The sequence below is a fragment of the Dendropsophus ebraccatus genome, chromosome 7, assembly GCF_027789765.1.
Source record: "Dendropsophus ebraccatus isolate aDenEbr1 chromosome 7, aDenEbr1.pat, whole genome shotgun sequence".
In the NCBI taxonomy this organism is placed as follows: Eukaryota; Metazoa; Chordata; class Amphibia; order Anura; family Hylidae; genus Dendropsophus; species Dendropsophus ebraccatus.
Genome location: NC_091460.1, coordinates 65,214,266 through 65,428,155, shown reverse-complemented (window position 1 = coordinate 65,428,155; position 213,890 = coordinate 65,214,266). Strand labels below are relative to the sequence as shown.

General features: G+C 42.5%; 2 protein-coding genes across 9 annotated transcripts; one reads left to right on the top strand and one right to left on the bottom strand.

Moving 5' to 3' along the window:
* Positions 1-7,863: 7,863 nt before the first annotated feature.
* On the bottom strand, positions 7,864-116,054 carry MICU3 (mitochondrial calcium uptake family member 3). Of its 8 annotated transcripts, XM_069977667.1 has the most exons (15): positions 115,758-116,054; positions 90,657-90,810; positions 88,130-88,161; positions 83,926-84,004; positions 63,100-63,147; positions 58,465-58,547; positions 48,231-48,302; positions 43,447-43,485; positions 36,282-36,377; positions 33,957-34,057; positions 32,284-32,455; positions 22,235-22,343; positions 20,475-20,632; positions 10,699-10,767; positions 8,795-8,879 (listed from the first exon to the last, which is right to left on the bottom strand). In XM_069977667.1, exons 1-14 carry the CDS (start codon positions 116,043-116,045, stop codon positions 10,699-10,701), a joined length of 1,500 nt encoding a protein of 499 aa, XP_069833768.1. In that variant the 5' UTR covers positions 116,046-116,054; the 3' UTR covers positions 8,795-8,879. The 8 variants fall into 8 exon arrangements, with proteins under 8 accessions (XP_069833765.1, XP_069833770.1, XP_069833766.1 ...); XM_069977664.1 differs by lacking the exon at positions 10,699-10,767 and having other exon boundaries at positions 7,864-8,879; XM_069977671.1 differs by lacking the exon at positions 36,282-36,377.
* Positions 116,055-154,854: 38,800 nt separating this feature from the next.
* Positions 154,855-160,313, top strand: FGF20 (fibroblast growth factor 20). The gene is made up of 3 exons (XM_069976551.1): positions 154,855-155,552; positions 158,815-158,918; positions 159,292-160,313. The coding sequence occupies exons 1-3, from the start codon at positions 155,273-155,275 to the stop codon at positions 159,535-159,537; spliced, it is 630 nt and encodes a 209-aa protein (XP_069832652.1). The 5' UTR covers positions 154,855-155,272; the 3' UTR covers positions 159,538-160,313.
* The last annotated feature ends 53,577 nt before the right edge of the window (positions 160,314-213,890 follow it).

The window sequence follows — 213,890 nt, the reverse complement described above, 5'->3', positions numbered from 1 at the left end:
GTGCCCGAAGTGAAAAAGGTTGGTGGGCAACAAAGGGGGGAGGGGGGCCCAGGCAAATTTTTCGCACAGGGGCCCTATGCAGTCTGGGTTCGCTCCTGTAGCACAAATTACTGAAAAGTTAATGTAAAAATGTCAATAGCTAAACAGGGATAAATAGGAAGCCAATTTCTAGATAGGGACGCTTAACAGGATTCCAGGCAATACCTTTTTTTTAATCTCCATACAAAATGATTTGAAAGCAGAACCTGCTTGGAAATCCTGAGTGCACACATCACCTAGGGGGCCTTGGACCATCTTGTCCCAACAATACAGCAGCAACCAGAGATAGAGATTGGTGACAGCACTCCACAGCCATCAATCCCGTCAAGGGATTTTACAGAAAATATACTGTTTCGCCTCTCATACCAGCCTTTGTGTCAATGATGTCACGGGGGGGCGGGACCAACAGTGCCACTGGGGCGGGGCTAAGTGGCACTATTGTCGTGAAGCCCTTCCCAGGTAGCACAATCTGCAGATGATAAAAGATCACTTTTTACTTGAACAAGCATCATGAAGTATGATATAAAATAAGCTATGCAAACTGCTGAATTTATCCTTTACACCTGTGTAGAGAAGTCAGAATGCAAAAAGAGGTTTACAGTGTCACTTTAAACATATTTAAAATAATTTTTGTTGACATTTTTTCTAATTTTCCATTTTTCTATCTATATCTATAAGTAATCCTGAGAGCTTGCAGTTTTCATTCTCATCACTGGGACTTCCTAGCTTGTCTATATTGATAAGAGAAGGTTGCTGTGAAGTGATCTGTAAAGCATTGCAGCAACATGTGACACCAGTAGTTAGAGGAGACAATAGCAGCTTTCTGTGGAATGACCTCTTCAAAGGTCACAGAGCAGGCTCAGTAATGTTTCACATTCATCCCAACGGGAAAGCTCCTGTCTATTGTCATCTATGTCCATGAGTCCTGCTGTAAAGTCTGTCACTAAATGTTGTTAAGAGCAGCCCAGGCAAAATGGCTGCCCCCATAACAGTGTACAGTAAGTGAAATAAAAATATCCCTAAATTTACAGGTCAGAGCTATTTTAGTGGCACTTATGTAGGGGTGATACAGAACAGGTTACCTTTACAGGAGGCAATAAACATATAATAATACAAAATGAATAAAGACATGCAGACCAATAATTAGATTGAATGAGAGCTATCCATACCTATAAGGGATTGCAATATAAAGACAGTAATCCATATAATAAGGACAAACCATTCCTGAGAATTTATAAGTCAATCTATATTCGGATGGTCTGCATGAATGATATATTATGTCTGCACTTTCTCATATTACTAAAAATACATTCTTGCTTGCAGAGTTAATTATTATAAATAGCACGCTTCAGTAAGACCGTCTTATAGGTGGCTCTCTGGGCTCCAGACTCTACATTGTGCACTTGCTTTCTGTATGAGAGAAAATAAATGCTTTTCAAAAAGCCTGAACATGAAAAGCAATGGTAAAAAAGATGTAATCTCTAAAATTGCTAGGAAGTTGCTAAAGTTAAAAAAAAAAAAGATAAGGATTCTTTGAAGTGTAGCAGGGTAGTATGAATAGGAACAAGAACTGTTGGCAAGGAAACAGGCTTTATATCTCACTATTCCTTAATAGTGGCACTAGCACAGGTTGGGGAACCTCAACCACCTGGATATCTCCAGGGTCAACCACCACAGCCAACTTTGCTTACATGAGTACCACCTACTACCACACAAACTGGTCAAAAAGGGCACCGAATCACTGATGCTTAAGTTGTAAGTTGGTCAGGAAGCTGAAAATAGCCAAAGTACAGAGTTACATAAACAGTGTAGCTTTCAAGGCTACACTGTTTGTGCTACTTCCTTAACCGCCAATGGAAGTTACGCAAATTGTGCAACTCCAGCTGTTTTCAGCTTCCTGTTCACACCTGGTGGCCGTAAACAGACCAGAGGGTGTCAGGAAGCCATCTTTATGAGATAGGAATACCCCTTACAGACCAATTTTTAGGCAAATGAGTGCTCCTAGGAATGCTTATTTTGTGTAGTCATGTAAATTATTGTTATCGGCTGCACAGTGCTCTGTGTAAACACAGGATGTGTGGTCAGGGCCAGCGTCAGCACAGGGCTTACCTGGGCATGTGCCAGGGCCCCAGAGAGGGAGAGGGATGAAGTTAGTGTTAGTGGTGTCTCAAGTGATTGTGCATAATGTGTGGATGATAGGTGCATAGTGTGTGGATGAGGGGCCCACTGAGGCTGTGTCGCCCAAGGGCCCGCAAAAACCTGGAGCCGGGCCTGATTGTTTATTATGATCCCCACTGCGCCTGCCGGCTGACAAATTTTAAAAATCTTTGGACTTTAAAGCTTATAGTGCTGCAGCATGATTCCTCATTTATAACTAGAGGTACACTTCAGTAAAATATGAGGTACACTGACAGTACAATATGGTGGAGCTTCACTTTCATTTCTTTCCATACAGCATATGGTATATCTGGCTGGAGTACATTGGGCTGTTTTACAATACATAGTCTAATACCCTTTCCTAGCATTGTCAGACAGTCAGTTATTGGCACAGAGGTCAGCGTTGTAGGCATCACTTTACCCAAGGAAAAGATGCAGTTTGCTGCTCTATCCCAGTATCTAAACGCCTCAGCAAAGTAGCTTGCTGACTCCCCCCTCTGGCACCTAGAACATGGGGCATATGCTCTGCCAGACCCTCCTAGCTTCACCACCGCAGAGTGGGCTGGCAGCAGTGATTATAAATAAAACCTTACAAAAATAAACTACTAAAAATGGGAAAATGTACAAGCACAAATGTTCCACGGAACAAAACCGGACACACAAGCATATTATATATTATAAGTAAACAGATGAGTTAGGAATAACTGCTAACAATGTTCAGTGACAAAAATAACAATAATGATGAAGAAGATTGAAAATGTTACTATAATAAAGAATACATTATGTTACATTTGTTACATTAACAATAGGGAAACGCAAACAACACCTAGTTAATCATTGCCAAATGTAGGGATGGTGTCCCACCTTGTACATCATTTGTCGCCACCTAGTGGAATGTTCATATACTGCAGCAGTTCTCATGCAAAAATTAAAGTGAACCCTTCCAGTTATTTTTTTCACCCAAAACCACCATTATGCTTTCTTACACTACCTGTTTTCAAACATTTTCCTGTTTATTATTTACTAACAGCACATTGTTAAAATCAACATTTAGAACAGTTCACTATGTTACCAATAAAGCATGACTTAGGCCCTGATAATGTCTGACAGTCCAATCTCCACCCTGCCCCTCCCCTCCAACTACTACCTGGTGGTGATGTACAGGCCATGTTTGGAGACATTGGGTACACATTTATTATGCTGAATATGGTTTCATGCTGTGGATTTTAGCCATTTGGATTTCACTGCTTTGAGCCATAGGCGGTGTTTGTTTACCCTCACCCAAATCTCAATGATGTTTATTAACAACAAATTATTTTCTGCTTGTAACTTTTATTACATGCCAGTCAATATTTGGTAAAGTTTGTTTTTCTCTTCTATTACATGACCATGACCCAGATACATGAGCTTCTTCTAACCATCTCACTGACAGTATAACAAACAGCTCCAGTTACTCCCCATTTTTATTGATGATTAAATAAATGACAGTAGCTATTATGATGTGCCAGAAGTGTGCCTTTATTATTAAACTACATGGTTACATCACTGAAATTGTGTCCTCCCACTTTCTGTGCTCCAGTGCAAAACATATATCAAGGACCCCCAACCACCACTTTATGTATGATACTGCTGTTTCCTTCTTGCAGAGAGGTCTTAGGGTCACCCCAGACATCAGTATCCATGTGTGAATGCAGCCCTTACACCTACATCATAGATACCCACTGCTACAACTACCAAGAAAACAAAGCATGTGCAAACAAAATCGGCTGCACATTATAGCAACAACATAATATCAAAAAGGACACAATTTCAGGTTAGGGCCTAATGCAAACAACAATAGTGACCACCTATGGCTACATACAGGATATAACTGAATGCATATTTCAGCAATAATGCACCATCAAATCCGAGTTTAGAAAAAAAAAAAGTTTTAAAAAAGTTTGTTTTTAACTTTGTATAAAAATCCTTTATGACTATGCCTTGTTCTCATTGGCCCTATGAAATTGTGTACTTTTTGATATTTTGCGGTTGTTATAATACCATTTTGATGTGTAGAATGGGATCCTTACTTTACACCTGCAATGTGGGGGTAACCTAGAAGCAAGTGTTTATGTTCTCTACAGTGCCTCCGCAGTAACCTGAAAGTATTACACACCTGGGTCATCTAGAGCGAAATATACTTTTCTCTGGCTAACAGCTGAGGGTACTAAGCAGAGATTTCACTGTAGGGGGTTAACATTAGGAATAATAGATGAGATTTATTGTGCTGTCTTTCTTGCCCATAGCAACCAATTACAGTACAGCTTCCAGTTTGCCAGAGTAATATAAGAAATGAAAGCTGATTGATTGATATTGGCAACAAAGAAACCCTTACTATAAGATAACGCAATACATTTCCCCCAACATTTAAAATTAGCACTAGTTTATAACTAGAGCTGAGCGAACCTCAAGCTTGCTCGAGTCCATCTGAACCAGGTAGTTCGGCATTTGATTAGCAGTGGCTGCTGAAGTTGGATAAAGCCCTAAGTTGGATGAAGTTGGATAAAGCCCTAAGGATATAGTCATTGGCTGTATCCATGTTTTCCAGACAACCTTAGAGCTTTATCCAACTTCAGCAGCCACAGCTAATCAAATGCCGAACGATCAAGAACCATGCTTGAGGTTCGCTCATCTCTATTTATAACAAAGTTTTCTGTTATGCTGCATCTTCCCACATCTCTCATTTATGCCACCTCTTACCTGTCCATACTCCAAGTTCATTCATTAAGTTGCTGTTGTCATTCTTCTTCATAACATCATGCTGTTATCTGTCTTCAGGACTTCTCCTCTGGACCTTACTCTTTAGTGCTTTGTCTTTGATCATGTGACTAAGGGCCCTATTACACCAACAGATTACCTGACAAATTTTTGTAAGCCAAAGCCAGGAGTGGAAGAATCTCAGTCTGACCTGTTCTCTGTTTATAGTCCACTCCTGGCTTTGGCTCAAAAAAAATCAGATAATCAGTTGCTGTAATAGGGCCCTAATTCTATACAGCCATAGTATCAACTACACGTTGGAAATTGCTCCTCTTTGGGGTCCCTGGACAAGAACATCATTTTACTCATGACTATTAGAAGCAGAGCAGAAACATGAACAGCACTACCAATAGCAGGATGTCCACCAGCACTTCGAACGTAATAGCTCCCATATAGTGGTGCTCTACAAGCTTGGCAAACAGGCAGTAGGCTATCAGGCTATAAAGTATTCCAGCAGAAGAAAGGACTCACCAAAATTTATCTCAGCCAACTTTATTTTTCATACAGGGTGACAGGACACAGACACAGGCAACTGCCTTTTTGTTGCACAAGGCTGGCCAAGAGGAAGTGCCGTGTGCAGCCAAATGTCGTCTGTGTCCTGTCACCCTGTTTGAAAAATAAAGTTGGCTGAGATAAATTTTGGTGAGTGCCGCAAGTCCTTTCTTCTCTTGGAATACTTTTCCCATTATATTACTATTACTAGAGATTAGGGAACCACTCAAAATAGATTTTAGGAGAATTTGTTTGAATTAGTCCTTGAACTGTATTCAGATCTGTTGGCGGATCTTGATTCATACAGGAGCAGAGACCCTGCTGCTGCATTCTGAGAAACATGGTAGACATTGTTTTTCTCACTGCAGTTACATTTCCTGAGTGGGCCCAGCTAAAGTAGGCAGTGAAATAGCATCACTCTTTATCTACTGTAGCTCATTACAAGTTTGCAAGGTCAGATACAGAGTCCCTGCTCCTGTACTTATTGAGCAGCAAGGCATATATTGTATGCTGTCAGCATAAGGCACTGTGAAAATTGTGCAGGAGCGGCCCAGCTAATGTCTGTGACAATGCATATAGCATCAGAATTTGGGCTATGTTCACACTACGTAAAAAACACAGCCGTATTTCATAACAACGGCCGTAGTTGCGCAAACAATGGACGTTATTCTACAAATAACCGCTGTTGTTTGAGCAACTACGGCCGTTATTATGAAATACGGCCGTGTTTTTCAGGTACTGTGAACCCGGGCTTAACCTGGAAGATCCTTGCCTCATTGCTCAGTAACTACATGAGCATGGACTCCTGTCTTTAATAGGAGGGTCATTCATTAAACACACATCAAGCAGCGAATTGAGCCACTTGCGTAAAACAATCAAGATTTCATACATTATCATAATACGGTGGTCATTCGCAATTACCGTAGATAAGAAATGAAACTCACATTTAGTACTAAGTTTTATTTACAGCGTTTCTTTCAATAAAAGTGCAACATGCATTTCACTTAAATCAAAGGTAAGAACTTCAATGACCCAACTCTGCAGGTTCTGTACTGACATACACTGTAGCGTTGTATTCTAAACAAAGTGCAAAAGCTCAACACATTGTACCCAGAGCTGAGGTAAGACTGCCACCATGTTCACTTCTCCTGCACTATATTTGTGTTCCTATTAGTTATAATAGAGTACAACTGTTCCTAGTATCTCATTGTCTGCTACTAGGAGAGTAATATTTGAGTTTGCATGTATTGAATTCTAGCTAATCCATTACTGGTAATGTGTATGATAACCTACTGTAACCTGTGGCCGTGCATACTCCTTATGAAGTGAAATCATCTACCTGTGTGATAGTTTGTTAAGTAGACTATGAAAATTCCAAATCTTTGGCGATAATAAATGAACCTTTTGATGATAGAATGGTTTCCGTTGTGTGTTGCTTTCTCTACTCTCTGATGCCAAGAAATCTTCCGCAGTATCCATGGTCATCATCCCTCCTAAATCTGCATTCACAACCAAAATATTTGGACACATCTTTTCCTTACATGGTTTTAACTTCCTTTTTTACTATTCTATAATGCAGTTGATACTGAAGACATGAAAGGAACAAGCCTAGTGGTTAGCACTGTTACCTTGCCGGTCCAGGATCTTAGGTTTAATTGCCCCCAAGGGTATCATCCTTGTTATAATTCCATCAGTCAGATCAATAATCCCTATTCCCAATTCACCTAACAATATGTTTTTTGGAGAGTGGGAGGAGAACATACAAACTCATTTACAAATAGATTTAAAACCAGGACCCCAGTGCAGCAAGAAAACATTGCTAACCACTGTTCTCTCCATGTTTGCATGGGTTTCCCCTGACAATGAAGTCATGTGTGAAGCTAATCTTAAAGGAGTTGTCTGGGGAGCAGAAGACAGCCAAATCCTTCTGAAGCTTTTTCAGCCCCCCCCCCCCCCCCTTTCTGACACATCAGCACACAATTCCTGATGATTGTGTGCGGGCGAAAATACGCATCCGCACATGACGTCCAATAGCTGCACAGTGTCGCTGCAACATCAGAGACATGTGCAGCTATTGGACATTTAGTCTGCGTTCACACTACGTATATTTCAGTCAGTAATGTGGTCCTCATATTGCAACCAAAACCAGGAGTGGATTAAAAACACAGAAAGGATCTGTTCACACAATGGTGAAATTGAGTGGATGGCTGCCATATAACAGTTAATAACGGCCATTATTTCAATATAACAGCCGTTGCTTTTAAATGACAGCAAATATTTGCCATTAAATGGCAGCCATCCACTCAATTTCAACATTATGTGAACAGAGCCTTTCTGTGTTTTTAATCCACTCCTGGTTTTGGTTGCAATATGAGGACCACAATACTGACTGAAATGTACATAGTGTGAACACAGCCTTAGTGCGCGGGAGGATCAGGACTTAGCTCCACCCTTCCATGTCTTGGAAGTGTGGAATGAGAACAGGTAAGGGTGGGGCAGCATAAGACAACCCTGGAAAACCCCTTTAAGCAGTTGAGGTAAATGTGTGTTCTGACTATTACTATCTGCTGGAAGTTCCTCTCCATATACTCCTGGGCTGTCTCTTTATTTGCTGTATTACACATTCTGTTCTCTCACTTCAGTAGAAAGCAAAGGAAAATCATATAAGACATAATGCTGCATGTTGGCTTAAGACTTTGGAGTGGTTCCCACATTAGCAGAATAATGCAATAATAAGGCAAAAATAACATACCACAGATCATAAAACATTAGGACATTTTAGATTCAAGTTACAACCAGTTATCAGTCCTTTATAGATCCTTATATCAATCCACCTCCGATCTCACAGCTTCTATTGTTATACATGCAACCTGCTCTGGTCACCAGGTAAAATCACCACACACTGAGAGTCTTGTATATATAACTAGAAAAAAAGGAGAGCGGCTGCCCATCTTCTAGTAGAGATCTTTTACGATTATGGCTCCATTAGTTTTTTGCACTAGTTTTATACCTTAGCTAGTGTTATCCCTACATAGCCTGTAACATACAGTGTATCATATAAATATTCTTCATACTAAAACTTTATGTGCCACCAAACTTTTAACTTAATATAAATAGGTAAAAAATAGATCAAGTGAAAACATGCTTTTTGTGAAATTCTTGAATAAATATAATAATCAGTGCAAAATCATAAATGAAACAATATCACGATTGGTGGCGCTGCGGTCTGTCTGCGGTCATGCCTGCCACAAACACTGATTGGATAAAAATGGAACAGCTGCAATTTATCTCAATGTATCTCTGCTGCGGAAGCTCCGGAATAACTCTCTGAAGTGTTTCCTTGTAACTGAGGTCACACACGTGTAGTAATCCTTCAGGCCATGCTTTGGCTTATCCTGGTTGGAAAGACATATATATAAGCATGGAAAATACACAACGTGAAAATGGAACAAGTTGATGCTATTCACACCTATAGAGCCAGCATGAGTGGCACTTATTGTCCCATCAGAAGTACAGTATACATACAATCTATTAAGGTACAGTATATAGAGATTGGGTCCCTCACTTCAGATCTTCCTCTATAAGCCGCAATGGAAAGCAGCTTTAAAGGGACTGTACCATCAGGCCTGGGCTGAAGCACTGGAGGCGGGCTGACCTACCCTCCAGTGGGAGGAAACCTCTCTTCCCCTTATATGAAAAATGGGAAAAGGGGTGAATTGTCATGGGACGTTTTTTTTATTTTTTATATTTTTAAAAACATTTTTGTAGACTTTTTAATTGTCCATAGGCAAATCATAAGATTTCTCATACTGATTAATGACAGGAAAAAGTGGGATGCGCATAACTTTTATTCATAAATACACCAAGGCCGTGATTCCTTCACCAAACACAACAATTGGCTGATACGGCTTGACCTCTATGTCAGCACCTATCATTAGGACATTTAATGCTGCAATCTTTATTGACTGCAATATCATGTATAACTGACGGACACCCGTGGGATTTTTGGTGCCAGCCATTAGCAGCAGGAGTCCGCTGCACATAGCAGTAGACAGCTTCTGTGTATGGAAGGGGCCCCGTTCCTGAGACTGCTCCATACTCCCCTTACCCTGCCTAGTCCGTAAATTAATGCATGTTAGCATTAGAATAGACATTAGACATTAGGAAGCATTTTTTGACACTAGCCCTGCAGCTGTGACACAGTGCTGCAAAGCCAGCAAGGATAACTGTCAACCATCGCTCCCTGTCTTAAGGGACCTATTAGACGGAACGCAGCTCCCCGCAGCCTCTCCTGCATTTACATACTCGCTGCCGCCGCGTGTAATGTCGGTGGCAGCAAGAGGGGAACGAGGAGCAAACAAGCGCTGACAGCGCTTGTTTGCTCCTCTATGTCGCCCTTTGTAATAGGGGCTTTACACAGGCTGCTGCAGTGCTCCAGACACAGGCTGCTTCCCCCAGCCTAATGTCTATTCAACACTAACACTAACTAATGTCATACACTAACATGCATTAGCATAGACATTAGGGGAGGCTCAGCATCTCTAACAATGTATGCTTGAAGAGCCCCACAGTTCCCAGCACAGCCATTGATGGCAGCAATGTAAAACACCAATCTTTATATTTTCTTTAATTAGTTATATCACAAAATGATATAACTTTATTAAAACTAACCTCATCGTTGTGAAAACCATTCTCCTGCCAGACGTTTGGGTATCAGTGAATATGCCAATCACAGGGCGGTTGTGTGCACATGCCCTGTTGGATCAGAATGGGGCTTGTGCGCAGATCCGACCACCCAACCAATGAGCATGGTCATATCCATAGATACACCACCCATCACGGCTCGGTTGCATAAACGAGCCATTTTGGATCAGAATGGGGCTTGCATGCTGTTTCAAAACGGCATAGGCATATCTATGGATACCTGAACTTCTGGTGGCAGAATGGTTTTCATGCCGATCGGGTCAGTGCACATCATAATAGGTACACTTTTAAAGACATGTAAAAAATTATTTTAATTCACCAAAACACCCCTTTAATCTTGGCGGTCTTCACAAGTACAAAGCTTCCATGAGACATATTTTTTTTCTATCTGAATATATAGTAAATAATCCAACCATGTAGATGTCTTCTGAATATTGATCACATCTGATTGTCATGAATTTAGTGTAGCAGAGAGCATGCAAGTGCGCTAGACAGATGGGGATGACGTACTTATCTGTTATGGAGCTGTTTCTTCAGGCATGATTTGAAAGTGGTGTACTTCTGGACAGTTTTGTAGCCCTGTGAAGCAGAAGATAGATGTGTGCAGATCACTGAGCAGCCACAGAGTGCACAAAGCCAATGGAAAAGTGACATTGTGTAGATTCAGTGAGAACAGTAGTTAGTATAATAAGGGTTATATACTACAGTGAGTGCACACCAGTGTTCTATGGCTATTGTATGCTAACCTTTATGCTATGTTATAAATACAGAAGTCATTGATTAGATAGACAGACAGATAGGTGGACAGATTTGAGATTGATAGAATATGTAACTGTAGTTGCTATAGCACATTGTTCTTTGTCTACCCTAATTTCAGAGGGACGGCTTCAGCGATTTCTGCTGCTAAGCCCAGTCCACTTTTTTTTTTATAAAAAGTAGCACAAATGTTAAAAAATCAAAACTTTTTGTCTTCTAACGGCTAGATAAAAGGCGTACCAGAATAGTACATAAACCGCTGGTTTTCATCTCTTTTTCAGTTATCTAATATGATTTTGCTTCAATTTCTTTATACTGTTTATAAACCTTAATGTTATATTGGACCCAGGATGACATCACCTATTTCTCCACGTTAACCATGTCCCCAGGCTTTGCACTGTACAGTGTGACTATTTTCCTGCCTTATAAAGACTGATCATAGAGCAGGGAACTATTATTACTACATTACTGGCAAAAAATAATTAGGCACCCAGACAGACATGCTGGACTGCTGCAAAACTTATATAATATGTAATGATTACATGTAAGGAGACTCAAACAAGCTATCGAGTCAGAACGGGAGGAAGGGATGGCGGGGAGGGAGGGGATGGTGGAGAGGGAAGGGTTGGGTGGGAAGCGAGAAGTATAATGTTTTTTTTTTTTTAATTAAATGAAAGTAATAAGGTTTCTGACTTGGAACGTGAGGGGGACTGCCGATAGAACTAAAAGGAAGGCTATGTTTGATTTGATAGATAGACACCTTCCAGCAGTGATATGCCTTCTCGAAACACATGTAATTGCAGAAACAGTAAATAGACTTAAAAAACGATGGATCGGTTATGAATTTCATGCCAACTTTTCTAATTATGCAGCAGGGGTATCTATCCTTATACATCACAGCCTTGAATTCTCGCTAATCCAAAAACAACTGGATGATAGGGGAAGGTATATTTTTCTCCACTGTGCTTTTTGGGGAGAAGAAATTATACTTGCAGCTGTCTACATTCCCCCTCCGTTCTCTAAAGACGTTCTGCTGAAACTTCTAGCTTTTATGAAAGATAAACCTGATATACCACTCTTTCTGACGGGGGACTTCAATGCGGTAATGGATCCTAATATGGATCGTCAGGGTGTGCGGCGTCCTGCCTCCCCCCACCCCCCCTCCCCTCTGGCGCGTTTTGCCCCGGGAGGCGGGATGGGAGGATATTTGGCGCCGTTTGCACCCACAGATGGTCACCTTTTCTTGTTTTAGTACTACACATCCCTCAGCTTCACGAATAGACATGGTTCTTTGTAACTCTATGGGACTAGACAAAACAACCAAAATGGAATATGAGGCCAAGACTATCTCAGATCATACACCAATGATTCTGGAAAAACGATGTAATGTGGGGACAGGCACTAGGGGAGGCGGTAATCTCTTCAGGCTCAATGCACATTGGCCTAACCTTATAGATAATGAGAACAAAATAGACGCTGAGATTAGAGAATTTTGGGATCGTAATAGGGGGACCCTCAAGGCATACGTGAGAGGTGTGCTCTTGGGGGAAATCTCACACTGTAAAAAGAAATTTCGACAGAAAGAGAGGGAATTAGAACAAAATGTGAGGTTCTGGGAAGATAAGTATGGCATAACAGACACAGAGGAGAACCTCACTAAACATAGAGAGGCCCAGGAACACTACTCAACATTCTTGATCCAGAAGGCACATAACAAGGTATTGTTTCAGTCCCAAAAGAGATTTATCCAGGAAGGTACCCCTAATAAGACACTGGCCGCAATAGTTAAAGCCCAACATGAGAAGAGAGGGATCAGAGCCATTATGGATAAGCATGGGAAAATAGTTAACACAATGCAAGATATAGAGGGCGCATTTGTTGAGTTTTTCCAAGACGTATATAGATCAGAGGGCACCCCCCCCCCACAGAACAGATTAAAGCGTTCTTAGAGACCAAAATAACTCAGACCCTAACGGAAGATCAAAAGGCTAGTTTGGATGCCCCCTTTGGTAGGGAAAAATTGAATATCATTATGAGACAGCTACCTAATGGTTCAGCACCAGGCCCGGACGGATTACCGTTCGAATTCTACAAGAAATATCAAGCGGCCCTGGCTCCAATATTTAATGAATTAATTAATGAATCCTGTGAAAAAGGTGTTCTCCCCCCCTCTATGGCAGAGGCAAACATAATTGTGATCCCCCAAAAAAACGATTTATTGGATGTTGGGTCTTATCGCCCAATATCCCTGCTTAATGCAGATGTTAAAATTTTTGCTAAGCTTATTGCTTATAGAATAAGAGATGTAGCTCCACTTCTGATAAGTCAGGATCAACACAGCTTTATACCTGGTAGATCTATTTTTTCCAACTTTGAACGGGCAATGGTTAATATTCAGTTGGATCCTGGGGTGCCCCGCTCCATCCTGTCGATAGATGCCATTAAGGCTTTCGACAGGGTAGAGTGGGGTTTCCTATGGGAGACCCTACATGCGTTTAATTTTGGCAACCGTATTATAGACTGTATTAAGATGCTGTATACGAATCCATCTGCATCCTTGGTACTGAATGGTAACATTACATCCTCATTTAAGTTGACACGGGGCACCCGTCAGGGTTGCCCCCTGTCTACTTTATTATTTGCATTTTACATTGAACCAGTAGCCAACTCCCTAAAGCTGAACCCTCGGGTCCAGGGTTTTGGGATGGCTGGCTGCAAAGATAAGGTCATACTATACGCAGATGACCTTCTTCTTTTTGTCCGTGAACCAAATCACACTTTGCCATACGTCTTGGAGTGTTTCCAACAGTTTGGGATGCTCTCGGGCTTCCAGATCAACTGGAATAAGTCTATGATAATGACAATTGAAAATCCTAAAGGTGAACCAATAGAAACACTAGGCTTACAAGTGGTGGACGATGGATTGGAATACTTGGGAGTAAAGATCCCTAGGGATGTATCCCGATATTATCAATATAATCTGAAACCCTTACTACACAAGCTTAAACAAAAAGCTGAGACATGGGCCAGGTTTCCTCTGGGTATGGCGGATCGTGCCGCTTTGATTAAGATGATACTCCAACCACAAATTACCTTCTTTTTACTTGCTGCACCAATCTGGATACCACAGAGTTTCTATAGAGAATTAGAACGTATTCTTAATAGACTTTTATGGGCAGGGAAAAGACCTAGAGCTCAATATAATACCTTCTCTGCACCTAAAATAAAGGGGGTCTTAGTCTCCCCGATTTTAAGATTTACTTTATCTCTATGGTTTTGCACCAGATCGGTAAGGGTAATGGTTCCCTTTTGGGAAAGTTCCTACTTCAGGAAGATGAATGTAGATCTGTGGACATCTTAGAATATATGGAATCCCATAGGATTGGAGGGAAATATTGCTTCATATCTAAGGTGAAGTTATGGGGGAAAGTTTCGGAGCACACTAGATACTTATTAAATATTAAACACAGCACTATCTTTTCACCTATCTGGCATAATCAGGATTTGCCAGAATTTCACAAAATAGGAAATGGCACTGTATGGAAAGGTAGAGGTATAGATAAGCTGTCAGGATGGTATCTTTGCGGAGCGTCATGCGTCCCTCTGCTCATGCTGTGCGGCCGAGAAGGTGCTGATTTTCTTGCATTCTGTTTCTGTTTTTTATTTTGTAGTGTGTGAACACTGGTTATTTGCTCACCTTGAGAGACACACCCGACTTTACCTGCTGAGTTCTGCCTGGCCATGTCAGGGTTAATCTGTGTTTTGGTTCTGCTGTGACTGACTGGTCTTCCTGCCAGTGGATCTGTTTTGTTCTCAGCTGTCTGTGCTTGGAGTTCAGGGGGATGGTCCAATTATGTTCTGGATCAGAACCCTGGCCTCCTATATAACTACCTCAGTCTGGGATATCTTTGCCGGATATTGAGCTTGTCTCTGCCTGGTTCTGTGTTTCTATTCTTGCTCTGTTGATTCTGACCCTGCTTTGTATTTCTGACCATTCTTGTTTGCTGCCTGCCCCTGACCATACTGCCTGTATATTGACTTTGCCTTTGGATTGTGATTTTGTACTTTTGCTGCCCGTTTGTTGTGACCCGGACTGTTGACCATTCGTTATTGTGTTTTGTCTGTCTGTCTTGTCCTTGTGTCCCACCTAGCCAGCGCAGGGACTGCCGCCCAGTTGCTCGCCGCCATTTTAGGGCGGATTGTGGCAAATAGGTAGAGGACAGTGGGCGGGGCTGAGCTTAGGGCTCACTGTTTGTCTTGTCCTGCTGTCCGGTGCCTGACAGAATATCCGGCCTAAAAATTTTTTACTCCTTACCTGAGGCTAGTATGGACTCAGCACAGGAGTTGTCTGCCCTCTTTGAGGGTCTTGCTACCCTCGTTTCTGAGCTGACCAAGCAGGTCCAGCTATTGGCCCAGCAGCTACCAGCTACCACTCCTGCCATCCCAGTGGTCACGCTCAAGGAGCCTGACAAGTTTTCAGGGGACCTGAACACATATGTGACATTCAGAGATGCTTGGGTCAGTCACCCCACCCCTACCTCCCTTGAAGAGGCCATTTCCCTGGCGATTACCATTGATCGCACACTAAGACCACGCCTAGACCACCCCTGTGTCATTAATGTTCCTTCTTCTGTCCCCTCCAAACCTCTGCCTACTATGTTTCGTCCTCTGGTCACCGTGGAGGAACCTTCTGATCTGGGCAAAATAAATAGATCCCTGGCCCGTAAAGAACACAGAAGACTGAATGGACTCTGTTTTTACTGCGGAGAAAGTGGACATTTCATCAGCTATTGTACCAAGCGTCCCCAGAGGCCAGATCATCAGCGTCCAGGTGACAACCAGGATAGTCATCTGGGCGCACAGGTACTTGTTGGTGTTTTTGACGTGCATTATCCTGTTGATGAACCTACCAATGCTATATCTGTGACTTCATGTAATGTGGAAGTTGGCTCGGTGTATCCCGCTGAGGATGCAATATCTGTGAATTCATGCAATGTGGAAGTTGGCTCTGTGTGTCCTGCCGAGGATATCATGTCTGCCAATTCGTGTAAGGTAGAAACTGGTTCAGTATATCCCACTGATTGTGCCATATCTGTGTCTTCATGTAATGCTGAATTTGGTTCTGGGACTGGTACCGATATGAGCGGTTATGGGAGATCTGTCAGGAGACCAGTTATCCATCACTTGGAGTCGGATTCTGATGAATGGGAGACGGACGATGAGATCTCTAGCGATGTTGAGACATGTATTGTAAGAGGTCCGTTTCCTCCCAGGTCTGGTTCGTCTGGTGAGGGTCCTGAGGCCCCTCATAAAAGGGGGGGTACTGTCAGGATGGTATCTTTGCGGAGCGTCATGCGTCCCTCTGCTCATGCTGTGCGGCCGAGAAGGTGCTGATTTTCTTGCATTCTGTTTCTGTTTTTTATTTTGTAGTGTGTGAACACTGGTTATTTGCTCACCTTGAGAGACACACCCGAGTTTACCTGCTGAGTTCTGCCTGGCCATGTCAGGGTTAATCTGTGTTTTGGTTCTGCTGTGACTGACTGGTCTTCCTGCCAGTGGATCTGTTTTGTTCTCAGCTGTCTGTGCTTGGAGTTCAGGGGGATGGTCCAATTATGTTCTGGATCAGAACCCTGGCCTCCTATATAACTACCTCAGTCTGGGATATCTTTGCCGGATATTGAGCTTGTCTCTGCCTGGTTCTGTGTTTCTATTCTTGCTCTGTTGATTCTGACCCTGCTTTGTATTTCTGACCATTCTTGTTTGCTGCCTGCCCCTGACCATACTGCCTGTATATTGACTTTGCCTTTGGATTGTGATTTTGTACTTTTGCTGCCCGTTTGTTGTGACCCGGACTGTTGACCATTCGTTATTGTGTTTTGTCTGTCTGTCTTGTCCTTGTGTCCCACCTAGCCAGCGCAGGGACTGCCGCCCAGTTGCTCGCCGCCATTTTAGGGCGGATTGTGGCAAATAGGTAGAGGACAGTGGGCGGGGCTGAGCTTAGGGCTCACTGTTTGTCTTGTCCTGCTGTCCGGTGCCTGACATAAGCTCACTCAGTTATTTACAGATGGACACTTGAGGGATTTCTCTGAATTACAAAGGGAGTTTCTGCTGCCTGAAATATATAGATTCTATCACGTACAAATTGCACATGCTGCACATAGCACTAAGGAAAAAAGGATGTTAATAGTACAACACCATGAAGTTTTAGATACGTTAAGTGGGGTTAAGGGTAATAAAAAGGGAGAACTGAGACAAATTTATAAATCCCTTAAAGATACTTTAGTGGTATGCTCAGGCCAGAAAAAGAGAGTAGCTTGGGAAAAGGAGATTGGAATTTTATCCAAAGAAGAATGGGATAACGTATTGGCAAGTTGGGAACTGGTGTCAATTAATAAAAATCACTAAATAAGACAGCTTAAAATTGTTAATAGATTACATTATTCACCAGAGATAATGGCTAGAATGGGTAGACACCCAGGGGCTTGTTGCCCAAGATGTGATCTGCCGAAGGCAGACTATACTCATATGATGTGGAGCTGCCCTCAGGTTCAGCGGTTTTGGCAGGAGATCACAAACTGCATAACAAGCAGAACTGGGGTGGTAATCCCCTATAACACTCTTTATATAATCCTTGGATGTACTATGCAGTTAGAAAGGGAGAAACACTTAATTTCTAATTTACTTTTTGTTGCTAGATGGTTGATTCTGAAAAATTGGATAAGGGCAGATCCCCCTACTAAAGCGTGTTGGCTGACAAATGTAGCAAGGATACAAAATATTGAAAGGATGCATTGTGGTAATAGCAAAAAGCGGTTCAAAAAGTTTTCGCTTAAATGGGGAAGTTGGAATGAAGAATAAAGAAAAATTATGTCAACTAGTGGGAGTCATTAACTAATTGACTATTTATATATTTATTTACTTATTCATAATATCCTTATAACCTCTTTTTTCTTTTTTTTTTCTTATATATACCTCTCGCTTCCAGGGGTGGGGGTGGGGGGGCTCCGGCCTCGGCCTGGGCACAGACGCGTCCGGAGTTCTCTGGGTTTGGGGGGGGGGCTGATGATTGGGATGTTACGCTATGTATTATTATTTGTATATTAATAGTGATAGAAATGATTGTAATTATTGTATGTTCTTTTTTCTTTTTAATCCGGAAAAATAAAAATGTATAAATTAAAAAAAAAATGATTACATGTAAGGTCTGATTGGATGCTGGGTCTTGTCACAAGAGGGCATAAAAGTGCTTCTCTCTCTGCCCTACAGAAATGTGCTGCAGAATGTCATGTGAAACCCATATGCCTCTATGTACAACCTACATGCCTCTGTGTAGCTCATCATGTATCTAAGATAGATTTGACAGGGTACTACAGCCTTAGTTTTCCCAATAAATGCATACATATAAAGTTTCATTTGATGCCAACATCTCTTGGTGCATTATTATAGTGCTTGAAAAAGCACTATATTGTAATCCGTATTCTTCTTCTTCTTCTTCCAGCCATTTCTTCTGTGATTATTACAGCCCGAACCGATTTGCGCTCAGACTCCGTTCAAACTGCGTTTCGGAGCCCTCGGCGGTGTGAGGTGTGCTATCTATTTTTGGTTTCGATCAGATTTGTCGTTTTTAAGAAATTTACCTTTAAAGACCCCTAATTTCCTATAGAAAATAATGGCCCATTGGAAAAAAAGGCCACACTGTATACACTAACAGCCAATCACAGCACATTTGCATATAGCTAAAATATAGCAGCCAATAAAAATTCTAAGGTCTTGTCAGTCAATGCCTCACAACATCCACAGTCACATGTCCACTATTGGCCAATAGGTGATGTAGAAGATGGAAGGTCCTTAACAATTTTGTCTCACTGACATATGTAAGATTGTCATAGTAACCGAGCAATGATCTTTACCATTTACCAAGTAGCAGAGGTCAGTCAGTGGTGTAGTAGAGCCGATACCCGCATGACGTAGCAGAGGTCAGTCAGTAAAGTAGCAAAGCAGAGGGGACAGTTCGCAAGTCGCTCTTAAAGGGACGGTACCCAAGTTGCTCTTAAAGGAACGGTACCCAAGTCGCTCTTAAAGGGACGGTACCCAAGTCGCTCTTAAAGGGATGGTACCCAAGTCGCTCTTAAAGGGTCAGTACTAAAGCTGGTCTTCAAAGTATGGTACCTAAGTCTCTTTAAAGGGACAATACTTAAGCTGTTCTTAAAGGGACAGTATATAGGTCACTCAAAGCGTTGGCACAAAAGTTGCTCCTTAATGGACTGTACCAAAGTTGCTCTTAAAGGGACTGTACCAAAGTCGCTCTTAAAGGAACTGTACCAAAGTTGTTCTTAAAGGGACTGTACCAAAGTCGCTCTTAAAGAGGGGGTATCAAGGGTTAAAGTTTCTCTTAAAGGGAAGTCACTGTTAAAAAGGCGCTCTTTTCAAGCACTATGTATTTCCCTGGAAATGCAAATCTAGTTCTTTTTGTTATTGAGTGTATTCTTTTTAGAGTGCCATGGCTGTCCACGTGACATAGTAGGATACAGAATGGGATAGTGGTCTTCCCCAAGCTAACACTACTAGCACTGCCATAGATAATTATGTGCATAAAGTATGTTGTACTATGCTGTAAAATTAAACTCTATACTAGCATTTTTGCTTTGTCACAAAATAAATTACAAGTTTTAGTGGCTAGGAGGCCTAAATACATGGAAACATTGCCCCAACTCTTCTAGTAAGCATTTATATATGATAAAAAATACTATTTTGATAGCAGCTTTGTCTTTGTTAAAGCTGAAGCAGGAGGGACAAAGTCAAAGTAGGGGTCCGCAGGAGTTCCAACTACTGTGCTTTGTTCACTGCATCTGGATAGGATGGGAAACCATTTTTATGTCCTAGGTGTATTAAAGATCAGTTTCAGCACAGGCTCCCTCCAAATCATTATCAATTAAAGTGCTCAGGTGCAGTGGCCCCAGCTTGGTCAGCAGGTGGCAGTATAATACAACTAAGAAATTAGCTACAGTTCTAACCAGCATTCAGCTTCTGGCTTCTCCAGCTGCAAAACTACAACATAGAAAAGGACCACTTGGTCCATCTAGTCTGCCCTTTTAGTATTTCCCTTCTTATTATCTTAGTATAGATAGATATTTATCCCAGGCATGTTTCCATTCTGTTATTGTAGATTTACCTACCACATTTGCTGGAAGATTGTTCAAAGCATCTACTACTCTTTCAGCAAAGGAACATTATGTTGCTTCTGGTGTTCCCCCCAACTAACCTCTGACTTTGAGTTATAGTTTTGCAAAAGCTGGGGGTAATCTATCAAAAGAACCTCATCTGTCTGTGTATCCAATCTATCAATTTATAATGCATCATAGCTATTACTGCAGTTCTAGAATATCTACATCCATAAATATATACTACCTACATCTATACTGTAAATCACATATAGATAACAATTTATCGAATAAAAAAAGGTGACGACTTTTGTGGTATTAGATGTTAGTGGTGGTGACACGGGACCAGAATGTAAATCTCAGTCTTACCCTGAACCCTCGGTGTAGCCGGTCTTTCATAATACCAATAAATTCTTTATAACTTAATTGATCGTCTCTGTCAACATCAAAGATCTTGAACACAGTGTTCACTAAATGTGGAGACAACTTCAGGCCTGTAGCTACATATACGGCACGCTTGAACTCATCTGTGGAGAAACAAGACATCAAAAGACTCAAACCAATCATTACGATAAGAGGCAAATCTCCCATCTTGCTTTGTCATTCACTGCTCTTCAGCTGGAATTGGTCATGGAGAAACAATATGATGTTCTAGCATGAAGCAAACTCCTTCCAGTCATCCAGGCTTATGGTTAATGCGCAGAACTTATGATACAACCCCTGACATCTCACCAGTGGTATACACTGGTAACTGCTTTTGCTTAACCCAAAAAAAACTGGATTTGTGTTTGTCTTCTTACCCCAAGGGTAAAAGAATCCATTTGGGCAAGTATTAGTCTTCTAGAGTCATTGCTCTGTAAATCAGTCTACAAGACTGGTGACTACATGTCTATTACATATATATCAGAGGGATGGCTAAACTAGCCCATTATTGTGCATACAGCAGCCTAGATCTCTGCTAACAGGAACCCTGGTTAGTTCTCACAGTTTTTTAGGCCATACAATGCAGCAATCCAAAAGAGACGATTTTGCACCATAGTTTTTGCTGTAGGCTAAAGTCTGTAGTGCTGTAGTCTGAAAATATGGTAAAAAAAAGCAAAGAAAAGACAGGCAAAAACCATCTTTAAAAAAATCTGAAATTTTCAGACATATCTTTTCTGTACAAATTGTCTTCCAATACTTATCAGCTGCTTAATGCCCTACAGGAAGTGTTGTTTTCTTTCCAGTCTAACATGGTGCTGTCTGCTGCCACCTATGTGGGTGTCCAGAACTGTCCAGAGCATAAGAGTTTTTTTTAATAAGAATTTGCTACTGCTCTGGACAGTTCCTGGCACAGACAGTAGGGGCAGCAGAGAGCACCATGTCAGAATAATAAAGACAACTCCACTTCCTGTAGGACATACAGCAGCTAATAAGTACTGGAAGAATAAAGTTTTGTTTTTATATAAAAACCGTACAAATCTGTATAACTTTTAATTATTTTTCTCCAGAGTACCCCTTCAATAGCAGAAACTATTTCATAACCTGACCACTAGGATATGACATCATAATCAGTGACCTCTAGGACCACCACTGATCTTAAGAAATAGTCATGCCATTGATTCAGCACTTCACTATCACGTTCTATTCATGTGAATGGGGGTGACTGCAGTTCACTGTACAGCTGGTTGGGCAGTTGTTCCCTGTGTAGGTAAAACCAATAAAGTCTGCAGGCAAGAGACAGCTAAGCTGCTCTGGTGTGTGACTATAACAAACAACACCCTAGATCTCACCTTCTTAAAAAGTTGTATTACTGTTGTATTACTTTAGTTTTATGGCTGACCCCCAGGATAGGCCATAAATATCTATAGTTTTAATTGGGAAAAAAACTTTGATAAAATCTGAGAAAGCAGCCACTAAAGCCTATATATTATGTTATACCTGTGTTTTACAAAGAGTTTACAGGAAATCTGAGCTGAACACAGGTTCCCCTGATCACTTTCTGACCTTGTCCGGTGATCACAGTGCATGTCGGATCGGTTTCTCTGACATGCAGGTTACATTTTCACCAATGGCAAAGTAGCTTGCAAAATAACCTAAAGAACACACAAACTGGCATTTGAATGAGCCTTGGTATTAGGATAACTTACCTTGACCAATTGATCGACTGGCAAAGTTGTACATTTGCATTGCAATGGCAAAATCTTCCAAATTGTTCAAAAACTGGAAGAAAGACCTAAATTCATCAAAGGAGATTCCCTGAGAAGCAGAGCAGAAAGGCAGTGTTAGTTCCTCTATGATTTTATCTAGATAAGTAGATGAAAGTATCAGCAGGCGATGAATAAAAGTCATTTAGAAGGTTATAATATGGAACACGATACTTCCTGTACCAGTCTGAAGTGAGTGCTGTAGCCAGCACAAAGAGCCTAATGCATCCAAGACACTGTAATATGTAGCATCTGAGAGGGAACAGTGCCTCTACAGCAGTCAGCCAAGGAACAGCACCACATTTATACAATGGAATTAGAAGGAAAGGAAATGTTACCTGGAGATGACAGCCTGCAGAATAAACCTTCACATAAGGTAGACTTCTCTAGTCCAACCATTACGTTACAGCGGCTGTCACTAAAAAGTGAGCAAAACCAATAGCCCAATTATTCTGTTATGCCTATGGATGTGATAGTCCTGCACTTGATACTTTCTATCAGAACAGAGGACTTGTGGGCCCAGCCCATGCAAGAACGGCCATTTATTTAAATGTTTGCCATGAAATGCTACATTCTCCATGGGTGGCCCAGATAATTGCCAGGGGTTAGAGAGGGCAGACCAAACCTCATGCCAGACAAAGCTCTAATATTAAAGCCACCTTGCCAACTCTAATATTAGTCCCTCACATCTGTATCTAACCTGCTGATATCTCTCTATAATGCATGAGGTGCTGAGGATGAAGGTAATCTTCTTACCTTCACCATCACTGCCATTTGCGTGATATTAGGAATTAAATAATAATTTTATTTGTACAGAAAATATATGAGGCATTCATTTTATTTTTTTTTTAATTCTCAATCTTATAAAATTTTCCAAACATTTAACATAAATAAAAAAAAAGAAAAACAGCAGTGTAAACCACACCCGTTAGGGTGGAACAGTACTTTAGAGAAAAAGAACCCGATTAAACCATGACAACAAAAGCACCTGATATTTATGGTAATAAAGAGGCAATTCACACCACACAGCACCCTATAGGGGAGAGCTTGCACTGGTGAGAGAAAGCCTGGGGCACACAACTACCCAGGCGGGGACCAAAAAGGGGACCACTAGAGTAGAAGGCAAAGTTAAGGGAGAGAAAGAAGAAAGAATAAGAGGGAGAGGGTAGGGAGGGGGGGGGGCAGGTAGGGCCGCTCCTCACTGAGCCAGAAGGGTCCGGTACTCATCCGTCTTGGTGAATTGGTCCCAGTAGAACCACGTCCGAAAAAACTTTGCGTTATGTCCGTGCAGCTGAGCTGTAAGGTCTTCCATATGTTTGGTGTCCTCAACTTTACGAATCCACATTGCTATACTGGGAGGATCAGGACGGCGCCAAAGGGCCGGGATACAGGCTCGTGCAGCGTTAATCAGGTGTCGGAGGACAGAGCGTCGGTAGGATTTGAGAGGGATGTCCGCAATATGCAAGAGAAAAAGCGCCGGGGAAAAGGGGAGCTGGCGATCTGCGAAAGTAGAGGAGATACGCCACACCTCCTTCCAGAAAGGTTTCTCCAGCACAGTGGCGGAACGTCCGGGAACAACCGGTGGAGTCGAGTGGGAACCCGACACCATCGGGAGAGTAGTTTGTAGCCTGCCTCTTGGAGGCGCGAAGAGATGGAACTGGAGTGGGTACAGGTAAGAACCCTGTCGACCTGGGCCGCCGAGAGGGAGATATCTAACTCTGCCTCCCAAGCAGTGAGGAAGGGGGGTGGCGGTTGTTCCGGTGGGGAGCCCAACAGATTGTATAGGAGAAAGAGGGAGTGCCTGAGCGGACCAGAGCCCAAGCAGAGGGTTTCCCCAGCAGGCCCACCCCTCCAAAGGAATACAAGCAGAGTAGGCCAACTGGGGCCAGATCGGTGCACTGGGTGTGGTAGCCCTGCCTTCTAACCTGCTGATATAATAATAATAATAATAATGATAATAATAATAATTTTATTTGTACAGAATGTATATTAATTTCATCAGTAAGCTAATAAGTAGTTTCGGTGCCTGGTGCGAGGCAACCCCCCAAGTTTGAGGTTTTCATATTATTAAAATGGTACTGACTGCTCGAGAAATTATATTTATGTACCATAAGAATCTAATCCTAGTGTCCAAAAAAGGGGTTAAATGCGCAAGAAAAGGGACAGAGGTTTAACCTAACAGGTATTTTCATCATTTACGAGCCAGGGAGAAAGAAGAATAAAACTTGAAAGGAAGCTTCAGAACGGCGTTTACTTACATGAAAGAGGCGCTGGGTAAACATGTAAGCAAACTCCTTCCTTACATTTTAGCACTGGTAAACCAGTCCAACCAAGGAGCCATGAGTCCAGAGTCATCCACAGACATGGAAATATTACAACTAAGCAGCTGTAGTGAAAATAAGCTTCATTCTGAAGAGATAAGATTATCACCCAACAAAGACTTCATGCTAAAATGTTGGGGATGATTTTACAATGTATTTACACCAATATGAACCTCATATATGTAAGGCCACAAAAATGTGCCTGAAGTGGTCACGGCTTAAACATTGCATCAAGTTATTCATGGGGAACTTACAAATCAAAGCACCTCTAATGGTAAACTGAACTACCAATGGTTAATGGCTGGAATCTCACAGGCAATTGTGGTGTAGTTTTCTGAGGCAAGAGTGTAACTGGAAGGAGAAGGACATTCTGGTTAAAGGGGAACTATCAGCAGGTTAGACGAATCCAACCTGCTTATCGCCCTATATAGCGGCGGGGATGCTGAGGAGGAAGGTATGTGTCTTACCTTCCTCATCGGTGCTGGTCCTGCACTGTTAGTCAGGGTAAACTCTGCTCCAGAGCACCGTTAGGAGCACTCCGGTGTCATCCAGCCCATCCCCTCCATTAATTATCATTAGAAGGGGCGGGCCGGATGACACGGCAGTGCGCCTAACGGTGCTCCGAAGCGGAGTTTAACCTGACTAACAATGCAGGACCAGCACGGAGGAGGAAGGTAAGCCACATACCTTCCTCCTCAGCATCCCCAGCGCTGTAGGGGACAGGCTTCATAGACTTACTATAGAACTGGTCTCCTGTAGTGAGATGGGGACGCAGTGAGCCAGGGACAGAGTCGCTTAGCCAGGTTTTTCTCCCTGCTTATTCTAGTGATCAGTAAGGAGCTCTTAAAGTATTCTGGTGAAGAAAAAAAATATTTTGTTTACATTTATAAAACTACACAACTTTGTGATATAACTATTAAAGGTGGTGTGTGTATATATAAATCTATATGTTTTTTCACATTTTTACACTAAATGGAAGCAGTAAGGGACGGAATAAGCTCACTGCTGCCCCCAATGGCTGTGTCGGGAACTGCAGGGCCCCCATCTTTTTTTTTTAATAAAGTTATATAACAAAGTTATATAACTTTATTAAAGAAACGTAAAAAAAAAATTTCTTCACCGGAATATCTCTTTTTACAATTTTGCAGACCAATTGTTAGCAGTTTTTTGATGATTCTGTTATGGCCTTACTTAAAATTATTATTTGTTTTCTGTATGCACTTACGGTTCTACAAAACTTTAAATACTGAGCAGGAACAGAAAACTGATAGGAAAAAAGACTATGGCGCAACAGAGATATTGTATCCTCTTTGTCTGAATGGAGATAAGGCTATTGGGTGGGCCGAGGTACCACCCAGGTGCCACATATGAAGGCACTAATTTTATAAATACCACATGATACCGTGTTTCCCCGAAAGTAAGACCCTGTCTTACATTAATTTTACTCCCAAAAGTCCCACCCTGCCTTACTTTCGGGGGAGGCCTTACATTGGGAAAAAAAATGAAAAAAATATTTTTTTTAACAATAAAATTAACATTTATTAACAGGCTGAACAGTATGGTCAAACAAATTATGTCTCAAGAATATCTTTTTACGTACTAAAGTTCTGTATCATTACGGTATTTTCAATATGAAAAACAATGAACAGTAACGAACAGTCTCAATACCGTATGTACGGTAACACCGTAACATAAAGCAAGATTTATTCAAGAACAACCATGTCATCCTCTTCTGGAACATCATCATAAACATCCAAGTTTTGAGGTTCCTCTGGAATTGCTTGGGACTCAAGTTCCTGCAAAATCATTGGGCCATATCGCTCATGTTTAGCCACGGCACTGTCCAGAAATGAGCAGGTCTTGTCCAGGTAGCCAGCTCGTAGGGCATTTTGAATGCAAGTGTCCGTGATCTTAGCCCATGAATTCTTGACCCAATTCACGATCTCTAGCAGTTTGGGCTTCACAAAGTTCCCACGCACATTTCTCTCCATTCTGTTCTCAATGTAGTCATTGATCTCGGCACGGAGATTGTCCTTGAAGGGCTTGTTTATGGCGATATCCAGAGTCTGGAGATAAGCCGTCATCCCTGCCGGAATCATAATCTGGTCGATTCGTCGCTCATTAAGAAAGTTCTTCATGTTTTTGGCGCGGTGTGTGCTGGCTGCATCCCAAATCAGCATTGCTCTTTGGGTGCCTCGCATAACAAGCGGCAGCATTAAATCAAGCCACTTCCTTATAACCGCTTGTGTGGCCCAGGCTTTCTCAGTTTCCAGCACATAAATGCCAGACACCCTCTCAATCTTGTCCTTCTTGCCCTTTGCAATGAGTAGCGGTGGGACTTTAGTGCCATCCAGCCGAATTGCCAAAATGCAGGTGACACGTGCACTTTCATACGCAGTGGAGGGAACATACACGGAGGAGGCACCTCGTTGTTCGATGGTGGTTTGAGCAGCTTGACCCATGAACACTGCGGTTTCATCCATGGCAATCATGTTGGAGAGACTGTACTTTGTGAAGTCAGTGTCATTCACAAACTTTTTGTAGGCAAAAGCACGTTTCACTATTTCTGCATCCTCCAGCCTAAAGAGTGTGGTGGATCTTCTCAGAGATAGGTCATTGCGTTCAAGAAAGTTATCCACCCAGTGCTGTGAGGCCTTGAATTCCTCAGGGGAAATCTCAAACTGTGGTGCACTTGCAAGAGCAAATTCCTGAATCTGAGCCCTGTTCACCACCAATGTCTTCGCTCTCCTGTCAGCAACCCACTCAGAGACCAGGGCTTCCAGCTCAGTAAACATTGGTTGCCGACCACATCCAACCTTACGCATTTTAGCCTTTCCGGTCTCCGCTCGTTCACTGAGGCGATCATAATCAGCTCGCCATTTGCGGACCAAACGTTCAGCCAGCATTTTTTGTTTGCAGAATTCCGCAAGATTCTTGCCGCGAGATTCCTCTACTATCCCTTTTTTGTACTCCACAGAGTAGCTTTTTCTTTTACTGGGACCGGAAGAGCTCATCTGGGGGTAAAAATATACGGTATCAGCATTGTTTCTGGTTCCGTATCTGTTTTACAGTACGGTACTTTACATTACGGTAGACTGTTCAACAAGCAAGCAATCCCTGCAGCCTCCTCATTGTTGTACAGTCCGACATCCCTCCCCATACAGTATCCCTGCAGCCTCCCATTGTTTTCTCATTCCTTTAGATTTCTTATGCTTTCTTCTACCTTTCCTCATTCCTCTTCCATCCTTCCTCTTATTCATTTCCCTCCATTTTCCCTATCGTTCCTTTTGACCCCCCCCCACCCCCACCTGGCCTTCTCCTCATGCCTCCTCTCACTTCTCCAAATTCCTCTACTGTTTTTCCTCCTAGTCATTCCCCTTCCTTTTTTCTGTCATTCCTCCTCATTCCCCCTGTACTTCTCATGCTTCCTCTCGCTCCTCCATATTCCTCTCCTGTATACATCCCCATTCATTTCCCCCTTATTCCTCTTTGATCCTTTGGATTTCTCATGCTTCCTCCCACTCCTCCTTATTCCTTTCCTATCCTTCTTCTTATTCATTCCCCTCCATTTCCCCTGTTCCTTCTCATTCCACAGACACACATACACACCTTACCTTTCTTCTGTCTCAACGCGATTCCTCTGCGGTACCGGGCTGACGAGGTGACGTTCGGCCAATCAGCTGCGAGCCGGCTGACTGGCCAATCGCAGCTCGAGCTGACTGGCCAATCGCAGCTCGAGCAGCAGGATGCGCCGCAGGCCATTTACTGAAGGCGGAATACGGGCGGCTCCTGGATGGAGCGAGGTACCGTAGCAGTTCCTGTACTTTCCCCAGGGACCCCACCCATATGCGGCCTTACATTCCCCCCTCCCAGCTACCCTGCTCTACAATCGGGGGGTGCCCTACATTGGCGGACCCCCCCGAAACCCTCACCCTGCCTTACTTTCGGGGGGGTCCTACTTTCGGGGAAACACGGTAGGTGGGGGTTCTGTTACATTTTACATTGGGGATTAGGCCTTTGGACTGATGCCAGAGCAGGATCCAAGAAGAGCTTTGTATTTTACAGGAAAGCTCTACAAGGATGTCTGCTTATTAGAGCCCCTGGTTCTCTTCAATAGTGCCCACTATAAACAGGGGGATGCAATCTTGACACTAAAGAGTAGACAGAAATGACTAGAATCAAGGTTACACATTCACGTCAAGAAGTGACAGAGGTAAAGATCAATGCTTAGAAGCAAAACGAAGAAAACACAGAAGAGGAGTCAAGAACATTGCTGTCCACAGCCCGAGACTGTGTCATACTTCTATACGCTCTCTATTTGCATAATGTGGGTATTATAGACAGTGCTTACTTTTTAATGATAATAGAGAGCAGCTGTGGAGAATTTAATTCCTCACAGTAGCATTCCCCTCCTGCTTAACTCTTTCCCATTCTATTAGGGTACAGCTTCTAATGCTGTAAGTTTCATGGCCGGGTAGCTTTCTTCTAGGAGCAAGGCCAAATTTAGACTCTCTACTGCCCGAGGTGAACTATAGAAAGCCCCCCCCCACCCCACCTTTAACACACATAAAATAATTCAGCACTGATATATGCATAGATAGACAATCTGATAAACCTCTGACTGTCTGAGAGGCTGAGCACCAACCCCAATGCTCAGGGTTAGGGCCAAACAGAGGGGTTAGGTTTAGACTGTAAAGGTGTTCGGATAGTAACCCTAATCCTATCTCCTAACACTAACCACAGGGGTTAGCATTAGTGTTAGGGCTGGCGTGAAGCATGTGCTGATTTTATGCTGTTAGGAAGCTGGTTGCCAATGTCGGCACATGAGTGTCTATGCTCATGTGCTCATGTGATGTCAGTGAGTGCCTCCATGCAACCCACAAATTCTAGATACTAAACTCCTTCTTCACGCCTGTGATCTATAAGAGGTGCATCAGCCATGGTGCAATCGGCGCTATGATGTCATCACACCACACCTCACCACAGGGAGGAATCAGTGGCAGAGGAGGGAGTTGATGGCTCTGTTCGGCAACCTTACAACTACATATACATATGAAGACACACATGTGGTTGTAAGTGGTGCCTACCCATGGAACCAGGGCAGATTAGCTGACAGCCCCCCACCAACTTGACACTAGGTGGTGCCAATTGAGTCAATTCCCCCTGTTCAGTCGAGACACAATAATGGCTAAATGCTCTCCAGAAGAATCAGTGAAAGAAACATATTATATAAGCAGCATCCCAGCCGCAACCCTCTACCGGGCAAAGATGTAATTTATGTGTCATTGAGTTAGAGAGTTAAGAGACACTGAAAAGATGTCCAGTGTTTCGCTTCTAAGAAACCCTGTGGCTACCCCTGATATATTAGGTAACATTAACTTATTCTGCCACATTGACAGGTCTTTCTCTATATGCAAACATGGAGACTTTCCACTACAAAAGTATTTTAGAGTAAAACGTTGATTATTGCTATCATATGGATCCTGTCTGCATTTCTAGATGCTTATGGTTACCTTTAGGCAATGTGCACACACAGTATTTCATCTCATATTTTGGGCAATGTTTTTTTTCAACCAAAACCAGGAGTGGGTCAAAAGTGGAGAAAAAGGGACACATTTTTTCATTAGAATTTTTTTTTATTGGCTCCGCTCTTGGTTTTGGCTAAAATAATGATGAAAATACTGATTGAAATTCTGACCAAAATACTATATGAACATGAGCCTATAAGTGGTCACTTCATCCCAGAATTGTAAAGTGCTGCGGAATCTGTTGGCGCTATATAAATAAAAATTATTATTATTATTTAGATGATTATATATAGATGATATAGAATTCTAAGTCTTAGCTTAGCCATTGATAATCAGACCACCAGACTAACACTCACCACTGTAAATATCTGTAGAGTAAGCGACATCACATGGTAAACATAATAGTAGGTTAGTACATAGTCTGCCAGATACACAAGTGGTCAACTTTCAATCCTCACTCATTAACATTTCAAACACAACCCTTGTGCTTACATGACAACAATCAGGTAAGACAATGAGGTGTTAAACTGGAGGTGAAAGCCAATAAATACTATGTTTCACATACTTTCCTAAATTATACAACAATCCTTGTTTTTATATGGTGAGAAAAGATGAGAAACCATTTACACACTACTCAATTATGGCCCATTCAGCTTCTGACCAAGACGTAAGATGAAAGTCCCCTTAACAATAGGTCTTGCACTAAGTACACTTTAGGTTTTCTGGTTCCTCAAGCTGCACTGTCAACACTGCCAAAGTGTAGCCATTTCAGGCAAAGACAGGCTGTTTGCAAGTTTTGCTTAGAAAGGATTAACCTGATCCCACCACAAATACAAACAGAAGAATACATCCAAAAACATCCCACGCCTCAAGGACTACTTGTAACATCAGCTCTATTGGTTTCCACTGAGGCATTTTTATGCCAACAGCTCTTTCTATTACCTGGGTACCAGGCGCACAATTCATCTGTTACACAAGAAGTGAAGCAGTCGGATACACAAGCTTCTAAGCCACCATTCATTCACTGGGAACCCTTTGAAATTCCCTCTTTTTGCAATAGGTAAGCTGAGCGTCCTGATCAATGGAATCAAGAGCACATTATAAAAGGGGTGATGGCTGCTGGCTGGAAGTCTTGTCTTATTCTCATAGAGAAATATATACAAGAGCATTCTCTGCCAAAGAATAACGCAAATTTCTTCACAACTGTACTCTGTCCATATATTTAGTCGTGAAGAATATGAGTGATCACATGTAAAAACATGAATCCTATATTAACTGGACCTATGGTTTTAGACATAAAATAAATCGGGAGTCTGTGGAACCAAGTGTCTGTGGGATGTGCAGGAAAAAAGTCAGATCCATGGAGCTCACTCCGCACAATCTGTACTTATTGTATTCACTGCAAATGATTTCTTAGGGCCCTATTACACGGGGCAATGATCTGTCCAATCAAGCCCTGTGTAATAAAGAAGCAAACAGCTGTGCATCCGATCGCCGGCTAATTGTTGTCTTTCAGCAGGATTAAAAATCATCGGACACTTACTGCATCGCTCTGTGTAATAGGAGGTGCACCACTGGCAGCCAATGAAACAGCATATTGAAAATAATAAAGTAATACTTACATGCCCACGCTCCCCGGTGTCCTCTTGGCCTCTCCCCGCTCACCACAGCTGCCGGTGAAGCTTTTGAGGCTGTCTCTAAAGTGACAGGCTGCTCAGCCAATCACTGGCCACGGCGCTGTCCCATCTCAGGCTAATGATTGGCTTAATGGCCTTTCACTTCACAGACAGCCTCAGAAGCTTCACCAGCAGCTGTGGTGAGCGGGGAGAAGCCAAGAGGACGCTGGGGAATGTGGACATGTAAGCATTACTTTATTATTTTCTATATATGCAGCAAGGGCTGGATGGACATCGCTAAAGTGTTTATTATCATACAGTATTATCCATATATCGAACATCACAAATTCTGTTGTTATACGTAAAACACAGATTTTATGCTTTTTTTAACAGACCTAAAATGTTAAATAAAATTAGTCAAAGCCTTTCTTTTCTTTTCATATGCGACCATGGTTTGTCAATGAAAGGAAGATTAGGTGGTGAGTGTCATCTTGTTCAGCTTTATTTTCGGGATTAAACAAAATTACCTTTTCCTCTGGAATCCTTAAGCGCACGTTCTCCAAGTAGCTTGATGTGTTTTCGACATTTGTATATCTTAAGAGAATGTGGGCAAAATCTTCTTCACTGATTGTATTCATGCCTTTAGAATAGGAAAGGAACTCAATTTCAAGTACCTCAGTCTGCAGGTTATCCATAAACCTAGAACACAAGTGAAAGGGTGCACTTAATTTCCTCTATGACTAAAAAGACGTACTGGAAAGGTTGGCTGGGATAACCACTGACTACTCATACCTCTGTTCTTGAACATAATCCGTTCTGGAAGATTGTTCCAGAACTGAGCAGTTTGAGAACCAACCTGTGGTTTCCCATAGGGAATAATGTAAATCTGTTAAAATGCAATAGCATCACCACTTACCTCCTCTGGAAATTGCATAGCGCACCGTTACTTACTGATAGGAATCCCCACTCTAAACAAGGTTTTCCATTCAAGAGCAAAGAGGCTTCTGCTCCTGAGAAAGCTAATGTCCATACTGCTGCTCATTTGGTGACTCTGGCAGCACTGTAGGCCTACTGCTCAGTTTGCTGTGCATCCCCACTTAACCCCTGCCTTGTGTGTTTAGCCCAGTGCGTAAGTGGTTAAGTGGGGACCCTATCACATGACCTTCACTAGAGGAGACAGTACAGACGAAGACACAATAAGGAGCCAGGAGCGGTAAAAGCCATCTCCTCAAAGAGGAGCAGAACACCCATGATTTTGAAAGGTGTTCTGCTCCTCCTAGGTGGTTAAATGGGATACTGTGCATCCCCACTTAATACCCGTTTGGAAAATTGAGCAGGTGGCATACAGCGTATGCCTCCAACCCAGTAACAGTATGGACACTGGCCCATTCAGGAGCAGAAGCTTTGTTAGCCAACAAACACAAACACCTGAATGTTTCTGAACCGAGGTAACACTGTACTGGAAAGGTTTAAATGCAGTACCTACTGCACAAGGGAGTCATACCAGATATTGAAAGCAAAGGTTCGCATAGTTTGGCCACTCACAGATATGTGGTATTAGATTATTATTTTCCTCCATAAATAAATTATCAAGAATAATATTTTGACTCTTTTGTTTCATTTGGTTCTCTTTATTTTTAAGGACTGAAATAATATTACGTCAAATTTATGCAAAAATATAAAAGGGTTCACAAATTTTCAAGCACCACCGTATGTTCTGATGTTTATTGATAGCAAATTGTGTTCTGTGTTTGTTATCTGTAATATACAAACAAGTCACCTGAGAAAAACAGTTGCTTTATATAGATCTGGCAATATTAGAAACAAAGCTGGAGGAGGAGGAGCATGTTTTGCATGTCTGTATGCTTTGTTATCCATGACGGAATGTCCTATTTTCTATAATAGTGGTTAATGTGTTCATTGTTATAATGTTCTGTGTCTGAAGGAGGAAAAGGCCCCAAGAGAAGGTCATGCAATGCTTCTGTGTTAGTAAGGTCTGAAGCTGACTGCTTGTATGTTGTGAGTCCCATATATATTGTTCCTCTAGTCTAAGTCTACCCTATTCAGAATATGTAGAATTAGCTCAGGTTGATGTTATAGTTGTGTTACTACTTAGGTGTAATATAGCTTTTTCAAAGATATAATTAAGTCTAGCTATATCATTTCTTAACATTTATTAATATGCATATAAGAAACTCACCTATAAAAGTCTTCAAAGTTAAGTTCGATTTTTCCTTTCTTCCCAAAAAAATGCACAAGCAGTGTGGTATGTATCATGGAGCTGGTAAGCTCATCTGCGCCCTTCATAGGGAAGATAAATATTACACAGGGTGAATGGCCATATGCAATGTCACTATGTAATCCATACTACAAAAGGTTTTCCTTCTCATAATATGCAATGAGTTTATGAATTATTTGTGTTGATGTTTTCTTTTAATAATGATAACGACAAAGGATTGTTTGGGAGACAGTAGCCAGCCAATTATCATCATCACAGTATTGTAAGTTCACCAGGATGGCAGACAGTTGTACCGTCACCTTCTTGTTCTGGCCAATGTTGGATCGTAAGCATGGGCTATATAATGTAACAAAGTGTATATATTCATGGCAATGCAGCCAATAAGATCAATGGCAACTGGAATCATATATATTATTACACCTTTTTTTTTATTACTAACTTTTTTTATCACAGCTTGGACAGAAAGTTTGAAGTATTTTGTTAGTAAATCTCCCCCACCTGTTGTGAGTTCTATTAGTTTTATTAGATTTATTAGCTAGGTTTGTCACCTCCGTTACATGTTCCGTCCAAAATACCAGTAAAAATATCAAAGCATAAAGCACTATTATGCCTGCTCAAATAACAGACACCATGCCAGATTAATGCCTAGGTGTTTTTTTTTATTACCCAGGATTAAAGAAAAGCATAAGACTGTCCTATACATTTTTATGACAGTTTACAATTTGGGGGGGTAAAAATCATTATGGGCAGGGGGTGGGGGGGAAATACAAAAGAAGTTATAGTCACCGGTGCCACGTAGGCCTCCTGGACCCCAGCTGGCTTTCTTTTGAGCTCCCCTCCAGCTACGTCACAACCAGGCTGACTAGGGCGCGACACCGCAGCAGTCACTGATTGGCTGAGTGGGCTAAATGCCACCCTTCTGTGACGTTGAACCTGGGTTGTGACATACCTGGAACCTGGGAGAAGATGACATCCGGCTGGGTGCGGGAGTACGATGATGTGGCATTTTCATTTTGCTTCTGAAAACCCGGAAATCCTAATATTCTGACACTGGTTTCTGGCATAGAATATCTAAATATTTGGACTCTTACAAAGCAAATTGCTCTTACCAAATACCATCTTGACTTTGTTGCTTATCAATTTGGCCACATGTATGGTCACGATCACACAACGTCTTTTTCGGCTGTTCAACATCCGTCTTTTGGACAGCCGTCATTTCGCAGCCGAAATATGTTTGTTATTTTAAAATGATCAATGTTATTTGTCTGCGAAATGACGGCCATCCAAAAAATGTCTGTCATGTGTTCCTAAAAAGGCGTTGTCTGGTAGTGGCCAACGTCCCTCTTTGAACCCTACTTTACACTTTACCCACAGTATAGAGTTACACTATCTAAAAAGTTGAGTAACAATGTAAATACATTACAATACTTCTACTCATCTACTGATCCACAGCTTATAGTTACAGGCTTTATTACAGCCCAAAGCTGCAGCCATTGCAGATAGTCACTAGTAATAGTTAGAATGCCTGTCAAGAGACACAAACAGCTGAAATTGAATAATGCATTGGAAGAGTTGATTTTGTGCGCACATACTTTCATGGAGTCCCTATATTCCCTATATTCCAAGAAAAAGATGCCAGCAACCCCTCAGGGTAGATGGAAATAGGAAATAAGTTGGGTTGGAACCCTCCCAGCAAAAGAATCTTGTACAAAAAAGGAAAGTGGTAAGGTTTTTTTCTTTAAAAAATAAAAATAAAGATATCTTTATATATCTTATATATCTTTTTATATTATATGATAAACTGGGACAAGTGCAAGTGAAATTTGATTAGTGACTGAGTAATAACACAAAAAGGATAATTCAATGGTAATAAGGTGGTGGCTAAAATTTGGAAAGCTATGCACTGTAGTTCTGTGGACATTGAATAAAATGTATTTTTTAAGTTTTCAAATCTGTCAGTGCAAGAACAATGGTGTATCAATGGAATGGAATGTGCTTTGATTTTTATATAAGATGTAGGTCACACTATCTCCCGCTGCTAGTATCAGATAATTTTAATATTGATCACCTTCTTGGCTTCCCCGAATATAATTATGGGACACCCAAATTTACACAACAATAATCAACAATTACACCATAAAGAATATGGATACATTAGACACACATAACATTAAAGCTGAAGAAAGACAAGGAGCCAGCAGTCCCATGCACAGAAGCATTCCAACATGCAGGTTAACGTAATGCTGATGAAATGGAAGAAGTCTAGGACCAGAGGTTTATTTGTACCTCTGCAAGGTCCGAAAAGAGGGCTTGGCTTGTGCCACGTCTCAGAGTATCCCAATAGCTTCTAGAGACATTATCTTGTGCATCTGTTTTAAGTACCTGCAGAGGTTGTAAGAAGCATAAATACTAGGAAACACATACATCATTATTCATCTGCAACATGGTACATAGGTTACATTAGAAATGTAAAAAAAGAAAAAATAACTTTATTATCCTTATGATTCTTATTCTATGACAAGTTAGGTTATGAAACTATATATATATATATATATATATATATATATATATATTACTTGCAGCGCTTCATATTTCAAGACAATATTGTATGGTAATTGCAATATTACCCAGTTATTGCACTGATAATATAGGTAGGGCATATTAATAAAGGGTCTAATTTGTTGTCTATTTACAGGGTGCTTATTGGGTTTATATACTTGTTTTATTATTACTTTTTATGTAGTTTATTCTTATGTAGTACTGTTCATGGACAGTAGAAAGAATCACACTGGTTATACTGTAATGTAAATGTATTATAACTATACTACCCTGACTAGTGCAAATAACAGCAATCACATCTCCGGCCCCTATCGATGGATCTGTATGTAAAAACGTAATGATGGATGGAGAGTCATATGAAATAGTCTTTTGTTTGATCAGTTATTTCCACAGGTATCTCAAACATGAGAAGCTCTATGAAAACGTATGAAAAGTCGGCATTGTACTATATTCCCTCCCGTACGAAAGAGAGAGAAAAGCATGCATGTTATTTAAAAAGATTAGTAGAGCCTGGGAAAAAAGAATGTGGGCACATGGCAAATGTTACTTTGTTAGTGGTAGCAGCAGTAGAAACTGGTAAAGTGTTTTTGTTTTTTTTTCAAATGAGATAAAATAAAAACTAAAAGAAATTTATCAGAAAATAACTTAAAAAGTCATACCCTATCCTTAGTGTAGATCACGCGGGGTCTGACTCTAAGCACCTCTGCTGATCAGCTGTTTGGAGGACTACATGGTCCTCAGTGAATGCTTTGGCCTCTATATTGTTTACACTGGTTTGTACTGAAAAACACTGTACATTTAGTAGCGGTTGTTTTCACCCGACCACCATTACATCCTCTGAACAGCTGATCAGAGCAATACAGAGAGTCAGATGATAAAGTGGACACCCCAGTTAGCAGTTCTGTATAAAGACTCCTTTACTCTGATCAGGCAGAATCTGTGTATAGTATAAGGAAAGGATGTTTGGGTTGGTTTTATCTCTTATACTCTATGGGTAGTGGGATTCTGCACGTTTGCAATCGAGGTATGAGGTGGGAGCTGGAAACATAATGGACTTTTTCCTATGCTGAAATAGGGGGCATGATGGTGTGAACCAGCTCAAGAATAAAGGTTTTATTTTGATATTTGTTATGTTTTCTATTCTTTATGTATGGCACTGCACCCTAGAATTTGGTGTTTGCATTGCTTTTGGCAAGACCAGTCTAAAATTCCTGGACAGAAATGGGTAAACTCATTGGTAGATATTCAAGTAAGGACCAGTAGATTTTGATGTTAGGCCAACAGACTCTTCACTTGCTGCTTTCAACACAGAAGTGTCCACATAGATGTATGTTCCTGTCACCGCCCTTCACTAGTGAGAGGCCCAGTGGTGATTTAAATAGGAACTCAGGCTCTGTTCACAACAGGAGGAAGCATTTTTATGGAAGTATATGTCAGGAGCCTCTGATGAAAGGCTATAAAGTGTCTCTCTACCCACAATCTGCCTCCTCCCCAAACCGCTTGTACCTTTGGATAGCTGCTTTTAATCCAAGATCTGTCCTGGGGTCTGTTTGGCAGGTGATGCAGTTATTGTCTTAAAAAACAACTTTTAAACTTGCAGCCCTGTGTCAAATTGGTGTGGCCTACAGTGTGTGCCCAAGCCTTGCACAAGCCCTTCTCCCCACTCTCCTCATCATTAGGAATGCCCATGTGCAGTATTTTTTCTATCCATCACTTGTGTGAACACTGCACAGGTGCCTTGATGATCCAGCCCATGTGCAGTGTTCACACAGGTGAGGAATAGAAAAAAATCCTGCCCGGGGGCATTCCTTATAGTGAGGGGGGACGGAGAGGTGGTGCAAGGCTTGGGCACACACACTCTAGGCCACGCCAATTAGACACAGGGCTGCAAGTTTAAAAGTTGTTTTTTAGGACAATAACTGCATCACCTGCCGAACAAATTGCAGGACAGATCTTGGATTAAAAGCAGCAATCCGAAGGTACAAGCGATTTGGGGGGTCAGATTGTGGGTACAGAGTTGCTTTAACGTATATCACTGTATAATGGTATGCCAATGTATATAAACCTGTAGTTGTTAAAAAGAGACTCTTTTGGTTCTATAGATACATTTGTTGTGTGATGAATAAATGTGATGTGAAAAAAGCTGTATGTAGCAACCAGTGCTACCAGTATTTTGCACTTGGGGGATTTGATAACAAAGTTCTTGGTGCAAAACTTGCACTTGTCATGTTGCGGCCAATTATTGGTTGCAATATGCCCGTACTTGTTAAGCTTAGCTGCAATGTATTGCAATCACTGCATTACAATATAATCACATGGTTGTAGCCAGAATTGCCCTGCAGCCTAAAACCTTTTGAAAGTTGCCTCCAATGATAATAAGACATATACATGTTTTCATGTATTCATCAGACTAAGGAGAAATTTAAGTAGAAATTGAAGACTCTGTCTTGTATTACAATTCAGTATAGGGAGCAGAGCTAAAGCCTTGGCTTGGATGAAGTTATATGACATCAGTAAAACGAAGCCAGAAGTGAGCAGTATGGAAACAAAAGACATTCACATTACTGCTCTGGCTTTCTGACAACTACATGATACGGTGGCACTGAACACCACTTTGTAGCTACTTACAAGCACTGGGAAAGTTGAAGTGTGCAATGTATCTATGATCACAAAGAAGCCTATTGAATTGCTAATATAAAGGATTCCTTATTGAGGAAGCAAGTTCGTGTTTTCCTCTGTTTGTAGCTAAACTAATGTGTCTCTCACTGTAATATTCTACTATTTCTGGATATCAGTAATAACTGCCCAAGCTGGTTAAAAGTTTCTCAAGCACAGTAAAGGCAGGAAGTGTTGTCACAGGGACACAAGACAGGGAGCTTATCATTCTAAGAGACGATAAAAGAAATCAGAATGCATTAAAGGGTTTTCATATAGAGTCATTGATTGTCCCTCCTAATGCAGCTAATACTAATGTATTATGTGATAGTAACCCATGATCATACGTCATGGTGCTTGTTCAAGTAAAAAGTGATCTTTTATCAACTGCAGATTATGCTAAGTGGGTGGGGCTTCATGGCATTAGCGCCACTTAGCCCTACCCAGAGCACCACCGTTGGCCCCGCCCCTTCATGACATAATAGGCACAAAAGCCCCTACCATTAGAACAGGTTGGCCTAAAGGTCTGGGCCCCATCCCCCCTAGGTTGGCCCATACCAATGGGCGTCGATGGGGCGGGGCCTATGTGTCAATGACATCACGGAGGGGCGGTTCAACGGTTGTGCTGTGGGCAGGGCTAAGTGGTGCTTATGCTGTGAAGCCCCACCCACTTAGCACAATCTGCAGTTGATAAAAGATCACTTTTAACTTGAACAAGCACCATGAGGTATGATATAAAATAAGGTATGAAAACTGCTAAATTACCCATTACACCTGTGTAGATAAGTCAGAATGCAAAAAGGGGGTGACAGTGTCACTTTAAGCTCAACTGTCATAGAGGCTGCACTGAGCTGCAGCATGCACGCCTCCTCCCTGCCCTGCATGATTGATGTACACAGCTTGGCTTCCAGCATGCTTGCACAGCGTGATGGGAGAATGGGTTCATGCTGCAGCTCAGTCCAGCTTTTATGACTCTTGAGCTAAGGTCACAGTATACAGGCCCATGATTATCAGTCATGCTTTGAGTATAACTCATAAGTTTTAATTAGTATGATTTTTCGATTTTCCCATTCTTATTTCCTATTTTATTATAATAGTAAGCTTTATTTGCTGAAAATGTATTCCTCTTTTTCAGAAGGCTGGTGGACTTTTTTCTGCTGTTGTTTGTGTGTTTTATTACACTACGGGCACCTGACCTGGGGATGTAGCACTTAAGAAGATCATTTACTTTATCATAATGTTGAATGTATGAATGTTTTAGTCTCAATAGAACCTACTGTTTGTTCACACTGGCCCAGTATACAGCAGGAATGCTGGTACTGTACCATAATCATAACATAAATAAAGATCCCTATGGGAAAAGCAGCAAGACAGACACATCCTATTCTACTTGTGTCATTCTGAATGAAGGAGAGCGCTGCTGAGCAAAAATAACAAGTAATTAGCAACAGTAAAAATATTGACATATCTTCATTAAATACCAATCTCCAAAACACTTAAAAGTGGACTGTAAGGAACGCTCCAGTGACTGGAGAAAAAGGAAAGAAAACAACACTAACTTTTGACATCTGGGAAACATGCAGCAGCAGGCAGCGGGCATTTACAGACCTTCTCAGGTGGAATTGTCACTACCAAGTACTAAAGGAATAAATGGGGTATGACTTGGATAGTAATGTAGGAAAGTGAACTCTAATGAATTCAGGTCACTCTTGGAGCAAAACGGTTTTCCAGATAAGGCTTAATCCAGCAGAAAAAAAAATTCTAAGGGTAAATTCACACGGGTGGATCCTCCGGGAGTCTCACGCACGAAATTCACAGCTAATCCGCAATACACGTATTAATAATAATAAGAATAATACATGTATTGTGGATTAGCTGCGGATGCGCATCCGCTTGTGTGAATTTACCCTAAAAAAATGTTTACTGATCTGCTGATCACATACCAAAAAAGAAGCTGTGATGCTTACAAGTTTTGAGTAATCCTCTGTACACATTTAGGCTATGTTCACACTATGTAAAAGTACGGCCGTTGTTGCCGATGGCGGAACAAATTTACCGCGGTGGAACAATGCCTTACTTTCAATGGGATCCCGGCCGGAGCGTACACACATCGTATGCGCTCTGCCTGGGATCCCATACGCCGCAGCAAATAACTGACATGTCAGTTTTCTGCGGCCGGAATTCAGTGAATTCCGGCCGCAGAAAGCCCTTTCAGTTCACACAGTGAAGTGAGCGACTCCGGCCGCTTGCTTTACTGTGTGCTATGAAAAGCTCTGCTCCGCGGCCGGAAAGATCATCCGGTCGGTACTTAAGTACTGGCCTGGATGATCCGTGCAGAGACCGGCCGTTCCGTGACCTGGCCGGAGTCACAGAACGGCCGGTCTCTTACGTTCTGTGAACATAGCCTTAGATGTTGCCAATCATGTACCCATAGAAATAATGTCGGAAGAGTACAGTGTTGCAGCTGCTGTGATGTGTACAGTACTGCGATGAGATACGCTTATTTCATACCTTCACAGCAGATTCTGTATACATAACTCAACCAGATTTGACTGCAAAAATGAAGTTCACAGAATGAATGTACAGTATGTGTAAAGTCAAATACTCTAAGGATATGTTGAAACGTTCACACAACACATTGTTTTGCCAGATGTCATTTTAAAAGTGTTGTTATAATGCTTGAAATCTAAATCAACAATAGATAAGATATAAAGGAAGTTTGCAATTTACTTTCATTTTTTTTTTAAAATTATCATGGAAAAAATGGCACTTCCTGTTTTCTGACAAGTCCAGTGTTTTCTAGGTTATCTGAGCGCTCACAGAGAAGGCAGTCATGTGATTCATGGACGCATTGAGACGTGCCTCTCTGTACTGGCCGGCCATCATGCATTTAGTCTGTTTTCTTTCAACCAGCACAAGTCAGAAAATCTGCCTTCAGGAGACTGGACCTGGATTTCTGTAAGTTCAGCTTTGTTTACAGCATGATAAAAACAACAATATATAATGAATGTTTATTGCAAACTTGCTTTATATCACCTGCCCTGTTGATTTAGACTTTATAAAATACAACCTTAGTTTTGACTTAAAGTGTACCTGTTGTTATAACTTTTAAATATATAATATTGGCACCTAGATTGTGGCACCTAAATGACCGCTTTGGAAAAAGGTGGCCGTAAAACAGCCACAAAGAAATGTTGTTGGAACATGGCCTAAGCCTGTAGTTTGCTGGCCCAACTGAAGTTGAAAACTATTGTTTCGCATCTATACCTTTAGACTTTACAAGACTTCTGGGATATTATACAGCTGAAATATTGGGAAAAACAGGAACCTTAATAATGGAGTCATAGCTGCCAGACTGACACCTGTATTGCTCAATTGTGGATTGCCAAGCATGTCTGGCAGCAGTCACACTACACGATTTCCTATCTCAGTTTTTTTTTTAACATAACTTAGGTAGAGAAATGATCTACAAAGCCTAGGCTCCATAATAACATGGCTGTAGACCAAGTAACATAAGCTGATCCTGCTGCATGGTGGGATAACCTATGTATTGGTCTCTACACACAATACTCTGGAGAAATAGCAGCTAACTGACACTATCTGGTCACTGACCCACAACCCGAGATAAAAACTGGTTGATAGCTTCTGCTGAACATGTCATCATGTAATCTTGGCTGGAAATGATATATTGTTTTGTTTCCATCTAATTAAGTGATTTATATTTCTAGGATATGCCATCACTTTATGATCATTGGGGGGTCCAGCTTTTGGGGCCACCACTGATTATGAGAATTAGGAGGGTGTATCACTGTTAAAGAACTGTGTCTGTGCATAGCAACTACAGTGAAGAATACAATTCCAGTGCTGTGATGAGATATCTAACAATATACTATTAATTTATGAGAATACCCCCTTTATTTGCCATAGATTTTCTTTTTTGTACTAAACAAATGAGATACACTGTTTCTTAGGTTCAGTTACACATAATAATTAACCATGGCCTTTTTTGACCTGTACAATATACATAGGAGCCTATCATCTAGTAATTGGTATTAGTAATACAAAAATGCATGCAAGTGACTAAAACTATGGAAAAGTATAATCCGTTGTAAAACATCAACAGATCCATAACATGTAACACTAATAGAAAATGTGAGTTTGTCATTACAGGAGCAGCTGTTCTAGTAAGCAGTGACAGTTCTCACAAGACTCGCACATTGCATGTTAAAGTACATACACCGTTAGTTGTTGCAAGGTATCCATAAAGTTGTAGACGCTTACATACACCAACAAGGCCCAAGTGAGGTGTCACATTTCAGAGTCAAGTCGTGAACAGCAAGATAAAAGGGAAGAAGACAAACAAAATAGGTTAAGGCATGCACATCTTTCAATATTTACAGACTATAGAAAACAGACAGATGGGGCAGAATATACAACATACACCAATCGACACAGTTTTCCTGTCTGACTGTAAAGGCAGCATGTCCCAATGACTTCTGTTTTCATTTAGACTAGATAAGTGGTATGGTTAAAAAACCCCATAAAACTTACCTGATATAAAACAAATCCAATAACACTGAAAGTATGATTCCATACAGATCCCAATGGGTTGACTTTTTTTATTTGTGATACATAACCCCCAAAGTGTAACCAGAGCTCATGGGCATTAGTTACATTGAGGAAGTTATGCAAAAAAACTCAAACCCAAAAAAAACAAAAAACCCCAAAAGTTATTTTGACCCCTGCAACCCTCTCCTGATTGCCATGAAAGCAGTGAAACCTCTAGCTCGCTGCTAAAATCTCCAGTTTTAATAACAGCATGAATAACATGCAATCAATAGCTGCTTACTCTTCTCTCACATCCATCAGTTATCTAATGTGTAGCTTTGTTTTGTGCTATGGGTGTGGGGGTCACTTTTTTAATTAATTCAGGTGCCAGCATAGCCATCCATTACAAATTCCAAGAATGTAACAGTTCTGAAATTCTATTTGTTTCACTTTGTATCTCCATGGTAACAGACTACAAACAAATTCTATGTAGTCTAATCCTTCAACCATACTCTCTACCCCCTTCTTCCTGTGAACATAAATGTGTCAGCTTAGAAAAAAATAAGGAAAAGATGGCAGTATAAATGAAGGATTATACTACTGTGGGTTTGGTTGTAGTCTGTAATCATATAAAGGAGCTGTAGCTAGAAAACTTTAGATATCTTCAATAGATTAAAAAGAGCACCCAACCCTAATATATATATATATATATATATATATATATATATATTCATACATAGTAAACTTAATAAAGTATAGAATGTAAAAAATAAATAAAAAGACCATCCTATCTTTCACAATGATAACCTGCTATAAACCTGGTTCACTCTGAGGTGAGAAGGAGAAAACAGATTTCCCACATACCAGTCCCTGTCCCTTACAGTAAAAGACTGCAGTCACATTTCTCATTCTTATGGCAAAGTTGTTCTTTCCCTGTGGTGTTGCCCGTTTGTTATGTCCCATAGATACAGGCCTTCCGCAGTTATTAAGGATGAGCTAACTGCTGTAGAGCTCAGCTGGTTCACACATGCTGGGTGGTCCCAAACAGAAACCTAAGCAGAAACCCACTGGGCAACAGCACTTGTATGGATTGGTTTACAATCATACATTAAACACTTTTTTATGTCTCATGTAAATTTGTAAGACATCTAATGCCCTATAAAAAAAAAACTGGTAGTGGACCATTTTGTTAAAAACCTAAATTTACAATTGCATCTTAGGAGCATAGGGTTTATCCACAGGATATTGCATAAATGCCTGATAGGTGCCAGTCTAGGTTCTCTTACCGATATGGAGTCCTATGTCCCATAGTTACCGTTATGTGGAGGTCACCAATGGCCATTTTTCCTGTTGAGGTCAGATGTTTCCAAAACATGGAAACAAGAAAACAGATTCATACAAACATGATTCTAGAGGCATGATGGTACCCCAATTTCTAAAGTGGTTAAACTTCCATAGGTGGGACCTACACCTAACCAGCATTAAAGTGACACTGTCACCCCCTTTTTGCATTTTGACTGCTCTCCACAGTTGTAAAAGGTAAATTTTACAGCTTTTATTACATATTTTATATTATACGTCATGGTGCTTGTTCTGGTCAAAAGTGGTTTATATCATCTGTCAATAGGGATATGTGGGCTGGGCTTCGCGGCCTAAGCACCCCATCACCCCACCCCTAGCACCACTTAGCCCCGCCCCCATCCGTGGCGTCATCGCCGCATAGGCCCATTCCCCTCAACAGCCATTGGAAGGGCCAGCCTAAAGATCTAGGCTCCATCCCCCTATATTGACCCACACGAATGGCCGCCGAGGGGGCGGGGCTTATGCGTTGATGTCACGGATGGGGGGCTAAAATGCGCTAGGGGTGGGGCGATGTGGCGCTTAACCCGCAAAGCCCCGCCCACATATCCCAATGCACAGATAATAAAAAACACTTTTTACCAGAACAAGCACCATGACTTATAATATAAAATAAGTAATGTAACATTTACCCTTTACAACTGTGGAGAGCAGTCAAAATGCAAAAAGGGGGTGACAGTGTCACTTTAATGGCATATCCTGTGGATTCTGTCTGTAAATTTTTTGACACTACTTAGAACCTTAGACACCCTTCATTGTGGTGCAGTTATGCCACAACCCTACTGATGATGTGACTGTGTGACTGGCAGAAACGGTAACCTTTTTTGTAGAGTAAGAGTCAATTGACATGCAGCCGATATATTGCATCTGTCCAACTGCTCTATTCATCTAATATATCCCCATTCAGATATAAGGAAATGATTTCTAGTTGCAGAAATTTGCAACAAATCTGCAGTGTATGAACTCACCCATACTCTGGTTTAACCTTCTAATGACATTGTTTAATCAAATGTCTTATTTATAAATTTTACAATGAGAGGAATAGGTTGTTTAGTGCGTGAAAAAAAATCTATAACCGTTTTCTTCTAGTTATATGAACATTCAATGTTTGCTCCATTGAATGACAAGTTTTTCTTTGGCTTTTCCTACTGTACAAAATAACTGGAGCATAAATGCTAATCCCTTCTGAGATAACACATCTGTCCTATTGTGCGTTAAGCAAACAAAGTTTCCAAAAAACAATGTGCAACAAAAGGAACTAGCTTATTTAATGCATGCAGGTTTCCACATAATAATCGTAATGATGACGTCCAATGCTGAGGGAATGACAACCACTTATGCAATAGAAATGTCCCTGCTGTGCTGCTTTATTACTAATTTCATGGAAGGAATTCTCAACTAACCAAATAAAAAAAATAAAAATCTGCATGAAAAACATCAATCATTTTCCCATGCATTTCATTAGACTAATGGCATTGGAGGTTGAGCAGATCTGGAAGCGGCAAGAATGAGGCATGGCTAAAATATGATGCTATTCTGCAAAATTGTATCAAAGACGAATTTGGCAGTAAGTACGCTACCTAATAGAATCAAAAGATGTGCCACATTTATTACACAGAATGAGCCAATGTCATAAATCTGATGTGCTCTTAAAGGGGTTATCTGGTTAGGTAGAATACATGTTGACTCATCTCCCCTCCTGGAGACTAACAACTCCTTCCATACATGCCTTGTGAGTCTCCTTCCCTCAGTTCTAAGCCTGCTGCTTTTGCTGAAGACACAGACAACTGTGTGTGAGCAGTTCTCTCTGTCTCCCCCTCCCGAGATGGCCCATGTAAAGAGCTCCCTGGCCTGCTGTATCTGCACTCTGTGATGCAGGGAGGATAAGTTTCAGCAACTTGACCTCAGTTTAACCCTCCTGGCATCATAGAGTGCAGAATCAGCTGGCCAGGGAGCTGTTTACATGAGCCGTCTTTGAAAGGAGGGGGGAGGAGGTGTTTTCTGTGTCCTCTGCACAAAGCAGTGCAGAACTGGGGGAAGGAGACTGATAGGGAAATGACAAATATGGAACAAATTATTAGTCTGCAAGAAGGGGGATTAATTAACATGTATTTTACCTGAGTGGAATACCTCTTTAAGGCTGTATGATATGGCCTGAGCTGTGGTGTAAACAAGTGCTGAACTCCTAGATTAGTGCTTTTACAGAAAACATTACACAGCTCGATCAGCGTGCGGCCATTATCGCAAAACCATTTGCTTTAATCAGCTTTTGGGAGCAAATCCCCTATTACATGGGGAGATATGCAGCCGACGAGCGAGTGTTTTCCAGTTCATCAGCTGATCACTGGCCCTATTACACAGGACAATACATGCTGATGTAATGTTGCCTTAAATCTACCTAAGTCTTAGACACTTATAGTAACCCTATAATCTAAATTATATTCTCTTATTTTTTGCATGCTAAAAACTGCCAACAAAACTGTTTGTGTGGTTTCAGCCTAAGGATAGGTTTACACTAGAGATGAGCGAACCTGCCGAGGTTCGGGTTCGTATGAACCTGAATTCTCTGCGTCTGATTCCCGCTGTCTGCAGGCTCCGTGAAGAGGGTAGATACAGCCGGAGGACCGCCTGGAAAACTGGGATACAACCTATGGCTATGGCTTGATCCCAGCTTTCCAGGCGGTCCTCTGGCTGTATCCACCCTCCTTCACGGAGGCTACAGACAGCGGGAATCAGACACAGAGAGTTCAGGTTCATACGAACCCGAACCTCGGCAGGTTCGCTCATCTCTAGTTCACACTCTGTAAAATAAAAGCAAAATACAGGCAAAAAATAAGGAAGAATAAGTCTGTTTTCTTATCTAATATATGCTTTATTTAAAGGTGGCCATATACCTTCAATAACTGTCAACTGAATGATTGTTCGACGATATCTCACGCTTCTTTGAGACAAACAACATCCATTTGAGAGGTCCATCATGACCCAAACACCTTGATTTTCTACCTACACTAAATTAAAATTGTAGAAATCTACATTGAACAATGGTCCAAGAGACACATATATAAATTCTCCTATTATCCTGTTGAATATTATGAGCAACATTAAACATGTTACCAGTTGTGCACACTTCTCCTCTTCTCCTTTTCGTTCCTTCTTTTCATTTTTCTTTCTGAATATTTCCTGAAGCTGGAAACAAACAAAACATAAAGCAAATCAACTGTAGAACATATAATAGTAATAAAGAAAAATGTTTAGGCTATGGTCACACATAGTAATTCCGTCAGTCTTTTGGTCAGTATTTTTTTTAACCAAAACGAGGAGTGGAAGTAACAGGACAAAATTATAATGGAAAGTTTCTGTGTTTTCAACCCACTCCTGGCTGCAAAAGTACTGACCAAAATACTGACAGACATACTATGTGTTCACAGAACGTATTTTTTATGAAAATAATGTCCGTTCTTTTCATATTAAAATATGTTGCATTGAAGTCGATGCAAACAACGGCCGTTGTACACACAACGTATCAAACAACGGCTGTGCAAATAATTTATATGTCAATTATTTCTGGCCGTTCTGCATTGCTATAAATGCTATTGTCAATGAAACAACAATCGTTGTTTAACAACCAAGACAACAGCAGCTGTTTTTGAGTGCCAAACAATGGCCGTTGTCTGTACCGTGTGTGAACATAAAAATTTAATTTATTCAGGCTAAAAACAATGTTTTATAAATTTCTTGTGCATCTTAATTAAAACAACAACAAAAAAAAATATATATATATATATACCCAATTTGTATACAGCTCATTCTGCTTAAATGAAACCTTTTTTGGTATATGTAATACTTAATTTATACACAATATCTATGTATATGATAGGTGTGACTTGCTTTTTACTACTTGAGACTCTGCAGTTGGTCGGAATTAGTGTTGTAGGAAGCAGTGTTAATCTGGGGGGATACTCTGCTGAGAACCAGCAACTCAAATATCATCTCTCCACACCGAGTCATTTGTCTGCATAGTAGGCACCAAGCATACCTACAGATCTTTTTTCATACTGTCAGCACAATTCAATTAAATGATTAAGATTTTTGTATGTTGGTAAGATTCCTTTGTGGTGCTGTACAAATCATTACTTAATAAATGGGCAACTTTCTCAGGGGCTGTTAATAAACAAAAATAAGTTTAAAGAAGTAGCATACCATAGTGTAGTATAAGAAATCCAATCACCACAAGTAAAAAAACTAATACTATTTTACATGGCTTCAACAGTGCTAAGCTAATGGGTGCACTATGAGGCAGAGAGAAATGGGTTAGGTGATCATTCTAGCCGCTTTGCTGGGAGGGCTTCAATGTAACTGTTATGAGACAGGTAATTCAACAGTGGTAACTTTATTATAGGTGTTCTCCAGAAGGACGTTACTAAACCTCTATACTGTTCTGTAAAAGAGTCCTGGCAGCTGTATGTCCTGCCCATTATACAGTTGTTTTGGTGCACTTTACAAAGTGGAGGACACTATTAATTTAGATTTTATATTGGACAGGAAATAAGGTATAAGGCATTAGGTATTTTGTGAAAGATAAAAAAGACACGCACATTTTTTTGGCAGCTTTACATATAGTCTTTGAGTAGAGATGCATGCTCGAGTCTATTCGAACCCGATCGTTCAGCATTTGATTAGCGGTGGCTGCTGAAGTTGGATAAAGCCCTAAGGCTATGTAGAAAACATGGATATAGTCATTGGCTGTATCCATGTTTTACAGACAACCTTAGAGCTTTATCCAACTTCAGCAGCCACTGCTAATCAAATGCAGAATGATCGGGTTCGAATAGACTCGCGCATGCTCGAAGTTCGCTCATCTCTATCTTTGAGCCAAAGTCAGAAGTGGATCCAACATGATAAAGAAATATCTAGAAATATAAGTCCTTCCTTTAAATTCCCCTTTTCTTTAGCATCCACTTCTGGCTTTGACTAAAAAAAAAAAACTGAATGAAACATTGCCACCAAATTCTCTGTGTAACACTGCCAGCACTGTAACAAAATTCTCTGTGTAAAATCCCCTGCATAAGGCATTTTCAAATGGCCAAAAACCATGTGGTTTTTGAAACCACTGCAGATTCCACATCAAAAGCTATGTTGAAGATCACTTCTTCTGTGTGGTTTGAGTTTAAAGGTTTTTTTTTTTTAATGACACCAGCCTATGAGGTACAAATTCAAAATTATTAAAATGTTTGTTCCCTTTATCCATGGGTAAAAGGACATGAGTGGCAGTGGTCGGTCTTCCACCGAACAGCTTGCTGTCCCCTACCCTGTGGGTATTAAATGACTTTGCAAATTGGGAGTAACTCTTTAAAAAAACAGCTGTACTGCTTATGCTATCATTTAAAACCAAGGTTTAAAACTACTTAAACCAACCTGTTAGGTTGACATTGGTAATATCAATTACAATTTTTGGAATCATCACAGATGATCCCTTTAATATGAGAGCCACCATGGTGATCAAGAGTAGCTCTGGCCCTCAGGAAGTCTGGCAATCAGCTGATTTTGCAGGGAGTGAAGTGTTCAGCTGATCATTGTATTACAGGGTATGGCATGAATGTGCCAATCAAGAACAACTGCTTATTAGAGATGAGCGAACCGGGTTCGGGTTCGAGTCCATCCGAACGATCGGCATTTGATTAGCGGGGGCTGCTGAACTTGGATAAAGCTCTAAGGTTGTCTGTAAAACATGGATACAGCCAATGACTATATCCATGTTTTCAACATAGTCTTAGGGCTTTATCCAACTTCAGCAGCCACCGCTAATCAATGCCGAAAGTTCGGGTTCGGATGGACTTGAGCATGCTCGAGGTTCGCTCATCTCTACTGCTTATTAGTTCTTAGTGCTTAGGTTCATAGGTAAGGGCACTTTACATGGGCCAATAACTTTATGTAAGCCAGCACCAATCTCCTAGATGAGCCCCTACACTGCCAGATAATTGGGCAGCAAGGGCTGCATGGACATCGTTAGCATCATCCGTACAGCCCTTGTAAAAAAAAATAATAATAAACGCTTATATATCTATCCACACTGCTTAATGTCTGCTAGCTTCGGCTCACTCCTGGCACTGTGTGAAGCCACTGGCCGCTTAGCCAATCACCAGGACAGTGGCGCACTGCTGTCCCAGTGATGGGATGAACAACCTGTCACTTTGTTATTTTTTTACAGTGTCACCAGCTGCACATTGCTATTACACGTAGCGATGTGTGTCCGACGATTTTAGGTCTGGACCTAAAGAAACGATCAGCTGATGATTGTTTCATCAGTTGATCATTGTCTCTACTACACAAAGTTATAATCAGCCGAAACTAATCCACCGAAACGGTCTTATCACTCCATGTAATAGGACTCAAGGGTCTCTGTGAGTATTCCCTTTAATGATGTCCATAATCCCTAATTGTGGATGTTGACATGGGTTGTCCCGCTGGTACAATTACTTTAATAATATTTTTCTGCATGTGGCAGCTTATTTTCTTAGGCTGAAATATCTGGAGTCCTTAGGTAGTGTTCATCTAGCAATGAGACCTATACGGTGATCCAGGGACCCAGTTAGCTGTAACTTGTGAATAATGTTCTTGATGGTAGAACAGTAAGTTAATAAAACATGTACTCGAATAAGGTTACATCTTTTTTTGCTCTAATGTAAAATTGTGATTGTCCTGTCATCTGGAAATGAGCTGACAAGAGCTGGCTGTTGGTTTAGCAAGTTTTTCTTGTCTCTCAATTTCTTCTAATACATACAACACACTTCTGGAATCCGATCACCTCATGCTCAGCTTGTAAAGTGATGGTTTTAGGAACCTCTCTCCAAATTGCCATCTTCCATGAAAGCTCCAAGAATGTTTCTTTTTCACATTCCTCACAGCCGTCATTATCCATCAGTCCCAAACAAATGATCCTTTTATTTTTCTTTTTCAGAGTTCATTTACTGCCACAGAACATTTTTGGGTTTGTCAGCTTCCATGTCTGGTTCTTTGCCTTGAGTCATTCAGATCCTGATAGCTGTCTTTCCCTTAGCTCTTTAAGCGTCTTGTATTACACACATCATGGACGGTGTTCGGTCACTGTTGGGTGACTATGATGTAGCTAATTTAGTTTCATTCAGACGTGGCCATTGTTGTTTTTTACATACATCCCTTTCATGCATTATCTCTTCAAAGTAGATGATATAAATAACAAGGTGACACTAAACTTGGAAGTCTTGCCAACTCAGGTTGATAGTTTACCTCCACATCAGAGAGAACAGGAGAGTCAAAGGTTACCAACCCCGGCCTACAGATTATTGATAAAGATGGCCACACATGTTGATCCTGTGTAGACTGCTAGGAAAACTTTTTACATTGGCTACCTAGAACAGATCTGAAGATTTAACCATGTCCATTTGGCTGCCAAAGGTTTGCCATCACTGCCCTGGTGACTGTACAAGTAACCAAATGTGAACATCAGCATAGTTTTTTTTTTTAATATTTGAACACAGATAAGACATTTACTATGGCCACATGTGCTATATCAACCTACAAATCTAATAAAGTAGGTAACAATTTATATATATATATATTATATCATTTATATAATTAATTTATATTTATTTATAGCTAACATCTATCTGCAGTCTAGTAAGAAACTTTATTTTTCTTTCTCCTTTTACTGAGTTTTTTTTAACTCCTCCATCCCCACTAAACTTTTTATTCACTCACTAAGAGATCAAGTTGAATAGTGTTATAAGCAAGAGCTAAATGTACATATTCACACTCTAGAGCTTCATTCACAGACTGTTCACTGCTGCTCTGTAATGCCCTCCATGCTGCTGCTTCGGATGTGTATGGAGACATGAGAGAGCTACATGTATAGGAACGACATCTTATCTGGAAAAGTTACCTGAAATGACAGGTACACAGTGAAGTAAATATACTGAGGATCCTAAATAATTAGGGTCAATTAGGACCTTACTAAAGCTCACACAAATGTACTAGGACTCTATACAAACTCTAACTTAAATGGATCTTTTCATGGCTTTTCTGTAGCTTTTCTGGCTAATCCAATGATTACCAAGGCATATAGAAAAATTTGAGGCAAACTCATGAATGAGCACACATTATGAAGATGTATTATAGTACAAAGTCATGGGTTATTTGTGTGCCGTCAAACAGCAGCTTAGCAGTACCAACAATATAGCAAAAGTAATTTTGACCATATTGGGGCAAGTAACACAGCCAAAAGAACTTTGTGGTATGTCTTTGCTGTATGTGTTAAATAACGAAACCAAAAATAATATTTTGGACTCTAATGTTTTAAGAATATTATTTAATGACAAATATCAAATATTAAATTTATATTAGGGAGATCAGTCTCATAAATAGAACTAGAAAATATACAATAGAGAACAGCGTAAGTAGAAGAATATTTATAGTTCCTTTATCTCTTTGTGCACAATAATAAGCAAAAACTGCTTCATTTTAATTATAACTGATGAGAATGATGATAGAAGGTTAGAAACCATATAGTTACATCAGTATCACTAAAGCTGTTATTTGTCTGTGATTGTAGGAGGCTCCTGGGTTTCACCAGGTTCTTTAGTGTAGAAATGGTGGCAGCGAAGTTTCAGCAGCTGTTCTACTGAATCTGTTAGACAAAAGGAGCCACGTACTAGGTGTTTATGGACGGAGCAAACCTTAGGATGAGTAATGTTAATCAATATGTGATAATAAAAGGAGGGGCTGACCTTATGAGACCAGTTCACTAACAATGTTCTCACTTTGGTGCTAATAGTATTGGAGAATGTTTTATTCAGTAATAAATTAATCATAATAGAAAATTATGACTTTGTGTATTAAAAATTGGCAACCTAAAGCAAACTATCCTGTTATTCACACTGCGTCTTGGTAGCCTTTGTTTTTTCTATTAAACATATGCGTTAAACAAACAGCAAAAACGTAGTGTGAACCCAGCCTTAGATGTACAATTACAATTAAAAAGTAGTATTACATGCTGTTTGTTTAGTCCTTTGAGGACCAGGCCCAAAATGACCCAGTGGACCGCGCAAATTTTCATTTTTGTGTTCTCGTTTTTTTCTCCTCCCTCTAGCTCTAGCACTTTCAGTTTTCTACCTACAGGGCCATGTAAGGGCTTGTTTTTTACAGGAATAGTTGTACTGTGTAATGGCGTCTTTCATTTTACCATAACATGTATAATGGAACCCCAAATATTATTTATGAAGATATAAATAGGTGAAATCGTAAAAAACAATGCACTATGGTAACTTTTGGGGGGTTCCTGTGTCTACGTAATGCACTATATGGTAAAAGTGACATGATACCATTATTCTATAGGTCAGTCTGAACACAACCATATGCAGGTTTACACAGATTCTCTAATGTTATATATATTTTTTGAATGAAATCCTTTTTTTTTGCAATTAATTATTAATAAAATGGACCTATTGTGACGCTTATAACGGTTTTATTTTTTCACCTATGGGGCTGTATTTTTTAATAGATGGGACAATTACGCACACTACAGTATATTATATGTTTATTTATTTATATATGTTTTATTTATATAATGGGGAAGGTGGGTGATTTAAACTTTTATTGGGGGAGGAGCTTTGGGGTATTTATAAAGACATGTTTACTTTTTTTTAAACATTTTTTAACATTTCAAGTCCCCTTAGGAGACTTTTACATACAATTGTTACATTATGCACACTGATCATTGCTATGCCATAGGCATAGCATTGATCAGTGTTATAGGCGCTCTGCTGATTAAGCCTGCCTGTGGCAGACTTAACCAGCAGAACACCGATTGGACCGCACGGAGGAAGGTGAGAGACCTCCAGCGGTCCATTAAAATGATCGGGACCCCCGCAGTCACACTGCGGGGGTCCCGATCGGAAAGTGACAGGGGACTGCTCTTGTCACACTTAAACGCAGTGATCGCAGCGATCGCTTAAGGGGTTAATGACACGCTGCAGCGCGATCGCTGCAGTCTGTCATTAACAGGGAGGGCTGGGCTGCTCACTGCAGCCCACTCCCCCCTCCTATGAAGCGCGCTCCGCTCTGGAGCACGCTTCATAGCTCAGGAAGTACCGGTATGCCCAAGGTTGTCTGGGCACAGACTTCCAGGGCATACCGGTATGTTCTTAGTCGTCTAGGGGTTAAAGGGCCATTCCAGCAACAAAAAAAAACCCCTCTCAGCATAGGCATGTTGACAGTAAATGGGTACCCTGCCCCACTTTTTATTGGGTGCTCTATTCCTCTCATACAATGCAACTTCCAGTCCTCGCTGCTCTTCAGTGGGACCAGACGATCTTGGGTGATTGGGTGGACTTTCTCAATGTGACTCTGTGAGGCTCACTGAGCATCTCATAGAGTTACACTGGGAAAGCAACTTTTCTCTTCACACAGCAAGCATTGTGTAAATCACCTAGTTAATTTGAGTGTGGCCAGGAATGAAGCTGTCTTTTTAGGGTGGGTTCACACTATGGAATTTGTGCAGAAAAATTCCGGCAGATTCCATCACTCGTACCCGCTCACGGTGGCACGCACCTCCGCCCATCGCATAGACACCATTCTATGGGCGGGTGAATTCCGCTGTCCACCAAAAGAATTGACATGTCAGTTCTTTCGGCATAAGGCAGAATCTGCCCGGCCATAGAATGGTGTCTATGGCCTGAGTGGAGACGCGCGCGGCCATGAGCGGGTATGAGCGAAGGAATCCGCTGGATTCCATTGTGAACCTACCCTTAGTGTACTATTATACAAAGCGATTTTTTGACGATCAACGATTAACGATAAACAATCTCAAACGACCGCTAACTGACTCATTATAGGGAATAAAGGACACATAAGAGTCTAACATTACACCAAGCCAGTGGGCATGCTGCCTAGGAGCTATGGTGGTATCACACACTGAAATAGAAATGTCCGTTCAGGTAGGTTGATAGATGGTAGTAAATCTAAATACCATCTGGAGACTGTATGGTGCTCTATGTACAATTACCCTGAAAACTCTTATACAGCATTTCACAACTACACTAGAACCACTCTATTGTTTATTATAGGACGAGAATGAAAGCTTTCCTTGCTTTTGTAAGTCAACATATTTCAGTGTGGGAGAGGTGCCAACACTAGGCTGTCAGCTGTTCAGGAATTTCCACACGCTCTTGGCATGTCAATTACATCAAGTTCAACACCAATATAAGTCAGCCTACCCAGACTGCACACTCTGTAAACACTGGGAAAACAATTAATTGCACTTAATATATCTATGGGACACAATAACCTAAGCCAGCAGTTCAGTTTAAGTTATTCCTAATATCCCACTCAAATTATTACTAACTTGCAGTGGTCTAAGATGCTAAGATATAAGGCTATCACAAACTGTACAGAACTGTCATTATGTGGAATCCATGTTACAAACAGGCAAAGGGATAGCTAAGCTAAAGCTTTATGAGTGTGATATGTGAAACGGTGATAAATATACGATTGTTAGGAGAAATGATCACTGGCTGATCATTGTCGTTTAAACCTGCTACGTGTACTGGTGAGCAGCCAATGGCTAATGACACTGTAAAAATAATAAAGATTGTACCTACCTATTCTTTCCCGATGTCTGTGTTTCCCACTCACTGCTGACACTTTTTGCCTTCTCTCTACTGACGGGCCACTCAGCTGACCACTGGCCGATACGGGACAGTGCAGTCGGTGATTGCCTGAGTGGCCTGTCTCTAAAGAGGCGGGGCCAGTAGCGTCACCAGTGAACACAGGTAAAATGCTGCAGGACACCGGGGGAGAAAAGGTCATTATAATCTTTATTATTTTTCATGCACTGCACGGACATTGCTAACAATGCACAGTAATCGAGCCACGTATAGGCTTGGTACTTCAGGGGTCTGGCTGTATAATATGGCCCTAAGTCTCAGCCTGAAGCTTTGCTTTGTCCTCTTCTCATCCTATATACTGCAACTCTGCTTGTTCGGCTTGGCTTGGATTTGTAAGCACAAGCTCTCCACAAGCAATCAGTGTGTAGAGGGCTGTTATATGTTAGAACAAAGGCACAATGACTATAAATAGGGATGGTCCGAACCGAGTTCGGTTCGGGTTCGTACGAACCCGAACTCTTGGTAATGATTCCCCCTGTCTGCCCGCTCTGTGCAGCGGGCGGATCGCCTGGAAAACTGGGATACAGCCATAGCCATAGGCTGTATCCCAGTTTTCCAGGCGGTCCTCCCACTGTATCCACCCGCTCCACGGAGCGGGCAGACAGCTGGAATCTGATGCCGAACGTTCGGGTTCATACAAACCCGAACCTCGGAGAGTTCGGACCATCCCTAATTATAAACTAAAGACTGAGAATAACTAAACCACTAGAAAAGAAAAGATGGCTATCTCATATGAGCCTCAGATAGGAGAAGCTTAAGTGAAGAATGATATAAATGCCAAATTATTTTTTTATATACTTTTGAAGAGAATGCCTTTCGTAACAGGCATACATGGAGTAGCATCTACTTTTGCAGTACTAATGCTATACACTAAAATAACCAATACTAGGTCTACTCAAGATTGTATTTTCATTGGTAAGGGATAACATGTAAGGGTGAGGTTTCTGTATAATACCTGGTAATTATTAAGCAAACAAAGAATTTATTTTTAAAGCTATTGACATGTTCAATTTAAATAGACGTCACAGCATTATATATCTTCACATAACCTTATATTTACTAAAATAGAGAATTCTCTGATCTTGTTCGTAAAGCCAAAGCCAAAGTATTTCTTTTGATGTTGGAGTAAGACAAGTCCTACACTTTGATTACAGACAATCCTGTTTGAAATACAGTTTAAAAAAAAAAGAAATTACCCATTGGAAAGAGGAAGCTGATAAAGAATGGCCGGTTTCCAGGTATGGCAAGTAAACATTAATCTGTCCAGCCCCATTGGAACATGTATGAAAACAAAGTGAAGAATGCCGATCCTGGCGCAGCTGGACGCTCTTTAATGTTCATCCACTTACCTGTAATTAGCGCTTTCCACATCTGGACATCTTAATCTGCCCTAGTTACTGACTTAGAACATATTTTATTTTCTTTTGATATAAGAACTTGAAAAAAAGGTCTTGTGATGTGGTTACGTTTAAAGTAGGGAAGGACTTTGATACTGAACAAGCTGTTGAAAAGCTGAAGCAAGAGTTGGCATCAGTGGGGCAGGTGTAGTCTTCTCATGTGGATTTAGGAGACAAGATGAGGCTGTGTACATATCAATATTTCTACCTGCGGCATGGAATAGTGTTCACAATCCAGGATATGAAACTTACCACTAAGAACTCCTCTCTGTCCACCATCTGATTCCCATCGGTGTCAAACATGTTGAATGCAATCTTGAATCCAGCATGAGGTTCTAAAGAAAGTTTTAAAGGGGATTGTAAAAAGAAAGTAGTACAAGACATATTTCCATTTCATACATATATATTGCTTGAAAGTTGGGATAGGCTTTAACATTCATGGTTAATTTACACACAGGTCCAGATCTATCAATGGGTGTAAAACAGACACTGGTGTAAACTGTTTATACGAATAGGGGTATGTTCACAGGTTTTTTTGCCCATATTTATGAAGGGACATCATTTTAAGGGGAAAATACGGCCATACTGATAATTACAGCCGTATTTTGCCCTTAAAATGATGTCCGTTCATAAATAGAGAGCATATACATTATTTACAGATGAAGTTATAAAAATACAAATTTTTTTAATAGCTTTTCGATTTTACTCGATTTTACCCATGGAAACACATCTACTACAGCATGGCAGAAGTTGTATGAATTAATATTTTTCATATAAAGCTTATTTTTTTTTTTTTTTTAATACCATCAAATTTTAAGAGCCTTTAAAATGTATGTGAGTTCAGAGGCTACAAACACAGTTGTCTCTGCTGTTGGCTTTAAGGCAAAAGTTGCAGTTAATGAGGTGGATTATCTGGCTCTTCAGTAGATGGTAAATCTGCTATTGCTTTATGGAGCGCTATTTGTACTGAGAGCTTTTCAATTAGCCATACAAGATTAACTCGTCACAAGTTAACAAGGTCTGAAGAGACTGGGTGTAAGCCTTCTGTACTGTACCAGCCTCAAATCTGTAATATGAAGACAGCCAGACTCAAAAATTTTTGAGCCAGACTTTTTTTTCTTTTTCTGCAACAACTAATATTTCTAGAATAATAACTTTCAAGTACTTTATAAACATTGTATCTATTCGCTGTCCACGTCTCCTGCAATGTTTTAGTGTTTGTACAAGCAGTAAACAACCATTCAAGTTACCGGTGAGTGCTGATCAATCTTCACATCTGCATTTGTGATACTGCATCTATCTACTGCACTGTTGGAGATGAGCACTATAGAGGTCACATGTCCTATGGAATCTGCTTTACCTGCCACATGTTGATCCACTATCAGAGCCAGGATGCCATTTGACAGTAGTGCCAGGATTTATCCTATTACACTCTATGGCTATGTACACACAACATTTGTTCAGCTCCGTTTAAAATTACGTCCATTATTTTAAGTCTAAAATAACGAACGTTATCTAGCTGTCTGGCCTCCCCTTAGTGCAATGACGGCTGTTGGTAAATTATTCTAGTTTGGGTTACTAATTGGTCTTTGGGTGTGGCTTAATTAAAAAAGTCCATTGAATTTAATAGTAAAAACAGAGAAAGAACGGTGGAAAAAGAAAAACTGCGTGTGAACATCTAATAAAAACCATCCACTGTTTGCAAAAGATGTCTGAAAATAATGATCATGTTTATTATTTTGGTGTCCGCGGTAAAAATGTGCGTTATTCAATGCATTGTGTGCATTGGACGTCCGTCTTCCCATTGACTTCAATGCACTGCCATAGCAGTCAGTTAAATCGCGGCAAAAACGGACATTTTTTAAAATATCAAAATCGGCCGCCTTTTCTCTATTTTTGACGTTGTGTGAACATAGTCAAACATTGAGGATGTGTTCATACATTCTGATTTATTGCATTAACTGAATAGAAAGCCAGGAACATATTATGGCTATGTTCACACAACGTCTTTTGAGCTCTGTTTAAAATTACGTCCGTTACTTTGAGTCTAAAATAACGGAAGTTATTTAGCTGCCTGGCCTCCCCTTAGTGCAATGACGGGGGTTTGTACATTATTCTAGTTTGGGGTTACTAATTGCTCTTTGAGTGTGGCTTAATTGAAAAGTCCATTGAATTTAATAGTAAAAACTGAAAAAGAACGGTGAAAAAAGAAAAACTGTGTGAACAACTAATAAAAAACATCTGCTGTTTGCAAAAGACGTCCGAAAATAATGATCATGTTTATTATACGACTGCACATTCAACACATATCAACACATATCAAGGTAAGAAGGAGGCTTCTCCTCTTGTCAAATCCAAGCTGCAATTAAAAACCTGAACATGTGAATCCACCCTAACCACACACAACTGATAGCAAACATAAAGCTTATGAACAAATTCAGGAAACATCAGCAAGGCTGCTCTTACGCTGTGGCCCTTTGCTCAGTTTTTACAACAGCTTTGAATGTTATATTGAATTAGAGTGAATACCATAACATAAAGAATATGTTGCTACCTACACTCATGCTCCTGGTTAGGAATGTATTAAAAAAAGAGAAGTATCAGCATCTGTTATATTATCTAATTCACTGTGATCCATGCATGCTTTTGGCTTCAAAGCTGCTGCAAAAACTAAGCCAAACTGACCTATGTAAGAGCAGCCGAATATTTATTGCAGGTTTGTTTTTATAACCTGTAATTGGGTACTAGATGAGGCGATGATGCCACAAAAAAAATCATAGAAATGCTGTTTAGTATTCTTTTTTCTATTGATTGTTAGTGGTTATGTGGTTTTTGTGAGTAAAATGCTGTTTACCAGCCATACCGTGCAGCCGTTAATGAGCAGATCCTATGGCTGTGTGATTTTGTAGGTAAGCCGCTTGCAAAACCATTTACCATTAATAATAAATTAGAAGCATGCACTTTACAGCAGGTCCACATGGTTTCTGACTACACCTCAGTCACGTGTTTTCTATTAAGTGTAATGTAATGTAATAACAATAAATTAGCAGAGGAGTAAGAGGACACACCACTGAGGACAATCATTTCAATAAAAGTTTAAATGAAGCAGTGTAATATAAGAAAGAAAACTGCTAGGCACACAATAACATAGACATTATACAGAGACTTAATGGATTTACATGTCATTATCAGGGGATGTAATAGTATGTGGGTAGCTGGTATCTAATCTAAGTCAAAGCAATTGGTACAAGGATTTCAATGGTTTCCATAATGTTTTCAATAGAGCTGACGTTCCATAGGGGAAATAATATTGTAGCTGCTGGACTAAATCGTTGAATGTAAAGATGGCTTAAAGGGGTATTCCACTCAAACATAACTTTTGATATGTTGCTGCCCATGGTGAGACTAACAATTCATTCTATACTTGTTATTATCTATTCAGTCTCCTTCCCCAGTTCTGAGCTGCTGCTTTCTGCTGAAAACACAAAAAAATCTGTGTGTCAGTTTTTCTCTCTGTCCCCCACCCCTCCCTTTTGATAAGCTGACGTAACCAAGTCCCTGGCAGGCTTTATCTGCAACATTGTAGCTTCTTTGTGACGCTGCGAGAAGTAATCACAGTGAGTTCATTAGCAACTTAACCTCAGGATAGCCCTCCCAGCATTAAATAAAGCTACAATTTGAGACAGATAAAAAAACAAGCACACATAAACAAAGAGGGGCGCTAATAGGCTAGGTATTTCATAACAACGGCCGCTATTTCACAAATAACGGCCGTTATTTGCACAACAATGGCAGTTTTTATGAAATATGCTGTTATTTTTACATAGTGTTAACCTGGCCTTATAGTGCAATATGTATATAACAGTGGGTAGTTAGCTGTAATAGCAGTATGGTAAAACTAGGTAGTGTTGTGCAAACTTTAGGCCCAACACTAGTATGCACATTGATCAATACCAGTTGGGTCTGCAGTCTGGCTCCTGGTTCTCAACTCTTGGCATCCATCTCCATGCAAAAGCCAGAAAGTACAATGTAGACACAACCATAAACCATTTGTTCAGCCTCAGCGCAGGACTCCCCTTGGAGCTTGATAAAAAGATGCCAACTTGGCACAGAAACGCATTGCTTGTTTTACGCTATGTATGAATTAACGCCTAGAAACATAACCCGGAGGTTCTGAAGTGTCTTATGAGTCCTGTGCCGAGGCTGAACAAATGGTTTATGGTTGTGTCTACAAAAAAGCTACAATGTTGCAGATAAAGCCTGCCAGGGACTTGTTTACATCAGCTGTCTCAGAAGGGAGGGGGGGGGAGGAGGGGGAGACAAAGAGAAAAGCTCACACACATATCTTTGTGTCTTCAGCAAAAAGCAGTAGCTTAGAACTAGGAAAAGGAGACTAAATAGACACTAACAAGTATGTAAGGAATTGTTAGTCTCACAATGGGCAGCAACATATCAAAAGTTATGTGGAATAACTTAAACTGGAATGTTATTAAAAATAAAAATTGTTTTATCTGTCACTAAGTTTTATTGGAGAACGTCCAAAGGATCAGTGTGATCTAAAACAGAAAGGAATTTTAAATTATGCTATAATCTAAAGGATTACCCCTCATCAGTCCCCCCCCCCAATCCCACTCCCCTCAGCCTTTGTTTGTTTTCTTGAATTGCATGTCAATCCCTTACACCCTTCCAAGCCCTGTGGATATAGCTGTAGGTTGAGGGGACTACACCAAGGAGTTATGTTCCTCCGCTGACTTCCAATTGGCCAGTCGTGATTTGCTATCTCTGTTTAATGGGTATAAATACAGAGACCACCTTTAATTTAGAGCAATAAAAAATACATATTGCTGCGCACACGCCATATATTGTAGAAAGTAGTGACACACTTACTTGTTAATATGCAGAGCAGGAAGAGATACTCAGTATAAGATATCATGCCTAAAGAGAGGAAACGCCATAAACATGAATAAAAAACCCTCACATTATGCCTAGTAAAAACACAAAATCTTAAACAAAATACATAGATAATACATTATACATCAAAACTGTAGGGCGATACAAGTAAAAATTAATCTGCTGTCTTTCATGATAGCATGCCGCAACCTTTAAGGCAGGCTTACCATCAGTGGTATGAAGTCAGTACAATATGAGATGGTTTTCACCTTCAGTTGATAAGAGAAGCGGCATAGGATTAAGGCCCTATTACACAGAGCGATCATCTGCTGAATCAGACAGATATCGCTCCATGTAATAAGGACTATGGTTAGCCAAGGAGCGAGCAATCATTCGCTCTTCAGCCACCTGTAGGATTTAGTTTAAAAATCATCAGCTGTGCATCACTCCATGTAATAGGTGATGTGCGGCCGATGACTGATTAAAGGGCATCAGTATATAGAAAAAAATAAAAATGTTATGCTTACCTCTCCATACTCCCCTGGTGTCCTCCTGCCTTATCTCTGCATCCTCCACTGACCGCAGCCCCCGAAGACACTTTTGAACCTGTCTCTACAGAGACAGCCCACTCAGTCAATCACTAGCTGAAACAGGACAGTGCCGCAGGGGACCCAGAGACATGGCAGGAGGACCCCGGGGAAGTGTGGCCTGTGCCATCAAGCCCTGTAATACGGCCTTTACACTGGCTGTTGGTGATACCATGAAGAACTGGAGTTTATTTTGTAGACTAAGGGCATTGAGTGTATTGTTCTCCAACTGATAAGCCAGGGCTACATAGTAGGGGTTGCTGCACATCTGGGGTCACACAGACTTTCGGTGTAGACCAAGTCCCACAAGGGTTCATTCTGTTCCCTTTAAACATTATAAAAAGTGTTTGTATAATAGGCATGGCTACAAAGTGGACTGACTTTAACTTCTAAAGTGAATTACAAAGTAAAATAAAATATGGAAAATGTTAAAAATATAACAATGGAGTTTGAATTAGAGATTGGAGGATGGATGAAACACCAAAAATGAAAAATATTATAGTAACATAAAACTCAGGGTATTAGGTGCCCAGGGCGTCTGCCCTCTTGGCCCCCTGTAAACCAGCCTGCAGGGCGTGCTCTTCCAATGCTTTGTTCTTTAGCGTTATTTGCACAATGTTTCAGGATTTCAGAGAGGATCATGTTGTCAGTCAATAATGCTACAATTGGCACACTAAGCACACTGATCCTATAGAGGCTTTACACCTTAAATGGACGCATTGTTTTCTAACAAACACAAACATGCCACCTCCTCTATGTAGCCTTACGTCTGTGTATCACCTTGCAGCGACAGGGCATTAGCCACATAATGAACCTGATAAATACTTAGAGACCAAATGGGAAAGAAAGCTGTGAGGCTGAATCGCCTTTGGATATCAGATACAGGAGCGTCTTGATAAAGTGGAGTGCGCCTATGTTAAAGCCATTCGTTTTATAGCTGAATCCCTTTGTTTGATGCCACTCTTTTTGTTGTGAAACAAAGACAAGCTGAGCAACTGTCAGGCGGCATGTCAGACCAAGTGATGGCCGCTATCTAAGAGGTCCTGAAAGCATTCTCTCCTTTTGTTTGTGGCCTTCAGAAAGAGATAGTTCTGCTTGACTGACCTGAGTGTTATGGGAGAAAGACCCTGGAATGGTTATGGCTCAGTAGGCAAGTCCTCTATGAGGATGGAACTGAGGTCACAAAAGAGGGACTCCCAAATAATAGAAAGTACATCATCCCTATGAGAAGTTATGATTTCTTCAATGACATATAGGTTGTATAACATGTACTGTGGGCAGCACAGTGGTGTAGAGATAAGTGTCCTAGTAGCACTACAGTCTTAGGTTTGAGATCATGAAAGTAAACATCCTTAGGAGTTTGTATGTTTCTCCTGACATGCTACAATTTACACTGATAGGATGCTGTTCACATTATGGTTTAGTGTATGAATGCAGGCTTTGACAGATGTCTAACATCAGCATCTGTCACCTATATGCTATAATGCCATCTATATGTAATGGACTCTCTAATGGCTTATTGTGACATATTACCTTAATATCTACCGATATAGCATAAAAGTAATGGATGCCACTGTTAGATATTTGTTTAATGCATTCATCACCCACAGACTACTAAAGGTTTAACATATACTTTTTTTAGTGGACTGTGTAGGAAGATTTCCCTTCGCCCAAGCTAAGTGTAAACAAAGTGTGATGTGAACAGGACCTTAAATGATTGGCAGCATATGAAATGGTCTCCAGTGTATAAGGATGGAAATGATGCTGTCAGAGACAGGGTCACAGTCATTAATATATTTGCCAGTATTGATTAACGTAAACCTAAGGATTATGACATTTTATGGGTATAGGTACTAAGACATCAATTTCTTCAGTTCTGAACTACTAGTGTGGCTAATATCCTGCTGGTAAGATCTTATGATTTCAGAAACCATAACCATGTCATCTTCAGACTTCATTTATTACAATTGATGTAACTTCATTGCTTCAATCCTTAGCTTCTAATAAGGTCCCTGAAAATTGTGGCCTGTTGGAAGGCTGGGCATTAGAGATGAGCAAACCTGGAGCATGCTCGAGTCCATCCGAACCTGATCGGCATTTGATTAGCGGTGGCTGCTGAACTTGGATAAAGCCCTAAGGCTATGTAAAAAACATAGATATAGTAATTGGCTGTATCCATGTTTTCCAGACAACCTTAGAGCTTTATCCAACTTCAGCAGCCCCAGCTAATCAAATACCGAATGTTCGGGTTCAGATGGACTTGAGTATGCTCGAGGTTCGCTCATCTCTGCTGGCCATCTATTGCTACCATTTGTCTGCTTACAACACAGAGTATAATAAGTATTTAGAAGAATGCAAAATCCTAAAACAAGTGCTGCGTTCAAGTGCAAGACAACAAGCACCAAACCCATTCTTAGACACATACCCGTAGGCCTGACCACCTTTAAACATAATGAAAAATTCCAAGAGACCATAAGTCAATAAGTTGTGACAGAGAATGGACCCGTCTGTAGACAGCTGTTTAGGGTTCTTCCTCATCAGCACAGAGCAGTTTTCTGGCTCACTGTCGAGAAACCTGTGTCTGAGAGGGTAATGCTTATCCTTAAGAACAGCACGCTGTACTCACTGACAGATCAGTTACATGCTTCCCATATAAGTCTATAGTAAGAGAAGGAAGAGGAAGGAATGCCTGGAGAAAGCCAGAAGCAGAGAGACTGACAGAAAGACTAAAGCTTAGAATGAGTACTAGGTCTAGCCCAAGTGTTTTGATTTTCAGTTTTGACTGCTCAGTACTGCCTTATAATGTAATTCATGCTTCTACTTCTAAAGGTATTCTATAAAGACTAAGAGGTACATGATCTCCTCTTCTGAGTGTGAGCAGTGTATGGACATCATAGATTTAGTCTTCACCCACTATAGAAGATAGTGCTACTTCTTATGTACATACACACTGGCTTATTCTGAAGTTACCTGGCATGCTTTTCAACATACAGTACTACTGTTTTGGCTCACATAGTCCACTACTATTTTTAAAGGCGTTGTACTGTATTGGAAACATTTTTTTCAAAAGAGATCCCCTCTCAGCCAATCAGAGGCTGTGGCGAGTCACCAGTTATTGACACATATGCTGTGAGTCAAGGCAGGATCAGAAAGCAATGAGCAGCGGGTACTGGGCACTGTTATAATGGCAGAAACTAGGAATCGGGCAAGTGACAATACTTTTTTTTTAAACAAACAAGTCTATTTTAATTACTTTAATCCAATGTGCATGTGTACCTATAGAGGACAGAAGGCCTAACCAGTTAGAATTAAAAAAAAAAATGAACACAACAAAGCTAAGCGTGTAACATATTTATTACTGTATATAAAAAATGTCTATGTGTGGAAAATTAAGGTAGAATTATGAAGTGGTCTTATAGTAAGATTCTGTACTCTTCTCAGTGGAGCCATTGCTGGCCAAGTCAATGCTTTCAAGGGTTTGCAAAGAAAAAAAAAGATATAAGGTTATACGCCAGAGGAGAAGGAATGTGCTGCATTTCATGTCAGCCTGCAGATAGTGACATTGATATTGAAGATGTCTACTCTGACTGAATTCATAAATCAACCGTTAACACAACACGGTCTATAGGAAATGACCACCCACACTTTTACCTCCCTCTCTGCTCCTTTCACATACACCAAGTTTATTGTTCACTCAGATACTATTGTTTATAAAAGAATATAATAGGTGAAAGTTGAATTTTTCTAGAGCTACAATGAATTAAGAATGAAGAAAGCCCAGGCTGTTGCCTGCAACATTTACAAGAAGGTCTACTGGTACTTAGAGCACAATGCTCCACCTTAAGTCATCATAAAGGGAGATTGTGTCTACGAGTGATACAGACAAGTAAGGCACTGTCAGTAGGATGCTGCACCTGATCTCCAGGAGTACAAGAGGTATTCTGGTTATATCATCTGTACAACTGGCTGTAGCTTTCTCCTAAAATGGTTCAGTCCAATCTGTGGACTTTCTGGGTGTTAAGTACTGAAAACCATATGTATTATATGTATTGAATGTATTGTTGTCTCACAACCAATGTCCATGAACAGGCACCTTTTTCAAATATGTGTGTTGCCAAAATAGAATTTGGTTAATAGTGTGCACTTTTCCTATGATCTGTGATGGAGACACACTCCTTTTTGGACCGGTGATTTAACTTTTTTGTAAAAGATGCTTTAGCCAGAACAAATGCATGTATGTGACCAAGAATTGTTCAATCTTGTTCAGTTGTTATCTATAACATATAGTATAATCATTGTCTAATGCCACATTATATAGTTCACTGATATACAGGACCTTGCTGTAAAGCCCTGAGAATTATTAAAGGGGTAATCCTTTTCTTTCAAATCAACTGGTTTCAGAAAGTTCTATAGATTTGTAATTTACTTCTATTTAAAAATCTCAAGTCTTCCAGTACTAAACAGCTGCTGTTTGTCCGGCAGGAAATGTTGTTTTCTTTTCAGTCTGACATAGTGCTCTCTGCTGACACCTCTGGTTGAGACAGGAATTGGCCAGAGCATGTAAGGTTTTCTATGAGAATTTGCTGCTCTTTTGGACAGTTCCTGTCTCGCTAGAGATGTCAGCAGAGAGCACTGTGACAGTATGGGAAGACTTGAGATTTTTGAATAGAAGTAAATTATACATTTATACATCTTTCTGACACCTGTTGATTTGAAAGAAAAATATTTTTGCTGGATAACCCCTTTAAGATCAGTAAATGAACCATACAAAGATTAACATTAACATTTGGAAGCAACCTAGGCAGTTAGAAAGCATCTAAAATCTACCAAGATAGCAAATCAAAAAGATATTGCTGTGCTGCAATGTTTGTCTATAGGTGACTAACACAACATAACACACTATAACAGTCAGTGTATGCAAGCCTTCATGGGAGTGGCAGCTGGTACCACCATAAGATAGAAGATATTTTTTTTTCCACAAGTGAATGTCACCTCTATAATGGTCAATGAACTGCCAGCACTGTGGCATGCATTGCATTTTCATCCCTTACCTTGCAAAATTTTCAGTGTTTCTTTATTTAGCTAAATAATTACTTATACTGACAAGAGTGTCAGTTCTCCCAATGTGCCTGAGCTGCAACAGGCATGCATTACAACACAAAGATATTGTGCGACAACGTAGACCACATCCCCTTGGCACTATCATGGCCCGTACAAAGTCATTTTGTTAGCAAAATAAAGACACTTTAAAATAAAGACAACTTTGCAAGGTATGAAATGAAAGCTTTCCTTGCAATGCAATTACCATTTTAGGGGTGACAGGTCACTTTAAGTACATGGCAACATATGGGGTTGGCCAAACGCTGCTCATATAAACTGTCCACTATGTTACTTTCTTTAACTTGTTAATATATAAATAAAACTGGAGATACAACCCAATGCATTTTAAATTACCCATTGGGAATATGATTGCCAATGCTTAAAGGGGTTATCCAGCTCTACAAAAACATGGCCACTTTCTTCCAGAGACAGACCCACTCTTGTTCCAGTTTGGATTGGATTTTGTAAGGGTCCATTTAAACAGAAAGATTATCTGACAGGTTATCTGCCAAAGATTCAGAGCCAAAGCCAGGAATGGATTTGAAAAGAGGAGAAATCTCAGGCTTTCCTTTATGACCTGATCACTGTTTAAAGTCTGTTTCTGGTTTTGGCTTCAAATATTTGGCAGATAATCTGTCAGATAATCTTTCTGTTTAAATGGACCCTTACAAAATCCAATCCAAACCCTTATGGTCCTTTTACACGGAGCGATAATTCGCCCAATCGATCTTTAACAATTTTGAAGTGACGATGTGTTTTTTATAACGAATTCGAACGATAATCGTACGTGTAAATGCAGCGAACGATCAAACGACGAGCAAGAAATCGTTAATTTTGATCTTTCAACATGTTCTCAAATCGCCGTTGGTCGTTCGCAAAAAAATTCGCAGATTGTTCCGTGTAAACAGTCGTTCACCGATTTAACCTATGTGCGAGATAGGCTTAAACGATCACAAAACAATTTTTCCAAACGATATATCGTTCCGTCTAAACGCTGATCGTTATAAAAAAAGTTAATTCGAAATCGTTAATCGTGCGATTGGGCGAATTATCGCTCTGTGTAAAAGTACCATTACACAGAACAATGGATCGTTTGAAAAAATCGTTATTGCGAACGTTTCAAGATCGCTTAAGGCCCTATTCCACGGAACGATTATCGTCCGCATTCGGCTGATATCGGCCGCTGCGGACGATAATCGTCCCGTGGAATAGAGTGCAACGATCAGCCGACATCGTTAATGTCGGCTGATCGTTGCAGTCGCTTGTTTTTCAACATGTTGAAAAACAAGTGACTGATACAGCAACGATCTTCTGCCTTCGCTCCGTTGAATAGGAGCATCGGCAGCAGACGCTGTTGTATCCTATGGGCTGCCCGGACCATCAGCGATCACCTGGGCAGCCCTCCCGCCCCTCTTGCACTCACCCGCTCGCTGCCGCCGCGTTAAATAGCAGCGGCAGCGAGCTAAGAACGAGGAGCAAACGAGCGCTGAGAGCGCTCGTTTGCTCCTCTAGACGGCCCGTGGAATAGGGCCTTTAGTTCCATTGAAGTGAATGAAGCTTAATTGCAAACCACACCTGACCTGGAGACAAGGGTACTACATCTCAGTGTGTGGGCAACTCTTGAAAAATGTAGAGAAAGCGCAAAGACCTTTTTTTCATGGATCAAAGCTACAACACCAGCAAGAAGTGTGCTAAGCCCAAAGCTCCCTAGCAGACCATAACAAGGCTAGTATGTCTGCAATGCATATAATGCTTGTGCTTCAAGAGTTTTCCCTGTCAAGAGACTGACAAGAGCATTTATGTATTAAAATGTTGTGAAAACATCCAGCCAGTTTGCTTATCCCAAAGTGTGATTAGTATCTCTAAGTATGACACAAAGCTTGCACTTACTTTAATATAATGGTATTGCTTTCTTTAGTGGTTCAAGACCATGCACTGAATTGGATAGCTTTACGCTTTGATGAGTGTGGTTAAGGCTTAAAAATCCAGAGCAAGAAAATGTTTTAAAGGAGAAGTCCGGCCAAAATTAATTTTTGATATGTTGTTACTTATGAAAAGTTATACAAATTTCTAATGTACATTAATTATGGGAAATGCACATATACTGCTATTTCCCTTAATTTAGTAGATCAGGAAGTGTTAGAAATATCTCTGAAGAAGTGACGTCACGACCCAGGGTGTAATTCCTATGGAGTGTCCAGCAGGGGGCGCTCTCTATATAGAAGTCTATGGGACTTTATTGTTTCTATGGGTTTCTATGTAATGTAATGTAATGTAATGTAATGTAGTGTACAGTGCTTTATTGAATGAATACATCTATGGAATACTTTGGGGAGCAAGTGTCCTTGCTCCCCAAAGTATTGCATAAATGTATTCATTCAATACATTCAATACACAGTAAGCCCGCCGATCCGCCGAATTTCCGCCGATCCGCCGCATTCCCGCCGATCCGGACCATATACATTGAACTACAGCTCCCATCATCTGCTTCTAGTATGAACAGGTGATGGGAGCTGTAGCTGGGTAAGGGATATGACATGCCGCCGGGCGCAGGGGGGAGCCGCTCAGTACACAGGAGCGCTCCCCCCTCCTCCTCCTCCTTCCGTGATAACTTCCGCCTATACCAATGCTGACTCCCTGCCTGGCCGCCGCTCTCCGCTCTCATATACCGGCTCCCGGCATCAGCGCGGACACCAGGATGCATCGGGAGCCGGTATGTATGGGGGGGGGAGAGCGGAGAGCGGCGGCCAGGCAGGGAGTCAGCATTGGTATAGGCGGAAGTTATCCCGGAAGGAGGAGGAGGAGGGGGGAGCGCTCCTGTGTACTGAGCGGCTCCCCCCTGCGCCCGGCGGCATGTGATATCCATTACCCAACTACAGCTCCCATCACCTGTTCATACTAGAAGCAGATGATGGGAGCTGTAGTTCAATGTATATGGTCCGGATCGGCGGGAATGCGGCGGATAAGCGTGTGGCGGGAATGCGGCGGAAATTCGGCGGAAATGCGGCGGGTCGGCGGGCTTACTGTGTATTGAATGTATTGAATGAATACATTTATGCAATACTTTGGGGAGCAAGGACACTTGCTCCCCAAAGTATTCCATAGATGTATTCATTCAATAAAGCACTGTACGCTACATTACATTACATTACATTACATTACATAGAAACCCATAGAAACAATAAAGTCCCATAGACTTCTATATAGAGAGCGCCCCCTGCTGGACACTCCATAGGAATTACACCCTGGGTCGTGACGTCACTTCTTCAGAGATATTTCTAACACTTCCTGATCTACTAAATTAAGGGAAATAGCAGTATATGTGCATTTCCCATAATTAATGTACATTAGAAATTTGTATAACTTTTCATAAGTAACAACATATCAAAAATTAATTTTGGCCGGACTTCTCCTTTAAGGACAAAAAAAAAAAAAAAAAAGTTTTGTTTCAAGAAATGAAACACAATGCCTCTCTTTGACTTAAATCTGTCCGTGATAATCAGGGGAATCACATACAACTGTCTATCTGTGTCCAAGAGGCTAAGGAGAATGTCAACATTTTTTCATACCTTTCTAAAGGTGCTTTGTTTTGGGGGAGCCTCCTCTGCTATTCTGTGGAGACTTGCTCTGGTTTGAAACTCAACACCAGGATTAACAGGTTTCATCCCAGCATAGGTATTTGGCCAGAGTACAGAAAGCTCCCTACCGCCTAAATACGCACAGCACATGGGTTCTGCATCTTCAAAGATGTGAAATGAGAGGAATCTGGATACACCAAATAAAGTAAAGCGTGTTAATCACCTGGGCTGCGCAGCGAGCAAATTCCTTCTTTGAACTTGCTCCATGTACAGCTTCATGGATAAACATGGAAGAATGTGTATTTTGTTTAGTTTTTTTGCAGAATGCAACAAACTGGGATATAACAATATGACAGGTAATAAAAAGGAACCTTCTGTATTTACATTCCCTGCATTAAAGGAGCTGATTTAGAAAAATAATTTTCAAATACCCTGTTCAGGGCCCTACAAATAGTAGCTACAGGGCCCTTCAAATAGGCACTCTCATGGACCCAATGGGGGAGCTTTATCAAACATGGTGTAAAGCGAAACTGGCCCAGTTGCCCCTAGCAACCAATCAGATTCCACTTTTCATTTTCCAAAGAGTCTGTGAGGAATGAAAGGTGGAATCTGATTCCTTGCTAGGGGCAACTGAGCCAGTTTCACTTTACACCATGTTTGATAAATTTCCCCCAATATCTCCATCCATTCACGACAGGCGATGATTTTTTTTTTTTTTCAAACGATAGGCTTTTGGACGAAAAGATAAATTGCTAGGAAAAGACGTTAATATGATCATAAATAAGCTAGTAGTTATAATTATAATGTATACTGTGAGCGATGAGTGTTTATACTGAAAGACTTGCAAACGATTAACAATGATATTGAAGTCACCTCAACAGACACATGAACAAATTTTCGTTCGTTGTTTGATTGTTGCCGCATTTACACCAGAAGATTATTGCTTAAGGGTATAAACCCACTTGACGTATTTGCTGCGTGAATCAGTCTTAAAAATAAGCAGGCAAAACGCAGGTTGGCTTTATACAACTGTTCTGCGTTAAAATACGCAATTGCGTATTTTTGAAGCGTGAAGCTACATGCGTTTTTCGCACAGGTTGTTAACAACTGATGCTTTGCTAACAACAAGCTTCACGCTTCAAAAATACGCAATTGCGTATTTTAACGCAGAACAATTGTATAAAGCCAACCTGCGTTTTGCCTGCTTATTTTTAAGACTGATTCACGCAGCAAATACGTCAAGTGGGTTTGTACCCTTAATCTGAAGGATTTAACAATTTATTGCACAGTTACTGGCCCACGTAAAAGGCTTGCAGTGCAACCTATGACCAGTTTATCACTGGACCTTCCAAATAAAGAAGGAATGTTCAAAGTTGACAACACTTTAATTTGAGCAGAATCACGAACAACAGGAACACTGTGGCAAAGTCTTTAAAACAGAATATATGTGTTCTTGTACTTTGAATACAGAATATGCTATAGGAGGTCTGTAAAATAGCATCTTTGAAAAGAACGTATGATAATAAAATATACTGCAGAGTTTTCTGTAACAGGAAGTACAGTGATGCCTTGGATTACGAGCATAATTCGTTCCGGGACTATGCTTGTAATCCAAATCTACTCTTAAACCAAAGCAAATCTTTCCATAAGAAATCACTGAAATGCAGACAATTGGTTCCACATCCCCCAAAAAATGACTGAATTTTTAAATAGGAGGAATTCACAGATCTTTATAACTTTCCAACACCAGTTCATTTAAAAACAAAAATCTCCGGAGTACCCCTTTAAGGAAGAACACTTTCTTCCTGTGTTCTTCCTTTTGTATTCGATGTGTCTGTATTCTGAAGTTGCTGTTGTAAACTTCAGTTGCCTGTTTGTTTTACTCTTGATTGGGGCCGTGTCTGGTGTTAGAATTAGTGCTGACAGAAAGATTAGGGACAGTTAGGTACGGTCATCTCTCTGTATTTGTTTCTGTTAATCATTTCATTTTTCGTTTCATTCCTGACTGCCATCATCATTCTTTTTCGCCATGATTGATTCCATCATCTCCATTTTTTGTAGTCTATTGGCAAGTTTCTGTTCTTATTTTACCTGCCAGTGTTGATATATGTTCTGTATTTTCCAGCCAATCAGCATGGGCATTTCCCTAGTAAAACTCCTGAATTACTGCAGAGTATGGTTGTCTACTAGCGACGTTTTACAATATAGTATTACACGTACTGTACTGCTCTTTACACCACTGCATATTATCAGTATGACAGAATCTAACTGGGCTATACTATATGCAGTGTTGGAATGGGGCACTTTGGGCATTTTGGAAAAATATATTTAAATCTAATTTCACAATGACAAAAGGCTATTCATTCACTATGTAAGAACTATCCCCACCTGCAAATGATCGGCTCCAAAAAGGATTGTCTTCTACTGGACCTTTTGAGCACATCGTACCAAAACCTGAGCTCACTAAGGATACTTGGGTACGCTGCACAGTCCGTCCCAGCTCCACAGACCCCTTTTTTTGCATATTCAAATTTTTCAGGGTGTGATGTGGAGACTCTTGAGTGAGTACGCTATTGGATTTTTCTACTGAGCTCAGTGATTGTTGTGTTTTGCTGGTCTACTATTCATTTCCCCTGTTAGCCAGAATCCTATTCCACACTGACAAGGGGCAAATACCCCGAAACAGCTGTCTGTGAATGGATGCCTGATTTAGGTTTTTCCCTTGTCGTGTTGCAATACTCACAACTGAGTTAGACTTTGACACAAAAGGGGCCACCCTGGTATTTCCCTATTTATGTTCCAATACTCACAACTGATTAGGTCTGAGTAGGGCTACAGATCAAGGAGGTTTGGGGATCTCCCCATTGGGAGGCACCCCTTAGCAACGGGTTTCCCAGGTGGGATATCTGGCTATTCCAGTGTTTTGAGACAAGTGACTAAAGCTCCACGGACTTGCATATTTAAGTTTTTCAGGGGGCAATGAAATGATGGAGACTCTAGATTCAGTACACCACTGAATTTTTTTATGCTGATCTGCTTGAGCTCTGTGAATATTGTGTTTTGCAAGTCTGTCCTAATCTCAACATGTATCTGATGTATCCTGAAAATGTTCACTGCTGTATTGTAGGTTCAATAAGCAGATACAAGGCTAAATATATTCTCAAGATAACCAGATCTGGTAAAAAAAAAAAATCCAGATTGATCAGCAGTGGTACTAGTCTGAAATAGCCAATTTCCAGCTTCTAGATGCTTATCCTGCAGCTGCCAACCATGACGTTATATACGTAAAGAGGAAATAACATCTTAATTCTTCAAATAAAGACATAAAATAGAACATGATTTATTATGTTTAGTAAATGTTATCCTGTAATGACAATGATTATTCTTACCTTAGTTGTTTAGTAAAAGGACATAAACTATGATATAGCCTGAAGTGTTCTCTTACACTAATATAAGAATAAACTATTCACATCTGACAGTCCTATAGAGATGTCTGATGACTTTGCAGGTTAAAACATGCACTGGCACAGGTGAGCTGTCATTTATCATGATCCGATAATACCCTAAATTGTGTTAAAACATGTAAGGATTTCCTAAATTTTCACAAACGCTAAATTACACAAAATTACACTATAGGCATGACTCATGCCTAGGTAAAATAGACAATAGCAGAGAGTGGACGCCCCCATTACGATGACATCACTATCAAGCTGAATCACTGGTTTCAACTAAAACTCATATCTGTAGTATTATGTTATGATACTATTTATCTATATAAGGTATAAAGGTGCTGGAGTGCCGTATTAGTACGTAAAATACTGTTTACAATTCCTTGTCTTTTCAAAATAGAAGAGAGGTAGACTCACGTTTCAGTTGCTGAAGTTTATCAGTTTTATTTCAAGAGTATTCGCATGATGGATTCATACCGGTAGCTTGTGGGCTCTCTCGGGTGTGCATAGAACGGAGTGGGCGTTTCTTACTGCCGTGACACAAAATTACACTATAGGCATTACTCATGCCTAGGTAAAATAGACAATAGCAGAGAGTGGACGCCCCCATTACGATGACATCACTATCAAGCTGAATCACTGGTTTCAACTAAAACTCATATCTGTAGTATTATGTTATCATACTATTTATCTACACAGGCACAAAGGCAAAGCTGAAGGGAACATTTTAATATACCAATTATTTTGACAACATGCAGGGGTCCTTTTAGTTAAAATACTAGCTTGTTCCTCCCTGCTTCTCAGTGTATATCAAGGACAGTGGCTCCCTGGCCTCTTACTTTTCAAGCAACATGTCAGAAATTCATTTTTTTTAGGTTCAGTGGCAGATCAGAGATTGGTCCCCCACGATCATAAAGCAATGACACACTCAGTGGTCTGTGCTTGTTTGGCCTATCATTTTGTGCCTGAACTGTATTTGCTCATGGATGTTTAACCCTTTACAAAAAATTGGGATATGGGCAGTAACATGACAAAGTACATGCATAAGTGGCAAACTATGCCACAATAAAAGCCACTAATCTCTCAAGAATAAACTATTCCATTGTTACATTTGCTTATGACCATTGTTGACTGCTTGATAAGACAGTCATGTAGTGTATGTAGAAGACGCAATCTGGTCCATTGTATTGGACCATTTTACTGGTACTAGATAGATTCCTGCTTTTTAAAGACACTGTTACATACAAGCTTATGTATTGCTTCTCCTGATCTTACAAGTGAAGAGTGTTCTACATACACAGGAGCCTCCTCACCTATCCGTCATTAAGACTATGTATGTCCCTTACAAGTATAGGGAGAATGCACACTTTAATAGCGCTGTGTCTCCTGATGATGGAAAGCACAGAAATACCTGAGATATACAGTGAGTGCAATGAGAATCTACCGTCATGTATAACACAAAGCAGACTCACAGAGTAACAGCTAACTGATACCACATTACATGGAGCGGCAGTTCTGAGGTCTAAATAAACTCCTTTACCTAGACTACAGGGGGCCCCACTAATAAGCTAAGCTAAAAGGTTATAGAGTAAGCTTTATTATAACTGTCTATAAAACATTTTCCTGGATCTTCACAACCTGAGGCTTACGGTTTTTAGGGTTCCTAATCCAATGCAGTCTTTTTTCACATTTTGTAAAGCTGCTACATCATACTGCATTTAATAGCCCATAATGAGAATGCAAAACAAGGTCCAAATCCAGGTGTGCAAACCTTGTGCTATCATACCCAAGACAACTGGAGGCTGGAATTTCTGCCAAATGTGCTTTACAAGTGTACAAGTATTTAAAGGAGAGTATTATAATGCTAATACATTGCTTCAATAAAGTTCAACTTCATTAAAATATATGTATAGTTTATTCTCTATTACTCAACCTCCAGTGCCGTGATGGCGAACTTATGACTCGTGTGTCAGCACTGACATGCGTAGCCATATTCACTGATACGCGGCCACATACAGTATGTGGCTGTGTGCCGAGAAGGACCCCAGCACAGCCCCAGCGGCGCTGCAATGACAGAAGGCGCAGCCTCTGGCCTGACTTGCCCCACGTACCCTGCCGCACGTACCACTGGACATGTGCTCCACATCACCTAGCACTATTAGCTAATTGGATGTGTGCGCTGTAACTTGCCGCAGTGGTGCCACGCTCCTGCGCGCCTACACAAGCAGAGCATTCACTACTAAAGAGCGGACTGGACCAGACCATTCTGCAAGTCTTTGAGTATGCAAAAAAAAGAAGGGCTTGGGGGCAAAAGGACCTGGGTTTGTGTGCTGGGGAAGGGATGGGGACAGCTGGTGTACAATCCCTGGACATCACACATACCATGCAGATCTTTCTAATTTGCATAAAAGCACATGTAGTAGGATATACCACCAGTAAGATACACCACAGGGGGACTGGGGGTATATGCTGATGAAGGCATGGGGACAGGGGGAATGGGGGTGTATGCTGGTGAAGGGATGGGGACAGGAGGACTGGGGGTGTATGCTGGTGAAGAGATGGGGACAGGGGGACTAGGGGTGTATGCTGGTGAAGGGATTGGGACAGGGGGACTGGGGGTATATGCTGGTGAAGGCATGGGGACAGGGGGACTGGGGTATATGCTGGTGAAGGGATGGGGACAGGGGGACTAGGGGTGTATGCTGCTGAAGGCATGGGGACAGGGGGACTGGGGATGTATGCTGGTGAAGGGATGGGGACAGGGGGACTGGGGTGTGTGCTGGTGAAGGCATGGGGACAGGCGGACTAGGGGTGTATGCTGGTGAAGGCATGGGGACAGGGGGACTGGGGGTGTATGCTGATGAAGGCATGAGGACAGGAGGACTGGGGGTGTATGCTGGTGAAGGGATGGGGACAGGGGGACTAGGGGTGTATGCTGGTGAAGGCATAGGGACAGGGGGACTAGGGGTGTATGCGGCTGAAGGCATGGGGACAGGGGGACTGGGGGTGTATGCTTTTGAAGGGATGGGGACAGGGGGGGGTGTATGCTGCTGAAGGCATGGGGACAAGGGGACTGGGGGTGTATGCTGGTGAAGGGATGGTGACAGGGGGACTGGGGGTGTATGCTGGTGAAGGGATGGGGACAGGGGGACTAGGGGTGTATGCTGGTGAAGGGATGGGGACAGGGGGACTAGGGGTGTATGCTGGTGAAGGCATGGGGACAGGGGGACTAGGGGTGTATGCTGGTGAAGGGATGGGGACAGGGGGACTGGGGGTGTGTGCTGGTGAAGGCATGGGGACAGGGGGACTGGGGGTGTATGCTGGTGAAGGCATGTGGACAGGGGGACTGTGGGTGTATGCTGATGAAGGCATGGGGACAGGAGGACTTGGGGTGTATGCTGGTGAAGGGATGGGGACAGGGGGACTAGGGGTGTATGCTGGTGAAGGGATGGGGACAGGGGGACTGGGGTATATGCTGGTGAAGGGATGGGGACAGGGGGACTAGGGGTGTATGCTGCTGAAGGCATGGGGACAGGGGTACTGGGAGTGTATGCTGGTGAAGGGATGGGGACAGGGGGACTGGGGTGTATGCTGGTGAAGGCATGGAGACAGGTGGACTAGGGGTGTATGCTGGTGAAGGGATGGGGACAGGGGGACTGGGGGTGTATGCTGGTGAAGGCATGGGGACAGGGGGACTAGGGGTGTATGTGGCTGAAGGCATGGGGACAGGGGGACTGGGGGTGTATGCTGGTGAAGGGATGGGGACAGGGGGACTGGGGGTGTATGCTGGTGAAGGCATGGGGACAGGGGGACTAGGGGTGTATGCTGGTAAAGGGATGGGAACAGGGGGACTGGGGGTGTATGCTGGTGAAGGGATGGGGACAGGGGGACTAGGGGTGTATGCTGGTGAAGGGATGGGGACAGGGGGACTGGGGGTGTATGCTGGTGAAGGGATGGGGACAGGGGGACTGGGGGTGTATGCTTTTTAAGGGATGGGGACAGGGGGTATATATATACATTTATTTATTTATTTATTTATTTATTTATTTTTTTTCAAAGTGACATACCACCCGTGCATGTTTGTTTGCCGAATTTTGACACATGCAGCTGAAAATATTGCCCATCACTGATTTAGTGGCAGCAGTAAGGGACGACATGGGTCCCTCTGCTGTCACCAATGGTGTTGGGAACTGCAAGGATGTCTGAGCCCTGCAGTTGCTGGACCCCTTATTTGATCAAGTGCTGCTGCACAGTGCTATACAAAGCACGGTCCCATTAACAACCCCCCATGTACTATATATTCCAGTGTACAGTACCTGGGAGGAGGCTGCCCATCATTATAGCACAGTGTGGCATCCTCTCAACAGCAAGTGGGGATTGCTATCACCACTCACTCTGTTAGTTGCTCTAGCATGGTGAGCTGTGACAGTAATGCTGCGCTGTCCGAGTCTTTCCTAAATCCCTGAATTACTGAAATGTGTAATACCTCCTTGTTCCCTCTCCTATACCTGACACTGCCTATCAAGTAGGAATCAGAGAATCGGAACAACTCTTTGACATTTTGCATAAGAGAATAACAGCATTTTCCTATGAAAGCACAGACAGATATATGAAAGATACCATGTGTCTCCTTGACTTAACAGTTATGTCAGCAACTAGGACATAAACTGTAGCTGACAGATTCACTTTGAGTACTGAGTAAAACATCTGAATACTTATGTCAGAAGAATACTTTAGGTTTTGTTTCTCAAGATATAAGCAAAGATTTCTAACATTTGGCTGCCACTTTCTTATTATGGGATATTTATTGAGTGGAGAATGATAGGGGAAACATTTTTTTTTCTTCAAAATATTAGCACACGTCCGCAACATAAAAAAGTAAAAGGGTCTTCCACATGCAATGTAAAAATATATATATATATATATATATATATATATATATATATATATATATATATATAGTCTAGTCCCATTATTATGACAACCAGCTGTAGCATGGACCGTGGCTGGATGGGCTGGGAGAGACTGGGGATTAGAGGGCCAGGGTAGTACTTTATAGTACTTTATAGTCTTGGTCGTGCTCTTCTAACCAATGTTAGACATTTCTAGCCATGTGACATATCTCTGTCTTGCTGGAAGATGTATGGTTTTATATAATCTGCAAGGATGGATTCACACCCAAATTAGCTGAGAATACCTTACACAACAATTAGTTGACCATAACGCTGCCACCACCAGCTTGTGTTCTTCCAGCAATGGATGCAGGCTGCTTGTTTTCTGATAATTCTCATCTGATAAGTCAACAGCTATCCATTCGATGAAGCAGAAAATATGCATACCTACCAAGCTGATGTTGAAAGTAGGAAGAGGTCATAATAATGTGGCATGACTGTGCGTGTGTGTGTGTGTGTGTATGTATGTGTGTGTGTATATATATATATATTTATATTACATACATAACACCAGTACTGCAGAAATATACAAGTACCATTGCCAGGTAGGCCATTGTGGACAAGCTTTCTGCAGTACTATAATACTGTATGCTTCCTAAGGAAAAGCAAACTCTAACAAGCTCTGCGTTCTGATCCCAACTGTGCAGTGAGTTTTACAACCCAATCAATAGAAACATCCTAAAATAACAAAGGAAGCAATAACATGTTTTTGGCATGAAAATAAAGAAGGATCTTCTCAGGTGTTTGACTGGGAGTCAATGTAAGGTTCTTACCAGAGAGCCAGTAAGTGACAGATTAGAAACAGCAGTGATTGTTAACACATCTGGAGCTCATGATGAAGGGATGGCTATCAGCGTCCATTCATGTCAGAGCTGCCATATTTCTGGGCGTGTAGAGGGATAAAATGACACAATACTGTATCCTATAATAACAGGTATTCTTCCCATTCCTCTCATGTTGATAATTCACTGTTATGAAAACAATGCCGCACTTTAAACGCCGGGGCCGACAACAAGCTACTTCAAAGGACAGTAAAGGTTTACGCTGTTATCTCTACAACATGCTTGGCGCAGCTGTTATTATAGCATGAAACACATAAAATGTGTACAAGTAAAGGTCTCCATGTTCTTCTAAAATAGGATCAATGAAATTGATTTAGACCATGGCTACAATGACAACCAAAGTTCAATTGTTCTTATTAATAAGAACAACTGAAGTTTTTACACTAATTCTTGAGCTAATGGAATCAGAGCAGAGTATTGCTGGATCCTACCTTCCCTAGTAAATTTTGGAGGCTTGGTCCAAAAGAAGTTAAAATCTGTTTGGTGTAGGAATAGGCAAAGCCACTATGGTAGCAGACATGGTACCTAAGGGGGCCCATCACTGAAGAAGTAAGAGTCATTTTACAAGGACCAATTATGAGTAGCCAGGAACCCTCACTGCTGATAATTAGCCCGCGTGATAGGGCGAAGTATAGGCATAATGAAATGAGAAAATGTTCTAGGGGCATTCGTAATGATGAGGAGGGTGAGGAGGAGGGACGGAGGGGTGGTGCCAACCTAATGCATACACAATCTAGGCCACGGCCGTTTAACTCAAGGCTGCAAGTTTAAAAGTTGTTTTTTAGGACAATAACTGCATCACCTGCCGAACGGACCGCAGGACAGATCTTGGATTAAAAGCAGCTATCTGACGGTACAAGTGGTTTGGGGGAGACAGATTGTGGGTACAGAGTCACTTTAAAACCATTTGTAGATATCTGCACATCTTCCCATGTACGGGAATATGCAGGCAACTAAGTTAATAGGCAACATGACTGATTTAACCTTGTAAAGGATCTGCAAACTAGCGCTGATCTCACTTATTAGCGGTTGCCTGTAGTGCTATTCGGCCATGCAAAAGAGCCCTAAGGTTAGTGCCAAGCGAAGGTAGAAGAAAGTGTGAAAAACTGAATGGAACTGCATTCCAAGATTTGCTTGGAAATCCCATTGTTGTATTTTATGTCACTGTTATGTGTATTATTCCTGTATCATGACATCATGACATCATTGTTTTTTTTTTCTCTGTAGTGATGTCAATGTGAACATTTTCCTTAAACTGTGATATCATTATGTGCACTGCCATCAATACAAACATTATCCCTATTACTGTGACATTACTGTGACTACTATTTCCCTACTTGGATATCATAGTGTATAATCCCAGCACTGTGACATCAGAGTACTGTGACATTACTGTGCACATTATTCTACTACTGTGTTATTACTGTGTGTATAATCCCTGTACTGTGACATCACTGTGCACATTGCACCGCTACTTGGATAGCACTGTGATATCACTGCTCACATTATTCTACTCCTGTGATATTTCTGTGTGTATAGTTTCTGTACTGTGACATCAGTGCTTGCATTATTTCACCACTGAGATATCACTGTGTGTATAATCCCTGTGACATCACTGTGCACACTATTTCACTAATGTGATTTCCCTGTGTAGAATCCCTATACTGTGACATCATTATTATCCACTATTGGGATATCACTTTCTGTATAATCCTTGTACTGTGACATCACAGTCCACATTACTGTTGAGATAGCACTGTGTGTAAAACCCCTGTACTGTGACATCACTGTGCACATTATTCCATTACTGTGACATCATTATACAGGTTTAAGTAGGGGCACCTCATGGTTACTTGTTATATCCCTGACTTCAGGGTGACAGATTAAATTTGGCCACTGTGCTGAGGTTGGATGGGTTCACACAGTTCAATTTTACATAGATACATAGATATTAAATAATACGGTAATCTAGTTCAATGTACTCCATATATTCAATGTTCTTATGTTTCTAATCTTCACTACTACCTAATACGTTCGGATTAATGAATAGCAACAGCTTCAGCAGTAGAACAGGGGCCACTAAAATCGCAATTGGTGTGGTCAGTTATGGCAGAAATTTCCCCTTAAAACTCATTATTTACAATACTACCAAAGTAAAGCACATAATATATATGGCTGGGGGAATCTGATAAAACCGATGGAAATGATGTGAATTAGATTGTATGAGCATATATAAAGAAACAGAATAGAATGGGAAAAGGGAAAAATGATGATTTGTCAAAGCATATTGCTGAACATGATGTATATAAACTTACCTTTATCTCCAAGAGTCCTAAAAAATCTGGACGAGCCTTTCCATACTGGTGGAGTGTCTATCAGCATCTGATTTAGGTCCTGGAATACAGAAACATGACATTACACTTTGTTCAGTGCAGGCCTATGTGATGAAACCCATGTGAGGCGTGAGGGGAACTTTATCTGTATGGCTGTAGGCTAGCATTAGATGGGCAGCTCTGGCATATAAATGACTGTAAAGATGCAGCTTCAATAACTGTTGATTATTTGGCTGCCAGTCATCTCTCCAGGCTTCCTCATCCACATGAATGTTTGGCCATTTGAACATACCAGTGTTCTATACAGGGAAGGGTAAGAGGCTGCCAAAGAGCTCTCTCAGAAAAAATTTATTGGGCAGTGAACGTCCATCATGCCCTCCTCATATGTTCACCAACATCAACTGTTGGTGGAGACTCAGAAGGCCCCCTTATGCAACTCACATTAGAATAAAGTGTATGGAGACAGTACCCTCGTGTAGGACTTATCTATTATTTACTATTTTAAATCCTGCTTCAGTATAAGGTAAATTCACATACAGTATTTTTTTCTATTTTTTCGGTACTTCAGGACAAAATCAGCAGCAGAAAAAAATGAAAACATGTTATGGAAAGATTTGTTCCTTTTCTGTGTTTTAGACCCACTTCTGGTTTTGAAGTATAAATCTAGTCAAACAGTGCTGTGTGATGCCACCTTACCTGCCACCTTACCACTGGGTAAAAGTTAAAGGGGTTATCTGGAGAGCAGAAAAAGTCTTACCTCTTCTGCTCTCTGGGACTGTACTTGCTCCCTCTGAGGTCTCTGCTGATAACTTCTGAGACGAGAGGGAGGTGGGAGCAGATTGCAGCAATGATCAATAGCTGGCCTATTGGACATTTTGTGAAGGCGTGGTGTCCCCCCTTGTACACAATGTCTGCAGCATGCTCCCGCCCACCTTCTTATCTCAGAACTTATCACCAGAAATAGTTGGAGGGAGGAAGTGGACAAAAAGAGAACAGAAGAGCCAGAAATTGTTCAGAAGTGCCCACAGAGCCAGGCCGATCACCTAGCATTAGAGATGAGCGAACCGGGTTTGGGTTCAAGTCCATCCGAACCCGAACGATCGGCATTTGATTAGCGGGGGCTGCTGAACTTGGATAAAGCTCTAAGGTTGTCTGGAAAACATGGATACAGCCAATGACTATATCCATGTTTTCCACATAGCCTTAGGGCTTTATCCAACTTCAGCAGCCACTGCTAATCAAATGCCAAAAGTTCGGGTTCGGATGGACTCGAGCATGCTCCAGGTTCGCTCACCTAGCATCTCAAAAGCACACAAGATGTCAATCATTTAGAAGGAAAAGATAAGTAATGTGGGAATGGAAATGCTAGGCACAGAAAAGGGTTGTCAGTGCTCACTTCCCATATCTTGGAAGTTTTCTTAAGGAATCTACCTGTTGGGATCTTGGCATGGTTCTCGGAATATAAGGCACGACCGAGAATGTGCTTTTAACAATAATATTGTGTTCATTCTGTGTATTCTTTTTCTCTCGTCTGAACATGGTCCTATTCTTTCTGCCCTGTTAATGGTTTAATTTGCCACACCTGTTCACAGTTAATTTTGTTTTGCTTCAGTGATTAAGTGACTGGCAGGTCTCTCTACCAGTCAGTGTGTTATGTTATCAGGTGTCTGTGGTTTGAGTTTAGAAGGATGGTCCAATCACGTTCTGGACCAGACCCCTGACCTCCTATAAAGTATCTCCAGTGTCTTTACCCTTTGCTGGCTATTGAGTCTAATTTCCCCAACAAGGTAAATCTACTTAAGGACATGGACTTTGTTACTCAAATGAAGAGCTTGGATGGCTATTCTGTTATGACTGATGGTCATGGAAGATATGGGTAAGACACAGACTGTGGACCCCGCACTTGTCTCTGCCTACTTGCCACAATTACCTCTAGGCAGCTGTGGACAACTGGGCGACCATCCCTAACTTAGGTACAGTGGCACAAAAAAAATAGACAAGAGAGACAAACACAATAGCGCAGGGTAAGGAAGATGAGTCAAAACCAGAGAACAGCGAGGGTACAAATAAGGAAGCAAATAGAATGGTCAGGTCACAAAGCAAAAAGCAGAAAGAACTCAGCAGGGAGAGACAGGTGTGGAAGATTAAACCATTAACATGGCAGAAAGAATAGGAACGCGTTCAGACAAGACAAGAAAGTAAAAGTGCAGTCTTGGTCCTGCTTTATGTTCCGAGGACTGCACCAAGATCCCAACAGGTACAGGTATCATGGCATAGCATTGTGGAGTATGCAGTTTGCTGAGCAGTCAAGCAGTGAAAGGACTAAAATCACAGTGTGAAGGGATAGTGTACATTTTTAAGGCACATTTTAATAAAAATACCTGAAAACCATAGTTTTTTTTTTTTACAAGCACAGAACTGTGTGCAGAAGGCAATGTCCTAAGCATGTCTAGCTCCATCCTGTAGAGGAAATAAGCAGATGTGGCCCCCTGTGCACTCTAGGAAAATTAGACAACTCCTCTGGGAACTGGTTTTCAAAGTTTTCCCACAGACATATATGAGAGCTAAACAAAATATTTTTTTCTATTAAAAGGATCTACATGAGCATGCAGGGATTTTTCAAGTTGGTGGTTCCTGTAGGACTCTTCAGGTTTAGTGACACTATAGAATTGGTTCCCTATTGCCTGTAAATGTAATAAATAGGTACAGTCTGGAAGAAAAACTAAGACTAACTTCTTCTGTACATGTCTGTCTTCTCGTATGCGGCTGAGAACACTCTTCTTATTGATTTACAGAACTGAGAACAGACACGCTGTAGATAGAGGGCTCCGATCCCATCATCACCTCTTTCCAATTTGTCAGTCTATTCACCTAGCAGTGATTTCCACTGTGACATTCATAGATATTTTAGCATTATCAGATAGATATTCATTATTCATTAAAGCCAATTCTCTGCACAAAAATGAAAATGCATTGGGCTGAATTATTCACCAATTCCCTTTTCGGTGTTTGAAGAAATTAAATCAGGATTATAAAGCCTTATTTCATTTCGGAAATGTGCCACTTCCATTAAAATGCATTGGGTTCTGATGAAAAAAAAATTACAAGATTGAAATCTAACATTATGCTTTTCTAATTTTACACTAAAGCCTGTATCAATATGTTCTGCAAATGTCTATTAGTAAAAAAGAAAAGACACTGGAAAGCCAAAAAAGATGGGTATTAAAAGGGTTGTCAGGCAGGATATCTTTTTGTCAGACTGGGCTGTTGCTGATCTGACAACCACCAGGTCTCCACTAATCCTCACTTGCTAGTCCCACCCTAACAAATAACAAGAAAGGCCAGGCAAACCACTCACTGGCCCCAGTAGTCACCTGCTTCGGCAGCTGACTTACAATCCCAGCCCTTTTCTATGTATGGCCCTGTTCACACTGAGAAAGAACGTCGGAAATCCAGCCGTGCTCAGTGTGCTGTTTTGAGTAAAGGAGAGGGCGCGCGCACGTCCGCTTCCTCCCCTCTCCCCTCAAAGAAATGACATGTCATTTCTTTGAGCGGAGAGCGGCGGTAACGGAGGAGCACGCGCCCTCTCATTCACTCAAAGCAGCACACTGAGCATGGCGTGAATTGCAACATTCTTGCTCAGTGTGAATGGGGCCTATTAGGACAAGATCAGGAAGAGTTGATCAGTGGGAAACCAATGGGTGTGGATTTTTTTTTAAACTTAGATCAATCCCATTACAAAAGAGGTATGGTGTCCCGTCTTGGCCAGGGATTGGCTCTGCAGTCAGATCCAGCTCCAAGCTCTTGTCTTAAAAACAGGCTGAAGAGAAATGCAGTGAAGGACTGGAGGCAGACAAAAAGGGGCTACAGTGGGAACTGTGGGGTACTGGGAGTAGTTAAGAATAGATTTTTGTCTATTTACTAATGGTCACAATAAAATATGATTTGTAAGAACCCTTTAAGTCCTATACTATATAGGGCTATAAAATAATTGCTTATAAATCTAACACGTGCCTGGCCCCAATTTATTGGTGTGTGTTAAATAATTTATTGAAAGTTGTCTTTTAGTCCAGTCTTTGCAGTGAATGTGGGTAATCCTGTTGGTAAAGTGAATTTTTAGCAGAGTTACTGACTTCTGTAAAGTGCACAGACATTCAAGGCATACATTAGAAAGGTAGAAACCTACTTGTCGTGATAGCGATTTCCACTTCTTGGCACCTGAAAAAGAAATCGATAAAGCGACATTTAAAAAGAACATCCTAGAAGTGTCATACATGGTACAGCAGTCAGAGTGTAATCTGGCTTCTCTGTCATTTCAAATAAATCCACATGTTAGTGCCAGCAGGGAATAGTGAAAGACTTTTCTGGCTAAAAAAACAAGGCTAAGGTTAGCTAAAAAAGTGTAAAGACATACACCTATCAGCCATAACATTTAAACCACCTGCCCTACATTATATAGGACCTCTTGTGACACAGAAGTTGTTGTGAACCATTGATGGATTACTCCACAAGACCACAGGAGGTGTTACCTGTGCTATCTGGCTGACCTCTCTGTGGGCTGGTCCCGCCCTTCTCCATGCCCGGCTATGTCCTGCCCCAACACTGCACAGCCTCGCGATTAGCTGTGCAGCATAATTACCAGGCAGCTGCAGGTGTCCTCTTCTTGTCAGTCTCCTCTTTGGCCCGCCTGTGACGTGCCCTTATGTCGCCAACGCTGCTCTTACGTCCCCAGCGCTTCCCACACGTCCCCAGCGCCACCCCTGCCCCTGTTCCCCGCGCCCTAATTCCCGCCAGTCACAAGCGGTTACCACCAAATGAGCTTGGGGGGGGGGGGAAGGGCGGCCATTAGGGAAGCACACAGTGGGGGGTATGGGGTTACACACTTTAGGGGGGGGGGGTCTGCTTTCAGAGAGGCAGACAGTGATCAGCAGCAGCAGCTGCTAACCCGGCCCATTGAAGAGACTGAGGACACATGATGCCGACTCGAAGGGTGGGGGCCAGGAGCACGGAGCGTGTCGGGTTGGACTGAGATGTGATGATTCTATGCATTTGGTGGGGGTGGATGCATCTAGATAACAGCATAACTGTGCAGAATCCATAATAACTTTATATTGGAAAGATGGAAAGCTACGGGTGGGCAACGTATTAATGCAAAAATAGTTTTGGGGGGGGAATACCCCTTTAAATCATAATTATCTTTTAACATACTACACTGGCAGGGGTTGTGCGTAGCCTTGAAAATGGCTTGTTGGATTGGTAGAGGCCTGATCCTATGCCAAAGGCCAGATCCAATGTGAGCGGCCGGTATGTTCAACAGAATTATATGGTGCATGGGGGCCTTTAGTAGTGTCTGTGCTGCAGTTGCATTTTATCATAAAAATTTTTCCATACTGTAAGTGGGCCTGTGTGCTTTGAAATGCCACGGCTGATTTTCAGTCCCAGTCCGGCCCTGCACATATCATTAAATTTTTTGATCTTTGATCTGTGCTGCAAATAAAAAGGAAATGTCGGACAGATCCACAATTCTAGCTAGTGGCATCATTTTGACCATTCCTCCTTTTTAACATGTACTTTCCACTCAAACGGGTCCGCAAAAACTATGGACGATACGGAGGATACTACAAATGCACTATGGGCAAAATTTTTGCGGACAGAAAATTGCAGATGAAAATATGGTCAGCAAAAACATGAGGCCTAAGACATTAGCAGCAGATCCTTCAAATCCTCCAAGTCATCAGCTGGGACATGCATGGATAAGACTTTTTTCCCATCCTAACATTGCTCAATCAGATTTACATCTGGGGAATTTGCAGGTCAAGTAAACATGTTTTAAATGATTCTCAAATACTTCCTTAAAGGAGAAGTGCAGTGAAAATTTTTATTAAAGTATTGTATTGCCCCCCAAAAGTTATACAAATCACCAATATACATTTATTATGGGAAATGCTTATAAAGTGCTTTTTTCCCTGCACTTACTATTGCATCAAGGCTTCAATTCCTGGATAAAATGGTGATGTCACGACCCGACTCCCAGAGCTGTGCGGGCTGTGGCTGCTGGAGAGGATGATGGCAGAGGGATGCTCAGTGTCCCTCCAGTGTCCTGTGTCCTTCAGTGTCCCCCTGGCATCATCTTCTCCAGCAGCCACAGCCCGCACAGCTCTGGGAGTCGGTTTGTGACATCACCATTTTATCCAGGAAGAAAAGCCTTGATGCAGTAGTAAGTGCAGGGGAAAAAGCAACTTATAAGCATTTCCCATAATAAGTGTATTTTGGTGATTTGTATAACTTTTGGGGGGGGCAATATAATACTTTAATAAATACTTTCGCTGGACTTCTCCTTTAAGAATTTTTGCAATATGGCACTGTGCATTATGCTGCTGAAAAAGGTCCATGCCATTAGGCAAAAGTGTTATTCACTTTATCTGTCCGTGGTATTTATGTAATGGCTGATTTATGTAATGGCTGTGTTTCCACATACTGGTGAATGCATGTGACTGAAACCACAGGGGTGAGGTTTCAGCCTATATGTAGATTACTCTCCTAACATTGACACATGGCAAATTCTAAGATAATTGTCTGGATTTTTTTTTATAATGTTTAATATATGAAAGGTGAATTTTATTCTCTGTATACTTCTGGGATTTGTGTACTTTCCTACAATCACTGCTAGATCGATACTGTAATGGACTAAGGTAGTGAAAAGGAATACTTACTCCTTGGCTCATCTGTAGTGACAGATTGTAAGAAGTCCCTTGGCGTCATGTAAAGTTGCCCTTCAAATTCTAAAGATGCAAATACACGAAACCTCTGCTCTCGGGAGCTGGCAAACATGTCCAAGTCCTCATAGTCTGTGTTCTCTGCTGCGCTCTGTAGAGAAAGCAAGTGTTTTTTTTATTGCTATATTTTATTACTATACTTTATTTATTGCTATACTTAATTATTCATATAATTGTCAAACAGCTAAATTCACAGGTAGCATATTTGTGGAGGATTTTCCCACCATTTTCATGAATAAAAAACATCAGCCAAATACAGTGGCAGCAATGTGGTATAAAATATAAGAATAAATATAGAATACAGAATAGTATATAAAATTTCAGAATTTTATAAGATCCAGTTCACATTAGATGGTCTAGCTTTTAGCCCATCTTTTTGGTAACTACCCTGCGGCTGTGTCTTCAGAGACATCCACAATGATAAAATTTACATTCTTTTAACACTTATATTTTGCTTGCCCTACCTACAGCAGCAAATCGGCATGCAAATCCACATGATTTGGTTTGGATATGTTTCATGCAGAAAAGCAATGAACGCAGAGGTGACAAATCAGCACCATGGAATATCATTTCTTCCGTATAGACCAGGTAGATGAACTCTTGGTAGCACTCGGAGTGGCTGTCATCCCAGCTATAGTCACCTCACAAATATATCACTTAGTTTGTTTTGTAACCTAATTGATTTCGGAGCTATTGAATGAAAAGAGCAATTAGAGGATCTTTGAACCGGCGGCATCCATGCTTCTTTATAAGCCAAGCGCAAAGTACGGCATACAAGAGAGCAATCCAGACATGTAGAACAATGGGAACAAGCTTAAAAGATGTTTGCAGTCAGTGTCCAGCGGCAGATCACTATCTCACTAAAGCCTCCATTCACACACTCACTACAGAAGAAAACCTTCTCTGAATAATGACAGTGGTAAGGTCAGATTCACATTGGGCAATTTTTTGTGGACAAAGCCATGAATGGAAAAATATTTAGGAAAGATTGATACTTTACTGTTTCCACTCCTCATTTTTTCTTAAACATTTTTGAACACAAACATATTTGCCTAGTCAGAGAAAGACCAGCAGTCAACAGGAACTGTCCAGAGCAGGAGAGGTTTTCTATAGGGACTTGCTCCTGCTCTGGACAGTTCCTGTCATGGACAGAGGTGGCAACAGAGAGCACTGAAAAGAAAACTCCACCTATTGCAGGACATACAGCAGCTCATAGGTACTGGAAATCTTATTTTTTTTTTTTTTTTTTATAAAATACATTTACAAATCTGAATAACTTTCTGACACCAGTTGATTTAAAAACATTTTCTCTCAGGAATACCTCTTTATCGTAACTTATAAAGACTTATGCTGCGCGTACACAAAACGATTATCGTTCGAATTTTTGCAATAACGTTGGCGTTTGAGCGATAATCGTTCCGTGTAAACACAGCAAACGATCAAGCAACGAGCGAGAAATCGTTCATTTTGATCTTTCAATATGTTCTCAAATCGTCATTCATTAAAAATTTGCAGATCTCTTCGTGTAAACAGTCTTTCAAAGATTCAACCTATGTGAAAGATGGGCTTAAGTGAACTTAAAAACAATGGAAATAACGATTTTTCTTACCCTCTTCTCCTAAGATTTCCTATGTATTCCTGTCACCAGCTGTTAGATTTCCATCTATCATACATTTATGAGGTATACTACGAATATGCTGCAAATGTCTATTGTCAGAATACTCCTTTAGGCTATGTTCAGACCTCGTATGAGACCGGCGGTTCCATGACACGGCAGGTCTCTGAAAAGATCATCCCGGCAGGTACTGCAGTACCGGCCAGATGATCTTTGCAGCTGCAGAGTTCTGATGCGGGCGCATCCGTGCGTGCCAGCATCAGGATCCCCCACTGCACACTTTAGAGCGAGCGGCCGGAGCTGCTCGCTCCATAGAGTGCACTGACATTGTTTTCTGGGCCGCTAGGGAGAGGACGCCTAACCTCTAGCTACCTCCAGTGCTCTGACCACACACAGCCGAACCTTGTATATTGCTTCCAAATAAAGAAGTCAAGATGAAGACTACTGAAACGTGAGTGTACTCTTTTCATATATCGCACACTCACTGCAGAAAGTTAAAGGTGAACGATAGGATACACGAACTATCACATTGCTGTACAAAACTCATTAAACGTTACAATATAAGCCTCATTGAATAAGAAAAGTTTACATTATTATGTCTTGTAAAATGTGTAGACTGACATAAATGCATAGAGAACATGAAAAGTGCAGCTTATTTCTTTAAATCTGGTAAGATCAAACACAACAAGCTATTTTGCACCTTTCTCAATGGACTTTGTGAAACTCGCTGGCGGTGTTGGATACAGGGAATTCTCCACAAAGATAATGTGACAGATCAATCTAGCTGACTCTAGGTGCTCACTGGTTATGTTACTTCATTATCCTATGGGTAAGAAGAGAAAAGGTTCACCGCCAAGGCATTGTCTCACATTACGTCAGGTCAGTAATTCAAAAGTTTCACTCAGCGGGCAAAATATTTGGTTTTCCCATACAGACAAGATTAAATGCCAGATAGGGGATTCACTGGCTGACAGAGGATACTCATGCCTACACGCTGTAATATACTAAACAGGTAAACTGAAACAATTATATCAGTTATCTAGGCCCTACACAATAGCCCGTCTTTCACCATCCCAGAGATACCTGCAAACGATCATCTTAGGATTGGAAGGTGGGAAAGGTTTGAGGTGGCAGTCTATATGATGGAACTGTACTACTGGTAATTGCTTGGCTGATAACTGATTCTCCGCACTCCGTGATCGGATGGTGATCCTTACCTGTAACTGGCACCCAACCGAGGAGAATGCCCTCAGCTCAGGCAGGTATTCTATTACTTACGTTATAATGATTATATAGGGAAAATGAAATGTCACATATAATCTGTGACTCAGAACACCACACTATACGTCTACAGACTGCTCAATAAATGACAAAAAGTGCAATTCTCAGCTGATCTAAGTTTAGTTCTGTAGATGTAATGGTGTTGCACTTGAACTACTGAAACTCAAAAGCAGTCCTATAATGTTTAATATATTTATTCTCCAAAAGAATGTAACATCGGAAAATGATCTACAGTCCAAATCAAGTTTTATGTTACAAACTAAATCAAACCTGACCCATACAAAGAATATAGCTGGGAGACGGTCAATGTGTCTATGTCCATGGAGCTTGCTGTAAAACATATTACTGTTGTTAAAAGGTCAGGCAAGACGGGAGTCCTGATAATGAATAAGATGATTGGTGGGACACCCCCACTGCTCATGAGAACTAATTTCCCTTGGAGCAGTGCGCTAAATACTCAGCCATCACTACATTCACTGACTATGGCACTACAAATGATAATCAAGAACAGCGCTCAATTCACTCAGGGAACAACAGAGCTCCGTTCTTCTGATGGAAGTCCCAGCAGTTGGACCCTTACTGTTCACCTACGTAGGCTTACATTTTGGAAAAACAACTTTATCTATAGTGCTGCCTTTTTCCATATTATACTTAAAATTTTCTAAGAGAGTACCATAACAAGCTTCTATGTGAGCAAGGGAAGGAGGAGAGTCCACCCAGGTGCACAGTCCAGACAGTCATGGGAACAAAACCAAGTAGTAAGAAGTAACTAGGGGAACAATGATTTCACAGTGCGAGAAATACAATAAAGTACTTAGCAAGGTTGCAACAAATTCTACAGACTATTCTAGTCGGGAATGTACTGTATGTCTATTACTGTACATAGTCTATAAACATAGGAGGTATAAGGTGTAAACTTGGGGGAAAGAATAAGAAGGAAATAAGGAGAATAAGAAGAGTAATTAGAGAAAAAACAAGGGATAAGAATGGAGACAAGGACTCAATATCAGATGCTTAGATACCACATTGGGTTAGGAAGAGAATTGAGAAATAATAGATAGATAATAGATAGAGGATTACAATATTTATCTGGGATTCATTTAGATAATGCAAAGTAACGGGGGCTGAGAGAGTGCTGCTTCATATATGGAGCTTAAGCTCCCTATCCAATGGAGTCTTACGGGCCCCAGGTCAGTGAGGCATGGTATAGAGACAGTTTTCATGTGTATTATTTAGTATTAGGCAGATTATTTGTCAAAAATCAAGCAAACCAAAAAAAAAGTATTCTCTAAATGCAGTACTACTAAGCTGTTCTTCCACTGTAGCAGAGATGGCGTCAAAAGCCAAAAGTGTGAGTGCAAAGGGTTAGAACACAAGCATGGAATACCCACTCCATGTATCTGGCTGATTAGGTTACTCTTGCCTTTATATAACCCCAATAGGATAGAGTGGTGTGCATGCGTAAGGACATTAACCTGTTAAGGATATATTCATTCTAAAAAGCAAGAGCTTGTACCTCAATATATATTGTTTGTATATTGTTTGTATTAATGTTTTTAATGGCCCTTATGAGAACAATCGTACAATGCTAATAAAAACAGTACAGTGGTCATGAAGATACAGACTGCATTTTACTCTACCTAATCCTGTGTACCAGTATAGTGTGACGGGCGCCATCTTGATGACTGGAACGCAAATGACGTCATCAAGATGGCGCCCGGCATTACTGCACCGCAACAGGGGAGTAGGTAAAGTATAAAATACAGACTGCAAAGGCAGTCTGTATCTTTATAAGTAGACTTCATGGAGATACAGACTGCCTGAGCAGTCTGTATCTTTTACTTTACCTACTCCTTTGTAGCGGTGCAGTAATGCCGGGCGCCATCTTGATGACGTCATTTGCGTTCCAGCGGTGCGTTCCAGTCATCAAGATGTCATCTTTATAAGTAGACTTTATGGAGATACAGATAGCCTTTGCAGTCTGTATCTTATACTTTACCTAATCCTGTAAAGCGGTGCAGTATTCCCGGGCACCGCCATCTTCATGACGTTAGTTGCGTTCCAGTCTTTTTTTGGGGGTTAAAGGCAGTATTTTGGAAAATGTAGCATGCTGTAACTATTGTGTGTGTGTGTGTGTGTTTTTTCACCAAGTTTCTGTTGTTTTTTCTCCTATATGGTAAACAAAATGGTTGATAAAAAATGGTTAACAAAAATGTGTAAACACTGTATAAGCACTTTTGTGGAATCTGTAATAAAACTCCTTAATAGATGTCCAAACAGGACACTTTTCATGTTGTCCAAACAGGACACTTTTCATGTTGTCCAAACAGGACACTTTTCAGGGAGAGGGAAAAAAATAACATGTATTCACCTTCCAGACACCCTTGCCATTATGATTCTCTGGTCCCCATTGTGTGACCACTTTAGGGTTCCGAATTGGGATGTCACAGGCCTGCTCAGCTCAATCCACCAAATCCGGAAACTTTCACACAACGGGGATCATAGTGGCATAATACTGGTGGTAGTGCGAGATCCTGGAAGGTGAGTGTACATTAATTCTAAAACGTGCCGTACCCTGGCAACCTCTTTAACGCACACGTTCAAATATTCATAAAAAATTACAGATGCAAAAAAACAAAACAGAAAAGTGTGTAATTTAATCATGGAGAGCTAAAAAAAAAAAAAAAAAAAAAAAAAAGGACAATTTTCTCTATAAAGTATGTATCGTACTTTTTACTTCTTATGAACCGTCTCAGTGATTTCTCGGAAATACATTAAGATAGTGGCACATGCAGTTGTAGGATTAGCACATACAATCGCTTCCTACTTTGCAGTGAATGACTCCTCTAGAATTAGGGTAAAGTTACTGTCCGGTATCCTGATCACACTGAACACACTGGCTGCTTTCTTCTGCTGCTAAAGCCAGGGTCACCCATGCGTTAGGGCACAGATTGCTTTCCCAAGCCCCTAACATTGGAGATTCGGGGTGGATCAGTAAATGCAATATTAGTTATACCTGGCTACAGCTCAGCGCTCACTTTTCAGCACTCTGTGAGTTTAAGAAATATAAATATTACACACATACCTCTGTATAGTATTCAAACCTATATGTTATATTATTAGAAAATGTTATATCCTGCAAGTTGGTAATTAACCCTTTATGATGAACGAGGTGTTTTCAAAAACCTACCTGCAACAGCGCCCCCTATATCTTTTCTCACTACAGCTTAGATTTGTTGTAAATTGAATTGTCTAGCATGTTCACAAAGATTGAAAATTCATATTACTGAAATAAATCTCAAAAAGATTTATAAAATTCCATTCATGACCTCATCTGTCGGTGGAGAGTCGGAATGCCTCACATACATGTATGGCTGGACTTACAACTGCCATTCTAGTCAATAAGTCAATATTATTAGCCAAAACCAAGGGCAGAGCTTATGCTGCGTTTACGTTCCGTGTAAACAGTTGTTCGCCGATTTAACCAATGTGTGAGATAGGCTTAAGCGATCGCAAAACGAATTTCCGTACGATATATCATACCGTCTAAACGCTGATCGTTATGAAAAAAAAATTGTTACTCCGACATTGTTAATCGTACGATCGGGCGAATTATCGTTCCGTGTAAACGCAGCATTACACAAAGAAAAACTACAATGGAAAAAGATTTACCAATTCTTCCATGTTTTGGCTAAAAATAGCTAAAAATACTGATCAAAATACTATATGTGAGCCCAGTTTTAGGCTATGTTCCCACACAGTATTTTGCTCAGTATTTTGCAACCAGAACTAGGAGTGGATTGAAAACACAGAAAGGCCATGTTCACACAATGTTGAAATTGAGTGGATGGCCGTCATTTAATGGCAAATAAAGGCTAATATTTCAAAACAACAGCGGTTGTTTTAAAATAGAAATTATTTGCAATTAACCCCTTCCCGCAGAAGGACGTATCGGCACATCGCTGTGGGTTGGGAGTTTCAGAGAGGGGTCGAACCATGACCCTGCTCTGAACTGCCATGGTCCCGGGTGCTTTCTGTAGCCCAGGACCACAGCTATTAGCGGGTTCTGCACACGCCAATTAGGACAGTTTAATGCAGCTATCAAACATGAAAGCTGCATTTAAATGTTCTTTATAGCCCCTATCCCTGGTGTGTAGTGGCTGGATCGCGTGATTTGATCGTGGAGAGGGGATCTGTTGTACTGTCCAGGCCAGGACTCAGCATCCGAATGACGCTGGTCCTGGCTTGGTAATCTATAGATCTGGTCTGCTGCAGACCAGAGTAATATAGCACTGATCTCTATGAAAGATCAGTGTATTTGTATTAGAAGTCCTCCAGGGGGACTTCTAATGAATGTGTATGTTAAAAAAAATTATTAATAAAGAATCTCATCCTCCTAAATCAAATCCAGAAAATATGTGATAAAAAGTGATAAAAAAAGTTGAATATACGTAAGTAAGGTACCGCTAGAAAGTACAGATCATGGGCACAAAAAAATTACACAGAAAAAAAGACAAGTTTGGTCAGCTCTCCTAGAACAGCATTCACACTAGGCAGCCCCCCGCGCCCGGACAGCATCTGTAATTAGATTCTGGGACTGTATTCATAAGCGCCGCGCTGTAATGAATCAGCCGCGTGGTGCTGTTACTACAGCGCGGCGCTTATGAATACAGTCTCCCCCGCTCCCAGCATCTAATTACAGATGCTGTCCGGGCGCGGGGGTGTTTCCGGTACATGCATTCCACGTCCGTGATCCGCCAGGATCACGGAACGTGGGAATGCAGCCTTATACCTGCAAAAATAATTGCACCACCTGGGTGGGATGGGTGGAGTGCACAACCAAGTGGAGGCAGCCATTCCCCCCATCTGAAACACAGAAAAAAGACAAGTTTGGTCAGCTCTCCTAGAACAGAATTCACACTAGGCAGGAGCGCGTTGCTATGGCTGAAATTGCAAACACGAAAAAACTGAAAAATGCAACAGCTCACCGCAATGGCAAGATACAGACCCACTTCGGATCTTGCATGCCCAGAGCATAGGCTTATTATACGCCATGGAGAGGCCATAGTACAGTGGAGCATCTGCCCCCGATGTAAGGCCACCTTATCATTAGTGGGGTGGTTTACACTGTTTGCAAATGGTAGTTTTAGTTTTTTAGTTTTTTTTTAAAGGTTTTAATCTTTTTAAAAAGCTGTCAGATAAAATAAAAGTTATGCAAGTTATGAAGTTGCCTATCATTTTAATTGTACCAACTTGATGAACATAGTTAACAAGTCAGTTTTACCATAGGACGAATGGCATAAACACAAAACCACCAAGCATTTAATTTTTTTCTGGATTTTCAGCATATTTAATGCAAAAATTAAGTCTGTCAATGCAAAGTACAATTAGTGGCGCAAAAAATAAGGACTCATGTGGGTCTGTAGGTGAAAAAATGCAAGTGCTATGGCCTTTTTAACACAAGGAGGAAAAAACTAAAACGCAAAAACGAAAATTAGCCCGGGAGGGGAGGGGTTAAATGACAGCCATCCACTCAATTTCAACAGTGTGAGAACAGTGATGTGACAGGAGGCCTCCCAAGGGAAAATGTTAGGGGACTACAGCAGTGCTTCTCAATTCCAGTCCTCATGGCTCACGAACAGGTCATGTTTTGAGAATTTCCTTAGAATTTCACAGGTGATATAATTAGAGTCAGTTTATCAAGTATTATCACATGTGTTTTTTGTATGGATATCCTCAAACCATGACGTGTTGGTAGGACTTGAGGACTAGAGTTGAGAAGCACTGGACTACAGGTTTTTTTTTTTGTTTTGTTTTTTTATGCACCCCCAGCAATATATAAAAAAGATGACTGTCTGGAGTACACCTTTAAGACCACCACTGAACCCAATGTTTATATCTAGAAGGGAACATAGTCTTTCAAGGAGCACCAGTTTACATCAATGTTAATGGGTACAATTTAGCAATCAGTGCACAATTGCCCAGGAGAGTGCGCTAATACAGATGTTTGCACGGATCTTTAGTGCATTCTCACCATGGTAGCGTAGGTAAACATGGTGTATAACACTATACTGTCACAGATAACAAGTGCTTATTCATTCTAGAGGTTATCTACTGTGCATCAATGCATGCAGTGCTACACTAGTGAACGCCTGTGAAATACATCACAAGGTACTAATACAGTAATAACAGATCTACTGTAGGCTCTCAATATTAGCAATAAACACACTGGACTCATCGCAGTCCAATGCTTTGGGTTCCTACAGAAGCTGAAAGATATTCACTCTTTTTAATTTTTTTTTTGCTTGTAAAGGATAGTTGATATAATAAAACGCCCTGCAATATTCTAATATGCTTCAGTTGTTTATATGCATAATTTCTGGCCATATTCATGATCTCCATATGCAGTGAATAAAAAAAGAACAGTCTAGAGCAGTGGCGTAGCCACCGTGGTCGCCGGGGTCGCCGCCGCGACCGGGCCCGCCACAAAGGGGGGCCCGCGGGGCCCCGCAAGGCCCTCCCTTTCAATCACTCTTGTGACCGCAAGCATTGTTTTGCTTGCGGTCACAAGAGTCGGGCTCCGTCTTCCCCCGGCTGCTGCGCAGCTGCCGCGTCTTATCCCCGGCAGCGCACGCCTCCCAGAGCTCCCTGCGCGCCTTGGGCCCTGACTTCCGGTTCCGGCGCGCAGGGAGCTCTGGGATGTGCGCGCTGCCGGGGATAAGACGCGACACCCCCGGCAGCCGCGCAGCAGCCGGGGACAGACCGAAGGAGTGAGGATCAACGTGGGAGCGTGTTGTCAGGTGAGTTAAGTTTTGTTTTTTATCAGCCTGTACGGGTGGGGGGAAAGAGGGGGGCATCTATGAGGGTGGGGGGAAAGAGGGGGGCATCTATGAGGGTGGGGGGAAAGAGGGGGGCATCTATGAGGGAGGAGGGGGGGGTGAAGGGGACCATCTATAAGGGAGGGGGGGTGAAGGGGACCATCTATAAGGGAGGGGGGGTGAAGGGGGCCATCTATAAGTGAGGAGGGGGGGTGAGGGGGACCATCTATAAGGGAGGGGGGGTGAAGGGGACCATCTATAAGGGGGGAGGAGGAGGAGGGGGGGGGGTGAAGGGGACCATCTATAAGGGAGGAGGGGGGGTGAAGGGGACCATCTATAAGGGAGGAGGGGGGGTGAAGGGGACCATCTATAAGGGAGGAGGAGGAGGGGGGGGGTGAAGGGGACCATCTATAAGGGAGGAGGGGGGGTGAAGGGGACCATCTATAAGGGAGGAGGGGGGGTGAAGGGGACCATCTATAAGGGAGGAGGGGGGGTGAAGGGGACCATCTATAAGGGAGGAGGAGGAGGAGGGGGGGTGAAGGGGACCATCTATAAGGGAGGAGGGGGGGTGAAGGGGACCATCTATAAGGGAGGAGGGGGGGTGAAGGGGACCATCTATAAGGGAGGGGGGGTGAAGGGGAACATCTATAAAGGAGGAGGGGGGGTGAAGGGGACCATATATAAGGGAGGGGGGTGAAGGGGGCCATCTATAAGGGAGGAGGGGGGGGTGAAGGGGACCATCTATAAGGGGGGGGGGGTGAAGGGGACCATCTATAAGGGGAGGGGGGTGAAGGGGACCACCTATAAGGGGAGGGGGGGTGAAGGGGACCATCTATAAGGGGGGGTGTGAAGGGGACCATCTATAAGGGAGGGGGGTGAAGGGGACCATCTATAAGGGAGGGGGGTGAAGGGGGCCATCTATAAGGGAGGAGGGGGGGGGGTGAAGGGGACCATCTATAAGGGAGGGGGGGTGAAGGGGACCATCTATAAGGGAGGGGGGAAGGAGACCATCTATAAGGGAGGGGGGGGGAAGGGGACCATCTATAAGGAGGGCAACATGGGGGGAGAGGGGCCATCTATTTGGGGGGGGGCAACATAGGGGGAGAGGGAATACACAGAGGGGGGCATATATTATTAGGGGGGGTCACACTAAATGAGGGTGTAAAGGGGACAATACAGATGTGCAGTGTGTATAGAGATGAGGATGGTGCCAGAGTGAGGAGACTAATATGTCTGTCTGGCAGATTCTGTGGATTCGTGGCTCGGAGAAGTTCTCATAACGGCCCAGGACGGATGGAGAAGAAGATGAAAAGGGAAGAACTCCGATCAGAGAAGACGTCCCCTGTGAGTCACCTGATATATCTGCACTGTAATGTATATGGTGTATAGAGCCTGTGTAGAGCTGGGGCCACCTCTATATGACTGGATGAGGTGATTTAGTATACTGGATTTGGTCAGTAACAATATGGTGATGATGGTAGTGGTTGTGGTGTGGCAGTAATGTTTCCTTCCTATATACTGGTATTACTGGTAATATTGGTCTCAGTATACAGGATTTGGTCGGTAACAGTATGGCAGTAATATGTACGGTGATAATACTTTCTCTTCCAATATGCTGGTGTTATCGGTAATATCTGTCTTGGTGTGTGTGTGTGCATATATATATATATATATACACACACCAATAGCATCACTTGGTCGTGAAAGGAGGGGGGGGGGGGGCCCAAGTTGGCCTCTCGCACCAGGGCCCAGGAGACATTAGCTACGCCCCTGGTCTAGAGGCTGCTGACAAAGACATGAACAGTCTATAATTTTAAGGGTAGGTTAAAGGACAAGTCTGGGCTTTTTTTTTTTTTTTTAAAGGCAGGAGCATGGGCCAAAATAACAAAGGGTATTAACTAGAGATGAGCAGACCGGGTTCGGGTTCAAGTCGATACCAACCTGAACGTTCGGTATTTGATTAGCGGTGGCTGCTGAACTTGTATAAAGCTCTAAGGTTGTCTGGAAAACATGGATACAGCCAATGACTATATCCATGTTTTCCACGTAGCCTTAGGGCTTTATCCAAGTTCAGCAGCCACCGCTAATCAAATGCCGAAAGTTCGGGTTCGGATCGACTCGAGCATGCTCAAGGTTCGCTCACCTCTAGTATTAACTCACCTCTCCCTGTGTCTCTTCAGCGCTAGATAAATGCTCATGGGTAGAAATGAGCGAACCTTGAGGATGCTCGAGTCGATCCGAACCCAAACTTTCGGCATTTGATTAGCGGTGGCTGCTGAACTTGGATAAAGCCCTAAGGCTATGTGGAAAACATGGATATAGTCATTGGCTGTATCCATGTTTTCCAGACAACCTTAGAGCTTTATCCAAGTTCAGCAGCCCCAGCTAATCAAATGCTGAACATTCGGGTTCGGATCGACTGGAACCCCAACCCGGTTCGCTCATCTCTACTCATGGGCCTCGTCGGGCTCTGGGATCCCCATTGCTGCAGACGTCACAACCTGGCTGATGGACTGGCCAGTGACTGGGATGGGACAGGCGTTTTATCCCAAGTCGTGACATCATCACTAGAGATAACCGAACCGGGTTCGGGTTCGAGTCCATCCGAACCTGAACGATCGGCATTTGATTAGCGGGGGCTGCTGAAGTTGGATAAAGCTCTAAGGTTGTCTGGAAAACATGGATACAGCCAATGACTATATCCATGTTTTCCACATAGCCTTAGGGCTTTATTCAACTTCAGCAGCCACCGCTAATCAAATGCCGAAAGTTCAGGTTCGGATGGACTCGAGCATGCTCGAGGTTCACTCATCTCTATCATCACAACTTGGGGGAAAATGCCTTCTGGTGAGGGTCCCGAGGCCGGTCAGGCTGTGCATTGAAGGCAAGGGAAAAGGTGAGCAATACTTAATTGTCAGCTGAGGCCAGACTTTTCTTTTAATTTTAAAAGTGAGAGAATAAAATCCTGAAAATCACATTGGATATATTATATTAATCTGAATTTTGCATAGAGAAGTAAGTATTTGATCCCCTAACAACAATTAAGAGATCTGGCTCCTACAGACCAGTTAGACGCTCCTAATCCACTCCTCACCTGGCGTAGACATTATACAACTATCCAGAGCAGGTGCCGATTTTTGCCTGGTTTAAAGCGACTCTGTACCCACAATCTGACCCCCCCAAACCACTTGTACCTTCGAATAGCTGCTGTTAATCCAAGATCTGTCCTGGGGTCCGTTTGGCAGGTAATGCAGTAATTATCCTAAAAAACAACTTTTAAACTTGCAACTTCTCTGTCCCTCCTCCCTGCCCTCCTCATCATTAGGAATACCCTGGGCAGAATTTTTCCTATTCATATGTGCTGGATCATTAAGGCACCTGTGCAATGTTCAGACAAGTGTGGAATAGGAAAAGATCTGCCAACCCATAGAGGACCACAGGTCCTCTGCCAGGGCCACAGTAGAGGAGAGATGGTGCAAGGTTAGGGCACAGGCACTCTAGACCACGCCAATTTGACACAGGGCTGCAAGTTTAAAAGATGTTTTTTAGGACAATAACTGCATCACCTGCCAAACAGACCCCAGGACAGATCTTGGATTAAAAGCAGCTATCTGAATCTACAAGTGGTTTGGGGGGGGGGGGGTCAGATTGTGGGTACAGAGTCGCTTTAAACCTTAATAAATTAGGCATGGGAGGAGGTTACGCCTCCTCCCCACCTTGTCCCGTCCTCAAGAAAAGCGGGGGTTTTAGCTGGTATATGCCAGGGAGAAGGCAAGCATCTGTGCCTGGCGCACCACAGGGGTGCAAGCTTAATGGGATATCCCCATAGTGATTTAATTTGTCTTAAGGTGCCCATACACCTTCAATAGCTGTTGGATGATGTCGGATGAATGTTCATTTGGCCAAACGATTTCTATTCTGCTCACTCTTATACACTGAAATGTTTGGCTGATCGTTTATGTGTTCTCAATGGGGAAAAAGGATGTAAGCCGCTGTCAGACACCTTTGGCAGTGGCTTACCTCACCCAAAAAACAAAAAGGTCTGGCAGTTTAAATCCAACATGCTGAGTCATTCTATCCCCCAACACTATCGGTCAGCAGAGCATCAGAAGGCTTCCATCAGCTGATCCCATCAAAACTGGCAGGTTCAGCTGACTTTTTACTAATGTGTATAGGGGCCTTTACTATACTAGGTAGGTAGGGGACAAAGGCAAGACATTCAATGCCTGATATGTCGCTGTATGTTAAAAGCTTAAAGTGAATGTACCATAAGGCCCTAGCTGAAGCACTGGAGGCAGGTCGACCAACTGTCACGGCCGCGCCGGCGTCCCGTGCTCCGGGCCGCCGCCGCGACCTCTCCATGCAGCTGCCGGGGTCCATGTGCAGGGACCCGGCGCTGCTACTAGTTCGGCCCCGGGGGGCGCCTTACCTCGCCCCGCTCCTATCACCCGCTGTGCCGGCCGGCGCGCGTGTCCCCGCCTCCTAGGGCGCGCAAGCCGGCTGTCTCAGATTTAAAGGGCCAGTCCGCCCCTAATTGGAAGTTGCACTACTCACTTCCTATAAATTCCAGCCCTGCCCCACTACAGGTGTTGGAGCCTCTGCATGCTTCCCATAGCGTTTGACCCAGCTCCCTGTTGTTCCTGACCTTAGTCCTTGTCCCTTGTTCCTGTCTGCAGTCCTTGTCCCTAGTACTTGCCCGCTGCCTTCCCATTGTTCCTGAGTCCTGTCCGCCACCTGCGATCACGTCTACAGACCTCTGTCTGCACTATCTCCTGCCTACTGCTCCTGCCACGCCTCGCCTGCCGTCACTAGCAACCAAGCCAGGGGTAGCGACCTGGGGGTTGTGTGCCGCAGCAAGTCCATCCCACCTTGCTGCGGGCTCTGGTGAGAACCAGCGGCCCCTTAGAATCCGCTCCCTGGTGAGCTTAGTGCTGTCGCTGGTGACGGTCCAGTGGATCCACTACTCCAGGCGTTACACCAACCCCCAGTTGGAGGAAACCACTGATTCTAATGGAGCCGCATCATAGAGGAGCGGGGTTTCCTCCCACTGGGGGTTGGGCGACCTGCGGCCTGATAGTACATTCACTTTAAGGTGCCTGAATAAACATAAATAAATGATATAGCCCTAAATGTTTATAATAATAATTATATATAATAATTGACAATCTAATAATAATAATCTACTGCAAAATGAATCAGAGAGAACATTTATTTATTGTTTATATTTGATTGTTTTGTTATTTTAGGATAAAAAATAAACAAGGAAGCAAAAAAAACAAAAACAATAAAAAAAAAACTGTAAATCCGGCTTCTCCTTTCTATGTTACAGGTCTTGTGAATTGTCACACTTGTGGTGGCTATCTGCATTCTAGCACAGCGTTGAGTTCTCACTGGTTTGTCAGCCCCTTCTGTTCTGGGTCATTCACAAAATAAAAGCCACCGCAACAATTTGCACCGTGGATTGCTACAAAAGAGCTCATGTGGTTTTACAAACTGCCGGGGGCTATAAGCAATCTGACAGTCGGTAGCAGGGTTTTCTCACCTCATGTAAGGTTAGGAGTCCCCAGCTGTCTGCCTTTCCTGGAGGTCAATATACAACCTGGAAACAATGTGGCCGGCTGGCTGCAGTCGTCCCTTTTCGGCAGGTCACTTACTGTAGGTGCATCTTAAAGAAAAAGAATCACGTTCCGAAGCCGCACAAAACACATTAATGTTAATGTCAGGCTGCAGATGAAAGCATCTTCATTGCAGGATAATTCAATTAACCTCTAGTTGAATATTCAGGACCTGAGATGAAACATCTACATGAAGGATGAATATAAGATGCACTGAAAGGTCACCTAGAAGCCATCACTAAAGAGCTGAGAAAAACGCTTAGAAGGTATTTTATTAGGAGTCAGGAAGGTTTCACACTTTATTACATTAGAAAGGCCTCGTCATATACATCCAGTGCATAACTATAGTCAACGTCACTTGGTGGCATCCATCATATATGAGGTAATCCTGACAGATACCACCTGTACAGAGGACAAATCTGATGCTGCAAAGCTACAACTTTCAGCATCTGATATGAAGAAATATAAAAGCAAAGTCAGACAAACCTGTAGATTTCAGGCTGACTATTTTAGGTGTATGGGGATGAGCTGAGAGCTGTCGTCAGTTTATTTCTTCCAACATATGAAAAATACATGCACGTGTGTGCATGTGTCCACGGAGGACAGCGGTATGACTGCCTTGAGGCTATGTTCACACATAGCATTCATCTAGCCTTTCATTCATACATACAAGATCTGTAGTAGATTTGATCTAAATAATGGAACATAGCAATCAAATCTGCATAATCAAATCTGCTGCAGATCTGCTGCAGATCCTGTACATGTGAACACACCCTTTATTAGCGCTATTTTGCCACAAATTGCACAATCACTGTAAAATAGCAATAGTTTAGCAACGATTCTGTCCAAATTGCGGCGAAAATAGTGATTTTTTTTTACAGTGAATTGCACAATTTGTGGCAAAATAGTGCAAATGAAATGCTATGTGTTAACATAGCCTTAGTATGAAGTAACACAGAAACAAACCTCAATATAGTGTAACTATAGACCTCAATATAGTATATAATCAGAGAGATATTACACCCTATGTGTGAACATAGTCTCAAGGCAGTCGTACCTCATTCAGCTGCCTTGAGGTTATGTTTGGGTGCCTTTACACAGAGAGATTTATCTGACAGATTTTTAAGCCAAAGCCAGGAACAGACTATAAACAGAGAGCAGGTCATAAAGGAATGACTGAGATTCCTCTTCTTCTCAAATCCAATCCTGGCTTTGGCTTCAAAAATCTGCCAGATAAATCTGTCTGTGTAAAGGCGCCCTTAGGGCCCTATTCCACCGGACGATTATCGTTTGCATAATCGTTAACGATTAACGATCTCAAACGACCGCTATTGCGAAAGACCTGAAAACGTTCACTCATTTCCATGGAACGATAATCGTTACTTATGATTGTAATTGCGATCGTTTTTTCTTCGCTATTTATTCGCCATTGCGTTCGTATCTATTGTGAACGACCGAACTATGTCTTATTCAATGCGAACGATTTACGAACGTTTTGCGAACGAGCAACGATAAAAATAGGTCCAGGTCTTATAAAGCGATCAACGATTTCTCGTTTGGTCGTTAATCATTAACTGCATTTCAACGATTATCGTTTAGATTCGAACGATTTAACGATAATCTGAACGATAATCGTCCGGTGGAATAGGGCCCTTAGACTCAAATCTGTCCTTCACTCCCCATATTCAATCTCTTTCACGTTCATGCCACCTGCATCTAAACAACATCTCTAAAATCCTCTCAAAGGGTACAAACACACTGCGGAATGGCGCATTCTGCAGCTCGCACCCGTCGGCGGACTGATGTGGGCGCGCGCGTCTCTGCCCATGTCATAGACTCCATTCTATGCACGGGCGGATTCCCCTCTCTGTCCAAAGGATGAAAGTGTTCATTCTTTGGGCGAACGATGGAATCCGCCCGTGCATAGAACGGAGTCTATGACATGGGCGGAGACGCGCGCGCCCACATCAGTCCGCCGATGGGTGTGAGGTGCGGAGTGCGCTACCACTAAAATATGGATCCCATAGGGTTCTATGTATCCATAGAGGAATTTCAGTCCACACTAGGCCCTACAGATGTGTGTATGGAGCCATTGAAATACATTGATTCTATTTTCTGTCCGTAATAGACCTATACATACAGGCTCTAATTGGTGACTGGATCACCCACCCTTACCTGCACTGCATTATTTATAAAGATGGCTGGACCATAGTGACAATAAAGCACTTTGCCCCTCTGCCTTTTGTCTCCAACCTCCTCCTCATAGTCCGTCAGCTCATGCATGCAAGCAGGGCCCTCACTCCTCAGTATGGGTAATTATATGTAGATCTCTGTAATGTCTATTTTTGTCAATGTACAGTATGGACCCCCAGAATTGTAAAGTGCTGCGGAATCTATTGGCTCTATATAAATAAAAACTATTATTAAAAATTATTATTATATGTGGTGGTAGTAAAGAGTTCACAATCATCAATGGAAGTCCTATAAGACTAGGTTTACACTTTGTTTTTGCTGTCCTTTAACATATACATTTAAAGAAAAGAAATGGGTGGTAAAAACGGTTCCTTTAATTTAACATTTTTTAATCTGCACAAAGATGTGGTTGACAACTTTTTTCTGTCCGTTTAAATTAAAAGTACTAAAACAGATACAGTGAAACGGACGCAAAAACGCAGTATGAACTTAGCCTAAGGGTTCTGTAGAAAGTTGAGAAGTAATACTGCCACAAGTATGAATACCCATTCTTTGCTAAGCTTGGAAATATATTTATCCAAAACAGAAGCTATTCTGCCATGGGACAGCAGCCATAGGAAAGCAGCTACTGGCGGAGCAGTCATTGGAAAGCAGCCACTGAATAGAGAGTAGCTATTGAGAGTGCAGCCATAACGGTGCAGCTACTGGCAGAGCAGTCAATGAAAAGCAGCCAAAGAAAGAGCGACATGGGAGAGCAGCTTTCGAGAGTGCAGCCATAGGAGAGCAGCTATTGAGAGTGTGCTCATAAGACTTTGGCCACTGAAGAGCTGCCATTGTACAGAAGCCATAGGACAGCAGCCATTCCCAAGAACAGGGGGATAGGTGAGAAATGAGACATGGGGAAGGTCAGCATTTTCATATACATTCCTAGTGCCTACAGTAGGTGTCCGAGCTGACAGTACTGCTGTGATAAGAATACATTCACATAATATGTACATGAGGGACAAAGCAGTAGCTACAGTTCCTATCACACTAACAATAGACAAGCAGATAGCGGTGCACATGACCTCAGGGGCCAGACTGGATGGATGTGTATCTGGCTCACTGGCCCTTGGGTTGCTGAACCTGGGACTGTGTTGATTAGATTTCCATATGTAATGAGGTGTCTACCACCAGCTACTGATCGGGAGAAATTCCCATTGAATAGGGTGACAACACTTGTAGATTAACACCTAGTGCTCTTTCAACCAGGATTCTCAGTTTATGATGAACAAATCTGACATCAGTGGATTAGATGTTACATCAGGAAGCAACTGCTTGTTCTGCACCTGTATAGTGCTGCAGGTGGATTGGGGAACTCATTCAGTGCTTTTTGTGGCAATTACACTTACACACTGCCACACATAGATCACATAGATCAAAAACACTGTGACCAGATGTTATGTGGTACAACCTATAGCCAATTATTAAGAAGAACAATAAAGAATAATTGGTTGGTTGGTGGCATGATTGAGGTCAGTTTTTTTTAATATGTTTTCTTATAGACTTCTCTAAAGAAGTTGAATAACATGAAAACACACACACACACACACACACACACACACACACACCAAAAACTCCTCTATTAATGCTCTGAAAAAACTTTACAGAAAATGTTTAAAGGAAACCAATCAGCCAAATCGGGCTGATATGGTTCCCTGAACCACTGTAAACAGCTGCTGCAGTAGTTTTATACCTGGAAAAAAGGACAGACACAGGCGGGAAAGTAGTCATCTGGGTGGTTTTCTCTCTGTATCTGGTCACCGCTCTCTGCCTGTCAGCACGCTCGGAGGGGATGATTGAGAGGCAGAGAGGCCAGTAATGGACCAGATGACTACTTCCCCACTGCTGTCTGTCATGCGCCCGGGGGATTAAAGGCCTTTTTTCGGGTATATAGCTACTGCTGCAGGAGCTGTATACAGCAGTACAGGGAACCATATCAGCCCGATTGGGCTGATTGGTTCCCTTTAAAATAAATGGAATTTTCTTTACAAACAGTTAAAAACACTGAAAAAAACTGTGTAAGGCCAGGTTCACTACCTTTGACACCGGCCATTCTGTGACCTGGCCATGTCACAGAATGGCCGGTGTCACTGAAGTTTATCCTGGCCGATACGATAAGGGCACATCCGTTTGCGCCTGCATCACAATTCACCATTGAACACAATGAAGAGTGCGGCCTGTCAGGATTGTGAGGCCCCTATTCAATGAATAGCGGCCACACAAAACTGACATGTCAGTTTCCGTACAGCCGGTTGGAATCCCGGCCTGAGTGTATATTGTGCACTTCGGCCGGGATTCCATTTATTCAAATACAAGATATCTTTTGCATTAATCACGGCCATTGTTGCAAATTGCAACAACGGCCATGATTTATGTTTAAAAAACGTTGTGTAAACATAGCCTAAGGGTATGTTGTTAGGGTAAGTTCATACAGTATATGTATCCGTATGAAGAAATCATAGGAAAATATGTGGCCGAGATCCAAGGCATGCCTACAGATTTATGCCATATATTTCATTCTCTACTGCCATTCATTTTGCTGAGATTTTAGACATGGATTAGCTCCATTTAGTGAAAACAATCCCCATCTTGGTCACCCAACACCTTTGCCATGCTGAATACATATGGAATGAGTGATCTGTCCCCTTGTTTCAAGGGAGAACAATGTGCAGTGCAGCCCACATTGTGATCTATGGTGTATATTCCAATTAAATACAATAGTGTATATTCCAACTGAATACAATGGGATGTGTATTACACACGGTTTTCACGTGTATTCCAATGCAGATACTATGTGAAAAATATATTGTGTGAACTGAAAAAGACATTAAAGGGGTATTCTAAAAACTATGCCAAGCCTCCTTGCTCCCATGCCAGAACCACTGTCACAAAGAAAGGATACCTCCACCACAATTGTTTAGCTGTCAGATTTGCCTAGAATCCAACAGAAACACCTGTGTACCTCTGCTTAGCACAGAGCCTTAATATACAATTAGCCTATACAAGTACATTAGAGATGAGTGAATCTCGTGCCCACTTAAGTTCGCCAGAACCAGTCCACTTTGCATTTGACTAGCGATGGCTGAAGATGCGGGTGTAGCCCTAGGGAGTCCAGGAAAACATGGATACAGCCTATGGCTTATGACTGTATCCATGTTTTCCAGGCAGCCTTAGGGCTGCATCCAGTGGCGTACCTAGAAATGGCTGGGCCCCATAGCAAACTTTTGATTGGACCCCCTCCCAACTGACCACTAAGCCATGAAGTGTAGTCATAACTGCTGTTCTTTCAATTAAAGGGACATTTTCTGATCCTGGGATGCCTGCTCGTGTTGCAAATGATGACAGCTCTAGGGGCCCAGTGTATCGCAGGAGCAGGCCTCGGGGCCCCCTGATGCAGACGGCCCCATAGCAGCCGCAATGGCTGCTACAGTGGTAGTTACGCCCCTGGCTGCATCCAACTTCTACAGCCACCACTGATCAAATGCAGAGTGGTCGGGTTCAGACAAACTCGAGTGTGCACGAGATTCACTCATCTCTAAGGTACAGTGAGGGACTATGTAAATAATATGCATAAAGTCACTAATAATTCACTACTGAATAAACCTGGCAGAATGGTAAACTTCAGCTGCCCATCTCGGAAATATAAGAATTATTTATAGTGTGCTACACGATCTTCCCAGGGATTCTACTTTGGGTTCCCTTTCAGGTGCAAAATTTCATGCCAACTATCTTATTACAAAGACTCTTGTAATACAGACCCATGACCTCCGAGTACAGGGAATCTTAAAGTGAACTAATAAATAATAAGGTCTGTTTGTAGAGCACAAGGACTACCCCGAGATCGCCATTGTACTGCAAGACTTGGCTGCTATATCCAAATCCTTCCTGTACATTAGAGATAAAGCTGTCGGGTCCTGATATATAACCCCTTTGTAGTAACACTCACACAGGCTGACGCATTACCAATGCCTCCAGAAAGGGCAGCCGCTGTAAACAGGAGGACAGCTGGGATTAGGCTTTAACCGAGTCACATATCACAGTGTCAGCAACACACATGGACTACTGCAGCACGGCTAGCTTTATGAGCTGATACATGACAGACATCTTTATGATAAATGAGATGGATAGAACACTGCCACATAGATTTCTCACTGGGATATAACAGCTTCCTATATGATCCCAGTCTGGGTGACCTTTTATTCCTATGCTAATGATAGAAATGGACCTGTTTAGTGATCACCATAGCAGGGCCTGTTTTACAGAAAATCCTTTTGTCAGATTACTTATTAAAAGGTTTGCTCAGTGTTATTATTAAAGGAGAAGTCCAGCCTCAGGTCTTTTTTTTTGCAAATGGCAGGGCACCGGGGGAAGGGGGTTTATCTCCTCAGGATCTCCTTTGCTGCCAACGTCACAACTCGACCGACTGACAGCCTGCTAAGCCAGTCAGTGACTGGGGCAGGATGTCGCTCCAGTCACCGATTGGCTGAGATAGCCGTCCATCAGCCAGGTGGGGCATTTTCCCTTGAGGTGTGACGTCCCAAACGTTCCAAACCTTCTGGCACAGCGATTTGCGGGCACGGGGAGAGGTAAGTACTAGTTCCAAATCATTTCCCCCCCTGCCAGATTAAATAAATAAATAAATAAATAAATAAAATCTTCGGACTTCCTCTTTAAAGAGGACATGTACCCTCTCTCCTGACCTGCCTGTGTTAGTAAATACCTATATTCCCAAGGAAATAATAATTCTGGATAATCTTTTCTTGTCGCTATTCATTCTTCTGTTATTCTCACTAGAAATATATGACTACTGTATATAGCCAACAGGGTGTCACCAGTTGAGGTTGTGTCCTACACTATCTGGCACTGTCATCTTTGATTGGATAGTGACAGCATAGGGACGGGACTAAGGAATAGGACTAAACTGGAGTATCAGGTATAGTCCTGCCAAAACTATTTAGCTTTGCCTACCATGCAATAAAGAGACCACCGCACTTGCAAGAGTGTCATGGTGCGTTTACACAGACAGATTTATCTGACAGATTTTTGAAGCCAAAGCCAGGAACAGACTATAAACAGGGAACGAGTCAGAAAGGAAAGACTGAGATTTCTCCACTTTTTAAATCCATTCCTGGCTTTGGCTTCAAAAATCTGTCAGATAAATCTGTCTGTGTAAACACACCATCAGCCTATTCTATCTGCTTATAAGGTGAACTCCCACTGTGCTGATATTGAGGAAAGGTCATCAATATTATGGTCTTTAAACCCCTTTAAAGTGGACTTGTCTGTATGTAAAAGGGAAGTTTTCTAAGGCAAAAGCCCAGAGTTAGGGCCCTATTACACCAACAGATTATCTGACAGATTTTATTAAGCCAAAGCCAGGAATGGATTTGAAAAGAGGAGAAATCTCAGTCTTTCCTCTACGACCTGTTCTCTGTGTATAGTCCATTCCTGGCATTGGTTCAAAAAAATCTGTCAGATAATCTGTTGGTGTAATGGGGCTCTTAGGGCCCTATTACACCAAGCAATATTTGGTCGTATTTGGCTGATTACCATCCATTCCTGACGATAATCATTTCATGTAATAGGTCATATTTATGCTACGTTTACATGGAACGATAATTCGCCCAATCGTACGATTAACAATGTCGGAGTAACGGTTTTCTTTTCATAACGATCAGCGTTAAGACGGTACCATATATCGTACGGAAATTCGTTTTGCGATCGCTTAAAGCCTATCTCACACATTGGTTAAATTGGCGAACGACTGTTCACACGGAACGATCTGCGAATTTTTTGCGAACGATCAACGACGATTTAAGAACTTGTTGAAAGATCAAAATGAACAATTTCTCGCTCGTCGTTTGATCGCTCGCTGCGTTTACACGTACGATTATCGTTCGAATTTGATCGGTATCTTTTTGTGTAAACGCAGCATAAAAGGCAATGATCAGCCAACGATTGTTGTCTTTCAACAATTATGAAACACAATAATCACAACAGTGAAGGTCTGCTGCAGATCATTGCTATCAAGGTCCTTTGTTGCCTTTTATTACACAAAGCGATTATCATCCGTAATGGCTGATAATCGTTTTGTGTAGTAGGGCCTTAAGACAGTGTTCCTCAACCTGTGGCACTCCCGTTGTCCTAAGGCTGCATTCACACGTTCGTAGATTTTGTGGACCTACGGACAGTGAATGCATACAATGGATTGTTTCCCTGCCCAGCATGATGGGTCAATATCATGCAGGGCAGGGAAACAATCCATTGCATGTATTCACCGTCCGTAGGTCTGCAAAATCCACGGAAGTGTGAATGTAGCCTAAGGCTATGTTCACCCTACGTATATTTTCATAAAATTACGGCCGTTATTGCCGATTGCAACAACGGCCGTAATTTTATGAAAACAACGGACATACTTTTACGTAGTGTGAACATAGCCTAAACCTGTGTGGGTTTTGATAAGGATTTTTGAAGCTTGCATTTCAATGGGAGCGTCTATACACAAATGGTCAGAAAAGTGACACCTTACTTTTTATTCTGCTCCGTTTTGCAAATTGCGAAGATATTTTACGGTGTAGGATATCCTATCACAATAAATGGGAAACATGTAATGACTTGGAATTCACTGCACATTCTGCATCAAAGTCAGGATAGATTCTGCAGTGTGAATAAACCCCAAGGCCTCACAACAGGCCTATGTGTATGCACAGCCCTGCATGTCATAAGCACAGTCCTATAAAAAAAAAAAAAAAAAAAAAAAAAGCGCAATACGCCATCTAATGGATCTGTGTGCAGCTTTATATTCCATATAAAAAATCTTAACTGCTTCTGTGTAAAATTAGGAGTATACAGGGGTACAGTCTGGACCTATAGACTTCTATGGGTGACATATGTTCTACAAGGGTGTATTCACACACAGCAGATCGGTTACACACATTGCTGTAACCCATCATTCATACGAATAGGATAGCCAGAGCCATTTCTGCTCCATATCCACCATGTGTGAATACGCCTGTATACCCGACTTCTCCTCTGTCCTGTACTGACTGGGCAGCTGCTGCGGCTGCAGGTTTTATGGGGTTTTAGGGAAAGGATTTTGCATAGAAGAGAGAAGTGATACAACCTGTAATGGCTGCAGTATTGGATGTCACACAGGTATATTAGTCTATGGCAGGCTGGCACAGCATGGCACCCAGGGGACACACGGTGACAGGTGCAGTAGGCGGTATACAGGAGCAGCCCCTGGGGTATATCAGTAGCAGTGCCATAAATCACTGTATTGATATGCTGTATACAGCAGGGTCACCCCTCCCCCTCGCCTCCCTTGCCCCTGTATAACACCACACAGCAGGACCTGGCAGAGCCCGGGTATTATAGAGAGGTGGCACTGCCCAGGAGGCAGGGGGCACAGCAGGTGGCACCTCCCCGCCCTGTACATGTCCCCTCCGTGCCCCCCTCCTCCTCCTCTTCTTACCGTCTCCTTGGCAGCACTGACAGGCAGCAGAATGCCAGCTCCTCTCCGACCTTGCAGCCATTCGCCCGGCTTTAGGCCCATGTCGCGATATAGTCGCTCTCCCCAGTTCTGAACGCGGCCGTCACGATAGATGGCATAACAAGCCAGTGCCAGGCCTGCCCCGGCTGCCCCAGAGACCAGCAGCAGCACGGGGGACCTGGCAGAGGAGCCCCCCGGGCTGTGTGCCGGTGGGCATGGCTGGTGGTGCTGGGCACAGAGGGCACGGAGCAACCTGCGAAGAGCAGCCATCTGCGGGAGTGACAGCGGGGGAGGGAGGGGGAGGAGGAAACATCGCGAGAGGAGCTGACACTGCCCGGAGATGCTGCCCGCATCCCACTGCTACTGGATGTGTGTATACGGAGTGTATACGTCACTACTAAGCGTATATGCACCCTATATATGCCACCACATCCCTCTGCTACTGGATGTGTGTGTATACGGAGTGTATACGTCATTACTAAGCGTATATACACCCTATATATGCCACCACATCCCTCTACTGTATGCATACTGAGTATATATATCATTACTTACCGTATATACATCCTATATATGCCACCACATCCCCCTGCTACTGGATGTGTGTATACGGAGTGTATACGTCATTACTAAGCGTATATACACCCTATATATGCCACCACATCCCCCTGCTACTGTATGTGTGTGTATACGGAGTGTATATATCATTACTTACCGTATATACACCCTATATATGCCACCACATCTCCCTGCTACTGGATGTGTGTATATGAAGTGTATACGTCATTACTAAGCGTATATCTATATAATAAAAATCAAAGTCTGTCTGTCTGTCTGTCTGTCCTCTATAGACTTCAAAACGCCTGAACCGTTTGATCCCAAATTTGGCACACAGATACATAGAGTGCCGGGAAGGTTTTAGCGAAGGTCCCGTCCCCTCCAGATGTACAGGAGGGGAGGGGGAGGGGAAGAGCACCCCATAGAGATGAATGGGAAAATCTCCACACTGCACACACAGGTGATATAATTAGCTGCAGCTGCCCAGAGAAAACGGCAGTTGGAGCCTTAGTAACCAATAGGATTACTGCTCTCATTTTCACAGGGAGCTGTGGTTGCTAGGGAAGCTGCCTCACAACATCCACAGTAATAACTGGTAGACCCCCTACTCCATCTCTACAGTACATATATACAGGACCCCCTACTCCATCTATACAGTACATGTATACAGGGCCCCCTACTCCATCTATACAGAACATGTATATACAGGACCCCCTACTCCATCTATACAGTACATGTATACAGGGCCCCCTACTCCATCTATACAGTACATGTATATACAGGGCACTACAGGTATACCAAACTGTGACTGGGTAACAATGCCACACCAGACCTGACCAATACCGCCATACTGTGCTGGATAACACTGCCACACCAGACCTGACCAACACCACCATACTGTGACTGGATAACACTAACATACCAGACCTGACCAATACCGCCATACTGTGACTGGATAACACCGCCATACCACACCTGACCAATACCACCATACCATGACTGGATAACACTATCATATCAGACCTGACCAATACCGCCATACTGTGACTGGATAACACCGCTATACCAGACCTGACCAATACCACCATACCATGACTGGATAACACCGCCACACCAGACCTGACCAATACTACCATACTGTGACTGGGTAACACTGTCATAACACACCTGACCAATACCACCATACTATGACTGGAAACAACTGCTATACCAGACCTGACCAATACCGCCATACTGTAACTGGATAACACTGTCATACCACACCTAACCAATACCGCCATACTGTGACTGGATAACACTGCCATACCAGACCTGACCAATACCGCCATACTATGACTGGATAACACTGCCATACCAGACCTGACCAATACTGCCATACTGTGACTGGATAACACTGCCATACCACACCTGACCAATACCGCCATAGTGTGACTGGATAACACCGCCATACCAGACATGACCAATACCGCCATACTGTGCTGGATAACACTGTCATACCACACCTGACCAATACTGCCATACTGTGACTGGATAACACCGCCATACCACACTTGACCAATACCACCATACCATGACTGGATAACACCGCCATACCAGAAATGACCAATACCGACACACTGTGACTGAATAACACCACTATACCAGACCTGACCAATACCGCCATACTGTGACTGGATAACACTGCCATACCAGACCTGACCAATACCGCCATACTGTGACTGGATAACACCGCTATACAAGACCTGACCAATACCGCCATACCCCCCTCGAAAAGACACCAGATTTTCTGACAAGTCTGAACAGGAGGGTAGTGCCCCTCTGCAAGCTACTACCCTACGCACCAGACCATGGGTGCCTAATGGTAAATACGACCCTGCAGGTATACAGGACACTACAGGTATAAAGGACCCCAAAACTATACACTACAGGTGCACAGGACCTCCACCAACTATATACTACAGGTATACAGGACCCCAAACTTTACACTACAGGTATACAGGATCCCTAAAACTATACACTACAGGTATACAGGAACTCCGCCAACTATATACTACAGGTATACAGGACCTCCACCAACTATATATTACAGGTATACAGGACCCCAAACTATACAATACAGGTATACAGGACCCCAAAACTATACACTACAGGTATACAGGAACTCCGCCAACTATATACTACAGGTATATAGGACCCCAAACTATACACTACAGGTATACAGGACCTCAAAACTATACACTACAGGTATACAGGACCTACACCAACTCTATACTCCAGGTATACAGCACCTTCACCAACTCTATACTACAGGTATACAGGACCCCAAAGCTATATACTACAGGTATACAGGAACTCCACCAACTATATACTACAGGTATATAGGACCCCAAACTATACACTACAGGTATACAGGACCTCCACCAACTCTATACTACAGTTATACAGGACCCTCAAACTATGCACTTCAGGTATACAGGACCCCCGAACTATATACTACAGGTATACAAGACCTCCACCAATTATACACTACAGGTATCCAGGACCCTCAAACTATAAACTACAGGTATACAAGACCTCCACCAACTATACATTACAGGTATACAGCACCAACTATATACTACAGGTATACAGGACCCCCGAACTATACAGTACAGGTATACAGGACCTTCACCAACTGTACACTGCAGGTATACAGGACCCCCCCAACTATACACTATAGGTATACAGCCCCCCCAACTATGCACTACAGATATGCGAGACCCCTAAAAACTATACATTGTGGGTATACAGAACCCCTCCAACTATGCACTACAGGTATACACTAATTTCACTGATTAACTCAGCTGAAACAATACCTTTAGCTTGGCCTCCTGGGCATCTTAGAACAAATCTAATTAACACACTGACACTTTATACCCGGGCAGCGCCGGGTACATTTTCTAGTACGCCCTATATATGCCACCACACCTCCCTGCTACTGGATGTGTGTATATGGAGTGTATATGTCATTAGGCTATGTTCACACTACGTATATTTGAGGCTGTATTTGGTCCTCAAGTCAGATCCTCATAGCAACCAAAACCAGGAGTGGATTGAAAACACAGAAAGGCTCTGTTCACATAATGTTGTAATTGAGTGGATGGCCATTATTTAATGGCAAATATTTGCTGTTATTTTAAAACAACGGCTGTTGTATTGAAATAATGGCAGGTATTTACTGTTATATGGCGGCCATCCACTCAATTTCACCATTGTGTGAACAGATCCTTTCTGTGTTTTCAATCCACTCCTGGTTTTGGTTGCTATGAGGCCTGAAATATACAGCCTCAAATATACGTAGTGTGAACCCAGCCTTACTAAGCGTATATGCACCCTATATGTGCCACCACATCTCCCTGCTACTGGATGTGTGTATACAGAGTGTATACGTCATTACTAAGCGTATATACACCCTATATATGCCACCACATCCCCCTGCTACTGGATGTGTGCATACAGAGTGTATATGTCATTACTAAGCGTATATACACCCTATATATGCCACCACATCCCTCTGCTAATGTATGTATGTATACTGAGTGTATACGTCATTACTAACCGTATGTACACCCTATATATGCCACCACATCCCCCTGCTACTGGATGTGTGTGTATACAGAGTGTATATGTCATTACTAAGCGTATATACACCCTATATATGCCACCACATCCCTCTACTGTATGCATACTGAGTATATATATCATTACTTACCGTATATACATCCTATATATGCCACCACATCCCCCTGCTACTGGATGTGTGTATACAGAGTGTATACGTCATTACTAAGCGTATATACACCCTATATATGCCACCACATCCCTCTACTGTATGCATACTGAGTATATATATCATTACTTACCGTATGTACATTCTATATTTGCCACCACATCCCCCTGCTACTGGATGTGTGTATACAGAGTGTATACGTCATTACTTACCGTATATATATATACACCCTAAATATGCCACCACATCCCCCTGCTACTGTGTGTGTGTATACTGAGTGTATATATCATTACTTACTGTATGTACACCCTATACATACCACCACATCCCTCTGCTACTGTATGTATGTATACTGAGTGTATACGTCATTACTAACCGTATGTACACCCTATATATGCCACCACATCCCCCTGCTACGGGATGTGTGTGTATACGGAGTGTATACGTCATTACTTACTGTATGTACACCCTATATATGCCACCACATCCCTCTGCTACGGGATGTGTGTATACGGAGTGTATATATCATTACTTACCGTATATACACCCTATATATGCCACTACATCCCCCTGCTACTGGATGTGTGTGTATACAGAGTGTATATATCATAACTTACCGTATATACATCCTCTATATGCCACTACATCCCTCTGCTACTGGATGTGTGTGTATATGGAGTGTATACGTCATTAATAACCATATGTACACCCTATATATGCCACCACATCCCCCTGCTACTGGATGTGTGTATACGGATTGTATAGGTCATTACTAAGCGTATATACACCCTATATATGCCACCAAATCCCTCTACTGTATGCATACTGAGTATATATATCATTACTTACCAAGGGGCGGATTAACTTTACCATAGGCCCCGGGCTGTTCACCAAGCCTGGGCCCCCCCACCCCACTGTAACTATGGAAGCACTAGCCTGGCGTTCATAGTACAGGACAGATAATGTCATGATGTCCTGATTTGTGTAAAATTGCCATAAAAAACAGTGATTTTTTGCAAATCATGGCGGAAGTGTAGCCAGGAGACAGTACACCACTGAAAGTATAAGTCTTTTTGGGTGGTCATGGGCCCCCCAGGAGCTCAGGGCCCCGGGAATTCGCCCAAAACGCCCCTATTATAATCCACTACTGTACTTACCATATATACATCCTATATATGCCACCACATCCCCCTGCTACTGGATGTGTGTATACAGAGTGTATACGTCATTACTTATCGTATGTACATTCTATATATGCCACCACATCTCCCTGCTACTGGATGTGTGTATACAGAGTGTATACGTCATTACTTACCGTATATATACACCCTACCGTAATATGCCACCACATCCCCCTGCTACTGTGTGTATACTGAGTGTATATATCATTACTAACTGTATGTACACCCTATACATGCCACCACATCCCTCTGCTACTGTATGTGTGTGTATACGGAGTGTATACGTCATTACTTACCGTATGTACACCCAATATATGCCACTACATCCCCCTGCTACTGGATGTGTGTGTATACGGAGTGTATATATCATAACTTACCATATATACATCCTATATATGCCACCACATCCCTCTGCTACTGGATGTGTGTGTATATATAGTGTATACGTCATTACTAAGCGTATATATACACCCTATATATGCCACCACATCCCTCTGCTACTGGATGTGTGTATACAGAGTGTTTATATCATTACTTACCGTATATACACCCTATATATGCCACCACATCCCTCTACTGTATGCATACTGATATACACAAACAGAGATATAGCAGATCTCCCCTACACTACAGCCTATATGTGTTTTTATCCTGAGAAGGGGATATAGTATTGGTCTAATATCACTGGGTTCTAGTTACAAACACCACACCTATAAAGAAACAACTGAACCTCCATAACGTGTTAACGTACAAAAAATACTTTATTACATAAAAAAGCACATACATAGGGAATCGTACTACACAGTGAACTGCGACTGAGAAAATACATTAAAAACCAACAGAAAAAAACGCTTGTGAAGTGGCGAGTGCTCGACATGGATGCGGTACGTGCAATTATTAATTCCACCTGCCGGGGGTCTTAGCAGATTGGACGCCGTGTCCGGCTAATGGGTATTTATATCAGGGCCTTCCAACTATTCAGTACCCCTTGATAAAGGTTGTTCACCGAAACGTGCGTTGGGGTGGGGGCGACTGTCCGGCTGGTACATCACCTCCATTTGGGTAAGATAATACATTTTGTATGACTATTGTGAAGATGGAGTTGGTTTAGGGTGGGTTTATGGTAGTATACCAATGAATTGTATTTTGTCCCTGATCATCTCTCTACACATTGCCTGACAGTAGCACCCCTCATTTGTATGTTTTTTTTCTGTTGGTTTTTAATGTATTTTCTCAATCGCAGTTCACTGTGTAGTACGATTCCCTATGTATGTGCTTTTTTATGTAATAAAGTATTTTTTGTACGTTAACACGTTATGGAGGTTCAGTTGTTTATAGGTGTGGTGTATGCATACTGAGTATATATATCATTACTTACCGTATATACACCCTATATATGTCACCACATCCCCATGCTACTATATGTATGTATGTATACTGAGTGTATGCAGGGCCGCTTCTGCCATGAGGCGGAATGAGTATTCCGCCTCAGGCGGCACATTCTGGGGTCCCTTTAGGGGCGGCAACTTCTGCCCTGTCATCTGACTCCCACCGCCCGCTCAGGTGTCCCCCTTTCCGCATCCCTAGAAGCTGCAGCTCTGCAGCTTCTAGGGATGCACTGCCGTCAGATTCGTGGCCCTCGGTGACAGGAGAGGACGCCCCCACTCACACTATAATCCTCTCCCCTGTACGGCATCCGCTGGGTGACAGGCCCCTCCCCCAGGCCAGGTCACAATGCTGTACAACAGAGAGCGTGTATGGCGCTGTGACCTGGCCTGGGGGAGGGGCCTGTGTGGCGTCTTCTCCTGTCACCGAGGGAAAGGAGAATCGGTGGATCCCGGTCCGGATGGTGAGGAGGGGAGCAGGTGGGGGCCCTCAGGTTTTGCCGGGACTGTCCTGATTCTGACGAGACAGCCCTGGCAAAACCATGTCCCGGGAAGCCCCGCCCCCTGTCGCGGGAAGCCCCGCCCCCTGCCGGGGGCGAGTGACGTCACCCATGCAGAGCGGGAGAGAAGTCCCTGGAAGACTAGAGGGTCCATACTGGTGAGGTGAGTATGGCTTTTTTTGTTTTAAATACAGATGAAGGGGCTAGTGGTATGATGATGAAGGCACAGGAGGAGGATGAAGGGAGAAGTAGTATGATGATGAAAGGGCAGAAGGATGAGAGGGGTAGTAGTATGATGATGAAAGGGCAGAAGGATGAGAGGGGTAGTAGTATGATGATGAAAGGGCAGAAGGATAAGAGGGGTAGTAGTATGATGATGGAAGGGCAGGAGGATGAGAGGGGTACTACTATGATGATGAAAGGGCAAAAGGATGAGAGGGGTTATACTATGATGATGAAAGGGACAGAAGGATGAGAGGGGTAGTAGTATGATGATGAAAGGGCAGAAGGATGAGAGGGGTTATACTATGATGATGAAAGGGCAGAAGGATGAGAGGGGTAGTAGTATGATGATGAAAGGGCAGAAGGATGAGAGGGGTAGTAGTATGATGATGGAAGGGCAGGAGGATGAGAGGGGTAGTAGTATGATGATGGAAGGGCAGGAGGATGAGAGGGGTTATACTATGATGATGAAAGGGCAGAAGGATGAGAGGGGTAGTAGTATGATGATGAAAGGGCAGAAGGATGAGAGGGGTAGTAGTATGATGATGAAAGGGCAGAAGGATGAGAGGGGTAGTAGTATGATGATGGAAGGGCAGGAGGATGAGAGGGGTACTACTATGATGATGAAAGGGCAGAAGGATGAGAGGGGTTATACTATGATGATGAAAGGGACAGAAGGATGAGAGGGGTAGTAGTATGATGATGAAAGGGCAGAAGGATGAGAGGGGTTATACTATGATGATGAAAGAGCAGAAGGATGAGAGGGGTAGTAGTATGATGATGAAAGGGCAGAAGGATGAGAGGGGTAGTAGTATGATGATGGAAGGGCAGGAGGATGAGAGGGGTAGTAGTATGATGATGAAAGGGCAGGAGGATGAGAGGGGTTATACTATGATGATGAAAGGGCAGAAGGATGAGAGGGGTAGTAGTATGATGATGAAAGGGCAGAAGGATGAGAGGGGTAGTTGTATGATGATGAAAGGGCAGAAGGATGAGAGGGGTAGTAGTATGATGATGGAAGGGCAGGAGGATGAGAGGGGTACTACTATGATGATGAAAGGGCAGAAGGATGAGAGGGGTTATACTATGATGATGAAAGGGACAGAAGGATGAGAGGGGTAGTAGTATGATGATGAAAGGGCAGAAGGATGAGAGGGGTTATACTATGATGATGAAAGGGCAGAAGGATGAGAGGGGTAGTAGTATGATGATGAAAGGGCAGAAGGATGAGAGGGGTTATACTATGATGATGAAAGGGCAGAAGGATGAGAGGGGTAGTAGTATGATGATGGAAGGGCAGGAGGATGAGAGGGGTAGTAGTATGATGATGGAAGGGCAGGAGGATGAGAGGGGTAGTAGTATGATGATGGAAGGGCAGGAGGATGAGAGGGGTAGTAGTATGATGATGGAAGGGCAGGAGGATGAGAGGGGTAGTACTATGATGATGGAAGGGCAGGAGGATGAGGGGGTTATACTATGATGATGGAAGGGCAGGAGGATGAGAGGGGTTATACTATGATGATGGAAGGACAGGAGGATGAGAGGGGTAGTACTATGATGATGAAAGGGCAGGAGGATGATAAAGTGGGTCGTAGTATGATGATGGAGGGTCTGGAGGATAAAGGTGGGGGTAGTAGTATGATGATAGGGCAGGAGGATGAAGGGGGGAGTAGTATGATGATGGAGGATGAAGGGGGGAGTAGTATGATGATATGGGTAAGGTGGTCTCTGAGGCTAACAGTATTATTGAGTGTCTGAAGCTGGCAGTATTAGGCAGTCTGAGACCTATACTATTTGGGGGTCTCTAACACTTGGCTCCCCATATGTCACCACCATTAAGACTGGCACTTATACATGCTCCTCTGCAGCCGCCGCTCTCCGCTCAAAGAAGTATCATGTTACTTCTTCGAGCGGAGAGCGGCGGCTGCGGAGGAGCGCACGCTCTCCCATAGATGGGCTATGGGACAGTGAGACAGGCGGGATCCTGCGGCGGAGAGTTCCACCGCGGAATTCCACCTGTTTTACTCAGTGTGAACATACCCTTAGTGTATGCACTTCTGGTATATAGTTCTGTATGCACTGTTGGTATGTAGTTATATATGCAATGTTCACTGCTGGTATATAGTTGTGTTTGCGGGGGAAGGGGCGCAGTTTCAATTTTCGCCTCAGGCAGCATAGAACCTAGAATCGGCCCTGAGTGTATGCATCATGCAACAATATCCCCCTGCTACTGGATGTGTGTATACGGAGTGTATATATGATTACCTATATACACCCTATATATGTGTCCCCTTTCCTCCCCTACTGTGTGTATACTTTGTGTATACGTCATCACATATACACGTCATCACATGTACTGAGTGTATACATCATCAGATATACTGTATGTAAACTCTATATATGTGACCACATCTCTCTAGTATTGTATGTGTATCACACACACAGAGAAATTACATCGGCACTACGGGATCACGGCTGCCCCACGTTGTCAGATAGGTATTACCTTCACCTTAGGTGGTCTTGGTGGTGCTCTGTTCCCAATAGAAGTCCATGAATATTCAATATAGAAGAAGCAGTAGAACGGGACATCACCTTAAAAAACTTCACCTTTATTTCAGGGAGTGAACGCCTCTCAGATGTTGTCTGCTATTTACTGTACGATGAAATAAAGGTGAAGTTTTTTAAGGTGAACTGCCGTTCTACTGCTTCTTCTATATTGCAATGTATGTGCAGTGTCGGACTGGGGTACCTTTGGCCCACCAGGGAATTTAATACTAGCGGCCCACCCTACATATACTAGATATACCAGCGCCAAACCTTTCACATTGCCATAGTGACTTTGCACAGAGCTGTGTATGTGGCCAGCAATGCTAGCTCACTGCTAGTAACTTGTCAGTCACTCTATGCAAACAGTATAACGTGCCACATAAGTTGTTTGAAAGGAGAAGTCCCGTTAAACTGATAAATCTCAGGCAGGCAGGGGTGTGTGGGAACATAATAACGAAAGTATACTTACCCATTCCCGTTCCCTCGTAGTGCTTCCTTAACCCCTTAAGGACAGAGGCAATTTTCATTTACTGCCAAGTACCGCCTGAAAATGGGGATACAGCCTATTACCTAGGCTGTATCCCTGTTTTCCAGGCAGTACGCGAGCTGTCTCCACCTTCCCCACAGAACGGGAAGGCAGCGGGAGTAAAATGCTGATGGTTCGGGTTTGTACAAACCTGAACATCGCCCCTGTTCGATCATCTCTAGTAGCTCATCCCCATAGAAAACCTCTCCTGCTCTGGACAGTTCATGTCGTGAACAGAGGTGGCAGCAGAGAGCACTGTGTCAGACTGGAGAATACACAAATTCCATGCAGGACATGCAGCAGCTGATAAGTACTGGCTTTTTAAATAAACGTGAAATACAAATCTTTAAAACTTTCGGACACCAGCTGATTTGATAGAAAAAAAATTCGCCGGAGTACCCATTTAATTCTACTGAATTCACTATAAATCTGAACCAAGAATAAGACTGTTCACATTTTCCTGCTTTTTGGTGTTTTTTTTTCAGGCACTTTTTCTCCCGTTTGTTTTCATTTTAGTGTAAATTACTATTAGCGTAAATTACCCTGTGTTTTTTTTGGTTTTTTTTTTCACTACAAATTATGTGATTCTTTATGTGATTCCAGGTTTGCTGTTAAAGAACTGGAGGAAAAAAAACACTAATTTCCATATAGACATGACAATAGTCCCCCGTATAGAAGTCTGTACCAAAATACCAAACAAATAGCCTGCTATGATTTGACAAAAGAAAAACATAGCAGAAAAATGTCCTATGGGTATTGCGTTTTGCTTTTCCCCATTGACTTTCAGCTAACATCTGGTCCCTGCGTTTTTGAACCCCAAAAATGCCATATGCCATATTTCTGAAAAAACCCCTAGACTGGGTCCAGCCATATAATACATGAGAACATACCCCTCTCCCAAAGTTAGTTACAGGATAAGGGATATCAAGACCTATAGAGAATTAATGGAGCACTGTCCCTACTGTTTATTTGAGGGGGGGGGGGGGGGGGGCACGTTCCCCCTGTTCTTGTGACCAATGGGATCCCCACCAATCAGCGTAATATCCCCTATCCTGTGGATTTTGCAGGGGGAGAGGGAAGCTACCTAGCCCACACCTGGATGTATGGTTGTGGGGGCACAATACTTTGCCTCATGCTGCCCACACACAAGAGCCACTGGGTTGTGTATATATATATATTATGTATATGTATGGTGGTGTCCATGTTGCTATAATATGCTGTGATTGGTGTGACCTGTCACTTAAAAGAAAAAAACCTTTTGACAAACCTTGCAGATGTCGGTATAAACCTTGCATGTTTTTTCTTCAAGATTTGAGTGTCCCTTTAATCCAGGGATACGCACATACATGCAGGAGTTCTACTATCCACTGCTCCATCCTACTTGTGCTCATTGTGCAGGTGATAGATCTGTGTAGCAGGCAGATGTCCGGCTTTATGACTCTGCTATATGTGATGAATCCCCAACTCCCAAGCATAATAAGGTAAACCAAAGAACGCAAAATAAAGACACAACACATTGTAATCAGATGTCAAAGGGGCCCAAATTTATTTAAAATTACATGACACCGAAAATAGCAGGGGGCAGTAAAGTAGTCAAGCTCAAGGTCCTCTGGCGCATCCAAGATGGCACTGATCACGGCGCGGTGCATTGCTTTGTGGAACCTTCTTTATGACATAAGTGCTTGTCATCATAGTGCACGGTTACCATGGTTACTGCAGGTAAACACATCTGAAGCATTAACCCAATAATGACTGGTGATGCGCTTTACCTCAGAGGTCACTAAACACACTTGTAACCAAGCAAACAGCTTATGGTTAGGCCACACTAAGAACACAAAATAATATGGTTTGATGTGGCCCATAGCAACCAATCACAGCTCAGCTTTCTTTTCTCAAATTACTCTGGTAAAATAAAAGCTGAACTGTGATTGGTTGCCATGCACAACCTAAACAGTCTAACTTGCCCATAGCAACCAATCAAAGCTCAGCTTTTATTTTTTAAGAGCTTGTTAAGATATGAAAGGTGAGCTGTGATTGGTTGCTATGGGCAAATCAGACTGTGTTTTGTCTTCTTCATTGCTGTAAAGCTTATGATGATGATGACTGAAAACACATGACATCCCCATAATGCTTTGCAGTCAGCCCTTCCACCATACCGCCCAACTTTTTGGAGGGACACTTGTGGTTCACAGACATTGTACACTACAATTCCCAGCATTTCCAGTCACTCAGTTTAGAATCACTGGTATACGGTTAAATACCACAGATTTATTAACATGAAGGAGACTGCTGACAATCTGATGTAATTGTATGTGGAAAGGGCTGCCAAAGAGTATTATAAATAAAGCTGTTGAAATGAATAGTGAAGAAGGGGGTCCCTACCTGGAAATCCTCCAGAGTAAAGACAGTATGGGTGGCATGTAAGACTATATTACCCAGGCTTTTATAGGAAATCAGCCATCACATGATTAGTTAATCAATGGAGAAACTGCATAGACTGTACAATAGGGGTTCTCAAGCTGTTTAAGGGTGCGTTCACATGTACAGGATCTGTAGCAGATCCGCAGCAGATTTGATGGTACAGATTTGATGCTGTGTTCAGTTATTTAGAACAAATCTGCTGCGGATCTGCAGCAGAAAATCCGCTGAGATATGGTGTGTGTGAAGCTACCCTAAAAGTTAAATAGTCCACAGTATTAAAGGGGTACTCCAGAAAAAAAATATTATTTCAAATAAACTGGTGACAGAAATTTGTAATTTACTTCTATCAAAAAATCTCCAGTCTTCCAGTACTTATTAGCTGCTGTATGTTCAGCAGGATGTGGTGTATTCTTTTCCAATCTGACACAGTGATATCTACTGCCACCTCTGTCCATGTCAGGAACTGTCCAAAGTAAGTTCCTGACATGGACAGAGGTGGCAGCAGAGAGCAATGTATCAGACTGGAAAGAATACACCACTTCCTGCCGGACATACAGCAGCTGATAAGTACTGGAAAATTTGAGGGTTTTTAGCAGAAGTAAATTAAGAATCTATATAACTTTCTGACACCAGTTGATTTTAAGGATTTTTTTTTAGCTTGATATCCTCTATCCTATGGATTTTAGGGGGAGCACAACCTCTGGCCCACGTGGGAATTTGATTCTTGGGGCCCATCCTACTTACACCAGATATAACAAGCACCAAACCTTTCACATTACTATAGCGACTTTGCACAGAGCTGTGTATGTGACCAGTGATGCTCGCTCACTGCTAGTAACTTGTCAGTCACTCTATGCAAACAGCATAATGTGCCACTTAAGTTTCTTGAGAGGAGAAGTCCCATGAAACCAACAAATCTCAGGTAGGTGGGGGGGGGGGGGGGGTGCAAGAACATAATAAAGAAAATATACTTACCCATCCCTGTGCCCCTGAAGCTTTTCCTTAATGATATCCAGTAGTCACCGGCCAACATCACATACTTGGATCGTCTGCTCAGCCAATCACTGACTGAGGATGGACACCTCTGCAGTCATTGACTGGCTGAGCAGGCAATCCATCAGGCGAGTATGTGACATTGAGCTGGGGCCATGACATACACAGAACCTGGTAGAAAATGACTGAAAATGACTTTCAGCAGCTGTAGGAGAGAGAGACATCCAGGGGCATGGGGACTGGTTAGTATAGTTTCTTTATTATCTTCCCGCACTCCACTGCCTGCCTATAATTTTTTACGAGACTTCTGTCAGCTGTAATTCGTGTTCCAAACTGCTGACACTATTAGATGCTGTTGGGTCAAGAAGACACGTGGTACCTTAAATATATTTGTCTTTGATTCTATAGCATAGAAAATGTTTTTATTCTCTGGTAGAAAGAGTCAGTCTAGGAGGCCGACCTCCTGCCAGGGGCCCACCACGGGGTAGGGCCCACCGGGGGATTCCCCTGTTCCCCTGTGGGCCAGTCCGAGCCTGTGTATGTGTATACATCATGAGATATACTGTATATTCTGTGTATATCCACTGTATGTCCACTTCTCTCCACTACTACATAAGTGTAGATACTGAGGACATACTGTACTGTGCAAATCTTTTAGGCAGGTGTGGAAAAAATGCCGCAAGGTAAGAGGACTCCAAGGAAAGCATCTGATTGGCTCCAAATTTTTACTTTGCAGCAGAACAACAACCCTAAACATACAGTATAACCAATGTCTGTGAGAACAATGGGGGAATGTATCATTATAGGTGTAATGTGGGGTAAAAATTGGGTACAGACCACTGTGACGCTAATTCCCTATTACACAGAGTGATAGTCTTTGGCAGATTATTGCTCCGTGTAATAAATACAATGATCAGCCATGGAGCTGATCATTAGCTGATTTTTGTTGTTTTAGTAAAACTGCTAAAAAAAAAAATACTCGACCACCAGCTGCGTATTGCTACATGTAGTGGTAGGCGGCCTATGGTTGATAACACTGTAAAAATAATAAAGTTCATTCTTAGCTCACCGCTGACGCTTCTGACCTAGTCTCTTTAGATATAGGCTGTATGAACTTTATTAATTATTATGAAAAACTGTAGCAGATCGCTTACTTGGAAACGTCGGGCCGTCTAATACGGCCCTTACACTAACCTAACGGACATAGCCATTTAAAGCGGTTATCCAGCGCTACAAAAACATGGCCACTTTTCCCCCCTCTCTTGTCTCCAGTTTGGGTTCAGGTTTTGAAACTCAGTTCCATTGAAGAAATTGGAGCTTAATTGCAAACCACACCTGAACTGGAGACAAGAGTAGGAGAAAAAGTGGCCATGTTTTTGTAGCACTGCATAACCCCTTTAAGTGTGGTCTGGCTTGGAGTGGATTTGCGTCAGCTTTAGCGACTTTTGAACAAAATTCACTATTAATAAATGTGCCATGAGCTCTAAACGTATGAGTCACGCTTAAAGGAGAGGTCCAGTGGATTATAAAATCGGGCAGCTGGCAGGAGGGAATTGATTACAAGTACTAACTTACCTTTCCTTGTGCCTGCAGTAAGCGGCGGAACTGGCCGCAGGACCCCCGCCGGGCTTCTGGATCTCCAGCGCTGGCATGTCATGACCTGGCTGATGGACTGGCTGCTCAGCCAATCAGTGACTGGGGCAGGACGGGAGGGGGAATAAACTGTAAAAAGTTGCAAATGGAGTGATTGTGCAAAGATTTGTGACTTTTTATACCAAACCACAGGCGTACAGCGTACAGGTGAGAAAATAAACACGTAAACTCACCCCTCCTTGTGCCTCTGTTGTACTGCTCCCGGGTCCCGTAGATGGTCTCCGGCTATCATCTTTGCCTGGAAACTGGGTATGTCACTCTTACAGCTGAAATGTCCCGGCCCAGCCGAGCAATTGCCCAATCAGCCAGTCAGTGACTGAGGTGGTGTCCGTGGCTTGGGTCAAGAGTCGGGGAATATAAGGTAGCAGGAGAACAGTCAGCTCCTGAAGTTGATGGGTTAGAAAAAGATAAAATAGACAAACAAGGAAGTGTACAGCTGTGGCAATGGCCACTTTATGATCACTCAGAGCATCTCCAAATGGAAGGGGTTGCGGGGAGTTCTAGTCAGTGTGCAGTGGTTGGTACCCACCAAAGTGATCTGAAGGAGGATAACCGATTAACAGGCTACAGGATCATAAGTGCCCAAAGAATTTAAGCCATATGCTAGCCCTCCAGGTCTACTTCCTCAGAACATATATATATATATATATAGAGAGAGAGAGAGAGAGAGAGAGAGAGAGAGAGAGAGAGAGAGAGAGATATGTTACAACAGTATATTGCAGTTTTCTGCATATGTGACTGCATATCCATAAACCGATTGAAGTGCACATGCTATATCCACCTCTAAAGGCACCTACAAGGGCACATAAGCACTAGATTCAAATGCATTAGAAATGGAAGAAGGTGGCCTGGTCTGATAAATTAAATTTTTTTTTACATGTGAATGGTTATGGGCCACTTTCCTGGGGGAAGAGATGGTACCAGAATGCCCCTAAAAACATAACCAAAAGTTCAAGGTGTTGGCTTGGCCTCGAATCTCCCCAGACCTCAATTTAATCAAATATCTGTAGGATGTGCAGGAAAACAATCTGATCCACTGAGGCCACACCTCACAACTAACTAACTAAGGATCTGCTGCTAATGTCTTGGTGACAGATACTCCAGGACACCTTCCGAGGACTTATGGAGTCCATGCCTTGATGGGTCAGAGCTGCACTGGAAGCACAAGGAGGACCTAAACCATGTTAGGCTTTCAATGTATTATAGGAATCACTATATATGTCCATAGGGTAGAGAACATCCTCTGAATACACTATATATGTAACTGTTCACCTCATCTAAATACACTATATATGTAACTGTTCACCTCCTCTAAATACACTGTATATGTAACAGTTCACCTCCTCTAAATACACTGTATATGTAACTGTTCACCTATGCTAAATACACTGTATATGTAACAGTTCATCTCCTCTAAATACACTGTATATGTAACTGTTCACCTATGCTAAATAAACTGTATATGTAACTGTTCACCTCCTCTAAATATACTGTATATGTAACTGTTCACCTCCTTTAAATACACTGTATATGTAACTGTTTAACTCCTCTAAATACACTGCATATGTAACAGTTCACCTCCTCTAAATACACTGTATATGTAACTGTTCACCTCCTTTAAATACACTGTATATGTAACTGTTTAACTCCTCTAAATACACTGCATATGTAACAGTTCACCTCCTCTAAATACACTGTATATGTAACTGTTCACCTATGCTAAATACACTGTATATGTAACAGTTCATCTCCTCTAAATACACTGTATATGTAACTGTTCACCTATGCTAAATAAACTGTATATGTAACTGTTCACCTCCTTTAAATACACTGTATATGTAACTGTTTAACTCCTCTAAATACACTGCATATGTAACAGTTTACCTCCTCTAAATACACTGTATATGTAACTGTTCACCAATACTAAATATACTGTATATGTAACTTTTCACCTCCTCTAAATACACTGTATATGTAACTGTTCACCAATACTAAATACACTGTATATGTAACAGTTCATCTCCTCTAAATACACTGTATATGTAACTGTTCACCTATGCTAAATATACTGTATATGTAACTGTTCACCTCCTCTAAATACACTGTATATGTAACAGTTCACCTCCTCTAAATACACTGTATATGTAACAGTTCACCTCCTCTAAATATACTGTATATGTAACTGTTCACCTGCTTTAAATACACTGTATATGTAACTGTTTACATCCTCTAAATACACTGCATATGTAACAGTTTACCTCCTCTAAATACACTGTATATGTACAGTAACTGTTCACCAATACTAAATATACTGTATATGTAACTTTTCACCTCCTCTAAATACACTGTATATGTAACTTTTCACCTCCTCTAAATACTCTGTATATGTAACTGTTCACCAATACTAAATATACTGTATATGTAACTTTTCACCTCCTCTAAATACACTGTATATGTAACTTTTCACCTCCACTAAATACACTGTATATGTAACAGTTTACCTCCTCTAAATACACTGTATATGTAACTGTTCACCAATACTAAATACACCATATATGTAACTGTTCATCTCCTCTAAATACACTGTATATGTAACTGTTCACCTTCTCTAAATACACTGTATATGTAACTGTTCACCAATACTAAATATACTGTGTATGTAACTTTTCACCTCCTCTAAATACTCTGTATATGTAACTGTTCACCAATACTAAATATACTGTATATGTAACTTTTCACCTCCTCTAAATACACTGTATATGTAACTTTTCACCTCCACTAAATACACTGTATATGTAACAGTTTACCTCCTCTAAATACACTGTATATGTAACTGTTCACCAATACTAAATACACCATATATGTAACTGTTCACTTATGCTAAATACACTGTATATGTAACTGTTCACCTTCTCTAAATACACCATATATGTAACTGTTCACCTATGCTAAATATACTGTATATGTAACTGTTCACCTCTGTACACATTTTATTATGGCCAAATGCTTGTATCTGTGCCTGCCTAAGGAACACTAAGTTTGTTTGGCCATAAACTTAAGGGGAGGGAAACTTGCTTTGCCTTCTGTCAAGTGGGTAGGCTGCTCTGGTGTCTCATTTATGGCTTTGTCAGGAAGAAGAGCAGACTCAACACATCTGCAGGAGCCGCCCTATTGCTTGCCCACCAACCTGCTTTAGGCTGAAGGGGTTGAGGAGGCAAATGGCTGATAACTGGTGACACACTTACCAGTTTCATCTTAGATGATGTTAAGCACCAGAGTAGCATACACTGATTACCCAGGGTCACGGTATGCCATGGTGCAGTTGCTCACTTCAGTGACCACCATAGTATTGCCTGGTGTTCAGAGTTATCACCTTGATTTTTTTTTCTGTATTTTATTTAACGCTGATTGTTCTCACTTAGCTACACAATGGAAGGTTCACACTTCACCCATACAATGCTTAAAGTTCACACCAGGATCTACACAATGCTGTGTGTTCACACTTACTGCAGCTTTAATCAGACTTCATATAAAACCATATTGACACCTTGTTTCATCATGGCTATTCACACCTATCTTTGGATGAAGTGAAGGGTCCCTCCAGCTATATTCTTATTCAGCCACATCCTTTTTGTACATTTCTCGAACTCACCAGCCAAAATGCTATCAGTAACCCTTAATTAATAATTTCATTATTCCTTGTTTTTCAGCATCACCATAAAGATCAAATGCAATGTACCAAGAACCGTCATAATTAAAAAGAAAAAGTCCCAAATACCACCAATGGGACAGACCATGATCTAGTACCCTAACACATGTTTTATTGTTAAGTTTTCTTATGCAGTACTAGATTGAGTAGATAATTTTTAATAGTGGATATACTGTACCATGCAGCTTGAAATTTGTATGGAGTTGTATTACAGTCTTGCACATGAGACTTTAATGTTAAAGTTAAGACGGTTGTCTATCATGACAACTTCTGTCTACCTGCTTAGGGCACCTGGCAGGTAGGTGGTGGTGGTGGTGGTGTGGTGGTGGTGGTGGGGGGGGGAATGGCTGACAATAGCTAGCACTGGGGATCCTGGGCACTTGTATTTGCTCCATCACTTACCCTGCAGGCTGCACTGAGGAAGCTGGGAGCAGCACAGGACCTGTGCATCTGCTGTGTGTGCATGCATCTGCTATCATACTAAGTATGTAGTGTTTGTTTATTTTTATTTTTTTAGTTAAAGATTGAGCAACTACCTACTTGGGGCACCAGCTACCTACAAGGAGGCTCATATCTACCTATGGGAGTGGTATCTGGCTACCTACTAGGGGAGACACCTGTCTATCTACTGGGGGTAAATACATACTAAGGCAGCTACCTACCTATCTACCTACAGAGAGCACATATCTACTACAGGGGGCACCTGTCTACCTATGGGGGCGGAATATGGCTACCTACAGGGAGCCAACTACTTTTTGGGGTAGATATCTGTCAACCTACAGGGGGAACAGATACCTTCTTGGGGCCATCTATTTACCAATGAGGGGGCAACTGGCTACGTACAGGTGGGAAACTACCTACTAGAGGAGGCACGGTCTACCTACTGGGGGGCATATACCAACAGGATGGCACACATCTGCATATGAATAGCACCTGTTTGCCTGCTGGGGGTGGGGGCTCTTTACTACCTCCTGAGGGCAGATACCTAAAAGGGGCACCTACCTTCCAAAAGGGGCATTATTACTATCTATGGCACTTTGGGCAGTTAAAAGGTGAAGATGATATTCAAAAAAGTGTAGAACCAAAGATGTTTGTCCAACAGATGCAGATACGAGTCATGGATAGGAGAAGTCTTCATAGTGATCTGGGCCAGATAAGGAAGAAAAGGAACAAGAATGTCAGAGAATATGCAGCTTTTTAGTCACTGGATGTAACTGTATGTAATTACTTACGTGGTCTGCAGAGTTTGTGTATCTATCACTATATGGTCATTGTACAAGGTAATATTGGTCCGTGTATAGTTAATTTTGTACAGAATTATAAATATTCAGGCACTTTGTTGTTATGTGGTCATGGTCTGGTGGTGCTATTTGTCCCCTGTATAATTGGTAAGGTTGGTCTTTATATACTGGTTTTGTTCAGTAACAGTAGCAACCTTTCATTAAATAGGTATAGTATTCCCATGTTATGAAGTGATGATATCTGGCAGGAATCAATATGGTCCTAACCTCTGAGACCCCAACCAGTTTTGAGAATGAAGGATCCACAGCAATACTTTAGTGCTGCATCCCCCTGTACATTTTCTATGGATGACAGATCTCTCTGGAGCTGTAGTGTGGTCACCATAACATACAGTTTATAGTGCAGCTATTTTTTAACCAATATGCTCTAACATAGTGCTTACCTGACTACATATGTTAACATCTCTGATAGTGGGTCTAATAGTAAGGGCACACTCCAATGCTGTACATGCATGTGTACCTTTACCCTATTCTTTCCTTTCTTATGCTTGTCAATCAAAGTGGCCTATACCCAGTCGGCACTTTTCTTCTTTATCTGGGGCTGTCCCAATGGTGGCAGTGAAGAATATACTGAACAACTGGTTGAGGTTCTTGTATTACTTCTCTTATGTACAATATACTACTAGAAAAAGCAGGAAAAGTAGTTTAAAGATTTTGTCTCCTCAGATAAATAATATACAAGGGCATACCACCAATTTACAGATAGAGCTATGTATGTCTATATTTGTTAACATAACACTGTTCCAAATATATAGAAGTACATTATTGCAAAACTCTAAAAACTTGAAAAAAAACTTAATCCATGCAAGTTTTCCATTGCATTGGAAGTCCCTGAAACTACAGTCACATGCTTCCAGCTCCTCATCTTGTCAACTCCTTCACATTTCTATTTCTGAACCATTTAATATGTCCAGTTTGATAAAGTTGTTCTGTTGCCTATCGTTCATTGAGTGGAGTCATGTGCTACATAGTCGCAGAACTATGAGAAAAATTGTGCTATTTATACAAATATTACACAGTGCAAGTCTGATAACCTGGCACCTGCCCAGGAAAATGGAAGAAATAATGAAATTATTGTGTACTAGATGGAATGTGATATCTTGTAATGGGAACAACAAACTGAACAAAAAAGGGAGTTAGAAACTGTTAAAAATATGATAAGCCTGAAAAACCCACCATACAATAATATTCCTTCCAGTAAATGTCTTTATTATAAAACAACTATAAATTATATACAAAGGAGATGATTGGTCTGCATTGGTAGTTACCATTCAGTCCGTCTGAACAAACAGGCTATGATACACACATATATATATATATATATATATATATATATATATATATATATATATACACACACACACACACATTGTCCATCTACACATCAACATATCAGTCATGATAGATTAGTCTCTCAAGCTTAGGAAAGGGTGTTTGATGGACAAGAAAAAAGAGTGTCCTTTGAAACTACTAGCTAAAAAACCACTGGTTCTTCCTATCATCCTTCAGCTATGAGCCACATCAAGGACTACACCCTTTCTGTTCTATCAGCTTGAATTTCTTGGCATGGCATAGTTATAGGCGTTATACACTGAAAATCTTTTTCTTTTAAATCATCTGGTTTCAGAAAGTTATATAGATTTGTAATTTGCTTCTATTAAAAAATCCCAAGTTTCCCCATACTTATCAGCTGCTGTATGTCCTGCTGGAAATGTTGTTTTCTTTTCAGTTTTACACAATGCTCTCTACTGACATCTATGTCCCAGACAGGAACTGTCCAGAGCGGTAGCAAATCCCCATAGAAAACCTCTCCTGCTCTAGACAGTTTCTGTCTCAGACAGAGATGTCAGCAGAGAGCACTGTGTCAGACTGAAAAGGAAACATCACTTTCTGCATCACTTTTTTACAAATCTGTATAACTTTCTGAAATTAGTTCATTTGAAAGAAACAGATTTTTGCTGGATAACCCCTTTAAATCTCCATTCAGGTGAACCAGTCCCGGTAAAGTATCCAAAAATAGGTTGTAAATTATATATTTTTTACAAAGAGCTACGATAGCATGGATCCACATCCCCCACAATCAGTACTTTGGTCATGGTACACTGTACCACATTTCACACAATGGTGATGTGTTAACCTCTAATATTAATGCCAACCACACACTCTCTAATCCTGGACTAGAATGGGTTACCATTTTAAAGAGTAGATTTTTGGTTGTATTAATCATTTAGTTCAAGCCTCATAAACATGTCAACAGTTTAATATGATGGTACTGCACCTGCAATGGCCAAGCATAAATTACCACTCAGCACTGTTACTGTGAAACAGAAGCTTTCAGGACCTCACAAGTGTTATCTTTTCATGTGTCTTTAACTCAATATAATAGAAACCTGATGTGTTCTCACTAATATGCGATACCAAATCAGTATGGTGGTCTGAGGTAAGTGGTGGTGGGGGTTGCATTTGGTGCTCCTGCAGTCAGGTACTAGATTTGATGATGATGACAGATTTAAGAGTTGGGATCTTCTTACTCCATTGATTTTACAAGCTTCTCAGAAGTTACAAAGGCATAAAACAAAGTTTAACACTATTTTCTGATATCCCGAATACTATTCTTTTCCTATTTTTTGCATTTTTTTCAACAGTCCCAGGTATCTCATTTACTTTTAAATGTCGCTAATAACTACAACTCCCATAATGCAATAGCACCAAGTTACAATTTTTTAAGTGGTCATTTGGGGGTCATTGTAATTTGAAATCATAATATAATTTTAATATGCACAAGCAGGTAGATGTGTTGGCACTATCAGTAACCCGTGGTTGTATGGAGCTATTTATGTATTCAGGTTGAGTGACCTTGCGTGATAAGGAGCGTTGTAGTCTTTGTTAACTGAGAAATCTCAGTGAAATTCCTGCATCACAGTGGTGCTCAGCGTAAATGAGAAAGCAGTTCATTTAATCAGCACAAGCCATTGAGAAAGTAAAAACCAGCGGCACTCACCGGATTAATGCAGTGATGGTGATTTATTTATACGATGTCATCATGCAGGCGAATTCAGGGCAGGGGGAGACAGGTCCAAGGGTGCTGTGCACCGTGGCTACAGCCGTTTCGCGGGCTAACTTTCCCGCTTCATCTGGCCTCCGAATTTTAATGCTGCAGATAGTTCTGATGAGTAGCATATGTGATTGGCTGGAGGATCCCAGCAGTACGTGTGCACATTACAACTAAAATGTCTATGATTGGACACAGCAAACAGCTTATCACTTTAGGAGCCATTACAGTCAATGTTCTACTGAAGTGCATGCAGTGGTTATTTAGCAGTGCCTGGCTGTAGTACATTTTAGGGTTTATTTACATGCACTACAAGTATAGTACTGTTATCTACCTTCTACTTTTATTTTTCTATGCTTCTTGTACTTTATTGTTATCTAACTGTACTACACTGTTATCTACCTGTGTCATGTACAGTACTGTTATCTATCTGGGCAACATGTACTGCACTGTTTTGTACCAGTCCTACCTGTATTCTATGTACTGTACTAATATATACCTGTACAAGACACACTACAGTTATCTACCTGTACTACATGTACTGCCCTGCTGTGTACTTGTGATACATGTACTGCACTGTTATCTATCTGTCCTACCTGTATTCTATGTACTGTACTAAGTACTGTATATACCTGTGCAAGACACACTACAGTTATCTACCTATACTACATGTACTGTCATGTTATCTACCTGTACTACATGTACTGCACTGCTGTGTACTTGTGATACATGTACTGCACTGTTATGTACCTATCCTACCTGTATTCTATGTACTGTACTAAGTACTGTATATACCTGTGCAAGACACAGTAGTTATCTACCCGTACTACATGTACTGCACTGATGTGTACTTGTTATACATGTACTGCACTGTTATGTACCAGTCCTACCTGTATTCTGTGTTCTGTACTGTTATGTACCTGTGCAACACACAGTACAGTTATCTACCTATATTACATCTACTGTAATGTTCTCTACCTGTACTACATGTACTGCACTGCTGTGTACTTGTGATACATGTACTGCACTGTTATCTATCTGTGCTGTACTGTAGCCATTTTGAACAATTTGTTACTGGCAGGTTATTTGGTTTAAAGGGACATGTCATCACTTTCATGCTGTCAGAACTAGAGATTAGTGAACCGGCCGAGGTTCGAGTTCGTACGAACCTGAACTCTCGGCTTCAGATTCCCGCTGTCTGCCCGCTCCGTGCAGCGGGTGGATACAGCCTGAGGACCGCCTAGAAAATTGGGATACAGCCTATGGCTATGGCTGTATCCCAGTTTTCCAGGCGGTCCTCAGGCTGTATCCACCCTCTCTATGGAGCGGGCAGACAGCGGGAATCAGAAGCCGAGAGTTCAGGTTCATACGAATCCGAACCTCGGCCGGTTCGCTCATCTCTAGTCAGAACCACAAGTCATTGGACAGTCCCTGGTGAATTTGTCTGCCCCTCTAGTTTTCATTTATCTCTCCCTATACCCAAACAGGGAAATATCTATCAATCCAGGCTGGTGGCACAGGAAGAAGCTGCAGGTGACCACTTGTAGTTTGGGCATCATGAAAGTAATATTAGGTTCCTTTTAGATTGTCCCTCAAGCACTAGTGCTAAATAACCCTTGACTGACTTTAACCCCTAGGTGACACATAATATAATTGTACAGCAAGCTGCCTTGGCCTTAATGTACCGTCTCATACAGTTATATCATATTTGTGCTACAAGACTATGATGCAAGCTCAGGAGCTGAGGTCTCTCATCATAGCCAGCAGGGGTTGGCAGCTATTAGCAGACAACTATTACTATCAATGACCAATATTAGCATAAACATCAATGCCGGTAATTGAACCCTTAAATGCCTCGATTAATAGCAATTTATTTTCTTAATTTATCCCACACATAATTTAATTTTGGTTTCACAATACATTTTATGGTTACATTGAAAGTGACATTACAAACTACAATTGGTCTTGTTACAGAACAAGCTCCTGTTCAGGTGAATCATATTAGCCCAGAAAACCTCTTTAAAATCAATGTTCAATATGGGGCAGCATGTAGTTAGCATTGATGCCTTTCAGCAATAAGATCCTGGATTTGAATGCAATCAATGGTAACATCGGCAAGTAGGTTGTATGTTCTCCCTAAGTTTGCATTGGTTTTCTTGGTATTAGGTTAATGTGTGTGTCTAAGGTAGGGAAATTCCCTACTGGAGAGAGGAATTGTACAGTGTACAGTGCTGCGGAACATGTTGTCACTATATAAGCAACATAAATAAATATACATTGCAGGACATATAAATTGGATACTTAGGTCTGGCTAGAAACTAGCTTTAGTATAATATAACTTAAATCTCACAATGCAAGTCATGACTTGAGCTTCAATGCTTTAGAGCATGGGTCTCCAAACTGCGGCCCTGCAGCTGTTGCAATACTACATTTCCCATCATGCCTGGACAGCCAAATCCAAAGCTTTAGCTGTCCGGGTATGATGGGAATTGTGGTTTTGCAACAGGTGGAGGGACGCAGTTTGGAGACCCATGCTATAGAACATAATGATATTGACTTCAATTGTATTAGGATTGTTGTGCTATGGTGTCATGACATGTAAAAATGTATACTACTTTCATGGAACATGAAATATTGAGTCAGAGCTCACAAGTTCCCTCTCTAGGGGTATACTGAGCTGAAAGGTCACAGGATAAGATATATAGTGCATTTCTAGAGATCTGGACATAACACATACAATAAAACATACTGAGTGAGTTTCATAAGTTTGACAATAAAATTGATATTTTAATTCCTTTATTGAAGTTTTGATGCACGCTCCAATGGGTTGCGTGAAAAAAAAAAGGAATTTAAACTTGGCTGCTTCACCTAATGATGACATTACGTTTCCATCATGTCTATTGCCTAGCTACAAGGTAGTATAACAACAAGCTGCCAGTATTAGTTGTCAGCTACCATTGCTCACTTGAACAGTGCAAGCCATGACAGTCTGAAGCTTTCACTAGATGCTGCTCTATTGTGGTATCACAAACCATTGCTATCTCTGCTCTAAATATACAAGACATACATTACAGGTGTATCTTGGACAAACCCACAATATGGAAAATGAAGATATTCAAAATGTTTATAGCGGCACAAATAGAATTCAATTCTTAAAGGGAATCTGTCACTAGGTTTATGTTGCTAAATGAGGGCAGCATAAACTAGTGACAGAAATGCTGAGTAGATCGGTGTATTACTTACATCATTCTGTTCAGCCGTTCTCCTAATATGCGGGGGAATATGTTTCTTCCCGCCCTTTAGCTGCTGATTGACAGCTGACTGCCTATAGACAGCATGGATAGATAACTGCCAATCAGCAGCTGGTGGGCAGAGTTTTCTGCTTCTTATGAATATTGAGGACTACCAGGCTAATGCACATAATGTAGAGGACTACTTATTGTCTATGTTATTCAGGAGGATATCTCTGATCAGCTGCACAGAACAATGAAAGTGATACATCATTCTACTCAGCTTCTCTGTCACTAGTTTTTGTTACTCAGAGATAGGACAGCATAAACCTACTGACAGTCTCTTTAAGGTACAGGAATAGATTTAATCAGGTACTTCTTGGCACCATCTGGTTGGTGGCAGGGAAATCTTCTATCACACTGCTCACAGTGATTGGTTGCAATGGAGCATAGGATTTGCTGATGTTTTCCTGCAGTTTCTGAGAATGAGACTCGACATAACAGCAAATTAGATACTTTATTGGACCTGCGCCCTGTTGACCCATACTCGGAGAGGAGGTGTATTGTCTAATGCTTGGATCCTGTGAGGATTACATGGGAGTGGCAGCGTTCCTGATTGTGTGCCTTGCAGTTAGCACAACTCAACTAGGTGAGAACCTCCAACACATTTATACTCACCTAAGTTATTTGTCAGATTTATGCTATGGAGCGCTGTCTATTATTTTGGTTGCAATGGAGAGCATACAACGGAAAGCATTTTCACTGTATGCCCTGTAATTGGGTCTCATATCACAACCAACCATAGGTAACAAAAGTCTTCTAGGTAGTCACCAGGTGGGACATGGTTACAGCCACTGAATGCTGAACGGGCCTCACAAGCGGCTGCACAATGGGGATCAGAGCTCCATGGTACGGGTGGCAGTATGGGAGCCAGGTAATGTAAGTTTATGTTATTTTTTCCCCTCATCTCCTCCTCAGAGTGCAGAATTGCTGGAAAACCCCTTTAAAGGAGCAGAGCTTATGCACACTGAGTATTGTGCACAAACCTTACGATTCTAGATGTTCTTCAAACACAGTTCACTTGCATCACTACAATAAAATGTATGAGATGGTGACATTTTAGGATGCATGAGCCACAGTAGGTAACATAGCTATACAAAGAAAAAAGTTTCTCCTGCTATTGCAAACTGATTGTCACTGTGATAGAGTAGATGGATCCTCAGGGCATTCAAAGGACTTTTGGAATCCTAAATTCCAAATGTTAAACTAAAGAAAGTGACTAATGCCAACTGAATTCCAATGACTAAAAGCTGACTAAGACTTTATAAATGAGCGGATCTCCGGAGTGTAGACGAAAACCTGACAAAAGGTCCTAAGCACTTTAGTACATCTTTCCTATGAAGTCTATTGCCTTGAGGAATGCTGATGTAAGACGACAACTTGGATGACATGCCATGATGTATGAGGTTCTCTGGGGGACTTGTGGGAAAAGAACCAGTCCACTCTCTAGCCAAGCAGGCTTAGTTCTTCTTTTTCTTAATATATTTTAAAGTCAGACATGGTTAGACTGTACTTTTTTTTTAACTCATTACGCATTTTCCACACTTGCCATGCATCCAATATCCTATTAAAAAAGGCTCCTCACAATAAAAACCTATATAGATAAATTGCTAAATGTTATCTCCTGGCTATGAGCACACTATGTTTATTGGACATTTTGTTTGTCAGTAAAATTTCTCAAAAAACGTTTATTTTACAGCTAAAAATGTCCAAAAAAAGCCATATTTCACATATTTAGGCTATGTTCACACTCTGTATAAACATCGGACTACGACCGGAATCACACAGCAAGTGAAGAGCGTGGAACATAGACTTAAAATATCCCCTAGTACTTTCAAATATTAATTTTACAGCTGTAATTGTTATGGCCATAAAATTAAGGAGGTTGTCAATGAAAAAGTCACTTTTCCCCTATCCACAGTATAGGGGAAAAGTAGGAGGTCGGTCTGACCTCTGTCCCCCCCCCCCCCCCCCCCCCCCCCCGCCGTTCTCCATATTAGGCTCTGTTATGAATAGAGCCAAGGGTCCAGCATGTGACTAGTGGCTCTACTGATTACTATGAAGCTGAGGGAAAGAGACGAGTACGCCAGAAGAGGATAGGAGAAAAGTGAATTTTTCATGGACAACCTCTTAAATTGTCAGGGCTTTTTGACCTTTTATGTACCATGTACCAAATTAATTGGATGAGGCCATTTATTGTCAAAATACTGTGTTTTCTCTCTCTTTTTTTTTTTTAATCATAATGACAACCAAAAACATCCAAATCCCCCTGATTAAAAGTTTCCCCCTCTAACACCAATGACAGTTTGAAGTCTTTTGTGGTAGTTGAGGATGAAGCCGCTATTTTCTCAGATGGTGAAGCTGCCCATTCTTCTTGGCAAAAAACCTCTAGTTCATGTAAATTTCTAGGCTGCCTTGCATGAACTGTGTGCTTGAGATCTCCCCAGAGTGGCTGAATGATATTAAGGTCAGGAGACTGAGATGGCCACTCCAGAGCCTTCACTTTGTTCTGCTGTAGGCAATGACTGGTCGACAGTCTTGTGTTTTCTGAGCTGATGAGTGCAAATTTGCCTCCAGTACTGACTGATAATGTGCTGCATTCATCTTTTCTTCAACTTTGACCAAGTTTCCTGTGCCTTTGTAGCTCACACATCCACAAAACATCAGCAGTCCACCCCCATGTTTTACAGTAGGAATGGTGTTCCTTTCATCATAGGCCGTGTTGACACCTCTCCAAATGTAACGTTTATAGTTGTAGCCAAAAAGTTTGATTTTGGTCTTATCAATCCAAATTACCTTGTTTCAGAAGTTTTGAGGCTTGTTTTGAGGTTGTTTGGCGTATTGTAGGCAAGATACTTTGTGGCATTTGTGCAGTAATGGATTTCTTCTGGCAACTCCACCATGCAGCCCATTTTTCTTCAAGTGCCTCCTTAGGTTGGGTTCACACTACGTAAAAAACACGTATTTCATAACACCGGCCGTATTTGCGCAAACAGCCATTATTTTAGAAATGTGTTATGAAGGTGTTATGAGATACGGCTGTGTTTTTTACGTAGTGTGAACATAGCCTTATTGTGCATCTTGACACAGCCACAACACTAGTTTTCAGAGAGTCCTGTATTTCAGCTGATGTTATTTGTGGGTTTTATTTGCATCTGGCAGTTGTGAACAGATTTTGTGTTGGTCTACCTGACTGTGGTTTGGTTTTTACAGAGCCCCTGATTTTCCATTTGTTAATACCTTCAAGACAGAGCCCTTTGATGCACAAAAGTCCGGGTCAAATTAATGCAATGTTCCTCCCCGCCTTCTAAGAACCATAGCGCTTTTATTTTTCTACCTACAGGGCTGAATGGGGTGTCATTTTTTGCGTTGTGATCTCTAGTTTTTATTAATATCATATTGCTCTTTATGAATTTTTTGTGATATATAATTTAATAAAATCAGCAATCCTGGTGTGTTTTTTTTGTTTCCGTTTACGCCGTTCACCGTGCGGGAACAATAATGTTATATTATAATAGATCGGACAATTACGCATGCTATGATATGTAATATGTTTATTTATTTATATTTTTATAATAGGCAAGGGGGTATTTTAAACTTTTATTTGCAGGGGGTTTATAAGTTTTTTTTTTAATACTTTTAAAAACTTTTTATTACACTTTTTCTTAAACACTTTTAACACTGTAATATATGCAATCATTAGATTGCATATACTGATCTATGCAATGCCATAGCATAGCATAGATCAGTGTTATTGGCGATCTATGTATAGAGAGCAGACTCTACACATAGATCGACCATCCGACAGGACGGAGGCGATCGGGGGTCAGATGATTGATCTGTCACTGAGTACCTTAAACGCCACAATCTCATTAAGGGGTTAATGAGAGTGGGCTGCGGGATGGCAGCTGACTCTCATTACCTGCGGCCCTGGACACAGATGAGAGCGGGATCGCTATCTCTGCAGCGCTCCCGCTCTCATCACAAAGCCCCCGTCAGTACAGGAACGTATATATACATTCCTACTGCATGGGGTATGTGCAGTAGGAACGTATATATACATGTTACTGACGTGAAGGGGTTAATCACAGTTTAAACACTGCTGACTGGCATTATCGCTTCCTTGGATATCAGAACAAAGTAAAGGTTCTGGAGTGGCCATCTCAGTCTCCTGAGCTCAATATCATTGAGCCAATCTGCGGAGATCTCAAGTTCATGCAAGACAGCCCAGTAATTTACAGGAACTGGAGGTTTTTTGCCAAGAAGAATGGGCAGCTTTACTATGTGAGAAAATAAAGAACCTCATTGACAACTACTGCAAAAGACTTTAAGCTGTCATTGATGTCAGAGGGGGTAATACACAGTATGTAAACTTTTCATCAGGGTAATTTAGATGTTTTTGGTTGTCATTATGATTTAAAAAGAGAAAACACAGTAGGTTGACAATAAATGGCTTCACCCAAGGATGAATCTGCAGCACTCCAATATACATGAAAATAAATAGCTGAATTTATTCCATCAAAAACATGCAACGTTTTGGTCGTATGTTTTTGATGGAATAAATTCACCTATTTATTTTCACGTATATTGGAGTGCTGCGGATCCAACTTTGTATAGCTGTGGACCTATAATCCTTAGTCTCATCTGCTGGCACCGCTTATATCCATGAGTAGTGCTGCTCTCATCCGAACACAGATATACAGTGGTACCTTGGTTTAAGAGTAACTTGGATTAAGAGCGTTTTGGTTTAAGAGCTCACAGTTTTTCAAAATTGGGACTTGGTATAAGAGCATCGCCATGGTTTTAGCGCTCCCTGTACTGGGTGGGAGGGTGAGTGGGGGAGGGGCATAGTCTGCATAGCGGGGTCTACAGCCCTGTACTCTGACCCAGAAAGTCTCCCTCACCTTCCAAATCATAGCAGATCCACTTCAGGCTGGGGCTTACATCAGGGGAAAGGACTGTGGAGGTCTCTTCATAGCTGTAACCCCTTTCTCTGGACAGAGAGCGCTGCATGTATGTGCCCACATATGTCCTTCATTCCTCCATGCTCCCTGCAGTCTCTGTCAGCCCTTGTGTTTCCCATCCTTGCCATTATGGGGATCTGCAGTTCCATTCTGTATCTACAAACTGCTGATGTTTTTTCAAGTTTATGCACTCACTATCCATTATACACCATATGCTGATTGCTATACTGTACAGTAACTTATAATATCACATATTCTGCTGTTTCTAAATCTTTGTTTCATTTGTTTTACATGTTATTCAAAATGAAAAAATCATTTTTTTGGGGGTGTGGAACCAATTGTCTGTATTTCAATGATTTCTTTGGGAAGTCTTGCTTTGATATAAGAGTGTATTTGGATTACAAGCACTGTCCTGGAACGAATTATGCTCGTAATCCAAGGCACCACTGTATATATATATATATATATATATATATATATATATATATATATATATATATATATATTAATATGTAATATATATATATATATATATATATATATATATATATATATATATATATATAGTTATAGTTGTAATCATACTGAACCAGAGAATTAAAGAATAATGTAGTTGTTCACATTGCACAGTGAATGGTGTATATTTAGTATGCACAAAAAAAACCATACCACATAAAAATGTTTCATAAAATTTCACTGGTAAGTTAACTTCATACAACTTGTCCCACAAAAAACAAGCCCTGATATGTAAGAAGAAAAAAAAAAAAAACATTTAGGGGAATAAGTCCCAAATTGGCTTGGTCACCGTGGTCACTATGGGGTTTAGAGGTAACGAAATGACAAATGGGCACAGGATCAAGTGCCTCATTAGTGTCATTTACCTTTATTGCCCCCTTAGTGCCCTTCTGTGACAAAAAGGTAATAATGGGGCAATAAATGGCAAAAAGGCACTAATGGGGGCACTGAACAAAAGTACATTAAGGTGACAATATATGGCAAAGGGCTATCCCACTGGTATACACATACTATGAGTATGCAATTTTTTTATGTTTGCAATTCCTATATGGGGATCCTGATTCCCCACTTTATTAGTAGTTGGATTTTTGTTTTGTATGGTTTTTTATGTCATTTGTGTGATACTGCATGACCCAAAAGTTATAAAAACTCCTGGCATGTCAACACCTATTTTGCTCAATTTCCCTAGCATATTAATGGAGGCCTCCTGAAAATGTGTTCTGGTTAGTTCAAAATGTGTTTGCAGCCGTGGGAGGTGGTCAGAAAGCCGAAACAGCCAAGGGTTGGGAGTTATGTAATTTGAGTAATTCCCTTTGACTTTAATCGGAATTGCAGGATAGCACCACAAGTTGTGATGTTTATGTAGCTTTGGGAGATACATAAAGAGATTAGCTTTTGGGGCCAAGCAGATTGCGCAACTCGCACTTAAATCAAATTGTGTAATGCTGCGTTTACACGGAACGATTATTGTGCAAATTTGCACGATAACGATTGAATTTGAACGATAATCGTAAGTGTAAAGGCAGCAAACGATCAAGCGCTGAGCGAGAAATCGTTCATTTTGATCTTTGAACATGTTCTCAAATCGTCGTTGGTCGTTCGCAAAAAATTTGCAGACCGTTTCGTGTAAACAGTCGTTCACCGTTTTAACCTATGTGCGAGATAGGCTTAAGCGATTGCAAAACGATCGCAAACATTTTTTCCGTACGATGTATCGTTCCGTCTAAACGCTGATCGTTATAAAAAAAAATCATTACTTCGAAATTGTTAATCATATGATCGGGTGAATTATCGCTTCGTGTAAACGCAGCATAACTCTCATACTTCAACCTGAGCATCTCCGGTGGCTGCAAACTGGCTGAAGGGGGCCAGGGAACCATATTTACAGGATTGGAATACCTCTTTACCTTTTTTATGGCCATGAGTATTCATACCCTTTACTATGACACATGAAATTTTGCTCTGGGTGCCTCCTATTTCTTATCAATTCTAACATGTTTCTGCACCTTGACTTGAGTCACCTGTAGTATATTGAATTGATTTGGCATCATTTGGGAAGAGACATCCCTGTCTATACAGGGTCTACAGCCGACAATGCATAACAGAGCAAAACCAAGCCATGAGAAGGAAAGAACTGCTTGTAGAGCTCAGAGATAGGATTGAGGTACATATCTCCAAGAGCACAGTGGCCTCCATGGAGTTTTATTGTAAGCATATTACAAGTCTATGGCGCTTCTGGAAGTTCTATACACTGATCGCTTTAGGAGCAGACTATGTACCTGCCGGGGTTTTGAAATGGTATCCTACTATGTGAGCAGAATGATATGTACCCTTGTAAAGGATGTTGAATATCTTTGGAGAGATCTGACCGTGGCTGTCCACCGATGGTCCCATCCAGCCTGCATCCAGTGACACAGATTCCCAATTCCAAGGTATGCAAACGTTGTGGCCTTATAGCCAGGACTTGAAGCTGGAATTACTGTCAATGGTGCTTCACCTAAGTATTGTTTAAAGTGAATGGACTATCAGGTACATTGCTTTGGGTTTTTTACCTGAATGGATCGGTACCGGCACAGGGATGCCAGTGGCACAGACCTTTTTTTTAACCACCGCCCTGTTTCCATGCATGCCGCAGGTCTATTCTCAAGCACCAAGCCGACATGAAGTACTGGGGGCAGGCCCGCTGCCCCCCAGTGTGATGATCTCCCCACCTCTCCCCTCACAGCTCCATTAAAATCAACGGAGCCCCCAGTGCTTCATGCCAGGCTGGTGCTCAGGAATAGACCAAAGCTGTGCACGGCACCAGGCAGCGGTTCAAAAAAAAGGGCTGTGCCACCGTCATCTCCATGCCAGCACCAATCCATTCAGGTAGAAATCCCTGATGGTACATTCTCTTTAAAAAGGCTTCCTGAAAAATCAGTGATCAGGTGTACTCAGCTGGGAAATGTTTCAGTGAGTGTTCAATTCCCCTGAAGTGCCACCACATGGTTATTTGCAGTATTACATGGTGACTATTGAAATCAATGGACAGTCCATGCAGTGTAGGACAGAAAGAATCCTCCAGAGGAAGGGATGCCCTTTGTAGCTGCTATTCTTTTATATAAAAGTGAAAGTGTCAATTACTTTTGACATGTCATTAGACATGTCAAAGGCTAAAAATTGTATCAGGTCCCCTGAGATCAGCTGCAATTCCAAGATATAGCTGAGTGAAGCATTCAGCAGTACTGCCCAGTTGTCAATCAAATGCGACTTTCCTGCATGGAGGGAATGAGTCACATCTCCCAGCCAGCTGCGGAAGGCAGCAAAGGGAGCTCAGTGCAGTCCTCTCCTGGCTCTGTCTCACGTGATGAGTCAGACTCATAATGAAAGTCTATGAGCCCAAATCATAATGAAAGTCTATGAGCCCGGCACTGACACAGAGCGTAGGGACGGAACAGGGTCTGAACACTCAGAACTGGACAGATCAAAACTTTTGACATGTCAATTTTTATTTTTTTAAATGACAATGACACTTTTTAATGATAATGACACTTTACTCATTGCTGTAATATGTTGCATAATTCATTGGAAAAATATCACCAGAAAATACTGCATCCTTGATGAACCTTCCGAGACAATTCCACTGTATATTGCCAGCCTTACAGAAAACATTTATTGTCTTACTGTATACATCTTTACAGGATCCCTCCCCCTTCCCTTTAGGTGTAGAGGATCTCAATGGCCATAAGTAATCCAGTAGCTTATTGAAGTGGTGTTAAGACTTATTTTTTTTTTTTTATTTGGAGCAATATCAATAAAAATTCCCTGGTGTGAGTTATAAACTGCTACCAATCTAGCCCCTTCTATTCACTTGGATACAAAAGCTCCTGAGGAACTTTGATCTAAGTGTCTTTGAATTAACAGAGCAATTAAGCAGATTCTGTTCAAAGCCCAAACTCATTGGCCGGTGTTTTACACTGATGTGATAATGTTTACACAGATGTGCTTTGAAATCACAACTATACTGTATAGCAGATCCCTCCACATGACAGAATCCTGTCATTTGCAAGGTAAATAGTGTAACATATACCTGTTACAGCTATTTCAACGACAACCCAAAACTTTTTTTTTTTTCTGAGGGGTGATTTTTCTGTTTACAACTTTGTAACTGGCTGGCCCAGTCTCAGACATGGAATTGCCGCTTTAAAGAAGCTAGTTTATAGTTCAGGTGCACTATTGAGCATTGAAAGGATGGGAAGGTGTAACGTTACCTGCTCTTAAACATCTGCCAATGAATTACTCCCAACACTTCATACAGCACTGAAATGAAAGTCTATTTGATCTCCCTGATCTAGCATTACACAGAGCGGTTCTGGATGGCTCTGTAGATAGATATATGCCAGCTTGAAAGCAGAGATTGGTATGCTGGAACTTGCAGTCCAACATTTATTACTTTACTGACATGGTGCAATTGTAAAATATTGCTATTTGGTATAATGTAGGAAATGTGACATTGACATTGATGCTGTTCTATTGTCTTTTTCTCCATAATAGGTTTTATTAACACACTAAACCACCTAGCAATCATGGTCCCTATAGCTCCAGTATGTTCATATGCAAATAATATTGTAGAATGGTGATGTAACAAAAAAAAAAACATTATAAGCTGTCAATGGGAAAATGTGAAATACACCACAAACTGTGTTTTTGTGGCAATTTTTTCCCCCAAGTTTGGCGCATTTCTTGGCGTACAGCAAGGTCAACCCATGCATGCCATTTTTACATGCATTTACAGGAACACAATTTATGAAAGGATGTAAAGTAAATATACACCTGGTGTAAACTGCCCAAAGCAACCAATCACAGCTCCTCTTATATTTTACCAGAGCTGAAAGTTGAGCTGTGATTGGTTGCTGTAGGCAGTTCACACCAGGTGTATATTTACACCCTTTCATAAATACCCCCTAACATGTCAAAATTGTTAAAGAAAAAGCCACCCAAAAAAGACAAAAAGGGAGATTCATCAAATGGGTGTAAAGTAAAATTGTCTTAGTTGCCCCTAGCAACCAATCAGATTCCACTTTCCATTCCTCACAAATTCATTGAAAAATGAAAGGTGGAATCTGATTGGTTGCTAGGGGCAACTGGGAGGATTCCAGTTTACACCAGATTGATAAATCTTCCCCCCAATGTATGGTATCTTTTTAAAAAGTCTAAAGGAATAAGGGGGAGATTTATCAAACATGGTATGAAGTGAGATTGGCTCAGTTGCCCCTAGCAACCAATCAGATTCCTCCTTTCATTCCTCACAGACTTTTTCGGAAAATGAAAGGTGGAATCTGATTGGTTGCTAGGGGCAACTAAGCCAGTTTCACTCTACACCATGTTTGATAAATCTCCCCTTAAGTATATATTCAAATATGGCAGATTTGTTGTAGTCATTGCTGCAACTTTATGGTGCTTATACACTTCCACTCGCTGTTGGGCAAAGAATCGTTCAGCTATCTTTCCGTTCCCAACATACACATGAATGTTTCACCATATGCTCAGACTCCTCTGGCAGCAGCTTTTCTGTCTCAGAATGAAGGGTTCAGGACTGTTGGATGGTCCAACTGAATGCCATGGGTTCAGCTGCATTTTGGCTAATGTGTTTGGGGATCTTGAAGTCTACCTGACACAGTGCAGATGCTGCTGTAGACAGAACTGCTGTGGAAACATCCCAGGCATTAGCATGTTCCGTGCATTTTCCCTATTGTAAAATATTAGGGCTTGTGACGTTTCCACAGAAACTCATTGGCAGCTGTGTCCTCACACGAAAGTTTCAAACATTCCTCCGTGCCAGGTATGCTTTTACTGTTGTGCTGGCCAACAACCCTATTCAGAAGAATAAAACTTGGAACCAATTTTAAGTTGCAGACATTTCTGCAACACATTTGCCGCATGGGATATGCACATCTTTGGTGGCAGTGGTGAGTAGTAGGGGCTAGCCAGTCATACTTTTGCAGTATTTGTATTGCCACTGTAACCAGCAGTATAAAAACTTATACATTTTACACCACATTTTAAAGACCACCTCTCTCTCCGCTGATGCCAGTTCACATTGTGTCAAGTCTGCAAGATGTCCTGCAATGTCAAGTTAAAGGGGTTATCCAGTGCTACAAAAACATATCCACTTTTCCCCCTCTCTTGTCTCCAGATTGGGTGGGGTTTCAAACTCAGTTCCATTGAAGTAAATATAGAGCTTAATTGCAAACCACACCTGAACTGGAGACAAAAGGGGGTAAAATTGGCTATGTTTTTGTAGCGCTGGATTTCCCCCCTTAATAGCTGGGGAGAAGTAAGGTCCAGTCAAGGGTTTTACATTGGTGCCCATGAGCTTAAAATTATGCAAAATACGCAGATAATCTCTGATATCAAGCCTTTGTAGAGCACATGTATCTGGGGGTTCAACCCCCCAAACTGGTGTTTCTAAATGTGTGTGACACACCATTTCATTGGAAAAATGCCTGCAAATACAGTGGTAGAGACATCACTATTCTAGAAGCATCATAACGTATATGACCTATACAGAGTATAGGCACTCTGACTTGTATATGCATCTAGACTGATAGTTTTCTCTGACTTTTATCCCCATTAGATCAGCACCTTTCTGCATTATAAGAACAAATAAGTTAAACAATTAATAAAATTCTCCCCTTAGCGCATACTTCTTCTGCTCTATTTTGGCACAGTATACATAACATTATATGGCAATAATAACTCCAGCCTAGATGGGCTATGGCAGTTTATACCTTTATACAGCCATTAACCCTTCCCTCCCCAGACCAGTCCCTTCCATAGTAGAATTGTGTGAGGTAGATGAGTGCCTGCATGCTGGAGTGGGGCATGTGTGCTATGTGTGGCTGTTCCCTTTGTATGTGTGTGTAGTCTGGGAAGGTCTCAGCTGCAGACCACGCCTCTGCCTCTACCTTTCCTTGCACCTGTCCAGGCTGTGCATTAGGAGGACCTCCTGCATCCAGATCACTGCTCTCTCCAGCTGCTTCTCTCCAGGATCTCAGCCCCTGCTATCTCCTGCACTCCCTTCATCCTAGAGGTGGTGTGCAGCCCTCATCATCATCTTCCTCCTCCTCCAAGCCCCAACATGTCCTTTGGGTTCAGTCTGGGGAGCTTGCAGAGAGATGTGGATTACTGTGATCATGGCTGTGATTAACATTGCGTGTGAATGGGCCTGCATTGGGAACGAGACACTTTGCACATTGTGAACAGAGGTGTGAAGAAGAAGAAGAAGAAGCCTTGAGAATCCGCTTCATTACCATATGTCAACTGGGCCAATATACAAAGTGACTGCACCCAGGCGTCTCCCCGGCCGGCAGCCCTCTCTCTGGACACCAGCTTCTCCTGACTGTCAGTAATCCCAGCACCCTGCTCCCACATGGCTCCACTGGCCGAGGTGGGCAACTATCTGGCCGGGCTGGACACCCTGGGACAAGTGGGCTCTCACTTTCTGCTGCCCCCTCCTGCCAGGGATAGCCCCTTCCTGTACAATGACCCCATGGGCCAACCTGAGCGCCTTTCCCGCAGCGCTCCCTCCGACCTGGCGCATCTCCAGGGCATCCTGCGCCGCCGCCAGCTCTACTGCAGGACGGGCTTCCACCTCCAGATCCTGCCAGATGGCAACGTGCAGGGCACCAGGCAGGACCACAGCCGCTTCGGTAGGTGTGCACGGTCTACTACCAATGCACATGCATCCAGAACCCAGTGCTAAGCTATATATCTTATCTTCTAGACAGCTTGTTTGACTTTTAGAGTACACAACTATCTATATGCAATGTATACCAGAGTAAGGATTGCATGACTATCTATATACTATACTCCAGGACTGCACACCTGCCTATATGCCATGTATACCAGAGTAAGGATTGCATGACTATCTATATACTATACTCCAGGACTGCACACCTGCCTATATGCCATGTATACCAGAGTAAGGATTGCATGACTATCTATATACTATACTCCAGGACTGCACACCTGCCTATATGCAATGTGTACCAGACTTTAGGATTGTATGACTATCTATATACTATACTCCAGGACTGCACACCTGCCTATATGCAATGTGTACCAGAGTAAGGATTGCATGACTATCTATATACTATACTCCAGGACTGCACACCTGCCTATATGCAATGTATACCAGAGTAAGGATTGCATGACTATCTATATACTATACTCCAGGACTGCACACCTGCCTATATGCCATGTATACCACACTTTAGGATTGCATGTATATCTGTATTTTATACCTCAGGACTGCACACCTGCCTGTATGCCATGTATACCACACTTTAGGACTGCATGTATATCTGTATACTATACCTCAGGACTGCAAACTTTTCTGTATGCAATGTATACCACACTTTAGGACTGCATGACTATCTATATACTATACTCCAGGACTGCAAACTTTCCTATATGCCATGTATACCACACTTTAGGACTGCATGTCTATCTGTATTCTATACCTCAGGACTGCACACCTGCCTATATGCAATGTATACCACACTTTAGGATTGCATGAATATCTATATACTATACTCCAGGACTGCAAACTTTCCTGTATGCCATGTACAGTATTCCACACTTTAGATTGCATGACTTTCTATATACTATACCTCAGGGCAGCACACCTGCCTACATGCAGTGGATACCACACTTTAGGACTGCATGTATATCTATATACTATACTCCAGGACTGCAAACTTTCCTATATGCAATGTATACCACACTTTAGGACTGCTTGCCTATCTATATACTATACCTCAGGACTGCACACCTGCCTAGATGCAGTGGATACCACACTCTAGGATTGCTCGGCTGTCTCTATGCCATGTATCACACTTCAGAACTACATACCTATGTGTACACAATGTATAGCACACTTCAGGACTGCTCCCATACTGTGGCTTTAGGAAGTGCATATTCCTGTATGTAGTGTACAATACACTTAAGGATATCTTTCCTATCTGTAAGTCATACTTCTGGTTTGCAAACTTACCCATCGTAATATGTATCACTCATACATATGCACACATATGTCTATGAAGCATGATATACATTGCATTAGGCAGGTGTGCAGCCCTGAAGAGTGGCAAACAGGTAGGCATGATGTCCTATGTATTACATGTCTATTTGTATACTAGTCAGGACAAGGCACCTGCCTGCATGCACAGTATAAATAGCATTCTGATGCTTTGCACACTTATTCACACCAGTATAAAGCAGCTGAGTCCCTATTTGTAGGTTACACTTAAGGGTTACACAGCTGCATGCATGCAATGTATATCACAGGGATTTCATTCCTCTGTAACGTGTATATTACACAGAATTGGACTTACCTGTTTATGTAGTATATAATACACTTTAGGATTGTGTGTTTTTTGGATATTACTCCTCAGGGCTACATACCTGCCCAGTGATATGTATTTCCCTCTTTAGAATCACACACCTACATCTTTATGTGTATATTACACTTTAGCATTGCACTTCTATATTGCATTGTTGTTATAATTCTGTATACATGATACATATAGGGGCCACCTTGCAATCTTTAGTTATTTATATCCATGTAGTGCAGACTACTGCATTGCCAAGTTCATCTCTGTCTGGAGGCATTTCATGTTGCTGCTGGCTATAGGCATAGGTGAATGGGTTATAAACCAAATAATTATCACATACACTTCATACGCAGCCAGTATATTCAGTGTCCCTGAAATAGAAATGTTGTTCAGTAGACCTATTTACAAATACAAGTCTGAATGTTACATCTGCTGGATACAGTTACATAACAGTCAGTAAGGGTTTTGGTGCATTGTTATAGTATGAGAGACACAGTGGTTATTATTTTTCAGGTCACATACAGAATTACATATTACGTCTGTGGCCATTATACAACGTACTAATAGGCTGGCACCTCACCCACTCTCTCCAAACTCCCCATAGAGGACAGGCAAGGATGTAAATGCTTATCTGACAGGAAGAGTGAATAATGATCAGGGTATTTATTCAATGTTCTTTTTATCTGAACAAACCAACTATTGTTGATAGCCACTTTCCCCCCCTTTTATTGATTTAGCTGCTGTATAGCTGATTAAAATGTTTTCCGTCACTTTCCCATAGCCAAGACAATAAATATCAATTATTCTTAACTCTTTTGATGCCTGACATCAAATAGAACCCGTCGGCGACTGAAGGGTTAATTAATCTTTCCGCCTATATAAATCCTGAAGGTGAAGTTAATTTATAAATGAATGGTGGTGCCAGGTTGTCACTTTGAGCAGGTTCAGGTATGTGATGCAAGAAAAGTGTTGTATGGTCTGTGAACAGGGGTATTCTACGGCTAATAACCAGAAGTAGTAGATAGAGATCAAACATGGGTTGTTCTTTTATATCGCTCTCCATTATGCAGCCCCTATTCTCGTCTGAGCCTCCTCTGATGTGGTCTCGCGCCTGGTTGACTCACCTGCTTATTGTTATTTTTTTTTAAGACCTGCTTTGAAAAAGATAGCATAAAAAAGACAAAATACCACCATCATCTTCCCTGAAATTAGGCCTTTTTCTAAGAACTTTTTGAAGAAAAAAAAAAAAATTCTAAATCATAGATGATCAACAAACATGATATGTGTATCTGAAAAGATTTCTATAACCTCTGTATACATTGTACTTGTTGTTGTTTTTATATGCTAGGGCATATGTATCATACATATTACTGAGTGGTGTATTTCCTTTGTGGACCTATGACATCATCATCTTATGAGAGCCGAATCACTGGTCTTGCAAAAGGGGTGTGGCTACTGCTTCCTTATCATATAATACCCAATAAAATATGGTGCACAGACCAACTTCAAAATGCTTAATTTTTTATTGGAAACTTTGCTAGATGTCCCTAATTACTGATGTATCTATTTTTTACAGGTATTCTTGAGTTCATCAGTGTGGCCATTGGTCTAGTCAGCATAAGAGGAGTGGACAGTGGTCTGTACCTTGGAATGAATGATAAAGGAGAACTCTTTGGATCTGTAAGTTTGATTTATTTGATACACTGTATACAATTTATATTTTTTCCAATCTGTCTGGTTGAATGTTGTATTACCTATACTTTTGGCATCAAGAGATAAAAACACCATAGATAAACTTTATAAGTAAATTTCCATAGCCTCCAATTCACATACACAAAGAAGTGTACAACATCAAAGGTGTTTTGATTGTTTTGCTTCCCGTACTTTTATTGGGGTATAGTTTCATCACAATGTGATATTTTATGTTAAATACTTAGTGTGGTAGAGGTCACTCTTTCCATCATTTGGATGGTCAGTGGTGTTCTTTATTGGACAACATAAGCCAGTCTTATAAAATGTACTCATATATTTTCTTTTTTCCTTCCATTTCCAGGAAAAATTGACTTCTGAGTGCATTTTCAGAGAACAGTTTGAGGAAAACTGGTATAACACTTACTCATCAAACCTATACAAACATGGGGACTCTGGAAGGCGTTACTTTGTAGCACTTAATAAAGATGGTACGCCAAGAGATGGAGCCAGGGCAAAGAGGCATCAAAAATTTACACATTTTCTTCCCAGACCAGTGGATCCAGAAAAAGTACCTGAACTATATAAGGAAGTAATGGGCTATAGTTGAGGATGTAGACAAAGCCTGGCCGCTTATTATACCAAAACAGCTTTTTCTTGAGGAAAAGTGAAGATAAAGTTCTGTGAAAGAACTACAGTCTCTCATGCCATCGATGACTATGACCAAAGAATACTGATGATCATAGTAAGGACCACCTACACTGTGGGAGTGGTTAACATAACTGGCGGATAAAGCAGAGAGCCAAAATTCAGATGCTGCTTACCTATGGAATTACATGCCTATATAGAAAGAGCATTGGACCATCTGATTGGCACTGATGCCACCTCCTAAGAACTTTTATCAGTATAGGATGTGACAGTATGCCAACTCACATGAGATTGAAATGTCAACTAGGATAGAACTGTATTTCATTACTTCCCTACAGACATCTCTATCTTGACAAAAAAAGCAATTTTCAACCTGTGGACTTAATATGCATATATCTAAAATATATATTTATTTTTTATACTTTATTTATTTAAAAATTCTATTTTTTACCAATGTGTTCATAAACTGGTCCTATAGTTCTTTGACCATGGGTTTCAGTCATATTTTTACCAGCTTGCTAAAACATTCCAAATGTTTGACTATTTCATAAATGTCTTTTGTGGAAACTTTGATTTTTCATGACAATGAAAGCAATAGTTTATGTCATCAGAATACCTTGCATATTGACAACAAATGGAGGTATCGGAATCCTGCAATGTATATGATGAATAATGCCTTAAAATTGTAACAAACTAAATGTCCATTTTCAAAGGTATTAAACACACACTGAGATGAAAGAGTCGGTATTGTTGTGTTTTTGGCATTTATTTTAGCCTCGGTATCTACACCTGTTGACATTAAACATATCCTAAATGACTTTTAATGCAGCTGGAGAGTTTGCTACCTGCTTCCATTCATTGTGGTTTGTCATTCCAGCTAATGTTAAAGAACATTATTTTTTAATATCTTTCAGAAGATAAGGCTGTGACTTGGCAGCACATTCGCTAGATTGTCATGTAATTTGTTTTGGCAACTGTATCAAGTAAAAGGAACGCAACAAGTTTCCTTTTAAGTAATGCACGGTGATATCAGAGCTGCCAAAATGGGCTCATATAGGCCAAGGCATTGCAAATTCCTATTCTAGACATGGCTGTACGTAGGAAAAGTGACTGCACCTATGAGCAGAACAGAAACGGTCATGTAAACGGAAAATCTACTTTGTGGTATATCAATAGATCCTGGTGTAACCAATATTATATGTACGGCACAATATATGACTGCTTTCTTCCACAAACAGCATCTCCCCTGTCCTTAGTTGGGGGTGGGTTTTGCACTCTGTTCCATTGATGTAAATGAAGCTGAATTGCATTACCACACACAACCTCTAACCTCTTTAAAGGGGTACTCCAGCTGGGGGGCACTTTTTTGCTGGGATCAGCGGCGGGTCCTGCATCACGGCGCTCTGGTCCCCAGTTCTTGGCCGCTTCCTGGTTTCTGACGCAGGCCCGAGATGATACGGATCTCGCCTCCGTCACTGACTGGCTGAGTGGACCTGAGACGCCACGTCTTGGGCCCGCGTCAGACACCAGGAAGCGGCCGGGAACTGGGGACCAGAGCGCCGCGATGCGGGACGTTGTCACAAAGGAGCGATCTCTGTGACTGATGCCGGCTGGGGTCTGCGCCGTAATGGCGCTGATCCCGGCTCGGCATTCGGTTGCTTCCAGCTGCAGCAGCCGAAAGCAAACAAGTGCCGATCTCAACGATCTATGCTGCATATCTATGCAGCATAGATCTGGATGAGAGAGCAGTGCACTTATACTAGAAGTCCCCATCCCTAAAATGTAAGTATAGCATTAGAGCCTAGGGGTGACAGACGTCACTAAGTAAAGAGCCTAATGGTGCGTTTACACAGAGAGATTTATCTGACAGATTTTTGAAGCCAAAGCCAGGAACAGATTATAAACAGGGTGCAGGTCATAAAGAAAAGACTGAGATTCCCTGTCTTTTCAAGTCCATTCCTGATTTTGGCTTCCAAAATTGGTTAGATAAATCTGCCTGTGTAAACGCACCATAATGCTAAATTTACACGAGGCGATTATTGGCCTGATCGCACGATTAACGATTTCGAAGTACCGATTTTTTTTTTATAACGATCAGCGTTTAGACGGTACGATATATCGTACGGAAAAATAGTTTTGCGATCGCGCGCCCGCAGCCCACCCCCCGCTTAACCGCAGTCCCCTGCGCCGCCCCGATCGCCCCCCCGATGCCGCTCCGATCGCCACCCCCGCCGCCTCCGATCGCCCCCCCCTGCTCCGATCGCCCCCGCCGCCCCGGCCACGAGCATATGTTACCTGCTCCGCGTAGCAGGTCTTCAAATCCCCGGCTCCCCTCTTCAGCGCATTGATTGGCTGAAGAGATGAGCCGGGAATTTCAAACGGCTCCTTTTCAGCCAATCAGTGCTCCTCTTCAGCACTGATTGGCTGAAGGGGAGCCGTTTGAAATTCCCGACTCCCCCTCTTCAGCCAATCAATGCACGGCAGCACTGATTGGCTGAAGAGGAGCCGTTTGAAATTCCCGTCTCCCCTCTTCAGCCAATCAGTGCTGCCTTGCATTGATTAGCTGAAGAGGGGAGTCGGGAATTTCAAGCGGCTTCCCTTCAGCCAATCAGTGCTGAAGAGGAGCACTGATTGGCTGGCTGAAGAGGAGCCGTTTGAAATTCCCGGCTCCCCTCTTCAGCCACTGAAGAGGGGAGCCGGGGATGTGGAAGACCTGCTAGGCGGAGCAGGTAAAGTATGGTCGCGGCGGAGGCGATCGGAGCGGCGGCGGTGATCGGGGCGGCGGGGGTGGTGATCAGAGCCGCGATGGGGGTGGTGATCAGAGCGGTGGCGGGGGTGGCGATCAAGCTGGTGCAGGGGGCTGCGGATGAGCGGGGGGCCGAGCTGCGAGCGGCCGGACTATCGCGCGACAATGGTTTACACGGAATGATCGGCGAATTTTTTGCGAACGACGATTTAAGAACCTGTTAAAAGATCAAAATGAACAATTTCTCGCTCGTCGTTCAATAGTTCGCTGCGTTTACATGTACGATTATTGTTCGAATTCGATCGTTATTGTGCAAATTCGCACGATAATCGTTCCGTGTAAACCCAGCATAAGACTTCGCTCACATCTAGAAAAATGTTGTCATAGGGGGAGATTTACCAAACATGGTGTGAAGCAGAATTGTCTTAGTTGCCCCTAGCAACCAATCAGATTCCACCTTTCATTCCTTACAGATTCTTTGAAAAATGAAAGGTGGAATCTAGTTGCTAGGGACAACTGAGACAATTCTACTTTACACCAATTTGATAAATCTCCCCTAAAGTGTTCAATAGACAAAAAAAAATTTCTATTTCTGGCTATGTTTAGTCTGCTTTGTTTATTGGACCCAATGACTGCCATTTTTCAAGTATTGCAACAGACACCCACACAGTGGTCACATTGCTAGATGAATGAGGTTATGGGCTCTTTTCCCTACGTCCCTTAGTGTCCACAGAGTTATATACTGAGGGAAAATTCCCGACATATCTCTGAAATATAAAAAAAACGTTGAGAAGCCCAAACCTACATTAACCCTTTGAGGACCAAGCCCAAAATGACCCAGTAGACCGCGTAAAATTTCTTTTTTGTGTTTTTGTTTTTTCCCCCTCCTCTTCTAAGAGCTCCAGCACTTTCATTTTACTATCTACAGGGCCATGTAAGAGCTTGTTGTTTCAGCAATAGTTGTACTTTAGAATGGCGTCTTTCATTTTACCATAACATGATGGAACCCCCAAAATATTATTTATAAAAATATAAGGTGAAATAGGTGAAATTGGAAAAAAGAATTGGTAATTGGTAATCCTAGCACTTTTTTTTCCCTCTTTTCGTTTACGCCGTACGGGATAACGATTGTAATATAACAATTACAATCGGACAATTACGCATGCTACGGTATTTAATTATTTTATATTTTTTTTATTTATATGATAGGATAGGAAGGTGATTTTAATTTTTATTTGGAACGGGCTTTGGGGTATTTTTAAAAACATTTTTCCTTTTTATTTATTTATTTTACACCATTTTGCATACAGTGATCATTGCTATGCCATAGGCATCGGTGCTCTGCTCATTGAGCCTGCCTGTGGCAGACTCAATCAGCAGAGCGCCAATCGGACTGACCGGAGGAAGGTAAGAGACCTCCGGTGGTCCGTGAAAGTAATCGAGACCCCCGCAGTCACACTGCAGGGGTCCCCAATAGTAAGTGGGCGTTTAAGGGGTAACGGTCAGCTGGCCCCCACCTGCTATGAAGCGCCCTCCGCTGCACTCTTCATAGCTCCTTAGAGACCCATGACGTACAGTTACGTCCATTGTCGTCTGGTGACATCCAACAAAGACTAGTGATCCAGCACTTAGCGAAGAGGTATGCTTTTATTCCAATGTTACAATGAATTACATAGAACACCGTAGTGCAGGGACCCCACAGAGATCAGACGCGTTTTGAGCGCATGCGCACTCTTGCTCACTGTTAAGCCCTCCTACAAACACAAGCCAGGTGTGGATCCGCAGCACCAAAGATCGCCATCAACCGGTAAGCTGATACTTTCTTCTTTTTCTTACTCGTCTGGTGACATACATCTATGACGTAACTGTACGTCCAGGGTCGTCTAGGGGTTAAAAAGTGTTTTTCCATGGAGATTGTCTTCTCAAAGAAAATGGTCACTATGCATAATGTAAGGCAGCGGGACCCGGCGGGATCACGTAAGTATAGGGGGATCTAACAGGGGGTCGGGAGCCTGTCACCCCGGCACGGGGGGTGACAGATGTCCTTTAAGAGCTTCAACCTCTTAACTGTTTACCAATAGTATTTTCCATTTGCTGTCAGTGGTGAACCACAGAAAAGCATTCTGAAGCTGGTACTATTAAAGTTATATATCTTGGGGTAATAGCTTTATTTAAATACAAATACCTGATACCAGAGTACCCCTATATGTCTCTTCGGTCGACAGACAGCTGCACACCTAACTTAGAAACAGAAGTAAGATGTGCTGTCTGTCTGCTGGAGCGCCCCCATCCCCCCCGCCCCCAGCCGGCCAACCGGCCTCCTCCAATGGTGGTTTGTTCGGGATGCTCTGGTAGACAAGACAGCACATCTAACTTTTATTTCTCAGGTGTGCAGCTCTCTGTCTGCTGAATCGCCCCTGGCTGCCCTCCTCCCACAGTGGTTAGTTCCTCTTCTCCACTCCTCTACACGGCACCATAGTATGACATCACCTGGAGTGCAAGTCCAGCCAATTAGCGGTCCAGGTGACGTCATGCCTCAGCCAGCGCTCTGGTAAGAACTCGGGGCGGGGGGGGGGGGGGGGTACTTGTTTGTAGGGGTTTAGTTGTGTGAATGGCTGGAGGGGTAGTTGTGTGAAGGGCTGGGGGGTAGATGTGTGAATGGCTGGGGGGTAGTTGCGCATATGGATGGGGGTAAAGTAGTAGTTGTGTGAATGGCTGGGGGGTCAGGTAGTTTGGCGGGGTTGTGTGTCAGGTGATGGATGTTGGATGTCTTCTGAAGGGGTGGGAGGCTGAAGGAGCTTCATGTTACCTTAAAGGGGGGGGGGGGGCGGAAAAAAGATTTTGCATAGGCTGGCACTGGTTAGTAGCTCCAAATGGCTACATATGGATACTGTTAGAGTTTAAAGGGGTACTTCAGAAAAAAAAAATTTCATTTCAACTCATTTCAACTGGTACCAGAAGATTATACAGACTTGCCAATTACATCTATTTAAAAATCTAAAGTTTCCCAGTACTTATCAGCCCTGCAGGAAGAGAATGTTTTCTTTCCAGTTTGACTCTGTACTCTCTGCTGCCACCTCTGTCCATGACAGGAACTGTCTAGAGCCGGAGAGGTTTTCTATAAGGATTTGCTTCTGCTCTGGACAGTTCCTGGCACAGACAGAGGTAGCTGCAGTGAGCACCAGTTCATTAAAAATTTTTTCCCCTGACATAACTCACCCCATTTACACGTACAGGATTTGCAGCAGATATTAGAGCGAATGTATTACCAGGTACATTCACTATAAGTGTTGCATATCAATAGAATGGCGCAGGGAAGCGGGTCCCAGTGCCATGTAAATGGGGCTGTTTGGTGTTATGGTGGTGGGGTGGCAACCCTCCTTATGAATTCATTGAGCGCTCTGCAGGGATGAGCAGCCAGAGTGATATCACTGCAGAGTTCAATAGTTTTTGTTTTTTAGTAATATTGTTTTCTTGCTTGGCTGCATAATTTTTAGATAAAACAAGCAGAAGATGACTGAAGCCTTCTGCTTCCCAATGCTTCCTCTCATTCCACGTCTTGGAAGTATCCTATCTCAGCGACACTGTACAGCTATTGGACATCACATGCAGGATGAAACATCTGCGACTATCGGCAGTATTTGGCTGATTATCGGCTGTTACGCGCAATAATTGCTTGGTGTAATAGGTAATGTTAAAAGGCAACAAACAGCCGACATGCAGGATGGATCGTTGTTTTTCAACATGTTGAAAGACAACCATGCCACTAGCGATCTCCTGGGGCAGAAGGCTTCAGCAATCTTCTGCTTCCCAGAGTAACCATTTGGACTGTGGTTTTCATTCTCAACCTCCTCTGGTAAAATGAAAGCTGTGCTCTGATTGGTTGCTATGGCCAACAAAGTTTTTTTAATATAGTTTTGATGAATTGGTTCCATCTGATCTGCAACAAAACAGCCTGAAAAATGTGTCAGCGATGCATGAGGGCAACTCTAGCCTGCCACCCCATGTGTACCACTTTAAAGCAGACCTCTAAAAAATTGTTGCTATTTTCTAAACAATTGTTTTGCAAAAATTAACATGTTTTCCTATGTTGTGCACAACTTTTTACATTGTTCTGGTAAAAGCATTCATACATTTCTCCCTAGGTTTAATTTCTCCTCACAAAAAAACAGCTATCTGGGTAATAGGAGTTCTGAAAGGAGGTCCCTCCTTCCCACTTCAGTGTGCTCTTGGGGCAGTGCTGGGTAGTAAAGGGCTATATACCTTTTTTCTTGTATAATCTTATGCCCCAGGAAGCTAAGTCCTTGTGAGTAAGGATTAAGGGTAATTAAATTCATAGGAAAATTTAAAATTGTGGCTTGTGGCTGGAAGCCTAGATCAACCACAGATGTATAATTATATAATAGTAATGATATAATAGTATGTCATAATAAATTACAGTTTTAGGCTATGTTCACACTAAGTATATTTGAGGCTGTATAGCAACCAAAACAAGGAGTGGATTGAAAACTCAGAAAGGATCTGTTCACACAATGTTGAAATTGAGTGGATGGCCGTCATTTAATGGCAAATATGTGCTGTTATTTTAAAACAACGGCTGTTGTATTGAAATAATGGCCTTTATTTACTGTTATATGGCGGCCATCCACTCAATTTCAACATTGTGTGGACAGAGCCTTTCTGTGTTTTCAATCCACTCCTGGTTTTGGTTGCTATGAGGACCTAACATGAGGACCAAACACAGCCTCAAATATACATAGTGTGAACCCAGCCTTAAAGGTCACACTGGGCTAACTATCTAGGAGCGCTGTTTTCACCTAGATAGCTAATAAACCCGTACACATGAGAATATGCTATCTGGAGGAATCAGAGAGTAGATGTTATTGCAGCTCTTCCTATGCAATACAAAAAATGATGTGTACTTACACATGTCTGGTCATGTTTCTTCTTCCTTCATGTATTTGCATCTCACCTTATAAATCCTTAGATACTGGCTTTAAAGAGTAAAGATCTTTACCCATATACATAGCTGTGATATATAAAAAAAACTCATGACATACCAATGTACTGTCAATTTATTGCCTAAATGTTATCTTCCTGTGTAAATGATTTAAAATCTTGGAATCATGTGAAAAGATGTATATGACTTATGATGATGATGATATTATCTATATCATAAAAATCAAAGTCTGTCTGTCTGTCTGTCTGTCCTTCTGTCTGTCTGTCTGTCTGTCCTCTATAGACTTCCAAACGCCTGAACCGTTTGACCCCAAATTTGGCCCACAGATACATTGGGTGCCCGGGAAGGTTATTGCGAAGTTCCCGTCCCCGCCAGATGTACAGGAGAGGAGGGGGAGGGGAAAGAGAGGCGCCTCATAGAGATGAATGGGAAAATCTCCTCACTGCAAACACAGGTGAAATAATTAGCTGCAGCAGACACGGCAGTTGGAGCCTTAGCAACCAATAGGATTACTGCTTTCATTTCCACAGGGAGCAATGGTTGCTAGGGCAGCTGCCTCACAACATCCACAGTAATAACTGGTAGACCCCCTACTCCATCTATACAGTACATGTATATACAGGGCCCCCTACTCCATCCATACAGTACATGTATATACAGGACCCCCTACTCCATCTATACAGTACATGTATATACAGGACCCCCTACTCCATCTATACAGTACATGTATATACAGGACCCCCTACTCCATCTATACAGTACATGTATATACAGGACCCCCTACTCCATCTATACAGTACATGTATATACAGGACCCCCTACTCCATCTATACAGTACATGTATATACAGGACCCCCTACTCCATCTATACAGTACATGTATATACAGGACCCCCTACTCCATCTATACAGGACATGTATATACAGGGCCCCCTACTCCATCTATACAGTACATGTATATACAGGACCCCCTACTCCATCTATACAGGACATGTATATACAGGGCCCCCTACTCCATCTATACAGTACATGTATATACAGGACCCCCTACTCCATTCATACAGTACATGTATATACAGGGCACAACAGATATACCAAACTGTGACTGGGTAACACTGCTACACCAGACCTGACCAATACTGCCATACTGTGACTGGATAACACTGCCAGACCTGACCAATACCGCCATACTGTGACTGGATAACACCGCCACACCAGACCTGACCAATACCGCTATACTGTGACTGGATAACACTGCCACACCAGACCTGACCAATACCGCCATACTGTGACTGGATAACACTGCCACACCAGACCTGACCAATACCGCCATACTGTGACTGGATAACACTGCCACACCAGACCTGACCAATACCGCCATACTGTGACTGGATAACACTGTCATACCAGACCTGACCAATACCGCCATACTGTGACTGGATAACACTGTCATATAAGACCTGACCAATACCGCCATACTGTGACTGGATAACACTGCCATACCAGACCTGACCAATACCGCCATACTGTGCTGGATAACACTGTCATACCAGACCTGACCAATGCCGCCATACTGTGACTGGATAACACTGCCATACCAGACCTGACCAATACCGGCAAACTGTGACTGGGTAACACCGCCACACCAGTCCTGACCAATACCACCATACTGTGACTGGATAACACCATTATATCAGACCTGACCGATACTGCCATACTGTGACTGGATAACACTGCTATACCAGACCTGACCAATACCGCCATACCGTGACTGGATAACACCGCCACACCAGACCTGACCAATACCGCCATACTGTGACTGGATAACACCCCCATACCAGACATGACCAATACCGACACTCTGTGACTGAATAACACTGCCATACGGGTAAATACAACCCTGCAGGTATACAGGACACTACAGGTATACAGGACCCCAAAACTATACACTACAAGTGCACGGGACCTCCACAAAACTATATACTACAGGTATACAGGACCCCAAACTTTACACTACAGGTATACAGGACCCCAAAACTATATACTACAGGTATACAGGACCTCCACCAACTATATACTTCAGGTATACAGGACCTCCACCAACTATATACTACAGGTATACAGGACCCCAAACTATACACTACAGGTATACAGGACCCCAAAACTATACACTACAGGTATACAGGAACTCCACCAACTATATACTACAGGTATATAGGACCCCAAACTATACACTACAGGTATACAGGACCTCAAAACCATACACTACAGGTATACAGGACCTCCACCAACTCTATACTATAGTTATACAGGACCCTCAAACTATTTACTACAGGTATACAGGACACCCGAACTATATACTACAGGTATACAAGACCTCCACCAATTATACACTACAGGTATCCAGGACCCTCAAACTATAAACTACAGGTATACAAGACCTCCACCAACTATACATTACAGGTATACAGCACCAACTATATACTACAGGTATACAGGACCCCCGAACTATACAGTATAGGTATACAGGACCTTTACCAACTGTACACTGCAGGTATACAGGACCTCCCTCAACTATACACTATAGGTATACAGCCCCCCCAACTATGCACTACAGATATACGAGACCCCTAAAAACTATACATTGTGGGTATACAGAACCCCTCCAACTATGCACTACAGGTATACACTAATTCCACTGATTAACTCAGATGAAACAATACCTTTAGCTTGGCCTCCTGGGCACCTTAGAACAAATCTAATTAACACACTGACACTTTATACCCGGGCAGCGCCGGGTACATTTTCTAGTTATTAATAATAATGATAATAATAATGCCTATACTAGTAAGAAAATGCCTATATGAATACACACTAAGGGTAGCTTTACACGTACCGTATCACAGTGGATCTGCAGCAGATCCACAGCAGATTTCATCTAAGTAACTGAACACAGCATTAAATCTGCTGCGGATCCTGTACGTGTGAACGTACACTTAGGGGGACATGTATCAATGTGTTTGTGCTATTTTCTTTTTTGGGCTAATGATAGATTTTTGCGCTATGTTTATATTCATGTGCAAAATTTATCACGGCCAAAATAAGCTAGTTTTCCCCTGTTTACACCTTGTTAACCTTTTTATTTCTGTGCCAGGAGGGGCCGTGGTTTAAGATTAGCTAAATCTTTTGAGTGATGTATAATTTTTATATTTTTGCACAAAAAATTTGCAGCAGGACTATACTGCCACCCTAGGATACTTTATTGGCCAAGCTGTTTTAGCCAAAAGAATTGTCCAATCATTAAGGCCCAAGAGCCTAATAATAATTTTGGCACAACAACTATAGGACTTTGCGCGGCCCATCTACACAAAAAGCCACATGATACATGTCCCCCCTAAGTTAAAAAAACTCCAAAAAAGCTGTAAAAACTGCTGCCAGTTGGGCCCAAAAAAATGGCATGCACAATTTGTGTCTGATGAAAGTGTAAGGAGAGCCGGTCTAATATAAATCTCCACTTCCATGCCCAATGTTGGACTTACTAAGAGGCGCACACCGCTTAGTAAAGCCAGGCAATCTGAGGCTGTCACATGGCAGTCGTAGAGATGTATGGCAGTTCCAGAGCTAGCAGGTGAAAATCATGATAAGGGTAGCTTCACATGAGTTTGCAGCAAAATCTGCTGCTAATTCTTGTACTGTGAAGTTGAATGGGGTTACATACCTGCAGCGGAATTTTTATTCTGCTGCGAGTATGTAACACCGGCCCCTTTAACCCTCCTGCCACCCGCAGCATACATTACCTGCTTGACGCCATGGCCCGTAGCATACATTACCTGCTTGGCACAGTGGCTGCATGTGAGGCTCCAGTATCCCATCAGTCCCACTTAGCCAATCAGTGACTGCGGCGGGACCGTGCACTGATTAGTTGAGCGGGACGACGGAAGCCTCACATGCAGCCACAGCACCAAGCAGGTAATCAATGCTGCCGGCAGCAGGAGAGTTAAAGGGGCCGGCGCTACAGGTATGTAACCCCATTGAGCTTCAAAGTACAAGGATTCGCCGCGGATTTAGCTGCAAACTCGCAGCATGAACTCCTCTGCGAATCCAGTATGTGTGAAGCTACCCTAAATCAGGTGTGGGATCAGCTGCCTTGCTTCATCAGGCGAGCAGAGCTTACTTCTAAAACAAAAAAGCACTGATTTTGGTGCAAATCAAGTGGTACGCCAGGTGCAGGCTTAGTAAGTCCCGTTCCACAATTTTTTTTTTTAAATTATATTATATTATACTGTTGCCAGTATTGGATTGTGTCAGGCAGCAGAGCACATACTAACATTTTATTTGCTTATTTTTATTAAAAATATTCAGAATCTCACTGGGACAAAACACAAATAGGGGGGTTTCCTTAGGCCAGCATTTCAAAAACAGTTAATTTGAATTATGCTGGAGTGAGATGCACGAAATTATTAGGAGGTTCTTAATCATTTGGCATCTTTGGCTGTCCTTATACCACAAGCTAAAATCTATACCAGCTATAAGCTGGAATGCATTTTAAGTAAAATTTACAAAAAATTAGAGATGACCGAACCTCGAGCATTCTCGAGTCGATCCGAACCCAAACTTTCGGCATTTGGTTAGCGGTGGCTGCTGAAGTTGGATAAAGCCCTAAGGCTATGTGGAAATCATGGATATAGTCATTGGCTGTATCCATGTTTTCCAGACAACCTTAGAGGTTTATCCAAGTTCAGCAGCCCCAGCTAATCAAATGCCGAACGTTCGGGTTCGGATCGACTCGAATCCGAACCCGGTTCTATAGTAAAATTATGTTGCATTGGGGGGGCTCTCGTGGCTCCCATGTCACGACTAATATTATGCCATACCATCCTTCACCAGGTTCGGTGTCATGATATTACAGGTCCCCTCAACCAATCAGTAACTGAGGTGGGACACTTCTGTAGCTGCTAATTGGCTCAGCAGGCCTGTAGCAGTAGTGCGGGGGGCAGGGAGGGGAGTGTGCATTATCTCAGTGGCTGAGGTAGGACACTGCTGTAGCTGATAATTGGCTGAGCAGGCCTGCAGCAGTGGTGCGGGGGGCAGGAAGGGAAGTGTGCATTATTTCTTTTAATCAGGTCACCCCCAGAGTTGTTTGGCTGTGAATGTGAGCCCATGATGAACGTTTATGTGTATAAGGAAGTTACCAAAGATAACTGTCCCAGATTGGTGAGGATTACATTGCTTGGAGTCCCATCAATCATGAGTGGGGTATGCCAGCTACTCCTTTGACTTTGGGGAAAAAGGGCCCCCCATTTTTGTGTTCAGTTGGGGTCCTAGTGGTTGAACTCCTGGCAACCAGATACTTACCCCAGGTTATATGTTTTATGTGTAGGACAAGTCCTTTAAGTCCTTTTAGTGTTTGTTATTGATTATGGCTGTACTACAAGGATATCTGGATCAAAAGATTTAACATTTGACTAGAATACTTTTTGTACAGTCTGTTTGTACTCCTGCTTTGGGCTATAATAACCTACCTGAAGAAAGCAAAAATTAGCACTTTCTATTCAAACTCTTTGCTGTTATTAATCGTTGTCGAATTGATCAACTGTGTCATCATGAACATTTTCATTTGTGAGGGCAATGATACTTTGACTTCAGGCAGAATGAAACTTCATTTTGGGTGACGTGAAAGATGGGATGTCTCGTTCTAGTGTTAACAACCATATGCATTACCATTACAGTCACTTAATCATACCCCATGAACAATGCAGATACCATTTCACAGCTCATTCAATGTACTGCTAAAGGGTACTCTCAGGTCAGTGGATGCAGGAGGGGGCAATTCACATGGTAGACAAGGCCCATAAATAATGTATGAGATCTAGCACTTTAGGGAGTTTTGTACCTTTTCTCTAGAATGAAAGAGACTTGACGGTGATATGTGAATTACATGAGTTAGAGGAGACAAGAATCACCCGGGAATACACATTTATTTTCAGCTTTTTGGAGAGGCTGCCTAGCAGGGTCAATACGTGCATTTATCTATCTATCTATCATGAAGAATTTTGGTTATTTAAAAAAAAAATAAAAAATAAATATATATATATATGTCACAGCCGCGGCGGCGTCCCGCGTTCCGGGCCGCCGCCGCGACCGCTTCCTGCCCCATGCAGCAGCCGGTGTCCATAGTCGGGGACCCGGCGCTGCTATCACCTCGGCCCCGGGGGGCGCCTCACCTCTCCACGCTCCTGTCTCCCGCTGTGCCGGCCGGCGCGCGCGTCCCCGCCTCCTAGGGCGCGCGCGCGCCGGCTGTCTCAGATTTAAAGGGGCAGTGCGCTCCTAATTGGTAGTTGCACCTAATCACTCCCCTATAAATCCCAGCATGCCCTGTCCCCTGTGTTGGAGCCTCTACATGCTTCCCATAGCGTTTGGCCCAGCTCCCTGTTGTTCCTGATTCCTGTCCACTACCCGGTCCCTAGTCCTTGTTCCTGGTTCCTGCTTCCCCGTTACTCTATTGCTCCTGTCTTCAGCCTGTCTCCTGCGGTCACGACTACAGACCTCTGCCACCACCATCTCCTGCCTACTGCTCCTGCCACGCCTCGCCTGCCATCACCAGCAACCAAGCCAGGGGTAGCGACCTGGGGGTCGCCTGCCGCAGCAAGTCCATCCCGCCTTGCGGCGGGCTCTGGTGAAAACCAGCGGCCCCTTAGACTCCGCTCCCTGGTGAGGTTAGTGCCATCGCTGGTGACGGTCCAGTGGATCCACTACTCCAGGCGTTACAGTAGGCTCCAACCATGGATCCCGGCGAGGTGCCTGATCTCCGTGACGTCGCCAGAGTGGTCACTCAGCAGGCGCAACAAATCCAGAAACAGTCACAGCAGATCCAGCAACTCACTGCCGCCTTACAGCAGCAGACTACTGCCCAGCGCACACCACCTCCTGACGCTTCTTCTTCACTCCGACTGGCCCTCCCAAGCAAGTACTCTGGGGACTCTAAGTTGTGCAGAGGATTCTTGACTCAGTGCACCATGCACATTGAACTTTTGAGTAGTCAGTTTTCCACCGAGCGCTCTAAAGTGGCTTTCATCATCAGCCTATTAGAAGGTAGAGCCCTGGCCTGGGCCACGCCACTGTGGGACCGTGATGATCCTGTTGCTGCCAATCTCCGGGCCTTCCTATTCGAGTTTCGCTCCGTCTTTGAGGAACCTGCCCGTGCTTCTTCAGCCGAGACTGCTCTCCTCAACCTCTCTCAAGGCAGCTCCTCTGTAGGTGACTACGCCATCCAGTTCCGCACCCTGGCAGCTGAATTGGACTGGAACGAGGCCGCCCTATTGGCCACCTTCAAGAGGGGCCTGTCTAGTCGAGTGAGAGACGTGCTCGCTGCCCGAGACCTGCCTACCTCCCTGAACGAACTCATTCTACTGGCCACCCGAGTTGATACTCGTTTTTCGGAGAGGGAGGAGGAGGTTCGGCATGAACATTTACTAACCCGTTCCCGTCGCCATCCCCAGCTGGCGCCGGTTTTCCAGAATCCTGACCTTTCGATGTCCCAACCCTCTCCTGAGACTCCTATGCAGGTGGAACGGGCTCACCTGACGCCTGATGAAAGAATCCGGCGCCTGGAGCAGAATCTCTGTCTCTATTGCGGTGGTTCCGATCACTTCCGGCTGGGATGTCCCCTACGTCCCCAAACATCCGGAAAATGCTCGCACCTAGGTCCGGTGGGACAGGTGTCCCTAGGTGTGAATGCCACCATTCCAAGTCTGTCTATGCCAGTTTCCATCCGGACTCCCTCTGGACAAAATCATCAGACTACTGCCTTCCTCGATTCTGGGTCAGCAGGCAGTTTTATTGCGGCAACATTGGTCCAAAGATGGCGGCTACCCGTGACCCGACTAGCCAGGCCCCTGACTATCTCCTCGGTCACAGGCGAAATTCTTACCGACCGTGTGTACTACCAGACCGCACCTTTAGTCCTCCAGGTGGGTCCTTTACATCAAGAAGAGATATCCTTCTACGTCCTGCCCCATTCTTCCCCCGCGGTCCTCCTGGGACTCCCGTGGCTGCAAGAACATGCCCCTCAACTGGACTGGAGAACCGGGGAGATTCTCAGTTGGGGTCAGGACTGTTCCAACCAGTGTCTCAGGTCACCTCAGACCAAGTGTACTATGTCGTTTCCTGTCCCAGCCAAGCCTCTATCCGACCTACCGGCAGAAGACCAAGACTCGGCGGATGCCTTCTCTGCCGAGGTGTACCCTCTCTCCGTACCCAAGACTAAGGTCGTGTCCTCTCACCACCGGGAGAACTTACAGAAGGTCCTCGTCCACAGACCCACAGTCCCTTGCCATGTTTTACCGCCTGATCGCCTAGCACCAGTCGTCACCTCCTCGCTTCGGAGAGTACCCCCCGGAAAGACTCATGTTCACCCTGCGCTTCGAAGAGGTATTTTGAAGTGGGGTCATTCCTCGTTGGAGGCCGGGCACCATGGAGTCCGTAAGACCGGCCAACGGATCTCTCGCCACTACTGGTGGCCCAGTCTGTTTCAAGATGTCAAAGACTTTGTGGCTTCCTGTGCCATCTGCAGGCAAGAAAGAGGGGGAGGCCAAAGGGGGGGGGTACTGTCACAGCCGCGGCGGCGTCCCGCGTTCCGGGCCGCCGCCGCGACCGCTTCCTGCCCCATGCAGCAGCCGGTGTCCATAGTCGGGGACCCGGCGCTGCTATCACCTCGGCCCCGGGGGGCGCCTCACCTCTCCACGCTCCTGTCTCCCGCTGTGCCGGCCGGCGCGCGCGTCCCCGCCTCCTAGGGCGCGCGCGCGCCGGCTGTCTCAGATTTAAAGGGGCAGTGCGCTCCTAATTGGTAGTTGCACCTAATCACTCCCCTATAAATCCCAGCATGCCCTGTCCCCTGTGTTGGAGCCTCTACATGCTTCCCATAGCGTTTGGCCCAGCTCCCTGTTGTTCCTGATTCCTGTCCACTACCCGGTCCCTAGTCCTTGTTCCTGGTTCCTGCTTCCCCGTTACTCTATTGCTCCTGTCTTCAGCCTGTCTCCTGCGGTCACGACTACAGACCTCTGCCACCACCATCTCCTGCCTACTGCTCCTGCCACGCCTCGCCTGCCATCACCAGCAACCAAGCCAGGGGTAGCGACCTGGGGGTCGCCTGCCGCAGCAAGTCCATCCCGCCTTGCGGCGGGCTCTGGTGAAAACCAGCGGCCCCTTAGACTCCGCTCCCTGGTGAGGTTAGTGCCATCGCTGGTGACGGTCCAGTGGATCCACTACTCCAGGCGTTACAATATATATATATATATATATATATATATATATATATATATATTGTTATTCTGTAGCTATAATGTATTTTTTTGTATTTGCCCTTTTATCTTTTTTAAAGATGCCGTGATCATACACAGCTGTGCCCGATTCCCGCTCATTCTAACTTCTTCCTGGTTCCTGGGAATCCACAAGAGCTGCCTGTTCAGTTAATGAATGCCTGTGATTGGCTGAGTGGGTTGTCCTCACAGGAACCAGGAAAAAACAGGGACTAGAAGCCATCAGAATGGAGTTGCTGATATAATGTGATTAGATTTCATTTTTATTTTTACATTTCAATTTTTGTTTTATCCCAAGACAACCCCTTTAAATCCATAGGACAGCAGCATAAAGCTTTTGCCAGATTCCCTGTTTGCAGTACTTTTTAATTGATGGCCTATCATCAGCATAAACCGAAAGAGATAAAAGCAGGCAGTTTTGTATATTGTGCAGTGGCCCTGCTGGGTTTTTGCAGCTCAGCTCCCATTCACTTCAATAGGAGCTGAGGTACAGTAACTCAGCATAGCCACCACACGATGTATGGAGTCATTTGTTTACTGCTCTATTTACTGCCATGTGGGCACTGGAGTTGGGGGGGGGGGTGCATTCTAGAAGGTATTAGATATAAGAGAGGCGGAGGGAAAAGGCACATTGGGATTGTCAATGCGACACTCTCTGCCGTGCACACGGCATCACATTGACACACTGAGGCAGGCAGGATTCCGAGCGGCCTCTGCGTGGAATTCCGCCACTTATACACAGTGTGAACAGACCCTAAGTGTCAAGGAAGCAGGGCCAGACATTAAGTGCTGCAATATAACTGTATAACTGATGCTCATGGCTTGGCTTCCAGTGACAGTAATGGCGACCATAGATGTAAGGAAAAACTGTCTCTAAGAAACAGCAGCCAGTAACCTGTAGTGTTATACGGCTGCCATTCAGATCATACACAGCTCTCTAATCTGACCCATAGAGTAATATGGGGTGTCTGCAGCCTTCTCAGTGACAGATTATGCTGCTCTATACAGACTGGATATTAGAAAGTATAGGGGGATATTTATCAAGCAGCCTTCTAGAAGCTACGGCCTTTGTTGCCCATAGCAACCAATCACAGCTCAGCTAATTTCTGAAGAACTGAACACAACAAGAAAACTGCGCAGTCATTGGATTATAACAGCAATAACTTTTATCAATCTGCCCCAATTTATTTATTGTAGGTGAAAAATGCAAACTCTCCTTGTTGCCAACAGCAACCAATCCCAGCACAGCTTTTGTACTGCGCTCTTAAAAAGTGAAAGCCGCACTGTGATTTGTTGCTATTGACAACAAAGGCAGTTTTATGAATTTCCTGCATTATATTCAGTCTGTGACTTCCTGCTCAGAAACCAGCACTCACTAATGATAAAGCGCCATCCACAGGAGGAGAGGCATGATGGCTCCTAGATGTCATCATGAGCAGTGGTGGCCGTGAGTTGTATTGCTTATACACTTGCTTATACACTGAACATTTCACTGTACAAAATTACCTTACTCGGGTGGTCCTGGGCTAGGAAGGGCACCAGGAGGGTCCATGTTGCCTTACTGGGATGGTCCTGGGCTGAGAAGGGCACCGGGAGGGTCTCTGTCAGGGGGCTGGGAAGGGCACTGTGAGGTTCTGTGTTAAGGGGCTGGGGCTGGTCTGGGCTAGGAAGTTCTATGGAAGGGTCCACGTCAGGGGTCTGGGAAGGGCACCGTGAGGGTCCGCGTTAGGGGGCTGGGAAGGGCCTGGGCTGGGAAGGGCGCCGGGAGGGTCCACATTAGAGGGCTGGGGCAGGCCGGGGCTGGAAAGGGCGTCGGAAGGGTCCATGTTAGGGGGCTGGGGCTGGCCTGGGCTGGTGGCTGGGAGCGTCCGCGTTAGGGGTCTGGAACTGGCCTGGGAAGGGCACTGGGAGGGTCCACGTTAATGGACTAGGCCGGGCCTGGGCTTGAAAGGGTTCCACTGGGGGTCCACATTATAGCAAAGGACAGGTAATTTAAGGGTTGTGATGGGTAATCAGGTTAGGGTGGAGGGGCACCCTCATGGCGTCTTCACCTTGATGTGGTGAGGGAGCTTGCATGCCTTGGTGATCCAATAAGTTAAGATGGTGGGAGCAATACTCCTGGCGGGGTCACCCGTGTCAGAGAGGTCAATGGAGAGAGGCCAGACTAAGCAAGGCACCGAGAAAAAAGGGCTGGTGTCCTAGAAATTTTACAATTTTTTTTTTTAAATATAATGGACATATACTATCAAAAATACAGCTAGCACTCTCACTACACATATCAGTCAGCAGGACACACCACACACATTGCTATTCTCATCTGCTTTTGATGATGACTGGTGAAACTTTTAATAGGGAAGCAGGGGATGACAGGACCCCTGCACCTAAGATTCCTGTCCACAACTGCATTCATACTAAGCCTTACCAATTTCTTAAGACCCTCACCCACCCACCTTTGCATTAAGCCCTTGGGTTTTGAACTAAATTGCTCTTTTGCTTGTCACCCCTGCCTTTACCAGTGCTGTTGAGGGTTCTCTTTTTCCTCCAAGGTCACATCTGCAGCAACCATGAGGAGGTTGGGCATGCTGGGAACTAGTAGATGAAGGTTATGGATACAGGACTCCTATCTGACAGCTGTCTCCTCTCCTGCAGTATTAAGACATTGCTTTCTGAACTATACAGTTTCTATAACCAATGCCTTACTATATTGTGAAATGCTGTGCTGGGGAAAACCAGCTGTCAAGCCATTCATGGAGTGGCCCACTTAGCACACAGGCCCATCTAGCATTTGCCCAACCTGCCAGAAGGGCAGTCCGGCCCTGCCTACCAGGCCCAGGGCCGGGACAATGAGTTTTGGTGCCCTAGGCAGAGAAGGCAAATGGCGCCCCCCCCCCCCCCCCCCCCCCACACACACACATACACACACAGGAGCATGCTGGGAGCTGTAGCTCTACCTCTATCACACAGGAGCATGCTGGGTGCTGTAGTTCTACCTTAGTCACACAGGTGCATGCTGGGGGCTGTAGTTCTACCTCTGCCACACAGGAACATGCTGGGAGTTGTTGTCCTACCTCAGCCACACAGGTCATGCTGGGAGTTGTTGTCCTACCTTAGTCATACAGGTCATGCTGGGAGTTGTCCTATCTCAGTCACAAATTCCACTAACACACACACACCATTAGTACACAAACACACACACTCTCCATTAGTGTACAAACACACACACTCCATTAGTACACACACACACACACTCACTCCATTAGTAAACACACACACTCACTCCATTAGTACACACACACACACTCCATTAGTACACACACACACACTCACCCCATTAGTACACAAACACACACTCACTCCATTAGTACACACACACACACACACACACTCACTCCATTAGTACACACACTCACTCCATTAGTACACACACACTCACTCCATTAGTACACACACACACACACTCACTCCATTAGTACACACACACACTCCATTAGTACACACACACACACACACACACACACACTCACTCCATTAGTACACACACACACACTCACTCCATTAGTACACACACACTCACTCCATTAGTACACACACACACACTCACTCCATTAGTACACACACACACACTCCATTAGTACAGACACACACACTCACTCCATTAGTACACACACACTCACTCCATTAGTACACACACACACACTCACTCCATTAGTACACACACACACTCACTCCATTAGTACCCACACTCACTCCATTAGTACACACACACACACACTCACTCCATTAGTACACACACACACACTCACTCCATTAGTGTACACACACACACACACACACACTCCATTAGTACACACACACACACTCACTCAATTAGTACACACACACACACTCACCCCATTAGTACACAAACACACACTCACTCCATTAGTACACACACACACTCACTCCATTAGTACACACACACACTCACTCCATTAGTACACACACTCACTCCATTAGTACACACACTCACTCCATTAGTACACACACACACTCACTCCATTAGTACACACACACACACACTTACTCCATTAGTACACACACACACACACTCACTCCATTAGTGTACACACACACACACACACACTCACTCCATTAGTACACACACACACATACACTCCATTAGTACACACACACACACTCACTCCATTAGTACACACACACACACTCCATTAGTACACACACACACTCACTCCATTAGTACACACACACACACACTCACTCCATTAGTACACACACACACACTCCATTAGTACACACACACACTCACTCCATTAGTACACACACACACACACACACACACACACACTCACTCCATTAGTACACACACACTCACTCCATTAGTACACACACACTCACTCACTCCATTAGTACACACACACACTCACTCCATTAGTACACACACACACTCACTCCATTAGTACACACACACACACTCACTCCATTAGTACACACACACACACACACACACACACACTCTCACTCCATTAGTACACACACACACACACACACTCACTCCATTAGTACACACACACTCCATTAGTACAGACACACACACTCACTCCATTAGTACACACACACACTCACTCCATTAGTACACACACACACACACACACACATACACTCCATTAGTACACACACACACACACACACACACACACACTCACTCCATTAGTACACACACACACACTCACTCCATTAGTACACACACACACACACACACACACACACACACTCACTCCATTAGTACACACACACACACACACACACACACTCACTCCATTAGTACACACAAACACACTCACTCCATTAGTACACACACACACACTCACTCCATTAGTGCACACACACTCACTCCATTAGTACACACAAACACACTCACTCCATTAGTACACACACACTCACTCCATTAGTACACACACACACACACACTCACTCCATTAGTACACACACACACACTCACTCCATTAGTACACACACACTCACTCCATTAGTACACACACACACTCACTCCATTAGTACACACACACTCACTCCATTAGTACACACACACTCACTCCATTAGTACACACACACACTCACTCCATTAGTACCCACACTCACTCCATTAGTACACACACACACACACTCACTCCATTAGTACACACACACACACTCACTCCATTAGTGTACACACACACACACTCACACCATTAGTACACACACACACTCCATTAGTACACACACACACTCACTCAATTAGTACACACACACACACTCACCCCATTAGTACACAAACACACACTCACTCCATTAGTACACACACACACTCACTCCATTAGTACACACACACACTCACTCCATTAGTACACACACTCACTCCATTAGTACACACACTCACTCCATTAGTACACACACACACTCACTCCATTAGTACACACACACACACACACACTTACTCCATTAGTACACACACACACACACTCACTCCATTAGTGTACACACACACACACACACACACACACACACTCACTCCATTAGTACACACACACACATACACTCCATTAGTACACACACACACACTCACTCCATTAGTACACACACACACACACACACTCCATTAGTACACACACACACTCACTCCATTAGTACACACACACACACACTCACTCCATTAGTACACACACACACACTCCATTAGTACACACACACATTCACTACATTAGTACACACACACACACACACACACTCACTCCATTAGTACACACACACTCACTCCATTAGTACACACACACTCACTCACTCCATTAGTACACACACACACTCACTCCATTAGTACACACACACACTCACTCCATTAGTACACACACACACTCACTCCATTAGTACACACACACACACACACACACACACTCTCACTCCATTAGTACACACACACACACACACACACACACTCACTCCATTAGTACACACACACTCCATTAGTACAGACACACACACTCACTCCATTAGTACACACACACACACACACACACTCACTCCATTAGTACACACACACACACACACACATACACTCCATTAGTACACACACACACACACACACACACTCACTCCATTAGTACACACACACACACTCACTCCATTAGTACACACACACACACACACACACACACACACACTCACTCCATTAGTACACACACACACACACACACACACACACACACACACACACACACACTCACTCCATTAGTACACACAAACACACTCACTCCATTAGTACACACACACACACTCACTCCATTAGTGCACACACACTCACTCCATTAGTACACACAAACACACTCACTCCATTAGTACACACACACTCACTCCATTAGTACACACACACACACACACTCACTCCATTAGTACACACACACTCACTCCATTAGTACACACACACACACTCACTCCATTAGTACACACACACTCACTCCATTAGTACACACACACACTCACTCCATTAGTACACACACACACTCACTCCATTACTACACACACACACTCACTCCATTAGTACACACACACACTCACTCCATTAGTACACACACACTCACTCACTCCATTAGTACACACACACACTCACTCCATTAGTACACACACACACACTCCATTAGTACACACACACATACACACACACACACACTCCATTAGTACACACACACTCACTCCATTAGTACACAAATACTCACCTACCCACACAGCAGTAGCAGTGGAGGAGGACACTGAGGATGTTTCTGAGGATGCCAAACAGTCTCCTCATCGTTCTTTGTCCGGAGGGGGGGCGGGGGTTGGGGCATCTGCCATTACACTTGTCCCTGCACTTCCCCCCTCTCCTGATTGGCTCCAGAGGTCATGTGACATTAATTAGAAGCTTTTCTTCTGCTCTGGAGCCAAGCAGAAGAGAGGAGGAGCAGCGCAGGTCCTGCCATTGCGGAGCTGGAGCAGAGTGGAGAAGGGATTCTGCTGTGTGAGGTGGGGGGATTTTTACGTGAAGCTACATTGCGCCCCCTGTAATTCACCAGGAGATGGCGCCCTAGGCCATCGCCTACCCTGGCCTACCCTTTGTCCCGGCCCTGACCAGGCCTATTTGAAATTCCAATCCCGACTCTTCAACATCTCAGCTACATTACCCGTCAGGGACTATACATTTAGTATGCAACACTTCAAAGTTATTTTTCTAGGTTATTTTAAATCACTCACAACATGTAAGACAACTTTCTGAACATTTTAATGTGGACTGGTGGATGGTAGTGCTTCTTATGGCACATAAATAGTAATATTACTTCATAAGAAGTGAAGTCATCTTTGATGAGAAAAGGATTTTAACCTGTCTAATCTTCATCAAGGAAGCATGCAGTCATGAGACTCTGGGGATACAAATTAAAGTTAATAGTAGTGTTGAGGGAACTTGCCGAAAGTTTGGGTTTGGCAACATTTGTCCGAACCCCGAAGTGTCCCAGTTGCTGGGTGTTGTGTTGAGCTGGGGCAAGATGTTATTTACCGCTGAGGCACTTGTCAAGTAGGTCAGGAGTGGTATGAGCCCACCCCTGCATACACTGACACACACCTTTCTTGGTTGTAGGCCTGGTGTATTGCAGGTGTACTGCAGCAAGAAATACATAGACCCAGATAATGAAACCAATAGAATCTTTACTGTAATGTCTTGAAGTAAAATACACGTAATGCAGTCTCTTTGAATACAATAGATATTCTTTGGAGAATCACAGCTGGTACACTGGTAGATAAGAGAGGATACTTTATATGGGCTCAGCTTTGACCCTGGTAGGAATATAGTTAAGCATTTGACATAGTCTCTGAATATACTATACACTTGAACTGACCTGGTTTTAGTGGTAGTGACTTGGAATAACCTTTTAGCTGAGTCAGCATGGTTGACAGTGGACTGCTGGTTAGAGGTAAGGGGCCCTATCCAGACCCTAGGATACAGCTTGGGGGGCTGTGAGACGAAAAGCCCTACATCCACAGGAACAAACATCAGCCTAAGCAATCATGTGGGCACCAAGTGACACAGGATCAGGGATGTAGGCCCACCTAGTGGAAAAGCTAGCCATGGGGCATAACAGAGAACAGTCCCGCAAATGGTTGAGGGGTCTTGGCTTCAGGCCAGGCCCTGGAAGAATCTCCCTTGCTCATACAATGCTCTCTTGCTCATACAATACTCTGATATCTACAATTCCAACTGGTCTTAACCCCAATATATACTACTTCAGAGAGTCTCTAATTGGGCAAGGGGACCAAAATAACCCTCAAGGATAGGTTTGGGACCTCTGAGGTAGCTAACTCAGAGATTGGTCGCAGTAAAAAAAAGACAGTGGCATTACTGTTAAGTGGGATGGGGCTTTAAATACTTGCAGTCAAATCCGCTGCAATGCGGTACGTGTGAAGCTACCCTAAAACCAGATTTAGATCAAGTGATACTGCAAACATTTAAAACCCACTGACTGTACATAGATTATCCTGGGTTGTCCAATAATTTAAAAAATAAATTAGTTAAGGCATATAAATGATATAAAACTGTATGAAATTGTTGTAAGTTATATAGATTCTTTTGTACATTTATTTTTTGTTTGACATAATGCTGCAGGACTTTTTGATGGTGATATGAAGATAAGAACCAACTCTGTCAAAGTTGCAAAATTGCTCCCCCATATTTTCTAGTTATATTTTTAAGCCTGCAAATATAACTCTAAATTGCTGGTTTGAAAGCATTCAAAGTGTCAGTAATTCTGTTTATGCAGATATTTCATATCCAAAAGCATATTAAGCCTCACCTAGACATTCTCTGTATTGTGACTAGGCAGCCATATCACAATCTCCTGTCTGCACTGTTCCGATCTCGTGATGTGATAACAGGCTATCCAGACTGGTAGCATGCGACTGACGGCTTCAAAAAAAGTTATTTCCAACCACTGATTTAAAGTATGAAAAGGCAAAGGAAAGCTGAAATGTAGCTTTTATATAATGTATGCCATGTAATAAATGACTGTGACAGTTTTCTCATAAATGTGTGCATTGAATTGGCTTAATGTCTCATTGCTGCCTATGGTGTATTGTGTTCTGTATATGTTCTTCATTTATAAAAAGGAACAAAAAGACAAAATGAATGTGAGAATGGAAACCACTTTGTAGTATGTTCACACATTAAGGTTTTTAATTGCAAATAATGAAAATAAAGCCGGGAGTAGAATTAAGAGAGAATAAATCTGTCTTTTCTTTATGACCTGTCCTCCATTTATAATCTGTTCTTGGTTTTGGCTTTAATAATTGCAATTAAAAACCTGACGGTGTGAAGATTGGGGTGTGAATGTCCAATTTGTGACCTGGTAAATTTATGTTCATCTACTTTAAAGCTAAGCTACAGTAGGGATCAATGATCCCCCTAAATACTGTTCTGTCCCGAAACAACGCTTCTAAATTGTGGCCTTACTTTAGCCATAGTGAAATACTGGACAAGGTATCTGGAGTGTGTAAAATCTATAGCTTTGGTCTATTTGAAAAGAATAGTCGTTCACTGATCAATGATCCCTGTGACAGCCACATTTGTCAGGTAGCAAAATGAGGGTTGTACAGTGAAAACCTAGCTATTCATTTTTCTTTGACCATGAGGGCATGCACTATTTTGATCGTGGCTGATTTATAGCTATGGTCGGAATATACAGGGAGGAGCTGTTGTTAAGGAAAGCTGTATTTTTCAAGTGGCTCAGTACAAAACAATGTTCATTGTCAAAATGAATTTTTGTTTCTTCCAATGTACCTGATGATCAGATAAACATGTCAGATAAGGCTTTAGTTTTTGATCACAGCTCCAAAAATTTCAAGATTCAGTCATTGCAGTATTCAGCATGCAATACTTGGTCAGATTGCTCTCAACACCTTAGCTTTTCAAAAGCTTCCTGTACTGATCTGTATAAACCTTCCCAATGAGTCATTGCTCAGATTGGGAGTCCTGACAGTCAGCTGTCCCACTTTACAAGCTGAATATTGATGGCTATACTATTATTTTCACAGTTTGTTATTCATCTCATTAAATGTGTGTGATATCGGAAACATTAAGACTTCAAAAGGAAGTACTTTCTTAGCATTGAGTTTATCCTACCTTTGAACTTGGTAAAATAGTTTCGATACAGATTGGACCAACTAGTAGAAGAAAAGAACCTGTAAAGAACGCTAACAGCACAGGGATCAAGATTTGAGCATGTAATTACTTTTTAGTGTTTTAAACTCCACATAATCTAGCTTTAAGTGTTTAGCGGCTTGAAGGTTGAATTCCATCTGTCCTATAAAGTTATGTATTGCAGCACAAATTAGCTCCTTTGATCTGCTGAAGGATAAATACATTCATCTGGCATAATGTTTGTAGAATGTTGTGTCTAAATAAGTGAACAGCCAGATCATTTGTAAGGTTTTAGCGAACGACTTTCTTTTTATTGGTTTTGTTCGATGGTGTGTATGTATATTTAAAGAATAAAATTATATTTTTGAAGGCTCAAAAAGTGCAAATATTTTTTTTCGCACTATACCCACCTTACCAATTTCACCTGTGCTGTGCTCCCAATGCTCCCTGTATTCTCTGTGTCTGTTGATGTGCTAATTAGGTGATGATGACAGTCAGGCTGCCACAACGTCTACCTGGCAGTAGTGGTGAATCTCCTGGGTTTCTTCAAATTTGGCATATAGCTACATATGGCGAAGCACAATTGGCCAGGGTGAAAATTTTTTAGGGGCATAGGAGTATCTATCTTATGGGGGAGTGTTTCTACCTTCTGGGGCAATCTACCTAATGGACGAGATTATATACCTTCTGGGGGCATCTACATAATGGAGGGGATTATATATCTACTGGGGGCATCTATCTTATGGCTGGGTTCACACTACGTATATTTCAGTCAGTATTGTGGTCCTCATATTGCAACCAAAACCAGGAGTGGATTGAAAACACAGAAAGGCTCTGTCCACACAATGTTGAAATTGAGTGGATGGCTGCCATATAATGGCAAATATTTGCTGTTATTTTAAAACACCGGCTGTTATATTGAAATAATGGCAGTTATTTACTGTTATATGGCGGCCATCCACTCAATTTCAACATTGTGTGAACAGATCCTTTCTGTGTTTTTAATCCACTCCTGGTTTTGGTTGCAATATGAGGACCACAATACTGACTGAAATATACGTAGTGTGAACCCAGCCTATAGGTGGATTATCTACCGTCTCAAAGCATCTACCTAATGGTGGGGATATCCTACCAACTGGATAGCTATCTGTCCACTCTTACCCAAACCCCCTACCCCATTTCCTATTTACCCACTTACACAATGCACACCAAGAGAGGCATTATTTGGGGCACCACTGAGGGTAGGGAAAAGCTGGGGGGTGTGGTGGAAAAGTGCAGAGGCTAAGACACTTGTTTCCTACATTTTGCTGAGACAAGTCCTGAGTAAAAAAAAAATCTTCATGGCAGTTGAGCCAGATAGCAGAAAACAGAACGACTCTAAGAAGATGCCACCTGTAAGTCACTGGATATAATTGCATTGTAATAACTTATACAGTCTGCAGAGCCTGTGAGGAGCTGAGATGATCACTATATGGACATTGTATGGGAGCATATTTATCTGTGTACAGTGGTTTAATCAGAATCAGTGTGGTGGTATTATTTAACCTATGTGTGGTGGTAATGGTAGTGGTTATAGTGTGGCAGAATAATTTGTCCCTTGTATAATAGTGTTATTGGTGATATTCATCTGTGAACAGTGGTTTTTATATAGTTACAGTATGAAGGTATTATTTATTCACTGCAGTAGTGAATCTGTGGCGATATTATTTTTCATTAAACCCCAACCCTGCAGAAAATATTTAATAGTGAACCTGTCTAGCGCATAGGTACCAATGTACAAGAAATACATAGCAGAGTGAGAGTAGGTTCGAAGGCAGGCAACCAGATTACTACAATTATGAAAATTTGGGTTATAACAAAATATAAATATATCTAAGGTCAATACAGAACTCTCTTTCATGATCAATTATACCCAAGACCATACCCATAACAAGAGGGCATCCTCTTCCTCTAGAGGAAAGAAGGTGTCCACACTAAGGGTATGTGCACACTACGGAATATGCGCTGAACTTTTAAGAGGAGTTTGTAGACTTTCCCCCATATGCTAACATGTTTTTTTCTTTCTTACATGGAATAATCAAATTTTTTCTTTAAAGATGAAAATAAATCCATATTTTGATAATTATCATAAATAATGATCAAGCATTTATGGCCGTAATGATCAAAATACAGCTATATTTTCATCTCAAAGTGACAGCTGTCCTAAAAAAAAAGCTGAAAAAAAAGTGTGAACATACCCTTATTGTTACATGTATGGATATATACCAGAGTATTTGTATGTATATTCATAGTGATGCTTCTTCTTTTACTGTATGATATTTATAGGAAAACTACATATTTGCAGTTGCACTTTAACCGCTTCCCGCATAAGGGCATAACTGTACGACCCTGCTCTGAACCGCCGTGATCTGCAGCCCGGAACTGCGGCATTAAGCATGCCCGCTAATTAGCCTTTTAAATGCAACTGTATTGCAAAATGTTATTTTTATTAATAAATAATCCCCTCCCCTAAAAAAAGGCAGAATCACCCCCCTTTCCCCATTTTTATAAATAAAAATAAATGAATAAGTAAATTAACATGTTTGGTATCACCACTTGCATAATTGCCCGAACTATGAATTTATTTCATTCCTGATCACTCACGGTAAATGGCGTAAGGGCAAAAAAATTCCAAAGTGGAAAATTCCGCATTTGTGGTCTCATCAAATCCAGAAAAATTTATCAAAAAGTCGCATATGCGCAATCAAGGTACCAATAGAAAGTACAAATCATGGCACAAAAAATGACACCTCACACAGCCCCATAGACCAAAGAATGAAAGCGCTATAAGCATGGTAATAGAGCAATTTTAACCCCTTCACGTCAGCCATCTGTATATATACGTTCCTATTGCACATGCCCCGTGCAGTAGGAATGTACATATACGTTCCTGCTTTGACGGGGGTTTGTGATGAGAACGGGATCGCTGCAGGGACAGCGATCCCGCTCTCATCTGAGTGAGGCACCGGAGATAATGAGAATCAGCTGCGATCCCGCAGCTGACCCCCATTAACCCCTTAGTGACCGCCGAAACGGCGGTCACTAATGGGCCGATGCCGCCGCGGTGGGGGGAGATGAAATAGTTAAAATCAGCCCCCAGACCAGCCCCCCTAGTCCCCCGGTATCTAACCCCCCCTCCCCGCGGCGGCCATCTTTTATCTGACTAATGTCTGTTCACAGTGATCTCTTTGTAAAAATGAATGAAAACCCCATGCTCTCCGCCACCGGAGGTAGCGGAGAGCATGGGGCAGTCATCGGGGACCCCCCCTGTGGGGTCCCGATACAAGCGATCAGCGGTATATACTATATACCGCTGATCGCTTGTGCCATGTGCCGCCGGAACATTTTATCCCCTGTCACCATGAATGATTGGTGACAGGGGATAAAAAGTGATGTCCCCCCACCCCCCTAGTCGCCCCCCACCCCCCCAGTCACCCCCGTCCCCGAGTCACCCTCCCCGACCCCATATACTCACCTGATCCTGGAGCTCCTTCCTCCTCTGTGTCCTGGCTGGTTATGAAGTGCGCATGCGCTCCACAACCAGCCAGCTCTGAAAATTTAAAGTGACAGAGACCAATTTGGTCTCTGTCACTAAACTATGATTACTGTGATAGAAAATATCACAGTAATCATAGTAATACAGTGAAAAAGAATGTGAAAAGTACAAAAAGTGACAAATATACAAAAAAATAAAACACACACTTTCTATTATAGTAATAATTGCAGTTTACTCCCAAATTACCCCTAACCCCCCCAGATTACCCGTAACTACCGCAGCTAGCCCGTAACCACCCCAGGTTGTCCGTAATCACGTCAGATTGCACGTAACCCCCCAGATTACCCGTAACCACCGCACGTTGACCGCAACCACCGCACGTTGACCGTAACCACCGCACGTTGCCCGTAACCACCGCACGTTGCCCGTAACCACCGCACACTGCCCGTAACCACCGCACGTTGCCAGTGACCCCCTCCAGATTGTCCGTAATCACCCCAGATTGCCTGTAACAACCCCAGATTACCTATAAGCACTTCAGTCTATCCGTAACAATTCTAGATTGTCTGTAGCCCCTCCAGGTTACCCGTAACCACCACAGGTTGCGCATAACCACCCCAGGTTGCCCGTAATCATGCCAGATTACATGTAACCCCCCAGATTGCACGCAACCACCGCAGGTCGCGTCTGACCACCGCACGTCGCATCTGACCACCGCACCTTGCCTCTGACCACCGCACGTCGCCTCTGACCACCACATGTCGCCTCTGACCACCGCACGTCGCCACTGACCACCGCACGTCGCCACTGACCACCGCACGTCGCCACTGACCACCGCACGTCGCCACTGACCACCGCACGTCACCTCTGACCACCGCACCTTGCCTCTGACCACTGCACCTTGCCTCTGAACACCGCACCTTGCCTCTAACCACCCCAAATTGCCAGTGACCCCCTCCAGATTGCCCGCAACCACGCCAGATTACAGGTACCCACCTCAGATTACCTATTAGCACTTCAGTTTATCCGTAACTACAGCAGGTTGCCTGTAACCACCCCAGATTGTCTGTAACCACCCCAGATTGTCTGTAACCACCCCAGATTGTCTGTAACCACCCCAGACTGTCTGTAACCACCCCACGTTGCCCGTAACCACAGCAGGTTGCCTGTAACCACCCTAGATTGTCTGTAACCACAGCAGGTTGTCCGTAACCACAGCAGGTTGTCCGTATTCACCCCAGGTTGCCTGTAACCACCCCAGGTTGCCTGTAACCACCCCAGGTTGCCTGTAACCACCCCAGGTTGCCGTAACCACAGCAGGTTGCCAGTGACCTCCCCATGTTGACGGTATCCACCCCAGATTACCCGTAACCACCCCAGATTACCCGTAACCACCCCAGATTACCCGTAACCACCTCAGACTGCCCGTAACCACCCCAGACTGCCCGTAACCACCTCCAAATTACCCGGAACCACCCCACATTACCTGTAATCTAATTTTTTTTATTTTATTTTAGTAACTGCGCTATTCTAATAACTATTACTAGCTACTGTTTTGCTCCAGCAAATTGGCACTCCTTCCCTTCTGAGCCCTGCTGTGTGCCCATACAGTGGTTTATGCCCACATATGGGGTACCGTTGTACTCGGGAGAACCTGCGTTACAGATTTTGGGGTACGTTTTCTCTCATGTTCCTTGTGAAATTTAGAAATTTCAAACTAAACCAACATATTATTGGAAAAATTCAAGTTTTTCATTTTTACTGGCCAATTTTGAATGAATTCTTTGAGGAGTGTACTTTCCAAAATGGGGTGACTTTTGGGGGGGTCTATTCTGTAGACATTACAGGGGCGCTGCAAATGCACCTGGCGCTCAGAAACTTCTTCAGAAAAATCTGCACGGAAAATGCTAATTGGCGCTCCTTCCCTTCTGAGCCCGGCTGTGTGCCCATACAGTGGTTTATACCCACATATGCGGTACCGTTCTACTCAGGAGAACCTGCGTTACAGATTTTGGGGTGAATTTTCTCTCCTGTTCCTTGTAAAATTGAGAAATTTCAAACTAAAGGAACAAATTATTGGAAAAATTCGAGTTTTTCATTTTTACTTTCTACTTTTGAATACTTTCCTCTTCTACCGGTGGGGTCAAAATGCTCATCCTACCCCAAGATGAATTCTTTGAGGGGTGTACTTTCCAAAATGGGGTGACTTATGGGTGGTTTTCTCTCTGCTGACACTACAGGGGCACTGCAAATGCACCTGGCGCTCGGAAACTTCTTCAGCAAAATCTGCAATGGAAAAGCTAGATGGCGCTCCCTTCCTTCTGAGCCCCGCTGTGTGCCCATACAGTGGTTTACGCCCACATATGGGGTACCGTAGTACTCAAGAGAACCTGCGTTACAAATTTTGGGGTGCGTTTTCTCTCATGTTCCTTTTGAAAATGAGAAACTTTAATCTAAACGCATATATTATTGGAAAATTGTAATTTTTCATTTTTTTACGGCCTAATGGTGAATACTTTCATCCAGCCCCTGTAGGGTTAAAATGCTCATTATACCCCTAGATTAATTCTTTAAGGTGTCTAGTTTCCAAAATGGGGTCACTTATGGGGGTTTCCAGTATACAAGCCTCCTAAATCAACTTAAGAAAAGAACTGGTCCCTAAAAAAATCAGTTTTGGAAACTTTTACGAAAATGTGGTAATTTGATGATAAATTTCTAAGCCCCGTAACACCCTAAAAAAGTAAAATATGTTTATGAAATGAAGCCAGAATAAAGAGGACATATCGGTAATGTGACTTAGTAACTAATTTATGTGATACGACTTTCTTTTTTAGAAGCAGAGAATTTCAAAGTTCATAAAATGCTAATTTTTTCAATTTTTCATGATATTTTGATGTTTTTCACAAAAAACACACAAAGTAGTGACCAAATTTTGCCACTAATATAAAGTGCCATATGTGACGAAAAAACAATCTCAGAATCGCTAGCATACGTTAAAGCATCACTGAGCTATAAGAGCATAAAGTGAGACAGGTCAGATTTTGAAAAATGAGCCTGGTCTTTTAGGTGCTAATAGGCTTGGTCTTGAAGGGGTTAAGGAACATTTATTTTTTAAAAAAGGTTTTAATTTTTTAAAAGCCATCAAATAAAATTAAAGTTTCACAAGTTACATATTGTAACAACTTGAGGAACATGCAAAACCCTAGGGCAAACGGCGTAAACACGAAACCTCCTCAAATTAACAAAATGCTTTTTTTTTCAATTTCACCACACATTTAATTTTTTTTCTAGTTTTGCAGCGTACTTTATGCAAAAATTAAGCCTGCCATTGCAAAGTACAATTAGGGCGCAAAAAAAAAAAAAAGGGCTCATGTGGGTCTGTAGGTGAAAAAATGCAAGCGCTATGGCCTTTTAAACATGAGGAGGAAAAAACAAAAGCGCAAAAACGAAAATTAGCCCGGTCCAGAAGGGGTTAAAATACTACAGTTATTATACAGTATGATCCCCAAAATTATTCTGTGCATCTAATTTATCCAAGGGACAGAGATGATCAGATGTGGAAAGCCTTAGGTGTCATACACACTTCCTTGTATGACTGTACTAGACTTCTATGGGACTTTACTATACCTACAATTTCAGGCAGACATGATGCATTTTATTTTTCTGCTGGATCACATATAAATACAACAGAATAAAATAGTGCCATGTTCCATCAGACGCCATGTGATGAAACATTGCTACTAGGGGAAAATAGCTGTTTAATATGGTGTCCTATTGAGGCACCATGCAGCGATATAGCGAGTGCCTGTAACTGGGTAGTACGGCACATATTGCTCAATATGAATTTATTTCTCATTTCTTCTTTGTATGATTTTGCAAGATCTAGAAGATTCCCTGGGCCTTTGTTGTATAAGTACAGCTAATACATTTCGACTAAAGACTTTACACCCTAGATATTAACTCCCAGCATCGATTTTTTCCCCACTTTTGTTTATTTTACAATGCAGATGCTTGTTCTGTTCCAACCTGTCACAATGTTGATTCCCAAACAATGTGCAATACGCTGCAGGCGCTGTTTTTTAAAGGAAGATTTTGTGTGTAAATACCACTGAATTATGTAAGAAACGCACTAAATCGAGCAACAGCAGAGTCTTAACATAATATCATTGATGTGGGTTTTGTGGGAAATGACTGCAGTGTTAGGCTCTGAAAAGCAATTAATCCTTCCGATTGTTCGAGGAATCAGATGTTAGAAACAGATGAAAAATATATGATGATTTCAGCTGAGATAGCTTTGTATCACTGACTTGGAAGCACAATGCTTACTTTCCTGTTTGGACAGTCGGGGATTTCCTAAATTTTAAATAGAAATTTGCAGCTTTTCAGATCTGAGTTCACTGTCATATCTAAGCTAACAAAATAAACTCCAAAACGAAATGTACTAGGATAGTATTTACAATATCTAAAGACATCTCTTTTACTTGTATGCAATAATACTAAATGATAAATCCTAAAATCAGATATGTTGATTTTTAACCCCTTCACGCCCACAATACGGTTATATACGTCCCTACTACCGATGCTCTGTGCAGTAGAAACATATAGAAACGTTTGTGGCCATGAAGGGGTTGTAATATGTGCGGTGCTGCTTCAATGTGATCAGCCCTGCAGATATTAATGTCCCAGGAGCTGGAGGTAATAACAGGCAGCCGCTTGCCATTCACCCCTTAAATGGAGGGATCTATAGCAATTGCGGCATTTAAGGAAATCATTGACAGGAAAAACAACTGCCACTGACTAATCACTTACACTGACAGGCGGAGGAGTTCTCCTTACCTCTGTCCTGTTGAATTGGTGATGTTTTGATGTCTCCCAGGCAGGCTCTATAAGAAGATTGTTGTTAGTACTGATCAATGCTATGCAATAGCATAACATTGATCAGTATATGTAATCTAACAATTCCTTATTTACCTGTAAAAAAAGTGTAAAAGATCATGGCGCAAAAAATGACACCCCAACCAGCCCTGTAGGTGAAAAAGTTAAAGTGTTATGGCTCTTAGAAAGCGAGGAGGCAAGTGCTACTTCATTGTGACATGGACACCTGTGCATCAATGACCTTTGGTCATGAACGGGTTAAGAAAATTCATAATGCTGTGTATACTGTTTCTTAAAGTGAATTGTCTGGAATTCATGTTCCAAACTGTTAGGGCCTTTCATATACTCCTCTGTGTTTCCATAACATAGAAAAATGCTTTTATTCCCTTGTGCAAAGTGTTCCAAAGCCCCTGAAGTGCTGAGGGTTGAAATGCCTCCTTACTACCCATCCTATCCCTATCCCTGCTTGATTGGCAGTCAGCTTCCAATACTGAGCCCTGCTTCCAAAACTCATTCCTGCACTTTACATACAAATTGTATGCAGGTGTGTGATTTGGAAAGAGGACTCAGCACTGGAAGCTATCAGTCAAGCAGGGATAGGGATGTGAGGGGGAGCGAGGAAGTGTTACAGCCCAGAGCACTTCAGGATCGTGAGGTTACCTCTTTGACATCTGAGAATAAAAGCATTTTTCTACACAGCACAACTGGATATATGAATGGTACCATGTGTCTCCTTGACCTTACAGCTATTTAATAGTGTCAGCAGTTTGGAACGTAAATTGCAGGTGACAAATTTATCATAAAGGGGAAGTCCAGGTAAAATAATTTTAAGACACGTTATTGCCCAACAAAAGTTATAAAAATTACTAATAGACACTTATTATGGGAAACGCACCTATAGCGCATTATCCCTGCACTTACTACAGCATGGAGTGTTCAGGTCTCTGTAGAGTTGGTGATGTCACGTCAAATAAATTGCCAACTGCTGCTCCAGTCTGTCCCACCGCTGCAGCAGGTGTCGGCAGTTTATGTGACGTGACATCACCAACTATACAGAGAGCTGAACACGGTATGCTGTAGTAAAGGCAGGGAAAATGCACTATAGGTGTGCATCTCCCATAATAAGTGTCTATTAGTAATTTTCATAACTTTTGTTGGGCAATAGTATATCTTAAAATTATTTTGCCCAGACTTCCTCTTTAAATACCATCTTTATAAGAATTAAACAATTAGGAAAGCATATCAGTGAAACAATGCATTTTTTGCATTTCGATTTCTGAGGTTACTTTTAAAATATCTATGATGAGATGTTCAGTTGGTATCTACATAGTGAACACTCAGGGCCGTTTTAACTTTTAATACATTGGTGGGCCCAGTGGACAGCCCTCAAGAGTGGGCCCTTCCCTTTTGGCACATTGTATAATGTACTGAATTTGCCCCCACACAGTATCAAGAGCCCCAATACATACAGTAGTTACCTTATAACACTATTTCCACCATACAGTGATTACATATTACATAAAAACTGCACTAAACAAAACAGAAAGATATCACCAATGATACCATTACATAATACCGCCACATCATGACCCCTAACACTACAACCCTATAACAAAGTGCAGTTACATCCAGTGACTCACCGGGGGCATCTTCTCCGAGCAGAGTCTGTCACCTTTTCTTTTTCTCTCCATCCAGCCTGGGCCACCTTGAAGTCTTCTCCTGGCTGTGAATCTTCTCTCCAGAATCTGCCAGACAAATATTTTAGGCTCCAACACATACAGTTGTTAGGTCCCTTGTACCCCTATACAGTAGTTACACCCCTCTGTACCCCTACATAGTTACACCCCTCTGTGCCTCCATAGTTTTAAGGTGTCCCTGTAGTATATAGACCCTCATGTGCTCCTCCAGTTATATACAGCCCTCCTGTGCGCTCCCCCATTAGTATATAGCCCTCCTGTGCACTCTCCCCAGTAGTATATAACCCCCCCTGTGCTCTCCCACAATAGTATATAGCCCCCCTGTGCTCTCCAATAGTATATATCCCCCTATGCTCTCCCACAATAGTATATAGCCTCCCTGTGCTCTCCCACAATAGTATATAGCCCCCTGTGCTCTCCCCGTAATAGTATATAGCCCCCCTGTGCTCTCCCCCAATAGTATATAGCCCCCCAGTGCTCTCCCCCCAATAGTATATAGCCCCCATGTGCTCTCCCCCAATAGTATATAGCCCCCCTGTGCTCTCCCCAATAGTATATAGCCCCCCTGTGCTCTCCCCCATAGTATATAGCCCCCTGTGCTCCCCAATAGTATATAGCCCCCTGTGCTCCCCAATAGTATATAGCCCCCTGTGCTCCCCAGTAGAATATGCGCTCCCCCTCCCATATAACATTGAAAAAAACAAACACTTTTACTCACCTAGGTCCACGCATTCCTCTTCTCTTCCCTCTTGTGGCCACACTTCCTGCGGCTGCACTCCCCTTACCCTCGCACCGACACTCCAGTGACGTCGGGTGCTAGAGGGAGAGTGCGGCCTCTTGTGACTGCAGGAAGTGCGGCCACAAGAGTGACTGACAGGGAGGGAGCCAATGGCTCTCTCTCTGTCCTTATTGCTGCTGCTGAAGTGCCGCAGCAGCAGCGGGCGGGCTGCCTGGACCCCTCACCAAGCATCCCCCCCGGACCTCAGATTAGCGGGTCAGACCCCTCGCCCAGCAGCAGCCGGCAGCACACCCCCCCCGAACCTTCAGCGCCACTGCCTCTCCCCCATATGCCTGGAACTTCAGCGCCACTACCCCCAAACCCGTCCCCCCCCCCCCGGAGCCTCGCGCCACTACCCGCCCAAGCCCCCCCGGACCTCTGCGTCGTCCTCCCGCGGGACCGGAGCAGCGGCGCCGTCGATCTCCCTATCCGCCCCCCCTCGACCTCCACCGCGACCTCCCCCCCCCGGACCAGTGACCCCCGGACCCCTTCTCCATCCGTCCTTGTTGCCGACTCCGCCCCCCCCCCGAACTCACCTCATGCTGCCTACCGGATAGCAGCAGCCGCAGGACAGGTGAGATCACCCCCACCCCCCCCAGAACTAAAACTCCCACCATGTCCTTCTGACAGGGCATGATGGGAGTTGTACTTCTGCAGCCTGCTGCCATCCAGGTTGCAGAAGTACAACTCCGATCATGCTTTGCTGACAGGTCAAGATGGGAGTTGTACTTCTGCAGCCTGCGGCCATCCAGGTTGCAGAAGTACAACTCCCATCATGCTTTGCTGACAGGTCATAATGGGAGTTGTACTTCTGCAGCCTGCGGCCATCCAGGTTGCAGAAATACAACTCCCATCATATGAGGTAAACAGGGAGCTGCTGTCAGTATATACATTAAGCACACTACTAATACTTTGTACAGACCTATTTTACTATAAAGTGGCCAACTCCTTTAATATACTGTACAGTACCTAACACACTTGGATGCATTGGATGTTAACTTGCCACTTACAGCTAGGCTGCATGCACCTAGTGATATTGTAGAAAAGATGGCTGTATCAACCAGTCACTTAAACAATTAAACAGCAATTCCTAATAAATACCTATTATTTGATGACAAGCACCACCAATACATTACCTGAAGCAGCTGGAAATAAAACCGCTTTGAGAGTTTGTGAACGCCTCATCTTTGTCTATATTTCTGCATTTATCTGACCTAAAATTGCATCAGATTTTCACACATCCAAAAAGCAGATAAAGAGAACCAAGTCAAACAAATGAGTCAAAAATATTAATTTGGTAATTCGTTTATTAAGAAAAATTACCCAACATCACATATATTTTATTTAAACAAAAGGGACCTATCAAACTCTGCTCTTCACAACACACATGTGTTGTCATGTGACAAATAAAGGAGATTTCTGAGGACCTACGAAGAGTTATTGATCCTCTCTGGCTGGAAAAAGTTCCACCAATCCACCATTACACAGATTTTGTACAAATGCAGAAAATTCAAGACCATTATTACCCTTCACAGAAGTGGTCAACCAACAATGATCCAAAGATTCTAAAGATTTTTAATGAGGTTCTTAGCAAACCATTTAATCAGTCCGAGAGAGAAACTCTGAGGTCACCTTGCTGTGGTGAGATGGTATAATGGTGTTGTTCTACTCAGCCAGTGATGGTGGTTGTTGTGACGCCAGTGCTAGTCCAACACAAAGGTATGATGGTGGTACCTGCTTTGTGTATGGCAGGTTTGAATCCCCAAAATGGTTGGTGATGTGCCGGGTTGTGATGGGTTCCTTGGACCCTTGTCACGGTAGTCCTGAGTGACAATCGACCCTCCTGGACTATGTGTACCGCCACCCACAGAAAGGGGGAAATAAAACCCAAGGTGTAACTGATGCAGCTAGTGTGTATAGGTGCTGGTGTGGAGGAAAGGATGACCGAGTCCCAGTGATGAAAAAAAATAGAACAGCTTTACTTTACAGTCTTTTAATAGTAAAAAATATGTTGGCAGTAATCTTTGTACAGGATTTTGAACTTAAACTCAGTTGTGCTGAGGAGATACTTGAAACAATAGAGTAGAGGTAGTTTTAGCAGTGCTTGTATTGTTGGAAGTAGAGTAGCGTAGAGGAGAGGAGTTTGTAAAGGCAGTCCTAACCCACTGTAGTATTGTGCTCTGCCTGAAGTTGAGAGAATACTTGAGAGTGATAGATATTTGTACCCGTGTATGGACTATAGTCTGACCACCTTCTGCCCTACAGTGTTGAGGTACTCGTCCTAATAGGGTGATACAAGCCCCAGCTTTGGTTACCAGGATGAAGTTAAGTTTCCAAGGGTGTCCCAGTTAACTTGCACTGCGAGATAGAATACGTAGACCTTCTGGTAGCTTTGTTCTATCCAGGCTAGTTCCTCTTGTGTAGTAGAATACTGCTCCGGACTTTGTAGAGTGGTTCTCGGCGTGGGCTAGGATGATCCCCAGCTTCTCTCCCTTTGTAGTGTGTAGCACTGCACAGTAGATAGATTGGAAGAACTGAGTGTCTCCCGGTTGCTTCTGCATACACGTGTCTTAACCAACTCACTAAACACACTGTATGAACTGAACACACTGTCTGGACTTGTCCCAGACAAGGCTTCTGGCAGAGCCAGGCCCTGGCTTGGCTACAGCAGGGACGTCTTCTCTGTGTGTCCTTCTCCCAGGAGAATCTGGATGAGACTGAAGCTACACCTCCTTCCACCAAGTAACTACTTCCTACAGGGGATGTGTTACCTACCCTTAGAGTAGTGGAAAGGAATGTGTGCAAAGAAAGAAAGAGAGAGGCTGAGAGTAAAGGGAATCCCCTATAGGTCAGGAAAAGCACATGGCATACATAAAACAATAAATAATAGCTTCAGCTGTGCAATACATAAGAGCATATATATAAAACACTGACATCTAGTGGTGAAACTCTAGAATACCTCCATTACCACTCGACCTGGAGTAAAAGAGCTTTTGCGACAGGTGTACATGAAAAGGAACACCCATGGTGGGACACCACCTATTCTATTTAATCAAATAGTTTGCTAAGAACCTCATTTAAAAAAAAAATCTTTAGAACAGGTTTTTATCATGTGTATGACAGAGGGAGTATAAACAGTGAGTCCTGACTCTTGCAGAATTTTTCTGTTTTTGTCTGTATGTTAGTCACGGCAGCGTGCAACCTGCAGTATGATCAGTGGTACTGGAGTACTGGCCATTTTCTTTCTTTTTTAGTCTATGTTGCATGTCATAACTTTATTTAAATGACAAAAATACTTTAACCCCTTCACGTCAGCAATCTGTATATATACGTTTCTATTGCACATGCCCCGTGCAGTAGGAATGTATATATACGTTCCTGACTTCAGGGGGCTTTGTGATAAGAACGGGATCGCTGCAGGGATAGCGATCCCGCTGTCATCTGACTGCAGCACCGGAGATAATATGAATCAGCTGCGATCCCGCAGCTGACCCCCCATTAACCCCTTAGTGACCGCCGATACGGCGGTCACTAAGGGGCCGGTGCCGCCGCTGCATTTCATCTCAACCCACCGTGAATCCACGGTGGGGGGAGATGAAATAAGTAAAATCAGACCCCAGATCAGCCCCCCTAGTGCCCCAGTCACTAAACCCCCCTCCCCGCGGCGGCCATCATATCCAAGATAGCCGCATCACTGTGAACAGACTAATGTCTGTTCACAGTGATCTTAAGTAAAAATGAATGAAAGCCCCATGCTCTCCGCCACCGGAGGTAGCGGAGAGCATGGGGCAGTGATCGGGGACCCCCCTGTGGGGTCCCGGTACAAGCGATCAGCGGTATATACTATATACCGCTGATCACTTGTGCCATGTGGAGCCCGGCATTTTTTATCCCCTGTCACCATGAATGATTGGTGACAGGGGATAAAAAGTGATAGTGTCCCCCCCCCCCAAGTTGCTCCCCACCCCCCCTGTGTCCCCCGTCCCCCAGTCACCTCCCCTTCCCCATATACTCACCTGATCCTGGAGCTCCTTCCTCCTCGACGTCCAGGCTGCTTCTGAAGTGCGCATGCACTCCAGAACCGGCCAACTCTGAAAATTTTAAGTGACAGAGACGTAACCACCGCACGTTGTTCGTAACCACCGAACGTTGCCCGTAACCACCGCACGTTGCCCGTAACCACCGCACGTTGTTCGTAACCACCGAACGTTGCCCGTAACCACCGCACATTGCCCGTAACCCCTGCACATTGCCCGTAATCACAACACGTTGCCAGTGCCCCCCTCCAGATTGTTCATAATCACCCCAGATTGCCTGTAACCACCCCAAATTACATCTACCCACCCCAGATTACCTATAAGCACTTCATTCTATCCGTAACAATTCTAGATTGTCTGTAACCCCTCCAGGTTGCCCGTAACCACCGCAGGTTGCGCATAACCACCCCAGGTTGCCCGTAATCCTGCCAGATTGCATGCAACCCCCCAGATTGCATGCAACCACCGCACGTCGCCTCTGACCACCGCACGACGCCTCTGACCACCGCACGTCGCCTCTGACCACCGCACGTCGCCTCTGACCACCGCACCTTGCCTCTGACCACCGCATGTTGCCACTGACCACCGCACGTTGCCACTGACCACCACACGTTGCCACTGACCACCGCACCTTGCCTCTGACCACCGCACCTTGCCTCTGACCACAGCACCTTGCCTCTGACCACTGCACCTTCCCTCTAACCACCCCAAATTGTCAGTGACCCCCTCCAGATTGCCCGTAACCACGCCAGATTACAGGTACCCACCGCAGATTGTCCGTAACCACCCCAGATTGTCCGTAACCACCCCAGATTGTCTGTAACCAACCCACGTTGCCCGTAACCACAGCAGGTTGCCTGTAACCACCCTAGATTGTCTGTAGCCACAGCAGGTTGTCCGTATCCACCCCACGTTGCCCGTATCCACCCCAGGTTGCCTCTAACCACCCCAGGTTGCCTGTAACCACCCTAGGTTTACCGTATCCACCCCAGATTACCCGTAACCACCCCAGGTTGCCCGTAACCACCTCCAGTTTACCCGTAACCACCCCAGACTGTCCGTAACCACCCCACATTACCTGTAATTTAATTTTTTTATTTTATTTTAGTAACTGAGCTATTCTAATAACTATTACTAGTTGCGGTTTTGCTCCAGCAAATTGGCGCTCCTTCCCTTCAGAGCCTTGCTGTGTGCCCATACAGTGGTTTATGCCCACATATGGGGTACCACTGTACTCAGGAGAACCTGCGTTACAGATTTTGGGGTACATTTTTTCTCCTGTTCCTTGTGAAATTTAGAAATTTCAAACTAAACCTACATATTATTGGAAAAATTCAAGTTTTTTTATTTTTACTGGCCAATTTTGAATACTTTCCTCTAATACCTGTGGGGCCAAAATGGTCATCCTACCCCAAGATGAATTCTTTGAGGGGTGCACTTTCCAAAATGGGGTGACTTTTGGGGGGGTTCTGTTCTGTAGACATTACAGGGGTGCAGGAAACGCACCTGGCGCTCAGAAACTTCTTCAGAAAAATCTGCAAGGAAAATGCTAATTGGCGCTCCTTCCCTTCTGAGCCCGGCTGTGTGCCCATACAGTGGTTTATGCCCACATATGGGGTACCGTTCTACTCAGGAGAACCTGCGTTACAGATTTTGGGGTGAATTTTCTATTCCTTGTGAAATTGAGACATTTTTACACTAAAGGAACGTATTATTGGAAAAATTCGAGTTTTTCATTTTTACTGTTTACTTTTGAATACTTTCCTCTAATACCTGTGGGGTCAAAATGGTCACCACACCCTAAAATGAATTCTTTGAGGGGTGCACTTTCCAAAATGGGGTGACTTATGGTGAGATATTACTCCGCTGGCACTACAGGGGCACTGCAAACGCACCTGGCGCTCAGAAACTTCTTCAGCAAAATCTGCATTGAAAAAGCTAATTGGCGCTCCTTTCCTTCTGAGCCCCGCTGTGTGCCCATGCAGTAGTTTATGCCCACATATGAGGTACCTTTTTACTCAGGTGAATCTGCGTTACAAATTTTGGGGTACTTTTTTTCTCTTGTTCCTCGTGAAATTGAGAAATTTCAAACTAAAGGAACATATTATTGGAAAAATTTGAGTTTTTCATTTTTAATGTCTAATTTTGAATACTTTCCTCTAACACCTGTGGGGTCAAAAATGCTCATCCTACCCCAAAATTCTTTGAGGGGTGCACTTTCCATAATGGGGTGACTTATGGGGGTTTCTTTCTCTGCTGACACTACAGGGGCTCTGGAAATGCACCTGGCGCTTGGAAACTTCTTCCGCAAAATCTGCAATGGAAAAGCTAATTGGCGCTCCCTTCGTTCTGAGCCCTGCTGTGTGCCCATACAGTGGTTTACACCCACATATAGGGTACCGTAGTACTCAAGAGAACCTGCATTACAAATTTTGGGGTGCTTTTTCTCTCATGTTCCTTTTGAAAATGAGAAAATTTAATCTAAACGTATATATTATTGGAAAATTTTAATTTTTTATTTTTTTACGGCCGGGGGCTAGGTTCACACTATGTAACTGTGCGGCTGTATTTTTTATGCGGCTGTAAATGTGCGGATGAAACTCTGGCCGTGGGAAAAAATAGACATGTGGCTCAAAACATACGGTCATTTACTTGGAAATCTGGTTCAACTAAAAATAACAAATAAAATCTTAAGAAAGTGATGCAAACACCTCTGGATGCATCTGGGAAAGCAGGGAACACAGTTTACATGAATTGCTATTACCGGGGTTTGCGATCCTCTGCACTAATGCCGATGTCTCTTATGGTTAATCTATTAAAATAATAAAACCCATTTTCTTTGTAATAAAGTGCCTTTCGTTGTTCACTAATTAAATTTAAACTAATCCATCATTTTCCAATTAAATATACTGTTAAAATAAATAGATAAATAAATAAATGTATATTTATATATATATATATTTATTTTTTGACAGTATATTTAATTGCACAATGATGGATTCGTTAGAATTAAATTATTGACCAACGAAACTGAATTTATTTCATCGAAAATGTGTTTTATTAATTAAATATTAATTAGTACAGGAAGCTCCATAAGCCGTTAATTCATATGCGGCAATAGAGCTTTCTGTACTAATCATCACTTTACTTTAATGAAAACATCAAATGTTTCTTCTAATTATGTTATGACAATAGCATTATTAGAAGAAACATTTAGAATTATATGTGCGCTCAGCTGATTGGCTGATCGGCTGAGCGCACATATAAAGAGCCGGTCCGCAGTACAGTCACTTCATTGTGCTGCGGACCAGCGAAGAGGACACATCGGGGTGAATATAGAGCTCTCCCCACCCCCTCCCCAGCACTGCATCCCTCCCAGCAAGGAAGGGGGGGTCAGTTAACCCCTTCCTTGCTGGGATGGGTGGAGTCTGACATCAGTCTGGCCCCCAAGGGGTTAAGGGGGATGCAATACATCCTCCCTTAACCCCTTGGGGGCCAGACTGTAAGCAGCGATCTGTAAAGATGCTGCATACTGTAAGGTGCACAACACCGCTCACAATGATGGGTGTTGTGCTCCTGTTTGTGTGTTTTTTGTGTGTTTCTCCCTTTTTGTTTTTCAGATATCGGTATCCTGTGGATTACGTCAGATTCCGTGGACTACGTCGATGACCAGCGTTTTTTTAATGTTTTTTTTTTTTTAATAAAATGGTCAATGAGGGGTGTGGGGGTGTTTTTATTTGAATAAAATTTTTTTTTAACTTGTGTCTTGTCTTTATTTCTTTACTTTATAGACTTAGTAGTGGAAGCCGTCTAATAGACGGAATCCATTACTAAGTTGGGGCCTAGTGTTAGCCGGTATAAAATGGCTAACACTAACCCCCCATTATTACCCCAGTACCCAATGCCACTAGGGGTACTGGGAAGAGCCGGGGTGCCAGTGGTCCCGGAGCGTCAAAATTGGCGCTCCTGGACCGGGCAGCAGCAGGCTGGTAAGATTTAGGCTGGGGAGGGCCTAAACCAATGGCTCTTCCCACCCTGGTGTTACCAGGCTGCTGTCGTTTGGTTTTTAACCCGGCTGGTTATAAAAATAGGGGGGACCCTATGCGGGTTTTTTTTTAAAATAAATAAATAATTTAAAAAAAACGCATAGGGTCCCCCCTATTTTTATAACCAGCCGGGTTAAAAACCAAACGACAGCAGCCTGGTAACACCAGGGTGGGAAGAGCCATTGGTTTAGGCCCTCCCCAGCCTAAATCTTACCAGCCTGCTGCCGCCCGGTCCAGTAGCGCCAATTTTGACGCTTCGGGACCACTGGCACCCGGCTCTTCCCAGTACCCCTGGTGGCATTGGGTACTGGGGTAATAATGGGGGGTTAGTGTTAGCCATTTTATACCGGCTAACACTAGGCCCCAACTTAGTAATGGATTCCGTCTATTAGACGGCTTCCACTACTAAGTCTATAAAGTAAAGAAATAAAGACAATACACAAGTTAAAAAAAAATTTTATTCAAATAAAAACACCCCCACACCCCTCATTGACCATTTTATAAAAAAAAAACATTAAAAAAACGCTGGTCATCGACGTAGTCCACGGAATCCGACGTAATCCACAGGATACCGATATCTGAAAAACAAAAAGGGAGAAACACACAAAAAACACACAAACAGGAGCACAACACCCATCATTGTGAGCGGTGTTGTGCACCTTACAGTATGCAGCATCTTTACAGATCGCTGCTTACAGTCTGGCCCCCAAGGGGTTAAGGGAGGATGTATTGCATCCTCCTTAACCCCTTGGGGGCCAGACTGATGTCAGACTGCACCCATCCCAGCAAGGAAGGGGTTAACTGACCCCCCCTTCCTTGCTGGGATGGGTGCAGTCTGACATCAGTCTGGCCCCCAAGGGGTTAAGGGGGATGCAATACATCCTCCCTTAACCCCTTGGGGGCCAGACTGTAAGCAGCGATCTGTAAAGATGCTGCATACTGTAAGGTGCACAACACCGCTCACAATGATGGGTGCTGTGCTCCTGTTTGTGTGTTTTTTGTGTGTTTCTCCCTTTTTGTTTTTCAGATATCGGTATCCTGTGGATTACGTCAGATTCCGTGGACTACGTCGATGACCAGCGTTTTTTTAATGTTTTTTTTTTTTTTAATAAAATGGTCAATGAGGGGTGTGGGGGTGTTTTTATTTGAATAAAAATTTTTTTTAACTTGTGTCTTGTCTTTATTTCTTTACTTTATAGACTTAGTAGTGGAAGCCGTCTAATAGACGGAATCCATTACTAAGTTGGGGCCTAGTGTTAGCCGGTATAAAATGGCTAACACTAACCCCCCATTATTACCCCAGTACCCAATGCCACTAGGGGTACTGGGAAGAGCCGGGTGCCAGTGGTCCCGGAGCGTCAAAATTGGCGCTCCTGGACCGGGCGGCAGCAGGCTGGTAAGATTTAGGCTGGGGAGGGCCTAAACCAATGGCTCTTCCCACCCTGGTGTTACCAGGCTGCTGTTGTTTGGTTTTTAACCCGGCTGGTTATAAAAATAGGGGGGACCCTATGCGGGTTTTTTTTTTAAATAAATAAATAATTTTAAAAAAACGCATAGGGTCCCCCCTATTTTTATAACCAGCCGGGTTAAAAACCAAACGACAGCAGCCTAATAACACCAGGGTGGGAAGAGCCATTGGTTTAGGCCCTCCCCAGCCTAAATCTTACCAGCCTGCTGCCGCCCGGTCCAGTAGCGCCAATTTTGACGCTTCGGGACCACTGGCACCCGGCTCTTCCCAGTACCCCTGGTGGCATTGGGTACTGGGGTAATAATGGGGGGTTAGTGTTAGCCATTTTATACCGGCTAACACTAGGCCCCAACTTAGTAATGGATTCCGTCTATTAGACGGCTTCCACTACTAAGTCTATAATGTAAAGAAATAAAGACAATACACAAGTTAAAAAAAATTTTTATTCAAATAAAAACACCCCCACACCCCTCATTGACCATTTTATAAAAAAAAAAACATTAAAAAAACGCTGGTCATCGACGTAGTCCACGGAATCCGACGTAATCCACAGGATACCGATATCTGAAAAACAAAAAGGGAGAAACACACAAAAAACACACAAACAGGAGCACAACACCCATCATTGTGAGCGGTGTTGTGCACCTTACAGTATGCAGCATCTTTACAGATCGCTGCTTACAGTCTGGCCCCCAAGGGGTTAAGGGAGGATGTATTGCATCCTCCTTAACCCCTTGGGGGCCAGACTGATGTCAGACTGCACCCATCCCAGCAAGGAAGGGGTTAACTGACCCCCCCTTCCTTGCTGGGAGGGGTGCAGTGCTGGGGAGGGGGTGGGGAGAGCTCTATACTCACCCCGATGTGTCCTCTTCGCTGGTCCGCAGCACAATGAAGTGACTGTACTGCGGACCGGCTCTTTATATGTGCGCTCAGCCGATCAGCCAATCAGCTGAACGCACATATAATTCTAAATGTTTCTTCTAATAATGCTATTGTCATAACATAATTAGAAGAAACATTTGATGTTTTCATTAAAGTAAAGTGATGATTAGTACAGAAAGCTCTATTGCCGGCAATATGAATTAACGGCTTATGGAGCTTCCTGTACTAATTAATATTTAATTAATAAAACACATTTTCGATGAAATAAATTCAGTTTCGTTGGTCAATAATTGAATTCTAACGAATCCATCATTGTGCAATTAAATATACTGTCAAAAAATATATATATATATATATAAATATACATTTATTTATATATCTATTTATTTTAACAGTATATTTAATTGCCAAATGATGGATTCGTTAGAATTAAATTATTGACCAACGAAAGGGATTTTATTACAAAGAAAGTGTTTTATTAATTTAATATATTAACTATTAGAGGCATCGGTATTCGGCATCATTGCCGGCTATTTTTGAAGTACTCCGTACGGACCGCCTGTCAATCCTCGGCCGCATGTCCAGCCGCAAACATTGGTCTTGTTCATTTTTTACAGGTCCGTTTACGATCGGGCCGTAGATTCATACATAGTGTGCACTGTGCAGCCGTATATCCTATACTTTCCAGCGTACGCATGAACCACCAAAAATACCGCCGCACAATTACAGCCGCAAATACAGCCGCACACTTACATAGTCTGAACCTGGCCTAATGGTGAATACTTTCCTCCAGCCCCTGTAGGGTTAAAATGCTCATCATACCCCTAGATTAATTCTTTAAGGTGTGTAGTTTCCAAAATGGGGTCACTTATGGGGGTTTCCAGTATACAAACCTCCTAAATCAACTTAAAAAAAGAACTGGTCCTTAAAAATATCAGTTTTGGAAACTTTCACGAAAATCTCAGAATCGCTAGCATACGTTAAAGCATCACTGAGCTATAAGTGCATAAAGTGAGACAGGTCAGATTTTGAAAAATGAGCCTGGTCTTTTAGGTGCAAATAGGCTTGGTCTTAAAGGGGTTAAAGAGCTATTCACATCACAGGTATTAAACCAAAAAGAAGGTGGGATGATGCCATCAAAAAACAAATGCAGGACCAAATGTAAGGAAATATATAATTTATCTTTTATTCACATATATGTAGAAAAATAATATACAAAATACTTTAAAAACAGTATAGGAGCTGATACATGAACAGATCCCCAGGAATTGGTGGTAGTAGATATACAAACACAATAAATATCCACAATACAAAAAATGTATACAGTAAATGGTGTTATTAATCTACATACACAAAGCACTGGGCATTGGGCATATAGCTAGTAATAATATTATATGAAGTGATATGTAAAACAAATACAAATACAAAACCAATGTCCATAACCATAAATACTACCCATAGAAGTTGTCCTTAGTGCAATAACAACTATACCACTCACCCGACGCGCGTTTCGCGTATTAGCTTTATCGAGGGTGATGTCACAAGTGGCAAGCTCTCCTTATTTATATCACAGTCAACCAATCATGTACATACCCCACATGTGTTGTATATAGATATAATCAATCGCCATTATGTGTCTGCCTCGGCAGCCCGGAAGTGACGTCATCTCCGAGTCACGTGGAATCACATGACCGGAGTCTATACTCGTATATATATATATACCTACATGTATAAATACATAAACATATATGAGTATATATTACCATGCGTCTTGTATAAACCCCCACCTACTTAGAATTACAATACTCACAAGTGATCCGTACATAGTACACGCCAAACCGGATGTGATGAAATGTCACGTGATCACCCCGGCTGGTCCCATGACTCAGAACAACGTCATGGACCGGAAGTGTCCCGGACGTTATACCGGCACGGATCACATGTGCAATCAGGTGACCAGACTCCGGTCACATGTCCACATATCTGGAAACATCAACTATGGTATACATTCTACCACATTATTGATAATACCGCAATGACTAACTAAGTTCACTACTATATACATCCAAATTAAATATAGATTAAATATAATATAAAAAAGGGGGAAAAATATGTTTACTCCCGCGGTCATGTGACCAATAAGGTCACATGACAGCGGTTCCATAATATGTGTCTAGAGACATAAATACATGTGTATGGGGACCTAAAAAAATATATATAATAGAAATGAAAAATAATAAATAATAAAATAAATAATAAAAAGTAAAAAGTAGATGAAAAAAATCAATTAAATAAATAAAATATCACATAATTAAAGTGACAGTGCCCAAAATAAGTGCGCAAAAAATAAATGGTGCTCAGTGCCAGTGAAAGTGCCATGCAAAACGTGATGTGATACTTACGTGAAAACCTGTGTGCTAAAAATACTTAATTAGTGATCTTTCAAAGACTTTGCTAGAAAAAGTAATAACATGATTATAATGATAATAAGATTCACATAATTAAGTATATATAAAATACTTTTCTAAATATAGTTGTACTAGTGTATAAATATTATTCATATTAAATTTAATAATAAAAAATCAAGTGTAGAAGGTATATAGTATAGAGTGGTATGTAATGTACATGCATAGTTGAGTGTGTAACACATAGTGCATAAATAAAGAAATGAATGAGAAATGAAAATGGATGTAAATAAAAAATAAATATAAAAAAAAAGAAAAATAAATGAATAAAAATAAATAATAATAATAATATTAATAATAATAATAATAATCCTCATCATCATCACAGGTATTCTCAACACATTTGTGTCCTGTGACCCCATTTATTAATTCAGCATAGTCACTTTCCCAGCTTTAAAATTCTCTCCATGATGCCAAAAGTCCTCAACAAAGATGGCTTTTCAGATGCATGCCCACCTCTGCTTTGAATGCAATGAGTATGCAGCCATAAGAACTGTAGAAATTGAGAAAGTCAGAATACATAAAGTGGTTCTTATTCATGTAGCTCCTTAATTTGTAAGTAGATTTGCATTGACACATGGGAATCAGTTACAGCAGCACACCAGCTACCAGGACCCCAAATAAATCTTTGCCATAAACGTATTTAATTCTAAATGACACTGAGCAAATGCACTGTCATTCTTTATCACTAGAAACATTTGAGACTGAAGTTTATCTGTGAATGTGCATCATAGACTGGTTGCACTATCTCCGTGTAGACTAAACAGAATAAATTACCCTGTCTTCCAAGTAAAAATAGTGGAGACACTGCACGATAGATCATGTGATCTGGATGGACAATTGCCGATTCGTGACATGTCTGCATTTCTGTATCCCGGTAGGATGATTTACAGTAACCTAGAGTAATTTAGAGTCTTTAATGGTAAAGTACTATGATATTATCAATAGCTATCTATTTATCTACACTATCTATATCTATCTATTTATCTACTCTATCTATCTAGCTATCTATGTATCTATCGATCTATCTATCTATCTATCTATCTATCTATCTATCTATCTATCTATCTATCATCTATCCATCTATCTATCTATCCAGGGCCGGACTGGGACCAAAATGCAGCCCTGGCACACAAATCCCACCAGCCCACAAAATTTGCAGTTTCACGCAGTAATGTATAAAAATATGGTCGGTTTCACACAAGCAATTTACTTGCGAATTTTTATGTCTAATTTACTCTATGTATCCAAAAAACTTTTTTTCAGCACTGATGTGGATTAAAAACTTGTATTTTATTTTCAATATGAGACATTCGGCTGGGATGATCTTCTCTGACACCGGCCGTTCTGTCACCTGGCTGGGTCACAGAATGGCCGGTGTCTTACGCCATGTGAACATGGCCTTTACTCTATGTACTCTGATCTTCCTATGGGTCTGATGACCTCCCTTTAGGCTATGTTCACACACCTTAAATACTGGCAAAACTTTGAAGTATTTTTGATCTTATAATGCCCTTCACAGAAATTATTAAAAAACACATAAGGGTGATACAGTGCGGGGGTTAATACAGTAACTGTACCATGTGCCCCCCCTCCCCAATATAGTAACCCCTGCATTGCAGCACCCTAATGTATTCAAGAGGGGGAGGGGGTGCACATGGCACAGTGCCTTTAATAAATTGCAGGGGTATAGGGGATGATGTACACACTATATAGGGGAGGGATGTTATATATAAAGCACACATATGATAGAGCAGACAATGTATACACTATATAGGGGAGGGATGTTATATATACAGTACATACATAGTATAGCAGGGGTTAATACAGTAACTGTGAAATGTGCACCCCCCTGGAATACATAAGAGTGCTGCAGTGCACCCCTGCACTGCAACCCCCCCCCCCCACACACACACACCAATGTATTCAAGTGGGGGAGGGGTGCACATAGCACAGTGACTTCATTAACCCCTGCAGTTTAATTAAGTTACAGAAAACATAACAAGGGTGCTGCAGGGGTTAACTCACCAGCAGCAGGCCCAGTGGAGGAGATCCAGGAGGAGGAAGATGATGGGAGGGATCATCACTCAGGTAATCGGCTGCCCACCACACACAGACAGCAGCACACATAGACACAGTGACACACAGCAGAGACAGCAGCACACACACAGTGACTGACAGACACACAGACATGGTGACAAATGACACCACACATAGATGTATGCAGCAGAAACAACACCTCAACAGCACCTCTGTTCCTCCTGAAGTGATGAGTCGCAGGAAAGTGGAGCAGCCCGGCCTCAGCAGCTTAAGAAGACATCACACACAACAGCACACACTATACTAGACACTCACAGACAACAGACAGCCACCGGGCCCCACTACTGTACATGAGATGATCTGCTCCTCCTCCTCCTCTTCTGGGCCGACAGCGTCTGGCATCATGTGCACCTCACTGCTCTGACACTGTCAGCGGCTGCTATCCTCAGTGTCTCTCAGCGGAACCTCTTCAGCACAGCAGTGCGCAGCAGGCGGCCTCTGCACTATTTATATTAATGCAGTAACTAAAGTATGCAGACCGGGCAGCCCCCTGGACTGAAAATCAAGGCAGGCCAGCGGGCATTTGCCCGGTCTGGCAAATTACCAATCCGGGCCTGTATCTATCCATCTATGTTCACAAAGTTAGTCTCCTACCCTATTGTCTATAAAATGTTTTTATTTAATAGATAATAGGAGATGGAATTTGATAAAAGGCAACTATGATCAATTTCCTGTTTTAATTTGCCTTATGGTATAAAACATTACCATAACATGGGGAATGTACTATATACCTAAAATTTCTGTTGCTGCACATTTACTGATTCTCAGTCCAGCCAACTATTTTATACATAGTTTGGTGGCCATCATCAGTACTCCAAAAGCAGAGGAACATGCCTCTGGAGTACTGGAACACAATGGGTGGTACACTGGCTTATCTGTATCAATGTACCTTAAAAAAATCCCCTACAATGTGCAGTCTGAGGGGCTTGTAGGAATTCTTTAGACTAAAGCAGGGGAGCTAGAATTTAGTGAGTCCACATGAGGCACCAATATACAGTGGTACCTAGGTTCTCGAACTTAATTGGTTCCCCAAGGCGGTTTGAGAACCGAGCAGTTTGAGAACCAAGCAGTGTCTTCCCATAGGAAATAATGTAATTATGTGCCACCAATAATTACCTGCAGTGCCCATATATTACATTGTATAATGCCCAGTATAATCACTACAGTACAGAACAGCACTATACTGTAGAGGACATTACAGAACGACACTATATACTG

Bases quoted from the DNA above. Each gene is read 5' to 3' on its own strand.
- MICU3 (XM_069977664.1), bottom strand. From the start codon at position 116,045: ATGGCTGCTCTTCGCAGGTTGCTCCGTGCCCTCTGTGCCCAGCACCAC. The intron at 43,486-48,230 runs GTAACATGTTTA...GGTGTATGTAAG, and splicing joins AGGAGAAGTGTGCACAACTG to CGTCTACAACTTTATGGATA. The intron at 32,456-33,956 runs GTGAGTTTCTTA...CTTGTGTTCTAG, and splicing joins AACTTTGAAGACTTTTATAG to GTTTATGGATAACCTGCAGA.
- FGF20 (XM_069976551.1), top strand. From the start codon at position 155,273: ATGGCTCCACTGGCCGAGGTGGGCAACTATCTGGCCGGGCTGGACACC. The intron at 155,553-158,814 runs GTAGGTGTGCAC...TATTTTTTACAG, and splicing joins GCAGGACCACAGCCGCTTCG to GTATTCTTGAGTTCATCAGT. The intron at 158,919-159,291 runs GTAAGTTTGATT...TTCCATTTCCAG, and splicing joins AAGGAGAACTCTTTGGATCT to GAAAAATTGACTTCTGAGTG.